This window comes from Diplotaxodon limnothrissa, linkage group LG7 (genome assembly GCF_057381915.1).
Source record: "Diplotaxodon limnothrissa isolate DT_005_m linkage group LG7, D_limnothrissa_male_GT1.1, whole genome shotgun sequence".
Classification (NCBI taxonomy): domain Eukaryota; kingdom Metazoa; phylum Chordata; class Actinopteri; order Cichliformes; family Cichlidae; genus Diplotaxodon; species Diplotaxodon limnothrissa.
In genome coordinates this window covers 28,180,287-28,468,644 of record NC_140602.1, presented here as the reverse complement: position 1 = coordinate 28,468,644, position 288,358 = coordinate 28,180,287, and the positions used below count along the sequence as shown (strand labels likewise).

At 39.7% G+C, this 288,358-nt stretch overlaps 6 protein-coding genes and 1 long non-coding RNA gene across 9 annotated transcripts in view; 4 read left to right on the top strand and 3 right to left on the bottom strand.

The window, feature by feature from the left end:
- cadps2 (Ca++-dependent secretion activator 2) overlaps nt 1-1,688 on the top strand; it is a 194,711-nt gene extending 193,023 nt beyond the window's left edge. The window contains exons 26-27 of the mRNA XM_085357839.1: nt 718-822; nt 1,470-1,688. Of these exons, the coding sequence (XP_085213965.1) occupies nt 718-822; nt 1,470-1,640 (276 nt within the window). The 3' untranslated portion in view covers nt 1,641-1,688. The remainder of the gene's footprint in view (nt 1-717; nt 823-1,469) is intronic.
- A 12,388-nt stretch (nt 1,689-14,076) lies between these two features.
- Nucleotides 14,077-19,367, top strand: fezf1 (FEZ family zinc finger 1). Its single transcript, XM_085357838.1, has 4 exons — nt 14,077-14,886; nt 15,823-15,957; nt 16,647-16,779; nt 19,132-19,367. The coding sequence occupies exons 1-4, from the start codon at nt 14,077-14,079 to the stop codon at nt 19,365-19,367; spliced, it is 1,314 nt and encodes a 437-aa protein (XP_085213964.1).
- A 34,598-nt stretch (nt 19,368-53,965) lies between these two features.
- Nucleotides 53,966-182,849, top strand: aass (aminoadipate-semialdehyde synthase). Of its 3 annotated transcripts, none has more exons than XM_085359525.1 (24): nt 53,966-54,089; nt 64,337-64,573; nt 66,639-66,815; nt 73,099-73,183; nt 102,715-102,782; nt 102,888-103,034; nt 103,134-103,212; nt 106,296-106,423; nt 151,363-151,511; nt 153,873-153,995; nt 165,157-165,268; nt 165,394-165,453; nt 165,683-165,750; nt 172,916-173,037; nt 174,066-174,195; nt 174,461-174,571; nt 174,995-175,103; nt 178,374-178,514; nt 178,609-178,776; nt 179,409-179,504; nt 179,980-180,095; nt 182,015-182,103; nt 182,189-182,365; nt 182,531-182,849. In XM_085359525.1, the coding sequence occupies exons 2-24, from the start codon at nt 64,355-64,357 to the stop codon at nt 182,647-182,649; spliced, it is 2,793 nt and encodes a 930-aa protein (XP_085215651.1). In that variant the 5' UTR covers nt 53,966-54,089; nt 64,337-64,354; the 3' UTR covers nt 182,650-182,849. The 3 variants fall into 3 exon arrangements, with proteins under 3 accessions (XP_085215651.1, XP_085215652.1, XP_085215653.1); XM_085359526.1 differs by lacking the exon at nt 53,966-54,089 and adding an exon at nt 54,823-55,179; XM_085359527.1 differs by lacking the exons at nt 53,966-54,089; nt 64,337-64,573; nt 73,099-73,183 and having other exon boundaries at nt 66,759-66,815.
- On the top strand, nt 57,627-61,507 carry LOC146628441 (E3 SUMO-protein ligase ZBED1-like). Its single transcript, XM_085357046.1, has 3 exons — nt 57,627-58,461; nt 58,729-59,078; nt 61,166-61,507. Exons 1-3 carry the CDS (start codon nt 57,627-57,629, stop codon nt 61,505-61,507), a joined length of 1,527 nt encoding a protein of 508 aa, XP_085213172.1.
- On the bottom strand, nt 128,203-129,825 carry LOC146628440 (uncharacterized). The gene is made up of 4 exons (XR_014906340.1): nt 129,330-129,825; nt 129,009-129,145; nt 128,697-128,919; nt 128,203-128,578 (listed from the first exon to the last, which is right to left on the bottom strand). It is a non-coding gene; the product is annotated as an uncharacterized LOC146628440 (long non-coding RNA).
- LOC146628439 (ATP-dependent DNA helicase PIF7-like) lies at nt 130,669-132,091 on the bottom strand. Its single transcript, XM_085357837.1, has 2 exons — nt 130,987-132,091; nt 130,669-130,894 (listed from the first exon to the last, which is right to left on the bottom strand). The coding sequence occupies exons 1-2, from the start codon at nt 132,070-132,072 to the stop codon at nt 130,886-130,888; spliced, it is 1,095 nt and encodes a 364-aa protein (XP_085213963.1). The 5' UTR covers nt 132,073-132,091; the 3' UTR covers nt 130,669-130,885.
- A 4,622-nt stretch (nt 182,850-187,471) lies between the features above and the next one.
- On the bottom strand, nt 187,472-285,423 carry LOC146628437 (receptor-type tyrosine-protein phosphatase zeta-like). Its single transcript, XM_085357836.1, has 30 exons — nt 285,363-285,423; nt 265,112-265,174; nt 252,953-253,132; nt 250,488-250,639; nt 249,825-249,920; nt 248,276-248,342; nt 248,039-248,196; nt 244,134-244,284; nt 230,339-230,523; nt 225,950-226,076; nt 223,097-223,137; nt 220,666-223,003; nt 216,056-216,194; nt 209,629-209,711; nt 206,092-206,177; nt 205,344-205,364; nt 204,238-204,334; nt 201,095-201,177; nt 198,978-199,112; nt 198,585-198,719; nt 198,020-198,195; nt 197,796-197,931; nt 195,343-195,489; nt 195,087-195,180; nt 194,921-194,994; nt 194,688-194,804; nt 194,162-194,317; nt 193,866-194,008; nt 191,392-191,527; nt 187,472-187,624 (listed from the first exon to the last, which is right to left on the bottom strand). Exons 1-30 carry the CDS (start codon nt 285,421-285,423, stop codon nt 187,472-187,474), a joined length of 5,730 nt encoding a protein of 1,909 aa, XP_085213962.1.
- Nucleotides 285,424-288,358: the final 2,935 nt, after the last annotated feature.

Genomic DNA, 288,358 nt, shown 5'->3' with positions numbered 1-288,358 from the left:
AGTGGTCAGCATAGAAGGGATTAGAAATGAATACATCAGAGGAACGGCCTGAGGTTGAGCAAAATTCGAAAGGTAAGGCTGAGATGGTTTGGACATTTGCAGAAAAGGGATGATGGATATATTGAACAAAGGATGCTAAATATGGAGCTGCCAAGCAGGAGATGGAGAAGAAGAAAACCACACAGAAGATTGATGGTTGTAGTGAATGATATGAAGAGGACTAGTGTGACAGAGCAGGATACTAGTGATAGGGTGAAATGGAGTCACCCCTATCAAGTCAGGCAATAACACTGAGGTAGTCATCTGATCTCAACCTAATATAGTATGTGTTTTGGTTGTTAAATACAAAAACTTGTGTTGTTCATCAGGTCTGGACTTCATGCACTCATAGAAAGCAAACGATTTTGATCCAATTTATTTAAAATTTTTCAATTACTTTTGAATCTCTGACGATCAGCACTTTGTAGAAAAATGGCTGTAATTTCTAAATACTCAAATCAATGCTTATTTTAGCCCCCTTGAAACAAAGCATTTCTGCATTTCAAAAACATCCTGATTGATTGATTTAAAATCTACTTTTGTCATTGTCCGGTGTTGAAGCAGCCAAACTGATAAATATTTAGAGCTGATAGTTTGGGCCTTCGACTTATCCCTAGCTATTGTTTTCTCTTCTCATAATTATCTTTGTCCTGTTTGGTTTGTTTCTGTTTCTTATAGCAATGGTACACTGACTCCATGAGGGCGATATGTGTTTGGCTCACTGACAGACTGGACCTGCAGCTGCACATGTATCAGCTGAAAACACTCATCAACATTGTTAAGGTAAATAAACGTGAAGTATGTAAGAGAGACCAAGCCTAACCATTTGATAGACAAAGAAGTCCATTTTTCCAAAAGGGATTGTTTGTCATTCAAAATGACCTATTGCGTTCAGCTACCACATTTTAAGCCATCTTTTCTTTTTAAAAAAAAAATGGAGTGAATCACCCGAGACTGGCTCCATTCAATTAAAGGAACATCTTAGAATCTGGCTTATTTGTGCAAAAAGAGTCAGATCTGACAAAAAGGGAAAGGAAGAAATAATAAAGACATTGACGTGTCCTTGTAAGTAGCAGTGTGAAGAGGCGGGGAGACGTGAAGGAAAAAAAATGCTCAACTGTGGGCTGTTGTTGCTTCCAGCTCTCTTTGTCTTTTCATTGGTTGCTAATATACAGAGTTTAACTTGAAAGCAATGAGACAATGAATTATAATAGCCCTCATGTAAGGTGCAAACATTATTCCTTGCATGCTATCGTCTGTCGCCCTGGTATGGCACATAAAAGACTGCACGTCCTTGGGCCTCAGTCTTCCTGTTTTTGTCCTTTCGAACAGTGAATGGCACACACCTTATCCTGCTTAATACATTCCAGAGATGGTTTCTGAATTTTTTTTCTATTCCTTCTCTTTTTATCTTCTTCTCACCTCAACAGAAGACCTATCATGACTTCAGGTTGCAGGGAGTCCAGGACAGCACACTGAACATCAAAAGCTATGAAACCATCTACAACAGGCTGACGATGGAGGAGGCTACTGTGGCTGTCAAGGCAGGTGATGGCCTACGGGGCATCAGCACGAGAGACAGTGACGTAGAGGATGACTAAACACACATCTGCACACAACCGGTTACTGCTTGATTATCACCCTTTGTAATGGACATTCAATTGCAGTCTGTGACACACTACTACGCTTCACTAAGTAGTTCACACAAAGCTGAAAGAATAGTTAACAGATTTTTTTTTTCTTGTACTGTGGCTGAAATATTGCTGTGGTGTTTCAACAAAGACAAGTTATCAATTAGTGCTAGATTGCATTGGCCAGAGAGATGCTCTATTCTGCTGTAGTTGTTTTGCTAACAGCTCATCAACAACTGTTGACGCTCTTGGCATTCAGAAACCTCTAAGTTTTGGTTGTACATCTCCATGGTATTTTTTCCACTGTTTCAGTTCTTGTCTGATTTACAATTATATACAATTTATTTCTATAACATAGTGATGCACAACATGTGCACATATGTTAGAATTCTTGAAATCAGTAAATAAAAAGACATAAATCTAAAGTAAATGTAGTGAGATGCAGTATTTTTTTCTGAAATGTAATAAGGTACAAAAGGGGTCAAATGGGTCAAAAATTAGATGTACAAATAGACTCAAGGACAGCTGGAGTTTTCAATGGTGGTTTGAGGGAAAGTATCTCAAAATTTTTAATCCTTTTGAGTCACACCAGTTGATAACGTACCAAACTTTCTATATTAATAATTTGCAAATTTGGCATATGGAGGGGAGGGCTAAACACAAAAAATACCTAATGAGAGCTTATCATTTCCTTATAGCTAAAAATTGGTTACTGATTCCCCCGTTTCCACTACATAGCCAAGTTTGAAACTATGGAGCTTTTTAGCCACTACTGATGAACCATCCTGGTAGGTATAGTTCACTGCAGGTAGCTGTACTATATAGTGTTTATATGTAATATAGAGTTTACACACATTCACACAAATATGCAATATGAGATGCTATGAGTGTTTTCCAGTCCACCTCATGATAGAGCTAACAACACAATAACCAGTCGTAGTAAAGGAGGTGAGTAGTCTTACTTCATTATAGGGGTGACTGTAGGCAAGGAGGTACAGTCACCCAATTGGAAGTATGGTGGTTCCATCCCTGGCTACTCTAGCCCAGCGGTCCCCAACCCCCGGGCCTCGGACCGGTACCGGTCCGTGAGTCGTTTGGTACCGGGCCACGAGAGTTGAGGCTCAGGTGTGAAATGTATAGTTTTCAGGGTTTTTATCGGTTTTCAGCGTTATTTTTGTTATCGTTTTTATCCTTTTATCGGTTTTCCTGGGTCTTTTCACGTGTGTTATGAATAAATCTTCTTTTTTTTCTGTACCGGTACTAGTTTTATTTTGTTGTATTTATCCGCGACACCTTAAAGGCCGTTCCGTGAAAATATTGTTGGGCATAAACCGGTCCGTGGCGCAAAAAAGGTTGGGGACCGCTGCTCTAGCCTACATGCCAAAGTATCCTTGGGCAAGATACTCAACCCCAAGGTGCTCTCCGATTTTGGTCATCAGAGTATGAATGTGTGTGAATGATAGACAGAGCGCACTAATGCATTAGATGTGACTATCAGTGTTTCCCAGATTCTCTGCGGTTTGATTTATGGACATACAGCCATGCTCTGGTGCAACTTTGTATAGTAAAGCTTAGCAATTGGAGGCGCTTTCTATTATGTCTTTGCTCACAGCTGTAGCCTAACGTTGGAAATGCCCTGTACCCCAGATTAAAACAAAATGTTTGCTAGTTATTTATTCCCTTCAGCCATTTGCTGCATTATACAGTACATCCTATAATGATTCTACTTACATGTAAAAATTGCTAAGCTAATAGCTCATTTCTCCCTTCATGGTAAGTGAATGGACACATTCAACTGGTACTGAAGTAATGCATTTTTAGGGGTGTGGCTACATGTAGATGCTGACAAAGGCACATGTAGCTCGTCTTTGCTTAGGTTTCACATCAGCAAATTTAAGTTACTGATGTCTTGATGCATCATCCAGGTAAGGAAAACCGCAAAAGTTGTTTCTGTTCATCTGGACGTAGCGTTTGTAGTTGAAGATTTCATCACTCATCTAAGTGACTTCTTCAGTCTCAGCTGAATGCAGCTTTCCCCAACCTTATAAACAGTACATTTAGATAATGACTGAAACTGATCAGTGGATGTTGATCAATGGTTATGGCAATTTGTATATTAATGGTCAAGAAACTGATTTCACAGCCCAGTTTTCATCAGTAGGGTTTCAGTGGACCACTGAAATGACAATTGAACATTAACTCTCAAGTGATCAAGCTACTTAAGACTAAAATGATCAAATGGGGTCATTTCATCATTGGGAAGGTCAATTGTGTCCAAGTTTCAACCACCAGGTGATCTTGCAGCATTTTGAGGTAGTCCTTCTTGTTCCATCCGCTTTGTGCACCAGTGCCATTGTACCAGTACCACTGGCTGCAGAATAGCCCCAGAATAATGGCATGCTTCAATGCCATCATACTCTTTAGCCCCAGAGCATGCTTGACAGTTAATACAGTATATTTAATTTTGAAAGCCTCACAGTTACTCCTCCAAGTATACCTGTTATCGTTCATATCATTGTGGCCAAATAGCTCTATTTGTTTCGTCTGGCCATAAACCTTTCTCCAAAAGGCATTTGGGTTGTGCATGTGGGCAGCTGTGAATTTTAGCAAATTCCAACTGTATATTTAACGTAGCTTTCCATTGTCCTTGCCACACCAGTGAGCCAATTCCTGTTTAAAAAACAAAACAATATCATACATAATAATTTCCATGCTTAAATGCTTATAAATTATGTTGTGCAATTTAAAATGTGATTTGTAGTCATCCTTCAAGAGCCAAGCTTCAATGTTTAAAGTTTATGTCAGAAGCTCTGCTACATACTGATTTCAGTGTATTCTTCAGATCAAATGTTTGCAATAATCTGCCAGTTAATTTAACCCTCTGATCATGTTTGTGTCGGTCCTAGTCCTGGGTCTTTTACCCAGCGGTTTGAATTTTAAGATATTTCGAGTTTTTACTGTGAGCTCATGATTTGCTCTTTTGGATGTTGAGACCTAACTTATATCATAGCTCTTCATCTCTGTATCTACACAGAGTTCCAAATTATTATGCAAATTGTGTTTAAGTGTCATAAAGATTAAATAAGTTGTTTTTCAATTAAACTCATGGATGGAATTGTGTCTCAGGGATTTGTGGATCACTGAATTAATCTCGGAGACCTGTGATCATGAGTTTGACGGGTGAGCTCAATTAAAGGAAAAACCACTAAAGAAGGATGTTCCACATTATTAAGCAGACCACCATTTTCAAGCAATATAGGAAGGAAAAAGGATCTCTCTGCTGTTGCATGAAATAGTTGAATGCCTTGGACACATAATGAAAACCTTAGATATTTCACAAAAATTTAAGCATGATCACCATAATGTTAAGAGATTTGTGGCTGAGTCAGAGCACACACGGGTTCATGCAGATAAAGGCACAATGAGGAAGGTTTCTGCCAGACAAATACTTCAGATTAAGAGCAGCTGCTAAAAGGCCATTACAAAGCAGCAAACACATATTTGAATCTGCTGGTGCCTCTGGAGCCCTGCAAACATCAAGGTGTAGGATCCTCCAGAGACTTGCAGTTGTGCATAAACCACCCCTAACTAATGCTCACAAGCAGAAACAGCTGCAGTGGGCCCAGAACTACATGAAGACTAATTTTCAAACATTCTTGTTAACTGATGAGTGCCGTGCAACCCTGGATGGTCAAGATGGATGCAGTGGTGGATGGTTGGTGGACAGCCACCATGTCCCAACAAAGCTGCATCGTCAGCAAAGAGGGGGTGGAGTCATTTTTTGAGCCGGAATCACAGAGAGAGAGCTGGTCGGCTCCTTTAGGGTCCCTGAAGGTGTCAAAAGGACCTCTGCAAAGTATGTGGAGTTTCTGACTGACCACTTTCTTCCATGGTAGAAAGAGAAGAACTGTGCCTTCTGCAACAAAATCACCTACATGCAAGACAGTGTCAAATGTCATGCTGCAAGGAATACCTGTGCATCATTGGCTGCTATCAGCATAAAAGGAGAGGAACTCATGGTGTGTTCCCCATTCTTCCCTGACTTCAATGCTCTTAAGAACCTTTGGAGCATCCTCAAACAAAAAAATATGAGGGTGGGAGGCAGTTCACATCCAGACAGCAGCTCTGGGAGGATATTCTGACATCCTGCAAAGACATTCAAGCAGAAACTTTCCAAAAACTCACAAGTTCCATGGATGCAAGAATTGTGAAACTGCTATCAATAAAGGGTTCCTATGTTAATATGTAACTTGACCTGTTAAGATGCTTTTGATTGAAATGGCTTTTGATTTCACTAAAATTGATCTACTAATGCTGCAAATTCGACAAATGGCCATTTTCAATTCTCTATAACCTATAAAATGTTTTGTGTTCGTAATAATTTGGAACAGTGCATTTTAAGTTTTTTATTTTTGAAAACATACTGTTTTCATTGGGAGGTTTGTTCAGTAACATTTGAATTATACTCTAACGGTTGATGACTCGAATATTATGCCGACTGCCATTTGAATCGACTATTTAGGAAAATCAGAGAAACATATTATTTGCATAATAATTTGGAACACGGTGTAGTCCTTTCAGTATGATAGTGTTAGTCATGTCTCCATGTTTATCTCTGTCACTGTGTGAAGTTCACGTCTTAATCTTATTTTGATAGTTCCTTGTCTTGTGCGTGTTGTGTGAAGTTTTGCTTCCCCTTTTCTCGTTAGTTATTCTGTTCACCTGTCTTGTTTTGCCCAGCTGTTGCCTCCCAAATTTTCTTGTGTGCAGTTGAGTCCTAGTTGTTTTGTCCTCCCTTACATTTTTTTCCCTCAATGATTTGTGTATTTGATTAATTGTTCCTGGTTTCCATCTTGTTTGTTTTGTAAGTTCTTAAGTAATAAAGCTGGTATATTTCTGTTAAGTTTTGCTAAATTTTCCAGTTATTTTTAAATGCATGAAATATCAAAATATATATATAAAAATAGACTGAATTGACACGTAAAATGTAAGATAACATGTAAAACCTGTAACTGTGAATAACCTTAGACTCCTGGGGACGATTTGTTTAATTCCTTTTTTTTATTTTCATGCTATTTCGGCTGTACTGAGTGAATATAGCTAATATTTGCCAGAATATATGGATTTTTATTTTCTTTTATAATTGTTTTGTCAGTTCTTTAAATTGGCTTAAAATAGTTAAAGACAGAAAGACTGCTACATCCCAGCAGCCAGAGGTTGGATCCCAGAACCTACACACCATGACACAATTTGTGCACTATTGCTGATGGATGACACTCAAACTGTGGCCATGACAAACCTGCATGGGAAACACTCAGCAGCTTATGTTGACACACATGGAGGGCAGGCTTGCATAGGGACGCTCATTTTGGACAATGTTTACAGGTCAAAAAAATCTAATCAATTCAAGTCTGCAGCGTGCCACTGCAATCCCCTCTCGTCAGCAAATGTAAGGGCAGTGTGACTTTTGCACAGATGGAAAGAGAAGAGCTGGCAGCACCATGTGTGAACCTTACATGCAAAAACCACAGCCTGTCCATTTGCAGCCTCTGCCCCACCTCAGCTGGAGTCCCTCTTCTTTAAAGGGTTCAAATCCAAAAGCTATAATTAATATTTGATATATTTAAAGTGGAAAATCTTTGTGGGAAGGTGGCATTTTTCTGCTAGGTCCTTGAGTGTCAGTTTTTGTAAAAAAAAAATAATAATAAATTTGACACTGTTGAAAAAATAAAACTGCATGGATAATCATGTACTCCTTAAATGTATTTTATCAAAATCATTTTGTTGTAGTGTAGCTTTTTAAGCATACTGGTCTTTAAAGGGTTAAAATGCAAAAACGTAATTAACATTTAATATTTATTGTTCAGACTGAAGTAGTTTTAAAAGAGTTATTTAAATTGGAGAAATACAGCATTTTTGGGGGAATGTGGCTTTTTTTGTCCTATTGATTTTGAAGGATTATATAAGGGATAAAAAAAATTAATGGAAAATTGAAGGATTTTCCAGATAACAATTCATATGACTCGTTATGGAACACAAAATATTAAAGAATAAAGGGGTAAATGAGAAACAATTTTGAGTTTTAAACAGAAGTGAGGTGTGTCATGTGGGAACTCTGCAGTGCAAAGTCGAAAGTGCATAATTTTCATATCTGACAGGATATAAAGTTGCATGAAGTCCAAGTCTGTAGACCTCTGAGACTGAATTGTTCTGGGAAGGGGTAGAGAAAAACTTTCTGGAACATTGAAGGTCCCAATGAATACAGTGGCCTCCATCATCCATAAATGGAAAAAGAAGAACCAGGAATTCTTCCCAGAGCTGGCTACCTGGCCGATCTGACTGATTGGGGTAGAAAGCCGGAGAGGTGACCAAGAACCTGTTGGATCCCAATGGTGACTTTGACAGAGCTCCAGTATTGCTTTGTGGAGAAATAAGAACCCAACGTACCCTAAGCACACAGCCAAGATGACAAAGGTTTTGTTTTTTAATTGTAATAAATTTGCAAGATTTTCAATGATTTTGTTCACTTTGTGCTTATTGGGTATAGTGACCAAAATGACCAGAACTAAGAAAAGTGAAATCAATGTTTTTGAGAAACTAAACTACTGCCATAAAATATACTACAATGTAAAATGGATGACTTGGAAAACTGGAGTTGCTGTTCAAATATTTGGTTGGGCTCTCTCTCTGGGAGGAAGGGCAAGGTGCTGATTGGTGTACTTTCTTCAAAAAGTGGCTCCATGAGGACTTGGTGATTATATCAGCATGCAGAATTGGTAGTGGAGCTAAAGTTGAGATATGGTCTCCTGCCACCTGGGGTTGTGATAGTGAAATTTCTGGACTATGCAGACAAACTACGAGTCATGAAAGCCACAAGTGAAAGGGAACAAATACTCCATGACAGCCAGAGAGCCCCAGCCTCCCCTGATGCATCTGTTGACTTCCAAATGTGGAGTGTGGAATATGGAATAGCTCATCTTGTGAAATTTTTGGAGACGTTCAAGAGGAACCAGACACATCTTCACACAGCACTGAATGCAGAGCTTGTACACAAACTGAAAACCTTTGGTTCTTGGTAAAGGTGAAGTCTGACAAAACATTCTGACAGTATATATCTGGCAAATGTTACCTTCTGTTTTGAAAAGGCATCTTATTACTCGCTTGATGGTAGCCTTAACGACTGATAAACTGAGTATAAATCAATTAATAGCTTGGAGTGTTTGGCTGCAACAGCTAAAATCCATGTGGAATTCTGGTTTGTTTAGCATCACTTACTGTGATGATGACAGGGGAACACCAGTTAGGCTGTTGTTTAAAGCCTTTTGGATACATTTGTTATAGGAGGGAAGGGTGTATTTCACTTGGGGAAATAAATTGAGTTATATTTTCATTCTTCAAAGGCAAATCATTTTTGTTACCAGCCTTTTCAAATCAGCTCATCTTTATTTTTTATTTTTTTAAATTTAACCCAACATCACAGCAAAGCATGTAAAAGACAAGCTGTGGATGTCATGCTTTGTCTCACATGAGTGTGAAATGGACGTGCATGCAGAAGTTAGAGTAAGCTGAGTTCCATCAGTGGGCAATGTTTTATTTCAAGCCAAAATGAAAACAAGCATTTAGAGAGACATTACTAATACATTTACATGTAAATTCATTTGCCATCTAGCTTAATCTTACCTAAGAAGGAGCCTGGAATGTACTTCATACCTTTCCTGGTCAGCAACATTTTTGCTCAAATATATTATCTCCCCCTTCTGGTGTGCAACTTCTGCATGTGTGCATTTCGCACATAAAAGAGGCAAAGTGTAACATCCACACAATGAACCAGTGTGTCTATTACAAGCTTTGCCCTGTTGATTAATTACAAGGTCATATGTCCTCTGAACTTTAGTTTACCTCTTGGAATGTAAATGACTAAAGTAAGTCATGAGTAGAATAAGACGATGGAAAGCTAAAATAATCCATCTACAGAAACCCATGGATAACTGTGGACACACACACACACACACACACACTGGGAGTGGAAACGCCTCAGAAACATGAACAGCTAAAACTAATCACAGATGATGAAACAAAGAAAGTAAAACTACAAGACGCAAAAAGAAAACAACTAGCAAAATAACACAGAAACTAATGTGATTCAACAAGATACAAGGGAAGAAAAGGGTAGCACGAAACTGAAAATCTCTAACCACATGAGTCTACTTCTAAATGTACCAAAACTAACAAAGACAGTTAAATATAATACTGAGAAAACTAATAATTTTTTAAATATTTTCTGCTTGACTATCTCCAATTTGCATAAAAATTTTATGGTACCAACTTTGAACACAGGAAAGGAGCCTGACAGCTGAAGGCTCTTCCTCCCATGGTACTTTTAGAAAGTCCACGCTTCACAGTGGGACCATGCATATAAAGACCATCCGTGCACCCTTTCTTGCAAAGACACGGCGGGGAACCAAAGATCTCAAATTTGGACTCATCAGACCAAAGCACAGATTTCCACTGGTCTAATGGCCCAAACAAATCTCTTCTGCTTGTTGCTTTTCCTTAGTAGTGGTTTCTTAGCAGCTATTTGACCATAAAGGCCTGATTCGTGCAGTCTCCTCTGAACAGTTGATGTAGAGATGAGTCTGCTCCTGGAACTCTGTGTGGCATTTATCCGGGCTCTAATCTGAGGTGCTGTTGACTTGCGATTTCTGAGTCTGGTGAATTTATCCTCAGCAGCAGAGGTGACTCTTGGCCTTCCTTTCCTGGGGCGGTCCTCATATGAGCCAGTTTCGTTGTAGCGCTTGATGGTTTTTGCAACTGCACTTGGGGACACATTCAAAGTTGCAGCAATTTTGACTGATCTTCAGTTCTTAAAGTAATGTTGGATTTTCATTTCTCTTTACTTATATTATGGGAAGAACCATTCAGCTAAATTCTAACAGTTGTTAAATGGGGCTGTCAGCTGTGGACCATCCTGACTTTTACACAACACAACTGAGAAGCCAAGAAATTCCACAAATAAACGCTGACAAGTCACACCTGTGAAATGAAACCATTTTAGCTGACTACATCATGAAGCTTGCTGAGCGAAGGCCAAGGGTTTTTAGCGCTGTCAACAAAGCAGGGGGAGGCTACTTTCAGGAATTTAACATATCAGACATATTTAGAGTCATTTATCAATATTTTCTTTGCTACATAATTCCATATATCTTGATATGTCTTTGGTTTGTATCTACAATGTAGAAAGTAGTAAAAATAAAGAAAAAACGAATGTGAAGGTGTTTAGACTTGTGTGTGTGTGTGTGTGTGTGTGTGTGTGTGTGTGTGTGTGTGTGTGTGTGTGGGGACGGGTATTAACATCTTCGTGGGGACGAAAAATTGGTATTTACTATACTTGTGGGGACAAACAGCCCTCGTGGGGACCAAAATCCCGGTCCCCACAAGTTTGAAGGCGTTTTTGAGACTCAAAATGTGGTTTTAGTGTCAGGGCTGCAATTAGGTTATGGTTAGGTATGTGTGTGTTTGTGTAATTTAATGTTTGTTTTCAGTTTCAGGGAAAATCATCTAAAATCTGAGAAACAGTGTTGGATATGTAGCATCTTTATTCAATAGGTAACTAACGCAACAAGCATGGTGGAGATCTGAGTCATTTCCAGACAGACCAGAAAGGGTTTTTTTAAAAATCTAAGGATTAATTTCTTTTTTGTAATAAAATCCTCAGTAATGCCTAACAACTAAAAACTCACAAAACATTTATCGCTCACATAAAAATCAATAAGACAAGCAGACGATAGGACACACATTCTCCAGGTCACTAATATCGTGATAATTCTTAGCAAAATTCATGGTCTTGTTTATATTATGTTCTCATTTGAACTGTATTAAATTAAAAAAAAATCGTAAAATATTTTCAAAATAAATCTGTCACCGATTAATCAAAAGAAGTACCATTAAATCAGCAAGACTTTGACTTTCATTTTATTGGCATTCTGTTCAGAAATTGGTAAAGACAAATACTTTCTCCTGTAACTGTTTGAGGAGAATAAAATAAAACAAGTAGAACAGGTTTGGAGTTCTACTTCTAAAGTTCTAAAGTTATTATTTTAAAAAATACATTTATTTGCGCAGTATGAAATAAAGTTAAGAGAAATTAATATTTCATGAACAAAATGTAAGAACTGAATTAACAGGGGAAAAAAATAACACCGCGAAAATCCAGGGTAGGTTGGCAGAATAACCTACTCCTTATGATGACACTCATAATTATTTATAAAAGTATTGTTTATTAGTTCAGTTCAAAATATGAAGTGGTGAAAAGTCAGTTTACACAGAAGCAGCGTCTATGCGGCGCTAACACGACAGTGGTTTATTAGAGGCTCTGGCATAAGAAGCCTTTATGGGCAAAAAAATCAATGAAACAACAACAATTTATAATAATTGTTATTAATATTGCTATTAATAGTATGGCTAATTATTTAGACGTAAATGTAATTAGCTGACAGACATCACAATATTTTGAAGTGATTTAACGTGTTGCTTAATGAAAACGATAATAAAAATAGGAATAAAAATGATAATAACTCTCAGAACGTGACTTATAATATAATTAATAAGTCTTGCGGTGTTTCTAGCAAAAAGAAGCAAAAAGGAAAACTTGGCTAAATAGAGTAAAACTGCCGCTGTGATCTTTCAGTATATAACAAGAGACGTGGCCTGACGCTCAGATATGAAGATCTTAGTAATTAATGTAAGTATAACTGTGTGTGTGTGTGTGTGTGTGTGTGTGTGTGTAAATATTTTTAGAATATTTAGTGTGTGTGTGTGTGTGTGGGGGGGGGGGGGGGGGGTGACGCACACCCAACATTATACGCTTATAGTACTACTACTACTATTATTATTATAACTTCAATTAAAAATGATAAGTTGTCTAATACTTCTATGGCATAAAAGCAACGAAACTCGGCTGGACAGATTAAAACTGGTGCTGTAAGGCTTTAGTAGATAAGTGAGGAGAGACGTGGCCTCACGTTAACACTGCAATGTCTCTTGCTTTAATAATGGGCGCATAATTTATTTTATCACACTTTTATTACGTGTAAACGAATACTTGATTTGTTGAGCCTCTGTGACCCCTGACTCATTAAAAACCATCGTCCAAGAACACACAAACATTCAACTTCCATCTAATTCCCTCATTATTTAAAACAGTTTGACTTCAAAACAAAACATTATTACATTAAGCCAACTGAGAGACACTGAAGAAGAAAAAGAAATGCGTGTACTACACTAATAGTCAACCAACACAAATACCTTGTTAACCTTTTCTTTTCTGATGTGACTGTGTTCACTCTAATTTCTGCTGTCGCTCCCTGGGCCCTCGACGGTCACTTTTATTTCTCTTCATCTTTTGTTCAAACCCTTGAAGGACAAATTCAGCTCAGTCCACTCCGAACCTGCCCATTCACTCTCTGCCTCCATCACTGACAGGATGGAGCTATTGTTGTGGGTTCGTGCGCCATTGGTTTCATTCATTCATCTTGTGGAATTTGCGCTTCAGCCCACCGGCTCTGTGCTTTGTGGATAAAAGAGTTGCTTGTATTCGTGTGACTGGAAAAAAGGATAAGACTCGATAGGGGAGAGTGAGCATTTTCACTGCAGATTTCTGTCCATCTCTTTGTCTCGAGTAGTCGCTTTTTTCCAAACCGCTTTTTAAGATTTAAAAATCTGGTGCGTAAAAGAAAAAAAAGGGCGCTTTGAGTTAAAGTTGTTGATTTCTAAACCCATCCAGACTGACATCAATGACATCAAATCCATTTTCTGCTCAATATCTCGATCTGTTTTCTGTTTTGAATTCAACTACATGACATGTCCCTGTCTTCTTTGAACCGTGCGTAAAAGGGCTGGGTTTTGAGAGCCAAAGACGTGTCCAAATCTGATCTAAAACACTGACAGTTCCTGACCCTGCAGCCGCTGCGCGTCTGGCTCATCACGATTTAAAAAAAAAAAAGATGTCACGTAAAACCACAAGGGGACCTAGGATTCACCAAGTACCTTTCAGTTGAGCAGGAGTCCTGCCAAGTAAAGAACACTTTCCTCCTCCTCTTCCAGCGGCGACAAACGCAGAGAATCGACAGAGGAGAATTGAGCAAATTATCTACTTTTCCACTCTCCTTCTTGGACGGTAACGATCGGCAAGGTCTCGGCTCTTGCCCCATCGATATCGAACGAGCCTCGGGCGCCCTGATTGTTGTCAACAACCAGGAAAGCAGGGCCTGTGTTTTGGTGGGGGTGGGGTTGGGGGATCCCTGGCGGATGATGTCCTTTTCTGCGTGCCGGTGAGGAGCAGCGCCGATCTCATCTTCTTTCCAGCAGCTTTAGTTGTTGTTGTCGCAACCCGGTTGATGCGGAGGTGATGGACGGTCCTCTCCGCCGCCCAGCAGGGATCCTTGGCTCCCCCACGGCTTCAGGGAGCCAACCTGCGGGCTCAGAAATGCTCACCTCCGGCGGCAGCAGCAAGCCTCTCGCTTTCTCCATCGACCGGATTATGGCCAGGACACCCGAGCCCAAGTCAATACCGCTCCCCAACTGGTTTCAGTCCGCTCCAGTGGGGAAACCCGAAGCATATCCGTCCTCGCTGCATTGCATGATCCCGCTGGTACCGCTCGGCTATGAGCCGGGACACCGGCTCAGTATCACAGGGCTGGATCCGGGCCACTTAGACGCGTCTTCTCTCCCGGCTCCCGCAGAATTTTTGGGGTTTGGGCTAAACTATAAAAATCAACAAGAAGACACTGCTGTCAGCCAAACCACCGGGCAGTACAAACTCTTCAGACCCAGGGTGGTAAACCAGTCCTCTTTTCCCACGATGGGCACTGTTTGCTACCTGAATTGCAGCGGGGATTCCGGAGCGTGTCCACCGCCGGCTGGCCTGGTGAACCTGCACCCTATGGCCTCGTACCTGTTCACTGCCCGACATAAAGCCTTCATGGCAGAGAAGAGCAAGACCGGCATGCAACAGGCCGCGGAGCGGTACGCGGGTTCCGGCGTGCAGGCCTTCAAGGATCTATCTCCGAACCAGATTCACTACATAAAGCAGAGGGACCAGATCCTGAGTGACAAGATTTTCAAGGGCTCCGCGACAGCTGCAGCGGCAAGCGCCAGGCTCAGCGGCTCCTGTCCCGGTAGCAAGCCCAAAGTTTTTACCTGTGAGGTCTGCGGTAAGGTGAGCGTCAGCGCGGATTATTGAATTTATTTACTCTTTATCCACAGAAGGAAACTGAAAATGGATTTATTTTCAGAATTGATGTTAGTTATCTCTCACCCTCTTTTTTTTTTTATGAAAAAATTCGGAGGTTTTGAAGATATTTTAAACAAGTAATCTAGTGTAAGTTAAATGTTGGATTTGATTAGTTATTAGTGTTTAACTTACAAATACTCGATCCTTTTACATAAGGTTAAGTTTTGTTTAATGGATGTGTTTAGGGTTAGATAAATAATATAGTGTCCGATACACTCGGTCACTCTATACGATCTAAACAACCTTAAAAAAAATAACTCTGACTAAAAAAGTATTCGACATATGTATGCATTAAAATAAAAATGCATACATATGTCGAATAGAATTTTTAGAGTGTGCAGACCCGGCATTTAGTTCGCAAAATTAATAAACGGAGTCCCGGAATGGAAGCGCAGAGTACATAAATAAAGGAAAAAACGGAGGTTTGCTGTGGTTATTTGAAATAACAGATGGAATTTATCGAATTTAACATTTATAATTTCTCTAAAACTCACTTTAAAAGGACCAAATTACCGTAATGCCTACTTGGTGGGTTGTTTAGGAATTTAAATTTTGGCTCATGCTGCGCATCTTTAGAGATTTGTTATTGTGTTACAATGAACCCATTCCGTGTATTCCAAGTCCAATAAATTACCCCCCAACAGATTACACATAATTAGACTTAATCTAATAATTACAGGCACCCATTCTTCTTCTTTTTTTCCACATAATTAACCTTTAACTGAGCAATGTAGTCGGCTGACATTTTATTATTTTATTATTATTATTAAAATAATAATGATTATATTTTTCTTGTTGACAAGGTGTTGCTTTTTGTTTATTTATTTGTTTTGTCTCGGGTTTCCCCCCCCTCCTGTTCAGGTCTTTAACGCGCACTACAACCTGACCCGCCACATGCCCGTACACACAGGCGCTCGACCATTCGTGTGCAAAGTTTGCGGGAAGGGATTCCGACAGGCCAGCACGCTGTGCCGGCACAAAATCATCCACACTCAGGTAGGATGAGTTCAGTCATTCATCTCGGGGTTTTTTTTTTTAACGTTTTTTGTTTTGTTTTTTAATGATGGTTTTAAATGTTATGTTTGATTATCATTTCGCTGATCTCTGTAAGTTTTAAAATGTTATATTCTCTGTTTTATTTACCGTTTAAATGTCAACCAAAGGTCGCGATAAAGTCGGTCACTCTTTATTATTCTGTTTATTGATTTATTTTTCTTTAATATGTTTCACCTCTGAATCGTACGCAGAGATTTAATCACACTGAAGTACGATCATTAATTTATTTAAGTAACTACCAGTTCGATTGTTTTCAGTCATGATGATTGATATGATTTAATATGCGTTTGGTGGGCGTGGCTTCAGCGTGGCGTTCGGATTGCAGGTTTAGACTCAAAAATCGATTTCTGTTTTATTTACCCCTGTGAGGTGTCACTTTCACAGAGGAAATTAATTACGCGCTAATTATGTTTGTTTCGCTTAAAATATAAATTAAGCATAAAAAGTATTCATCTTTATGCGCTGTTATATTAATGAATTTGATTCTACACATTATATACATTATCTGTGAAAGTATAAGGTCCTTGTGCATCTCTGCAAGATTATTTTGTATTTTTTGGTGCTATTTTTTATTTATGGCACATTTTCCACTGAGTTACTTATTTCCCCCCTGTAATTTTTTTTTACAGGAAAAGCCTCACAAGTGTAACCAGTGCGGAAAAGCCTTTAACAGGAGTTCAACCCTCAACACGCACACACGCATCCATGCAGGATACAAACCATTCGTGTGCGAGTTCTGTGGGAAGGGATTTCACCAAAAAGGTGAGACGGTAAAAAAAAAAGAAAATGGATCAGTATTTTCTTATTTGTTTTTTCTCCTTTTTCAAGGATTAGATTTAATATATCAACCAAAACATCTTGATTAGAAATTTTATTCCAAGAATCCGTTACATTTTAGAGCGGTGTTAAATCCTAAAAAGCAAAAGATCCCGAGAGAAGAGCCACATCCTCACTATACAGCTGGACTGAACTTACAGGTCAAACAACACAGAGCGAAAACACGATAAATTCATTGGCATAAAGAGGGAAAAAACAACAAAAACAAAAGGTGATGATATGTAACAGAAGTGGGTGCGATGGACAAATACAGCGGGTCTGAGGCTAAATCCGTTTAAAGTTCCCGTGAAGACAGTTCGCTACAGACTCCACACTGTTTATTATATATAATTATTATATATTAATGTAAATCGAACATAATTCAGCATATTCAAGACATGCGAGTTTAACAGACACAAAAATAATACAGATGCTTGTCCAGCAGCACTATTTTGTTTTCTTCTTTTTTGTTTGTTTGTTTTGTTAAAATATGTTATGGAAACATAAATGTTTCATTGTAACTGCCTGTAGCAGAGCTGTTACATGTTGTAAGGCCAAATATTTGGTGCTATTTCAAACCTTCAAACCATGTGGGGCATCTCTGCCAGACACATAGCAGTCGCCCAAAGCCCATTAGAGTGGTAGTTGATGATTGTGTTGCATTTATGTATTCATAACAATTACCAAAGTTTACTTTCTTGAAATTAGCCGGACTTGTAATTTTAGAAAAGGTTAGTCTGCTATGACGGCTAAAACAAACAGTTAAATCTGAAGAGGAATCGCTCCCTGGATTCATCCTGAGCTGTTATGAAGTGGTGAAAAATCTTCTATAGAAACGCACATTCTTAGTTGTGACATTATATTTGTCTACATGCTTACAGTTTTACTGTGCTGTACTGATGTATTCCCTTCAAACTGTTGTATTGCTACTGCTTTACATCTACTAATACATCAGCTCTAATACATCCAATACATCGCCTCATGAAACACACAGAAAACTTTTACGACTAAATGCTTTAAGTAATTTGAGTACATGTAAATTAGATTTTCATTTAAATAAAATGTTGTTACATAGGTACTGTGTAAAATGTTAAATGGAATATGGTCAAATAAAATTTACTTAATTTGTATACATTTAGTTTATACCAGCCAGTGATTAATTCTTTAAATAAAGAAACCTTTGATTTTTTTTTACAGTTCAGTATTTTATTATTTTCAGTGTTGCTTTGTGTTCACTGAGAGCAAAAAGTCATTTTTTAAGTGTACATTTTCCTTTTTTTATGTTGTTAGAAATGCGGTAATACTTGTATTTTATTTCAGGTTTTATTTAATATTAAGGTAATGCCGGTGATTGTGGTGATGAATTGCTCTGAAAACACTCCTCTGGTTCATATTAACAGGAGGAAAACATATGTTTCTTTTTTGGTTATTTTAAATATCACAGAATTCAGTAGGGTTTCAGCAATAATGCCAAATACTGGATGGATTTTGCTTCTCAAATGTGAACATGTGATCCTTATTTTAGTTGTTAATGTGAGTAAAACTGTATTTTTCACAAACGAAAAACACATATATGTGGCATGATTTCTAATTCTCAGAACAACAAAACAAAACAAAATAAGCAACATAAATAAATAAATTAAAAATAAATATTATAAGGAAAAATATTTGCTGGGCTTTTTTCCCACATGCTATGGACTCATACAGTAATGTATTCATCACTGATAAAAGGTATCCTGATAATTGATAAAATGTTAGTAGTTATTCCCTTCTGCCGGTGATAAAAATTGAAATACTAATAATAACATCAATAATAATATTTACTAATAATTGAACAAAGTGCACAAATTCTTAAAATATGTGTACGAGTGACTGATTTACATCAGTATGTTATAATTTATTTTTACTTATGCAATTAGTTTATGTAATAAGTTGCAATTTTTACCATAACCATCGATCCAATTTCTGTAGAGGATCATTAAAAACAAATTATGAATCAATATATGAACATTATTAATTATTATTTCATTTTAACCTAAATGTAATGTTAATTAGTTTAAAAAGTAAAACCATTTTAACCATCAATTACCAATTTAATAACTTTTGTACTGTAAAGTATAATTGCTTGTTTTTTGTGGGTTTTTTTTGTTGTTGTTTTGGTCCCATTTCACTTCCTCACAGTCAGATTATGTGATGCTGATACCACTGAGCAAATATACTCTTGGAAATTCTTTGGAATTGTAAGGAGATTCCATGTCTTGATGTCTTGTTAAGTTTCACCCTTTTGCCTCAACACAGGAAACTACAAAAACCACAAGCTGACACACAGTGGCGAGAAGCAGTTCAAGTGCTCCATCTGCAGCAAGGCATTTCATCAGGTGTACAACCTCACCTTCCACATGCACACCCACAACGATAAGAAACCCTTCACCTGCCCAACCTGTGGCAAGGGCTTCTGCAGGAACTTTGACCTGAAGAAACACGTCAGAAAGCTACATGACCCAGCCGGCGCACAGTCTCCCCCACAGATGTAAAAACCTGAACACTGACTCTGAAGCCCCAGCACACCAAAATGCATAGTCAACAATTACATTTCAGCCAAGCTACATGTAAAATAAGCTACACTTTGGTCCTTAGACTTAAGAAGCCCTGTAGGTGGTAAGGGGAAGGTTTTTCATAAATCAGCCATATGCATGTGTTTAGAATTTGTGCACTTTTTTCATCCAAATTAATGCACCAGTTTATCAGTAAGTGAGACTGGAAAGTAACTAAAATACATTTTTATCATGGTTTTTGCTCCTTCTGTTCTCAAATTACAGATGCTTAAGAGTAAATGTCTTTAAATAATTTCCTTACCAATATTAACTAATTGGCTCATTTACTGAAGAAGTTAAATAATTTGAGGGTTCTTTTGTAACCTTAAATTATTATTTAAAAAAATATATAACTCAATCATATGATTTCTCTCACAAGCAGCAATGAAGCTCCCTGAATCCTTATAACTGTGACTATGACTATGTTCTTTATGTGTTTCTGACTATGATCAAAGTTTTTAACTGACATCATGTCCTGTGTGTTGTTTCTTGTAATTCTACATGATTTAATGATGTGATATGGGGAGGAGTTACTTATGATTTGTAGAAATCATCATAGATGTCTTCCAAAATCCCCCTCCCCCACCCCACCAGAGAAATCATAACAACAGATGATAAAGTTGTAAAACTAAAGCCAGGCATTTCAGACATGATTTTATTCAAAGTTACAGGTGTTCTAACAAATTTAACAAGAAGACTTTGCCATCTTTAACTGAAGGCTAAAAACAACAACAACTGGATCACATTCAAATTTAATTTATGTAGTATTTTTCTATTACAATCATATCCTGGCATATAATGGCTACAGATTCCCCTGTAACAGTTGGCCTAGTGTCATGTGATTAAGAGCAGTTTCATTTTGCGTAAAATTGCTAAATAGCACAACTTTTTCACAAAACCCAGTGACTTAAAAGATCAATGCGTCTGCATACCTCCACCCACAACATGCCTAAACTGAGTTATGTTATCCAGAGGATTTCCTGGATCTGCATAAGTTTCTAATCATTTTTAGATTACATCAAGATGATTTCTCTCAGTTTTTCTTATTTCAATTTGATGTGTATTTGTGAAGATATGTTGCAACGCACAATGCTGTCCATCCAAAAATCATTCCAACTATTCCTGAATCTGGACTCACTTCTGCTCGCAAATTCTTCGTTAAATATCCCAACAAAGAGGCAAAATAAATCAATGACTAAATAAATAAATAATAAGGCAAAAGTCTAAAATGAGATTATCCCTCCTTCTGATGGCATCACTGTGACATATTCACAAAATAATCAATATTATCTATAATTGTTTTTGCAGTCTGAGGAGGGATAGCCATGGAAAAAACCCAACAACTTTTAATTATAACATTTGTTAGTGTCCCATTAAATCTTTAACAACAGAATTCTTTTGATTGCCACACATGATAGCCAATCATGTTGTTTACTTATGTACTGGGTTGAACTTTGGTTAACTGAAGAGAAGTAGGCAGTAATGCCAGGTGAAACAACACACTGATGCATGTTGTTAGTACGTGTAAAATGTAAAAGAGCTGAATTTGTGTATGCAGATCTATTTAAATTGTCTTTAACCTGACAGCTTCCTGGTACAAAATCTGTGCCCGTGTGATGGAAGAGCGGAAAATGTTTATTCTGTCTTGCTCACTTAACTCAAGGAAATAGCGCATTACCAGTAGTGAGAGTGCGCCTGAGCTGGTTGAGCACTCAAAATGCTTTCTGCTACAAGTCTCATTCACCAAATTACACACACATTCATGCAGCACTTTGTTTAACATTTACACACAGTCACACTCCAATGGATGCATCAGGAGCAACATGAGGAGTTCAGTTTCTTGGTCAAGGATACTTTGATTAAATTACTGGAGGAGCCAAGGATTGAGCCACTTACCTACTGATCAGTAAACAATCCCTTCTATGACCTGTTGTTGTGTCTACGACCACAACAACAGACAGGAAGTACATTTTTGCACAAAATCTTTGAATTTAAATAGGATTTTGTCACACATGATTAAATTTCCCTAAATACCCCTTTTACACTTAGCATACCTGACAGAGTCATTTTTTAAACATCCAGTCACAAAAATGTTATTTGCGTTTTCATTTGTGATCCAGGAAAAACAAAAAAGGAAAACTCTCTCCTTGAACACTCCAACACAAACCATGACTATGAACTTGAACGTCAAGGAAGAAAGAAAGAAAGAAAGAAAGAAAGAAAGAAAGAAAGAAAGTGTGTGTGGGGGACTCCTAACCCCTTTAAAGCCCCATAGTGGCCCCTTGATACCTGGTCCTGACATGCTCCATGTCTCTCTTAGCTTGCTGGTCTGAGGTTACTCTGAGGGGAAACTTAACTTTCATATCCTCGAATTACTAGTCACTTGTTTTGTTATAATGATGGATAATTATTCCATCATTAGTCATCAGTATTATTTTTCAGCCAGAACTCAGGATGTGAGATTACTAGACTAGACAAGTGACAGCAGTGAAACAGTGCAGACTCATGTTCAATAAGATTTAATAGTAAAAAGTAAATCTAGTTACATCTATATTTTTCTTAATATCAGCTAATTCCCTCAAAGTATAAATACCAAGGAACCAAGTATGTGTTTGGTGTATTTCCACCACAGGAAATAGTCTCAAACAGGTGCACTTTTTACTCCTGCATTGCCTAAAAAATTGCGTTGCCTAATTGTTTCAGGCACCGCTTTTGATGAAACCAGTAGCTTTTGTTTTTGTTTTTGTTGGTTTTTGTTGGGGTTTTTTTTTTGGGGGGGGGGGGGGGGGGGGCAGACCAATTGCAAACAAAATAATACAGTAAGGCATCGTATTTAAACATGTTTCTTCCATAAATTCACATTGTTCGTCCAAACACATTTGACTAGTGTTTCATTAAAAACACATCCACCAAAAAATAAAACGTAACAATCAAAATTCATAGTTTAAGAAAGAAAGAATTTAGAGACTATTTCAGTGTCCAAATCTGTAAAGGTTAACTTATTAGCTTATTTTTCACTCCCTTTATTCATAGCATATCAGACATTTGTCACCATGAATGCTGTTTTCTCGCTCATAATCATGTGATCCAAATGTGACACTGATTTCATGACAAAAGGCGATTGTCCAAAACTGTTCTTCTCTGTACTCCAGCAGGTTTCAGAGTTTGTAGTTGCTTAAATTTGTGACTTTAATTACATTTTTATAGATTTGGTGGGTATTTATATCAGTAATAACATCGTTTTGCTCACCGCCTTAGTACCTGAACTCTGGGAATGTTCCAAGGAACAAAATCTTCCTTAAGATTTTCTGCATATTTAATATTGGCTGAAGCCGTGTTTGATTTTGCAAGATAGTTAGCCTCCCAAAAAGCTGCTGTTTCAAATTCACGCTGGATATTCATGCTTCAACCAGCCTGTTTCCAGGAACGTACTTCTAGGATCGACTTGCAGGTTCTTTTCATTGTGAGATGAGGTGCACCAAAACAATATAAATTATTAAGAACACTCTTTGTGAAAGGCTCTAGGAGGCCAAAACAGCAAGAACAATAGAGGGACATAGTTTGTAATTATTTCCAGAGTTTAGTTTACCCACCCACAGCAACTTGAACGTCTGGTGTCTTGGTGCAGCCACAACAACCTGGTGCTGAATGCCCAGAAGACAGTGGAGATTATTGTGGACTTCAGGAAGCACAAAGCTCCACTCCCCCCCATCATCCTGACTGACACCCTCATCACCTCTGTGGACTCATTCCGCTTCCTGGGTACCACCATCACCCAGGACCTGAAGTGGGAGCCCACCATCACCTCCGTCATCAAGAAAGCCCAGCAGAGGATGTACTTCCTGAGGCAGCTGAAGAAATTCAACCTGCCAACACGGACGATGATGCAATTCTACACTGCAATCATCGAGTCCATCCTCACCTCCTCCATCACCGTGTGGTACGCTGGAGCCACTATCAGGGACAAACAGAGACTGCAGCGTGTTGTGCGCTCTGCTGAGAAGGTGATTGGCTGCAGACTCCCATCTCTGCAGGACCTGTACACCTCCAGGACACTGGGGCGTGCAGCCCGGATCTCAGCTGACCCTTCTCACCCTGGACACAGTCTGTTTGACCTGCTCCCCTCAGGCAGGAGGCTCCGGTCCATTCGCACCAGAACCTCTCGCCACAAGAACAGTTTCTTCCCCTCTGCTGTTGGACACATGAACAATAACCACATGACTGTCCCCGCCACTAACACATGACCCTACGCTGTGTCACTGCATCATTTCATGTCTGGCACTGATCACCACCTGCACTCATGTATATATCTTTCTACGTAGCACTCATAATTCTTATTCTCATGTATATATCTCATGTATATCTCATGCACATATCTTTCTTTCTACATAGCACTTTAATTCTTATTGTCTGCACTGAAGCACCGCAGCAATTTCCTAATGTTGTAAACCTCAACATCTGGCAATAAACCCATTCTGATTCTGATTCTGATTATAAGGGTCACTCATAAATACCTATCCTAGAGGTATTTTTTCCTCAATTGAACATGCCTTAAAAACAGAGGGTCTATCAAAGAGCATTCTGGGGTCCAATTCTGCAATGAAAAAACAGACCAACGAACATCTTTTAAAAATGGGCATTGCAATCAACCAATTAACCAACTTTAAAGCTGTAAATTCTACCCTTAAAGGTATGTAAACTTTCACAAAGTGCTACCTTCCCTTAGAGAGCAGCTGATTCCTCTGATAGAGACACAAATGAAAGAATCTTCTCAAAAGTTTCTTGGGAGTTTTAGTCGTGAAATTGTTATTTTAAGATAACTTCCTACTATACCATCTGTAGATGTGTGCACCCAGTTTTCCTGTGCAGTAAGGAAGTATTTCGGACATTTTCCGTATTAATAAAATACTTTATTTCACCAACTCTACAGATTTAAGCAAATAAATGGGTGATTACAGTGTTATTAATATTGATAAAACGGATGAAGAAAAAATGTAGTTAAAAATGACTGTAATTCTGTTGCTGTTCATGTCAGCTGAATGTGGATCCCACTGAATCAAAGCTGAAAACTGAAAGCTAACCTGGTTTATATCAAAATTATTCCCCAATTTTAACAACATATTCTACAGAAAAGCCCAGATTTTTATATCTAAAACGTTTATATGATTATATGAAGTGGAGTGATAGCATGGCTGGTGTTTCCTATTCCTAATAAGAGATCCTTGTAAAAAAAAAAACAGAAAAAAAAAGAAAAGAAAAAACAGAATGCAACGAGATAATGTCTTGAAGAAAACCCACAGAAAAGGATATAATGTAGCTAAAATATGAAATTTCTGTTTCATGAATTAATGTAAGCAAGGGTACAGTTTCTATATCATGTCTGATGCTTTCATTTTTTCCTTACTTACTAAATTTAGCCATTGTACCTTGTTGCATTTTACTTCATTATTACAGCATTTTTTTTCTCTGTCAGTCACAAAAACTTTCGAAATCTGGGTTCTCAGTGGTTCCATACATTTTTTTTAAAGATTTGCATTTAAATATTTGTGTGTACAAAACCTAATCTGCTAGGACACACAGCTCTAACGTCCTATGAAAGAACCCCCACCACCCACAACAAAAATAAATAAGTAAATACAATACATTTCTTATTTACCTCTGCATCTCTGGTCCTGAGTCCTGAGAACAAGTTGAAACCTTCCTTTCTTTAGTTTGTTTCTAAACTTGATTTCAATCTCAGGAGAATTGTAAAAATAATAATAATAAAATAGTATTTTATGATATTTATTTTAAAGTGTGTTATATTCTAAAGAGAATAGCTGAACTGAAGACTACGTTATATGAAGAAGGGTTTCTTGTCAAAGTAATTTTTTGTCCTGCTGCTAAACGAAAAAGCATAATAAATGAAAATCAACTGTGTGTGCTCATTGATCTTTTTGAGTTAATTTCAGTAATTACTTCCTCCAAACCATCAAAGTGTCTTTTACACCCCACCTCAAGACTTCTCAAAGAAATCCTACCATAATTAATGCTTCACTTTTATATATGATCAAACTATCTCTATTAATCGGCTACATGCCACAGGACTTGGCTGGGACTAGGCTAGCAGTACTTAAACCATTACAGGGAGTGCAGAATTATTAGGCAAATGAGTATTTTGTCCACATCATCCTCTTCATGCATGTTGTCTTACTCCAAGCTGTATAGGCTCGAAAGCCTACTACCAATTAAGCATATTAGGTGATGTGCATCTCTGTAATGAGAAGGGGTGTGGTCTAATGACATCAACACCCTATATCAGGTGTGCATAATTATTAGGCAACGTCCTTTCCTTTGGCAAAATGGGTCAAAAGAAGGACTTGACAGGCTCAGAAAAGTCAAAAATAGTGAGATATCTTGCAGAGGGATGCAGCAGTCTCAAAATTGCAAAGCTTCTGAAGCGTGATCATCCAACAATCAAGCGTTTCATTCAAAATAGTCAACAGGGTCGCAAGAAGCGTGTGGAAAAACCAAGGCGCAAAATAACTGCCCATGAACTGAGAAAAGTCAAGCGTGCAGCTGCCAAGATGCCACTTGCCACCAGTTTGGCCATATTTCAGAGCTGCAACATCACTGGAGTGCCCAAAAGCACAAGCTGTGCAATACTCAGAGACATGGCCAAGGTAAGAAAGGCTGAAAGACGACCACCACTGAACAAGACACACAAGCTGAAACGTCAAGACTGGGCCAAGAAATATCTCAAGACTGGTTTTTCTAAGGTTTTATGGACTGATGAAATGAGAGTGAGTCTTGATGGGCCAGATGGATGGGCCCGTGGCTGGATTGGTAAAGGGCAGAGAGCTCCAGTCCGACTCAGACGCCAGCAAGGTGGAGGTGGAGTACTGGTTTGGGCTGGTATCATCAAAGATGAGCTTGTGGGGCCTTTTCGGGTTGAGGATGGAGTCAAGCTCAACTCCCAGTCCTACTGCCAGTTTCTGGAAGACACCTTCTTCAAGCAGTGGTACAGGAAGAAGTCTGCATCCTTCAAGAAAAACATGATTTTCATGCAGGACAATGCTCCATCACACTCCAAGTACTCCACAGCGTGGCTGGCAAGAAAGGGTATAAAAGAAGAAAAACTAATGACATGGCCTCCTTGTTCACCTGATCTGAACCCCATTGAGAACCTGTGGGCCATCATCAAATGTGAGATTTACAAGGAGGGAAAACAGTACACCTCTCTGAACAGTGTCTGGGAGGCTGTGGTTGCTGCTGCACGCAATGTTGATGGTGAACAGATCAAAACACTGACAGAATCCATGGATGGCAGGCTTTTGAGTGTCCTTGCAAAGAAAGGTGGCTATATTGGTCGCTGATTTGTTTTTGTTTTGTTTTTGAATGTCAGAAATGTATATTTGTGAATGTGGAGATGTTATATTGGTTTCACTGGTAAAAATAAATAATTGAAATGGGTATATATTTGTTTTTTGTTAAGTTGCCTAATAATTATGCACAGTAATAGTCACCTGCACACACAGATATCCCCCTAAAATAGCTAAAACTAAAAACAAACTAAAAACTACTTCCAAAAACATTCAGCTTTGATATTAATGAGTTTTTTGGGTTCATTGAGAACATGGTTGTTGTTCAATAATAACATTATTCCTCAAAAATACAACTTGCCTAATAATTCTGCACTCCCTGTATTTAACAGCCATCATTGGATCCATTTGTCTCGGGTAATTATTGGCCAATTCTTTCATTTGCACAACATCTGTACAATTAGAAACATTCTGTCCCAGAGTGATGCTGACAAACCTAAAAAGTCCTTTTCACAAACTAAGGTTAATTATGGAGTTCCACAAAGTTTTATGCTTGGACCATGTTTACATTATACTGTCAAGGTCAGTGGTTAGTGTGCAAATGTTGGACCCAAAAGTAGAATCAATATACAGCTTTTGTCAGGTTTCTTCAGTGTTGTTTGTTGTTGTTTTTCCTTCGCTCCTCATCGCCAGGGCGGACTCTGGCTTTGGTCCCCGGCTCAGTACTCACCTGTGCAGCTCTACTCACCTGCCATCCATCGCCGATGAGTACTCCTGCAGTACTTAAGGCCTCAGTGGAGTCTGACTCTTTGCTGGATCATTGTGCAAGCCTCCGTCAGTGTAACACAGCTCGCCTAGTGATTTCCTCGTGTTTTCCTAGTGCTCCTTGTTAACGTCAGCTTCTCTCCTTGTGGAATGACTTCCCTGGACCCTGGCCTGTTTCCCTTGCTTGTGGATACTGAGTGGATGAGCGTGAGTGTGAGTGAGCTTGGACTGGATTGGATTGCGGATAATAGTGATTCACTGGCTGTGTGAAGAGGAGTTTGGACCTTCCCTACCCTGGACCTTTTCCTGGCTGCCCTGGACCCCATTTTCCCGCCAGCATTCTATATATGTATATATTTCACTTGTGTAAATAAACTACCTTTTTGACTTTCAACCAGAGTGAGTCCTGCATTTGAGTCCTGCACCCGTAACCTTGACAGCTATTCAATTTTAGACAAAACTTTATTTAATACAGGAATCGCTAAGGTCAAAGCATGATTGTTGGGTTTTCTCTGAATCTATTATTGTATGATCTACTGTACAATATAAAGCACCTTGAAGCAACTGTTGTTGTGATTTGGTGCTATATAAATAAAATTGAATTGAAAAAAAAATTAATTGAAAAGCATGATGGAGAGAGAACTTTGCAGGAACAGGAGGCACTTGAACAGCAGGAGAAGACGTGTTATTCACAGAGCTTAGGTTGAAGGTGAGTAAGATTGCTATGGTAAGTATAGGAGGTCTACAGGAAGAAGCAAGACTAAAGGGAGGGGTGGATCTCCATGTCAGTGACTGAGTGATGGAACTAGTAGAATAGAATGTCCAACCTTTTTCTTTCCTCGTCCAGAGCGGAGGTACGTTGTGGCGATCAGGAGTGCAGGCAGGTGAGATTTAGAGTGAGAGTGAATACACCAGAATGCCAAAACACACTGGATCATGAGATGCTACCCTTAGGCAGTATTATCAGAAGGCATAGCATACATTTCCACTGCTATGCAGATGACACCCAACTTCATCGATCCATGAAGCCAGATAACACACACCAGTTAAACTGCAGGAATGTCTTTAAGACATAAAGCTCTAGACCATTACGGCTTTTGCTATACTGGTCCACATGATAGTCATATTTTTTTTAGATTTTTATTAGATTTTTTTTTATTTCAGTCATTAGAATCAGAACAGACAAGACTGGGGCATGGAAAAAAAGAAGTTGGGAAAGTTAAGAGAAAATAGAGAAGAGAGATAGGAGAGAGAGAAAAAACACTGAAAATCTTCTTCACCACCCACTGAAAAAAGAACAAGCAAAAAACATCAAGTAGCAGTAAATAATAAATATTAAATGTTACTGAGCAGCACACAGTATTAATGATACATGTTTAAAGGCACCAGCCAACCAAGATAGTGTGCATTTGAAATACCTGTTCGTACACCTTTGTACACTGCTACTGCCCTGCCACCCAAGACATGACTCAGTCATGGAGGAGACCTGGACTCCGCACAGTCAGAGGCCCCCCAGAGCATGAGAGCCCCAGGAGGACCACCATAGGGGCAATCATGACACCTGCCTAGAAAAGAGCTGAGGAGAGCCCTGGATGAGGGTTCCTCTGTGGCCACGGTGTAGAAGCCACAGGGGGCCTCAGCAGTGAGCAGGATCTACCGGAGCAGACAGGGTCCCAAGAACAGAGACCTGAGGGCCCCAAACCCCCAGCGGAGGCCCAACAGAGCCAGAGAGGCCAGGCCCCACCAAGCAGCTGCTGAGAGTGAGCTACTACACACCCGAGCACCCAGCCTCGCTCACAAAGAACCACCAATGCACTGGCAGGTGGGGGCACCAGCCACTGGCAGAAAGTGTGGTGGGTGGAAATAGGCCCCCACAGAACTGAGATGTTCTGACAGAGGTGGAGCCTAAAACCAGACCTGACACATAGACAAACAGGCACACACAGACCACCCGAGCCCCTCCAAACAACCCTCAATGTCTGCATGCGATTTAAAATTGAGATGTGGGTACTGGCACCAGAGGTGAGGCACAGACCAACCTCTGGCCCAGCCACCATCGAGGAGATGGTGCACCCCCCCCCCCCGGAGAATCGGTGGGGGTGCAGGAGATGCCGTCAGTGAGTCAGGAACTGTTGCCAGGATGCTGAAGCTCCTAGTAGCCAAGAGAATGCAATCCACTTCTTCTGCGAGTGAGCGGTAATCGTTTGCGGCCAGCAGCAGGGAGTTGGTGAGGCCAGCTCTGCTGTCATCCGTTCCTAGCAAGGACAGCATGCTCTCCATGAGCTCAAGAGCGGTACCATCACCCAGACCGAAGAGAAAGAGGAGTTTCTCGGCCTGCTCTGCATTGGAGTGGGAGTAGCACTGCAGCAGTGCCTTGAGAGCGGTGTATTTCCCTTAGGTGGGGGGATCCTGGAGGATCACACGGCGGGTGGACAGCGGATCCAGCAAGGCCACCACATGATGGTATAAATGCAGAGTAGTAACGTAGTAACATAGTAACGTCATCATTTAAAGATTGGATAGCCCACCTGCTGTGAATGTTTTAATGCAGTACAGTTGTTATTATTATCATAGTTAAAATAAATAACATTCATATAAGACATCAAATTGAAGTGGTTTATCTATGGCGTATGTGAAAGAGAAGTCCCTGAAAGTGTTGTTTATTCTTTCAGGGTCATATACTGTGTTCCCAGTTACGACTTTTTTCTTTATTTTTTTAACTTGTTATCTAGAAATCGACTGGGTTCGTTACCATGTTAAAGATTTTGCAAGTGCAGTCTTTGTACTAAGACTTTAGTTGTTTTTTTAAATAATCTCATTTAACTCTAGTTTTGTTTTATAAATTTTGTTCAGCATTTCCTGTTCCAGGGAGGACACATACGCTTTTTCTAATGATTTGATGATTTCTTCCAACTCCTGAATACATTTGATTTCTCTTTTCTTTTTATGTGATGAGAATGAAATTATTTTATCTCTCATCACAAAAAAGCAAAAAGAAACAATATAGGAAATAAAAAATCCATCAATCTTCTTCCGCTTAATCCGGGGCCGGGTCGCAGGGGCATCAGCCTAAGCAGAGAAGCCCAGACTTCCCTCTCCCCAGCCACCTCCTTTAGCTTGTCCGAGGGAACACCAAGGCGTTCCCAGGCCAGCCGAGAGATATAATCTCTCCAGTGTGTCCTGGTTCTGCCCTGGGGCCTCCTCCCTGTGGGACCTGCCCGGAACACCTCACCCAGGAGGCATCCTTGTCAGATGCCCGAACCACCTCAACTGGCTCCTTTCAATGTGGAGGAGCAGCGGCTCTACTCTGAGTCCTTCCCGGATGGCTGAACTTCTCACCCTATCTCTAAGGGAGAGACCAGCCACCATTCAGAGGAAGCTCATTTCCTGCCGCTTGTATCCGCGATCTCGTTCTTTCCGTCACTACCCACAGCTTGTGACCATAGGTGAGGATAGGGATGTAGATCGACCGGTAAATTGAGAGCTTCACTTTTTTTACGCTCAACTTTTACGCTTTTCATTCACCACGACGGACCGGTGCAGCGTCCGCATCACTGTGGCCGCAGCACCAATCCGTCTGTCAATCTCCAGCTCCCTTCTCCCATCACTCGTGAACAAGAACCCCGAGATACTTGAACTCCTCCACTTGGGCCAGGAACTCATCCCTGACCCGGAGTGTTCGGGTGCGGGTCATCATACCCACTCCAGTGGTAAAATATAAATATAAAATATAGAAAAAAAGATATACAGATCTGGATGATCTCTATTAGAAATAAATATATTGTACGTGGCCCTAAAAATCTCAGAAATATGGTATCTAACAAGATGCTTACTCTGGATGGTATTATCTTGAACTCCAGTAACACTGAGGAATCTTTGAGCCGTTTTTGACCAGGATATGTCCTTTAATGTGCATATTAAATACATATAGGCTGTAGTACTGGTTTCTTACATTTGTGCAATATCTCTAAAATTAGAAACATACTGTCTCAGAGTGATGCTAAAAACTAGATGTAAAAACATTTATACTTTTCAGTATCTGTTTCAACACTGGCTGCAGCTTTGCAGCTTGCAGCCACACATACACACCAACAACAATACAATCTTTGGACCCAATACAGATTTTAAAGCCGGCGAGGCGTGATTGCGGATGCCGCTCAGGTGCGCCCGCCTCCCCTTAACCGGCATCGTAGTCCACACCCTGCCACATAGACCCATCACCCGACTGAGGCCGGGAGCCATCTGGCTGATCCTTCTTGAAATGTAAAATTTGCGGAAATTTCATTGCAGCAAATCAAAATAGTAGTACTTCGTATGAATACCAAATAAGTGATGCATCTGGTAAGGGCTCAAGCCTAGGCCTGCCCCCGCCTACCTCAGACTACAGTATGAGCGAGAGATATATAACTGATGTCAGATGTCTGGCTTGGACATTGCTCAGTATAACAAGGTCTGTGCCAGGTGTTGAGGAAAACTAGGAAACACAGACGAGAATTGAGCCGTAAGATGAACAAAAGCCACAAGGAGCAGGACCCCCATTGGAGGAGACTATAGGCCAAAGTCAAGGCAAGTTAGCCAACTATTGGAAGTATAGAAAGGTGTGATGAAGAAAGGAGTGCCTAAGAAGTACAAAAAGCTGTCTGTACTTGAGTTCTTAGAAAGTGACAAGGAAAGACTCAAAACCTTGGCTAGCTACTTGAAGAGGTATACCAAAAGAATAGAAGTGAAGAATAAACCAGATATTCTCCACTGAAAAATCTAAGATGTACTCTCTGTGGTAGGAGAACAATATAAGAACAGCCCCACCGGGAAAAGCATATGGCATGAGGAGGCAGCACTTAACAGCAATGCTCAGGCTCCAGTAACCAACACAGTTGCAGACCAGTGGCGGAGCGGGGGGTGGCTTACTGGGCTTAAGCCCGGGTTATTTTTTCAGAAGCCCGGGGTCTTTTGGAGTGTAATTTTTTCATAGTTAGATGCCTGGCTGACAACTGTATAAAACAAAAACTACACACAATATTCAAAGCACATAGTGCACTGTGGGAATTTACGACTGTGCGCAAATCCCACCTAATATTGGTATGATCCGAGCTCAGGCACTAAGCGACTGAGCGAGGGGGCGGGGCTGCCTGCGAGTGCGCTGTTGGAGAAGCGCAGCCAGGTAGACAGAGGAGAACTGAAGTTCGTAGTGATGGGATTTCCGGCTCTTTTTAGAGATCCGGCTCTTTCGGTTCGGCTCACTAAAAAGAGCCGGATCTTTCAGCTCCGAACCGGGTCTTTCAGCTCCGAACCGGCTCTTCAGGTTGTTGGTACTTGCTGGCTTGTGTAGCCACTAGGTAACAAAAGCTCAACACTGCGCCCAGCATCCTGGAGCACTTCTGTTGTCTTTTGTACGTGTTTTGAGTTTTTACGTGCTTCGGAGTTTGTACGTGTTTTGGAGTTTGTACGTGTTTTTACGTGTTTTGGAGTTTGTACGTGCTTCAGAGTTCGTACGTGATTTGAAGTTTGTATGTGCTTTGTCCATAAATATACTTTTATTTATTCACTCCACATAAAATGTAATAAATAAATCATATAATACAAAAATCAACTATTCACATTTCAACTTTTAACTATTTAAATTTTCAGCTTTTTCCTTTTACAAATTTAAAGGGAAACAACACAAAACACTGCAAACCACAACACAATTAAATGTAAATTAAAATATGAAAACAAAAAGAACATGCATATTCTCTGTCATATGGACCTAAGAGCCATTTCGTTCGCGAACGACCCATCACTAGAAGTTCGACCAGGTACCAAAGCAAATCATTCGTACTGTAGAAATAATGTAAATATGACGGTGTATCACAAAAGATTGATGTCAAACTGATCACTTGACCCATATTACGTTACTTGCTCTTCGAGTGAATCAACAAATGGCGAAATGAAAAGCCGAACAACAACAATGCTGTTTCTTTAGAGAGTCTTAGCTTACGTGTGTTTATTTCATATTTTCAGTTGTTACCCTCCACGGCTAAATAAATCGGTTTCAGTAATGCACTGATATACAAGAATGGACATAAGGGGCTTCGTTCAAAGAAAAAACTCTGGTAGATGTTCTTTTATATATTATGTTTTGTGTGTTGTTCAGTATATTTCTATGCAAAACAAGAGGAATTTCAACACACAGCAGTATATTCACAGTTTAAACCAGATATTTACATACACTTTATGGAAAACACAAGAACATTTTTTTTACTGTACAACATCAATTTAGAGTAAACTTGTTTTGTTTTGGATAAATAAATATTGAAATATCTTTTGAATTCGTTAAATGTCAGAATAAAGAGAGCGAGCTGTCTATTTTTTTTATCACTTTCATCAGATTTAGGAGTACATATACACTAAGTTTATTGTTAATTGCACTGACATGTCTGCAGTGACATGTCTCCCACTTCTGAGTGTGGACGCTTCATCTCTTTGCTCTCTAAATGCTTTGCTTCTTTTATTGATTTTTACCGATTTTTATGCTGATTTTTTCCCTTTTTCCATATGAGCTTACCTGCGATAGCTTCTGGACACTTATAGATCATTAGGACTAAAGTGTTCTTAACAGAAACAGCAACATTTTTATAGTTACCTTATCCTCAGCGCTCCGTGTGTCTGTGGCCTAGACATAGCTGAAGCCTGATTACAGCGTCTGGGCACCGAGCAGCCTCGATAGCCTAGAAAGGTGCTAACCGCTAGGCTAACTAGCAACAAGATGCCTTCCCTCTCCACAGATGACTACCACAGCCTCCTGCAGAAGATTGCAGCACTGGAGACAAAAATTCATCGCTTAGAAGTAAACGTGGAGGTAAATGGACTGTGTGGAAATGAAACAACCTTGCCTTTGACTCAAAACAATAGCGATGAGCAAGCTAGCACACAGCTAAGGAGCACAGATAACATGACCAAGAAAGTAGACTTTGTGCACTATTATAAATCCTCAAGCGATAATCCCCCCTTGGACTGTCTTGGTGCAAAACCAAGACATAAATCATGTCTCCTGGAAGGGGGAGGACGTACCACAGGCAGGGCACAGTGAGCTGAAATCTCTGAAACCGACTGGCCTTCACTTCCTACGAGACAGAGAAGCTCTTCTACCCCTGTATACGAGAGGAAACAGGACTGGACAACCGTGAATAGGAAGGTTAACAACAAACCTTCAAAACAACTGAATGTGAAACTGCAGAACAGATTTGCTCCACTATCAAAGGACCCTGGATCTATATCGGACAACCATCCATCTAAAAGTAGCGAAGTAAGGCCTGAAAATCCACGGGGAAAGCTAAAGGCTAGGCCTGAAACGCTGATTGTGGGTGACTCTGCTGTAAAGGATGCACAAAGCATGTGCGGTAAGAACACTAAAGTCCTCTGCTTTCCTAACGATATGGTCAACATCCTGAAGGAGAGAATTCTTCAAATTGCAGATGAATATCCAACTGTGACAAACATTGTCCTGCATACAGGGTCAAACGATGTGTCCAAACAACAATCGGAGGTTCTGAAACGGGACTTTATTGGATTATTAAACACTGTAAACTCTCTGAATGCAGCTGTATTCATCAGTGGACCTGTACCGCCGGTCAGAGGAGGAGACGAGAGATTCAGCAGGCTGTTTACACTGAATAAATGGCTTATATCAGCATGTGCTGACCACTCAGTGCATTTTATCAACAACTTTAATATTTTTTGGGAACGCAGGCATCTGTTTAAAGCAAATGGATTTAATTTTAACAAGTCAGGGGTGAAACTGTTCACCTCCAACTTGTTTTATTCCATACGTCATCCATCTGTGCTTGGAGCCAAGGCTGAGATAAACGAGGAGTTATCTCATAAAGAACAAACAGTACTCCAAGAACAGACAAAGCCCAGCAGAAACCTTGAGGAGGAGCTCCATCTGCCCCCACCCGGGAAGAGCCTCAGAAAAGAGAGACATCTGAGGCAAGAAGAGGCAAGAAGAGGGGTCCCTATTTGCCTCCAACTCTCTCAACAACACCAACGACCAGGACCAGGATCTTCCACAGTCCCCCAAACCCCTGACAGGCCATCACCCCCATCACCCTCCTCCCCCTCCCTTTCTCCCTCCTCCCCACACCTGAAATTCACTGAAGAGATGATGGAGCGGGTCAATGCTGGGCTCAGATCTACCCCCCGGCCCAATCCCTCTTTGTCCCCCATAAACCCCCCACCAAAGCAGCCAAAGGTTCGCCACCGAGCCCCACCCTCAACAGAGCAATCGAAGTCACATTGCCCAGCCTCGCCCCCCTTAGTTCCTCCTTACCACCTTCATGCTTTGTCTCCGCAGTCTGATGTGTGATGTGTGGAGGGTCCGGGCTGCGAGGATTATGGCAGTGGTGACTTTTCCCAGGAGAAGCTGGGACCCTGTTTACTAGAAGGTTTTAAAATTTCTGTACTTTTAGGTGACAGAAGGAGACATGTGGCCTGGTCAAAACACAGAGAGCTGCACTCTAAAAGATCTTTAAACATAGTAAACATACCTTGTGTGCCACAGACTGCTCCCAAACACGAGGGGACAAGTAATGCCTCTAAAACACTTAAGTTGGCTTTATTAAACGTTAGATCTTTATCTGGGAAAACATTTTTAATTAATGATTTAATCACTGATCTGACAGAAAAGTGGAAGAATGAAAAGAAAAGATGGAAAAAGAAAGCAGAGGAGCGTTGATTGGAAGTTGATTGTGGAGATTTCACTTCTCCTGTTTTTTTGTTTTTCGCTTTTCTCTTTTGGACAAAGGCAACAAGAAAATGAGGAGGAGATGAAAAGCACAAATGCCTGAGAGTCCTCATGGGCTTCTCTGCATCCACACAAAAAACAAAATGACAGCGATAATAAAAGTGATCACTAAAGCTTGTCTTGGGCATGAGCCACAGGCGTGGAAACAGCGCCAGTATTCTCAGTGAGCTGTGGTCTTTTGTGGGGCCATGTGTCACGGTCAGAAGCTTCCCATCCTGAAATGTACTCCCACAATAAAGGCAGAGTGGAGAGTGTTAGGCTTTTCATTTGGCAGGGCCATTATCAGAAAGGCCTGAAAGGACTGGAAATGACCCAGGTTTGCTCAGGCTGGGACACCCTGCGCCTCTTCGGCTTCTTTTATTTTTTTTTTCATTTTCTGTTGATTCTTTCATCACTGACCCCAAAGCCTCATTATCGCCTGCAGCTTCAGGCAGTGCACATCCAAAGTGAACTGTCAGGGCTGCTGCATAAAAATGACTTCATTACTAGCTATTCCAGAATGTACTCATATGAAAATCTTGTAATGTTTTTTTTCTCTGTTATCATTAATAAAACTCAGGAACACACCCAAGTTAATGAAATAATCAGTTTAAATAATATGTATTGTGTGCATTTTTTTAAAATACATTTTTTAGTTTTATAGCTGGACTTTGTCCCACATTTGTTGCACTTTGTTTTGACACAGTCACATACACACCTGCCACCCCACAATACTCATAAGAAGAAATAAAAACTGCAATTTGCTTGATTTTTCCCATATTGTGCATCTTTACATTATGCAGTCACTTTTCTTTTGCAGTACACACATTAGGACTTTAGCATGTCTGATACCAAGACCTGAGACAAGACATGAATAGATCCATGGTATTGTATCAAACTTTCCATATTTTTAGTAAAAAAAAAAAAAAAAAAAAATATATATATATATATTTTTTTTTTTTTCCTATTAATCACCCCTTTAAAACCCCTTTTTTCTAATATTTTCTTCTGTTTAACATGTTTCTCATGTATGACTGTGTTTGGAAACTGCAGTATTCATTTAACCTTAGTAATTCCACAAAGTGCTTCTCATTGTCTGTCTTGTCCATCCATCGTATGTCTATGGCAACAGCACTGCCAATGATGGGATAAAAGGATGAATCAGTGATTTGTCTTGTGCATACTGACCTGTTATTAGTTTGACCTGTAATCAAACTAATAACACTGTAATTTGTAGCAATCCCCTTTACCACCTGAGCTGTAGCTTTTTAAATATTTACATATTATTATAAAAGTGACTGACACATTTTTATTTATAGTGGATTGCTCTCATTGGCATGTTCTTATTGCCATGGTTTAAGTATTTTCCAGCACTTACCGATGGTCATTAACACGGGTAAATGACTGAAATTATATGACTGTGGATACAAGTGGTTGAATTGAGCAGCAACTGTGCTCAGACTTGGAGAAGGGATGAGGAACTCAGACATGTGGTGGGAAGCTTTTAAGTCAAGACATGAGGTGGTTCGGCTCTTCCTGGGCGCCTCTACTTCAATGTTTTTAGGATGGGCTCATTTCTAAACTCTGGGAAGAAACCCTCAGAATGGACCGGAGAGATTTTAGTATATCCAGCCTGAAAACACCTTGGGACTGGGACTCTGCAGATGTCCCAGTCTTTCTGTCTCCTGTAAACTCAAACATACAGATGTAACGGTACCAAACCTTGACCCAGTGATTTCGCAAACTCCATTTTCTCAATCATATGACTTGACCCAGTGATGACACAAGATTGAACATGATTGAGCATGATTGCACAAACTCATTGCTATTGATGTTATTTCAGTTTCTGGCCTACTGGCTTATATACAATTAAGATCAAAGACTTGACTGAACACATACACTATTGTCAGAAGTCGAAGTCTCTTGTCATTGCCTCCTCAAAGTTTCTTAAGTCAGTCTCATTTGTCCCATCAGCTGTTGAGCAACTCACATTTTGTCATCAGTAAAACATGGCACATTGCACAATGTTTGAATGTAGACATGAAGCCTGATCTGCTGTTTTAATAACTGATTTATTGCTATTTTCCTGTCTGTGTTTTTTTTCTACCCTACTTTCAAGTGTTTAATGATCACCTCATGTTTCCTGAGTCAGTTGTTAAATGGCTCTTTGTGGGTAGTGTTGGGACATCTACTTTAATTATTCTAACTAATCTTTAGAGAAATATCCCATAGATTTATATTCAGGATTGCAACATCTCTCATATCTTTATCACTAATTGTTTCAATTGTTGTTGAGTTTCAGACCAAAGAGCATGTTTCCCTAACCTCATCCAGACTCCGCTGCTCTGAAAAAAAAAACACCATAGTAGCATAGTATGGATTTTACAGTTCACATCTAGTTATCGAGTTCAATTTTTTTAAACTCTTGGCAAGGTTGTGCACATCTAATTGTCGTTCCTTCATCCACCTCTGTATTTTCTTTTCAGGTCTTGATCCATCTCAGCGTCAGGCAGTGGAAAAGTTGATCTCAGCGTCTCCGTGTCAGTTCGACCACGCTGCCCTGTTCACCATTTTACAGAAACACACACTCCAGCATCGAATGAACGACTCCTTCTCCTGCCTGGTATGTGAACAAGAACCTTTTCATCATTCGTCTTCATTGACTATCCACAATACTGCTCATTCATCACACAAACTTTCTTCTATCATCTATACCAAAATACGTAAGCTGCTTAAAATCCTCATGAAACAGAGCAGTTAAAGAAGAACCTGCAGTGAGCTTGTAATGGTATTGCTAAAACAAGTTGTTTAATTAAAGTTTATGAATCACCAAAAAAATAACCAACAAGTACTTTAATACGTAGATAATATTTGTGTACATACAGTACATTTTACCTTCAGGGTTCTCAGTCTATAATGATGGCTTGACTGTGCAACCAAAACAATAAGAGGATTGTTTTTGGTTTCTGGTACTGCCAGTAAATTTGCCGGGTAGCAGAAAAAAGTGGACGCTACAAAACAGAAAGGTTCCCACTAATGAAGTGTGAGAATAATAGAAAGACAAAAGTAAAACAACACACTGATGCAAAGAGCTCTAAATGTTGTTGATGTTTTTAAAAAGGCATTCAGTTGGAATCATTTCTAAAAAAAAAAAAAACAACAACTAGTAAGTAACATCAAATACTTATTAGACTAAAACGAATGGATGGTAAAATGCATGGTGTTCACAATAAATTATTAATTACTGCCATACATTCTTTATAGAAATATCTACACTGTAAAAACTGTGACTAGAGGTTACTTAAAAAAGTTATGGCAACAAAGTGACACTTGAAATAATTAAGTAGATTTTAATTTCAAAAGATTTATGTAAAATGTAGAGAAAATGTTAATTAAATTCAAATAGAAAACACAAGTAGATATTAATAGAATTAAACTGTAAATATGTGTTGGATTTAGGGTCAAAATCTCAAACTGAAGGTTGAAATTGCCCAACTTTATCAAAAAAAATAATTGATATGAAATAAGTCTCTGAGAAAAATTACTTTGAATTTACTAACTATCTGGCAAAGGTTTAGTAAAAACTTCCTAAAATATCCATTACAAAGAAATGAAATCTTCTTGTTTTTTCAGTAAAACTCAAATTGGATTCAATAATTTTCCAAATAAACCTTAAAAATAATGACTGAATAATAAGAGAAAATGAAATGAATTTTACTTATTTTCTGAGTAAAATGAATCAATTTCACAAAGAAAACATCAAAACAGTAATTTGTTTTATTGTGGAAAATAAAACACAGTAATTTATAATATAACATTTTTCTGCTCGTATACACTGAATTCTCATCAACAATCTCCTGATCTCCTAAATACATTCCTCTGCTGTAAATTTGTTTTAGTGTCATAAACAGTTTATCACACAGCTTTGTGTACAGAGCAACAGCAACATAAACTGCATGAATGTAAACCAGTTTTGTAAAAAAGAAATTAATCTTTAGACTGTAATATCAACATGAACCTGAAATTTGAATATCCTTTACCGTTTCCTTTATCTCTGTTACTTATTTATGATTGACAAACAAAAACTTTAGTTTGTCAATCTTTTGTTAAATTGAATCACTCAATATAACTGTAGAACAAAGGTTTTTCACTCATGTACATGGAATATCAATAATGTAAATCAACCTTTTATCCCAATTTGGATGTTTAACCTGAGAAAATCTAAGACACATGTAAGAGGAAGTAACATTTCTACAGCTACAGGACTGCACTTCTGTTAAATTTTAAAGTTGTTTTAAACCAATGTTTTATAGTAACATACACTATAAACAAAGAAAAGCTTCACTAGTGATTCCTCCAATTTGCTGCCTTTCAAACAGAATATTCCTAAGAAACTTGTAGGTAATAAAAAACAAAATTAAAATGAAGAGCACAAATACAGCCTGACACATTGCAGGTCATTTGGGTAAGATATGAATAAGATGAAATTAACTTAAAAACTGAAAAGATAGCTGCATCTAACAAAGACAAACCAAAGGTTTTCAGTGAGCTTACTTCCCTTTCATTCTTTCAGAGTCCTCGTTTAAGCCAATAACTTGTTCTTGAGGCTGTTCACTTTTGGTGAGAGCTTAGCACAATCCAGTTCAAGGAAAAGTTTCTGGAATACTTCCAAGGTGTATTTTAGCTCTTTGGGATAGGCAAGATCGACTGCATATGTCAATCCAACCAGCATTGCGCATGCTCTTGGAAAATTGCCCAGAGCAGGCATAACTCTCACACCCTCCAGCACAATGCCAATGTCATCCTCCTCAGATCCAACAGCCTTGATTTTGTAGATTTTCATCCTCTGTTCAGAAAGATCTTGTGACACACCATCCTCATCAGCATCCTGAAACAACAAACACATGGGTTTTCTGACTGTAGTTGCACACATGAAATATTTCCTGGACACATCCTGTAGCTGAATGACAAATAAAACATGATAATGCCTCAAATTATTTGAAACTTGACAAACACATATGAATAACAAAAACAGAATAATGTTTCTACTTCAACACTTACACTGTACTCTTTGATCAGTTGATCAATGGACTCCCCAAGGTACACCATCAAGCACTGAATAACCAGATTTCTGGTTATGTTATTGCTAGGATTGCTTGGTGACTGAAAATGAGCAAGAATTCCAAAAATTACCATCAGATAAGTGACCATTTATTAAGACAAAACTGTGAGAATTGGCAGTATTAAAAAAAACTGTTAAATATCAAATTATCATCACATGGAGCATTATGTGCGATAATTAGCTGATGTTAATGCACATGCCTGGGTGCTGACAGTCAACACAAAGGTATTGTCAACATGCTTGACAGGTTCAATCTTTAAATGTGTCGTTTTAGTAAATTACATTAATTTAGTCATTTAGTTTTTTTATCTAATTTAGTTTATGTTCGTCAGAAAGGGTTTTTCCTTCTTGGGACAAAACAAAAACCCAGCAATACCTGTACTTGTGTTTTTTTGTTTGTTTTTTTTTACTAAGAATAGACATGTATTTAAAATACAATTAAAACATGAAACCCATAATTGTGTTGTTAATTATATCAGTGACGTCCTGGCGTCCTCTTGCACTGACAAAAACATGCAAACAAATTAGTGGAGCTGTGCACCATGCAAATGAAATTTGACAAAAAAATTCTTTAAATAAAATTCCAAGCTGAAATGTCTGTGGAAAATACCTTGGCTATGATAGCCTGCAACTTCAATCCCATGCTGATCAGGTGAATTTAAGTTGAGGGATCTTCCATTACCTGAAAGGAAAGCAACATTATCATTTTTGACGTTTAGTCAGCTGTGTAAAAACCAAGGAGGAACCCACCCGGGGGATTAATAAAGTTTTATTTTATCTAATCTAATCTAATAACTTTAATCTCAGCCAAACCGATTTACTCACGAACAAATAAAACACTGAAAAAAACCAAACAATAACATTTTTAGGTTGTCTAAGTGACTTATACATTACGTTTAAACTGAGTAGCGAAACCCCGCGGTGATCTGAAAATGATGTGCCGGGAGTTGTGCCGTTCTCAGCGGCTTCAGTGACCCTCGAGCTCCCGGCTTGCTATCGAGCTGGTGGGTAGCAGATGCTCCGAAAACGTCGAAGCACTTTTGCAAACATGCGATATCTTGATAAACCGAGCAGATATTTGATGTTTACACAGCTACTTTCGCGCCTGAAAATATGTTAAAAGTTTATTTTGTGACCCAGAAAGATTACTAAGAGTAATTTTAAAACTTAGTAGCGGCCGCCATTATTGGAAACTGGAGTTCGAAAAACTGACTGTGGCTGACAAAATCACTCACAACTGACCGCAAAACCTTTTCATGAACTTTTAAACGTGGATGAAAGACGTTAAAACTCATCGGAATATACCGTTGATATTTTTTAATACGGTAAAACATGTGGTTAGTTAAAGCTGTTCAGTAACACAGTCGTGAAGGCTTGGAAAGTGACCTTGTGCTAGCAGTCCACTAACTGCCATTTGTGTAAAAATACGATACTATCATTACAGTGATGATTATTAATAAAATTTCGACGTATCATACTGTTTAAAACCTTTACTCAAAACCGATATACGTTATTGTTTAAACCGTGTCTTATATTTGAACAAATTAAGAAGTCTTACCTCTGACAAAATGGAGACGTCCACTCATGAAGCGCGTGTGTCCTGCACGTGGCACAAAGGATTATGGGCGGAAGTGTACAATGATTAAAATGAAAATGCTTTCATCAGTTAAATCTATTAGATTTCTTAAATTTTTTTAGTACTCAAACATTTTTTTTAAATCTACTCAACAAACCATTGCTGAATTTACCCCAAACAAAACTGTGTAAATTTAAATAACTGAACATCTCAAAATTGTTGAATTTTGCTTAGATTTGATTAAAACTACTCATACACGTTTTTACTGAGTAATAATTACTATTACTCTCCTATTAGATTCTAATTAACCCCAATCACAGTTTTTACAGTGTACACACACTCTGATCACAACCAGACTTTCAACTATTGGATAAATTGATGACTTTTAAATAAAATTCAACTTCTTTTGTACATCACGTAGATGTATAGCTACTGTGACTTTCTAAAATATATTTTAAAAAAGCACACCTGTCCACCTGTTTTTTTTAAATTACATCAGAATATTTTCATGAGCTAATACTGTCTATACTGTGGCAGGCTGTCCAGAGTGTACAGCGCCTTATGGATGAGCAGAAGAAATGAATAGTTGGATGGATTAATGTGTGTGTGGAAAAATTACAACATATATAAACATTTTCTGCATCTAGTAACATTTTTTGTCTGTTTTTATAGCTAGGATACAGTTAGATATTTAATATAGTTATAATTTATAGCTTTATGTCTGTACATGTAGTATATGTGTAAATAATCAAATCAGTCTATTCATTAACCGACCAAAGATTATTCAACAACTACTTTTAATGTTGTTTAATGCTTTCTCAACAGCTCAGTTACTTCTTAAAACAGAATAATTGCTACGATGCCTTCCAGTCAGGTTTTAGACAGAACCACAGCACTGAAACCGCTCTGACCAAAGTGTTTAATGACATATGTCTGAATACAGACAGTGGAAAAATGTCAGTCCTAGTTTTACTGGATCTCAGTGCAGCATTTGATACAGTTGACCACAACATATTACTCAAACGACTGGAGAACTGGGCAGGTCTTTCAGGAACTGTACTAAACTGGTTCAAAACATACTTAGAAAACAGGAAATACTTTGTATCAATAGGTAACTTCACATCTGAGCAGACAAGTATCACATGTGGAGTTCCCCAAGGTTCCATCTTGGGACCCCCTCTGTTTAACATTTACATGCTCCCACTGGCACAGATTATAAAGAACAACAAAATAAACTACCACAGCTATGCAGATGACACACAAATATATATCACAATGTCACCAGGAGACCGAGGCCCTGTACAGGCTCTTGGTAAATGCATTGAGGAAATCAATGACTGGTTGCGCCACAATTTTCTCCAACTAAACAAAAACAAAACTGAAGTAATAGTCTTTGGCGCCAAAGAAAAACGATTACAGGTCACCAGAGAACTTCAATCTATACATCTAAAAACCACAAACCAGGCGAGAAATTTGGGTGTAGTGATGGATGCAGACCTAAACTTAGAAAAACACATTAAGACAATAACAAAGTCAGCTTACTATCACCTCAAGAATATTTCAAGGATAAAAGATCTGATGTCTCAACAGGACCTGGAAAAACTAGTCCATGCATTCATTTTTAGTAGGCTTGATTACTGTAACAGCATCTTTACAGGTCTACCTAAAAAATCAGTCAGACAACTACAGCTCATTCAGAACTCTGCTGCTCGAGTCCTCACTAAGACCAAAAAAGTGGACCACATCAGTCCAGCTCTGAGGTCTTTACACTGGCTACCTGTCCGTCAGAGGATAGACTTTAAAGTTCTGATGCTGGCCTATAAAGCTCTGAATGGTTTAGGACCAAAATACATCAGTGACCTGCTGACCCAGTATGAACCTTCCAGATCCCTCAGGTCATCTGGATCCGGTCTTTTATCAGTTCCCAGAGTCAGAACCAGACACGGAGAAGCTGCATTCAGCTTTTATGCTCCTTATATCTGGAACAAACTCCCAGAAAGCCTCAGATCAGCTGAAACACTCAGTTTATTTAAATCCAGGTTGAAGACTCACCTATTCTCAGCTGCATTTGAATAAAGCACCAAATCCACACTTTTAAGCTTAAATTTCAAAACTTACACTAACTACTGATCTTATCTATTTCTGATTTTATCTGTTTTGATTTTATATACTGTTTTGTTTGTTTGTTTGTTTGTTTGTTTGTTTGTTTGTTTGTTTGTTTGTTTGTTTGTTTGTTTGTTAAGTGGGTTTAGAGCTCTGGGTAGCTCCCCAGCTGGGTCTAGACTGGGTCTAGAGAGTATTTTAAATTCAGGGAATTTAAAATAGAAAGTAGCTCGTCCACAGAAGGACTGGTAGCTCCCCTTACGATAAGGGTTCAGATCGCGCGAACAGGTGTGAAATGTGTGTGTTTAGTTAGTTTGTTTGTTTGCTTGTTTTAATTAATTTTAAATCATGCTTTTTATTTGTTTTTGTTTCTAATGTCTCTGTAAAGCACTTTGAATCACCTTGTTGTTGAATTGTGCTATACAAATAAATTTGCCTTGCCTTGCCTTGCCTTGCCTTAATTAATAAGAAAACTCCAGACGATTCCATTCTGAGCTGAAGAAGCTTCTGATAGGTTAGTAGAGTCCATGTGAGTAAATTGGTGCCACAGCTGTGGATACATATAAGGCAAAACACAGAGCCTGTTTATTTAACATGAGAACATCAAGAGATGTCAACCAAAACACCAGAAAAAGAATTGTGGAGCTCCATAAGTGTGGCTGAATTTTGAATACAATTTGGTGCCATTTACAATTAAGAAATACAGATAGTTTCTCTCTTTACTATTAAAGTTAACAAATATGTTTTTTATATTTATCAATCTAAAAAAATAAACATTTACTCTGATTCGATGTTACAATTAAAAAAGTGTTTTTATCTGAAGAGTATGTAAATATCTGGTTTCAACGGTATATTTGATGATGTTGGTGTTTGGCTTGATTGTCAGCACAAAGAGGGAGAGAGAGGAACAGAGGGAGAGAGAGGAACAGAGAGGGAGAGAGAGGAGAATGAGGACAGAAGAGAGAGGGAACAAGAGCAGGTGAGACACACATGTTAGTCAAATGGTTGTTTACCAAAAGTATCACCGTATCATAGGTACTCATGTATCTCGTACCTCGTGTTTCTTTTTAGGTTTGTTATTTTTCAAATTCTACATTTATTAAGTTTTGCAGGCTTGTTTGCACAACAAGGCTAAATAATTATATAAACTTTTCTCAATCTAAATAGTGGACTTTAGTAGAATTAAAAAATAAGTGTAGTGCAGGTCTATGATGATTTTTAGCTATAAAGACACATCTCCTGGATGCACTGGTACGCATCTTCAGTGATGTATCCTGGGGTCATCAGGTGTTTCAGGTCTCACAACATCATACACCCTCGCCCAGGCGACCCAGCCGGGGGTGATCAGCCCCCGACTTGTGTACCAGTAGCTACCCACGGATCAGCCCTCTTGATCCACAGCCACCTTGTGGCTTTCTCTGCCGCTTCACTCACAGCCTGGATGGCCCTCTTCTTGGCTGCCCCCGCCACGCCCAGCCGGCCTAGGACTTTGCAGAGTGATCGTCCTGCAAAGCCTCTACAACCGACTTCTATGGGCTCATAGAAAGTCTTCCAGTCCCTTCCCCTGCACTCCTGCACTAGTTCCTGGTACTTTCCTCGTTTCCTTTCATTGGCCTCTTCAATCCGCTCTTCCCAGGGCACTGTAAGTTCCAGCATGATCAGCTGTTTTGAGGCTTCAGAAATAATTATCATGTCTGGCAGGAGTGATGTTTTTGCAATGTTCTGAGGGAACTTTAGTTGTTTACCCAGGTAAGCCTGCAGCTGCCAATCAGAGGCTGTGTTGAGGAGGCCAGTTGTCAAATGTGGGCGCACCTGGGATTTCTCTCCAGCCTTAATAAAAGAGATTTCCTTCCTCAGAGCCTGAAGATGCTTGCTGGTGCTTATTGCTGAGGCAATCTTTTCAGCAGCTACTCTGAGCACCTGGTCGTGCCGCCAACGATACCGACCATCGGCCAGGGCCCTCGGGCAGCTGCTAAGGAGGTGTTCTAGGGTCCCTCTTCCAGAGCACAGGGGACAGGCAGGTGTCTCGCTCTTTCCCCACAGATAGTGCTACTATCATCTAGTTCTGATTCTGGTTCTGTCTTGGTTAAGTCCTAAGTAGTCCTGAGTTTGAACTGTTGTAGTCCTGTTTTAATTCCGGATCAGTTCTGGGTCTGGTTGAATTGGGGTTTAGTCCTCGTGTCTTGATACAGCCCGACTTTGTTCTGCCTTGCTGCTTAATTAAAAAACTAGTTTAAGGTATCCTGCATATATGATATATATTTTTCCTTATATGAAGTCATTCTTTTTTGAACAAAACTCAAAACAGAGCCTATTAACCCTTTAAGACCTACCATAGAACCAAGTCTGCCAGAGCTTATATTATATTTTTACATGTTGTAGTGCCATTTTTGGGAGCATTTCAAGTTGCTATACATCAATACAACCATTACAGCCTAAATTTTAATAACATGCATGCATTAAGTGCATGGTAATTACATAAATTGCAAAGAAGAATCGGCAAACAAACAAACACGCAAAACAAAAACAAAAAAAACAAACAAACCAGAAAATACAACGAGATTATACAAAATCGGCCCTCCCATTTTGTACATAGTTCAACCATTTCGACCAGTATTCGTCAAATGAGTCCGCCTGCAACTTTAGCCTAAAAGTTATTCTTTCCATAACAAAATTAGCATATATCACGTCAATCCACTCATTTATAGTAGGAGTATCCTCATTAAGCCAACGATGGGTTATGGCCTTTTTGGAAGCTACCAACAGCACACTGAACAAATATTTGTCCAGTCTGACACTATCTCTACTTTTAAGATTAGGCTTAAAACTTTCCTTTTTGCTAAAGCATATAGTTAGGGCTGGACCAGGTGACCCTGAATCCTCCCTTAGTTATGCTGCAATAGACTTAGGCTGCCGGGGGATTCCCATGATGCATTGAGTTTTTCCTTTCCAGTCACCTTTCTCACTCACTATGTATTAATAGACCTCTCTGCATTGAATCATATCTGTTATTAACCTCTGTCTCTCTTCCACAGCATGTCTTTATCCTGTCTTCCTTCTCTCACCCCAACCGGTCGCAGCAGATGGCCGCCCCTCCCTGAGCCTGGTTCTGTTAAAAGGGAGTTTTTCCTTCCCACTGTTGCCTAAGTGCTTGCTCATAGGGGGTCATATGATTGTTGGGTTTTTCTCTGTATCTATTATTATAGGCTATACTGTACAATACAAAGTGCCTTGAGGCAACTGTTGTTGTGATTTGGCGCTATATAAATAAAATTGAATTGAATTGAAACTGATTTTGGTATCGATCGGATACCAAGTAAATACAGGGCCAGTATTGCCAATATCAATACTTTTACCGTATAAAGGCAGTTTATCTAGGGGAGAGCAGTGAGTCATAATTTATGAGACAAATCATCTTCAATTTGCAAATATGTTGAACACATTTTAATAACTACTAAACCCCTCTGATTTTCACAATAATTAGTAAATACAACTGTTACGACCCAGCTCAAGGCCGCAACATAAAAAAGGAGACGAATACCAGAGTGTAAATAGGAAGAGGTTTTAATCTTACAATGGCATCACAGGCTGGCTAAAATGGCTGGTGCCACCCAGGCACGGCTAGTGAGGCGTCTGAAAGCCTGCCTCAGGTATGCTTTGATCAACACCTGATTAGGTGTGGCCAATTAGCACCAGCTGAACACACTGAGCCAGATTAAAGGCTGCAGAGGGACGTAACACTTCCTCCCTCCAACCGGTACCTCTAGGACCCCTAAACAAATTAAAAGCCCCTCTGAAGCCTTCAGGTACTTGACCCCTCCCCCCCCCCCCCCAAAAAAAAACCAAACAAACAACCAACCTGAAAGAAAAAAAAACTAGCAAAAGCAGTGTTCACATTATAGTTGGCATCCTTAGGCATGGATGCCCCTGCATGAGGATTTGAAGTTGCCACACTGAAAACACACAAAAAGTAACATGTGACCAACACAAAGGAGCACCACAGTCAAACCCAAAATGATTACTTGATCTGCTACAACGCAAAACCAAAAGTACCAACAAATAATCACAACCGAGTGATCTGTTGTCTCCACCACACAAATGGTCACATACAAGTGGCCCTACCCATATGGAAAAGATATATATAAATCTTATAAAGTTTGTATCTGTCTTGCGTGAAACTTGTATGAAAAGCATACAAGAGTGAAAACAGATATAAGATCCCTTGAAAAATTATATAATGAAACTTGTATGTTTTGGATACTTCCTAAAACAATACATGAAAGTAATGAGAAAGTGGCCACTTTCATGAGTAATCACATATAAGTTTTTACTATTTCTTTTCCATATGGGTATACCACAACAAGTTACTTTAAACTCCAAAGTTCAGTAAAGCAAGCATGCTAGTGACCAACCACAAACTGAGAGCTATGGCCACACAACGATCACATCAAGGGTGGCTCAGCACCCCTCAGTGTTATTGCCATCACCTGGCCAACAACACTCACAAGTGATCCAACAAAAGTAGCCATATTCCCCACAACACTAAAGGTCACCACACAAAACACTCACCACACAACGATCTCATTAGCATCCATCAACAGTGACATATGCACACATGGTGTACACACAATGCCAACTTTAAAACAGCCTACCTGCCTCAGCTACAAGACCATAATAATGAATGGTCTCAAACCTCCTACCAAGTTTGGTGCCACTGGTTTACTATGTGCAACTCCCAGCCTAAAATGCTAAAAACAATAAAACCCTAACTTTACCTACCTAGTCTTCAGTGGTGTACCAAGCTCGAGGCAACTTTAAACGCAAAGGGCAGCACAGCCACCCAGCTGAAACCCACTTACTAAATGGACGTTGCTCAATCACAGTGAACACCATCACTCACCCACTAGAAAGCAATACAAAAAACTGATATTCAGTCTCCACAAAAATATCCATACAATCCCGGACCAGCATCATGAAGCCATATACGTAGTAGATTTTGTAGGCCCAGAAAGATGTGAAGGCACTTTATATATATCATGTATTTTGAAACCCGGTATTTTGGAGACCTGGACTATAAATGTGTCTGTCTCTAAAGCATTCTTTGGGTTAGCTTCTGTTATTTAAATGTGTCACGGGCTAAAAAAAAAGAAGTTTAACCTGTTAGTCAACAAAAAAAAGTTCAGACATTTTTTATAGTGTATGTTTGAGGTAATGTTTTTCATTTCCAAAAAAAAAAAAAAAAAAAAATATATATATATATATATATATATATATATATATAATTATTAATGTTGAACCATTCAGTAGTACTACACACAGATCGTAGAGGATAAACATTGATTGATTAATCCACTATTGATATTTGGAAAGAGCTTGCAATACTTTTGGAACGAACGAATAGGCTTGCTGACAGTGCTTGTACGTGCGCAGCTGCCCTTCGAGGACTTGTCGGTCCTCTATGCAAATGCTGGTTATGGCAGATTACCAGTCCAGTCATGTCGACGTGGTATGTCTCGCTGAAAAACAAGACAAAAAAACCCATAGAGGGTAGAGGAGAGTAGACTGGCTGCTCAACAACCAGAAAACAAGGTGTTCCGATTGTTTACGATACAACTGATTTATGTATACATGTCTAAAACTACAGGTGACATCCGGGGGCGGATCTACAGTGGTGGTATGGGAAAGTTCGGACTTCAAACTCTATATACCAGTTTTCAGTTTTTATTGATATGCCATTAAAATCAGAGTTATGATCAAAAAAACATATGTGATAATTTTTTATGAATACTGTCGTTACATTTATTGTGGGGAAAAAGCATTTAAAATGGCATTTTCAAGGACAGCGCAAAAATAAACCAAGAAAAACAGTGCCTCCCATTTCCTATTGGTAGAAAAATGTCGACCAATCAAAAAAAATTATATGGCAACACCTGACATTTGTTTGTTTAGGATGCAGGGAAAATTTTGGCAGTGATTGCGGAGAGATCAACAGTGAGTTTGAGACGAGAGAGATTTGTGATGTTTAGTTTGTTTGGAGTGTATTGTTAGTGTGTAGTGTGGTCGTTTGTTTTGGTTTCTCCAGAATAATGAGATTACTAGTGAATGTCACAGTTGCTGCTAAAATGTCACAAAAGGCAGATTGTAATGCAATCACTGTCTCCAAGTGGGATACACCTGTATCTCTGTCCTTGGTTGGCTGGCTGTAGCTCAGGTGGTAGTGCAGGTCAGCTACTAACCAGGAGGTTGGTGGTTCGATCCCAGGCTGGCAGACTGCTCCAGTCTGCATGCCAAATATCCTTGGGCAAGATGCTAACCACATGTTGCTCTCTGATGCATCCAGGAGTGTAAATGTGTATGAATGTTAGATAGTGAGCACTAACAACTTAAATGAGTTGGGTGAATGAATTAGTTGTATAAAGTGCTTTGAGTGCTCAGAGTAGAGAAGCGCTATATAAGAACCAGTCCATTTACCTCCTGTTGTCAGGGAAGCAGGGTTTAGGCCAGGGAATTTCTCCTCTGTCTTGTGGCGAACAAACTTTTTTTTGGAGTGGCACAAATAATTTTTGCGGCATCTTATTGTCAAACCTAATTGTTCTGTAATTTTAGTTTTAGTAGTTCATTAGTTTTAAATGGTTATACAAAAAATGCCAGAGGCATTGGCTGCATTTTTAGGTAAATAGTTGTGTATAACTTTATTGTTTACAAAATTTGTAAAGTTTGTTAAATGTATATTTGCATTTCAAATTATGAAAATTATTCACTAAACATGTTTGTGGTTTTTCCCTACTGGGATGTTTTTTGTGTGATTTTAGATCAACTATGTTAATACAGTACGTCAATGAAAAAATAAGTCTAAATTTAGACACATGAGGTTGTGCTATGTTTAAGTAAAAGTTTATTTATATAGCACATTACATAGACAGACGTCATAAAGTGCTTCACAAGAGAGGTAACAAAAACCCAACACAATCATAAAAGCCCTGGTCTAATTATGAACTTTTTGAAATAAAAATGTCTTTAGCTGTGAAACGTGTGTACTTACTGCATTTGATGTATTTTAACCATGGATTATGTATATTACAGAATGTAAACCCTGCATCTGTATTAAGAAATGCCTTTGATTTGGCAACTCCATTTGATATCCGTGCCACCCTCATGTCACTCTAAGAAAATTTCTCTAGATCCACCGCCGTCCACCGCTGGTAACATATCTCTTGCTCACTAAAGCCTTAAATGTGTGTGCAGCAAGTGCCTGATGCCTCACGAGTACAGATCACATCTCATGCCCACATGGGGTTTTGAGGTAAATTTCACACTGCCAGCTTTGCACAGATCCACAAATGTAACCTGCGTCCATGTCCCTGTGTAAAACTCTTCTCTGTACTCCTCAATTTTTAAAAAAAGAAACAAAACAACTGACAGTTCTAAACAAACCAAACAGCCCATAACCCCTCTACTAGAAAATTAATAGTATTAGCAATTATCAAATCAAAATCAAATCAAATCAAATCACTTTTATTGTCACATCACATGTGCAGGTACATTGGTACAGTACATGTGAGTGAAATTCTTGTGTGCGAGCTTCACAAGCAACAGAGTTGTGCAAAATACAATAATGTAAACAAGCAAAATACAAGAATGGCTACATCTGAAACTAATAAATATATGTACAATATATAATAGTATATGCATTTCTGGATGTGAATACTAAATGGTTTTCTACGTGTGTGTGTGTGTGTACACATATTTTACAAATTAAATAGAGTAAACAATAAATAAAATATATAAAAAAAATATAGATGCTACACAGAGGCCTGTTGTGAAAAATCAGGCATTCTCTGATAATAAATTGACTGGTTCTTATATAGCACTTTTCTACTCCACTTTTCTACTCCGAGCACTAAAAGCAATTCGAACAAACTGCCTCATTCACCCATTTATACGCAGAACTTTTTTCTACATAAGTACTTTCTATCTAATATTCAAACACATACTTGGATGGACGTATCAGAGATAACTTGGGGTTAGTATCTAGATACTAGAGACAGGTAAACTGGAGCAGGCACTGAATCCTGATTAGTAGTTGAACTGCTCAACCTCCCGAGTTAGAGCCACAATTAGCTTAATGACTAATCCTGAATACTTCAGGATGTAGCAGCAAATTATTTAAAACATATATAAACCTTCATAGGCTACTGTGTAATGCCTAATTGTTAAAACTATGTTTTCTGGTAGATGGGCGACAAGCTGTTCTGTTTATATTTAAAAAAAAGGAACGCTTCATTAAAAAAAAAATGCAGAAGAACAGTGAAAGGCCAGATGTCCCAGTTTTACACTGGGAATTGAACGCGGCTTATATTTGTGGATTTGTGCGAAGCTGGCAGTGCTTCCAAACCCCACGTGGGCGTGAGACGTGACTTGTGCGTATCAGGCGATTGGTGCACACTCATTTAAGGTTTTTTTAAGAGAGCGAGATGGATGTTACGTGAAGTTTTAGAAGTTTGCATGCAAAGAAGAGTTTTTAAGAGAACTTTTAAACTGAACTTAATAAGTTGTGTGTAAATAATCACTATTTATCCAGGTTTTAATGAACGCATTCATAAAATAGGTTTACATGTTATTAAATTGCTTCGTATTTGTGGATGCACGCATTTGTGAGTCCTCAAAATCTGCACAAAAATAATATTTGTAATTTTTACCCATGTTAGCTTACATATCTTACGCACGTACGCATTCGTAACACTAACGGTCATACCCTGTAGGACCTCTACCTCTGCTGGTTTCATTACGTTAGATTATATTACGTATCACATTGCATGTAGGTACGTACGGTAGAATGTTGTCATCTTACGTGAGGTTTTACTTTTTACTTTTATTTTGAAATAGTGACCGGAAGTAGCTTGGTTCAGCCTGTGCGCGTGCGAAGTAGTGTCTGCGTAAAGTTGAACGTCTTCTCACCTCCACTGTTTTCGGTGAATAGTCGCCAAATTTCATCGCCTGGACCCGTTGTGGTGTAGAGAAAGCAGTCAGTAAGGTGGGTTCGGGTAGCTGCAGCACGTCTAGCCCATTATCGAGCGCTTGAAATGTTAAGCGTTTTGAACAGAACTGACTCATGTGGTAACAGACTGTCGATTAAAGCCACACTGCTAGCTAAAATCAACGCTGAGGTCCACTTATACGTTTACTGATTTTACTGCTGTGTCTGTGTTGTTAGATTTTTGACAATGATTGTTTGGTGTTGTGTGGTGTTCAACAAGCTTATCGATCACAAAGTAGTGCAATGTACTTCATATGCCGTGGTAATTAAGGCTCACTTAACAGAAGCATCCAATTTTGTTATTCTTACGTTTTCCGGAGCATTTCTAAAGTGTCTGGCAAATGCACTGAGGTGTTGTTTAGCCTTACTCTGACTTGGGCATGGCCCATGGGAAATGGCAGTTACATCAAAAATAATACAGAATAAAGCAGAATAATAGTACAGGACAAAACATGCATTTTAATCGTTTTAAAGTGTTGTGAAGTATATTCATTTTAATTGTTTACCAACCTTTTGCCTTAATGTAGAGTCCTCACAACAATAAGGCACTGAAGCCCAAGATTCAATGGAGAGTTACAAGAGATAACAAAACGCAGTCTGGTAACAATATTAAATGTGGTTTGTTCCACTGAGTGGTAAAAAAAAAAAAGATATGGTTGTACACGGAAATTTTTTTTTTTAAAGTTTCCCATGTACACATTATTTTTTTATGTTTAAATACTACTAGTATTTTAATTTGTATTACTTAATATTTGTATTTATTTCATTTTTATTCTGACAGTCTTATTGAATATTGTTAAAAATAAATTTTTTTCAAATTGATTTTCTAGGTCATTATTTTAATTTTTCATGGGACAAGACAACAGGGTGATATTAAGGTGGGCAGACTTAAGCAGGTGAGGTACTGGAAACTAGAACAGGATATTTTCCCAGAGGACACAGAGATAAGAGTTATTTAAATAATCATTGACTAACTGACTAATCACAAAAAAACTAGCAGACTAGTCAACTACCAAAATCATTTTTAGCTGCAGCCCTACTGGTGAGACGCCATTTCCTCTCATGCTTAGGAGTACTCTGGTTTAAGGTGCGTGTTTGTGAGTTACACCAGGGAGTCAAGTACTTCTGATGTGAGGGTTTCTTTTTTAGAGGAGCTACAATATCTAGAGTTGAATGCAGTGAAGAAGTAAAAATAATAACAAGATAATCAACCTCTGTGGGAGTAGCTTCAGGTAGCTGCTCTACAATTTTTTCCGCATTGAAGAAGATATCAGTGGATTAATTATATCCTTAAACTTGGTTACAGCGCATTCAGAAAGACATCTGCTGTGATGTAATCTATTCCATTGTGGTGTAATTAGAGCTGGGCGATATGAGATTTTTTCATATCACGATATGTTTTTTTCATTTCAGGCGATAACGATATCTATCACGATATAAGCCAAATAACTATATTTGTAAGATTTAAATGTGCCGTTGCTCACAAGTAAAATGTGAAATAATCAGCAGCTTGTTTTTATTTAAATATTTATTTCCCATAATAAGTTCAACAGGGTAGATGTACTTAAGGAACATGAGACTTTTTCAGATAAATAAAGGCAAATATTGCAAACTACACAAAAGGCAGCCGCTAAAGCGTTTAAGTTTCAAAATAGAACAAACGAAACAGACTAAATTGTCAATTCCACTTAGAAACAAACTATTAATTCTAAAAATAAATCTTAGTTTGTTTTACAGAAGAACAGACAAAATTGACTAACTTTTGTCAATATCAAATAAACTGAGAACTAAAAGGAAATTCTCAATCTCTCCTTGTTGTATAGCTGAGCTTTTCAAACAGTTTTAACAGTTACTTTAGTCTGACAAAAGCCGAATGACGAATTAGCGCTTCCAGTCAGACACTGAGGCTACGTCCACACGTACACGGGTATTTTTGAAAACGGAGATTTTCCGTTTTCGTTTTAAAAAATAATCCCGTCCACACATAAAGGCAGAAATGAAGGAAAACGCTGCTATGAACATGTCAAAGCAGCAGGTGGCGCTAGATTCCTAACCGTGCAGAAATGTTGGCCAATCAGAAGTCTAGAAGCCTCGGTGGGAAAAAGTAAACAAAGCTGGGGCATAGAAGCAGAACAGAGTCGTATGTGTGGAGGGACAGTAACTGTGTGTATATGTAAGCATTTAAACACTGCAGAGAGTAGAATTAACAGTAACAGTATTGTAGAAATTCATTTCACCGAAACAATAACGTGGCGCACAGTGTGACGCATGCACCAGTTTATTGTATTTCCAGACTTGCTTTCGGCACATTTACAGTGCACGCTACTCTGTTTTTTGTCAGACTTGAAATAGCCGAAATACCTTCACACTACGGAACTTCTATGGCTCTTCCGTTCGACAATCTCTCCGGCGTTGGAACCATTATCTGTTTTCTCTTCGGTCACGCTCGGTTGATTTTTCTAGTCGGCACACTCATTTCCTCCATTACGCGCTGGCTCCATTACCCGCTGGCTGCTTCCCAAACAAACACACGTGCGGCTTGGCACTTGTGCTGTACGTAACAAGTCACGCGACGTGACGCTGTGGCTGTGATTGGTTCGGCTCTGCGCTACTTGATTTGGATTGGCTGACCTTTTTTTTTTTTTTTTTTTTTTTTTAAGAGGACAAGAGCGGCGAGGTCTATCGCGATAGCTTAATTTCTCTATCGAGTAAAAGTTATATCGCGATACATATCGTTATCGTTCTATCGCCCAGCTCTAGGTGTAATCCATTATTGTAAATGTAAATGTTAGTAGGAAATGGATTGACAAAAGAGGGTTTTCAGGAAATAGTGTTAAATGATCAGTTTCTATGCCAAATGTCAGAACAAGATCTAGAGTGTGTCTAAAATAATGGGTGGGTTCTTTTGCATTTTGAATCAAGCCAGTTGACTAATGAAAGGTTAAATGCCGTGTTGAAGCTGTCATTTCCAGTATGTACATGGATGTAGGGCTGCCACAAATGATTATTTTGATAGTCGACTAGTCACCGATTATTTTTGTGATTAGTCAACCAATCAGATCATGCATCCATTGGATGTAAAACATACAGCCTATTGCACCAGCATGCGTCTGCTCTTATTTAACTATCATTAGCTTACAACTTGAAGTGTTTAAGGTATGTGCTAACTAAAAATAAAGACAAAATAATAGTTTATTAAACTTTTAATGAAATTTGTAGATTGTCTCGGTGGAGTTTAATAAACTCAGCCGTCTGCTCCTTGCTCCCTCAAATATAACAGGACAAATTCGCGACCATCTCACATTTCTGTTTAATCAGAAAACGTTAGGGCTGCTCAATTAATCGAATTTTAATCACGATTACGATCTGAGCTTTCAACGATCATTAAAAATGACTGAGCCGATTATTAGCACCTCCCTCGTGCTTTACTCTTGCGAGGTGGCAAATCGAGTGCACCTCTCTGCGTTTCGAACACGTGTCACATCAATTAAGAGTATCTGAGGAGAGCTAAGCAGACGTTATTTGGAGAGGATAATGGCTGCTAAAGAAAGAATGCCGTTGGTTGAAAAGCGAGGTAAAACTACTTCAGTGGTGTGGAAACATTATGGGTTCGCGGAGTCCGATGTGGATCAAGTCGATATAGTGTGTAAACTTTGCTACGGTGTTGTAGCTGCACCACAGGGCAACACTACAAATTTATTCAATCATTTGAAGACCGCTCACAAAGTGACATACGATCAAACAATGAAGGAGCATAGAGAAAAACCCTCAACAACACATGCTTCATCCTCACAGACCTCCATTCACGCTACCATGTACAACGCGACTAAATATCCCACCAGCTCCCAGAGACACAAGGAGATAACAAACACGGTAACGTTTTTCCTCGCCAAAGACCAATGCTCAATTAACACAGTGGACACCCCCGGCTTTAAGAAACTAATCAACACTTTGGACAAATGGTATAACTTGCCATCTCGTCACTATTTTAGTCGAGTGGCGATTCCCGCTTTATATGACGAGTGTCATGATGGTGTCGCAAAGGAAGTGCCTACAGCCCAATATTTTGCCACCACAACGGACTTGTGGTCAAGCCGCACCACGGAGCCGTATTTGAGCCTCACGGTACATTTCATTGACATGGATTTCAACATGAAAACGAAATGTCTCCAGACATCCTTTTTCCCAGAAGACCACACAGGACAGAACATAGCTGCAGGTCTGAAACAAGCACTGGCTACGTGGGATCTGGAGGAGAGTAAACTCGTCTGTATAACCACAGACAACGCTGCAAATGTCATACTGGCTGCAGAACTGAATGGCTGGATGAGGCTCCAGTGCTTTGGGCACAGATTACATTTGGCCATAGGTGAGTAGGCCTAATTCCTACTGAATATGATGCATAATGTGATTTTCTTTCAATAAGTATACAACATAATGCTTCGAATGAATATAATAAATAAAAAACAATTTAAATTCAGAGATACTTTTATTCATTCTCACAGTCATACACATTTTCTATGAATTATACAAACACATAAATAAGCTACCATCACTTTTTCTTATTCATTCACACTCAAGGAAATGACAGTCATCATCCTGATAATGCTTGTTTATATTTTTTATGTTCTTATAGAAAGAGCCATGAAAGATCACAGGATTGAGTGTGCAGTGGGGGTCTGCAAAAAAGTGGTCAGCACCTTTTCATTCAGTTGGAAAAAAAAGAGAGAGCTGAAAAAGGCACAGATAGACCTCAAACTGCCAGACCACTCCTTAAAGACTGAATGTCCAACCAGATGGGGATCTAGGCAGGCCATGGTTTCCAGAGTCCTTGAGCAGCAGAAGGTCATTGCCCATGTCCTCTCCCAAGACAAAGGAACCAGGCACCTCATCCCCTCATGGCAGGACATTGATGTCCTTGAGGCCATCAACAAGACCTTGGGACCTCTGGTTGAATTCACTGATGCACTTTCTGAAGAGAAATATGTGAGTGTGTCTTTAATAAAACCAACACTCCACCTATTTAACAACTCAGTCTTGGCTGAGCAAGATGATGACACAGACCTCTCAAAATGCATCAAGAGGAGAATACTGGAGTACCTAAATGAAAAGTATGGTGACTCACCAACACAAGAGTTGCTTGACATGGCCACTGTCCTGGACCCAAGGTTCAAACTGAGATACAGTGGGGCAAAAAAGTATTTAGTCAGCCACCGATTGTGCAAGTTCCCCCACCTAAAATGATGACAGAGGTCAGTAATTTGCACCAGAGGTACGCTTCAACTGTGAGAGACAGAATGTGAAAAAAGAAATCCATGAATCCACATGGTAGGATTTGTAAAGAATTTATTCGTAAATCAGGGTGGAAAATAAGTATTTGGTCAATAACAAAAATACAACTCAATACTTTGTAACATAACCTTTGTTGGCAATAACAGAGGTCAAACGTTTACTATAGGTCTTTACCAGGTTTGCACACACAGTAGCTGGTATTTTGGCCCATTCCTCCATGCAGATCTTCTCGAGAGCAGTGATGTTTTGGGGCTGTCGCCGAGCAACACGGACTTTCAACTCCCGCCACAGATTTTCTATGGGGTTGAGGTCTGGAGACTGGCTAGGCCACTCCAGGACTTTCAAATGCTTCTTACGGAGCCACTCCTTTGTCTCCCGGGCGGTGTGTTTTGGATCATTGTCATGTTGGAAGACCCAGCCTCGTTTCATCTTCAAAGTTCTCACTGATGGAAGGAGGTTTTGGCTCAAAATCTCACGATACATGGCCCCATTCATTCTGTCCTTAACACGGATCAGTCGTCCTGTCCCCTTGGCAGAAAAACAGCCCCATAGCATGATGTTTCCACCCCCATGCTTCACAGTAGGTATGGTGTTCTTGGGATGCAACTCAGTATTCGTCTTCCTCCAAACACGACGAGTTGAGTTTATACCAAAAAGTTCTACTTTGGTTTCATCTGACCACATGACATTCTCCCAATCCTCTGCTGTATCATCCATGTGCTCTCTGGCAAACTTCAGACGGGCCTGGACATGCACTGGCTTCAGCAGCGGAACACGTCTGGCACTGCGGGATTTGATTCCCTGCCGTTGTAGTGTGTTACTGATGGTGACCTTTGTTACTTTGGTCCCAGCTCTCTGCAGGTCATTCACCAGGTCCCCCCGTGTGGTTCTGGGATCTTTGCTCACCGTTCTCATGATCATTTTGACCCCACGGGATGAGATCTTGCGTGGAGCCCCAGATCGAGGGAGATTATCAGTGGTCTTGTATGTCTTCCATTTTCTGATGATTGCTCCCACAGTTGATTTTTTCACACCAAGCTGCTTGCCTATTGTAGATTCACTCTTCCCAGTCTGGTGCAGGTCTACAATACTTTTCCTGGTGTCCTTCGAAAGCTCTTTGGTCTTGGCCATGGCGGAGTTTGGAGTCTGACTGTTTGAGGCTGTGGACAGGTGTCTTTTATACAGATGATGAGTTCAAACAGGTGCCATTCATACAGGTAGGGGACAGAAAAGCTTCTTACAGAAGACATTACAGGTCTGTGAGAGCCAGAGATTTTCCTTGTTTGAGGTGACCAAATACTTATTTTCCACCCTGATTTACGAATAAATTCTTTACAAATCCTACCATGTGAATTCATGGATTTTTTTTCACATTCTGTCTCTCACAGTTGAAGTGTACCTCTGGTGCAAATTACTGACCTCTGTCATCATTTTAAGTGGGGGAACTTGCACAATCGGTGGCTGATTTTTTGCCCCACTGTATGTAAGCGAGGTCAGCCAAGAGACAATAAAAGCCAGACTGACAATGGAAATGAAGTCCATCATGGTATTTATAAAGATATTAAACATATATCTATCCATCTATCTATCCATCTATCTATCATTATTTATAGTAATTATTTAAGGATTGTATTTTAGAATGCCAAACCCGAGACAGATAAAACTGGTTCCTCATTCTGTGTTGCTGTCATTTTATATTTGTCCCATTAAAGGAGGCTATAGTGATGGGGACACCCGTTGGTAACACGGAGGTTGCTGATAATGGTGCATAAAACCAAAAGAAGAGGAAAAAGGGCCTAAGCAGCTTCTTTAAGGCCCCTCACAGCACAGCTCCAGGTGCAGAACATGTTCTTCAACTGGACCAGGCCATAGCTTTTGAGCTTCAGGCCTACCTCCAGGCAGGGACCCTGGACACAGAGGAAGACCCACTGGGGTGGTGGAAGCTATCACAGAACCTCTTCCCACGACTCTCCATCCTGGCAAAGAAATATCTTTGCATCCCAGCCACAAGTGCCTCATCAGAAAGGGTCTTTAGCACTGGTGGAAATGTTGTCAACTGCCTGCGTGCATCCCTGAAGCCTGATCATGTCAATAGGCTGGTGTTTTTGGCTAAAAACCTTTGAAAGGTTGCAGGAACCATGTTTTGTTGAGCCATTTTGAGATTGTATGGGACTCGGGCCTACTAGTTTTTATTTATTTCTTATAAAAGGTACTACTTTCAGTGTTTAATTTTATTTTTGTTCAGGCAGCAACTTTAGTTGACATACCTCAATGTCAGTTTGATGCAATTGTGCATTGTGTGGCTACACAGCTTGCCTTGATGTTTGGTTATTTGTATGCATAAATATTATGCAGTAGTTTGAAGTTCACTAAACATTAATGTTTACATCTTTTTATTTATTTTTTATATTGCAAACATTTGGACGGTTATCAGAATTTGCACATTGTTTTATATTATTTTTTGACAATCTTTAAAGCAATTATTCAATGCATTGTTATTGTTAAATAAATATCGTGAAATAATCGTGATCTCAATTTCATTGAAAATAATGGTGATTATCATTTTTGCCATAATCGAGCAGCCCTAGAAAACGTCAGAGCACTTTTGTAAATATGTGATGTCTTGATAAATCGAGCAGATATTTGAAGTTTACACAGCTACCTTCTTGCCTGAAAATATCTTAAAAGTTTATTTTGTGACTCAGAAAGAGAAATATTAAAACTAAGTAGCTGCCATCATCGTTGGAAACTGGGGGTCCAGTCCCTGGCTATCGAGGCTGGGTATCGGAACATTATCTCGCTGGTGGGGGAAGGAATCTGGGCCCTTTCTCAATTCTAAGTACGGAAGTATGTACTCGCGTTCTCGGCGAGACCGGACTTGCCTGGACCGCACGGGAGTACGGACTTGCCGAGAACGTGAGCACGGACTCGTGATTTGTACAACTGGAACACCAGCGTACATGATGATGTCACAGGTCCGGAGTTTTTACTGCTGTCCCCTCTTAATTTAACTGTGAGTAATATGTTATGAAGCTTAACTTTAATCACAGACAAACCGATTTACTCAGGAACAAATAAAACACTGAAATAAACCAAACATTAACATTTAGAAGTGATCTAAGTTACTTATATATCATGTTTAACCTCAGTAGCGAAATCTCTATTAATAAAAATAGTGTACATGTATGTCTTAATAAAAACAAGCAGGTGAGATGTTAGAACGCCTTTATTTTTATTTTAGTACAATAGACAGCTGCTGGGGTTTGGGGTTTGTTTAACCTGAGTAGCGAAAAGACCGCGGGGGGGTTGAAAACAATGTGCCGGGAGTCCGCTGTTCTCGCCGGCTCTAATGATCTTCGACCTCGCTGTTTTCTTTGGAGCTGGCAGGTCACAGACGTCTCCGAAAACGTCGGAGCGCGTTTGGAAATATATGATATCTTGATAAATCGAGCAAATATTTGAAGTTTACACAGCTACATTCTCGCTTGAAAATAACTTAAAAGTTTATTTTGTGACGCAGAAAGAGTAATATTTAAAAGTTTTCAACCCCGCTCGTCCGCCATTGCTGCGTTTGAGTTTTGGACGAAATGCATTCTGGGATATTTAGTTGTACCAAGTCCACACAAGTCCCCACCGATGCATGCTCGATAAAACGGGCGGAGCGAGAACACATCCGGGACTTTTTTGCGTTCTCGGCTTGATGCGTACTTTGAATTGGAACAGTACTTGGTCTCCGACTGATGACGTATCACGAATACGCACAAGTACGCATATTGAGACAGGGCCCTGTACTAGTGCATGAGATTGAGAGATACTGGCTAGATATAGTCGGGCTCACCTCGACCCGTGGCTTGGGCTTGGGAACTATTGTAATGGGCTCTGTTTCAGTCTGCCCTCGGTGAGAGGCAACCCCAGAATATCCATGGGTGGGTATTCTTGTATCCCATCAATTTGCTACCAGTACACTGAGGTTCTCATTGTGCATGAGAGGGTTGCTCCACTTACCCAAACGGAACACTGACTGTCATTTGAGTTTATGTGCCAAAGAACAGTTTAAAATACCCAGCGTTCTTGGAGTCACTTGGTGGGGCGTTTGAGGGTGCTCCACCTGCTGACACCCTTGTCCTACTGGGAGACTTCAACAATGACTTAGGCAACAACCTAAAATTATACTCAAAACAGAAAAACAAGAAAAACAACTGATGTTAAATGATGCCTTTAAGCCTACAAGGGTCCATTCTACAATTGTTTGTTGAATATAAACACCATTTCATGCTGATATTGCACTTCCTTTGTTTTTCAGATATCCAAATTTAAAATATCGGTATCTAAAATAAAAAGGTGGCATCGTGCCATCCTCAGTTCCAACTAGTGACAATAGTGACGATTAGTCATATGAACGACTAGTCACACACATCTCTAGTTCAAACACAACGGTCCATAAGTACATGTGGCACCAAAACACCCCAGATTGCAGGTCAGGTCAGGTAGATCAGATTGTAAGGGAGGATGCACCCATACATATAGAAAGTGTTTGATGGGAATGCCTGGCAGCTGAAACAAAAGCTCGGGTGTGGAAGGAGTTTGGTGAGGCCATAGAACAAGAGTACTTGCTCAGAGAATTATTTGATTGCTGGGGTTTTTGTCTGTATTATTGTAGGGTCTTTACCTTATCATAATAATGATAAAGTAACAATAATCACTTTGAGGTATTTGGTGTTATATAAATAAAACTGAAGTGAGTATTATCAATAATAATAAAGTATTGTAGTTGTTAAAAATAATTTAAATGTTATAACATGTTAATATGATTCCTGGTCTGGAAGAACAGCTTCCTTGTGAGCTCATGTCACTTCTCTCCCAGCAGCAAATTTTTTGACCTTTCAGCCACACTCTCCCTAGCCTCGTCACAGGTTGCCCTTTCTATTTCTGTTTCTCTTCTTTTAATTCAGGCAGGAGGAGGTGAAGTCATGTTCCGAATCCTCCATCATCAAGGTAAGGGAATGTGCACCAGTCTCAGGGCCCAGCGGCGCTATGAGCACCACAGGGCCATCATGGCTATACGTCGCGAGGATGTCAATCCCTGGGAGAGGAGGGCGCCACTGGCACCACGACATGTCAAAGAACTCACAAATGCTGGCGTAAAAGTCCTGGTACAGCCATCCAACCGCAGAGCTATTCACGAGAAGGTGAGAGAAGGAATACTTTGTTTAATTTTCACTTCTTCAGGTGTTGTTGTTTTGATTTTCAGATCTATGAAGGTAGTATTTAATATCTTGACGCATGCTCGATCATACAAGTAAGGAAATCCCAAAAAGTTGATTCTGTTCATCTGAACATAACGTCTTCAGTGGGAGAAACGTTTCGTTACTCATCCAAGTGACTCCTTGAGTCTCAGCTGAATGCAGGTTTCCCCAACGTTATAAACAGTACCTTTGCATAATGACTGAAATTAGCACCACTGACGATCAATGACCTTTGAGGTGAGGTTCTTGATCATTAATATCAATAATAATATCAATAATATAAAGAGGGTTTACCTTTAAGACCCATTGTCTGTATAATCAACTCGGTCACCTATAACATCTCAAAGTTTCTGGCTTTGATCCTCAAGCTGTTGGTAAGCAGCTCTGAACACCATGCAGAACACTTTTGATTTTGTTGAGAAGATGAGAGCTGTCATTATGCAGGCAGATGGTTTCATTTGATGTTCACCGACCAAGTACGTTTGCTCTTGGAACTATGTCTTCATTCCACATATTTCACATTCAAGGATCACTACTACAGGCAGAAACATGAGTGTGCCATGGGCTCCCTAGTTTTAACTATTGTGGCCAACTTGTACATGGAAGAAATGGAACAGAGTGCTCTGTTATCCTACCCTGAAACGCCACCAAGTCATTGGTTCAGGTATGTGGATCACACCTGGGTGAAAATCAAATCTCAGGACGTACCACAATTCACGGATCACATTAACTCGGTGGACCAACACATCAAATTCACCAGGGAGGATATGAAAAGTGGCAGGTTAGCCTTCTTAGACTGTAAGATTTCCATCAGTAATGAGGGACATTTAAAAGTTGATGTGTACCGTAAACCAAAAAGCTTTTAAGTATTTAAGGTTTGACTCTCATCATCCACTGGAGCACAAACTGGGCATCATCAGGAAGCTACAACACAGAGTGAACACCATCCCCACAGACACAGCGGCCAGGGAAGCAGAAGAACAGCACATCAAGAAGGCCCTGAGTAAATGTGGTTATCCCAGCTGGACATTTGTCAAAGCTGGGAAGGCGCCAAAAGAAAGCTCCAGCCGATCCAGGAGAGAAGGACAACTGCTGCCTAAGCGAAAAACCCATAGTGATCCTTTATGTGTCAGGAGTATCGGAACAGCTGTGACATGTTTTCTCTAAACGCCACGTTTCTGTGACTTTCAAACCCCAAAACACGCTGCGGCAAAAATTCGTCCATCCCAAGTATCGGGTCCCCTGACACAGACAGAGTAATATAGTGTACTCTGTTAAGTGCCAGGAGGATTGCCAGGATTTATACATCGGGGAAACCAAACAACCTCTAGCAAAGCGGATGGCACAACAGCGAAGAGCTAACTCATCAGACCGCAGTCTGTTTACACCTACAGGCCAGTGGACACTCTTTCAATGATGAGGATGTACACATCCTGGACTGGGAGGAACGCTGGTTTGAGCGCGGAGTCAAGGAGGCCATTTACATGAAAAAGGAAAGACCATCTCTGAATCAAGGAGGGGGCCTAAGGCCACAATGCTGTTATTGCAGCCATTCCCCAACTCTCTGTGAATTGTACTCATGGCAGTGACCATAGATTAATGGTTTTTGAGCAGTGGTTGTTGATCAGTGGTCATGACAATTTGCATAGTAATGATCAAGCTGACCTCACAGCTCATTATTTGTCAGTGGTTCTAGTTTCAGTCATTGTGCAAATGTACTGTTTATAAGGATTGGGAAACCTGCAGTCAGCTAAGACTGAAGAAGTCACTCGGGGGAGTGATGAAATGTTTCTTCCACTAAAAATGCTACGTCCAGATTAACAGAATCAATTTTTTTGGATAGTATTTAGCGATTTTACATTTGGTGACTTTTAGGCATCTTTGCTTCCTCTAAAAACATATTGTACCTATAAAATGTATAGCTTATGGGACTAAAAATACAGACAAACTTGAAGACACATTAAAAACATTTTGTAAGCCATAACATTTAGACCGTACTTTCTTTCAGTACTATATGAAGGCAGGGGCTATCATTCAGGAGAACATTTCAGATGCATCACTGATAATTGGAGTGAAGAGGCCGCCGGAGGAGAAGATCATTCCCAAGAAGACGTACGCTTTTTTCTCACACACCATTAAAGCTCAGGAAGCCAACATGGGGCTCTTGGATGACGTACTGAAAAAGGTAAGCCCTAAAATACCCTGCAGTGGTCCTGCTTTTCAGTCAGTTTATTTATGTTTCCAGTTAGGGGTGGGCGATATATCGAATATACTTGATGGTATCACGAGTTTTTCCAAATATGATGGTTAAAATGGCTTTATCGTAACCATCAAGTATAAATTCCCATGGCAATATTAAGCTGTCTGCATTTAATTCGCTGAGTTTTTTTTCTCAGCGAATTACATCATTAATCCCCCCTCCTAACCGGAAAGTTTTCTACCTGACACACTGCACTGAGCATGTGTGTTTATTAGGGGTGCAACGATACACAAAATTCACGGTTCGGTACTTTGGTGTCACGGTTCGATATTTTTTTCGATACAAAAAAAATGTTCATACCTTTTTAATTTGTCATTTATTAAATTTTCACGGCACATTCCGCACCACATCTGTTCGTTCATCATTTGTTTGAAGCCAGCTCACCTCCTGCAACTACTTTTCCGAGAATACGTGCTTCTTTTGTAGTTCGGACTCCTTCTGACATTTCTTTGGAGGTGGAGGAACATCACAGTAATTGCTTAAAGGAGCTTCTTCGACATCTTTAAGAGTTCTAAACAAATGTCTGTCCTCCTCCAGAAAATCTTATGTACGCAAACACGCGTTGCAACTTCTTATCTTGTGCATGTTTTTTATTTTGACAGCGAATGCGCACCTGCGGACCACTTATGTGCACTTATGTAATTGAGCATTGCGTGGCACATCCGACATACTGTTTTACTTTAGCGCTTACCTTCAGGGTCATACGTCACATGAAAACCAAAATAGTTCCAAACGCCAGATCTGAATGAGGGTGGGGGAGGTTCAATTTGCCATGTTGCAAGGAGAGCTTAACTTCTGTCTCGCTAGCTTGCCCTGCGCTCACTGAATCTGCGTTCGACTACTCCGCCTAGGCTGCACTGTCGAGCGCAGATTCACTGAGCGCTCAACACAGACAGCATCGTCAGAAGGAAAGTTGATAAAATAAATTAAAAAATGTTGTATTGTTCGATGCATATGCGTACCGAACCGAAAGCACTGTATCGAACGGTTCAATATCGATACGAGTATCGTTGCACCCCTAGTGTTTATATACTACCAGGTGGGGAAAAACATGGCGACAGCAGGAGTTTTAGATGAGTGAGATAATGAGACTCTCTGTCGTTTAGATTTCACAACAGTGTCGAACAAAATGTGGTAATTTGCAAAACATCCTCTAAAAATATTGCCGCAAAAGGTAGCAGCACCACAAATGTATTCCACCAGCTGAAAAGTCATCCACTGCAAAATGAAGCCTGTTTTAAACTCTGCATGTCAGCGTCTCCCCACACACCAAAGAAAACGTTAAATGAACCAGCTGTGACACCTGCGACTGTTCTTGGTCACTCTGTTTTAGTCACTGTCTAGGCTTATGTTTCTGTAATTTGAGGTGATCACATTTTTTATAATAACCTTATAGGTTAGAAGCACAAAAGAGAACCTTTTTAATTTAACTGTTTTGTTTTGTCTCATGAATTCTTGCTTGCTGTAAATTTTTGTTGCTATGATCTTTTGTTTGTTAAAGGTCTAGTGTTGACCACAGAGAGACTTACTGTGACAGTATTGTCATCTGTAAAAAAAAAAAAAAAAAACCTCTGTGTGCAACTGATGGTTAAAACATGATTTTTTTTATTCAAAGTAGAAAAAAATATTGAGTGGTCGATTTGAATGAGTATACCAGTGCAATTTTAGGCACTATATGATTGAAAATAACATTTGTTTTTGGAGGCTATTTAAACATATTGTGATATAGATTGTGATATAGCCAAAAACATTGTGATATTATGTTTTCCTCATATTGCCCAGCCCTGTTTCCAGTATACAACTGTAAATGATGCAGGGAAAGTCTGTATTTATCTGAGGTACAAGAAGTTCCTCCCAAGCATTCTTTGGTGTCTTTTCTCTTCTTTTGCTAGCCTTGAAATAACTTTTTTTAAACGGTATGAGTTTTTCTTTTTTTAAGTAATATGCTTAGTCAAAGACAAAGGTGGGCAGTGTGGTGGTCAGCACTTTTTCCTTACAGCAAGAAGATCCTAGGTTCAAGAACTCAACAGCGTGAGGGTTTAAGGCAGGATTTAGATGTACGTGTTGCTTCAACACTTGACAGTGGTTGCACCTGTCATTTGGGGTTGTCTTTGTTAAAAGGACTATTATAAGCAACAACAAAAAATGTAATGCAAGCTAACTGTGCTCTGATCACCAAACTAGCTGCTGGTTACAAACTTTATTCATGTACAACAGACTGATTATTCATTGCAGTGATTGGCTGTTTTGTTTTGGGAGCAAAATTCCACAAGCAGTTATGTTGCTCTCTGTGAATATTTTAATAACCTAAATCGATTAATTGAGATGTTGCTGCTTGAGTAGCTGAACTCTTCTCAAGTTTCAGTTCAAGCACTGTAGACAAAGTGAAGCAATTCTATGATCACTCTTCACAAGGTCAATGACAGGCATGAGTGTTGAAACCTGAAACCAAGACTCGCCTGACACACATTTTCCATTTTCCAGCATGTGTTTTATTTTTGTTGTGATTCAATCCCAACAGCAGTAGAGACCTGCAGGTTCTCCTCTCTCTCTCTCTCTCTCTCTCTCACTCACACACACACACACACACACACACACACACACACACACACACACACACACACACACACGTGATGTGATCAATTTTTGGGATAAAAAGCCAACACCTTTAATTTCAGTCCTTTCAATCACCTGCTCAGACTGTCAGGGCTCTGTGTGCGGGCTGGTGGAGATGTGGATCCAAGTGCATGACTCTGAGACGGAGATATAACTGAAAACCACAGCTTTATTGCTGGCACCAACAAAAAAGAAACCAAACATGAAAACACTAACTGGAACACACAGGCAGGATCTGAGGGTACGACGCGACACCGAGCACGGGAAAACACAGGGCTTACACAGGGTAATGATGAGGGAATGGACAACAGGAGGGAGACACAACTGGGAGAGATCAGGGCTGATGAGACAGGGGGAACAAAGCTGCACACACTAACATAAGACAAAGACTTTCACAATAAAACAGGAAACATGAATCACTACTCAAAACCCAAGCAAATCATAATTCAGAGAAAAACCAAACATAAGAACTAATCTCTTAACAAGAATAACTGAAACAGAGATTATAATAATAATCAACAAAGCACCAGAGAAACATAAAGAACCCATCATTCAAAAAATAAACCAAAACATAATAAACTCAAAATGCTGGGTCGAATCGCCCCAGAACTGTGACACAGACAGTTTAAATGTTAATGAAAACAAGCTTGTTAACTGCTTCCAGCAATGACTGTTTTCATTTTTTGACACATTAACACCAAAACTGGATTAAGATCAAGTTAAAACCAAAGCTGTCATAGTTCACAAGCTTTACGTCTGTTAAGTTTTTCATGAACTTGCTGTAGCCTGACAGCAGCGGTCCTCTCTCAGTAGAGAGTCGCATCTCACAGTATGTGAGGGTAAGACTGAAATAAAACCTTGATTATTCTTTATATCTCCTGGGTTCTCCTTGGGTCTAAACATCATTGTAAATGGCCTGTATTTATATAGCGCTTTACTAGTCCCTAAGGACCCCAAAGCGCTTTACATATCCAGTCATCCACCCATTCACACACACATTCACACACTGGTGATGGCAAGCTACATTGTCATCAGACAGTGAGCATGACAGTCTGTGCTGATTTCTGCTCATCTTCCTGTTTTTTTTTTATTTTTATGGGCAGACACTTCTGTAGAGATTTACCATTAGAATGCAAAAATTGCACATGTAGCCAAATGGTTGACTTCACCCTTATGTCTACAACCATCCATGTTGCACAATGTAATCACTGCTTAAAGGGGGACATGGATTTGCATGATTTGATTCGTTAATATAGAATATAAATAAAATCTGTTACTCTGTATTATTATAGATTAAGTTGTCATATTTAAATGAAGTGGTATATAAAGTAATGAAAATTATTTAGTATAAGTATAGAAGAACCAGTGAAACTATACAAAAGGAATAATTGATGGAACCATGAATTTGGCTCTTTACTGAAAAAGGAGATTGTTTCCTGAAGGAGAATGTTTGGCTGTCAGTTTGTGCCCTGAAACTCAAGGACACTTGGGCTATGCAGCAGGTCAATGATCCAAAACACACCAGCAAGTCTACCTCTGAATGGATCAAAGAATACAAAATCAAAGTTTTGGAGTGTCCTAATCAATGTAGGATTGAGTTACTATTTGTTTCATTTAATTGTATTAAGTTAAATTAGATTTAACGCGGTTTGACAGGGTGAAACAATCTTAGTCACAAGTCCAAACAATGACAATAAAAGATCCATTGGTTATGACTTATTAGATTTGGAAAGGTGGGAGGACAAGAAATTGGGATCACTATCAGGAGACTGATCAAGGATTATAAAATTGGATTAAATAAAGACATTGCTTCACGGAGCCACTGAGTGTGGTACAGGGCACTGTTTTCCAGAAGAAGAGTAGGTGTTGTGTTGCCAATAATAAGGTGAATTTATTAATAAAGAAAACAATAATAAGATAAATGGTAAGAACTCCAATTGACTAATCGATATATGAGAAAGGTAACGTAAAACTTGACATTTATTGAAGCTATTGATTTTAAGTATAAAAAATTGATAGACAGCTTTAGATAGGTGAATCCTGAAATTGTATAAAGAGAGGTGGGTGTGAATCGAGGTTTACATTCCAACACTTGTTCAGGCTAATTCCCAGCTCTCTCTCCCATGCAGATTTAACATTGGATGGTGAGGAATAAACAGATGAAAGGAGTCTACCATATATCTGAGAGAGAAATTACTTTTGATGGGGATCGGAGCATAGGCGTTTTTCCCACAGGTGTTGGGGAGTTTAAAATGATTGGTATTCACTTTGAAAAATCTAAAAACAAAATACACTAAAATGCAAAATAAATAATAAAGACATAAATAAAGAAAACCCATAAATGACTATGTGTCCAAACTTCTCAACAAATAATGAAAACTGATTCAGATTTCTAGCTGTTGCTACTAGGGATAGGTATTGATAAGATTTTCACGATTCCGATTCCATTTTCGATTCTGTTTAACGATTCGATTCTTTATCGATTCTCTTATCGATTCTTTTTAAAAAAGGAGAACACTAAGGTCGATTAGCTTAGAACTTTGTTTTATATCTTCTCTTTGAACAAGATAGAAATTTAGGAGTAACATGGCCTTACAAACCCAGCAGTGAGATCTTAAGAGATCCACAGCCTACGGCTTTTCAATGGGGTGTCACAGGGTCCCCAGGAAAAAAATTGTAAATGTAAAATAAACATTCTTCTGTAGCAATAACAAAGTATAACATAAATTATTCTGTAGCAATTACACAAGAATATCCAATAATGTCCCTGCCTACAATTAAACACATTCACTTACCGAAAATCGGGGGCATCTGCTGTGGCAAATGGGTGCAAGCCTTTTACCACAAACTTAGTCACTGCTCGGTGACATTCGTCTATCCTGGCCTGAAAGGAGACGCTACTGGTAGACTGCAGTGACAACTGCCAGCATCTGAGCCAGCTAGACTCTGTCTGTCTCTCTCATCATGGTCACCTAAATGCACAGTAATGGCAGGTTTTGTAATAAGGCAGATTGCGCTAACATAATATGCACTGTTAGTTGATTATTTACCTGCTGCATTAACGGGAGAGGATGTGCAAACGTTACCGCTGCTGCTGGATTGAGATTCACGAGTCCGTAGTGGAATTAAAAACACGACATTCATTTAAGGTTATCGCGTGTTTTGTGAGCAAATGCTTTTGCATATTCGTAGTGTTTCCTCCCTTAAATGAAATATCTACTTTGCAAGTATTGCAAGTTGCCCTGTTGTCATCCGTTCTCATAAAGTATAACCAAACTTTTTAGCGTTTGAGCCGCCATGTTTCCTGCCAGGTAAATGATGCTCTGCAACGTGGTGACGTCATTCGGGGCAACTGGAATCGATAAGGGAATTGTTTGCGAAAATGGCAAACAATTCCAAGGAATTGAAACAGTGGGAACCGGTTCTCAACAAGAACCGGTTTTCGATACCCATCCTTAGTTGCTACTCAACTAATGATTTTGATGTACAGTAAATAAAGAAATACAGCATACTCTGCCGAAGGCTGGATTTCATTTTCCATTTAAATTCACACTCTTCAAAAACACTAACAAAGTTTCTTTTGTCTGTGCAGGAGATCAGGCTCATTGATTATGAGAAGATGGTTGATGCTAATGGTTACCGGATTGTAGCATTTGGCCAGTGGGCTGGTGTCGCAGGTAAGAAAGGCTGCTGGGATTCCTAATCTTGTTAATTATTTCCCCGACTGTGTAGAAAGAGTTGCACTGTAGCAAACTTTGGGATCAGTGAAGATCAGGTCAGATCATGGACAGAAGTGAATCATTCGTAAAAACATGGCCTTTATCATTTGATCAGTCTGACCACTGTTGACACTGTTAACTCGGACTTGCAAGATCAAAATCTGTTATTCAGTATAAACTGTTACAGAATTTTATGTCATTACTGACATAAAAAAATAATGAAAGTAGGACTCATAAGAAATCCCTCTGTCCAGCCATACTCTTCTTTCGTGTGCTCCCTTATTTTTAGACATGGATCCGTGTGCTTGATTCAGCACATTTTTATGCCGGATCCCCTTCCTGATGCAACCCTTCTAGGAATTTATGCCTCCTGGTCTTAAACCAAAGATCTTTTGCATGTTTGGAAAATGTGCTCGACACTACACTATTGACCCCATACATAAATACCCACAATTAGTTGGATCAAGAAGAGCTCCTCCTGGCCCAGCGAAGTCAGAAAACAAAAGGCTTAAAGGGTTTAAGGGTGTTCTTTATGACAAACAGTAAATGGACTGGTTCTTGTAGAGTGCTTTTCTGTTCTCATGAGCACTCAAAGCGCTTTATACAGCTTACCTCATTCATCCAGTACCAAGATGGTGAGCTCAGGTTGCGTGAAAGAAAACGTGTTTATAGCATAAACAGCACCATTAAATCATTCACTGAGAAAAATGCTAGTGGGAATCCTTCATCAAAGGACCTGATCAACAAATTCTAACGTGAATAAGAACAAACTTTGTAGCTGTTCCATCCACCGCTGCAGTAAGCCTCAAAAAGTTTTATTATTGAAACATGCAGATGAACCGTTAACTTGATAGTACGATGATTGATACCTGATATCATGTTTAAATTGTACAGCTTAATGAATTCTGACGGCAGCCGTACTTGTAGATACCTGAACACAACTTGGAGCGTGGAAAGAAAGAAAGAACGTTGCACCGTATCACGTATAATTTGATTCACATTCTTTGATTCACGTATACGTTTTTGTGAACTCCATTGTACACGAAGCGATCTTCACGGGTGGGGGGGGGGGGCAAAACGATTTGGTCGATATGCCCCCGAAGGCCGTCAAGGCGCTACTGGCAGAGGATGACAGCTATGTCAGTGTTAGCACGCTGAACGCTATGCTGGAACAGAAACGGGAATTTTACACAAAGATCTGATTCATCAACAGCAAGATAACTTTAAGACATTTGTCCAATTAATCATGGATGGAACTAACAAAAGGTTGGACAGCATTCTAAGGGATGTACAGGATGTTAAATCCAGCCTGCAATTCACGGATGGGGTTGTCACCGAGCTGCAAACTGAAGAGAGGTGCATTAAAAGCAAACTAAAAGAGTTTGAATCGGCGGTCAGCAGCATACGCGAGGAACACAGAGAATTAACAACCAAGATGGATTATTTAGAAAATCAATCGAGAAGGAACAACATTGTGGTGGATGGATTAACAGATGAAAAAGCAGAAACGTGGGATGGATCAGAGGAGAAAGTCCGACATATGCTGAAGAACAAGCTGGGCCTGGATAGTGACAGCATTCAAATTGAACGCGCTCACAGAGTCGGTCCATACAAGGAAAATGGACGAGCCAGGCCGATTGTGGTCAGACTACAAAGATTTAAAGATAAACAATTAATTTTCTCATCTGCCAAAAAATTGAAAGGTACCAATCTTTACATCAACGAAGATTTCTCAGAGTCCATCAGGAAGAAGAGGAAAGAACTGTTACCACAGCTGAGAGCGGCCAGAGACAGAGGTGATATTGCCATCCTGAAATATGACAAATTAATTGTTAAACCGAGGCCACAGAACGCCGGAATTAATATTTAGATTTCAGCAATGTTGCCATTTGTAGCTGTTGAGATCGATCGGTCTGCAAATGTCGGATCCTATACTTATTCCCGGATTCTCCGGTAAAGATTTTGAAGTGGCTCATGTTAATATTTGTAGCCTTAAATATAAGATTCAAGAAATTCATGCACTGTTGTCAACAAATACGATAAGTGTGCTGGCTTTTTCCGAGACACATTTAGATGCTGCCTTTGAGAATAATGAATTTGAAATAAACGGTTATAAGTTGTATAGGAAGGACAGAAACAGATTTGGAGGGGGCGTAGCCCTATACATTAATGATAATATGGCAAGCAAACTACGTATAGACTTAATGTTTAACGACCTGGAAATTGTGTGGGTTCAGTTACACCCGCTCTATGGCAGGCCTGTATTAGCAGGTTGCTGCTATAGACCCCCAAGTAGTAATATGTTGTATGTAAAACGAATCTGTGAAATGCTGGAAAGAGTAACTGAGGAAAACAAAGACATGTTCTTATTAGGAGACTTTAATATCAATTGGTCAGCTCCTTCTTGTCCTTTAAGGAAAAAGATAAGTTCATCAGCGTCGGCTTGTTGCCTGTCTCAGATGATCACCATTCCCACCCGGGTCACGGTCAACGCAGGAGGTCATAGGTCATCATCATGTATTGATCATATATATACAAATGTTCCTGAGCATTGCTCTAATATTGTTTCTATTCCAGTTGGTTATAGTGACCATAATCTTGTAGGTTTGACCAAGAAAATGAAACCACTGAAAACTGCACAAAAGATTATTTTTCATAGATCATACAAAAATTTCAATGCAGATAAGTATATTAATGACGTAAAAGAAATTCACTGGACTGACATCTGCCTCGAGAGTGACCCTGATATGGCATTATCTATGTTTATTGAAAACTTTTGCTACCTGGCTGACAAACATGCCCCCTTAAAAAGATTTACTGTTAAAAAGAACTACGCACCTTGGTTAGATAATGAACTTAAGGTTGCAATGTCAGAAAGGGATATAGCAAAAGCAAAAGCACATAAGTCTGTCAGTCCACAAGAGTGGGCAAGATATCGCGAGTTAAGAAATCAAGTAACTAAATTGAATAGGCGCAAGAAAGAATATTATCAACTTAAGCTCAAGGAGGCCAATAAGGACAGCAAAAAGGTGTGGAAAGTTTTAAATAATATAATGGGTAGAGATCTTGCTCCGGTGATGTTTCACATCTACATGGGTATACGTTTATAAGTAAAGCTAAGGACATAGCCAATTATTTTGCGAATTATTACAGCAATAAAATAACAAATTTAAAATCTACAATGAGCAGAGGCGATCCCACCTTATCACGTCGTCTTATACAGGATGTTATCATGAATAATAAGCAATGCCAATTTAAGTTTGAGGCAGTGAATGTGGAGATGGTAGAGTGCTTATTGATATCACTTCCTGACGATACATCCTCCGGCTCTGATAACATAGACAATAAACTGCTCAAAGTTGCAGCCAAGTTTGTGTCCCTTCCTATATGTCACATATTTAATAGATCTTTGGCATGCAGCTTATTTCCATTGCAGTGGAAAGAATCGAAAATAATTCCCATTCCTAAAAACAAGAATGACGTTTTTAATGGTGTCAATAGCAGACCTATTAGTCTACTCCCCGTTCTAAGTAGAATTATGGAGAGGATTGTCTATGAACAAATTCAACATTACCTAACAGAAAATCAGTTACTCACTCAGTTTCAACATGCCTACAAACCTGGTTATTCCACCAGTTCAGCTCTCATTCACATGACAGATAACTGGTATAAATATCTAGATAATGGGAATTTGGCCAGGGTGGTATTTTTGGATTTTAGTGCTGCATTTGATTTGATAAATCATGATCTTTTGATAGATAAACTAAAATGTTATGGATTTTCACCAGCAGCTTTGTGCTGGATGGAAAGTTATTTGTCTGGAAGACGGCAAAAGGTTTATTATAATGGTTATTTCTCGGAGGGCTGTAAAATGAACTGTGGTCTACCCCAAGGCAGCTGCCTCGGTCCACTTCTCTACTCAGTCTTTACAAATGATTTGCCGTATGTCCTGGATAAATCTCATCTTGTAATGTATGCTGATGATTCCACCATGTTTTATTCAGCCAGTAGCCACTCTGAATTGACAAGCGTATTACAACTAGATTTGCTGAACGTGTTTGATTGGATAAGTAAAAACAACATGATTTTAAAAGTGTCTAAATCCAAATCCATGTTAATAGGAAGTAGAGTACGCTTAGTCAACAGCCCACAACTAAATCTTTCCATAGCTGGATCGGTATTAGAACAGGTCACCCAGATTAAATTACTTGGTGTTACCATAAACCACCACCTTTCATGGTCTCAGCACATCAACTCTGTTATTAAGAAAATGGGACAGGGCATAGCTATAGCTAGGAAATGCTCTTTTTATATCACTTCTTCAATTATGAAAGATGTCATTAATCCACTAGTATTATCTCATCTAGAGTACTGCTCAATCATTTGGTCAGCAGCTAATAAGACAGATCTGAACAGACTTCAGTTAGTCCAAAATAGGGCGGCCAGATTAGTGTTAAGGTGTTCATATTATACAAGTATTGATAAAATGCACGATAAACTTTCTTGGCTTTCTGTACAAGTTAAATTATACTATGGCTTACTTGTATTTTTAAAGAAAGCAATACTGGTAAACACACCACACTTTTTTTTATGCTCAGTTGCAGTATCCAGATGAAATACATAATCATGCTACACGATTCTCAACTAACCACAATTTAGTAATTCCTCGAGTTAAAAGTAACTTTTTGAAAAACTGTTATATTTAGAGCATCTTTTCAGTGGAATAAGTTGCCTTATGCAATTAGAGAATTGGCTTCTATTCATAATTTTAAAAATCACCTAAAAGCCTATTTAGGCAGTTTTTAATTTATTTGTAAAAATTGTAGAGGGTAATGTCACTTGTAATGGAAATTGTGTATTTTGTTTGAGTGTTTTGTTTTGTTTTGCTGTGCGAGGTTGTTGGATATTCGTGGAAACTGGTACACGCTGTCGTATACGCCGGTCAAGCACATCCCGAACATGCTCAATGGGTGACATGTCCGGTGAGTATGCTGGCCATGCAAGAACTGGGACATTCTCAGCTGCCATCTGCCCTGAACAATGTGAACCATGATTCATCCGTGAAGCGCACACCTCTCCAACGTGCCAGACGCCATCGAATGTGAGCATTTGCCCACACAAGTCTGTTACGGCGACGAGCTGGAGTCAGGTCAAGACCCCGATGAGGACGACGGGCATGCAGTTGAGCGTCCCTGAGACGGTTTCTGACAGTTTGTGCAGAAATTGTTTGGTTGTGCAAACCAATTGTTCCAGCAGCTGTCTGGGTGGCTGGTCTCAGACGATCTTGGAGGTGAACCTGCTGGATGTGGAGGTCCTGGGCTGGTGTGGTTACACGAGGTCTGCGGTTGTGAGGCCGGTTGGATGTGCTGCCATATTCTCTGAAACGCCTGTGGAGACGGCTTATGGTTGAGAAATGAACATTCAATGCACGGGCGACAGATCTGGTTGACATTCCTGCTGTCAGCATGCCAATTGCACGTTCCCTCATTGCTTGTGGCATCTGTGGCATTTTGCTGTGAGACAAAACTGCACATTCCAGGGTGGCCTTTTGTTGTGGGCAGTCTGAGGTACACCTGTGCACTACTCATGATGTCAGATCAGCATCCTGATGTGGCACACCTGTGAGGTGGGATGGATTATCTCAATATAGCAGATGTGCCCACTACCACACATTTGGACTGATTTGTGATCACTGTTTGGGAGGGATGGTTATATTGTGTATCTGGAATGAATTTTAGGTCTCTACGTCCATCCCATGGGGAATGGGAGCAGTAACAAAGGTGTTGCGTTTATATTTTTGTTGAGTGTATTAGCCAGAGGTCCCTTTACTACGGTTCGGAGCCGTGGACCAGTTTTATATACGCAAGGAATAGTTTTCTATACGAGAACGCTGCAAAAAGTGCAGCCTTACGTAATGTCCACCCTACTGTTACTCATTTTATATTAAGATTTAAAAATCTAGTTGGTACTGGTATGACAAGTAGCCTTCAGTAATAGTAATAAATCACACAGCAAAAGTACATTCATGTAGTTGTAAAAAGCATGATAATATATTAAGTAATCTAAAGTATTCAGAATACGTTACTCTCACTGAGTAACGTAACGGAATACGTTACAAAATACATTTTGGGGCATGTAATCTGTAATATGTAGTGGAATACATTTTAAAAATAACCTTCCTAACACTGTTAAAATCTTTATTTTTGAAAAAATGAATTCAGTCATTAATAGTTATGGTTAAACAAATGCTTGGCTTAACAAAATGCTGACTTTTAGTTAGCCTAGCTACAGTGCCTAAGAGAAACCTATGGTTGTTTTTATTCATCACTGTAGTCAGTGATGAATAACAAGACACCCTAGATTTACAGAGGGGAAACTATTTTTACAGGCCAAATAAAGATCTTCTAAATTGAGATGGCATTTCCTCCCCAACATACGGGTTCTATTTTTTAAGTTTGAGAGTTATACCAGGGAGTAGGAATGGGAATTGATAAGAATTTAGCGAAGATATTACATTTGTGCAGTTGAATTGTATGCTGTGTGGTCAAATGTTTGTGCATGTTGGAGGTATTTCCCCTAATTGTTGTGCAGGCACTGGCAAAGAACTGAAGTTGTGTTAGAAGCTTAATGCAGTTTGTTCTGTCCTGGATGCAGTTTGCACTTTACCATCATGCTCTCATCCTTTTATGGAATAAAAATAAATGTAATGTAGACTGTGTCATTATTTTCATCCCTGACACAAGCTGAAATAAGTGGGAGTGATAGGCAAGTAGACAGTAAAGTTGTGGCCAAACGGTTTGAGAATGACACAAATATTGCTTTTCACAAAGTTTGCTGCCTTAGTGTTTGTAGATCTTTTTGTCAGTTGTTCTGTGACGTATTGAAGTAGGAATTACAAGCACTGTTTACGTTTCAAAGGCTTTTATTGACAATTACATTAAGTTTATGCAAAGAGTCAATATTTGCAGTGTTGGCCCTTCATTTTCAAGCTTCTGGGCCAAATCCTGATTGATGGCAACTGTTACGGATTCAAATATTGGGGGTGGATACAAGAGGAAAAACCACAATAACAACACTGGTCCGGCCGGGTTGAGTCAAACGATGATTTTAATGATCAAACGTGTGGGAGATGGACACTGTACGCAGACAGCATCAGATCTCAAAATGGTGGAGCATTGGTCAAACTCTTATAGCCTCTAGTGGCCCCCACCTAATCATAAAAGCCTAAACATTCACATTCTTTCTCTCACACAGCGCCTAAGCTACGACCTTGGCTCCCTGTTTATCTGCTCCTGCTGAGATGGGGCAGAAAACTCCAGTATGTTCTGTTCTCTTCTAATCAGACAAATAAGGCGATGACTTTCTGCGAACAGTATTTCTTATAACTCAGCAGTATAATGCATCATAAAACAATATCATTCATTCACAATAAATCAGCAGTCTAATGTAATGCAAATCAGTTTAACAAATGTAATAGTTATCACCTTCTTCTAATTCAGGAGAATAATGCAAACTAAAACTACATAATAATTCACAATCTTTAATTAGGGGTCTAACATGGCATAAAATAATATTATAATCCCACACTCCCCCTGTTGAGCTCTTTAGAATAAAGAGCTCACCTACACCCTGTAATCCAGTGTAGCCGGGTTCATTTCTTCTTCCCCCTGAGGCCCTCTGTCCCCCTGTTGGGCGAACCATATGTGAGATGACCTCTGTGTTTGCGCAGTTCAGATGCAAGAAAAACTATTACTACAACAATAGTAGGTACAGATGACACTGCCCAGTTCTCCCACAGCTTTATTTTGGTGCTACCTTATAGGGCTGGGCCATATTATACCGTTCATGGTAATACCGGTATAATGTTAGGCAACGATAGGAAAATGAAATATCGCGATAGAATATGAGTAAAACGCGCATGCGCAGTGCCTTTGTTTTCATACGCACATGGCCGATTGTTGAGTGAAACAGATGAACCAGAATTGGTTTGTAAAAATGGTGCAACTTCAGTAATGTGGAACTGGTTTGGTGTTTGTCCGTCAGATACACGACAAAGCACATTTCTTTGCAGAACATGCAAGCGGCTGTCGTTATTGTCGTATTTGTCGGACTAAGATGCTCTTAAATCTGGGAGTAATCTGGGTCCTAAACTCCGTATGCTTCAGGTCAAACGAACACTGCAGCATCACTGAGAGTTAAAAACTGTCTAAATTCTTTCATCTTTAATAAAACGATCAGCATTGCTGCTTTACCATGTGTAACTATGAAGTTTAACTTCCAAGCATCTATGAAAACAGAATTTATTACATTTAACGGCGTTAGAAGTTAGCAGGAAGCTAGCGGAAGTTAGCTTCGCTAGTTACCTAAACATGATATAGCATGTTCTGACTGAGAGATTTCTGAAAAAATTCAAACGTACAGCTCTGCTATCACTTCCAACATAAATGAAGAGAGGAAACTAAACAGCAGTGACGTTTGTAGGGTTACTGAAGTTGGGCTAGCTGGTATATAATGATGTGCTACGTGATCGCTAGCGACACAGCTATGTTAGCATAACATAAACAGTGAAGCTGGAGGACGAACACTAACACTTTTCCACTTACAAAAGTTAACGTTAAGGTTCTGATAGTTAGAGACAAATGTAATCGCATGGCAGGATGCTGTAAACGGACCAAACTTCAGTCAGGAGAACAACTGAGATAATCCATCCACAATACGAGGTCAGTCATTAATATACTGCAACAACATGGGAATAGAGCAGCTGCCAGAGAATTCAACATTAATGAATCAATGGTACAGAAGTGGAGGAAGCAAGAAGAATGAGTTTAATAAAGTTTGATTTATCTGACTGCTTTGTTTCGCTTAATGTGCCTTATAATCCCGTGCACCTTATGGTCCGAAAAATACGTACTGCACACTGCAGTTTAATGTTGCAAAGCACCTCTTTTTAACTTCAGTGGATATTAAACATGGTTATGCTCAGGATATGTCAGCCCATTTCTACTGGAAATGCCTTTTGGTTAAACTTTCAGCAAGGAATTTGCATTTGCACTGTTACATTTTTATAAAGCTTTAATGTACATAAAAACCAGCTTCTTGTTTAAGTGAAAATAAATGGAAGGTTGTCTTTTTGCGCTAGTAATGTTGTGGAGTTGTATTTTGTCTCGCATCAATTATATCGTCAGTTATATCGTTATCGCAAATTTTCAAATATATATTGTGATAAATATTTTTGGCCATATCGCCCTGCTCTACTACCTTATACCCTTCAGACGTACTCAGACTAGAACCCCTGTCCAAGGAGCTTTTAGCCTTTATTTTATTGCTGCAGCCACCAGTGTCGTCCAGTTGGGTGATCCTCTGCTCTTCTTTCTACAACCTCAGGGGTTAGACAACCCTTCAGTCGTTGCACAGATCAGGGGATTATTCTGCCCCGATTTCAAACAACGATCTGTGAATCCTCGGGTCCTGTGTGTCCTGTGTATCCCCCAGAAAAAGGTACAGGAACGTGTCCCCCTTTTGCCCAAGAGCCTCTCGAACCTCGTTGGTCTGGTGTTCCTGGATTTCCGCCAACCCCTTCATGGTTATTGCTGTGTTTATGGGATCCATCCTTTTGAGGTGACTAATCGGAGCCAAACGCCATGACACTTGAACCCAGTTGGTGTCTCGGCAGTCACTGTGTCTGTCTCTGCTGTGAAGGATCCTCGTATATCTGTGACCTCATCTGGTGTCTGTTCCTTTCTCTGTAAGAGACAGAAAACCAAAACACCTCTCTTCCTAGCCCTAATAATCTAATGTTGTTATCTACTGACCTCCTGGTGATTCAGAATTGGTTTAGAATATTCAGAATGTCCCAGGGACTTATTCTAATCATATCCTATGTGTGTGTAAGCGTGTTTGCATTTAGCCCTCTGCACTCAAGTCATTTCCTACACTTTATCAGTCTGGACCATCACGCCAAACGAAGCTTATGACCTTCAAAAGACCGAGTGCCAACTCATTATAAGCACATTTGCAAGGTGTGTCTGAAAATTATTAAAACCACTCATTTTAACAAAAGACATCAAAAACAAATTAGCCATTTTTAATCCTAACATTTGCCCCCCCAAAAATCATGTGTTTGCTTCCGCCTACTGTCCCACGGTTTCCTCTCCAGTGTGGTACTCAGCTTCTCATGAACACAGGCATTTTATCATCTAAACGCTATTCAGTTCATTTCAATGATTAACGCTTAAACATGGAAATAATGATTTATGCTTCTCACTGATTCTCTAAAAAAGTCCGGAAACCTTCTGGGTCACTATTAGCGTAAGTTTTACCATACCTAAGTTATTAAAACACCAATGAAGTCATAAAAATGTTCAGATAACCCTTTTTTGATGTTAAAACTCAACTCCCCCCCCCCCCCTTTTTTTTTTGACACATTCCCATGTGTCAAATCAACGGAGCTAGAAAATTAAAAGAAAAGGTTAGTGACCTCATATCTTAGAAAGTATGAGACCTTCTCCTATCCAGTGTCGTTGCTCCAGTCCTGTCAGCCTGTGCCAGGGAATGAAACCAATTTAATTGTCATTTTAGATCTGTTCAACTCCTGGCTCTGCCCAGAGCCTGCGTCCTTAGAATTGCCAAGAAACAAAACCTGTATTAATATGAACTTCACTTGAATATGAACTTGTTGACTACTTTTGACACAGCAAAGGAATATTCTCTCCTTCTCGAGGACAGGCACTGACTCCCACTTATCTCCTGGAGCCAACTGTCCCTTATGGAGACACAACATTGCAGCTACAAGGTCTTGCAGATTGTTAAGTTGATCTGTGTGTAATGCTCTGAATCAGGTATGTAATATTAAATGAATGTCGTTTAATTAACTGCCACTACTTAAAACTTAGCAAAAGATATAACTGAATAAAAGATCACCAAGAAAAACATGATATCAGTGTTATGTAAGCGCGTGCAGCCTTCTATGCTCGAAGTCACCCCAGTCCATAGATCAGCCAAACATCGCGCTGACTGTAGCTTTTAACCCTTATTAACTTGAGCACAACTCTATAATGAGCAACAAACTGAATATGTATAAAAATGATCATGATTACACCTGCAATGAAAGATCATATGATTATCCTGACACCTGTAAATAGAAGATTAACCTGAGGTTATAACAATCACTGTAATACAAATGTTAATGTAATGTCAATAGCTTCAATAAATGATTAATGCAATGCTTGTTATATGATTCTGATGTAACAATACTGCTGATGCTAAAATAACAGTAAAACACCCCCTTTTTATCCCGTTTATAAACTTCACACATAAACGTTTATAAATACCTCTTTCAATTTTATTTCCCCCTGTTTTTCCCTCACTGACCACAGCAGGGAAATCTTTGTTTTGATTCAGCCATGAATCCAGCTCACCTGATTCATCACTGAGCCCCACCGTCACTGGCGTCTGACAGGGTGGCGCTGGATATTCTTCCTTTAATGTCTCTATTTTCAATCTGTTAATTAGAGTGCTTAAACATGAAGTAGACTGCGTCCACAACAAGTCAATACAGCTGTAAATGTGGCCAATTATCAATCTATTACCAATCAATAACAAAAAATAGCTTTTATTTTATGCATGCTTTTAGTCAACCACTCACCCAGAGGATTTCCAATCCCAGAAAATTCCTTCTCCTCATTTAATGAGTCTGTCCTCCTTCCATGCCCTGGTAACTGGTCCATCCAGAGCCATATCATCTTGAAATATACATGCGACAAGCCAAACCACACCTTGGTCACACCAACCCTTTTCCGCCCTGAAGATGTCCAACGCCATCTTAGTCTCGACCAGGGTTTTAATAGTTCTGCAATTTTCATTAGTTTTTATTTTTATTTAGTTTTGACTCCAGATTTTCAATTTTATATCCATTGTAATTAGTTTTTACCAATTGTTTGCTAGTTTAGTTTAGTTTTTATTTTTTGAAAATCCTTAGTTTCAGTTTAGTCTAGTTTTGATTAGTTTCAGTTTAGTTTTGGTTGTGTTTGCGATAATTAAGTGTAACAAAATCCCAGTTTCATCATATCAGTCATGCTCTTCTGCTTATCCTCGGGTATTGAGACTATTAACTCTTACAGCACCGGGTGTTCGTAATTTTGGTTCAAGTGAATTGATAAACTTTTTGAAGGCAATTGACTCACACAGTTATGTAGATGTCCCCGTCCTGTTGTCTCGGGATGCATCACGCTGCCTTGCCTGGGGTTAGCTTCTGTTTTCTGGGGATGAGGGTTGAGTGTGCTCCCTTACCTTTTCAAGGTAAGCTAGGTTAGCCTTCTTGTGTGAGCTTTTCAAGTGCACTTTAAGGTTTGTGGGATTTTTTTTGTTTTATAAATGTCCCTCATAATTTGTCTCTGTCCACTACAAGACACTTGCTTTATCCAAAACACAGTCATATTCAAAGTAATCCCAAATTGGACTCTGGCGCTTTCTCCCGACTTTTCCTGACATGATTCTGCGCGTGGACGGAGCAGCAACACAGACGACTCGACTAACGTACTGCCACCTGCTGGCATAATGAGACAGCAAGAAAAAATCTGGAAACTAAACTTCATTTTCACCCTTGACTATTGTATGACACGCACACATCAATGAAACTAAACACATTTTGCTACAAATTCAGTTAATTTTAGTTAGTTTTGTGAACACTCATTACAGTTTTCGTTAGTTTTCCTTTTTTGTTTTTATTATATTTCCGTTAACGAAAATGTTTTTTCACTTCTAGTTTTTGTTATTTCATTTGTTTTCGTTAATAATAATAACCTTGCTCTGCACACTGGAATAAATATAATCAACATGATCAACATTTTACGGCGTGTTAATTCACCATCTTATCGATTCAAATGCCCCATCCTTATGTGGTTTGTGACATTATGTTTATCCACTCTGTCTCTAAATGTTTGAAGAATTTTCAAGTTTGGGGTCAAATTTTGAGAATTTAACCATAAGTGAAAGTTATGGTGTTATCACCCCCTTCAGGGCTTACCTTTCCCAGTTTTGATGATACTCCTCCATATTCTTTGCAAATACCCCTGTTGGTGGCGAGAAACTGTTGGTGTGGTCAAGTGGGTGCTGTAAAAACAAAAGCTCAGGACAGAACAGTTATCAGTCATGTACTTCATACAAAATTAGCATATATCGAATTTCATATTGATCCTCTGAGTGTAATGGTACATTTTAATTTGAATTTATCAAAGCTAAACACAATATTTTTCTTTATTTTGCTCTTGTTCTTGTGCAGCACCACCTCTCAGCACATGCCCCTGTCGGTTCTATCCTACTTTTAAATTGCTGACTATTTCAAGAAAGCACCTAAAAGACGGGGACCAGTGTTTATCATTACATATCTCCATTTTGAGTGTGACAAGTCTATCATTCCCCTGTTATTCATAGACCTCAATAGAGGGTTTTTTGGCTTTTTTTTTTTTCCCCTCTATAAAAGTTAATTGACTCTTTACAGTAGCCTGCTATGGTTAATAATAACATGTTCAGTCATGAGTGAAATCAAACCTTTTCTTTACTTTAGCATTTAACATTCCCAACAATATAATGTGATACATTAATCGAAACACAGCTACTAAAACACAATTTTCTTAATGCAAACATCAGTAACTCAAAATTAGCAACCAAAGGGTTAAGTCTGCAGTTCACACTCATGTGAAACTACAGCCTCCCTTAGTCTCTGTCATCCTTCTGTTCTTGCAAAAACAAAACAAAGCAAGACAAAACATCCACCCTTCTTTTACAGGCTGGGTGAATTGTTTGTGGACATTCACTGATCCTAAAGTCGGTACCGTTTTTGTCTCAGTATCAAGTCAGTTAAAACTTTTAGTCGTCAGTCCATCACAGTCCAGTTACATGCATACATCCACACACATTCATACCAGATATTGCTGATAATGGAGTCTCATGCGCAACCTATTCGAGCATCCATCACCAGCACGATGACGTCATCATTTTAAAGGAAAACAGTTCCTTGTTTTTTGGACTGGATTGACTCGCTGCAATCCTTTTAGGCTCAGGACTTCTCATGTGATCAATGTCCCATATAAGTGAATTTAAGTGAATTTCTCCCAAGCCCATTATAATCATGGAGAAAAATACTTTGCGACTGTTTTCAGTAAGAATATTTTATAGCGCTTTAAAGTTCAATCTCTCAGGCCTGGATTAAAGAGCTGATTTGTTAAATCAGGAACTCACAAAATACCAAAATATCACCACCGGTGGATCACACCTCTCAGATTTCTTATTTCAGTGCACTGTAACAAAAGCAAAAACAAACGTAACCAATAAAATACTCATATAATATCAAATACTGGGGCCCATTGCAAACATGTCCAAGCATAAAACCATCTTTCTCTCTCTTAGAGAAAGAAAACAATCCAAATCTCACTGATAAAATCAACCTAGTGTCAAGCAAAACCCAAAAATCAACCAAAACTTCACCAGAAAGTTTTTCTCCCTCCCGGGACAATATTGTGTAGGAATACAGGTATCGTAACTCCTTTTTGCACTGACAAAAAACATGTTGGATTTACTTAATTCAATAGTGGACACTGGTTGCACACAAATGTTTTGCTTTGGCAGAAACTTAAACAACTGAGTTAAATCAACACAACCTTTTCATATTCAGTAAACCTGTGCATTTTGTGTTCATAAAACGCAATTGAAACATGGTCAGATGGAGTAAATTGAGCTCCTGGAATATTTTAATCCTTCAATTCTGTCAGTTTATTTCAACACTATTCAGTAACTTTTATCCAAATACTACTTGGTCACTTAAATACTACATGTTGTCGTCATATTGCATGCGGTTCAACAAAGTCTAGATCCTGGTTACCGTGAAAATTGAATGGGTCTACAACAACTACCATCCTCCTATCTTTATCCTGGTTGCAACAGGGCTGAGAAATAACCCTGAAGTGACAGGTTACCAGGCAGGGTACACCCCGGACAGCTGACCAGTTTATCAGATAGAAACAAACAGCCGTTTGCACTTACATTCATGGATAATTTAGAATCATCAATTAGCCTAGCTCTAATAACTGCATGACTTTTTACTGTGGCAGGAAACCAGAATACCCAAAGAGAAACCACTGCAAACTAGCCAGACTGTGGACCTGCACCCAGGAGCTTCTTACTGTCAAGCAACAGCACTAACCAGCATGCCAACAATGTAGGAAATACAGGAAAGCTATGATTTCCTGTATTTGAGGCAGAATTCTTTTGTTCTTGCCCTTGACAGGTTAATCCACAATAAATAGCAATAGCATGCATGGGGTGTGTGTGTCGTTGTCTGCCTCTTATAACTCCAGTGATTTTCCTGTAGTTTGAAATCTTATGCGGTGTTGTGAATTCCGTGAGTTCAGCAACTAACCACTCTTATTGGATTGTATCGTGTCATCTCAATGAGAACAAATTGAGTTGTTGGATTTCGTACAGATCTTTAAAGCCTGAGACAATTGTGTTAAATACACGCAAGATGCTTACGTAAATCCAAGGGCTGGCCCCTTTTTTTTCTTTTTTTTCTTTTTCAGTGTGTTCCTCCTTCAATTAAATCTCAAACACAAAAATGTGGCGCTCCGAAATAAGGCTCGCACCGTTAATTCATCATTTTCACTTTGTACCACTGCTCCTTATCAGGCTATGTGAAGCACAGTAAACAATTCAGTGGAGGCCTTAAGCCATAAACAGACATCACACACAAACATTGTTTTCATAACCAAACTGCCTTAGACCTTGTCCCCCAAATCTACACAGGTGCCCTCTGGGTGACATGAACTGCATTTAACCAATAAACAATCAATGGCTTCTTGTTGTTGTAACAGATTCTGTATTTGGATGTTTGTGTGCAGCATTTGTTAGTAAAGCATTCTTCATTGCATCAGCGTGTGCATGTGTGTGTGTGTGTGGATCACTTCTCAGTGAATTGAATCAGCATTTCGATTTGTGTGCGTGTGTGTGTGTCAGTTCTCACTCAATCAACAAGTGCATATGTGTTCATATCTGTGTTTCTCTTCATTCTGAGTCAGTGCATGTAGATGTGTGTGTTTGTGTTCATCACTTTCCTGTTCTGGGTAAACCACGGCCTGAAGCGTGCCCTGGGGTCCTGCCCTCCTCCATTTCAGTCCATTTGCGTCCATTGGTGCTGCTGCTCAAAGTTCTTTCCATACTGGTTCTGGCCCCAATTGAGGCAGTCCTTTTCTCCAGTGTCCTGCATCTTCTCCTTGTTCCGCTCCTCCTTAACTTGACCCTTTTGCTTCTGTAGCTCCTTCAGGGCTTGCTCCTGCTGTTGGAGCTTTTTCGTCAGGTTTGGCGACCTCCTGCTCCAGCGAGCTCCGGCCTGATTTCAAGTCCTGTATCTGGGACTCCAAGCCTAACTGATGGGTTCGATTATCAGCCAGCTCCTCCTGAGCCATGCTCAGTTTCTGCTCTGATGCCTTGAGCTCATACTGAGGGCAGAAACCTCAGAGTCTTTTCCGTACACGTCAGATTGAAGTTTATTGATGTTTTCCTTGCTTTGCTCCACGGCCTTCTGCAGCTCTGCTGTTCGGCTCTTCTCAGAGGTCAGCTCCTGGCCGAGCCCCGACACCTGTGCCTTCAGCTTATTTTCTTCTTGTGCTTTTGTCCATTCTGAGGTGCCTCCTGACCTCAGTTACTCCTCCTGTCTCTGGCACGCCCTTTTTGCTGCCCGATCATCAGTGTTGGTCCGTCACTGTCCTGCACAGTTTTAATGCAGAGTTGTTAAGGTCAGCATTCTTTTGCTCGGCCTCACTTTTCATCCGGGCTTAATGGGCGTCTCGTCACAGCTCTGTCAGCTGAAGCTGTCTGGAAATCTCCCCCGTGTAGTGAAACGGGCCTTGGATTTAACGCTCTTCGTCTCCGCTGCATGAGATCGTTTTCCTGCAGCAGTGTTGACATTTTCAGGTTGTTGTTGTGGGTCCAGCTGCTGTAGCATTTGGTCAGGGTCACATCAAAGATGGTAGAGGAGTGAGCAAAGATGGTAGAGGGGAGAGCAGGAGTCCAGGTCAGCCTCGGCTTTCCGGGCCGACAAAGCAGCCTGTAATCAAGCATAAAGAGAAAAAACAAAACAAAAACGGACGAACAGGAAAATGATGTTGTGTTGGCTGTGTTATTCAGAGAGGGGAGAAACAACGGGACCAGGCCCTGTGTCAGCCTTCTCTCCCCCTTTTTTTGTTTTTTCTCACTATATAATCAACTCATAACCCACCAAGCTGACAGGACAACACAGGTACATGTTAAAATTCTTAAGATCATGTTTAAAAGCCCAAAAAGGAATTTTCTTTCATTCAGTAATCATTTGTATTAATCAATCAGCAGAAAACATGTCACAATTTGACTCTTTTAACCACTAAATTTGACGTGTCATCACTGGTTGGTCAGACCAGTGTCTTTTTTTGAAGTTAAGTTGTTGTCCTGCAACCCAGAGAGTTTATTTGTTAGTAGTGGATAAACTTTATCATTTAACAACCGGTGTATGTTAAGTTTCGCTGCTTTAACCTTGCTAGAAAATCTTCACGTGTTCATGAATGTAAGCTGTTTCTTCATTGCGTGTGTGTGCGTTTGTAGGTGGGTTAATTTAACTTTTTTCTCAAACGAGGCATTTCTCTGGTTGTTTGCGTGTTTTTATTTTGTTTCCCAAATCTTGATTTCCCACCTTAAATAACAGCATTCCATGTCTTCAGCCAGGAGTCAGAGCCTGCTTGTGAGATTTCAGGGGCACATGGCGCCAATAACAATTCAGTCAAAAACTTGCCTGAAAATTTCCAGTGATGGTAACCGATAACTGGAGGAGAAGATGTCCTTTAAGCTTCTTTTCAGGTTGGGAACAAAGTGAGGTCAAGCTGTAATTTTGAGACAAAGCTTGGCCTGTCTGTCGTCCCAATTCTGTTTATCCTTTTGCCGCTGTACTCAGGTTTCCAGGTTGAGAGAAATCCAACTGTATTAACAAACTAAAACATTCACTTAGTATTTCTTTTCTGAAAACATCCATTCGCTTCATCTACCTAGATTTAACTCTCTCTCTCTCTCTGGGTGTATACTTCACACAGTCAGGCAGTTGCCTTCTATGGGCATGCAGAGTTCCTGTCACACACACAGCTACTCACTCCAGCAGCTGCAAAGCCGTCTTCACGTCCTCTCTCCACACTCTGTCACAATCCTCCATTAATATGAATGTATAAAACCAGTAATAATCGTAACCATAAATCAAATGTAACTGCCTATATTATTGAACTGAACCAAGAGTCACTTAAAAATCTTATAAATCCTGCTTCACACCACAAAACTGAAACAAATCACAGCTGTATTTATCACTCAATCTTACCCTGCCGACTGAAGTGCCGGTCTAAATCATGCACGATTTGTCTTTTCTATATCAAAACCCAGCCAAACATCAAACATTCACCCTAGTCATTCAAAACCTTATTTGTAATATTATAATCAGCAAAATCAGCGTCTTATTTACAGGTCTTTAACAGTATTTGCAAATCATAATTATAAAACTCAAAAACACGCTAAACAGCAAGCAAAAGTCCTCTGTGCGCTTCACAGCAGCCACCTCATTTGCATGTTCACAGTCTAAAAATAGCTCGCAGCGCTGCAGTGCGCTGTCGTCACACACAGTCTCGTCTCACACACAACTCTATTTTATATTACAAAGACGTCTTATATTTACAATCACTGTCAGGCCCGACAGCTTTAGCGCCTACACAATTTTGACAAATTTAAGTTAACGGGTCCAACCGAAGAAAGTCCAACTTTTTTGTGATCAATTAACCAGTATCAGCCTCTAACTGTATCTGGCCTCATTTCTAAACTCCCTAACTCAATTTAACAGTGTCCAAAAAAGCGCAGATACCGTTTAACACGGTAAGGAGCCTCTAACTCCTAGCTTATTCCAGGATGCCCTGTACCCCACAGTTAAGCCAAACTGAACTAACCCTGTTCGCCGACAGGTCAAAGTCGCGCGTCCACGGCCAGGAGGGAGCGTAACCTCCGGGCTATGCGCTTCTTAGCAGCCTCTAACTGCCGTCCTATAATAATTTATAACACTTTGAAACAGCAGTCAACTCCTCGAAACAAGAGTGTGACTGAGGCAGGTGCAACCTAGTGATCAATGGAGCCTCTAACTCACAACATGACCAACTCAGGTCCACCATATAACCAATTGAGCCTCTACCTCACAAAATGACCAATTCCCTACCAAACTACTTGAGCCTCTAACTCAATTTCTTAGCAGCCTCTAACTGCATTAACTTCTTAGCAGCCTCTAACTGTATTAATTTCTTAGCAGCCTCTAACTGCATTAAACACTTAGCAGCCTCTAACTGCATTAAACACTTGAGCCTCTAACTCAATTTCTTAGCAGCCTCTAACTGCATTAACTCATGAGATTTTTTTCATCAAAATCAAAACAGACATCTACCAGTAATTTCAGTGAGTAGACTTTAATTTTATCATGTCCAATTTGGCACACTTTGGAAATAGATTCAACAGGTAGTGCCTTACCTTTGTATAAGCCGGCTTATGCCCACTCACGTCAGACCACTGGCTTGTGTCTGTCCGTTCGACAACCTCGGACCGTCCAAACCTCCAACTTCCACCCCAATACCACAGGAGGAGCCCCCAAACTGTTACGGATTCAAATATTGGGGATGGATACAAGAGGAAAAACCACAATAACAACACTGGTCCGGCCGGGTTGAGTCAAACGATGATTTTAATGATCACACGCGTGGGAGATGGACACTGTACGCAGACAGCATCAGATCTCAAAATGGTGGAGCATTGGTCAAACTCTTATAGCCTCTAGTGGCCCCCACCTAATCATAAAAGCCTAAACATTCACATTCTTTCTCTCACACAGCGCCTAAGCTACGACCTTGGCTCCCTGTTTATCTGCTCCTGCTGAGATGGGGCAGAAAACTCCAGTATGTTCTGTTCTCTTCTAATCAGACAAATAAGGCGATGACTTTCTGCGAACAGTATTTCTTATAACTCAGCAGTATAATGCATCATAAAACAATATCATTCATTCACAATAAATCAGCAGTCTAATGTAATGCAAATCAGTTTAACAAATGCAATAGTTATCATCTTCTAATTCAGGAGAATAATGCAAACTAAAACTACATAATAATTCACAATCTTTTTTTTTTTTTTTTTTTTTTTTTTTTTTCGCCTGTCCCATTTGGTTCTTTAGCCATCAGAATTGTTGTCTGAAGACCAACAAGGATACCCAATGGATTTACTTTGCCAAATGGATCATCGTGGCATTGCCGTATTGGTCCATTTGGTCGATCTTTGTTTTTATTATTTATTATATTTTATTTTCAGATGTTACAGACGGGACAGACATGAGTGAGAGATAGGAAAGGGAGAAAGAAAGAGGAAGGAAAGGAAAAACAGAAGGGGAGAGGGACAGTGAGAAAGGGGGGGAGAAAAAAAATAAAAAATCTCCTGGATCACCTGTTGAGAGAAGAATAGAAAACAAGCAAAAAAAGACAAAAAAAACAAAAAACAAAGCAACATACTAAACACAACACCATCGCATTAATCTAGCTAAGTGTAAACAGCAGTAAATACTAAATATTCAATGTTGTTGTGCAGCACGCAGGACAGATGTGCTTCGAAGTAGCAGCCAAGAAAGGTGTAATTTGGGTCTATGAGCAGTGAACACCCGTGTGCATACCTGTGTGGATCAGCGCGCTTGTATTCCAAAGGTTTCTCCATGTAACGATCTGCTAGGGAGTGTGGGGGGGCCACAGCCCCGTCCTCCAGGGTGTGAAGCAGGTATGGAGGAGATCAAAACTCCAGACATCCAGAGGCCCCCAGAACACAAGAAACCATGGAAGACCAACAGAGGGGCAGCCGCGCCACTGTTCCAGTAAGTGCTGAGGAGAGTCCCAGATGAGGGTTCACTCAGCAGCCGCGGAGCAGAAGCCAGGGGGAGTTGCAGTGACGCGCCCGTGAGCTCCGCCGGCCGCCAGCTGTGCCTGAGTGACCGAGCCCCAGGCCGAGAGGCCGGGGGCACCCCACCCCCGAAGGGGCCCGAGCGAGCCCCAGGCTCCAGGCCCCGATAAGCGGCCGCCAAGGAGTGAGCCGGTGTGTACCTGGACGCCCACCCCCAGACACAAAGAACCACCAACGCACCGACACCTGAGGGAGTCCGCCACCGGCAGGGGAAGTGGTGGTAGGTGGAGATAGGCCTCCAAACCTTGGAGGGCCTGAGGTGTCCCCAGAGAGGTGGCGTCTGATACCCAACCTGACATATAGACACAGACATACAGGCACACACAGACACAAACATCCATTCCCCCCCTCATGCTCTCATATGCACTCACTCCACACTCAACCAACGTGGAGACAGACATAAAGAGACGCTGTACACACGATCACACTCCCCAAGCGTACTCTACAAACCGGGTCTAGGTACCCTTGCTCCTGGAGGGGGGAACTGCACCCAGACCCAGGTGGTGTTACCCTTTTCCCTGCGGTGGGGAGAGGCAGACCACCCCGACTCCGTAGCAGCAGGGAGGCCCCACACTCCAGACCGCAGTCGGACGGCGAACTCCACCTAGCCCTCCCGCTCCAGCAGGCCGCAGAGAATGGGGGTGGGAGAAGACTCCAAACCTCCCTCCACCCGCTCATTGTAGTGTTGATGCATGTGTGTTCTAAGGTGCAATTAAAACCCAGGAGGGCATGGAGCTACCTGCCAAGGAGCAGCAGGTAAGCGCATAGTCCCTCCTGATAGCCCTCAATGTCTAAGTGTATTTAAAATTGAGAGGTGGGCAACGACGCCAGGGGTGAGGTGTACACCCTGATGGTAATTTGGACTCCGTGATTGTGCCCACCCCCAAGATCCTATATGTATGTGTAATGAGAGTGTGAATAATGTGAATGTCTAAGTTGTGGGATAAAATTGAGGCAGAGGCAGCCAGAAGGGGACAGAGGGGGTGGTAGCCTCCTCTGCACCCTGGTGACATACCCCTACTCCAAGGCCCTGCATGTGTGGGTGGTTGTGGTGGAGCGGGAAGAGAGAGGCAGCTGGAGATGGGGAGGGAAGGAAGGGAGGGGCAGGTAACCCCTCCCTGGGGCCAGCTCCCCCGCTGACCCCAGTAGGCACTCCCACACTCCGCGACCCGCCAGGGAAAGGGGGCCCAGGCCCATCCAGACCGGGGCCCAGTGCAGCAGCGCCTCCCGGCCCCACAGAGCCCGGGACAGTCCACCCAACCCCACCACAGAGAAAACTGCACCCACCCCACCATCCACTCATCTTCCAGACTACATAAGACAGTAAACGCCCAGGCTGAGATCTTCCTCCACCTCTCCTGTATCTCCCCCTCCTGCAGAGAGAGTTCCTGAAGAGAGGAAAGCTCCTGCAAGATGTGACCATCTCCCCCACCAGTTGAAGAGCCCCCCAGGTGGTTCGACGCACCGGCGGCACCCCGCTCCAGGGCCGGGCCCCCATGCACCCACCCGCCCACAACCCCGGCAACACACCAACCAGGATCCAAGCCCCCGAGGCCCGGCCCGGGCCCCAGCCCAGAGACGGAGCGCCCCCAGAACCTCACGCCCATCCCGGACCCACCCAGGGCCAGCCAGGCTATCAGGTCAGTAACCCACGTCCGTCAGCACAGACCCTCCCCTAGCCCCGCTGCACGCAGCCGCAAGGAAACAGTCACCTGAGAGCCAACAGAGCCCCCAACCGGACATGACCGCTACCCCGGGTTGAGCCCCCCAAGGAAGATGCCTCCAGGGAACCCCCCGACGCCCTAAGCCTGTCCCTACCCCCACACCAATCACAACAGTGAAGGCGGGACCAAATTATGACCCCCCACCCCCACTAGGTGATGGAGCTGATAAAAGGAGTCCAGAGCAACTGATCTGATGTGGTGGCAGAGGCTGTATCAAGACTAATGTAATCTAATAGATAATTTCTATATTGGTTAGAATTAAGATTATTTTTATTTTTCCAGTTCATGAGGACTGTTTTCTTGGCTATGCATAGGGCAGTGAAAATCATATGGGCTATATTCTTTTCTGAAGTGACATTATCTAAGCTGCCCAGTAAACACACTAAGGGGGAGGTTGGAATGTTACATTTCAGACACTTTGATAAGTCTTCACATATCTCGCGCCAAAACTTTTGCACTGGTGGACAGAACCAAAGAGCGTGGATGTAATTGTCTGGTGTATTGCCTTGACAGTGTGAGCAGTTGTTGGAAGATGTAAAGCCCATCTTGAACATCCGATGACCTGTATAGTGCACTCTATGTAGTATTTTGTATTGTATTAATTGCAGACTGGGATTTTTAATTAATTTAAAGGTTTTTAAGCAAATCTGAGACCAGAAGTTTTGGTCTAAGCTGACTGATAAATCTGCTTCCCACTTTGCAATAGGAAGGGATATTGATTCATCTAATTTAGAAAGTGTTCTGTATATTTTAGATAATAATTTGGGGGATTTAAGAGTAAGAAAATGTGCCGCACTTAGTGGTGTTTGTAATTCAACTTGACTGAGGTTAAATTTCTTTTTTACTATGGATTTAATTTGTTGATATTCTAAAAATCTTGTCTTGTTGATCCCATATTGTGCAACTAGTCTGTCAAATGGAATAAATTCTGTTCCCTCTAATATATGTTCTAAGTATTTAATTCCTTTACAACTCCATTCTGGGAAATTAATCATATTATTGTTTTGTAATATGTCAGGGTTATTCCAGATAGGTGTACGTTTGCATGGGATTAATGAAGACTCCGTTATTTTTAGAAACTCCCACCATGCTGTCAGAGAAAAGCTGATGTTGATACTTTTAAAGCATTCATGTCTTTTGATGTTTGAGCTAATAAATGGTAGGTCTGAAATCTCTAGATCCTTGCATAGTGCCTGTTCAACATCTAGCCAGGGCTCAACTAAGAAGGTATGTTTTAACCATTCTGAGATGAACTGAAGCCTGTTGGCTAAGAAGTATTGGTGAAAATTAGGCAGATCTAATCCTCCTCTATCCTTGGTTCTTTGTAGCGTTTTTAAGCTGATACGCGGGGGTTTATCTTTCCAAAGGAATTTGGAAATATATGAATCCAGAGATCTGAACCAATCTTGTGATGGTTTGTTAGGGATCATCAAAAATAAGTAATTTATTTTTGGCAAGATCATCATTTTTATAGTGGCGACCCTTCCCATGAGTGATATGGGTAAAGATTTCCATCTAGTCAGATCGCCTTCTACTTTCTTTAGAAGTGGGATGTGGTTTAATTTAGTTAAGTCTGAAAGCTTAGGAGAGACATTAATACCTAAATATTTAATATTTCCGGATTGCAGTGGGGCAGAGGAAGAATTATGGAAGGAGCAGTTAATGGGGAGAACTGTAGATTTTGGCCAGTTAATTGAATAATCTGAAACTCTTGAAAACCAGTTTATTAAAGTAATTACCTCAGAGAGGTTGGTTTGTGTGTTTTGCAGAAAAAGCAACACATCATCCGCATAGAGACTGATTTTATGTTCTATGTTCTTACATTTTATGCCCTTAATTGTTGTAGCCTGTCTAAATGCTGCTGCTAGAGGTTCGATAAAAATTGCAAAAAGTGAAGGGGAGAGTGGGCATCCCTGTCTGGTGCCCCTCAGGAGATAGAAGCTGGAGGATGTCTGGTCATTTGTTCTGATACGAGCTGTTGGGGAATTGTATAATATTCTTATCCAGTTTATGAAAGAGTTTCCAAAACCAAATTTGTGTAAAGTTGCGAATAAAAATTTCCAGTTAACTCTGTCAAATGCTTTTTCTGCATCTAGAGATAATATTATGGTTTCGATGTTTTTATCGTATGAGTAGTCTATTAAATTAAGTAATCTACAAGTGTTTGTTGAGGAGTGCCGACCTTTTATGAAACCAGTTTGGTCAGGATGAATTAAGAGGGGGGTCATTTTCTCTAATCTCTTTGAGAGAGCTTTGCAGATTATTTTAAGGTCTACATTTAAAAGAGAAATTGGACGATAGCTTGAGGGAAATAAAGGGTCTTTGCCTGGTTTTAGCAGGAGACTAATGTTGGCAGAATTCTTATTTGGTGGTAGTCTGCCATTTTCCTCGATTTCCTGCAACATGCCGTGGAATACTGGTGCCAAAATTATCCAGAATTCTTTGTAGAATTCTGCAGGGAAGCCGTCTGGACCTGGAGCCTTATTATTGGGCATACTTATCAGGGCTTCCTGGAGTTCACTTGGCGTCAGTGGCGAATCCAGTTCCATTGCTTGACTATCTAGTAATTTTGGAAGAGTTACGTTGTCAAGAAACAGATCAATTTCATTTTTAGATGGGTTTATTTGTGGTGAGTATAAAGTTTCATAGAAATCCCTAAAAATGTTGTTTATTCTTCCAGGATCATATATTGTGTTCCCCGATAAATCTTTAGCAGCACATATAGTTGTTTTTTCTTTATTTATTTTTAGCTGGTTAGCTAGAAATCGACCTGATTTGTTACTGTGTTCAAAATTCTGCAAGCGAAGTCTTTGTATAAGGAATTGTGTTTTTTTATTAATAATTTCATTTAATTCTAGTTTTGTTTTGCATATTTTGTTCAATGTTTCCTGATCTTGGTCGCACGCGTAGGCTTCTTCTAGTGATTTGATGTTTTTTTCTAATTCCTGAATATTTTTGTTTTCTTCTTTCTTTTTGTGTGATGAGAAAGAAATTATTTTACCTCTCATCACAGCTTTCCCTGCTTCCCATAGAACAGAAGCAGATATTCCGGGAGTGTCATTAAAGTCTAAATATGAAGTCCATTCCTTTTTAAAATATTTAATAAAGTCTTCATCTTTAAGTAGTGATATATTAAATCTCCAGTTTTTTCTTGGCGTAGTGTTATTCTTGTGCATTAGTGTTAAAGATACAGGAGCATGATCGCTGACAGCTATAGGATGAATCTCAGTGTCTGAAATGTCACACAGCAGTGAGCTGCTGACCAAAAAATAATCCAGACGAGAGTAAGAGTGATGAACATGCGAGAAAAAAGTATATTCCTTACTGGTGGGGTGAAGAGAGCGCCATGCATCGCAAAGACCAAAGTCGCTCATATACTGTTTGATTATATTTGTGGACTGCCAATTGCGCTGAGTTCCTGTTGTGTTGAGCCTATCCATGTCTTCATTTAGTCCAAGGTTGAGGTCACCGCCAAGAATGAGTGTGCAATCAAGGTGTTCAGAGAGTGCACTAAAAAATCCGTGGAAGAATGAGGGTTCATCAACATTTGGACCGTATATACTTACAATACATAGTTTTTTGTTCAATATTGATAGTTTAATAATTAGAAATCTACCCTCTGGATCTATAACTGTATCGAGTACTGTAAAATTAACATTTTTATGTATTAAAATTGCTACTCCCCGTTGTCTAGAATTATAACAGGCTGCAAACACGTTAGGAAACTCAGGTGTTTTAAGTTCGTTTAAACCTGTGACAGGTCTGTGAGTTTCTTGTAATAAAACAACATCTGCCTGTAGTTTTTTAAGCTGGTTAAATATCTTTAACCTCTTTCCTCTGGAGCCAGCTCCATTTACATTCCATGTGACAAACCTCAGCATGCCCATAATTGTGTGTGTATGTCTAATGAAGTATGCTGGGTGTTTCGTTTAGACAGGTGGAGAGAATGTGGAAACATCCCTTGTTTGTAAATAGAAAGAGAAAAAGAAGTGTGGTGAGAGGCTCCATAAGTCTGACTATGTGTGTGAATATTCACTAATATGAACAAGCGTGGCTTGCTTATGTGTCCTGCAAGTCTGTGCGTGCTGTGAGGCTGTTGTGAATGTGCTGCCGTTGAGCTGATGTGTTTGCGTGATCGTGGTGTGAAAATATGGAGAAATAGAGGGTGTTGTTTGTAGGTGAGTGGGGAAGTAGGTGATCACAGCAGTGAAAGACAAGAGAAAGAAAGAAACCACATGAACTGTGAGCAACAACAACAAAAAAGAAACGAAACGGAAACATTCCAATTAAAACAATGACGGAGGGTGACGGTGTTATATCTGCTATGACATCATATTGATATTACTAGGTTAAACCCATGTTAAAAGAGAAAGTGTGAATGAATAAGAAAAGAGTGTAGCGGGTTCTTATCTGGAGTGCAGTCAATATAACCACGGTGTGGTGCCGGGGTCGCGGTAGAGCTGTCCGTCCACGTAGAGCCAGTCCACGGCGATGACAGCACGGGAGCCTTTCTGGATGAAGCTACGTCGAACTGGGAACAGGACCTTGCGTCGTTCCAGGATCTCTTTGGGGAACTGGTCGTTCACGCTGAAGTCCGTTCCTTTCAGCTCTCTGCCGCGACTCTTCACCTGTTCCTTCTGTTTGAATTGACCGAATTTGGCCACAATAGGCCGTGGTCTCCCGGTCCGCGACCGCACGCCCCCCAAGCGATGTACTCTATCGAAGTTGATGTTCTTTACGGTGTCCTCCGGCAGCTTCAGGTGGATTTTAATGAAGCTTTTCACCGTTGCCTCTGCGTCCTCTCCGGCAGTTTCTGGAATACCAGAAAACACAAGATTATCTCTCATGCTACGGGCTTGTAGATCGATAACGGACTCTTTTATTTTTTTATTTTCAATGTTTAGCTGGGTCACGTTATCGGTGAGAGATTTGACTGACTCCCGTAGCGTGGCATTTTCAGCGGCAAGCGTTTCCACCTGCTGCTGGCTGAATTCCAGGGATTCTCTCAGAGATTTAAATTCCCGGTGTAAAATCTCCACCAGGGACAGCCTCGCATCGAAACTGGACAATCGCTTGTCGATTGACTCCAGGATGTCTGCGATGTCTTTGCCGGCAGGCGATGTTGTACCGGGGGAGTCTGCCGGGCGACATCTCTTCGATGACGGCGTCTCAATTTTGGCCGGGGAAGATGCACTCTGGGCCTTATTCATTACTAAATCTTGAAAACAGCGGTCGATGTAATCTTGGAGAGCGTCTAAACTCTCCCCGTTGTCCTCCAGGGTGTTAGAGATGATAAAACAGATGTTGTTAGTTATATGACAATTGATTAGTATATTTGGTAATACTGAAGCTTGAAAAACCTTTGTTAAACTCTATGCTACCATTTGCTTTTTCTCCGCCAAAATCTCCGGCGTCTGACGTCACCTACAACATGGGTCGCTTACCTTGTCCGTCACTTCCGTCACTTACCCTTGCCCCGTCCGCCTCGTCCCCCTATAATTCACAATCTTTAATTAGGGGTCTAACATGGCATAAAATAATATTATAATCCCACACAACCCATTCTTTCATAACCTGCTTGTTGAGGATTGACCACAAGTTCTCAATTGGATTAAGGTCTGGGGAGTTTCCTGGCCATGGATGCAAAATGTCAATGTTTTATTCCCCGAGCCCCTTAGTTATTATCACTTCAGTCACTTCGGTGCTCCATCAGAGGCTGGAAAGGGCATTGTTCATCACAAAACTGTTCTTGGATGGTTGGAAGAAGTTGCTGTCGGAGGATGTTTTGGCACCATTCTTTATTCATGGCTGTGTTTTTTGGCAAAATTGTGAGGGATCCCACTTCCTTGGTTGAAAAGCAGCACCCCACACGAATGGTATCAGGATGCTTTACTGTTGGCTTGAGGCAGGACTGATGGTAGTGCTCGCCTTTTCTTATCTGGACAATCCTTTTTGCAGATGCCCCAAACAATAAGAAGGGGGCTTCATCAGAGAAAATGACTTTACCTGAGTCCTCAGCAGTCCACTCACTGTACTTCTTGCAGAATATCGGCCTGTCCCTGATATTTTTAGGGGGGACAAGTGGCTTATTTGCTGCCCTTCTTGACACCAGGCCATCCTCCAAGAGTTTTCAGCTCACTGAGTGTGCAGATGCACTCACAACTGCTTGCTGCCATTCCTGAGCAAGATCTGCACAGATGGCACCCCAATCCTGCAGCTGAATCATCTTTAGGAGACTGTCCTGGCCCTTGCTGGACTTTATAATTATGTTATCTGAACCTAAATCGGGACAAAAGATCTGAGAAATCAGATAGAAAAAGCTGTTTATTCTGGTTCTTGTAGATGATTTCCCTCCAAAACTATATACAACTAGCTGTAAGTCATGTAACTAGAAGACAATTAAGAACATAATTTTGCATACATAAGATGGTTTTCTATGGTAGATGAGAGTTTGATGGTGTAAGGCAAGCTTTTACAAATACATACTGAGCCATTTTGAATGGCCTGTATTTTTATACAGCATACAATAGTTAGTCTGTCATGGGAGCTTAAATGGCACAGAATACTAAAAATCACCCTCTAACCTTAAATTAATGACCAGTTTTTCTGTCTTATAAATATTTCTGTCATTTTAATCGTTTATGATGACCACATTATAAATTACTATTTTGTGTGTTATTATTTAGTAAATTGTTCTTTTTGAAGTAAATGAATCTCTTTCTTTTTCTTCAGGAATGATTAACATTTTGCATGGATTGGGGCTGCGCTTCTTGGCTCTCGGCCACCACACTCCGTTTATGGTAAGAGTGGACATTCTTTATCATTTCAAAAAAATGTTAAAAACAACTTTGTCCTTATAAAGAGTTCACATGTGATGTCCTTTTCTCCACATGATTCATATCCAGCACATTGGTATGGCTCATAACTATAGGAATGTAAGCCAGGCCATCCAAGCAGTCAGGGATTGTGGGTATGAAATTTCAATGGGGCTTATGCCCAAATCCATTGGACCCCTCACATTTTGCTTCACTGGAACAGGAAATGTCTCCAAGGTACAAAACCTTAGACACAACCAAACACTCAGAAAAAATACATTAAGGAGGATTTTGTGATGAATGTTTCATTTTATGCATCTTTTTTCTTTCTTGCAGGGAGCCCAAGACATCATCAACGAGCTTCCTGTTGAATATGTTGAACCTCACGAGTTGAAGGACGTCTCTGAAACAGGAGGTATGAAATATTTTGAGCATCATGCAATTTTCAGCTGTTGGAGTGACCGTGGTGGGTTGTAGCACTTTAAACACACAAGTTCTTTGGGGAAATGGTCTGTCTGATCTTGTTATTTGGAATGTGGAAAAACATGGATACCACAAAAAGCACAAGGACTTAAATTAAACATTGCTTACAGATTATATTACAAATGAAATGTGTTTAGAAAATAAGAACATTTATAAATTTCTACATTGATCAAAAAGTTCTTACTATTAACCAAACTTTTACTATGTTCCTTTATTTTTGCCTCTGTGAATAAATTGGAAAGTCATGAACCTAAAAAAACAAAATATCTGTCAATTTATTTTAGGGCTGTGGGATATGACAAAATATACCAGATGATGATAATAAAACGTCTGTCATCTCTATCCCTGTTTTTGTGGGGTTGTCAACTTTGAGATACTGAGAGTCACTGACCCGTTCTGTCATCATGTGAGTCATTAGGATCCCATGAGACAAAGTGTGAATTAGAGGTGAATCACTTGGAAAATGATCTCAGGACTGTATTATAGGTGGCACCTGTTTGGTGTTGTAGGTCACTACCTCTATTCAGTGGATATCCATTTACTCATTTACTCTTCTCTGAAACCATCCATCTTCTCTGTCCAAAATGTGAATATTAGCATCATGAAAACAGTGTGTCCCCTCATTGAAGTGAAATTATAGCTGAATCTTGTCCTAAAGACCTGGATCTCTCTTGTGGCGCTACGTACCTTTGGAGTGGTTGTTTCGTCCCTCCTATGTATTGGTCTGAGAACTGCTCATCATATAACATACACAACATTGTTTTCTTTTCTTTTTTTCCAGTGATTTTCCATTTTGTTGTCTGAGGTTGTTGCTGGGTCTGAGATCTACTGGGGTGTTATGCTCGGTGAAGATTTTTCAAACAGAGCTATCACATCACAAGGGGCAGTAGTGTAGTTCTGCTGAGCAGTAACTCAAAGGGAGAAAATCCCATGAAACTCTGGGGCACCTCCCTCACTGTAAACGAAAGAGGGTCTAACTGGCAATCCTAATTGTGTTCATCCGCGTAAATGACCTTGCGAATCATGGAGCTTAAAGTCTCATTCAGCCGTTCCACCACCCCATCAGTCTGAGGGTGGTAGAAGTTGGTCCGAACACATTTAATGCCAGTAATTCGTACAGTCCTTGTAGTCTGTGAGACATGAATGATGTTCCCTGGTTAGTTGCAAGTTGGCAAGTCAAGTGATATTTATTTGCAGTGTTTTCCTTTGCTTTTATGAGAGCAGCTTTCCATCTACCTTTGTTGTTCCACACCACACACAACTCCACATCCCACCACAGGGCTCTAGAGTGCGACCAATTTGGTCGCAAATGCGACCAAATTTTTCAGTGGTGCGACTAAAAAAAAAAAAAATTTGGTTGCAACTGGCGGGTAGCAAAAAAAAAAAAGAAAGAAAAAAAATCTGCAACCTTCCCTGTGGTCAACAACAGACACACATTTTGCCCCTATCGTGGACTAAACCAATCAGAGATAGTCAGGGGCGGGACCTCTCTGATTGGCCGTGGTCCAGTTGAAAGTGCAGGTGGAAGTGGGAGGTGAGTAGCTTGAATAAAGCGATATCAAATCATTAAATCCTGAATCGACTTTTAAATATAACTGTGTTTTGCCAGAAACGCCAGATTCTCAGATTAAAGCTCACAAAACCATTTCAACAACAACCAAACAGCAAATGAGAGCAGGTACACGGATTGCACACAAAGACGTAAACACAGAACGGACCGACGCATCAGAATCAACTTTGTCTTTCTTGGCTTTCTCACCCGACGGCCCGTAGACGGACACGCTGTCGGAGCTTAGCGATTCTGATGTGTCCGGTCCGCGCTGTGTTTACGTCTTTTTGCGCTGATTCTGAGCTGCAGGTTTTGTCTCTCCAACCAAAATTCACCGAGCCAGCAGCAAAAGAAGCAGCAAACTGCGCTTCACATTTGATCAATGTCGTCATGAATTTTGCTGTTTTGCTTCCACGACTATTAAAATCACACTTCATGCACAGCTAGCTCTCTCTCTATCTCTCTCTGTACTTCAAGAACAGTTTCCTGTCTCCAATCTCTGTTTTCTGTATTATTCATTCACTTATTACCCACCAGTCTACCGTTGTTTACAGCGCTGTCGGCTGCTGTCTTTTTCTTTTCTTTTTCTTTTTTTCACTTAAATGACCTCGGACAAGAAAGCCTGTTTTTTCTGTTGTTCAATACTGAAGAAATTTAAACTTTATATGCAGAACATTGTAGAATATTTTTAAGGTTATCTGCTATAAAAAGCCAGACCAGGAAAATCTCCTTCATGTTTTTCTGTGTTTTATTCTCAGTTACTTTCACACAAAGGCATCTGCTGTGATTTTCACAATTCTGATGAAGTCAGTACTGATAAATGATCAGAATTATAATATTTCTGACTGTCTGAGGCTAAGTTGAATCGAATCGGGACTTTGAAAACCGGAATCGAATGGATTATAGAAATCAGTGATGATACCCAGCCCTAGTGAGCAGCCTAGGCACGACAGAAGTGGATGTAGCTGCAATAGGAAAAGAACTATTGCTCACTTTTCTGTTAAGTTAAGGCCTGATCCTTCTGAAATTCATAGCCAGTGCTCTGACACGGTGTCATCAGTCTTTGAATGCTGAAAAAGCACAGTGTATCCAGAAAAACACATTATATTATATAAATTATTATAAAATTTGTGTGCGCCTAACTTTTGTGCCGGTACGCCTAACTTTTTAAAGTTAGGCGTACCGGTACGCCCATGGCAAAAAGTTAGTCTAGAGCCCTGCACCACAGTAAACCTCTCTAATTATTAGGATTCAAAGTCAGTTCACTGTATTATCATTAAAGATTAAGTCAAAATATTACTAGAATCATTAATGTGACATTAAGATTAGATATATACTAATTTATGGCTAAAGCTAACTGTATTCCTACAACCTTTTATTATGCAATTGTGTTTGTTCGTTTTTATCACTATCATTAAGTTATATTATGTAATTTAACTAGAGCAAACTGTATGTTTTCTTGCCAGATATGACCAAAGTGTATGCCACCGTCCTTAGCCGACACCACCACCTTGTAAGAAAGAGTGACGGCATCTATGACCCCATTGAGTACGAGATCCATCCAGAACTGTACACTTCCCACTTCAGGACCAGCGTGAGTTTCTTAATTTTTGTCTGTCACTAAGACCTGCTTACAACATTACTCCAACCCCCGTCTGTTATTCAGGGGCCTTGTCCTCTACTTCAGTCAGCAACACATAAGGCATCCATCCATCCATCCATCCATTCGCTTCCGCTTATCCTTTTCAGGATAGGTGCTCGAGCCTATCCCAGTTGTCCTAGGGCGAGAGGCGAGGTACACCCTGGACAGGTCGCCAGTCTGTTGCAGGGCTAACACACAGAGACAGACAGCCACATGACAGCGCTCACATTCACTCCCGCATTCACACCTATGGGCAATTTGGATTAATCAATTAACCTATCCCCACAAACTGCATGTCTTTGGACGGTGGGAGGAAGCCGGAGTACCTGGAGGGAACCCATGCAAACACGGGGAGAACATGCAAACTCCACACAGAACGACCCCGGTCTGATGGTGTAATTGAACTCAGGACCTTCTTGCTGACCTCCGTGCTGCCCACATAAGACATGAATAAGTCAAGTTGTGCTGGCATTTCAAAACACATGCTGTATTGATGTGTCATTTAAGTAGAAATATAAAGCCCACTTGCAGGGTTCTAGATCTGTGTTTACCATGGTAATCCCTATGTTTTTATATAGATTATTAGAGATTAGGGAAAGGAAAGGGGTAAGGTATGTGATTATGGAGGGGAGAGTTGGGACTTTAAAAGGAGGGTCTATGACTGGTAAAGAGAGAGAGCTCACTGACATGGAGAGAAGGAAGAGTGAGTTATTGTGTGTGCATGAGGCCAGGTGGAAGGGTAGCAAGGTCAGTAGCACTGGATTTGGACTGTTCTACTTTGCTGTAGAGAGCAAATGGAAAGGAGTAGGGGTAATCTTGAAAGAATAGTGTCAGACAGCATCATGAATTTGAAGCTGGAAAATGAAGGTGTGAATATTGTTAGTGCATTTGACCCACAGGTTGGATGTCGGTTAGAAAAGAATATGGAATTCTGGAAATGTACATGCATGCAGAAATGGCATTACTGGATGCAGAAGTTGTTAGATGAAGTGGCAGAGAGTGTCCTCAGGGACATGTAGGTTAAGTGAACAGAGGAGACGATGAGGTGTTGGTTAGGTATGGTGTTGAGTAGGGCTATGCGATATGACCAAAATCTCATATCCCGATATAAAATATCTATCGTCCCGATAACGATATAAATCACAAAAATGTAACATTTTCTGTAAATTCTGTGAATCTCGTCTTGCGTAAAGTGTTTCCAGCTGCGCATCATGTAGCTGGAGTCGAGTGTTTTAACAGATGCATGAAACAATACATTTTTAGACATAAGTTGTAAAGGGCGCCGTTTTTTTTGTGAGTATTTATTACACGGCGTGCTGCGGGGAAAAGCCTGTTCTAACGTTTGAGTCTAAGGTTTATTTTTTAGCACCTGGCGGCTCTTTTTTAATTCTCATCTGTAAATAATCTGCTCTTTCACGTGATTCAGTTTATTTTGAAAAGTCTCAACAGGATCTTGAGCTTTATTGTGAAAGGTTTATGTGAAACATAAACAAGCGGACACGCGATGGTGTTACCGTCGTTGTTGCTAACGACAACGCATAAAAACAGGCGCTTGTCCGTCTGTAGTGTGGTTATATAAAATATAAGAGAAAGAGAGAACTTTAAGAAATTAATATAGCCACTACAGTGACCATCAAAACGATTAAAAAATATTGCCGTAAACAGTTTATTTTGCGACACCACGAAACAAACGATAGCGTAAAATGAAACGATAGACGTTTTTATATCATCATCTGATATATATATAGTTATATCGAACAGCCCTAGTGTTGAGGAGAAAAATGGAAAACATAGTGTTCATCTGTTGTAGATTTGTTTTTTTTATTTTTAGGCTTGCCACTTCTTTTGTCCTCCACTTGTCCAGTTTCCTCAAAAAGACTTTTTCTAATGTAATGCATACCAGGCAAGATATGCAAGTTATTGGCTAATAGCTATTAGCCAATAACTTGCATATCTTGCCTGGTTGGCTAATAGCTATTAGCCAATAACTAGTTATTAGTTATTAGCTTTTTATATTATATTTTAAAATTGGTTCTTTGCTAGGTTCTGTATTATGCATAGACCCATAATTCATTCATCTCTTGAGTTAGGTGTTTTTGCCTTTAAATCATGTGTCGGTTTTAAGTGGTTTAACAAACAAGAAACCCATCCCTCTGAAAATCATCATGGACTGGACTAAAAAATGAGTGAAAAAGTAACCAAAGAAAAACTTTGGCCTTCAGAAGGCCTTGAGAACTATTGCTCTGCCACATGGCGAGTGGCAGGGTACATCCTGGCTAACATAGAGACACACACCATTTGGACTCACATTCGCTTAAGACTTTTTTCCAGTGTGATGGAACTGTCTGTAACTGTCTTATCTGCTTTATGAGGAATGTGCCCCGTGAATTAATGTCACCCAGTGAAATCAGTCAGATACATTAAAATAATAAGCTACTTAGCGATGTATTGCCAACATATTTAAGGTTGGGTTTTCAAAAAGTCAATGCTTAGATATTAATCAACATTAAAACCTAAGTAAGATAGTTGCAGCTGTAGTGTTAAGTTTGTCTCTGGCATGTCCAAATTAACACTGTCAGATTTGATTTCAACACTATTAAAGTGTCTATATGGGTCCACACCAGAGAGTGTTAATTTAACTCTTTTTGGAGAGTTGGTACGTTAACTCTGATTTAGTGTTAAACACCAAATCTGTCTGGAGTTGATAATTTAACACTTACTAATGCTAACTAGGTGTTAAGAGTTTATATATTAACTCTCAAAGAGTATTTTAGTGTAACTACGTAAGAGTTTTCTTCTAATTAATTCTAAAAAGCGGGAATTTTACTGTTCTGAACTTCTAGAAATTTCTTTTGGAAATAAACATTTACTAAAAAGACGCAATGGTTTTTGAAAAACATTTATTCTGAACTGTGCACCACAAAACATTTTCTGAAAGATGTAACAGTATACATGTTCTCACTTTCATTAGAATGTTGTTTATCAAAAGGTCTGACATAGGTGAGCTGGTAAATGCAAATAACAGCATTCTCTCACTTATTTCTTTAATACAATATGCATGTCCTTCATTCATCACTTTGTGGAACTTCAACGAACTTCTGCTCTTCCCCATATTCCATCTTCACAAGCATATCCTGTGCGGAGATTGAATAAAAATTAGTGGCACAAATCAATTGCAGCACAGTAAAAAAAAAAGAATTCTCTTTGAGCCATTACTTGTGTAAAGTATTTTCCCAAAAGACAAGGACACAGGCAACAGGTAATACTGAACTAAATGTAAAGCCTCAACCTTTTTCATTTTTACCTAAACCGTGTGCACAAAACTCTGGAGGGATCTAAATGCTAACGTAGAACCCAGTCAGGACATCTGCTACTGCTGTTTGCGCGGTTTTTTTTTTTTTATGGGAGATCATTTTCAGGCTTCAAGTAGCACCATTATACCAACATTTCACATTCTAGACATTGTTTTAGGTGTATTTGACCAAAAATTTGACTGAAAATTCACATGCAAGCTTTTTTTTCAAGGCTGTGGTATTTGCCTGCAAACAATACCTTTCAGCTAGCTAAAACAGAATATTATGCTATCGCCGAGCAACATGGCTAATGCCTTTCACACAGCTTTGTCTCAACTCCATTTTATTTGAGGGCGCCTTTCAGAAACCCAAGGTCACCTTACAAAAAAAAACACAATTAATAAAAGGAACAATAGTCATAAAATACATAAAATAAGTTAAAATTACAAAACAGAGCGTGACAACAAATAAAATCAGCATTAAAGCGAATAAGCCAGTTTAAACAGATGTGTTTTGAGCTGTGTCTTGAATATGGAGAGGGAGTCAATATTTCTTAGTGCAGGAGGAAGAGAGTTCCAGAGCCGAGGAGCAGAGCGACTGAAAGCTCTGTTCCCCATAGTAATAAGGTGTGAGGACGGAACAGTAAGATGAATAGCAGATGATGATCTGAGAGGGCGGGAAACAGTGGTGATATGGAGTAGGTCACACAAATATGAAGGAGCAGATTTATGGATACACTTGTATGTAAGAAGTAAGATTTTAAAATTTATCCTGGCTTCTATGGGCAACCAGTGAAGCTGCTGAAGAACTGGGGTAATATGAGCACTTAACGGAGTGTAAGTTATGACCCGAGCTGCAGAATTTTGAAGAAGTTGAAGTTTATGAAGGGACTTTTTAGGGAGACCAAATAGGAGGGAATTACAGTAATCAATACGGGACGTAATAAGACTATGGACAAGGATGGCAGCAGCATGGGGAGTGAGGAAGGGATGGAGTCGGTGAATATTACGTAAATGGAAGTAAGCAGACCGTGTTATGTAATTAATGTGAGACTGGAATGAAAGAGTATTATCAAGTATGATACCCAAACTCTTAACCTGAGGGGAGGGAAGGGTGGGAGAATTTTCAACGTTAATGGAAAAGCTGTGGGATTTGGTTAAGATAGATGGTGTACCAACAAGTAAAACTTCAGTTTTATTACTGTTAAGTTTGAGGAAATTGGAGGAGAACCAAGATCTAATCTCAATAAGACAGTCTGAGAGGGAGGTAGGTGGGAGGGATGAATTGGGTTTAGAGGAAAGGTAGAGCTGGGTGTCATCGGCATAACAGTGAAAATTTATATTATATTTTCGGAATATATAACCAAGAGGAAGCATATAAATAATGAATAAAAGAGGCCCCAATACTGAACCCTGGGGCACACCAGCAGAAACAGGATAGAGAGTTGAAGAATGGGATTTAAGTTGGATAAACTGAGTGCGGTCTGAGAGATAGGAGGTAAACCAGGTAAGTGGGGTATGACTAATACCGATGGAAGCTAACCGGTTCAGGAGAATATTGTGAGAAATGGTATCAAATGCCGCACTAAGATCAAGAAGGATGAGAATGGATAGGAGACCAGAATCAGCTGCCATCAGAAGGTCATTGGTAATTCTTAACAGAGCAGTTTCTGTGCTATGATTGGGGCGGAAACCAGATTGAAATTGTTCATAGAGATTATGGTCATTGAGATGTAAATGAAGCTGGGCGGCGACAACTTTTTCAAGAATTTTTGAAATAAAGGGGAGATTTGATATAGGGCGAAGATTATCAAAGTTATTGGGGTCTGCACCAGGCTTTTTGAGAGTTGGAATAACAGAAGCCTTTTTCAGTGCTTCAGGAACAATCCCAGTGTTCAGGGAGGAATGAATAATATTGGTTATGAGAGGTGTTTATCTATTAGTAATTATCCAATATTTATCCATATTAGCGATCAGTTGTCAATACCATAGTGACTAGTGGACGATAGTTAGATAAAAGATGAATAATTTTTGGAGGCTGAACGTGTAGCAGATGGAATATTGAGCTGTGGCAGGTTGCTGTGTGTGCAGAGCAGTAGGGGAACCATAGCTGGACTGAGAACAGTCCATAGTGTGGAGTACTAATTTGAGAAAACAAAAAGCATATGTGAGGTCAGTTTTAAAATGCACATAGTTACCATTTTAATCTTTCACAATTAATGCTGTTTTTAATATTTTCTTTATTTTAGTATAACTAATACCATCCTTTTTCCAAAGCTTCACAATTACTTAATGAACAAGAAAACACAATAGAAAAGCAAATACAGAAAAATGAGACATGATGAGGCAATGACAATATATTTAACATGTAAACAAAGCAAACAAAGATAAAACAAGCCTGATGGTACTCAAACTGAACTTGAATTAAAAGTGAGTTTTAATATGCAATTTGAAAGACTGTATAGACTCTGAAGTGGCAAGTTATTCTGAAGTCTGGGCGCTCCAACTGGGAAAGCCAGATTTCCTCTATGCTTTAAAATTGGAGTGGCAGCAAAATTATTCCACATCTTTAGGCATAGTAGGCCAGTAAAAATGGTGCCTAAGTTTCTCCAAAGTTATCGGACAAAAAAACTAAACTACACACTCCCTAACGTGAGGCACAATGCTCAAGTTAGTGTTACGGGTTCAAATATTGAGGGTGAGCACAAAAAACAACAATTGGTCCAGGAGAGTCAGTCAAACAATGATTTTAATGAACACACACGTGGGGAGATGAACATTGCACACAGACAGCATTGATCTCCGCCCAATAATACACAAGCAGTTGTTTTTATAACATCAGGGTATTATTTATGACGCCCCCTCATGTGTCAAAGCAGATACAATACATGCACAAGTTTAAAAACCACAAATGTTCTGTTGACGACTTTTGACACATTTAAAAGGACATCTTCTCCGTCTCGAGGCCAGGTGCTTCCTATTAATCTTCTAACTCTTGCTTATCTCCTGGAACAAACTGTCCCTTAGGCAGACATAATCTTACAGTTAAAAGGTTTTGCAAACTATTATTTGAACTCTTATCTAAACATGAGTCTAACTACTGTTTGTGTGTGTGTGTGTGTCTCGACCTCAAAATGCACTCGGCCTCACCCCGCCCGTTGACGCTTCTGACCTTTTACCAGACAGAAGCTCTCTGTGATAGGTGTAATAATCTTAACTAAGAACATGTGTAATCTATTGAATAAATGCTTTGATGAAATGATAATTAATGTAATGGTAATGATGGTTATGAATAGTAGCAGTAAAATATTTCCCTGATCTCCACATTAGGTAGCAGTCAAATAACAGGTGACATGAAATTAAAACAGTTGTGATCAAACACCAAGCCTAAAGTAGTCATACAACATGTTTTAAAGTCAAATACAACTAGAAAAATTTGCATTTCCTGCGAAAATGCAGTGTGGATGCTTAAAGCTGAAGCTGTATGCAAAAAGTAGCTGAAAAAGCTGAAAAGTTGCAGAAATTGTAAAAACTTTGCAGAAGCAAAAGAAGTTTGCTAAAATGGAATAACTTAGCAGAACTGCAATATCTTAGAGGAAACATAATACTTGGCAGAAATACAATAGCATAGCAGAATTTAGCAGAAATATTGTAACTTACCAGAAACATGATAACTTCTCAAAAATACAAGAATTTAGGAGAAATAGTATAAGATAACAGAAAGAATATATTTAGCCAAAAATACTTAAACATTACAGAAACACTATGATTTAGAAAAATAGTACAACAGAGCAGAAATATTGTGATTTACCAGAGACACTGTGATGAACTATGAATATTGTAATTTTAAATTAAGACTATGTTTTAGCACAAATATTATAATTTGGCAGAAATACTATCATTTGGCAGAAATACTATGTTTCAGCACAAATACTCTGGTTTAGCACAAATATTATAACATAGTAGAAATATAATTATATAACAGAAATGCTATATTTAGAAAGAAAAATATAATATAGTAGAAATAGTATGATTTAGCAGAAATACTGTATTTAGCACAAGTACCAAAAAGTAGCAGAAATACTATGATTTAGCAGAAATACTATGAATGAGCAGAAGTACTAAGATGTAGTAAAAGTACTTTGATTTAACAGAATTACAATTATGGAGGAGTAATACTTTAAAATGGGAGAAATAGCCTAAAGGGAAGAGTATTTGTGCCATGGAGTGTTAACAAGAAGGTCCATATTAGAAAAGCTGGTAAAATCATAAAAGTTTGCAGAATTGTAATAAATGATGAATATGAATTACTGGTCTGTGACAGTGTATTAATTTGTAGGGAAAAAAACATGTTGACCAAGGTGGAATCGAACCCACGATCTTTGGCTTGCAGACCCGTGTCATTACCAACTGCGCCACTGGGAAAGAGAGCAGCCGCTTTGGAAAAACAGGGTGATGAGCAGTCAGAATTAGATCGCGGTGAGAGGCGACAAACGCCGTTTTTTGGAGGTACAAAATGTTGTGTAACTCAAAAACTAGGTGGACTAGAAGCATAATTCTTGTACTGGGTGAATCAGCGGACTTTGGTGTACTTTGACTGCGATTTTCATTGCTCTATGTACATCCGTCGCTGAGATATGACGAGAGAGGAAACGGAAAACCTCAGATATGATTGGCTGGCTGGGAGGCCGTGCAGGCCCTGATATGTGATATGTGTCTGAGTCCTCACAGAGGATTGGCTGCCTGGCAGAAATATATAGAAATAGTATGATTAAGCATAAATACTACATTTAGCAGAAATACTATATTAAGCACAAATCCTATAAAAAGCAGAAATAGTATATTAAGCACAAATCCTATAAAAAGCAGAAATACTATATTAAGCACAAATCCTATAAAAAGCAGAAATAGTATGATTTAGCACAATAGTAATAAGTTAAACAGAAAAATCAGAAAAGCAAAATGGACAGCTGAAAAAATGCTGAACATGCTGAGGGTCCCTCAAATATACTTGTTAAATGAAAAAAATCAGCAAAAAAAATATATAACAGCCACACAATCAGAAATATGTACACATAAGGAAACACACATGCACAGAGAGACACACACACAAGATCCAATTCAGTCAACCAGTCTAAATATATTGAATTTGAAGCTTAGAATGAGGTCATCCCATTAAAAGCCTTTCTCTCTCTCTCTCTCTCTCTCTCTCTGTCACACACACACACACACACACACACACACACACACAGGGAGAGAGAAGTAAGTTTCTAGGTCAGCCTGGGAGCAGCTGAATTTGAATCCACCAATCAGAGAGCCTGTGCACTCTTTCCCGACAAAACAGGTGCATCTTTTTACACACGCAGCACAGAGAGGCACAGGATTTTTGCAGTCTATTTCTCATAGTGACGACTCCCCTCAAACAAATGACCATAATTTCCTAACCGTAGGGGCTAGAAGGGTCATTCTTACACCGTTTTGTTCAGAAGAGATGGGGGAATCTTCAAGTGTTGACAATTTATCATTAAAATATGAATTTTTAGAGATATATGACATGGATGACTTGTTGACTTAGAAGCCACGAATTCCCCAATATGCAAATTTGAATGCCTGGAGCCCACATACATGATTGGCTGGCTGGGAAGCTGTGCAGGCCCTGATTTGTGGATTTGAATTCCTCAGCCCTCAGATATGATTGGCTGGCTTAGAAGCCATGAAGGCCCCAATATGCAAATTTGAAAGCCTCAGGACACATATATGATTGGCTGGGAAACCGTGCAGGCCCTGATTTGAAAATTTGAATGTCTCAGTCCTCACAGAGGATTGGCTGCCTGGGGACCTGGCAGAAATATATAGAAATACTATGATTAAGCATAAATACTACATTTAGTAGAAATACTATGTTTTAGCACAAATACTATAAAAAGCAGAAATACTATAATTTAGCAGAAATACTATATTAAGCACAAATCCTATAAAAAGCAGAAATACTATATTAGGCACAAATCCTATAAAAAGCAGAAATACTATATTAGGCACAAATAGTATAAAAAGCAGAAATACTATGTTAGGCACAAATCTTATAAAAAGAATAAATACTATAATTTAGCAGAAATACTATATTAGGCACAAATCTTATGAAAAGCAGGAATAGTATGATTTAGCAGAAATACTGTATTTAGCACAAGTACCGAAAAGTACCAGAAATACTATGATTTAGCAGAATAGTAATAACTTACAAAATTACAAATATGGAGGCATATTGAAACACAAATGCACAGAGGGACACACAAACACAGGCTCTAATCCAGTCAACCAGTCTAACTATATTCAATTTAAATCCTACAATGACATGCTGCCAAATAAGGGCAGGGTCCTCTCTCTCTCACTAAACACACACACACACACACACACACACACACACACACACACACACACAAACAGACAGACACAGAGGGAGAGAGCTGCCGAATTTAAATCCACCAATCAGAGTGGCTGTTTACGTTTTCCCGCCAAAACAGGTGCATCTTTTTACACACGCAGCACAGAGAGGCACAGGATTATTGCAGCCTATTTCTCATAGTGAGGACTCCCCTCAAACAAATGACCATAATTTCCTAACTGTAGGGGCTAGAACGGTCATTCTTACACCGTTTTGTTCAGAAGTGATTGGGGAATCTTCAAGTGTTGACAATTTATCATTAAAATATGAATTTTTAGAGATATATGACATGGATGACTTATTGACTTAGAAGCCACGAATTCCCCAATATGCAAATTTGAATGCCTCAGGACACATATATGATTGGCTGGGAAGCCGTGCAGGCCCTGATTTGAAAATTTGAATGTCTCAGTCCTCACAGAGGATTGGCTGCCTGGGGACCTGGCAGAAATATATAGAAATAGTATGATTAAGCATAAATACTACATTTAGTAGAAATACTATGTTTTAGCACAAATACTATAAAAAGCATAAATACTATAATTTAGCAGAAATACTATATTAAGCACAAATCCTATAAAAAGCAGAAATACTATATTAGGTACAAATCCTATAAAAAGCAGAAATACTATATTAGGCACAAATCCTATAAAAAGAATAAATACTATATTTTAGCAGAAATACTATATTAGGCACAAATCTTATGAAAAGCAGAAATAGTATGATTTAGCAGAAATACTGTATTTAGCACAAGTACCGAAAAGTACCAGAAATACTATGATTTAGCAGAATAGTAATAACTTACAAAATGACAAATATGGAGGCATATTGAAACACAAATGCACAGAGGGACACACAAACACAGGCTCTAATCCAGTCAACCAGTCTAACTATATTCAATTTAAATCCTACAATGACATGCTGCCAAATAAGGGCAGGGTCCTCTCTCTCCCACTAAACACACACACACACACACACACACACACACACACACACACACACACACAGACAGACACAGAGGGAGAGAGCTGCCGAATTTAAATCCACCAATCAGAGTGGCTGTTTACATTTTCCCGCCAAAACAGGTGCATCTTTTTACACACGCAGCACAGAGAGGCACAGGATTATTGCAGCCTATTTCTCATAGTGAGGACTCCCCTCAAACAAATGACCATAATTTCCTAACCGTAGGGGCTAGAGCGGTCATTCTTACACCGTTTTGTTCAGAAGAGATGGGGGAATCTTCCAGTGTTAACAATTTATCATTAAAATATGAATTATTAAAGATATTTGACTTGTAATGCACCATAACTGAGTAGAGCGAAGCAAAAACTGCCTTGACTTGCCCTCAAACAACGCTTTGTAACTCTAAATCTATTTGGAGTATCGATATCATTCTTACACCGTAAGAGACAGTAGGCTTTGGTGAACAATCATGGAAATTTTCAGGTCTCTGTGGAAATCCAACAAAAAGTTATGACGAGAGAAAAAAGTGCTTCATTTCCAGAGTTTGAAATCTGAAGAAATCTGAGCGAAGGACGAATTTCCTACCCTCAAACAAGTCCAACTCATTTCAGAACGGTAATAGGTGAGAAAGAAATTCTTGAATTGTGAGCGTCAGGAGTGTCTGAAGATATACCGGGACAAGCCTCATGTCTTAAAGTCGCTTCGTTAAGGAGATATGACGATTCGAATATGCCTCTCATTACGGAAATCCAGCGATGATTTTGAACAAACTCTCCATTGACTTTGTATGGAGAGTTTTCTGACCTTGTGTTGGTCTGAGGAGATTTGCCAAAATTCTATAAATCCCACAACAATGATAGTGACATTTTCTGAAAGCCAGCAAAAATACCTACGTTTTGATGTATAATTTGTGGAAGTTGAGTGAAAATTGAGCAAGTAGCAAGAAGTTGTTCGGACATGAAGTGAAAATTGCAAAACCTTCAGTGACACACTGGAAGCCAAGAGCATAGCAACCATAACAACGCATGTATTTTGTGAAAAATCACAATTGTGCAACTCAAAACTTTAAGAGGCATAAAAGCAAAATGGTAAAAGATTTGAAAAAGCTGAATCATACATGAATAGCCCAATAATTTGTGAACATTTTAAAGTTTGAATGGTTGTTCTAGGTGAAAGTATGAGGAAGTAGTTAAGTTTCAAAAACAAGCAAAATTTAGCAGAATTTTGGAAGTTTCCCATTCATTTCAATGGGACAAATTAAAGGAAAAAAGTGGAATATTTTAAAAAGTATAATAGCAAAAAATAGCAAAAGTCATAGCGATCATTAGCAGAAATAGCAGAATAGTTTAAAATTTGAACGGTGAAAATCGGCTGAAAATTGTGGAAGTAGTTAAGTGCCAAAAAGTGTACGGAAGCAACTGGAATAATAAAGTAGAACTAGAAAAATTTGCATTTCCTGCGAAAATGCAGTGTGGATGCTTTAAAGCTGAAGCTGTATGCAAAAACTAGCTGAAAAAGTTGAAAAGTTTCAGAAATTGTAAAAACTTTGCAGAAGCAAAGGAACTTTGCTAAAATGTAATAACTTAGCAGAACTGCAATATCTTAGAGGAAACATAATACTTTAATACAATAGCATAGCAGAACTTAGCAGAAATATTGTAACTTACCAGAAACATGACAACTTCTCAAAAATATAAGAATTTAGGAGAAATAGTATAAGATAACAGAAAGAATATATTTAGCCAAAAATACTTAAACATTACAGAAACACTATGATTTAGAAAAATAGTACAACATAGCAGAAATACTGTGATTTACCAGAGACACTGTGATGAACTATGAATATTGTAATTTTAAATTAATACTATGTTTTAGCACAAATACTATAATTTGGCAGAAATACTATCATTTGGCAGAAATACTATGATTCAGCACAAATACTCTGGTTTAGCACAAATATTATAAGATAGCAGAAATGCTATATTTAGAAAGAAAAATATAATATAGTAGAAATAGTATGATTTAGCAGAAATACTACAATATAGCATAATAACAATGATTTAGAACAAATACTATGATTGAGCAGAATAGTTATAACTTAAGTGAAAATACTGGAAAACTAAAATGACAAGCTGAGAAAAAAACAGAACATGGTTAAGCTGTCTCAAAACTAATTATTGTTCAACTGTGGGGAAAAAAAGAAATGCAAATAAATAAATACAGAAATGTAAAGAGAGAGACACACACACAGGGTCTATGCAAGTCAAACAATGAGATGCTGCCCTAAAGAGGGTCTTTCTCTCTCTCTGTCTCTCTCTCTCTGTCTCTGTCTCTCTGTCTCTGTCTCTCTGTCTCTGTCCCTCTCTCTCTCTGTCTCTCTCTCTCTCTCACACACACACACACACACACACACACAGGGAGAGAAGCAAGTTTCTAGGTCAGTCAAGCAGCCTGGGAGCTGATAAATTTGAATCCACCAATCAGAGAGGCTGTGTACTTTTCCCGCCAAAACAGGTGCACACACGCAGCACAGAGATAGGATTTTTGTAGTCTATTTCTCATAGTGAGGATTCCCCTCAAACAAATGACCATAATTTCCTAACCGTAGGGGCAAGAACGGTCATTTTTACACCGTTTTGTTCAGAAGAGGTGGGGGAATCGTCAAGTGTTGACAATTTATCATTAAAATATGAATTTTTAGAGATATATGACATGGATGACGGGTTGGTTTAGAAGCCACGAAGGCCCCAACATGCAAATTTGAATGCCTCAGCCCACATATATGATTGGCTGGCTGGGAAGCCGTGGAGGCCCTGATATGTAAATTTGAATGTCTCAGGCCTCACAGAGGATTGGCTGCCTGGGGACCTGGCAGTAATATATGGAAATAGTATGATTATAATATACCGTAGGGGCTAGAACGGTCATTCTTACACCGTTTTGTTCAGAAGAGATGGGGGAATCTTAAAGTGTTGACAATTTATCATTAAAATATGAATTATTAAAGATATTTGACTTCTAATGCACCATAACTGAGTAGAGCAAAGCAAAAACTGCCTTGACTTGCCCTCAAACAACGCTTTCTAACTCTAAATCTATTTGGAGTATCAATATCATTCTTTAACCGTAAGAGACAGCAGGCTTTGGTGAACAATCAAGAAATTTTCAGGTATCTGTTGAAATCCATTAAAAAGATATGACGAGAGAAAAAAGTGGTTCATTTCCAGAGTTTGAAATCTGAAGAAATCTGAGCAAAGGACAAATTTCCTACCCTCAAACAAGTCTAACTCATTTCAGAACGGTAATAGGTGAGAAAATAATTCTTGAATTGTGAGCGTCAGGAGTGTCTGAAGATATACTGGGACAAGCCTCATGTCTTAACTTTGCTTTGTTAAGGAGGTATGACGATTCGAATATGCCTCTCATTACAGAAATCAAGCGGTGATTTTGAACAAGCTCTCCATTGACTTTCTATGGAGAGTTTTGCGACTTTGTGTTGGTCTGAGGAGATTTGCCAAAATTCTATAAGTCCCACAACAATGATAGTGACATTTTCGGAAAGCCAGCAAGAATACCTACGTTTTGATGTATAATTTGTGGAATTTGAGTGAAAATTGAGCAAGTAGCAAGAAGTTGTTCGGACATGAAGAGAAGACTGCAAAACCTTCAGTGGCACACTGGAAGCCAAGTGCATAGCAACCGTAACAACGTATGTATTTTGTGAAAAATCACAATTTTGCAACTGAAAACTTTAAGAGGCATAAAAGTAAAACGGTAAAAGATTTGAAAAAGCTGATTTATACCTGAATAGCCCAATAATTTGAGAACATTTTAAAGTTTGAATGGTTGTTCTATGTGAAAATATGAGGAAGTAGTTAAGTTTCAAAAACAAGCAAATTTTAGCAGAATTGCAGAAGTTTCCCATTCATTTCAATGGGACAAATTAAGCTTAATATTTTAAAAAGTATAATAGTGAAAAATACCAAAAGACATAGCACACATTAGCAGAAATAGCAGAATAGTTTAAAATTTGAACGGTGAAAGTCGGCTGAAAATTGCGGAAGTAGTTAAGTGCCAAAAAGTGTACGGAAGTCCCAAGAGGAACTCAATAGTGTGGATGCTTAAAGCATCCACACAACTAGAAAAATTTGCATTTCCTGCGAAAATGCAGTGTGGATGCTTAAAGCTGAAGCTGCATGCAAAAAGTAGCTGAAAAAGCTGAAAAGTTGCAGAAATTGTAAAAACTTTGCAGAAGCAAAAGAACTTTGCTAAAATGGAATAACTTAGCAGAACTGCAATATCTTAGAGGAAACATAATACTTGGCAGAAATACAATTATATAGCAGAAATGCTATATTTAGAAAGAAAAATACAATATACTAGAAATAGTATGATTTAGCAGAAATACTGTATTTAGTACAAGTACCAAAAAGTAGCAGAAATACTATCATTTAGCAGAAATATTATGATTCAGCAGAAGTACTAAGATGTAGTAAAAGTATTTTGATTTAACAGAAATACAATTATGGAGGAGTAATACTTTAAAATGGGAGAAATATTGATACACACACACACATACACAGAGCCTAAAGGGAAGAGAATTTGTACCATGGAGTGTTAACAAGAATGTGAGGTCCATATTAGAAAAGCTGGTAAAATCATAAAAGTTTGCATAATTGTAATAAATGCTGAATATGAACTACTGGTCTGTGACAGTGTATTAATTTGTAGGGAAAAAAACATGTTGACCAAGGTGGAATCGAACCCACGATCTTTGGCTTGCAGACCCGTGTCATTACCAACTGCGCCACTGGGAAAGAGAGGAGCTTCTTGGAAAGACAGGGTGATGAGCAGTCAGAATTAGATCGCGGTGAGAGGCGAAAAACGCCGTTTTTTGGAGTTACAAAACGTTGTGTAACTCAAAAACTAGGTGGACTAGAAGCATAATTCTTGTACTGGGTGAATCAGCGGACTTTGGTGTACTTTGACTGTGATTTTCATTGCTCTTTGTACAACCGTCGCTGAGATATGACGAGAGAGGAAACGGAAGACCTCAGATATGATTGGCTGGCTGGGAAGCAGGCCCTGATCTGTGTATTTGAATGTCTGAGTTCTCACAGAGGATTGGCTGCCTGGGGACCTGGCAGAAATATATAGAAATAGTATGATTAAGCATAAATACTACATTTAGCAGAAATACTATATTAAGCACAAATCCTATAAAAAGCAGAAATACTATATTAGGTACAAATCCTATAAAAAGCAGAAATACTATATTAGGCACAAATCCTATAAAAAGCAGAAATACTATATTAGGCACAAATAGTATAAAAAGCAGAAATACTATAATTTAGCAGAAATACTATGTTAGGCACAAATCCTATAAAAAGAATAAATACTATAATTTAGCAGAAATACTATATTAGGCACAAATCTTATGAAAAGCAGAAATACTATGATTTAGCAGAATAGTAATAACTTACAAAATTACAAATATGGAGGCATATTGAAACACAAATGCACAGAGGGACACACAAACACAGGCTCTAATCCAGTCAACCAGTCTAACTATATTCAATTTAAATCCTACAATGACATGCTGCCAAATAAGGGCAGGGTCCTCTCTCTCCCACTAAACACACACACACACACACACACACACACACACACACACACACACACACACAGACAGACACAGAGGGAGAGAGCTGCTGAATTTGAATCCACCAATCAGAGAGGCTGTGTACTTTTTCCCGCCAAAACTGGTGCCTGCAGCACACAGAGACACACAGGATTTTTACAGTCTATTTCTCATAGTGAGGACTCCCCTCAAACAAATGACTATAATTTCCTAACCGTAGGGGCTAGAGCGGTCATTCTTACACCGTTTTGTTCAGAAGAGATGGGGGAATCTTCCAGTGTTGACAATTTATCATTAAAATATGAATTATTAAAGATATTTGACTTGTAATGCACCATAACTGAGTAGAGCGAAGCAAAAACTGCCTTGACTTGCCCTCAAACAACGCTTTGTAACTCTAAATCTATTTGGAGTATCGATATCATTCTTTCACCGTAAGAGACAGCAGGCGTTGGTGAACAGTCATGGAAATTTTCAGGTCTCTGTGGAAATCCAACAAAAAGTTATGACGAGAGAAAAAAGTGGTTCATTTCCACAGTTTGAAATCTGAAGAAATCTGAGCGAAGGACGAATTTCCTACCCTCAAACAAGTCCAACTCATTTCAGAACGGTAATAGGTGAGAAAGAAATTCTTGAATTGTGAGCGTCAGGAGTGTCTGAAGATATACCGGGACAAGCCTCATGTCTTAAAGTCGCTTCGTTAAGGAGATATGACGATTCGAATATGCCTCTCATTACAGAAATGCAGCGGTGATTTTGAACAAGCTCTCCATTGACTTTCTATGGAGAGTTTTGAGACCTTGTGTTGGTCTGAGGAGATTTGCCAAAATTCTATAAATCCCACAACAATGATAGTGACATGTTCTGAAAGCCAGCAAAAATACCTACGTTTTGATGTATAATTTGTGGAAGTTGAGTGAAAAATGAGCAAGTAGCAAGAAGTTGTTCGGACATGAAGAGAAGACTGCAAAAGCTTCAGTGTCACACTGGAAGCCAAGAGCATAGCAACCATAACAACGCATGTATTTTGTGAAAAATCACAATTTTGCAACTGAAAACTTTAAGAGGCATAAAAGTAAAACGGTAAAAGATTTGAAAAAGCTGAATCATACATGAATAGCCCAATAATTTGTGAACATTTTAAAGTTTGAATGGTTTTTCTAGGCGAAAGTATGAGGAAGTAGTTAAGTTTCAAAAACAAGCAAAATTTAGCAGAATTTTGGAAGTTTTCCATTCATTTCAATGGGACAAATTAAAGGAAAAAAGTGGAATATTTTAAAAAGTATAATAGCAAAAAATAGCAAAAATCATAGCGCAAATTAGCAGAAATAGCAGAATAGTTTAAAATTTGAACGGTGAAAATAGCACAAAAATTGTGGAAGTAGTTAAAGGACGAAAAACGAGCAACTTGAAGAATAATAATAATAATAATAATAAAGAATAAAGAGAAACAGGAACTCAATAGTGTGGATGCTTAAAGCATCCACACAACTAGAAAAATTTGCATTTCCTGCGAAAATGCAGTGTGGATGCTTAAAGCTGAAGCTGTATGCAAAAAGTAGCTGAAAAAGCTGAAAAGTTGCAGAAATTGTAAAAACTTTGCAGAAGCAAAGGAACTTTGCTAAAATGGAATAACTTAGCAGAACTGCAATCACTTAGAGGAAACTGTAAAGCTGAAGCTGTCTGCTGAAAATAGTTGAAAATAGCTGAAGAAGCTGAAGAAATCAAAGTCAGTTTAAAAAGTTGTTGAAATTTTAATAACTTTGCAGAACAACATCAAGTTAGCAAAAATGTAATAACTTATCAGAAATGCAATAACTTAGAAGAAACATAACAATTCAGCAGAAATGTTGTAGTTTACCAGAAGCTACAACTTAGCAGAAATGTAATAATTTAGTCAAAAATTAATAACTTGGCAGAAATATTACAACTTACCAGAACTGCTATAATTTTGCAGAAATGTAATTATTAGGAAAAAAATTTATACAGATAACAGCTGAAAACGATGAAGTAACCTCAAAGTTACTTGTTTAACTGTGAAAAATGACCAGAAACATTAGAAAAGAAAGAAAACCAATTCAATTCAATTTATATAGCGCCAAATCACAACAAAAGTCACCTTAAGGCGCTTCATAGATACAGAGAAAAACCCAACAATCATATGACATATGACCCCTATGAGCAAGCACTTTGGCGACAGTGGGAAGGAAAAACTCCCTTTTAACAGGAAGAAACCTCCAGCAGAACCAGGCTCAGGGAGGGGCGGCCATCTGCTGCGACCGGTTGGGGTGAGAGAAGGAAGACAGGAATACCAGCCAGCAGATAAACTGATGTGAAACAAAACCAAGGTAAAATTGCAGAATTTACACAGTTGGTGAAATGTAAAAATGGCAACATAAAAACCCCAAACAAACAAACAAAAAAAAACCAAACAACATTTAGTTAATAAATGCACAAGATGATTCGATGATAAATATGGTACCAATCTACAAAATACTGTCGAAATGAAGTCCACATTGTGATATATTTCAGGTGTGGAGAGTCACACAGCTAAACAATCGATGTGCATATTTAAAGAATCAAATAAAGAACATTGTTGTGGAATAAATTACAGTGAATAATAATCACTGCCCTGCGTTAGAGAGTGACTTATGATGAGGTATTAATTGGCTTAACTTTACCTCTAACAGCTTTTCAGATAGTGCTGTGACCAGGGTGAAATCCATCATAAAGTAACTGTAAACAGTAGAACCATTAGCATGAATGTTATGGTTCTACCCTGATCAAAACTCAAGTCTGCTATTTGACCTGATATAAAATGATAAAGAGGAACACATATAAATGACCTTTATGAACTTTTCAAAATGACTTTATATGTCTGACCCATTATCTATATATATTAGAGCAGATGTGGAAAACCACTGTTAGACCTACTCTATACTAACACAAACACAGTCAAAAATTCATTGCTAGTGTGACATGTGGTCCTTTTTGCCTTTGACCAATGATATGCTGGTTACTTGGACCAGTTTAGTATTTGCTGTCACAGAGGAATGTTAACCATAAATCCAAAAGACAAAACTGAAAAAATATGTTAATTGCAAACATGTTTTTGCTTAGTAAGAGGATTGAAATTACATGGAAACTGTCACCTTAAAGCCTCATTGTAAATATCATCACAAACAGATGTTTTCCACACGGTTAACAAAGCTCCACCACATCCAATCACTGCATATAAATCTAAAAGAAAACAACAACAAATAAAATGTAATTAACACAAGTGAAGTCTAAGGAGCTTGGAAAGAAAAGCGTCTGGACTTCTTTGAGTTCCTTGAAGACGTTTCACCTCTCATCCGAGAAGCTTCTTCAGTTCTAAGGGTCAATGGTGGAGAGTCCCAGATTTAAACCCAGTGGGAGTTTCCCCCCAAAGAGGGACAAAGAACCCCCTGATGATCCTCTACCTAATCACATGAGCCAAGGTGTGAAAGTGGGTGTGGGTCCCAATCAGCCAGGGTTTCGGGTGAGCTCATTGTGAAACCTGGCCCCACCCTATCATGTGATTTCCCGAGGTCAGGAAATCACCCACGCCCACTCCCATGGTGTGAGTGGACGTTACGGTGTCTGGGGAGGGAACTCAAAACTGGATTATAGATGGCAGACAGTTGGTGTCATAAACCACCGCCTCTGTTTAAAGATGGTCGCTCACAGTGGACGTAAATGGCTTCTTTCACTCCTCCATCTGTCCAAAATGTGAACATTGGCATCCTCAAAGACTGACCTTTGTCCTTTAGATGCAGATGAACTGCTGAGTCTTGTCCTGTGGAGGTGGCTCTTCTATGTTGTGCCATTTGCTTGTGAAGTGGCTGTTTGGTCTCTCCAATGTAGAAGTCTGGGCATTCCTCGCTGCACTGTACAGCGTACACCACATTGTTAAGTTTGTGTTTAGGAGTTTTGTCTTTCGGGTGAACCAGTTTCTGTCTGAGTGTGTTACTGGGTCTGAAGTACACTGGGATGTCGTATTTGGAGAAAACTCTCCTGAGTTTTTCTGATACACCGGCTACATAGGGGATGACAATGTTGTTGTGTCTGTCTTTCTTATCCTCCCTCGCTGGTGTCTGATGTTCTTTTCTGTGAAGCTGGAATGCAGGCACACTGGACGAGCTTATTCTAAAAAATACAGAAAAAGGAACATTTTATTTGTGTTAAGGCCTAAAAACTACAAATAAGTTATACAATGAACAATATTGAAATACCTTATAGGTGCTGCAGGCCATATAACCAGAATCCAGAGCAATCTCACACTCACATGATGGTGAGGAAAGACATGAGCTCTGCAATGAGGTTTGAAGGCCTCAGTTGGGACACGGAAGAACTCAGAAGACAGCAATACCTGCACAGAGAGACAGAGTAGAAAAAGCATAGATTTGTAATCCATAATGTGAATTAAAACTCAAAAAGTGTCAACAAGTATAATCATTTGAGTGTGGAATTATTTATGCAATAAACAGGATTTTAATTAATTAATTGAATTAAAAAACACTGACATTTTTTTTTTAAATCAAAGATAAAGAATCATACTGCTCTCTGCTCTGAGGATCACTGAGCATCTCTGACAGGAAATACAGTTTCCTCAGTAGGAGTCATCATTGATGGTCTCAGAGGTGTGTAGTGTGGCAGCATGATGATGGTCTCCAGATCAGGCAGGAGGTCAGGTGATGGGTGTGTCATCTTCTCCATTGAAGACACACTGGTATGGCAGTTCATAACACAGCAGTCTCCTTGTGGCATGTAGTTATCTGTGCAGTCCAGCACTGATGGATCAAGTTTGGCTCAGCAGTTCATGAAGATGGTGTTAAGATGTTGTTGTTTCAGCTGAGGATGGTGAAGTTTGAAGGTTTTGCCACAAAGGAGACTGTGCCGTGTCTGAAAAAATATATCTACAAAACAAGTGCTTTTAACACCACCCACCCAGCTCAGCCCCCAAGTGTCTATGTAATGCTGGTATGGGGTGTCGGTTACTAAGTCTAATTAGTACATAGGGGATGACAATGTTGTTGCATCTGTCTTTCTTATCCTCCCTCGCTGGTATCTGATGTTCTTTTCTGTGCATCTTTGCTGACTTTATAAACGCCCAATTAGGATATCCACACGTTTTGAGTGCTTCCTTTACATGTGTGTGTTCCTTCTTTTTCCCTTCAGGCTTAGAGGGAACATGTTCTGCCCAGGGGGGGGGGGGATGTGTCCTAATTACTCCAAGTTTGTGTTCCAGAGGGTGATGGAAGTCAAAGAGGAGGTACTGGTCCGTGTGTGTGGGCTTCCGGTAAACTTCGATGTTGAGTTTGCCGTTCTCTTCAATGTGCACAGCACAGTCCAGGAAAAGCAAACAGTCGTCCTTTGTGTCTTCCCTGGTGAACTTGATGTTTTTATCCACGGCGTTAATGTGCGCAGTGAAGGATTCCACTTCTTGCCTTTTGATTTTGACCCAGGTGTCGTCTACATATCTCTACCAGTGGCTGGGTACTCTTCCTTTGAAAGAGCCAAGAGCCTTCCTTTCCACTTCCTCCATGTAAAGGTTGGCTACAACAGGTGACACAGGGGAACCCATGGCACAGCCATGTTTTTGTCTGTAGAAACCCTCGTTGTATTTGAAATATGTAGTGGTGAGGCAGAGGTCTAACAGTGTGCACATCTGATCGGGTGTGAAGTTGGTCCTGTCTTCCAAGGAGCTGTCTTCTTGCAGTCGTTTTCTGACAGTCTCCACTGCCTCTGTAGTGGGTATGCAAGTGAAGAGAGAGACTACATCAAAGGACATCATGAGAACCTTCACAGACATGACACAAGGGAAGACTTTTGATTTAATAACTAAGCTTAAAACAAGTGTTACCTTTGAATATTTGTGGGAAAAATCTGATGCTACCCCAAGAATACAAAGCCACACTGGAAATGATGACAGGCTTGCAGCCCTCTGTCTTCCTGGAGTGAGGTGCCCGATCAGTAGAAGTGAATTGACAGAAGTCAGTGTCTGTAAGAGTGGCCAAACACTGATACTCTGTCCACTTGCGTAGAGTCTAAGAAGCTGGAATGCAGGCACACTGGACGAGCTTGTTCTAAAAAATACAGAAAAAGGAACATTTTTTTTGTCTGTAGAAACCCTAAAAACTACAAATAAGTTATACAATGAACAATGTTGAAATACCTTATAGGTGCTGCGGGCCACATAACCAGAATCCAGAGCAATCTCACACTCACATGATGGTGAGGAAAGACATGAGCTCTGCAATGAGGTTTGAAGGCCTCAGTTGGGACACGGAAGAACTCAGAAGACAGCAATACCTGCACAGAGAGAAAGAGTAGAAAAAGCATAGATTTGTAATCCATAATGTGAATTAAAACTCAAAAAGTGTCAACAAGTATAATCATTTGAGTGTGGAATTATTTATGCAATAAACAGGATTTTAATTAATTAATTGAATTAAAAACACTGACATTTTTTTTTATCAAAGATAAAGAATGATACCTCTCTCTGCTCTGAGGATCACTGAGCATCTCTGACAGGAAATACAGTTTCCTCAGTATGAGTCATCATTGATGGTCTCAGAGGTGTGTAGTGTGGCAGCATGATGATGGTCTCCAGATCAGGCAGGAGGTCAGGTGATGGGTGTGTCATCTTCTCCATTGAAGACACACTGGTATGGCAATTCATAACACAGCAGTCTCCTTGTGGCATGTAGTTATCTGTGCAGTCCAGCACTGATGGATCAGGTTTGGCTCAGCAGTTCATGAAGATGGTGTCTGAAAAAATATATCTAACAAAACACGTGCTTATAACACCACCCACCCAGCTCAGCCCCCAAGTGTCTATGTAATGCTGGTATGGGGTGTCGGTTACTAAGTCTAATTAGTGCATCAGAAAGCGGGGGCTACACCTAAAGCCCACACTTTTTGATGTCTTTGTTTATTAGCAGCTTTTTCCAGCTGCTCAGAGAATTCTGACTTGGCCTTTATCCACCCAAACCCAAACCCACCCGGATAAAGGCCAAGTCAAACTCACACACCATACCAGCATTACATAGACACTTGGGGGCTGATCTGGGTGGGTGGTGTTAAACTGTAGTCGGGAACTTTCAGAAAACTATCCATTTACTTCTAAATCAGTTTTTATACATATTCTGTAAGCTGTACTAATGTTTTTCTCTACATAATGTATCATTATAGACATCTCTGGTAGCCTAAAGATAGTTTATAACTTTTGACATTTTTTACCTGTAAAACATGATAAGCAAAAACTCATTCATCACAAAAACTTTTGATTCTACAAAAGCTACTATAATCAAGAAAATATAATTGTCTGTATTTATTCATGTGACCCATAATAAATACCTGCATTTATGTGGGATTTATTTATTTACTATTTCATATTTTCAAGCCCTTGGAGGGGAAGATCTCGTTTGTTGAGCTACATACGTCACAGTAAAAAGATTTAGTCATTTAAAACATGAGAATAAAAGAAATGATGTTGGTTTAATAAATGTTGCAGCACATTTCAGATCAGAGGTGCATGATAGCAGATGTTCTCTGCTCTGCATGAAGTTCAGCAATGATTTGGTGAAATGATTAATAACATTGCAATAAGAAAGGGTCTTCTTACAGACAGAGTAGGGAAGACAATTTTTTCAATGAAAAATATTTTTCATGCTCTACAATCAGTAAACTCTGTAACAAACATGATCTGTAATTGTTTTAAAACTCACCAGACGACTTCATGATTGGCTCGAGGACAGGACACAAAACACAGGGTTGTGGTAACTGTAATATGATCTCAGAACACCTGAATATAGACATTTCTGTGGCTGAGAAATAAAAATGAGGTCAAGCAGGGTGTTCTTGTCTGTAGTGCCAGAAGTGATCAGCTGTGAATACCCTCTCGACTGAAACTGCTCCAGAATCTGTTTTCTTCCACTCTGCAACTGGTTCTCATTAAAATCTCCACACACAATTATTGGGTGACAGTCCATTATTTCAAGTGAATCTAAAAGACTTACCAGGTTTTGCATGAATGGTGTCAAACTGTAGTCAGGGGGTCTGTACACAACAGCAATGAGTGCAGGGAATGGAGCCTGAACCTTCAACACTAAAAACTCAAGATCAGTGACATTATGTAGATACTGTTTTACCTGAACCTGAAAATGATTCCTCAAATACACAACAACTCCCCCACCACTTCTGCTGGCCATGTGAGGAAAGTTTGTGTAGGACACATGTCTGTTGCGTTTGAACATGGTGTAGCCATCCAAATGAAGACTGTCTGCAACAAAGGAGCCTTGAAGGTGAGACTCAGTGAGACACAAAACATCTGCTAAACACATTTCATGATGACTCTTGATGTCACTGATGTGAGATGGCAAACCCTCTGTATTGTGATGGATCAGTGTAAGAGTGTCAAGTCTGCTGGCTGTTTCTCTGACCTGAAGAAGAGGCATCATTTCCTCAACACTGGCTTGTCTCATGGTTTGGAGCGCTGCAGTTACCTCGGGATTGGCGTAAATCTTTTTCTCATCCAAGTCCTGCAAATAGAGTCCACTGAGAGACGTCACCCTGCTGAGAGCAACGTAAGCCATACCTGGTTCAAAAATGTTCTTCATTGAAACTACAGCTGTCTGTGTTGTAAGACCCTGAGTTTTGTGAATTGTGCAAGCGAATGCTAGCTTTACAGGAAACTGTCTGCGTACTGCTCCTTTAAACTTCAGACTCTCCTCTGCTCTCTCAATGTAAACCAGATCATCAGAAGCTGCATTAGCACTGCGGTTGTGTCTCATAGGCTGCCGGTTGTCCATCCTGAGCCCCAGTTTAATTATGTGTCCATCATTTTCAGATCTCACCACCTTTACCAGTATACCAAAAGCACCGTTGACCAAACCGTTTAGTGTGTCCAAGTTTCTGGTCAGCATGACTCGAGCTCCTTCAGCAACATTCAGAGTGTCAGGTAAATCATTTCTCCCACCTGTAAATGGTTTGTCTCTTCGTTCCATTCTGCCTGTACATTTATCCTTCTGGAAATCGTCTGCATTGATGATTATGATGTTTGAATGAAGCTTCTTCAGGGTATCTGTGTTGTGGGATTCCACATTCTTGTTGGTGGCATAAATGTGTAAGACCTCAGTTGGACATTCTTCTGGTGCAGTCACAGCCTGTGACAACAAATCTCTGTCGCACTGAGAAAGCTCATCTGTCTTTTCTTTGACTCTAATCCTGTTCAGCATCTCTGCAAAGGCCACATCATCTTTCTGACGCATGAGCTCGGTTAGAGTGATCATCTGAAAATGTTCCTGCCATAGGTCAATCTGTTCTGGATCGTAAACACAGAGAGGTTTAGACTGTCGCACTGGTGGCAGCTGGTAAAAATCTCCAACAGCTAAAACTGACATTCCACCAAAAGGTCTCTGAGTGCCTTTGATTTGTTTCAGTCTTGCATCCACATAAGCAAAAAGGGGTTTTGAAACCATTGAAATCTCATCAATAACAATAATTTCAGCATTCATCAGCTCAGATCTGACTTCATCCAGTTGGTTACCAAGTCCTTGAATGGGTGGTTTCAGACTCCTGGGTAGTTTCAGTAGAGAATGTAATGTAGAGCCATTGATAGAAAAAGCTGCTGTACCGGTAAATGAAGTCAGTAAAACAGTTGGATTTGATATGTCAGCTTCTTCTGCATTAGCAGGCAGTCTGCTCAGGATCTTTGATGCTTCAGAATGAATACACTTAATCAGATGTGACTTTCCAGTTCCTGCACCACCATTGATATAGAAGAAAAATGGATCTGGGTTCAAACCACAAACTCGCTGAATACACCAGTCTCTTATGGCATAGAACACGCAGGCCTGCTTCTGGTTCAGATTCTGATACATTACACGTACCACGGCTGGATCTACTGCAGGTTGTTCTCTGATGGCTCTGATCTCTGTTACAGCATCAGACTGACGACTGTAGTCGGGAACATTCTCCTGTTCGTTCTCATCATCAGAATGTCTCTCAGGAAGATTCTCATCACATTGCAGCCTCACAACTTCAGATTCAGGAGCAAGATTACACCATTCATCAATCACAACATCCCTATTTTGTTCAAACTCTTCCAGTGCACTCTCAATATCCTCAGAGTTCTTCTCATACTTGTCTTTATTTCTTTTCACAACCCTTTTCACAGACTCACTGTGGTCTGAACATGGAAGTCGTACAAAACCTGAGTTGTAGAAGGACTGATAGGTTTGGAACCCTTGTGGTTTCAGTTCCTGCTCTGATCTGTGTGGAAGGTAAAGTCTCAACAGTCGACCATAATATTGCTCAGGATCTTTTTCCTGTGAACAGTGGTAATATCTGATTATAGCTGGTTTATCATTCTTTCGCCTTTGTACAAATCCAAGCTGGTTTAGAAGAGGAAGCACATCTTTTCCTTCATTTGGACCACTCACCAACCTGCACAAGGCAGCAAAATCAGCCAGTGACATTTCCTCATATTCTGGGGTCTCAGGTCTGCATTTGTATTTATCACTCAAACTTGTCATCCAAATATTACAACTGTCGTGTGTTGTGCTTTCCAGGAAGCTCATGGGCCGACTCATTTTTACTGGGTTATCATCTGTTGGTACAAATACAACACTGCGGGAACATTTTTTCATTTTTAGGCCACAGACTCGAGTCACACACTCCTGTGCGCTGATTTCTCTCTTTTTTGAGTAAGCCTGCATCACAGCTCTCATTTCATCACACTCATTGACGGTGTTCTTATCAGAGTTGTCAATAACTGTCTTCAGGTATTCAGAGAGGCCAGATTCTTTCTTTGTTATATATTTACAGAGGTATTCTATACATGAATAGGCATTCAAAATGAATGAGACATCTAAATTAGAGTTCCAGGCTTCAAGCAGGTCTGGGTTGTAATTGTTGATCCAACACTCATTTGGGTCACGTTTCAGAATCAGAGCTGTTTTCTTGTTTATGTCTTGGAGGCATTGTTCATACTCATTCATTGTTAAGTTGCATCGTGACAGAATCTGCTCTATGGTGAGGGAAGCAGCTTCAGGTTCCTTCAGCAGGTTCAACAAAGGTCTGAGTTTGGCTTTTGCAGCTTCAGTGTCTGAATCCTCATCCTGTCTCACAATCATTGTTCTTGTGGCTGGTGGTTTGGGAAACCCAAATCTACAACCAGAGTTCACACTCTTAAAGCATGTCTTTGTGTGGTTTTTGCTGTGCTTTTGTAGCTCAGTGACTTTTTTGTGCAGTTCAGGTTGTTTTTCTGGATCAGGGAGTTGAGCTGAGATGTATCTGTCAACAAAGTCACAGACAGTTTGGTCGTCATCCACATCTGCTTCTACCTTTTCTCGAATCCACAGCAACATGTGTATATGCGGACTACCTCTGTGCTGGAACTCAACTCTGTAAAAGTAATCAATGATCTCACCAAGGGGCTGTGCAGGAGAAAAAAGCAAATCTCTGAACAAAGCCTCAACACGTTTATCAAACATTCGCATGGTGGTTACTGGATTTGATCTTAGAATTTCACACTTTTCTGACCAGTCCAGGGCTTCAAAATCAACCTCTTCACCTTGCTGTCTCTTTATTGCTTGAATCACTTCAGGCCATCTCATCTCAGCAGCAGAGAAAGTGACAAAGAACTGAGGTGTTCCTATTTGGCGAACCATGCTGAATAGATCTCTGGTAGTTTTCTGCCAGTAAGCTGGAGTTCCTCTGAGTGGCTGCATAAATCTGATTGCATCTTTATTTCTTACCAGCTTCTCTACTTCTGTCTTACTTTGTAACATTCCTGATGTGATTTTGCGTCCATCTTTGGTCATAGTTTTACCTTTCCTTAGCTGTATCGTCATACTGGAATTAGCCAAGTGTATTTCAGTGACAAACTGTGAGAAAAACAGGTAATTTGTGTCTTTAGCAAATCTTGCATCAATGTTGAAAAGCCTTGATTTGAAGTAAGCACTTGGTGTGAGTTTAAGAAGTCTCTTTTCATCCAGTGTATTCTGACCAGTAGGAAACTGCACAGGAAATGCCATGGCTTCCAAATGAGGAGTTCTGAAGAAGCTAACAGGATTGTTTCTTTCTGCAGGAGCCACACAATATGTGTTATCAGTGAAACAGAGAATCTCTTCTGAAATGTCTACAGGCTGCAGACAACTTTCTAGAGCAAAACCTCCATTGTTCAAATCACTTTCTGGTTCATCTGGATTTTGTTCCTCTGGTTGTTCATCACAGGATTGCATATTAATATCTTGGTCACTTTGTGACTCACTTTCACACAAAAGGGCATCTTTTTCATAGTTGTCAATTTCCATTAAATCTGCTTCATTATAATCATCACTTGCCATGCTGGCTTCATCACTGCTGTCATCATCAGGTAACGTTGGATCACAAAGCAATGCATCATCTCTGATAATAATATCTGTGTACTGTGGATGAATTTGTTTCAGTTTACGCAGAGCTTGAATGAGTTTAGACCAGGTGACAGTCTGGAACAGCTGATGGCCTTTGTAGCACAGTCGTCTTTTCAGCTTTATCCTCATGATCTGTGATTGGCTTCTGATCCTCGGTAAACTGTCAACTGTTTGTTGGACCTCAGATGGTACACACACCACATTACCACGTATGAGTCTCTGTCTCCCCTTTGGAAGAGGAATAATCTTAGCAAATGGTATGCATTTGGCAATCAGATGTCTCTCCAGAATGTTGAGATCACAAAGTTCAGCTGGAATATCCTGCAGTTCTAAACCATTAACAGCAGCAAGCCTGGGCATGCATCCACTTTTGAGGGAACTGTGACATGTGTGACAGATATACTCTTTTTTTCTCTCAACAGGAAAGCTGCAGTGATCATGACATGCTTCATCACACACATGAACAAATTTACCAGTTAGGCACTGATGAGCTACAGTCTGGTGTTTTGAGTAATTTTCTCTTTTGCAGATTTTCACCTGATTAGGAAAAGAAGCTTTTAGACAAACAGTACAAACATAAGATGGTGCTGACTTAATGTTTGAGCTGAAACGAGATATGGCCTCATTCATTAAAGTGTTCTCTGGATGACACTGTAAACTCTCAGCTGGTCGATGCATCTGGCGATATTTCCGTTTTATATTCATTGCACATCTGATATTATGCATCTGTCTGAAAGAAAAACCGTTCCAATATTTTACTCTCATTCGTTCTCTCATATTGTCCTTGTGTTGTTGCTGAAATTGTTTTTCTTCTCCATACCGCTTTGTCATATAAGATCGTTTTTTCTGTTTAAAATCTTCGCTTTTTTTATATAGGTTATATACATATGACCTCATGTAAGCTTTATGTTTCTCTCTGAATCCAGCACAAGTTCTGTATATTCTTCTTATACGCTCTTTCTGCTTTTCTCTGAATAGGGGATTGTCTTTATATGTCCTTATGACACATTCTCTTTTTCTCTCTCTAATTTTAGCACTTTCCCTATACATCTTTCTTAAATGTTCTCTCTGTTTCTCCTTATAGGTAGCATTTAATTTATACAATTCATTTTTGTACATGCTCTTTTTCTGTCTGTGATCAGGATCATTACACTTCTTAGTTGAGTTTTTTTTCTTTGTCTTGAAGCTTTCATCAAACCTGTACATCTGCCTTTCTTTCTTCTTCTGATTTTCCTTTCTCTGTGGTACTTTTTCTTGGGCTAATAATCTTCTCCTTATTTTTCTCCTTTGCTGTTTATTATATTTCAGCAGTTTATCTGAGAGTTCCTCTGTTATATTAGTTAAACAGTAGGCAGTGTTTGAATCATTCTGAGGAACAGAATCTGATGTTACCTGCGTTTCTCTCACAGAGGATGCAGATGTTTCTTTTTCTAAATACTCAGAAGGAAGATGGTTGTTTTCAGTAGCAGCTGTCTCATTTGAATAATCCACTCTGGATGATGTCACTTCAGTCGTTAAAGTGTCTCTCACAGTCTTCTGTGTCTGGTCAGTAGATCTTTGGGAGTTTATTTCATGAACGGCTTCATTTAAAGCTGGTGCTGTAACAGTTGTAGCTGTTTGTCTGTATTCGGTGGTTTGATTAGCATCTCTTTGGTCAGCAGCGTTTTCACTGTGAAACTCGATGGGCTGTAGCTCATAAGTGCAGCTTGGTGCGATGCTGAACATTCTGTACAAACGTTTGATCCTGTCAATCATGTCATTAAGACGTGTGAATTTCAACATAACTGCAGTTCCACCACTTACACTTAGCGACAATGGCATACCAGTAGACTTACGTGGGTGAGGATCAAAATATGCATATTCACCTGAAGTCAGCCTGCTAACAGCGATGACTGTTCCTCCCATGACTAGCAAAGCATAGCGAACGTCTGAAGCCAAACACTGTAATCCCTGTTCAAGGCTCGGAAAGTGATCTGTACCATCAAATGTGCCGTAATGAGCAAACTGAGACATGTCGACTTGATACTCGTGTGTGCGGCTGGTAACAACTGAGGGAAGTTCATCGCAGGCTAGAAACACACTGTTCACAAACCTCAGTCTGGCATCTGAATAGACGGCATGGCCTTTGTCCAACACACGGTTTAGATCTGCTCTGGTAATAAATTCATCCTCGTGTAAGAATGACAGGAAAACCAAACTGTTAGCCATGCATTGCTGATTCCGGTACTTTCCATACCTAGGAGCGGCCTGGCTTCGGGAAGCACAGACGCTACTCACTCGTGGACTTTCACTGTTTGTAACCTGTACATGAGACTGTCCTGGAGCTTGTCCATCATGCTGTGTTTGTACAGTTAGCTGGGGTTTAGTCTGGATTACCTGCATAACTTCAGGCTCTGGGACAGACACTGAGGGAACACTTCTTTTTACCACATCTGCATAAGACACTGTGGCTGTCTCTCCATCATGCTGTGTTTGTACAGTTAGCTGGGGTTTAGTCTGGATTACCTGCATAACTCCAGGCTCTGGGACAGACACTGAGGGAACACTTCTCTTTACCACATCTGCATAAGACACTGTGGCTGTCTGAACACTGCTCTGCACTTCTGTGCTGGGAAAAGCTGAAACACACACCTTTACCTGCTCACTGCTCTGAGAAACATTCACCTGTTCTTTCTGCTTTTGCCATCTAAGCTTCTGGGACTGCGACCTTTGACTTTTTCTTGGCATTTTGCTGAAGTACAATCTGGAGCTTATATGTGGTTATACACAAATATAAACAAAACTGAACCTTGAAACACAGAAAAACTTATAACTCCTTAAGTTACTGTTAAATCTGAGAAATGTACTATTATACTATAAAATGTTTTTATGAATATATGAATAGATGTTAAAAAGCTGATTTGTACTCCAAACTCAAAATAAAGGAAATTCAAAGTTCTCTGGAAACAATTTGGTCCGTTTTATTGTACCTCTTTTAGAAACGGGGTTTCTTCAGCTGGATGTTCTGCAGCAGTCAGGAAACAGGAAGTCTGGGTCCTCAGGCACTTCTCGATGACAATACTGACTGAATACTTACACTGAGTGACAAAATGGGTTTGTCCTTAAATAATAATACTATAAACTTGCAGTCAAATGTTATAGCCAATGAAACAGACTAACAGACTGGATCTGATTTATTATTTATCTGAATGTATGTATTACAAAATAACCAGATTATCTTATTACAAATAAACTTATAAAAAGGTGATATTTTATACAATTGATCAAAGTAAGCCAAACTAGCAGTCCAAACTAAAGTCTAATGCAAAATTAAAATGACAAATGTAGGGCTGTGTAAGTAGTTTCTACTATAAGTTCTACTGTACTGTAATTCTACTACTGTATATTCAACTTGTAATTTAAAGCAAAATGACTGAATGTGAGAGAGCTTAATGACAGGAAAGAAAGAGCAGTGAGAGCAGAGATCTCTCAGAATTCTGTAACAGATAGATCAAGTTCTGGTAACTTGGATTTCTGAAAATTGGATTCTGAAAGGATTCTCAAAACTTGGATTCTCAAATTAGATAGAGCAGTAGAGATAGAGGGATACAAGATGGAATGGCTTTCAAATTAGATAGAGCAGTAGGGATAGAGGGATACAAGATAGAATGGCTTTCAAATTAGATAGAGCAGTAGGGATAGAGGGATACAAGATAGAATGGCTTTCAAATTAGATAGAGCAGTAGGGATAGAGGGATACAAGATAGAATGGCTTTCAAATTAGATAGAGCAGTAGGGATAGAGGGATACAAGATAGAATGGCTTTCAAATTAGATAGAGTTGGGAGAGTGATAGGATAGACAGAATTGCTTATAATGATAGAGAGAGAGAGGATCTTCTGCAGCAGGTCACCTGTAAGACACAAAAGGCATGGAATTAGTCATATTTCCAACATGCTTGGATTTACCATATTCTTCAGACTATATGGCACACCTAAAATCCTGTCATTATCTCAAAAACATACAATGTGCCTAGCGTATCGATTCTGGTTATGCTTACTGACCTCAAACGGGATTTCTGTGGTACACAGCGCTCAAAATTCTGTCAAATATTTTAGTAAGACTTCGTAAGCTACAAAGCTGCGCTGCTTGATGTATTGTCAGAGCATTATGGCTACCATAGTCAGGACCCTCGCAGAGTAATTCGTACGGTGCTTCAACATAACATTATGGTGTGTGTACAAGGACCTGGCACGTGCTAAGAGACATGCTTAAGAAGCAGATTTCAAACTGATCAACCCATGAAGAGTTTGATGGATTTGTGGATGAGGAATGAACTGAAAAAGTGAGTGTATTGTTCTGTATTTTATGTGTTACAACTGAACAGTGTTGAGAGTTGTTTGTGAATGACTTGAATAAAGTTTGACTTATCTGACTGTTTGTTTGGCTTAATCTGCCTTAAAAACAGGCTTGTTTATTGACATTATGCCTTATAATCTCAAAAATACAATACATGTAGGGCTTTAAATACTAAAGACTTCTACAGTAAATTATTGGACTGAACAGAATGACAATGTTTAACAAATGATGGTGGAACTGTTATAAGGACATTTTTACATTCTATTAAAACAATAAACTAAGTCTATAAACTCAAACTAAGACGTGCTGCTACAGTAACTTACTGTAAATATTAAATGGTCCAACAAAACCAACACACTGAGGTTACAGCAGACAGTTTCAGGTCACTCTGTATGAATTTTGGCAAAATGAGAAATTTGGAGACAGCTAGTTTCTACACAGCAGTTTCTACATATTTCAGTCACATTTGGGGCATGTTTGATACACAGCAATAAGCACTACACTAAATCTATAATAAACTTATCATAGCTGATATAAAGGCCTAATTAGCAAAATTTAGTATGATGATCATTTCTTTGTAGATCATTTCATGATAAAAAGAACAGAAGTGAGTGCTGTATCTGAGCTGTTGCATGTAAGATCTTTGCTGGAGATTCCCACATTTCTTAAACAAACAAACAAACAAACATGACTTTCAGACACAGTTCATCTTTTGTAAATTAGGCCAGGATTATTTTCAAAAAACAGCCTTGATAAAAATATCAGGCCACTATAAAATGTCTTATGTTTATGTTTTCATCCCACCTATATTTTGCAAGTCATTATGACAAATTACAAAAAGCAGTTTTTAGGCAGTGATTTAAGGGAAGAAGCTTTTGAAATCCACCATGCCCTACCACCAGTGGTCTCAAACTCTGGTCCTTAAGGCCTGGTGTCCAGAAACTTTTCTATGTGTCCCTGTTGCAACACACCTGAATAACATTAGTAGGTCATTAGCAAAACTCTACAGAACGTGACTGCATGCTGAGGTGGTAATTCAGCCATTTGATTCATGTTATAGCAGCTCATGAGTGAATGAACATGATGCAATGAAAGTACTTTTAGAAGTACATTTTTCCAAACACTTAAATTACTTAAATTTGAACAGTCTTCGGGGATGCCACTTCAACACAGTCAAATTCTATACTCTCACTAATGACCTACAAATGTTATTCAGGTGTTTTGTAACAGGGACACGTGGAAAAGCTTCAGGACACCGGCCCTTGAAGAGTGGAGTTTGAGACCCCTGCCCTATGTGAATATTTAATTGTCCCTAAACTGCTAGTCGTGAGCTGCTCTAATGTGAAACAAACACATATAGTTCTGTAAAGGTTTACAAAGAGATTTCTAAGGATCTGGAGACCCCATAAAACAAAAACGCTCCCAGATATTGTAGCTGAACAGGCAAAAACAAGTTGCCTAATAATATCTCGATGATAACCAAGAGCTGTGCTGACTAACTGCACTAAACTGAATCATCTATAGTGAGAGAAAAACACCAGCATTAAAGTCAAACATGGTGCTGTTACTGTGATGTCCCAGAGTTCCTTTACTACTTCAGGACCTACATCAACTCATCAGGTCCTGGGCTTAAGTTTAATCACACTTAGGATCTGAAGCACACAAGCAAGTCCAATTGAATGAATGAAACAAAACACTTGGTGTAAACGAATCAGTCTGGACTTTAATGAAATTAAGATACTTGGTATGACTTGAAAACCCTATCCATCCATCCATCCATCCATTCGCTTCCGCTTATCCTTTTCAGGGGGCACTGGAGCCTATCCCACCTGTCATAGGGCGAGAGGCAGGGTACACCCTGGACAGGTCGCCAGTCTGTCGCAGGGCCAACACACAGGGACAGACAACCATTCGCACTCACATTCATTCGCAGATACACACCTAGTGACAATTTGGATTATTCAATTAACCTATCCCCACAAGCTGCATGTCTTTGGACGGTGGGAGGAAGCCGGAGTACCCGGAGGGAACCCACGCAAACACCGGGAGAACATGCAAACTCCACACAGAAAGACCCCGGCCTGATGTTGGAATTAAACTCAGGACCTTCTTGCTGTGCGGCAACAGTGCTAACCACCGTGGTACTTGGTATGACTTGAAAACCCTATATTGGGCCTTAATTAAGACTTTTTTCTTTTCTTTTTTTGCCTGTCCTGTTTGGATCTAATTAAGACAATTCTGAAATTATAGTGGACCAAAATCAACCAGTGATGTAAACCAGTCATTACCAGTTACTGTAAATGCTTGATGGTAATTGTTGCTATCAGGGCATCCACAGCTGGGTATTAGAGACCAATATGTTTTTACATTAGACCAGGTTGTTCTGGTTCAAAAATGAAATCATCACTTTAAAACTGCTTTTTGTATTTATCCAGGTCATCCTTGTTAGATGATTTGAAACATGTGAAAAAAAGCATAAACAAAATAAATCTGCAAGGAAGAAAGACCTTTCTCAGCACTGTACTGCAGACAAAACCTATACTTACCAGACTTGCGACGATCAGATCAGTATCCTAGAGAAAGGAAACAACACATCAGATCACTGTTTAATGACTTACACTGTTGAACCTCTTCACACACAATCCAATTTACTGTGACATGAAATAACTAGTAAGATCCTCAATTTCTTCAAGCCTTTATGAACTCACTGTAGTCTAAAGAGGACAAACTTTAGTTACAGAGTCTCACATGGTGATAACATGTGTAATAAAGGCATGCATACTACAGAAGTGCAAAGAAGAGGCACCAATATTTGTTGGTACAGATTATGGCTTTTTAGCTCCATCATTTTCTATCACAAGTCAGTGCTTAATAAAGTGTGAAAAAACCACAACTGTTAGAATCAACGGAAAACCTCATTAGGTTTTAGTTCTGATCTGAATATGTAAATCCTAAAATACATGTAAATTCTGACATGTTATAGTAACAACAGTGGCACGCCATTTTTGCAATTAATTTCTTAAAAATTATAATAAAAAGTCCTTCCATTGTACCTGTTGGCAGGAATCTTTTTGTATTTTGCAATATTTCCCTTTTATATATAATTTTCAAACACATTGTATCAAGCAACTTATTAAGAAACTGATTTAAACTTAGTGTACATAAATTACACACAGGCTTTAACATACACAACATTGCCTACTCACAACTCTGGTTCTCTTAGTCTTTTATTATTGCTTAAATGTTTAACCTACCACTTCTGTTCACTCAGGCAAAAATACTTCTATAGTGGTCTGACTTTAATGTAATACATAAGCAGAATATGAGTGAAGATATAAATCAACAACTGTGGTGCTCTTAAGTGTTTAAGCTACCACTTACACTAACTCACCTAAAATGCGTTCATAGTTATGTCTGCTAGGTAAATCCATAAACAAACGGAGAACATGAACAACTGTATAAAAACAGTTGTTTGTGTTCAAACATAAAAATCAGACACAAATGGCCTGTTAAACTTCAGGGACAGTCAGAGGTCATGTGTGGGGCCTTTGCTGCTACAAGGTATAAATTCTGACCATTTGTTTTTGCCCATCAGTAAATGGTAATGTCACAAAAACCAAACTACGTTAGGTAAGTTGCTAAACATGTTACACAGTGACAATGTCATATTACTGCAGTTACAATTGCTGCTTACTTACCAGCAAAGGCAAAACCGAAGTTCTGTTTCACTCTGTAACAAAAGAACAAAAATACAGAATCAGACAACTGAAATCAGCATCAGAGTCAATACTGCATCACAATCTGTAGTGGGAAAAAAATCTGTTAAATTCTTTGTTTACAACAGCTTTACTATAAACACCCCATCTTCTCTTTCTGCACCTTATTAAAGATTTCTGTCTTTATTAAGGTGATGTGTCGTTTTATCCATCTGCAATTCCACAGAAATTCCTCATGAACGTAAAGCTCTAATACTTTGGTGCTATTACATAACACAGCAGATACCACAAGCAATGATTTGCTCGCACTGCACACTTGATCAAATGATAACATCACAGTTTCAAAGCGTGCAACAATCACAAATAATACTTGATACTATAAATGCTTGATGGTAGTTCTTCGTATCAGGGCTTCCACAGCTGGGTATTAGAGACCAGCATGTTCTCACATTAGAACAGATAGCTCTGGTTTGGTTTTCTCTGCTTCATACGTGAAATCATCACTTTAAAATGCTTTTTTGTATTTATTCATATCATCCCTGTTAGATGATTTGAAACATGTGACAAAAAAGCATGAACAAAATAAATCTGCAAGGAAGAAAGACTTTTCCCAGCACTGTACCTCAGAATAAATGAACTCACTTTAGTCTAAAGAGGGCAACATTTAATTGCAGAGTCTCAAATGGCCTTAACATGTGTAATAAAAACAATAATTACTACAGAAATGCTTTGATAAGCCTTTAAAATTAGACATAAATGGCCTATTAAACTTCAGGGACATTTTTAGGGACACTCAGAGATCTAGTGGGGGGGGGGGGGGGGGGGGGGGGGGGGGGGGGGGCTTTACTGCTTATAAATCCTAAATGTGTTTTTGCCCATGAGCAAATGGCAAGATATCACAAAAAGCCAAACTATTGTATGTAAATTGCTAAAAATGTTACACAATCCCAATTTCATATTGCTTCAGTTACAATCACTGTTTACTTACCAGCAAAGGCAAAACCAAGCTTTATTTCACTCTGTGTAACAAAAGACAAAGAACAAAAATACAGGATCAGAAAACTCAAATCAGCATCAATACTGCATCACTCTCTGTTGTCAAAAAGATTCACTAAACTTCTTTGTTTACTACAGCTGGAATACAAACAACAACTCTCCTCTGTTTTCTTTGGTCTACATCTCATTTAAGATTGCAAAACACTCATACATGAAAAACTGCACGACATATTTTTAAGGCTTTAATATTTGAGGTGGTCTGCATTCAAATTCTACTTCCTAAAATATTACCAACTGCACATAGTATCATAGTAAATATGCTGTAGTTTTAAAATAAATATCTATGTACCATACTAATAACAATATACTGCCATATTTTATTTATGTGAAGGTGGGCTGTTGTTTATTTCATTAATTTCCCACAAAGTGAGAATTTAAACTGTGCTGCAGATTTAGGTTGGCACAAACAAGCCTTTGTTAAACAGTTCTTAAAAATTAAAGTCTACATATTAGGAGTTCTTATTATTCTTGGGCTATGTCCACACGTACACAGGTACTTTTGAAAATGGAGATTTTTCTATGCGTTTGCACCTTTCGTCCACACTTAAACGGCGTTTTCGGTCACTGAAAAACTAAAAACGCTTGCCAGAATATTTTCGAAAACTCCGTTTTTGCATTTATGTGTGGACAGGGAAACGGAGAAAACGCAGCGCCTTTTTTGACGTCACACTGTGCGCCACGTTATTGTTTCGGTGAAATGCATTTCTACAATACGGTTACTGTTAATTGTTCTCTCTGCAGTGTTTAAATGCTTACATATGCGCACACAGTTACTGTCCCCCCACAGATATGACTCGGTTCTGCTTCTATGCCCCATCTTTGTTTACCATTTCCCACCGAGGCTTCTAGACTTCTGATTGGCCAACATTTCTACACGGTTAGGAATATAGCGCCACCTGCTGCTTTGGCATGTTCCTAGCAGCGTTCTCCTTCATTTCTGCATTTATGTGTGGACGGGATTGTTTTTTAAAACAGAAACGGAAAATCTCCGTTTTCAAAAATACCCGTGTATGTGGGGACATAGCCTATGTTTAATCCTCAGTTTCTCCCCCCCTCCTTTGTCTTAATTAACCCACAAGACCTGCACACACGTGACTCTTTTTCTCCCGTGTTCGGTCAGAGGCGGTAAAATGGCTCCTTTGATCTTGCCGACAGCTGACACTGAATCTAAGATGGCGGTTCGTTAAAAACTTTACAGCATAAAGAATGAGGCTGTTTTAACCAACTGATTTGTGAAGAGAACTAACTGCACCTTATGTAACAGACTGACAAACACACCAAATGTAATTAATAAAACAACACAATAACCGTGGTTCACAGTCAAATTTTCATTTCACACTGGGCTCAAAGGAGCGCTAGGCATTAGCATCGGGTTGTTAGCTCATCAAACACTCCTTTTACATACAAAAATGACAAAGTTTCACTAAGAAAAAGCAACCACCGTGTTACTCTAATATGAGTTATACCTCGGTTGGCTTTATAAATCACTAAAAGAACTCGTTAAATCGCACAAACAGACTATAAACATTTAGGAGAGAAGAGGAGAAGCAGAGCAGCAGCACTCACCCAGAGCGGACTCAGCGAAGTGTGCGGAAAGGCGGATGTCCGGCAGTCAGGTAAAAGATGAGGCGTTCATGGGTAATAGGAAATTCCAGTATTACACACAATGGGCATTGTAAACATCAAAAATGTAGGTGATTTTAAATATTCTATACAATATTTATTTGCTACAGAAAAAAACTCGCAGAACTTTAAATCTATAACTTGAATAAATATTATTAGAAGGCTCTACTCCTGAACACCAACACCAAAGAGCTGAGTTCACCAGACCTGAAAAAAAAAACAACAACAACCAGTCCAGGACAGTCAGTCTGCAAAGATGTTTTAAAGACAAATATATATATATATAAACATTATCCATTAAGGATTCCCCTCAAAACAAATGACTATAATTTCCTAACCGTAAGGGCTAGAACGGTCACTGCACCGTTTTGTTCAGAAGAGATGGGGGAATCTTCAAGTGTTGACAATTTATCATTAAAATGTGAATTTTTAGAGATATATGACATGGATGACTTGTTGACTTAGAAGCCACGAATTCCCCAATATGCAAATAGTATGATTAAGCATAAATACTACATTTAGTAGAAATACTATGTTTTAGCACAAATAGTATAAAAAGCAGAAATACTGTAATTTAGCAGAAATACTATATTAGGCACAAATTCTATGAAAAGCAGAAATAGTATGATTTAGCAGAATAGTAATATATAGAAATAGTATGATTAAGCATAAATACTACATTTAGTAGAAATACTATGTTTTAGCACAAATCCTATAAAAAGCAGAAATACTATAATTTAGCAGAAATACTATATTAAAATTAAAAATGCAAAAGACAATAAATGTCCCTAAGGACCTCTGAAGGTTAAACACAAATCCTATAAAAAGCAGAAATACTATATTAGGCACAAACAGTATAAAAAGCAGAAATACTATAATTTAGCAGAAATACTATGTTAGGCACAAATAGTATAAAAAGCAGAAATACAATTATATAGCAGAAATGCTGTATTTAGAAAGAAAAATATAACATAGTAGAAATAGTATGATTTGGCAGAAATACTATATTTAGCACATATACTGTAACATGACAGAAATTCCTCCAATTAGTAGTAATACTTTAACATAACACAAATGTTATGATTTGGCACAAAAATCATGATTTGGCAAAAATACTATGATTTAGCAGAAATACTATGATTGAGCAGAAGTACTAAGATGTAGTAAAAGTACTTTGATTGAACAGAAATACAATTATGGAGGAGTAATACTTTAAAATGGGAGAAATATTGATACACACACACACATACACAGAGCCTAAAGGGAAGAGTATTTGTGCCATGGAGTGTTAACAAGAATGTGAGGTCCATATTATCAAAAGCTGGTAAAATCATAAAAGTTTGCAGAATTGTAATAAATGATGAATATGAATTACTGGTCTGTGACAGTGTATTAATTTGTAGGGAAAAAAAACATGTTGACCAAGGTGGAATCGAACCCACGATCTTTGGCTTGCAGAGCCGTGTCATTACCAACTGCGCCACTGGGAAAGAGAGCGGCCGCTTTGGAAAAACAGGCTGATGAGGAGTCAGAATTAGATCGCGGTGAGAGGCGAAAAACACCGTTTTTTGGAGTTACAAAACGTTGTGTAACTCAAAAACTAGGTGGACTAGAAGCATAATTCTTCTACTGGCTGAATCAGCGGACTTTGGTGTACTTTGACTGCGATTTTCATTGCTCTCTGTACATCTGTCGCTGAGATATGACGAGAGAGGAAACGGGAGACCTCAGATATGATTGGCTGGCTGGGAGGCCGTGCAGGCTGTGATCTGTATACTTGAATGTCTGAGTCCTCACAGAGGATTGGCTGCCTGGGGACCTGGCAGAAATATATAGAAATAGTATGATTAAGCATAAATTCTATAAAAAGCAGAAATAGTATATTAAGCACAAATCCTATAAAAAGCAGAAATAGTATATTAAGCACAAATCCTATAAAAAGCAGAACTAGTATATTAAGCAGAAATCTTATGAAATAGCAGAAATTGTATGATTTAGCACAATAGTAATAAGTTAAACAGAAAAATTGGAAAAGCAAAATGGACAGCTGAAAAAATGCTGAACATGCTGAGGGTCCCTCAAATATACTTGTTAAATGAAAAAATCAGCAAAAAAATGCACAGGGAGAGAGAAGTAAGTTTCTAGGTCAGCCTGGGAGCTGCTGAATTTGAATCCACCAATCAGAGAGCCTGTGTACTTTTTCCCGCCAAAACAGGTGCCTCTTTTTACACACGCAGCACAGAGAGGCACAGGATTATTGCAGCCTATTTCTCATAGTGAGGACTCCCCTCAAACAAATGACCATAATTTCCAAACCGTAGGGGCTAGAGCGGTCATTCTTACACCGTTTTGTTCAGAAGAGATGGGGGAATCTTCCAGTGTTTACAATTTATCATTAAAATATGAATTATTAAAGATATTTGACTTCTAATGCACCATAACTGAGTAGAGCGAAGCAAAAACTGCCTTGACTTGCCCTCAAACAACGCTTTGTGACTTGAAATCTATTTGGAGTATCGATATCATTCTTTCACCGTAAGAGACAGCAGGCTTTGGTGAACAATCATGGAAATTTTCAGGTCTCTGTGGAAATCCAACAAAAAGTTATGACGAGAGAAAAAACTGGTTCATTTCCACAGTTTGAAATCTGAAGAAATCTGAGCGAAGGACGAATTTCCTACCCTCAAACAAGTCCAACTCATTTCAGAACGGTAATAGGTGAGAAAGAAATTCTTGAATTGTGAGCGTCAGGGGTGTCTGAAGATATTCGGGGACAAGCCTCATGTCTTAACTTTGCTTTGTTAAGGAGATATGACGATTCGAATATGCCTCTCATTACAGAAATCCAGCGGTGATTTTGAACAAGCTCTCCATTCACTTTATATGGAGAGTTTTCTGACATTGTGTTGGTCTGAGGAGATTTGCGAAAATTCTATAAATCCCACAACAATGATAGTGACATTTCCTGAAAGCCAGCAAAAATACCTACGTTTTGATGTATAATTTGTGGAAGTTGAGTGAAAATTGAGCAAGTAGCAAACAGTTGTTCGGACATGAAGAGAAGACTGCAAAACCTTCAGTGACACACTGGAAGCCAAGAGCATAGCAACCATAACAACGCATGTATTTTGTGAAAAATCACAATTTTGCAACTCAAAACTTTAAGAGGCATAAAAGTAAAACAGTAGAAGATTTGAAAAAGCTGAATCATACCTGAATAGCCCAATAATTTGTGAACATTTTAAAATTTGAATGGTTGTTCTAGGTGAAAATATGAGGAAGTAGTTAAGTTTCAAAAACAAGCAAATTTTAGCAGAATTGCAGAAATTTGAATGGTTGTTCTAGGTGAAAATATGAGGAAGTAGTTAAGTTTCAAAAACAAGCAAATTTTAGCAGAATTGCAGAAGTTTCCCATTCATTTCAATGGGACAAATTAAAGGAAAAAAGCTTAATATTTTAAAAAGTATAATAGCAAAAAATACCAAAAGTCATAGCGCACATTAGCAGAAATAGCAGAATAGTTTAAAATTTGAACGGTGAAAATCGGCTGAAAATTGTGGAAGTAGTTAAGTGCCAAAAAGTGTACGGAAGCAACTAGAATAATAAAGAATAAAGAGAAACAGGAACTCAATAGTGTGGATGCTTAAAGCATCCACACAATAAAGAATAAAGAGAAACAGGAACTCAATAGTGTGGATGCTTAAAGCATCCACACAATAACTTCAGTTTGTATGAATTTAGTAGCAGGAAATTAGAGGTCATTCAGGTCCCATCCAGGACATGCCTGCAGTTTACCTAATTGATGTGTGTCATCTGGCTTCATGGATCAATAAAGCTGGATTTCATCTGCATAGCAATGAAAATATTTGCTATGCCTTTGAATGATAGTGTGTAAAGGAAGCAGTTGTACAGAAACAGAACTGGTCCTAGCACAGAACATTTTTGAGTTTTTGGCCTCCACGGGTGTGGAACTAACTTATTGTCCACCCTTTCTGTTCAGGTTGTGGCTATAAAGGTGGAGCAGGTCATCTACCAATTGTTAGGTTGATAGTTTGATCCCAGGCAAACTATTCTTGGGCAAGATACTAAAAATGAGTTGCACGTGAATATAAACTAACATACCCATTGTAGTATAACCAGGTCCTTAACTCAAATTAAATCAGTATATTGATCAATTTTCTTTTCTTTATCACCGCTCCTCTTCCCCGCTGTTTTTCTTTCCCTCCCTCTCATTCTTTCTCCCTTTCCTTTCCCCCAGTCATGTCTTCCCTGTATGTAACAAGTGAAAATAAAATAAAATAAATAAACAATAAAAACAAAGGTCAATCAAATGGACCAATACGGCAAGGCCAGGATGGTCCACTTGGTAAAGTAAATCTGTTGGGCGTCTTTTTTGGCCTTCAGACAATAATTCTGATGGCAAAAGAACCAAATGGGACAGGCGGCAAAAATAAATAAATAAATAAAAATTTATCAATTATAAAACTGTTTACTCGCAGGGACTTAGAAGAGAGAGACTTACTGTTTATTGTTGGTGTATTATTTAATGCAGTTCAGGGTATTATATTTTTTTGTTTTGTGTTGTAGAAAATGTGTAATATGTATTTTACACAATGTTAGAGTTTGTATTGTTGATTGTTATTTATGCTTAGAAATATTTAACCATAGATGCTTAGAGGTGTATAATCAATTGTGTAGTGATAAGTTGTGTGATCTTTAACAGGCTACAGAGGCTTGGTGTGTATTCCACACTAGAATGCACACCTACATCCTGGGAGCACGGGAAGAGGTCGCATCTTGTTTTAATTGTTTTATGGTAGGATTAACGTAGCTACGTCTGTTCTAGTCTAAGTGCTTTTCTGTTTAGATGAACTGCTGGACTTCCTCACCGGGGGGGGTCTAGTCTACCCTCTTCCTGACCAAGGATGTTTGACCCTTTGATCAGCAACACACACACACACACACACACACACACACACACACACAGGCAAGGTACTCTTTGTTTGTATGTAGACGTCGTATGTTAATGAACCTATGCATATTCATGTAACCTCAATAAAAGGACAGTGTTACGGGAGGACGGACGAGAGCGACTGGGGTCAAGCGAAGGGACGGCGCTCTGTCCGGTCTCTCCCGTGCACGAGTAACATGAAGAACTTTGCCTATTTGTGTCTTGCTCAGCAGTGTAATTATATTGTCTTCAACGTTCCAGCGGATGGGTTCAAGCTACAAACCTATCACACACCATTCCAACTTTTTCAGAATTGTAGTTGTAGATTTAAATTACAGTTGAGATTTCAAAAGCACTACTGAATGGCTGACACACTGTAGTTCAACACATAGTGAATGACTGGACCGTGGTTTCTTCCTGACTATAGGTAGCACCCTATACAACCTGTCTGATCAATGGTATTTATTGGGACCCCCACACTCCTCGACTCCTCAGGCGACTGGACGCTCAGATGCTCATGAGACCACAAAAATCCTCATCTGCATACAACGAGGGATCACCTAAGCTTCCTCACAAGTAAGAACGCAGCACAGGAAAATCACAAATACAGGCTGGAAATCTTTTTCTACTGAATGAATAAAAGTACTGTGGTGGTAGCTACTGCATCTCAACAGCGATTGCATGTTTATCTTTTAGGGATATTCCTGGCGACTAATTTCTTAGTTGACTAAACAAGAAAAAAAAATTAGACTAACCAACTGGTCTAACACTAAGAAGCACTCAGGTTTGAAGTTACATTTGAAAACCGTTTAATGAAAAACAATAACAAACGCATTTCAAACCAGTTATCACATTCTTCAATAACAAAGAAGAAAAATGTCTTGATGTTCAATCATCCAGGTAAGGAAATCTTAAAAGAAAATCATCTGGAGGTAGCGTTTTCAGTGGGAGAAAGGTTTCGTCAGTCATCCAAGTGACTTCTTCAGTTTCAGCTGACTGACGTGGTGTTTAGAGAAAATATGTCTCAGCTGTTCTAATACTCCTGACAGATGAGAAATCACTAAGGGTTTTTGCTTAGGAAGCAGTTGGTCCACAGTTAATGTGATCAGTGAATTGTGGTATGTCCTGAGATTTGATTTTCACTCAGGTGTCATCCACATACCTTTACCTTTTTATTAGATCCCAGCTGGACTATTGTAACTTCTTATATATTGGAGTTAGTCAGACCTCCCATCCAAGACTGCAGTTGGTCCAGAATGCTGCAGCTCGTCTTCTGATGTGAACTAAAAGACATGAACATATTTCACCAGTGCTTGCCTCTCTCTCTCTCTCTCTTCACTGGCTCCCTGTTCACTTCAGAATTGGTTTTAAAATTTTATTGTTGACCTACTAAGCTCCAAATGGACAGGCTACTGGGTATTTGTCTTACCTGTTGAAGCCTTATCCGACTTCTAGATCTCTTAGTTCAAATGATCTTTTGCTTTTAGCCATACCAAGGTGTAGGCTCGTTCACAGAGGCAATCGAGCATTTGGGTTTGTAGTGCCTAAACTGTGGAATAATGTCCCCCTACAGATGACACATCTAAAACACATTTGTGTTCACTGGCATTTAATACAGTATGACCATTATTTGGTATTAATATTATAAATTATAAGTTATTTGGTACTATTTATTTTGTATTTCTGTTTCTGTTCAGTTCATAAATAAAAATGATAATGAAATGATAATGATACCTGAACCAATGACTTGGTGGTGTTCCAGGGTAGGATAACAGAGCACTCTTTTCCAATTCTTCCATGTAAAAGTTGGCTACAATGGGTAAAACTGGGGAGCCAAAGGCCCACCCATGTTTTAGTCTGTAGTACTAACTATTGTGAAATATGTGGAATGAAGTCAGAGTTCCAAGAGCAAACACACTTGGTCGGTGCTGAGAGGAGTCCTATTGTTGAGGTTGGGGTCATCCTGTAATCTCTTGTGAACTGCCTCCCCTGCTTCAGTGACTGGAACATAAATGAGACAGACGTAACATCACACAAGACTTTTGTATCATTGGAACTAAATAATAAAAATACATTATATATAAATAAAAACCAAATAAAATAAAAAATAAAAATTAAATAAATTAATTAAAAAATGACATCCGGTCAGTAGTATTGTCTTGTTCTAACTGCTTCAGACAATCTATCACCCTCTTCCTTTAGTCACTTCCTGGTCTTGTTTCAAGTATTTTTGTAACCGAGCAGCAAGAAAATTTTCTCATGATAGTTTCTGGTTTAGCAAAACCGTGTACCTACCCTTGTCTGCCAGAAGGATGATAATGTTTTTGTCTTTGATCAGTAATTGTTGATCAATGGTCATGACATTTTGTATATTAATGATCAAGAAACTGACCTCATTGTTCTTCAGTGGTGCTAGTTTTAGTCATTATGCAAATATACTGTTTATAAGGTTGGGGAAACCTGCAATCAGCTGAGACCAAAGAAGTCATGTGGATGAGCGATGAAACATTTTTTGCCACTGAAAACGCTACGTGTAGATGAACTGAATCAACTTTTTGAGATGTTAAATATGAGAATAAATATGAAAACATGTTACTACAAAAGCTGTTCACGTATTACTAAAATATGGCAAAATAACATCTGAAAAACAAACAAAAGCATTGTGATTCATGACTTCTCATGACATCTTCAATAAAATTAACATCTAAAATAATAAAACAAATCATCCAGCCATTTTTTTCTGCTTATCTATAGTTGGCAGAGGCACCCCACTTAACTGAGGAAACATCAAACCTTTCCCAGGCCAGCCAATAGATCTCTTCAGCGTGTCCCGGGTCTGTGCTGGGGCCTCCTCCCTGTAGGACATACCCGTTTGGATCACCTTACCCCACAGCCTGCTATACCCTCATAAGTGTTTTCTTTTCTGTCTTCCTGCAGGCTGCTGGCCATCTGCGACATATCTGCTGACACTGGAGGCTCTATAGAGTTCATGAATGAATGCACCACCATTGATAAGCCTTTCTGCATCTATGACGCTGACCAGCATATTGATCATGACAGGTATAGAGCAAACGGTTCATGATTTGCCTTTGTGCCAGCATCAACTGTGTTTCTGTTTGGATCAGGGTTTCAGAATTGAGGCAACGACTCCAATTTTTACATCAAGCAGCATCTTTTATGATTTCTGTATATTCTTCTGTTCAGCTTTGTTTATTAACATAACTCACCATTCGTATCCTGCTAGACCTTTGTGTGAGGAATGTTGGAGTCATTTTTGACCAGGATAGGTCTTTCAATGCACATATTATCCAAATCTGTAGGACTGTTTACTTGCATTTGGACATGGATAAAACATGCTAACATCCTATCTCAGAGTGATGTAGAAAAACTGGTTCATGCATTTATTACTTGAGTTGGCTTTTAAAAACTCCTTTCTTATTTTATCCTAAAGACCTCATATTTATTTATTTTATTTAATCAGGGATCCCTTGAGATTAACATCAAGGGAGACTTGGCGAGGAAGGCATATTATTACAGTGTTACAAGTTAAAAATCAAATACAACATTAAAACACATAAAACAAAATAATACAAATACAAAGTCTAGTTTATGAATAACAGTCTTCAGTTACAACAGTCTTTATTAGAGCTCTGAATACCCCAGGGAGACAAAGACAAGCAGCTGCTGGCTATTTATATTTTACTCCTGCACAGTTGGTCTGGATCACCAATAATTTCTTTGTACATTGACAATAAAGGGCTATTCAGTTCTGTTCTGTTAAAGTGCTCTGAAGGTTTTTCAATGAACAAGGTGCAAAATAAGAGACCGCAAATCACAGCAGCTGTTTAAAGGGATCTAAAAAAACACGTTGATGGTTTGGAGGAAGTAATTATTGAAGTTAACTCAGAAAGATCAATTGGAGAAAAAGAGTAACTTAACATCAATGATACTAAGAGTAGCTGTAGATAATATTACATCTGTGGGATGATTATTGGTAATTTTTTCTTTAATGATTAAAATTTTATTTGTGAAGAAGTTCATGAAGTCATTACTAGTTAACGTTTGTTACACCCCAGCCCAGGGAAAACCGGCGTGCAACATAAGGAAAATAAAAATAAGGAGAAATGCCCCCACACTCCCTGCTCTCAAGGAAGATGAACCAACAAAAAACAGCTACCACGGATTTCACAACAGCCAGTGTTTTGGCACTGTAAATTGTGCCAAAAGCAAGTCTGGAAATACAATAAACCGGTGCATGCTCAATCTCTGACTGGAAGCGCTAATTCGTCATTCGGCTTTTGTCAGACTAAAGTAACTGTTAAAACTGTTTGAAAAGCTCAGCTATGCAACAAGGAGAGATCGAGAATTTCCTTTTAGTTCTCAGTTTATTTGATATTGACAAAAGTTAGTCAATTTTGTCTGTTCTTCTGTAAAACAAACTAAGATTTATTTTTTGAATTAATATTTTGTTTCTAAGTTGAATTGAAAATTTAGTAGCCTGTTTCGTTTGTTCTATTTTGAAACTTAAACGCTTTAGCGGCTGCCTTTTGTGTAGTTTGCAATATTTGCCTTTATTTATCTGAAAAAGTCTCATGTTCCTTAAGTACATCTACCCTGTTGAACTTATTATGGGAAATAAATATTTAAATCAAAACACGCTGCTGATTATTTCACATTTTACTTGTGAGCAACGGCACATTTAAATCTTACAAATATAGTTATTTGGCTTATATCGTGATAGATATCGTTATCGCCTGAAATGAAAAAAAAAACAAAAAAACATATTGTGATATGAAAAAATCTTATATCGCCCAGCTCTACAGCAGACTGATTTTCTCCAGGCAGATAATTTAGTAGCATTGCAAGAAATCTTCTCCCTTTAGCGCCTTAAAGCAACTGTTGTTGTGATTTGGTGCTAAATAAAATGTAATTGAAATTGAATTTGATTTAGTTTTCAGTCTGAAATATTTTTTAAATTATTAAAAGCATGATTGCATTAGCAAAAACTTAAGGTGTAGCACGTGTGAAATTGTAGATTTGAAGATTTTAAATCGTCCATAAACGATAAACATAGAATTTAAATGCTGTAGACATTTCTTCAAAACTATGGCATTTCAGATCCACTGTGCATCACTGAGCCCTTAGCAAAATACTATTCCTTCTTCACCCCTGTGCATCATTCGTATTCCAGGATTGATTATTTTCGTCTGGATAATTTCCTTATCCCAAGGGTCACCATGTGTAAATACAATGCAATTGTAATTTCTGATCATGCACCAGTGCAGGTTGATATCGCATTTCCAAATGTATCAGCAAGGCAGCGGTTCTGGAAATTTGACTCAGCATTATTGTCAGATGAGGAGTTTTGCAAGTTCATAGTACACCACATCGAGCTTTTTCTAGAAACAAATAACACAGGAGTAGTTGGCTGTCCGACTGCGGTCTGGGGTGTGGGGCCTCCCTGCTGCTGCGGAGTCGGGGCGGTCTGCCTCGCCCCACCGCAGGGAAAAGGGTAACACTACCTGGGTCTGGGTGCAGTTCCCCCCTCCAGGGGCAAGGGTACCTAGACCCGGTTCGTAGAGTACGCTTGGGGAGTGTGATCGTGTGTACAGCGTCTCTTTATGTCTGTCTCCTCGTTGGTTGAGTGTGGAGTAAGTGCATATGAGAGCATGAGGGTGGGAATGGATGTTTGTGTCTGTGTGTGCCTGTATGTCTGTGTCTATATGTCAGGTTGGGTATCAGACGCCACCTCTCTGGGGACATCTCAGGCCCTCCAAGGTTTGGAGGCCTATCTCCACCCACCACCACTTCCCCTGCCAGTGGCGGACTCCCTCAGGTGTCGGTGCGTTGGTGGTTCTTTGTGTCTGGGGGTGGGCGTCCAGGTACACACCGGCTCACTCCTTGGCGGCCGCTTATCGGGGCCTGGAGCCTGGGGCTCGCTCGGGCCACTTCAGAGGTGGGGTGCCCCCGGCCTCTTGGCCTGGGGCTCGGTCACTCAGGCACAGCTGGCTGCCGGCGGAGCTCACGGGCGCGTCACTGCAACTCCCCCTGGCTTCTGCTCCGCGGCTGCTGAGTGAGCCCTCATCTGGGACTCTCCTCAGCTCTTACTGGGACAGTGGCGCGGCTGCCCCTCTGTTGGTCTTCCTTGGTCTCTTGTGTTCTGGGGGCCTCTGGATGTCTGGAGTTTTGATCTCCTCCATACCTGCTTCATACCCTGGAGGACGGGGCTATGGCTCCCCACACTCCCTAGCAGATCGTTACATGGAGAAACCTTTGGAATGCAAGCATGCTGATCCACACAAGTATGCACACAGGTGTACACACGGGTATTCACAGACGCGGACTACAGCTTTCTTGGCTGCTGCCTCAAAGCACATTGTGCGCTGTCTATCTTGCGTGCTGCACAATATCGTTTATTATTTAGTATCTACTGATATCTACTGCTAGCTAGTTTATTGTGATGGTGCTGTTTTTTTTATTATGTTGCTCTTTGTTGTTTGCTTTCTCTTCTGTTTTTTTTCTCCATACAGGTGACCCAGGTGTTTTGTTTTTTTGTTTGTTTGTTTTTTCTTTCTTCCCCCCCTTCTCACCGTCTCTTCTCCCCTTTGGTTTTCTTTCTCTCCCTCTCTTTCTTTCATTCTTTCTCCCTGTCCTATCCCCCAGTCACGTCTGTCCCGTTTGTAGCAACTGAAAATAAAATAAATTCATAATTATATCAAATGGACCAATATGGACCAATATGGCCTTATGCCTTAAGACAACAATTCTGATGGCTAAAGATCCAAACGGGACACAAAAAAAAAAAAAAACGAAAAAAAAAAAAGAAACAAATAACACTCCAGATGTTTCAAAATCTATAATTTGGGAGTCGCTAAAAGCATATCTGCGGGGCCAAATTATTTCTTTTTCGTCTTATAAGACTAAAAAGCGAATGGCTTCGGGAGCTGACGGAGCTCATAGCTAACATTGACACACAATATGCTACCTGTCCAACCGCTGATTTATACAAGCAGAAGGTACTGCTGCAGTGTGAATTTGACACTCTCTCAATTAAAGAAACTGAGAAGCTCCTACCTAGATCAAGACATCATGTATACCAGCATGGTGAAAAAGCAAGTAGATATCTTTCGCATCAGCTTTGTCAATCCGCCACAGCTCAATCTATACCCAACATACAGTTAGACTCCGGTCAGGTGGTAACACACCCTGACGGAATTAATGCTGCTTTCAAGCTATTTTATCAGGATCTCTGGGGTGGCTGTAGCTCAAGTGGCAGAGCAGGTCAGCCACTAATCAGAAGGTCGGTGGTTCGATCCCAGGCTGCCTCCTGGCTGCATGCCAAATATCCTTGGGCAAGATACTAACCCCATGTTTGCCTACTGGTGGTGGTCAGAGGGCCCGGTGGCGCCAGTGTCCGGCAGCCTCGCCTCTGTCAGTGCGCCCCAGGGCAGCTGTGGCTACAACGTAGCTTGCCATCGCCAGTGTGTGAATGTGTGTGTGAATGGGTGAATGACTGAATGTAGTGTGAAGCGCTTTGGGGTCCTTAGGGACTAGAAAAGCGCTATACAAATGCAGGCCATTTACCATTTACCATTTACTTCCCGCACTGATTATTCAGAGGCTGACTTGGTTTCCTTCTTGAGGAACATAGATACTCCCACTATTAACCCAGACCAACGTGAGCTGCTGGAAAGACCTATTACCTCAGCGGAAATATTGCAGGCAGTTAATTCTTTGCAAAATGGCAAGGCACCGGGCCCAGGTGGCTTCTTGTGTGATTTCTATAAACGCTTTGCCGACAAGTTTGTTTCTTTACTGTCTGAGGTTTTTTCAGAAATTCAGGCAACAAGCACATTGCCACAAACTCTGTCCCAAGCCACAATCTCTGTAATACTCAAAAAAGACAAGGATCCTCAAAAATGTGGATCCTATCGCCCCATTAGTCTACTAAATGTGGATTATAAGATCCTCACAAAAGCTCTTGCACTTTGTATTGAGAAGGTAGTACCTTCTATTATACATGAGGACCAAACAGGCTTTATAGTGAACCACCAGTCATATTTCAATATCAGACGGCTGTTAAATATCCTATATTCTGACCATTCAGTTGATCACTAATAGTCTCACTAGATGCCGAGAAGACTTTTGACTGTGTGGATTGGCAATATTTGTTCTCCGTTTTGAAAAAATTTGGCGTCGGTTCTAATTTTATTTCATGGATCAGGACTCTGTACTCAGCACCCCTGTCTTCAGTCCGCACCAATAACACTATTTCAGAATACTTTTCCTTACATAGAGGCACCCGCCAGGGATGCTCCTTAAGCCCCCTGCTATTCAATCTGTCAATAGAGCCGCTGGCGGCAGCATTGAGAACAGACCCCATAATAAGGGGGATCACTAGGGGAAACACTATTCATAAGTGCTCCTTGTATGCAGACGATCTCCTTCTGTATATTACAGATCCGGAGGCATCAATTCCTTCACCTCTGGACCTCATTGGATCCTTTGGCCGCCTGTCTGGTTACAGATTTATGGAAGAAATATAGTATCATCAGAATTCAAGTATTTTTAGACATTGAATTTATAACACTAAACTTTTATCCTCCAAATTTCCCTGCAAAAATATTCACCTGCAAAAATTCACCTGCAAAAATTCACCTGCAAAAGTGATGAGCTTGAATGATCCAAGCCAGAGCAATCAGCACTAGATCGAGTCGAGCGGCTCTCAGCCAATTAAATTATGCTGTTTGATCACATGACACCGTTAGCCAGCAGTGTGTCTCCTAAAAGAGAGCTGTTTAAAGGTGAGTGATTAAGTTTTTCTCCTAAATAGAGATCATTACAGAACGCCTAGTCCTACTTAAAATCCCATTTATTTTTATTTTATTTTATCATCTACTCGAACTAAGGAAAACGTTTGACTAACTCAAAGACAATTTCCACGCCTCCCCTGCCTGTCTGCAGAGGCAGTTTTGAATTTAGGAGCAGCAAGATGGAAGCGGCAAACCCTGGCGATTCTCCGGTAAGTACAGTGGGGCAAAAAAATATTTAGTCAGCCACCGATTGTGCAAGTTCCCCCACCTAAAATGATGACAGAGGTCAGTAATTTGCACCAGAGGTACACTTCAACTGTGAGAGACAGAATGTGGAAAAAAAATCCATGAATCCACATGGTAGGATTTGTAAAGAATTTATTCGTAAATCAGGGTGGAAAATAAGTATTTGGTCAATAACAAAAATACAACTCAATACTTTGTAACATAACCTTTGTTGGCAATAACAGAGGTCAAACGTTTACTATAGGTCTTTACCAGGTTTGCACACACAGTAGCTGGTATTTTGGCCCATTCCTCCATGCAGATCTTCTCGAGAGCAGTGATGTTTTGGGGCTGTCACCGAGCAACACGGACTTTCAACTCCCGCCACAGATTTTCTATGGGGTTGAGGTCTGGAGACTGGCTAGGCCACTCCAGGACTTTCAAATGCTTCTTACGGAGCCACTCCTTTGTTGCCCGGGCGGTGTGTTTTGGATCATTGTCATGTTGGAAGACCCAGCCTCGTTTCATCTTCAAAGTTCTCACTGATGGAAGGAGGTTTTGGCTCAAAATCTCACGATACATGGCCCCATTCATTCTGTCCTTAACACGGATCAGTCGTCCTGTCCCCTTGGCAGAAAAACAGCCCCATAGCATGATGTTTCCACCCCCATGCTTCACAGTAGGTATGGTGTTCTTGGGATGCAACTCAGTATTCTTCTTCCTCCAAACACGACGAGTTGAGTTTATACCAAAAAGTTCTACTTTGGTTTCATCTGACCACATGACATTCTCCCAATCCTCTGCTGTATCATCCATGTGCTCTCTGGCAAACTTCAGACGGGCCTGGACATGCACTGGCTTCAGCAGCGGAACACGTCTGGCACTGCGGGATTTGATTCCCTGCCGTTGTAGTGTGTTACTGATGGTGACCTTTGTTACTTTGGTCCCAGCTCTCTGCAGGTCATTCACCAGCTCCCCCCGTGTGGTTCTGGGATCTTTGCTCACCGTTCTCATGATCATTTTGACCCCACGGGATGAGATCTTGCGTGGAGCCCCAGATCGAGGGAGATTATCAGTGGTCTTGTATGTCTTCCATTTTCTGATGATTGCTCCCACAGTTGATTTTTTTCACACCAAGCTGCTTGCCTATTGTAGATTCACTCTTCCCAGTCTGGTGCAGGTCTACAATACTTTTCCTGGTGTCCTTCGAAAGCTCTTTGGTCTTGGCCATGGCGGAGTTTGGAGTCTGACTGTTTGAGGCTGTGGACAGGTGTCTTTTATACAGATGATGAGTTCAAACAGGTGCCATTCATACAGGTAACGAGTGGGGGACAGAAAAGCTTCTTACAGAAGACGTTACAGGTCTGTGAGAGCCAGAGATTTTCCTTGTTTGAGGTGACCAAATACTTATTTTCCACCCTGATTTACGAATAAATTCTTTACAAATCCTACCATGTGAATTCATGGATTTTTTTTTCACATTCTGTCTCTCACAGTTGAAGTGTACCTCTGGTGCAAATTACTGACCTTTGTCATCATTTTAAGTGGGGGAACTTGCACAATTGGTGGCTGACTAAATACTTTTTTGCCCCACTGTATATTGTTTTTTATCTTCAAGTTTGTCTTTTGAAACGTTAATTTTATTTAAATCCGTTGCTCACGTATAAAGTACACAGACGGGGTCTTTGCTCAACTCGTCTGAGGCGTGTCTCACTAAGCGCTACATGCTAGCATCCTGCTAACCGAGCTACCCTTTACATGCTGTGCTTTGGAAAATAGGATACTCGTTAAAAAAAAAAATACTCCGCAGATATTGATAGATAGATGAACACTGCAAATATAATGTTGTAAACAAGAACGGCCTTTGGTGAAGGGGTAAAATACACCATTAATAAAGCCATAGAGTGAATGGCTGCCATGGTTGCAGAACGGCCTGATTTAATGACAAGAATGGGGAAGAGTGAGGTGAAGTGAACCAAAGCCACAAAACACGGTCAGACAAGGCGGCAAAAGGGCAGTGATCTGTCCGTCAGTATGAAGTTGGTGTGTGCTTTGGTGAACAAAAACTCGAGACCGGTAGGAGGAAGATGGGAGACTCGTGTTTCACTGGAATAGTGGTGAATTAAAACATCCTTTGTTGGGGACATTTAGATGTAAATGCATCCATACAGGTGAGACAGAGGCAGACCAGACAGTGAAGAAAACAAGGCAAACATTAGAAATATTAAAACGGAAATATAGGATTAATATAACATACAATTAGGGAAAATGTAAGGAACACAATGTAAGTGATATTGTAAAGTCATTAAAACAGCATACTCTGATTAAAAGAAACATGTAATTGGGTAGGATAATAATAATATTAAAAAACATGTACAAGATGGGTATGTATACTTGTACCCAGAATTTAACAACTATAAAGTTGTAGCATGTCAGTACCTTACCCCATCCACATCCTGATTGCTCTGGCTTGGGTCTTTCAAGTTCATCACTTTTGCAATTGAATTTTTGCAGGTGGATTTTTTGCAGGTGAATTTTTTGCAGGTGAATTTTTGCAGGTGAATATTTTTGCAGAGAAATTTGGAGGATAAAAATTCAGTGTTATAAATCCAATGTCTAAAAATACTTGAATTCTGATGATACTATATTTCTTCCATACAGATTGAACCTGGCTAAAAGCACACTGTTCCCTATTAACAGTCTGGCGAAGGAAGCTGACTACTCAGCCTTTCAGTTTAGACTGGAACACTCCTCATTCACCTATTTGGGTATTCAAATCACAGACGCTTATCAGGATCTTTTTAAACAAAATTTTATCCCTTTATTAGAGAAAACAAAATCGGATTTGGCACACTGGTCAGTATTACCCATCTCTTGCTGGGCGGGTCAACACGATTAAAATGGTAGTCTTGCCTCGATTCATGTACCTCTTCCAGATGATACCCCTTTTTCTTCCTAAAACCTTTTTCATCCAGTTAGACGGACTCATATCATCTTTTATTTGGGACAAAAAAGTTCCAAGAATCCGTAAATCCTTGTTACAGTGTTCTAAGTCGGAAGGCGGCCTGGCCCTACCAAACTTTATGTATTATTATTGGGCTGCCAATATTGTGAAATTATCCACCTGGATGCGGGGTTTTAGGGAGGGCAGAGGGCCGCCTTGGTCCACTATGGAGCTAGACGGTAATCTCACCATATCCCCTGTTGCAATAATGTGTTCAGGTCTACCAGTCAGTCGCAATGTTCATTTTAAAAATCCTGTGGTTAAGAACTCTCTCAATGTCTGGTTTCAGCGTTCTCCTATTACGTCAAATCATCTTTTTTTTACCAGCTCTGAGCGATGCAGGGTTCAAGGTTTGGTACAGCAGAGGAATTATCTGCTTCTCTGATCTGTTTGTTAAAGGGTCATTTTTATCCTTTGAAGCATTGTCTAAAGATTTTGGAATCCCAAAGACTCACTTTAGATACTTACAAGCGCGTAGCTTTGCAGTTAAACACTTCACTTCTTATCCAAGTCTACCTAATGTCTGTACACTTAAATGGTAAATGGTCTGTATTTGTATAGCGCTTTACTTGGTCCTAAGTACCCCCAAAGCGCTTTACTCTATACACAATCATCCACCCATTCACACACACATTCACTTGAGGATTGTCTGCAATTTCGATCTATTGCTAGAGGTCACATCTCTCAAATATATAGCACATTGCAGCATATAAAGGCAGACTCTGTGTCCAAAGCCATAAATGCCTGGGAGCTGGACTTAAACCTCCAGATCCCAGACGACCTATGGGATCTTAGTGTTAGCAAGATCCATGAATCCTCAATCTGTATACGGCATTGTATAATACAGTTTAAAATTCTTTACCGGGCGTACCTAACCAAAGCTAAACTAGCCAAAATATACAATGCCTCTGATGATAGATGTCCGAGGTGCAAGCAATCACCCGCCGACATTAACCATATGTTCTGGAGCTGCTCTGATTTGAACCGGTTCTGGGAATTAGTTTTTAATATGTGTGTGGGAAAACAATTGATCCTAATCCGATAACAGAAGTCTTGGGTGAGAGAGGTGATGAGGTGCTTGCAGACAGAGTATTTGAGATACAGTTTGAGAGGGTCTCAAAGTAAATACTACAAAACCTGGTCATCCTTTGTTGAATATGTGGAGAAGTTGTCATTTACTGCTTTTATCTGTGTTTGGGGTTTTTTCTCTTTCTTTCTTTAAAGCCACCTACTATCTGTAGCAAGCCAAAAAGAACTGCGCACAATGCAGCCCCCCTTTTATTTATGTATTTATTTTATTCTGTTTTTGTTTGTTTTGTTTTTTGGTGGGTTTTGTTTTTTGGGTTTCACATGGTAGTATTTTTTTGTTTGTGCCCATAGATTATACATTTTTCTGCATCCAACTGGTTTGCCACTGCGTGGCTCAACCGGTTTCACAATGGCAGTGTTTGTAGTCGCAATTCGAGTTATATTTGTCTGTACTTTTGTCATATTGGAAAATCATAAATAAAGTTGTCAAAAAAAAAAAAGACTTGTCTGAGAGCCCAATATAACTGCAAAGGTGAACAGGTAAATAAAGAAAACATCAACAAATTTTGCCTTTCAGTGGTTTTACAATTAAGCAATACACAAGTTGATACAGAAAAATAGCCCTGTTAGTTTCTGTTTTATGTTTCTAAATGTTCCAAAGTTAAAAGTTGACTTCAGTATGTCCAGGGGTTTTTTGCTTCCATATGGAAATGGGCCCACTCAAAAGTATTGTCTTTCTGAAATAAGCAAGGCCTTCCCTGAAAACAGTTTCTTCTGGATGGGAGCATATGTCTCTCTAAAATTGCTACATACATTTCAGCACTAATGTTGCCTTTCCAGATGTGCAACCAATAACAGAATCATGAATGCTTTTAATACAATCTTTACTGCCCATCTTTACTTGTTAATCTACTAAAATTAACATTTTTTATACCCTCCTCATGTTACAGATCTATTGACAGTCAACCTAAATAGACGCAAAGCTGTTTCTTTTTAGTGCTGCTTGCTTTTTCAGCCTTTTGTTGTCCCCTCCTAACTTCTTTGAGACTGCCATCAAATTGTATACGTGCTACTGTTTTTTGTTTTTTTTTGAAAGAGTAAAATGCCTGAATTTTAACATTTGATTTGGTTTTATTTGTGGTCCCGGCAGCGTGGAGGGAAACGGGATTCTCATGTGCTCCATTGACAACCTTCCTGCTCAGCTGCCAATCGAAGCCACAGAGTATTTTGGTGACCGTCTCTTCCCCTACATCTGGGAGATGGTAAGACGTCTGATTTGATGCCACCAATTTTCCAGTGCATTTGGTGGTGTTTTCTGATCAAGTATGGGAGAGGGCTATGACATGTTTCACATAGTGTTTCCTTGTGAATTATATGTCATTACCAGCTACCTTCAGATTCAACCAGACCATTGGACGAAGAAGAATTTAGCCCACAAGTCAGAGATGTAAGTAGTGAAATGTTGGTTGAGAGAAGTATCTCACTTTATTTGTTACAAAGGCATGATGCTATTTTTAGTTGAGTGTTTTACTTCATTTTCTAATTCAATATTTTGGTTGATAACATACATTTATTTATTTGGATTAGATATGTGTATGTAACGGATGTTTATTTGACTCTTTCTGCAAATAAGTGAAATTCATGTTTGGTTTGGATGTTCTGATTTATTCCTAAAGGCTGTCATCGCCTCTAACGGAAAACTTACTCCAAAGTTTGAATACATTGAAAAACTTAGAGAAAGAAGGTAAGTCTTCAGACAGGAACTGTGAATATGTAAGTTTGTTTGTTTGTTTGTTATATTTGCATTTAAATGCTTCGTTTGAATGTAATTCTTATTTTAAATGTTCATCAAACCTGTTAAAACATTCTATGAGTAAGATACAATGTCTAACGATTACAGGAAAGGTGCAATAGCTCACCAGCTCTGAATTTCTAAATTGTAGAGCTTGTTAACCTCAGTTATTAACTTGGTTTCTAGTGTGCCGTTTCTGCTGTTGCATTCCTTAAGTAATCCTTTCCTAGAATTGTCATTTGTGAAGTTTGAGGATCTTTGTTCATAGTAACAAACCATTACTATGTGCTGCCTTCTGGTGTCTGCTGTGCCTGCATTAACACCTTACTTAGCTAGCATGCTAAATAGGCCATCTCCGCTAACTAACTCCAGAAGCTGGAATATGCACTCACCAAGTGGTAGACATATCTTTTCTACTCTTTTACACTAAAAACCCAATCACTCATTATGCTGAGTCTTTCTGTCTTGTTTTGTCTGGTGTTAACATACAGGTTCTTTTGAGGTGTAATCAGATGTAAAATGTAATCAACAGATATAACAGATATAATCAATACCAGTTTTACTTCTGTGCATAAATAAAAGCTAGGACAAAGACTGGAGGCAGGATATAACTGCTAGAATTCCACTGTTAACAGGGGAACCTTGACTGCACTTAGGAGTTTCGTAGAGATGATTTATCTTAAAAGAATACAATATTTTTTTTCAAGTGTCTTTAAGTAAATGAGTACAAATAACATAACATAATAACATAAAACGGTTCATTGCTTGTGACTATGGAAAAAGACAGCGTTCAAATAACATCAGATTTGTACATTTTCTCCATTTTCTCTACATCAGCAATGTCTGAAAATAGTACTGGAATATTTTTTGTCTTATCTGCTACATTAAGTAAGTTTGAAGACTAACATTGAGGACAGGTTTACTTGTTTATGTTAGCATCTACTTTACATGCCCAGGCAACAAATCTAGCTATTTAATATTGCATGTTCTTATTATTACATGTCAGATCTGCAGTTAACTTATGGCAGCTTATTAGCAAACTGTGGGTCCAGCCAGTCACTTACAAATGTAAAACATTTTGAAGCTTAGACTTGTAAGTAAACATGCCCTGTGAGCTAATGCTTTTTTCTAGTACCAAAGTCACAGAAGTCAATTCAGTCTGGCTCTGTATAAAGGAGATTTCTCAAAAACATGAAAATATAATCATTTGCACATTTAGCATTCGTCATCTGGGAAATCACATTTATAGCATATAGCATTTAGGAATGGTTTTAAATCTGCTATAATTATTTTCTCAGATCTGTTGATTATTTGTAATTGATTTGCTTATTTTTCTGCAGTCTTAGCTTTTTTTTACATGTTCGCAAGAGTTGTATTTACAAATATTTGAATGTGTTTGTTGGATCTATTGACAGATCTATGACTTTATAACGTTTAACCAATGAATATTTTTATTAATCATTAACAATCAGACTGTATGCATTTTTTTCTCGAAGGCTGTAGGAACAGCTTGCTTGGAGGTATCTCATCCTCTTTTCACCATCCTCAGTGAATCCATGGTCACCAAAGCCTTCCATTTGGTCATATTTAGGCCAGCTCTAAGACCTGATGAGTTTTTTTTCTTAACTGATCCTAAGTATAATTTTTCGAGACAAGCCATGCCATCAAATTTTTAATCCTTTTGACTGAATTTGGCTCCTTAAGATATGTAAACTTAGGGGGTAATCCTCCTGAGTGAATGTCTGCCTTTTCTTTTTTAATTAAGAATACAAGTGCCAGGCAGATCTACAGTCAGTCCCGCTGTGGCTAGAGCATTTGTGCAATGCGGTTTCCAATTAGGCCAGCGATAACAAGCCCACGGGTTTGACTCCGGGGGGGATTTGAGGGGGGTGATGGGATCTTAATCCCACAGGTCACTCTGGGTGCCTCAATCATCCAATAATATTGGTGGTGGTGCTGGTGTAATGTTGAGGGGATCCTGCCTGCAAAATCACAAACTGATTTTTTTTACTGAATCTAGCAGATATTTTAAGAAGGATATATAATTTGATTAAAAGTCCTACTCTGGGTTTTCCAGAGCATGGCTTTCATTGTCACGTTGTTTAATCACAAGTCACTACTTTTATGATGCCAGAGATTCCTTTAACAAAACAGAAAAAAAACCCAAATACATAAAAAGGAATATACATAGTAATATTTAAATGAGGCATACTCATAGGTTACCTGGCTTTTTAAATCTTACTAACAGTTAATGTATTGTGTATTATGCATTATAATATAATGTACTATAAATGCTTCTTTCTGACATTTTTATTATTTACTTCCAATTTAAACAAAAATGCACTGCCTGACAAGAAAAGTACCAACCTAGATCTAACTAAACAAATGATCTCCCATTGGAGAATTATTGCTATGATTGATTGGTTTTAATTGGGCTATTGAACCCTAAATAATACGGTGCTTCTCATTAAACAATCACAATGGAAAACATACATCCTGTCGTTGTAGAAATGTCTTACTCCATTTAGAAAGATCATATCATTGGCTTGCATTAAGCAAAGGTTGAGGAGAAGCACTGGTGGCCGCCAGGATTTTTACCTATTTTTTTCCCATGTTTCACCCACTTTCTCCACTGCTAGCCTTCCTCTTGTCTGAATTCTGTCCAATTCTTCATCAGTCATACAGTTTGCTACCTATTGCTGCCATTTTGACTTTGTACACACTGTATTGTAAATAACTAAGACATTGATTCAAACCTTTCTACACATTACCCTCTTTGACTCTCAGAGGAGGCGGACGCATCTTTCCCCTCTCCCTCCCTTATCTTCCCGGCTGCTGCTTCTATCTTTTAGTCTAGTCTCTTCTAACTCTAACCCTCAAAGAGTTTCTCAGTCTTGTTCTCTAAAACCTAAAGAATTATGGATTTGATCAACTGTTCCCGTAACGGAATTGACACCTTGCTGGGCTTGGGAGAGCCAGATTGTCCTGCGGAGACGTTTGCTGCCAGATACTCGATGGTCGATTGCGTTGTGTGTCTGGCGACACTCTCGATGGAGGACAATGAACAACATCTACCAATTTGGAACCACGATAACAGAGTTCTGGCTGATTGGAGCTGGCTCGGATCTGGCTTATCAAAGAACAAGAAGTGGCTATAGCTGTTCAAAATCCCACAAGGCTGGCCGACATGATAGGCAGGGCTGTGAGTACTCAGACTGTGTTTTGAACGCAATATGGATAACATATTGGAGAAGAACAACGGGAATTGAGATAATTGGTGACCAGTCATCAATGTTCCCTCTAATTTTTCGTGTGTCTGAGCGAACACACAAACTCCCTGAGCAGTCTCTTGGACCACTGTGAGCAACAGCACTGTGGTCACGCCAGCATCAAGTTACATGGTTTATTAAAATAATCAAATTACAGTGTTTACATTTATGTTAGCTACTTTTAATTAACTGCTTTAGCCCACTTACAACGAAAATTTAAAAAGAATCTTGTTCATGACCTGGTATGTTAACACAGTAAAAATAACTTGAATTTTGAAAACACAACTTTCTTTTTTTTTCTTTTTTTCTTTTTTTTATATAAAGCTCTGACTTGTATTATGATCACGAGTTTGTGGTCTGGGAGAGAGTCCTGTAACTCCGTCTGCAAAATACAGTATATAATGACCAATGTTGGGCAATTAATTATATAGTTACTTTTTCAAAAAAGTAACTGAGTTATGCAAACAACAAAGTTTTTGCAGCTGTTTACCTAAAAATGCAGCCAAGGCTTTTTTTTAAATAAGCATTTCAAACTATTTACAAAACAATCAGCTGTTCTGCATCAAATTTGATGCCACACAAATTATTTGTGCCCCTCCAAAAAATAATTTCTGTCCACTATGAGATAAAGGAGAACGACAGCCTGATACCTGCAGGCCTGACAACAGGAGATGTATCACTCCTGTAACACCTGTAACGTTCAGCAGTCGCCTCATTGTTCTGACACACACAACAAAACTATTGACTACACTACACACTAACTACACAACAAAACACACTAACTACACATGATTTGCGCTAAACGTCGCAAATCTCTCACATCTCAAAACACCGCCGTCACTCCTAAAACTTCCCCCTTCCTAAACAACAAAATACCATGTTGCTTAGGGGTGCAACGATACACAAAATTCACAATTCGGTTTGGTTCGATACTTTGGTGCCACGGTTCGATATTTTTTCGATACAAAAAAAATGTTCACGCCTTTTTAATTTGTCATTTATTAAAATTATAAATATATATTTTAACTCAAAAGTACAGTTTTTAAATTGAATGTCGCTGAAATAACAAAGTAATAAAAAAAAAATATATGATCGAGGAATCACTCATCTTTGGAAAAGAGAGTTTATTACAGAGAAATGGCTCTTTCCAAAATAAAAGCTATACTATACGCTTCTTCTGGGCTATATTCTCAGCAGCATATTAAACATATCAGGTCCCCATAAGGAGAATCCTGTGCTAACAGCTGTCTAAATGACTCGGGTAAAGTTTGTAGCATGCGCGCTTGTTGTTTTTGTCTGCTTCCACTTGTCTTTGCACTAGGATGATGTCAGCATAAATGTGCAGTCATATTCGTTGTGTTCTCACTAGTGCTGTCAGCGTTAATCTCGTTGAAATGACGTTAACGCCACAACACGGCAAATCTCCGTTAACGAGCTACCGCGGATCGCCCCATGCGTGGGGCTGGACGGCCAACACGTTAACGAGCTAACTGCGCTAACACACTAGCTCCCACCCATGTAATTGAGCATTGCGTGGCACATCCAACATACTGTTTTACTTTTGTCCATGACGCGCTTACCTTCAGGGTCATACGTCACATGAAAACCAAAATAATTCCAAACACCAGATCTGAATGAGGGTGGGGGAGGTTCAATTTGCCATGTTGCAAGGAGAGCTTAACTTCTGTCTCGCTAGCTTGCCCTGCGCTCACTGAATCTGCGTTCGACTACTCCGCCTAGGCTCGTATGGAAAACTATTCCACGCGTATATAAAACAGGTCCACGGCTCCGAACCATAGTAAAGGGACCTCTGGCTAATACGTCAGGTTTGTGTCGTGCTCGTAGCTGAAAACTAGCTTTACTTTGTTGTCTGGGTCAACTTTGCTAGCGAGAGACAGAGAGAGGCGTTGAAAGGCTGCTCCAACGGAACTGACAAAATATGACGGAATTGTATTGACAGCTTCGTCATCTAAAACTTTTATTTGTTGCTTTAAATGATTCGACCAGAAAACCTGTAATTTGTGTTGTTCCAGTCAAATCATACAGTTTTAAGGATCAGATGGAAACATTAATCAGAATCAGAAAGGGTTTTATTGCCAAATGTTGAGCAGGTTTACAACATTAGGAAATTGCTGCGGTACTTAGTGCAAACATACTGTCATATAACGCTTAAATAGACATAAAAATAAGAATTAAAAGTGCTAAGTAGATAGATATATACATGAGTGCAGGTGGTGATCAGTGCAAACATGATCAGTGCAAACAGATGAATGAGCAAGGAATCGGAGTTTCATGAACTGCATCTCTGGTGTTCCTTTTTTATTTGCAACAAATATCCATATCTGATATCCTAGGTATGCTGTGCTTCAGTTTTTGAAATCTCATGTTTTAGGTAGAGATCGACCGATCCGATATTACGTATCGGTATCGGTCCGATACTGACGTAAATTACTGGATCGGATATTGGATAGAAATAAAAATGTAATCCGATCCATTAAATATCAAAAAAGCACCTCACAAAACTTGCAACACGGCGTAACTCGGCTTATAACCTTAGCAAGTCGGAGCAGTATGCTCACATGATAGAGCGGCTGGGTGTATTTGGAGCCTCGCTACCAAACCAGCATTTCATCTCTGAGAAAGTTATCCCAGAGAGAAGTAAAGCAAGTGTGTAAGTTCATCTCTGAATGTTTGTAAAGCATTCCCGCGTTAAGCTTAACAACCAATACCTGGAGCGACTGCCTCTTCTTGCTGCTACTTCAATCATGAAACTCCTTAATGATCAGCTGATTGGCTTTTCTGTCGTGACTCTCTTGTTTGTTTATCGCCTACTTTGTGCCAGAAAGAGGAAACCAGCGGCTGAACAACTGCAGCACGTTTAACCTTGATAAGCTGTTGTTAGAATTTATTTAATATTACTTTCTACACCAGGATCTTTTTTTACGTAGCTAACGGCTGGTAACTGTGCAGGGGCGGATCTAGCAAAGTTTAGCCAGGGGGGCCGATAGGGCATTAACAGGGAAAAGGGGGCACAAAGACATACTTTTCTTTCTTATTCTCATTTAAAATGTCGAGCTTTTAATAAATAATTATCTGAATCTTACACCCAAAGTTTTAATCTTATGTAAAATGTATAGAAGTCAATTACTGTATATAGTAACTAATAAGTCTAATATACCCTAGTAAGCTATAGTGCTTTTTCCTTTGGGAAGGTACCATCTGTGCAGTCTGCAATTCTGTTGAAGGAAGATGTTGAATCTATTTAATTATTCTTGAAAAATAATTTAATTCTGTGCATTTTTTTTTCACACTGCATCAAATTAAAGTTGATTATGTCGATTAAGCATCATGAGGTGTAGGTATTTATTTTTTTTGCTGGGAGTTTGCAACCCTATTAGTTAGGTTGCTTAATATTTCTGCTAAGTACTCTTTAAAATACCAGAATAGGAAGGATGGAGTAGGTTTAAGTTTATTAGATTGATCAGTATTGCTGAACTATGAAATATTTTGGGTGCAGTGTATTTTTTTACATACAGGTATAACAGAATAGCTTTAGTGTTGTTGTTTATTTAAACTTGAGTATGAACTTATACAAAATGCAGCAAGATATTAAAAAAACAGTTTTATTGATTAAAAACACACTATATCGGATTCATATCGGTATCGGCAGATATCCAAATTTATGATATCGGTATCGGACATAAAAAAGTGGTATCGTGCCATCTCTAGTTTTAGGTACTGAACTCAAATCTGTGGAGTTCAGTATGTAACTTTCCCACTTGGAGGCTCAGAAATTGAAATGTTGTCATGCTTTACCATAATAACCCAGCCTGTCTGATGTTCTTAAGGGAGAAAACTCAGATCATGAAGAAGGCCGGCATGAAGCGAGTTCTGCTGTTGGGTTCAGGATATGTGTCTGGACCTGTTGTGGAGTATCTGACCCGTGATCAGGGCACCCAGGTTACTGTGGGTGAGTTTGCCTGTTAAACTTTATTAAGACTGAAATGTTCTGGGCTTTTGTGGGATTAAAATTCATGTCAGTCTTTATTGTCAAGTTTATCATTTTCAGATAAATAATGAAACCAACGGTCAATGTTTAATATTTTTATAAAGGGTTAGTTTGGTCTCTTTGAAAGTATTATGAGGAGTGAGTGATTTGTATACCCCATCTAATGGACACATCACAACCTTGAACAGTGTTAGTCAGTGTTTACTCAACTCTGCCAAAAGGTAACTGTAAGCAATGCAGGTTACTGACTGACCATGTTTTCCCTCTTAACATAGATGTATGTACTTCTACTGAGATTAAATTGTTTTGGGGCTTTGGAGATCAACAGAGTGAAAACATTGCATCAGTATACTGGTGTCAACCTTAATGCTGGTTAGCCTGTTAGATTTCTGTTACCATGTTGGACCCCAAGAAGACTTACTTCTGCAGTTTGGCTGAGAGTCAGAGGACTTTCATTGCTATTTTAAATATTTTCATCTTTAAGAAGCTTAACTGTGACTTATTCCTTTAGCCTGAGGAAGTTCACTTAGATACAGTTTATCATAAATCATATTGTTTCATCTCTAGTAAAAGTGATAAAACACTTCTAACACTACCCTTAAAGTGTAAATCTTACCATTGGGGTTCTTGTCCAACTTAGGACTTTAGGTATCTTGGTGTTATTATTATAATAATGAGTGCCATTGACTATATCTAGAAGATGGATATATTCTGGGTAGCTTGGGTAGCACAGTGCATCACGTTAACTGAGCTAACATATAAATGAAACCCTGAGCCACAATATTCATTGATAATTGCATTAAATTGGCCTAGATTACAAAGACACCACAAACTTCCAGCTGAGTCCAGCTGAGTGGCTTACATTAACAGTTATAAGCACAGTAAAGAGTACATTACTTAAAGTCTTAAAAAAAACTGAAACTGAGAAAGTTGACAAAGACCAGAAAATTATGTGTAACAGTGGTTATTGTTTCTTTGTTTGCGTTTAGCATCGATGCTATTGAGCCAGGCAGAGGAGCTGGCAGCCAAATACCCCAACACCATCCCTGTCATGCTGGATGTCAGCAGCCAAGAGGGACACCTAGACTCTCTGTTCAGAGATCATGACTTGGTCATCAGGTATAGCAGCAGGACAGATATAACATTGGTGGCAATTATTAAGTAATGTGTAAAGTTGTAATGATTTCATTTATTCCAGATGAATACTTTACCACAATATGTATTACCACAAAACAAATTCTTTTTTATTTTTTTATCATTTCATCTCCAAAGTAATTTAATGGAGCCCAGTTATTTTTGGACTGTTTTACAATTTAACATTACATTATTAGATTAAAATATCAGTCCGCTTATACTTAAGTCAACCCCTTCATCTTCTCCTCAGCTTGCTGCCTTACTCGTTCCATCCGCTTATCGCCAAACACTGTATAAAGAGGAAGGTGAACATGGTGACAGCCAGCTACCTTAGTCCTGCCATGAAGGCGTTGCAGAGCAGGTAATGATCAAGTCCACAGAAGTCTGTTAGGAATTCAGGATTACTTTCAATAAATGTTTCTCTATTATTTTCCTATGTGTGCACATCATCCTCAGCAGTATTAATAAATTATTGTAAAACATATGCATAGGATTTGGGATGCACAAATGTATAGGCAAATGTTAGTCTTGTTTCTTATTGTGTCACATAATTATTGCACTGGCTAAACGTTTGAAGGTTATGGGATAAAAAGCTGTGACTTTAAAGTTTAAACTTTGAATTTTATAATGACATTTTCTTATTTTTCTTTTGATAAGAAAGTGAAATGCATAGCAAAAATAGAATAAAATAAAACAGAAAAGATCCCCCCTAATATTATTAAGAAATATAGTCATGAAAAGTGAAAATGCATATTTACACGTTGAATGCATTTGTGTGTATTAGTGCAGAAGAAGCAGGGATCACGATCGTGAATGAGATGGGACTGGACCCAGGCATCGACCACATGTTGGCCATGGAGTGTATCAACAAAGCCAAAGCTGAAAGCTGCACTGTGAGTGAACATTGCAACACTGAGATAGAAAATCTGGCACCTGTATGTGTGCCATATAAACAGTGTTCAAACACACATGGACAGTCACACTATGGCTCAACATGGAAAGTTTTATGTTCAACACATGCTGAGTTTCACACAGGTTCCAGTTCAAGCAGACAGACACAGGCTAATGTGGAGTTTTTGAACTGGAATTTGTTTTGTTTTTTTCTTAGAAACTAGTAATGTAAACAAACAAATTGAACCCAATATTGTTCTGACAGACTGAACACTTTAAAACTAGACACAACTCAAGATTAATGATTCATGCCAGCTTCTGTCATATCAAGTGGTTAACCTGATCAGACTTTGACAGATACATAAATACAATTGTCACTAACTTTATTAAGAACAGCTGTAGACCTGCTTATTCATGCAATCATTCAGTCAGTCAGCATACAGTGGAAGCTGAATCCAATGGTTATTCTGTAAGCACTGATTTGCCAGGTTTGTTTCCACGCATGATTTTCTTTAAGCATAAACTAACCAATTATGGATCACACAGCTGCTGAATTCAGAGACCATAGGAAAAAAATATTCTCTAATTGAAAATTGTCTACCTACTATTACTCCTTTAAAGTGGACCTATTATACTCATTTTCAGTTTCATGTTTGTATTTGTGAACTATATTACAGTGACTTTGCCTCATTCAGGTTTTGAGACTAATCTTATTTAACTTAGACTAGACAAGTGCAGCCCCTAAGTTTAACCACAGACTGAAATAGCAGTTTTAACTCATCTCCGTAACGCCATACTCCGTTTAAACTTCTCTTTTGATCAGTGATGGGAATAACAGCGTTACAAGTAATGGTGTTACTTTTTTCAGTAAGGAGTAATCTAACTAATTACTGTTCCTATCGTTACAACGCCATTACAGTTAATAACAAGAAAATGCGGTCCGTTACTATTTTTCAACAAACAGACGGTTGAAGCTGTGTTCAGTTTACCGCATCTCATATCAGTTGCACAGAAGTAGCTGTAAGTAATCTGGGCGCTACATCTTTAAGCAATTGTGTTGATAGGCCACGTAAAACCAGAGTCATGATAAACAATATATATGCGTGTTTTTTGGAGTGTGTAGTTAATGTGTTGTCTTGTGTAGTTAGTGTGTAGTGTTGTGGATAGTTTTGTGTTGTGTGTCAGAACAATGAACCTGCTGTCTCCAGGTACAAAAAGGAGTGATACACCTGCTGCTGTCAGACCTGCAGGTGTCAGGCTGTGATGTTCTCCTTTATAGTGGACAGAAATATTTGGAGTGGCACAAATAATTTGTGTGGCATATTATTGAATGCAGAAGAGCTGATTGTTATGTAAATAAATTCAGACACGTGAGGTTGTGCTGAAAAGGATGAGACCAAACAAGGCAAAGTAAATAGTTTTTAAAGGTGTAATATAGAGGAAACATCAAAAGTAGTTTAAAATGGCCAATTATACCCTTGGACCCCAGAGGCTTAAACTTTTTTTTAAAGTAACGCAGTAGTTACTTTTCAAATAATTAATTACTTTTAGAATCTTGTAACTCAGTTACTTTTTTGAAGAAGTAACTAGTAACTATGATTAATTACTTTTTCAAAGTAACTTGCCCAACACTGCTTTTGATTGGCAACTCCTATTACAAAAACGCACTGAAGAGCAGGTAGGTTGGGTTTCTTCGCTTACAGATAGCCATTTGCTTGAGATAGCTCTGTAAGAATATCCTCTCTCTTTAACATCACAAAGACCAAAAATGCAAAAAACTAGAAGCTGAATATTTGGATCAGATTAAAGCCTGAACTATTAGATCACAGGGATTACTTGGTACACTGATCAGGCATAACATTATTTATTCTTCACTCGCTGTGTTTATTCACCACTTTGCCTTTAATCACTACTTATTATTAATCTCTTGCTCCTTTCCACAGGGTGTCTTTTGTCCCTTAAATCCCAACTGGTCATGGCAGATGGCTAGACCCTCCTTGAGCCTAGTTCTGCTGGAGGTTTCTTCCAGTTAATATAAAGTTTTTTCTTCCTACTGCTGCCAAGTACTTGCTAATAGGGTTTCATCTGATTGTTGGGGTTCTCTCTGCATAATTGTAGCTTCTTTACAATATAAAGCACCTTAAGGCAACTGTTATGATATATAAATAATATAATGTATTAAAAAAATATGAATAAATAGGACTTGTTTGTCCAGCATATGCCACAGATTATTAAGCTTGATTAGGTTGAGAGTTAGGGTTAGGGTTAGGGTCAAACTCGTTCTTGTCCTCCTTAAACCAATCCTGCTCCAAAAAGGCTACAGCTATTAAGGAATATTGTTTTGGTTAGAGGGTGTACATGATCTGCAACTATGCTTAGGTAGGTGGTACGTTTCAAAGTAACATCCTCATGGATGGCAAGACCCATGGTTTCCCAGCAGAACATTGCCCAAAACATCTCACTGCTCCCATGTCTTGTCTTCTTCCCATATGCATCTTAGTGCCAGGTGTTGCCAAGGTAAACATTGTACCCGGCCAGCCACGTAATGTAAAAGAAAATGCAATTCATCAGACAAGGCCACTGTCTTTCATTATTCAGTTTCACTATTGTCCAGTTCTGATGCTCGGGTGCCCATTGTTGGAAACCATGCATCTCCATATGCAACAAACTGTGATGTACTTTGTATTCTGACACCTTTCTAATCAGCAGTACGTTTTTCAGCAATTTGAGCTACAGTAGCTCGTCTGTTGAATCAAACCAAACAGGCCAGCCTTCTCTCCTGATGTGTATCAGTGATCCTTGGCTGCCAGTGACCTGGTTGCCGGTTAACAACTATTCCTTGCTTGGACAATTTTGTTAGACATTTCTGTAAAAAATTACATTTGTTGGTATCATTATAAATACACTTTAGTGCATCCAGATAGTATTTACAGTGCTTTACGTATTTGATATTTTGTCATGTTACAGCCTTATTCAAAAAAATATTAAATTCACATTTTCCAACAGACATGAAGCTTAGTATTCAGACCAAAGAGTTAAATCTTTGTTTCATTAGGCCAGAACATTTTGCCTCTAATGGTCAGAGTCCTTCAGGTGCCTTTTGGCAAACTCAAGATGAGCCCTTGTGCATTTTACTGAGTAGTGGCTTCCGTTTGGTCACTAACATATACCAGCTACTAGATATTTTAAGTACTTTCTGCATATCAACAGTAGCTTTAGCTGCATTTTTGTGTAGCTGTCTGATCATTCTTTATGCATTGAATACATTTTAGGTGGAGTCCTACAGCTCATTCTGTGGTGGTCTTCTTGCTCCTGAGTGCTCAGACAATCCTCTTCGTTACAAGTTCAGCTGGAGCCCATATGGTGTCCTCCTCAACACTATCAGTCCCGCTATTTTTCTCAAAGACAACCAGGTATGGATGTCTCAAAAGACCATAAATTGTTAATATGTTTTTTTTATTATTATTTACTTTCAGTAAAGATAAGATTTTTTTGTCTTTCTTTGAGGTGATAAATGTCCCACCTGGTGGCTCTCTGATGGATTCCACCACTCCAATGGATTTCTTTCCAGGTTTCAACCTTGAGGGATTTCCGAATCGTGACAGCACGAAATACGCTGAGCCATACGGCATCCAGACAGCACACACGCTCATCAGAGGAACTCTGCGTTTTAAGGTACAACACACATAGACAAACTGCACATACAAATACAACTGCTATACAGAATTTATTATGCTTAAGAAATAATTAAATTCAATATTAGATTGTAATTATAATCTGTAATAATCTAATATTGAAATTATAATTATCTTTGATTATAAAAGGCATAAATAGTCTCTGAAATGCATGAGTTTTGGACTCCCCATTTTGACACCTCAGTGTTAGCATTTTGGCACCTACCATGTTAGTTTTTGAAGACAGGAGTGACCATATTAAGACACGAGGATGGAGTTATCAGTTAACACTAACCAAACAAAGCCACATCAGTAATAAGTGCCCAGAACATTAAATCTCACTACAGATTTGGCAGTGGTACAAAATGAGCTTTAAACTTAACTTGTACTACAGAAGTACAAGTCCTACATTAATCATCAGCGTGGCCAATCAGTGCACAGCAATGGTATCACTGTGATCTTGAGGTGCGCAAAATAGACATTTTTCTGTGTCCACGTAACTTTGCAAATATCCAGCACTCAGCAAAATATTTAAAACCTTTTCCTTCCGTGTAACATAATCCCCTGATTAAACCTGAAACCCAATTTATTTTAACATATTTTGGTTACCTCCGTTCTTGTCCTGTTACTCAGGGTTTCTCGAAGGCCATGAGTGGTTTCATTAAACTGGGTCTAATCAACAGCGATCCCAGTCCCATCCTGCAGCACACGTCATCACCAGTTTCATGGGTAAGAACCTCTTTTAGTGTTCAAAAGCATCCAAAGATGTGGGCGGAAAATAGTCAGTTAACAGTGCACCCTGCTTCTTTCTGTCATTCAGTTTAATGTAACAAGCTGCTTTGAAGCTCTTGACTGTGACAGTAGAGCCTATTACAGTTGCTGTTTATTAGCATCAAGGCTGCAGTGAGCTGGGGCACTCTGGCATTGATGAGAGTATACAGCAGACAATATTTGTCATCTGCTATCTGTTCGACAAGAAAAAGCAGCCTTAGTGCTCCGTGTTTGGGTTGTGTTTATCAGAAATCAAAAGCTGGTTGATGATGATTGATGTAACAAGGGTTTTCTCTGAAAACACTCAGAACTTTTTATCTGAAAAGACAATTCAAAGAGAACCAAATAAATAGCAGCCCACCTACAAAATGTAGCCCTGAAGTCTCATGATTCATTAATGTGATGCAGTGACTTGTTTCTCTTCTTTCTACAGAAAGAACTCCTCTGTCAGCAGATGGATTTATCTTCTTCTGTTTCCCAAAATGTCTTTGAACAAGCTGTATATGAACACACAGGGCAGGATGACTTCAGGATGGACACTCTGAGATGGTGAGAAGCCACCCTGAAGTAAAAAAAAAGAGCTTCTTTTAGTCAACTAAAGCTAAGCTGTCTCTCTCCTATTGTGTTTTCAAGATTTTAACAAATTTCCTTTTGGTACCATCTCTCTCATAGTGTCCATGGGTCCTTTAAAAAAAGTCTTCAGATATCTCAGAAACTAAATCACTTTTCACTTTCAAGCCTTTCTGATTAATAGAAATGGGGGAAAGGGAACAGTAGAATAAAAATGTGAGGGACGTCAAGACTCTTGAACCTGAGAATGGCTGCCATGTATGTTAATATTTTTTTCAAACCAGGATTAGGCTCTATATACTACTGAGTCCAGTGGCCTTATAATCTAATTAAAAAGTCTAATGACAACAAGGATCTGTCCTGTGTTTGCAAAAACAGGCCTGTCCAGTAGGACACAATAAGAAAACTGCACTTGGGCCTGGCCTCTGTGCACAACATTTCGCTGATTAATTTATGGGTCAGTCAGTCATTTGGGGTTAAAATGAATAGTTTTGTAAATTTTGTTCATTTTGAGCCTCGTATCTAGTGTATGCACACTGGCAAATAACTAGCAGTTTCACAGGCAGATCTATCGCTCACTCATTACATACGGTTTCAAAACACGAAGATGAGGGAGGCTTTAAAACAGTACTTCATAAACCAGTGAGTGATGTCACAGCGCCTTTTATTGTTTATACCAGCGGTCCCCAACCTTTTTTTACGCCACAGTTTAATGCCAGACAATATTTTCATGGACCGGCCACTAAGGTGTCACGATAAATACAACAAAATAAAATGAAGCGACGAACTGTGGTACTTTGTAAATATAATAACTAGTTGTGTAACTTTATTAGCAGCGTCCTACTGAAATGCGCCAACAACACTGAGAGTCACATCCTCCTCTCTGCCCCTTAATGCTCTCTAGTTGCTATGGTAATGCGTAAATATTTATTTCAAAATAAGACCTATAACTACAACACGGGAAAAGACCCAGGGAAACCGAGTTAACAATAAAAATCCTGACAGCCATAAATTTCACACCCGAGCCTAAATTCTCACAGTACCAAACAGGCCACGGACCGGCCTGGGGGTTGGGGACCACTGGTTTATACCATCTATGGTTTACACTGAAGCTAAATGCAATGTTAAAACTCCCCTTATTCAATATATTTGGCCAGTCTGAAACCATGTGAAGGTAAAAGCTTGTATCATATTGTCAGTGTGTGAGAATTGGCACCTTTCAGAAGAGTCTCGTCCTTATCAAGTCAGAAAGTGATTATCAAAAGTATAAAGATGAAATGAAGCCTGAAATAATTTGAATTGTTTTGTCATTTGGTGGAATCCTGTACTACTTTAGCAGACATCCAAATATCTGGTATATTCTTTTGTGATTGATACTGCTCTTCTGAGTTTGCGTTGTCCCTATACACAGCGCCCCAAGAGCAAGGCTATGCATCTTCTACACACTTATTACTGCCTGCCTAACAAGTACACCTGAAGTGGTGTAGTATGCACAATCATCAGTTTAAATTAGCTTTTCCAAGGGTCTCTTCAGACCAAGGCTTCATGCTGTCATTGTTCTCACAGTTCTGGCAGTGAATGCAAGAGGGTCACACTGGCATTGAAATGTAAATTCCTCTGATGGTAAAGTGAACTGTTGGAAACATTCCATCTGTGTTGTTAAAGGGTAAAAAGCAAGCCGCTTGCAGCTCACATTGAAAGACTTGTTGTTCATTTATTCAATTCACCAGCAACCCAGCCACAAAAAGCAAATGCTCATCTCTTTAGATGTAGCCAAGGACACGTGGGCTGCCGCTGCAGTGTGTAGGGTTATTAGGGCAGAGTAATTATCTTTCGAGCCCTAAGTATTGTTTTGTAACGGTTATGTTATTTTAATAACCATTTTTTTATTTCTGCAGCTTAGGGATGCTTGGCGATGAGCTAGTGCCCCATGCAGAGAGCATTTTGGCTGCCCTTGCAAAACATTTGGAAACTAAACTTTCATTCGGTGAGCTCATTAATACCATATTAGAAGAACAGGAGTATTAAATGTGACACCAAGTGTAAAAAAAACTATTGCCTCTTGTCATCAGATAAGGGAGAAAGAGACATGATCATTCTGAGAAACGATGTGGGGGTTCGCTATCCAACTGGAGAACTAGAGACCAAACACATCAGCCTGGTGGTGTATGGCGACCCCACCGGCTTCTCAGCCATGGCCAAGACTGTTGGATACCCAGCAGCCATTGCTGCTCGGATGGTTCTTAACGGTTAGTGATTTCACTTTTCAAAAATGTTCATTTTCGTTGGTCTTTCACTTTACAGAGAGCATTCAAACTATGTTCAAACTAAATTTAGTCACCAACCTCATTCACTGAATATTAGATAAATACTTGAGAATATAATGTTACCGGCTCTCTATACTTACTTTGTAGGTGAAATCAATACAAAGGGTCTGGTGGTTCCAATGGTGAAAGAGATCTACGAACCAGTGCTGGCCCGGCTGAAAGAGGAAGGACTACACTTCATTTCCAAAAGCACCCTGCAGGAGTAGAGCTACAACATCAAGAAGAGCAAATGACTGTAAATTCTAATCTTGTCTACATTTCATGTCATTAATCGACCTTTAAACTCTTCAGACAGATTCTGGCTCACCTACCTGCTTTCATTCTGAGTTTATAATAATACTCTAACATGCCTACCCAGGAAGGTTGTTTGCTCCCTGATTTTTTGAATTCACAATAAAAAGTTATCTGAAGCATTGTAGATTGTTTTGTTTACCTTGTTGTACCTTCTTGTGTGGGCAATCTTATTTCCATTGCCAAATAATGCTCCCAGTACCATCTGATAAATCCAGCAATTTCTTTTATGTATGTGCATGTGTGTGGTTGTTACCTTGACAACTGTTCTTTCCATTCCATTTCAGGCTTGGTGTTAAATTCAGTGCCAAGTGCCTTTATCCTGCATTCTTTCTAATGGCTGCCAGAGGGCAACTCCTCTTTTTGTGTGTGATTCTATTGAAGTCTAGAATTACCCTCCTGTGACCTCAGCGAACACTTTACTGACTGATAACAGTCGATAGTTATTGAAAGCAACATGAAGCAGATTTTGTCCCCTATTAGAGTCACAAGACTAGTGAGAACTTTATGTAGTGGTTAACACATTTAACTTACACAAGAAAGATCTCTGCTTGAAACTGGTAGTACACACAAATCCAGCTTCAAGGAGTCACAAGCTCGTGCTAACTGAAGTCACTACAGGACTTCATGTGATGCAGTTAAGTGACCAATTAAATAAAGATAGCGGAGGGCATTACACAGCAGTTGTTTTGTTTGCTCTCAATTTTGACAGCCTTATTAAAGATTAATGTCAGTTTTGTACATGCGCCAGATAGCTTTTCTTCAAATTCTTTAATTCTCACTCGCTTTTGCAACTTTGTACTTTTGTGTTACTCGCAGCAACAACTCCACCTCATTGTTAGTCCAATTAAAAAACTCGGTGCTTGTCTTTGACATTTTGGCACAATGTTTCAAAGAGCTGGAAAGTAAATAAATGGCTGACAGAAATGAGGCAGGCCGAATCGTCTTGCGTTTCACGCATGCACAGTACTGGAACGTGAGCGTTTTAGGCGTTTCAATGTGGACGCACAACTCTGTGAAAACGACTGAAAACGGTAGTGTGGACGTGGAGCGTTTTCAGACGACTGTGACTATGGAGGCCAGGCCATCAGGCGCAGCACTCCATCACTCGCCTTCTTGGTCAAACAGCCCTTACACAGCCTGGAGGTGTGTTTGGGGTCACTTTGCTATTGGAAAATAAATGATCGTCCAACTAAACACAAACTGGATGGCATGTTGCTGTAGGATGCTGTGGTAGCCATGCTGGTTCAGTGTGCCTTCACTTTTGAATAAATCCCCAACAGTGTCACCAGCAAAGCACCCCCACACCAAAACACCTCCTCCATGCTTCACTGTTTGAATCATGCATGTAGAGAATATCCACTCACCTTTTCTGTGTTGCACAAAGACACCGCTGGTGGAACCAAAGAGCTCAAATTTGGACTCATCAGACCAAAGCACAGATTTCCACTGGTCTAATGTCCATGCCTTGTGTTTGTTGGCGCCAACAAATCTCTTCTGCTTGTTGCTTTTCCTTGGTAGAGGTTTCATTTGACCATAAATGCCTGAATCGTATAATCGTCTCCTTTGAACAGTTGATGTAGAGATGTGTCTGCTGTGTGGCATTTATCTGGGCCAAGCTCCCAGGCCTCTGGTAGAGGACCCGAGCTTGAAGGATAAACCGCCCGCAGGGGCGTGCTGGGTGTTTATTTATGTATGTGTGTGTATATATATATATATATATATATATATATATATGTATATATATATATGTGTATATATATATATATATATATATATATATATATATATAAAGAGAGAGAGGGGGAGAGAGATACATACTATAAGATCAGTTTTAATGGTCTACCATGTTCCCTAAGGTGCACGGAGCCACAATATGCAATGTTTACGATTTAGAGTCGCTCGTCCTCTGTAGTGCGAGCTAGAAGTACCACATGGTATTTTTAGGTGGTATTTTTAAGGTGGTTCAGTTTCATGTGTTCATGTTAAATCTGTTAGTAACAAGAATATGACACTGAATAATAACAAATGGTTTTTATTTGTCTTTTTGATTGACCTTCACAATAATCAAAGATTTGATTAGTAAAAAACAATCAGATGGTTCTGATATTTTGCTTTATAAAATAATGATTGCATGAATAAAATTATTATGTGAAGTATTTCTTATTCATTTTTTATAGATTCGGATTGTCACAATTCAATTATAAATGTAATAGTCTGTTTTTTTTTTAAATTTCTTCTTCGTTGGATTGTTACTATATCCATAACTGACCTTTTTTATTTTTTAAGCTTTTTTAAATTTTATTTTTAAGCTTAGAGCACTACAGAATCCATCGGATTCAGCCATGTTGATAGCAAAGCCGTGCAGGTAGGTGGAATTCTCTTGTTTGCAAGGTATTTGGGTAAAGTGAATCTTTTCCTTCATTCTGAGCATTTTTAAGCTTCCAACATTTTGCAGAAGACCTTTTCTCCACAAGATTTCCTTATTCATTGGTGTTGTAGCTTTGAGGCCTTGGTGTTCGTAATGCTTGGATCTTAGTGCAAACAGTGCAGTAATTTAATTGCAAATGCGCTAACATTTAAATCAATTGAGAATCCATCCACTGAGAATTTAATGTCAACTAGCCAGGATGATTTTTTTTATGAATTTTAGGGATACCATTATATTCAATAGAATTTGCTGAGAAAGCTCAGAATGAAGATTTGAATTAAATTCCAATAGAAATGAATCATGAATGAAGTGCACTACCAGCAAAATAATAATTGTTATTATGCTATAGTCCTTCACTTCCCAACCACAACGGGAACATATCACCCACAGACCCAAATGGAAGAGAATTATGACGGTCTACAGCTGCAATCAGTTTTCTTGTTATCTTCAGAACTTTCCACACTCTTGATTTGTCCATTTCACGCACTAGTTCTCCCTTACTTATCTTTTTATTGATTACTTACTTATCTACCTCCCATTGGTTCCCTGTAAGGCTGGATATCAGTGAGCTGAAAATCATTCTGCTAATCTACCGCTTTGCTAATTGGTGCTTAGCATGGACTTAATATATCATCTTGACACCAAAAGAGGCCAAATGATGATAAAGGCTGCAGCACACTATTTCTTTTGCATCAATACACAGTATGTACATGTTTACAATTATGGCTGATATTTGTCAGCACAAAGCTTTAAGATATTAAAAACAGTTATTGCGTAATACAGACTTTTGCACCTGTATTGCTTTTTGTGACCTTTTTATTTGTGACATGGTTCTGATCACTTAATTAGTTGAGCTCAACTCTTCAGAAAAAGATGATCAGCGTTTTTGCTCCTTCTTGATTTAAAGGCAGTTATATAAAGTAGGGCACCAAGCAGAGACCAATTAAGTTTGTATTCATGAAAAGTCAAAAATGCAAATTAAAATGTGGATACGTCTGGACACTGACCTATTTTCTGTCCTGAAAAGGCACATTTCTTACAGTGTCTTAGCCTGGATTAACACATGCAAAGATCAACTGAAATAACCAGGGATTAGTCCATGACTCTGTTAAGGGAATTGTATTAATCCACAGACAAGAATCATCATTAGAAATGGAATTGGGTATGTCTCCATTTTCGGTGTTTCTTGATTCGGTAACATCTCTTCTCTGTCAGGCTCACAGAAGGCTGTTTCTCCTCATTTTTGTTCCTTTTGTCTGGACCTTGTGACCTTTGACCTGCCTCCTGTTGGTTCTCTGTAAGGCTGCATATTAATGAGCTGAAACTCATTCTGCTAATCTACAGTTTTGCTAATTGCTGTCTACAATGGACTTAATACATCATCTTGGTACCAAATGTTTAAATTGGAAATTTCCAACATCACTTGTATGCAAAACAGTGTATTTAACTAACTTCTGAGCAAACCTCTAATAGTTCATGTGTCTGTTGCATCTTTGCAGGTATATTTGTGGTTCAACACACAGTAACAAAACACTCTCACAGGCTCTCTTTGGTGTTCCTTCCCTTATTTAATCCCTTAGCTAATAAGCCAGCAGCGATTCCTTTATAGCTAAAAAACAAACCAAAAAAACAAAAAGGTCAGTACCCATGCATGACTGTTACAAAATCCATAGTATAAAAGCAGCTAGGCAATTAGAATTAAACCCTTCAAAAATAAAAGCAAAGGTGAAAAGCATAAATAGAAATTTGGTCCATTCAGGGTATTATTATAATATTATTTACAGTACATTAATCTACTATTCGATACCCTTATTTTATATTTGACTGCAGCATGCTACACCAATTTAAACAGAATTTACATTTAACAGAGCAAGTACTCTGTTAAAGACACATTAACAAAATCAATATTGAAAGAGTCTGACAAAGAGTCTTTCCTTTGACCTTAGCATTTGATGTCAAAAGATGCAGCTTTTCCCTTTTTCCCCACATTTGGCTCAGCGCCAATAAATATAAGATTGGCGTTGACAGTTAGTCTCAGGGCAGTACAGCATTAAAAACATTGAACAATTAGTCTACAGCTCATATCACAGTTAGAAATCCAAGATGAGCAAAAAGGCACACATTACAAAACTGTATAGAGGAAACTCATACCAGTCTCAATCTACAAAAGGCAGAGTCTTGAATGACAAGATTTCTTGAGTGATTGTAGCAAGAGTCTGGATTCACTAGCAGCTCTGTTGGTGGTTTCAGGGAAGGGACGAAATGCTGTTGCTCGTTTGTAAAAGTGTAGTATTTTTTTGTTGGTTTTATTTATTCGTTGGTACCAGGGATTCAATGCTTTCAGCCATGCTGGTGGTTTCCGTCACGATGGTCCCGTTAGCGTCAAAGGACTGAGTTTTCTCGTCTTCTTGTGTCCCGATGAGACTCAGCATGGCTTTGTACAAGAACTGGTACTGCTCCTAGAAAATGGGTAAACAACTCATTATATGTTCATTGTACAGTTTTGTGTGTTTAACTAACCTGCTGTGCATATTTTTCTACTCTACCTTACCACTCGCAGTGCTTTTTACAACCTGCCACAATCACCGATCCACTTCTTTTTCTGCGCTTTCTATCTAACATTTACACACACAATAGATACATTGGAAAGCAACTTGGGGTTATCTTGCGAAAGGATATTTGGCATGCAGACTGGAGTAGCCAGGAATTGAACCATCAACCTTCTAATTACTAGATGACCTGTACATTTGCGAGGTGGCTCAGGAGGTAGTGCTGGAGCCTATCCCAGCTACTACAGTGGGAGAGGTGGGATACCCTGGAGATCCAATTTGATGCACAGAGACAACCACTCACATTCACACCTATGGGCAATTTAAAATCATCAGTTAATCTTACCCCACTAACTGCATGTCTGTGGACTGTGGGAGGATCTGGAGTACCCAGAGAGAACCCACACAAACACAAGGAGAACGTGCAAACTCCACACAAAGGCTCTGGCCAAATGGTGTAGTTGAACTCTGGATATTCTTGCTGTGAAGCAACAGTGCTAAACACCAAACCACCATGCTGCCTTGCTGAAAAAAGTTTTTCCTGAAAAACCAGTTCATACATTTGTAGGCTGGACTATTGTAACTCATTATTATAGGACTCTGCAAAAAAAAATCTCTCTTACTTGATCCAAAATACTGCAGCAAAAGTACTGACCCTGTTAAATCCAGAATCTAATTTAAAATCCTTCTAAAACAACTAGAATTTACAATTCAATTGCAAAACGTTTTTTGCAAGGATGTGGAACACTGTGGATGTGAACAAAGAGTTCTAGATAAACAGCTTGTTTGTGTACAGTGAAAACAAGTGTGCCCAATAAAGTGGCAGACACTGTAAAAGTGGTTTGTTTGTTTGTTTGTTTTAAACATACTGAAAGTTGTCAGATGTTAAAAAAAAAGAGAGAAATATGTCCCTTGCATCCAAAATTGTCAGTACAAGAGAAGTAAAAGTGCAGACTGTAAGCCACTGACAGACTTCCTGACAAAACACATGACAGCCACTGGTAGGTGTGCCCCTTAGGGGTGAGGGAGTAGGACTATGACACAGGCCAACCAATCCGCAATTGATATTAAAATGAGGGAGGCATGACATGAGAAAATGGCCCCTTTTCTCTCTGTCATGCCTGTAAGAGAAGCACTTTGCACTCCTCTCACAAAATGGCTTTAAAATGAGGCTTCTCCATATCACATTCAGATCAAATGTGATATTTATGTGTTTTAAAAACCGTGAGCATCCTGACAAGTTGTTGTCCATATGTGTGGGTTTTTGGTATGTGTGGTGCTTAAATTGAGGTCAGGAGAGCAAGTTAAAAACTGAGGTTATTTTCTTTCTCTCCAAAACTGGTTGGAGAAATTAGTGAATAAGAGTGAATGGGAGCACAGAATGGCATTCGTCTGAAACAAATGGCTCCAGGTCAAAAAGTATATTTATTTTTATATGCTCCACAGGGCTCGCAAAATCGCTAGCCCGACATCCCGGGGCTAGCGATTTTTCCAGTCGGGCTACCAAAATCTATCTCTGCCCTGCCCGTCGGGCTATCATAGGAAGGAAAAATATATGTCAATGCTTTTGCATTCTTTCGGAAATTTCGTTTGAATTTGCGCTTGTTTTTTTGCTTTCACTTTGCAATCGTGCGAACTGTGTATAGAGAGCGACAGCACTGATTGGTGAGTGACGATAATTTGCGCACCAATTCCTCTGACATCGTCTTATCAATCGTTAGCTTACTATGCAAACATGACAAGTGAAATCTCCCGCAGCTTAAACATGTGAGAGGTTGATCGCGCAGAGAATCGCTGAGCTTATGTGAGTGCGTGTGTAAAAGTAGCAGGATATATATTTTAGTTCTGCTGAGCCAAATAAGACAGGTCAGGGTGAAGAAGTGACAGCCAAAGAAAAGCTTACCACAAAACGGAAAAGTTATGACAAATGAGACTATAAGGCAAAAAGAAAGTGCAGCTTTATGGTTTCATGGACAAAAGAATTTCTGTGGCTGCAAAATGACGAGCTATATAACCGGGGCTGCACATAAGTGGTCCGCAGGTGCGCATTCGCTGTCAAAATAAAAAACGCGCACAAGATAAGATGTTGCAACACGTGTTTGCGTACATAAGATTTTCTGGAGGAGGACACACATTTATTTAGAACTCTTAAAGATGTCGAAGAAGCTCCTTTAAGCAATTACTGTGATGTTCCTCCACCTCCAAAGAAATGTCAGAAGGAGTCCGAACCACAAAAGAAGCACGTATTCTCGGAAAAGTGGTTGCAGGAGGTGAGCTGGCTTCAAACAGATGATGAACGCACAGAGATGTGGTGCAGAATGTGCCGTGAAAATCCCACTCTAGCGGACAAAAACAGTGCCTTTTATATGGACGCAAACGCGCGTTGCAACTTCTTATCTGGTGCGCGTCTTTTATTTTGACAGCGAATGCGCACCTGCGGACCACTTATGTGCACCCGTGTAAATAACATAATGTTCTGCCGGGTGTGTTGTTGGTTTTCCCTCGATTTCTGAGTCGACAAGCGCCTTTGTTACTGGGACCAGTCATTTTAAGAAAGGCCCCCATTAGAACCCATGAGAAATGCAAGAAATGCATTATTGCTCAGTCTGCAATATCTTTCCCAGAACAAACACCAATTGCAAATAACATACTAAAAATAAACCTGAAAATCAGTTTAAAACAGCGTACTATGTTGCAAAGAGTGAACTACCACTGGCACAATTTAGCAGTCTTTGCAAACTTCAAAAAGCAAATGGCCTACATCTTGGTTCCACTTGTTTCTTACCTGTGATTTCAGTGGAAATTTCAAATTCAGGATCTGACACAGACTGATTCATGTCCTACACAGTTCTTACAAGTTCATAGAAACTTCTGTTCAATTAGAACCAAGTATTTGAGTTGATGATTGTAATTTTTATACAATGTTGTAATTTGTGTTTCAACAATTTTTTGATTAATGTTTTGTTTCCTTTACAATATTATACTTTAATGTATAATATTGTAAAGGAAACAAAACGGGAAACAAAACATCAATCAAAAAATTGCTCTCTTTTTTATTCAGGCTACTTCAATTTATTTTGGGCTACCAAAAACTGAAGAGTCCCTGCCCAAAGGGCTACCAGGGATTTTGAAATTTTGCGAGCCCTGAAGCGCTTGGGATCTTTTATGCATTATTGTAGGATCTTTACAATATAAAACTTGAAGGGATTGTTGCCACCTCAAGGTGGCAATAACATTAACATGAATTGACAATTGATGAATGAATTGACATGTTGGTACCCCTTTTGCCACCAAAACAGCATGAACTCCACTAGACCCTTGAAGGTATCTCCATGGATCAGACTTTTTTTGTCCAGTACAAAATAAGTGCTGGAAAAAAACAATTGCTTATGCTTGATTAGATTGAGAATTTGGAGGTGAAGTCAACACCTCAAACTCATTGTCGTGCTTCTTGCCGTTTCACTGTTGTCTCCCTACTGAAAAAGGCCACAGCCATTAAGGCATATTATACCCTTAAACAAACAGAAAAAACCCAACATTTAAAGAGCCTATTACAATAAAAACAGCTGCCTTGTTGTTTTGATGCTAATTATATATTTTTTAAATATTCAAATTTAATGAGGTACACTTTACAGCATTACATTACAATAAAATTATTGTGAGACAGACAAACTTACGATGTTGTTGAAGGTTCCAGGTCTCATGAGATTCATCAGCCTGGCTACTTGGAAGACATCCACTGACGCTTCGGCATCCAACTGGCGAGTCAGAGACGAAAGAGCACAGAACAGTCCTGCTGTAAACCCACCCACACTAAAAAACAAAAAACAAAATAAATAAAATTATATGGGCATGTGGCTCCAACTTCTTGTGTTTTCTTTTTTCCTGATTTTGCTACTACTTGGCATAGCTACATTATGTCCGGTTGGTTAGCCATTACCACTTTGTCTGTTTGTATCTGGAAGTCCCACAAGAGCTTAGCCTGGTCATTCTCAGCCACCTTGGGGAGCGTCTCCCATTTTGACCTTGGGAGTTCTAGGCCATACTCAGTACATGTTCTTGTGGACTAGGCCGCCACTTGGTTATGGCGTTCCATGTATGCCCTGCCTGCTAGCATCTTACACCCTGCAGTTATGCTGGATTGTCTCAGGGGCATCTTTGCACCTCGGGTCTTGCCTGGTGTGTTAGACCCCAGCCTGTATGGATCTTGTGCTTAGAGCTTGTTCCTTTGTTGCCATGATTACTGCCTCTGTGATGTCTTTCAGTCTAGCTAACTACTGGTGGGATTTCTCAATATCCCTTCTTCTGTTTGTCGGTGGTACATGCGGGTCTGTCATCATGGGAGCTCTTGCTCTTCTTCTTTCTCTGGTTTCTGCTGCCTGAGGTATTCACTAAGCAATACTATGTGCCCATCTTCCTGATGTACTCATGGATCTTTGTTGTGTCATCCTGGATAGTAGTTCTGATACTCACTAGTTCTTGGCCACCTTCCTTCTGCTTAGCATACAGTCTCAGGGTGCTGGATTTGAGGTGAAACCCTCCATACATGGTAAGGAGCTTGATTGTCTTGATGTCAATGGCTTCTATCTTCTCCCTTGGGCCTGCCAGCTTATTGATGTCTGATAATAAGCTGGCAGGGCGTATGTGTTGATTGCACGAATCTTGTTCTTCCGATTCAGCTGACGCCTTAGGACTTAGGTTATTCTCTGCTGATATTTGGTGGCTGCAGCTTTTCTAGCGGCCTTTTTATTATTCTCCAGTCCGACATCCAACGTCTCTCTTTATATATCTATATCTATCTTATCTATATACATACACAAACACACCCACACATACACCCACAACTCCCATCTCCACTATATACACTATATTGCCAAAAGTATTTGCTTGTCTGCCATCGCATGCATATCAATTTGTCTTGTCTTCATTCCTAGGATAAATATTATGTCAGCCCACCCTTTGCAGCTTCAACTGTATGTTTATGGGAATGTTTGACCATTCTTCTAGAAGCGCATTTGGGAGTGCCACGGTCTGTGGCTGCAGACCATGCAGCTTTTTATGAGGACCCAAATGCAGACAATCAAAGGCAAAAATTGATTTTTAACAAAAAGTGTAACCATTTACAGTGAGGAGCATAAGTATTTGAACACCCTGCGATTTTCGAAGTTCTCCCACTTAGAAATCATTGTGGGGTCTGAAATTCACATTGTAGGTGCATTGCCACTGTGAGAGACAGCATTTAAAAAACAATTCAGGAAATGACATTGTATGATTTTTAAAGAATTTATTTGTATTGCACTGCTGCACATAAAAATTTGAACACCTGGCAATCAGCAAGAATTCTGGCTCTCAAAGACCTGTTACTATGCCTTTATTAATCTAAATTATTAGCACCTGTCTGAGCTCTTTAAAGACACCTGTCCACTGGCCTAGCCAGTCTCCAGACCTAAATCCAATAAAAAATCTTTGGAGGGAGCTGAAACTCCATGTTGCTGAGCAACAGCCCCAAAACCTGACAGATCTAGAGGAGATCTGTGTGGAGGAGTGGGCCGTAATCCCTGTTGCACTGTGTGCAAACCTGGTCAAGAACTACAGGAAACGTTTGACCTCTGTAATCGCAAACAAAGGCTTTTGTATCAAATATTAACACTACTTTTCTCAGGTGTCCAAATACATTCTTTAAAAATCATACAGTGCCATTTCCTAATTGTTTTTTTTAAAGTGGGAATGCACCTACAATGTGAATTTCAGATCCCTCCATGATTTCTAAGTGGGAGAACTTTGAAAATTGCAGGGTGTTCAAATACTTATGTTCCTCACTGTATTTTGGCTGCTAACAAACATGAATAAAAACAGGTAAACTGAAAAATAAACAACAAAAAAACTCAAAACATAAAAGGAACTAAACTCAAGGAATAAAACTTGATCCTAAACCAATAATACAAAGAATCACAAAACAGAATAAACTCAAAATGCTGAACCAGCACCCTGACAGAGAGGTCAGACAAGAGGTTCAGAGGTTGGACAAGAAGGCCTGAGTAGGTAGGTACACAGACAGACAGATGCATAGATATGGATCGTGAATAATATAAAGATTACAAAACAAGTATCAGACCAGACGACAGTATTGTAAGTAGTCCAAGGGTCTTACTTATCGTGGACCACAGTAGGGCTGTCCTCTGTGAGGATCTCTTCCTTCATCAGTTTGAAAAGTTCAAAGGTGGAAATGAGGGGACTGTCTGGGTTTGGCCAGTTGGGAGCACGATAGTGTCTCACCTCAAGAACGTAGTCATCCTATTAAGATAAGAAAAGACAGCAAACATCAGTCACAGTCAGTCATGAGAGTGAGTTTTCATGTCCACATGACAACTATTCTTATGGGCGTGGGTTTTAAATTAAAGTTGGGATACATTTTTTAGAGGGAATTCAAACTGCCATGTTACTAACCTTTGTAGCTTTCAGTATGTAGTCCTGAACTACCAGCAGGTCCTCGTTGGACAGACAAACATGAGTCTCACTCTTTTGAGTGACAGTGAACATCTCATAGCTGATCAGCTGCCCTTTATAAGGCCAGAAAACAAATGGCTCTGCTTCTTCCTCCATCTACCAACACAGGAAATCATTACATTGCATTCGTGACAATTCACAGATATCTCCAACTTGCAACTACATTTTTTCCAAACTGGCTGCTTGTAATTACAGTATGTACCATGATACTGTAGAGAGAGCATGACTTTCTCCAAAAGGTCATGGTGCACCCTGAACAGATCGCTAGTCTGGGCTAACACGTCAAGAAAACCTCAATACATTTTCCACAAAACATTAAAATATTAAACCAGAAAAGATATTTTGAGATATAAAATAAATATTAAAATAACATTTGAATTAAAGGAACAAACAGGTACAAAGAGCCCCAGGAGGATGTAGTCACAAGATTCTTTCAGGGATGTCTTTAAAAAGAACGGTTCCTCACCCCAGGCAGTGACAAAATGACTTGGGCGTTGTGGTCCCATATCATTGTCCAGAAGTCCTTTATGGTGACAGGCAAGGGTTTCTGGGTAATGATGAACTCCTTGGTGTGCCTGTAACCCTGGAGGAACATGTCAGCCACACTTACTGACCTCATTACTTGAAACGGTGGCTGTTACTGATGAATTATATACACATACACACAGAGTCATATATATATATATATATATGACTTACTGCGATATATGATGCATTAATGTAGTCTGATGTTTCCCCTGCTGTTGTTGGCAAATGCACTCGTGACCTCTCAACTGCAATATGAGATAGAACATGTTTGTGCAGACAGATGTTTTTGTGTATGTGCAGTATTTTCAGCTGCAACTGACGAGTGTGTCAGACTCACTGGGTATCACCGAGCAGTTCCTGTTCTTGTTGTGGTTGCAGTCCTGCAGAGCTGTGGAATAGTCACAGTGCTTCAGATTGGTGTAACAAACCATCTGTGGAAAACATCAAAAACCTGTAAACAACTGTAAACAACTAAAAAAACCCATCTTTCATTAAAAGATGTCTGATAATAAGTATGATAATAGTTTATGATAATATGAAGACTGCCTGAGACTGTGTCTGTCTCAATGAAACATATTGAGAGTAAGGCTTACCTTGAACTGTTTGTCCATCCCTGTTCCTCCATCAGGCCCTGGGGTCATCAGCTTGTCCACGTACGTATGCAGTTGAGCCACTGCCACCTCTGTCTCACCAGACAAGATGGCTTCCACCAGGGCATTGTGGATAAAAACATACTGTTCCTGCAGAAAGAAAAAAAACAGGACGTTTAAATTTGTCATTGAAACTTTTTTAACAGCCTCATAACAGGAGACTGAGCCAGGTAGGAAGTTTAAAATGTTAAACATTGAACTCTATTCATTTGAACATTAAAAAAATCTTACTGTCTAATAAAGGAGATGTGGAGTTTGACAGTCTGATGCAGATGAATGTCAAATTAGTCCGATTAATTAAGAAGGTCTTTTTGGTGAGTGGTCTTTGTTCTAGTAGCCACAATTCCAGTAATGTAAAGACACTCAGACATACAATCATTTCATACATTTTCTGAATCACCAAATTAATACCCAGACATTCCTGTCACGATGTAACACATAGTTTGTGCCTCATTTAGTGTTTTTTATATGTGCAGTTTAACGAGCTGCACATATAAAACATCATCTCACCAATAAATCTATAATACACTTAAAATGTGCTTTAAATAAATGAATCAGTGAAAATGTGACACTTGCAGCATATTTTAAAATTAAACTCTAAAATAAACTTCTCCCAACAGCTTTAATTTTTATTCCTCCAGTTGCAGACTCGGTTTGAGAGGACAAATTTGACCTCTTTTCAGCAAGTACAGACTCGCTGTCCTGTTAGGATCAGATAAATTGTTGTAAAATGTTTGCTGATTGTTTGTTGTTTTGGCATTATTCCCTGTTGAAGCAAACAAACTGCTGATGGCATCTTCTGTTGTTCTATGTTGCTGAACTTTTCTTGGGAGTGGGGGGCAGCACCTTGTGTTATATCTAGGTTATCTCTAGGCTTTGGATTTTGTCCTGTTTGAGGCCAAAAAGCATCACAGACTTATTTTCAGTGTGGCTTCAGCATGTGCACATGCTAATCTTATAGCAGGGGCTTAGAACAGCGAGGCAAAGTTGTCGCAGGAGCAGCATAATTTATTTCCCTATTTTTCTGTTTATTTGTCCTAAATTTATACCTGATACAGTTCTAGCCATGAAATAGAAACTGACAAACCATCATAACCCTAGTGGGCCTTAGAAATGGGAGATGGAATTAAACAAGATGGCTGTCAGAAAATAACAAGTCACAAAAATTCAAAGTTGATTATTTCTGGGACTTCGGGATCAGGACGAACTTTTGTGAAAAAAAAGGTTGTTAATGCATTCTAGTTCTGCCTGCCAGTGAAAAATATAGATAGAAACTAAAACTGTATTCGTGAGAAGAATATTCTGTTCAGTGCTATATTTAACAAGATCTCTAGCAATCATTTCAATTTATTTTATTAATTCTACACAGAATCAAAATATGGTTGAAAGAAAGGTCTACAGTTGTGGTCAGGGGTTTATATACACTCATTATGGGAATGAATGTAGAGGGTGTATACAACAGTGATCAAAATGACTGTAACCCCTCTATATCATACTGCTACACTACATTACTAAAAGTAATCATTCACTCATCCAGACCATTGAATTCAGGTGGCCACCAGGATATCAAATCAGACACCTCTGTTAGACTGCTTCTACAAAAATTTGTGAAAGAATGGGCCAGTCTGAGGCACTGAAGTGAATTTCAGTATGCTACCGTGACAGGATTCCACCTGTGCAACAAGTCCAGTTGGGAAATGTCCTCACTACTACGGTTCACAAAGTGGAGGAGACTGGGCATGACAGCAACTCAGCCTTGAAGTAGTAGACCGCTAAAGCCACAGAGCAGGGTTAGCGGATGCTGAAGTGGATAGTGTGTAACGTCTTCAGCAGTTAATGGCTACAGACCTTCAAACCACATGTGCCTTCAGATTAGCTCAAGAACAGTGCATAAAGAGCTTCATGGGGTGGGTTTCCATCGCCGAGCAGCTGCATCTAAGCGGCGTAATGCAGTGAAAAGTGATGAATCATGGTTCTATCATGGTTCTCCGTCTGACAGCCCGATGGATGAGTCTGTCAAGTGTAATGTTTGGTGGATATGGGGTTACTTTTAAGGAGTTGGGCTCAACACCTTAGTTCCAGTGAAAGGCACCGCTAATGCTTCAGCATACCAAGGCATGGGTTTGCTTGAAGAAAAATCTAAGTATTGCCAGTGAGGTTCTCGTTTTTTATTTTTTTAATCTTCTGGGCTGCATCTGTGTTTGGTTCCAATTTAATGTCAGTTGTTCCAGTCTGGGTGCACAGATCAATGACACTGAACTTGCCATGTAGAGACTCAGGATTTACCATCCACAAAGAAGTCATTATTATTAGTAGTATTATTATTAATGGTAGTAAATGGATGGTGTGTTGACTGGCTATAGGTGTGGGTGTGTATGGACAGGAATGAGGGTGACCTCTGTCTGCACCAGGCATTTCCTCTGAGTTTGAATGTGTTTAAGGAAGCCCATGATGTTGACGGAGCCCTCATTTTGGATCTGCGTCAGCATGCTGTCCAGGACAATGTATGTGCCCGTGCGGCCAACACCAGCACTGCGCGGCAAAGAGAATATTAGAGTTAAGAATATATATTCAGCTGCCAATGAAAATGAGATTTTTAACTCTTTCTGGCAGTTCCCACCTGCAGTGAACCATCAGTGGCCCCATGTCATCTGTCCTGGCTCTGGACGACTTGCGGATGAAGCAGAGGAACGGCAGAGCTAAGTCTGGAACGCCAGTGTCAGGCCACTGGGTGTAATGATACTGTGTCACAGTCCGCTCATTAGCCCCCTCCTTGGCCCGCCCCTTCTGAGAACTCTGCAGGTGGACAAGAACAAAGCAGTCAGTAACAGGAAGATACCAACAGTGACTCACTGACATCACTCGAGTTGTGAAATTCTAACTTGTGCCATCCATGGATGGATCTACTGCGGTACTGCCACCCTAAAATAATTTCTTGCCACTCCTACTTGGCCTAGTTACAATTAACATGAAAATCTAAATATATTGTATGTAGTGCAGTCTCTCTACTCTCTTCTCTTTCCCCTCACCCCAACTGGTTCCCATTAAGGGAACTCCTTTCTAATATTTTAGGGTCTTTATTTCTCTTGAAGTGATCATCTTTGCAAATTAGAGCTATAAAAAAGAAAATGAAGTGAAATTCTGTCATTACACAGGATACTTAAGGGTGACTGCTACAGGCTGACCTTTTTTACCTGGATTTTTCTGATGGTGAAGGTTCTCTGGGTGTAGTAGGCGAGGACTTTAGTGCTCTTCACAGTCACAAGAAAGCTGCCGTACTCCTCCTGCACCTCTAGTGGCCAGTACTGATCATATATTCTCTAAGACACAGTAAACACATGCATATAATGCTAAAAGAAATGTGATGGAAAAGATTCTTCTTTGGTTGATCGATATTTATAAAAGAGTACTGTAAAAGTGTAAAAAATATATTTTTTAAAACTACAGAATCATTTCTTTCTTTACTGACCAACATGAGTGAACACAAGTTCACTCTGTGTGTGTCATCAGATTATGTTCATATATATTTCAACTCAAAAATATAAATGTAATTTCAGAAACTATGACGAGACACTTACGCATCCTTTCTCCACCAGGTTGCTGATCAAGACGATGATGCAGATGTTCTGCTCCCATATCATCCTCCAGAAGTCCTCAATGCTCGACCTCACAGGCCCCTGAGCAGCAATGTACAACCGTGGCTTCTTAAAACCCTGAGAAACACAAAGTGCTGACATGATCTTTGGCAAATCAGAATGTCACAGGTGTATGTGCAAGATGTACTAAGTACAAGATGGGAAATTTGTTCTGCTGACTTTGTTGTGTTCATGTACTTTTACATTGCAATGTGAAAAACAATGAGATAATAAAAAGATTGTCCATTAGAGTTTTTGCTCTGAATGCTTAAACACCACATTGATAGCTATTTCAAGTATAGTTGCACCATTCCTTTATGAATCTGGATTTATTATTACTAATAAATAACTTTAGGTGAAGGCCAACCAACCAAAACGTATTACAATATTAGAAATCAAAAATAGGCAAAAAAGAATTTACGATTTAAAACACTCGTGAATATTGTGTTTTACATCTGATTGCCTCAAGGCCTTATAACATCCTCCAGTTAACTGATTATCTGCAGAGGAACGGTTCATTTGAAGAATTTCAGTCAGGATTCAGAATCACAGAAGAGAAACCGCACTACTAAAGGTTACTAACGACCTCTTATGGCCTCTGACAGTGAGCTTACACACTGTCAGACTCCTGCTAGACTTCAGTGCAGCATTTGATAACACTTAGCACAATATTTTACTACAGACTTTTTAATTAATTAAATTTTAAAGAAATTGCACTACAGTGGTTTAAGTTATATCTATCCAGGTTGTTCATGCAAATGTTGAGTCTTCTTTTTGTCAAGGACCAATTCTATTGACATTATACATTTAAATAATAGGCAATATTATTAGAATAAATAACATACAATATGCAGATGATAGCCAACTTTATCTATCCATGAAGCCAGATGATTCACATCATGTAGTTAAACTCAGGCATGTCTTTTGAATTTCCTCCTTCTAAAATGGAGACGAATATGTAGATGACTTGCCTTGGCCTTCAGTAACACTTTCAGAAACCTTAGGAGTCATTTTTGATCAGGATATTTCAAAGCTCATATTAAATCAATATTTAGGATTTGTGCAATATCTCTAAAATTAGAAACACGTCTACAAGAGATGGTAGTTCAGGAATACCAGCATATTTTCATTTACTCCTGGTGTGTTCAGTCTAATACGAGTTCAACCTGTTTCACTAGAATTTGTAGCTTTTTTATGATAACGTTTTTCTTGTTGTAGTTGATTTTTAAAAACAAAATGTGCTCAAAAATATTTTCTCCTCAAAGTCCACTTGGAGCTTCCTATTTGTTCTCCTGTTGAAAATGAAGCATTTAAATGCACTTCACAGTCAATCTAAATCCCACAACTCAAATTTACTAGATTTTTTTTACTACTGAGAAAGGGCCCAAGAAAGCTCCTGTATAGGTGCTCAAATTGGAGACTAAATTGCCAAATCAAACAAAACATGTGTGTGTGTATGTGTGTGTATATATGTGTGTGTGTGTGTGTGTGTGTTTTTAACAAAAATGTCAAGATGGCAGAATTCTGGTGATTTGTTTAGTTAAGGCCAGCCTACGAAAGACTGTCACGTGTTCTCAGGAGAGAGCGCTGTTCAATCACTCCATTTAATAGTTTGATAAGATAACCTTCAGTTGACTGACAGCATGAAGTTGTCGTCAATGCGCCAAAAGCAGACAAAAGTAGGAGCTGTAGAGATTCTCAATGTGCTTTTACCAACTCTAACCTGTATGCCGGCTCTCCAGAGAGGCCATGACTGCAGAGAGGTCTTTTTGTGTCGCTTCTGCTTTTCACAAAACAACAAGATGTTGGAAATAAGGTTTTATTGGTGCCGTTACTAGCATAATAGAGAGCTTCACAGGTCTCCTCTCGTGAATAGGTTTAGAAATATGCAGCAGGGAGACTTGACTTGGTTTTGGAAGACTAGAGGGAAGTGTTGAGTGGCTCTGGGAATAAAAATACCCTCAGACTATTTGTTTGAGAGGCTGAATAAACAGAAATGAGCTTCAGAGTGAGGATGAAGGCCTCAGTTTGTATGTAGCTTATTAAAATGTTTTCCTTACATCCACGTAGCTTGCGTTAATGTAATCCATTGCTTTTCCTTTTTTGTTGGCCAATAGTGAGAGGTGTACCTGGGTATCATCATCTGACAGGCAAAGACAGACACACACAGACAGTAAAGATAAAAAATTAGATGAATTCATTTTACATTAGATAAAGACATGTAAGTAAATTTGACATCTTCCATATAAATTGGATATTAAATATAATTTTGAAATTTAAAACGCTTCAGGGCATGACGAGACATTCTCCTTCAGCATCGACTGATAGAGTGTAGAATTTATGACTATCAATTACATTCTGGTCCTGAACTCTTCGGGGTGTAATCCTGGAGGAAAGTCCTGAAATGGGCCAGTTACTCTAGATCCTCTACTGTACTTTACTTTTGACAAAAATAAACATATAGTGCTGTTAAAAACTATTTCCTCCCTACCAAGTTTCTTTTTTTTTTTCTCATCTGTCACACTTAAACGTAAACATATTTTAATACAGAACCTACCAAACAGCAAATGCAGTTTTTAAATCATGATTTTATTTATTAAGGGAAAAATATACCCAAAACTACCTGGTCCAATGTGAAAAACTAATTGCTGCCTAAACCTGACTTGTTAGGGTTTTGAGCCATTCAGAGGTGGTATGTTTCAGACACTGTGCTGGGGTCCCAAAGCCTTTAACTCTTTCTGGACTAATTCATGTCACTGACTTTGTTTCTCAACTGTTTCTTTACATTATGGCATGATGTGTTGCTTTCTGGGATCTTTTAACCTTTTACTCTGTCTCTGTTCTACTTAAGCTATTTCTTTTTTTTCCCTTTTATTAAAGTTTGAAATTACATGTTATTTTAAATTTATTTAACAATTTTGGTCACTTGTGACTCCAAATAAAAAAGACAGCAATCACAAAAATGCTCAAATCAAAGATTAAAACAGTGAGAAAAAGGTTCACAGAACAGAGTGATGTCATGGTGTGTGCCCATCTTTTATATACATGTTTTTATACTCTGAGCGCTGAGTGCATTTTATTTCTTTCTTCTTTTTATGTGGATGGATTACTCATTTACATATACAAAACCAAAATTTGTAGCCTAATGCTTTATCTTAGTCCCGTGTGTTGATAAGGCTACAGAAGATTTTTATTAATTCATTGGTTGATTTTAGGCTTCTTAATCAACTAATTACTGTGGCTCTGAACTGAAAACCCAGTTGCTGTCTTGACTCTTCAGGAATGAACAAGCAGCCACAGCTGAAAGTGCAGCAAATGAAGAAGAATTAAATCTCCGGACCAGCATCTGGATATAAACGTGTAACAAATGCACCAGTATTCATTCTTTTTTTTTTGGTGGATAAAGAAGTTATATTTTTTATTGTTCCAAATTAAATCTTGATGTTTTGGCTGCATAAAAAACTGCAATACTGCGTATGAAATACTTCGCCTACATATTCAACTTAAAAAGGAAAAAAACTGGAATGATAGAATAGAAATTGGACACTACAAACTTCCAGTTTGAGCCTGCACTCTAGCTTTCCTTTTTTCTTTTTGACTTTTTAAATTTAATCGCTTTACACAAATCATGGTCACAAAACAAAATGAAAACGTTGCGATTATACATTAAAAAAATAAAGCACAGTTAAAAAAAGAAAAAAAAAGAACCCCCCTCCCTCCCCACCTGAGGTTCATGTAAAGAGAAACAAAACAAACAGATAATGTACGTCACACATCTGGAAAATACGTTTTTATATAGTCAATAATTCAATTCAATTCAATTCAATTTTATTTATATAGCGCCAAATCACAACATAAGTCGCCTCAAGGCGCTTCATAAATGGGTTCCAAGTCGCAGATAATTTTTGTTGTGATGAGAGAACTCTGTGTCTAAGTTTTTCCAGTGGTAAAAAGAAAAGCACCTCCTTTAACCATTGTATATATGAAGGAGCCTTATCAGACTTCCAGTGGAATAGAATGAGTCTAAGGGCAAGCAATGTAGCAAATGCTATGGCATTTTCCTGAGATGTACTAATTTCGTATTGAGGCCAAAAATGCCAATGCGGAAATCAAGCACTAAATTTTGCGCACTGATGTGAGATAATACTTTGAATATATTTACCCAGTATTTGTCCAGGTTAGGACAAGACCACATCATGTGACCCTCATTTGCTGGACTATGTCCACACCTGGGACAGGCAGGATTGGCTTCTGGGAAAAATTTTAAAAGCCTCTCTCTTGTATAATGAAGACGATGAAGAATTTTAAACTGAATTAAACCATGGCGAATGCAAAGGGAGGAGGTATGTATACGATTCAAGCAAGATCTCCACTCATCATCAGATAAATCCACTCCAATGTCTTTTACCCAATTATTTTTAGTTTTTTCCCAAGTAATAGGCCTTAAGCTCTATATCAGTTTGCATATGACAGAGATTCGCCTTTTGCCTAAACGATCTATTTCCAAAATAGTATCCACTTGATTTTTAGGAGGTAAGTAGGGGAATGAAGGAAACAATGTTTTTACTACTTAAGCTATTTCTTGATTCAACATGTCTGGTAGTAATCAGGCCTAGGCATGGCTATTGAAGTTAAACTCAGTTTTAAAAAAATACGTGTTGATCATAGTTAAGTCAAGATTTAACAAGAAGGGACAACTACTTTTTTCACATAGAGCCAGGTAGGTTAAGTAGATTTTTTTCTCTAATAAATGAAACTATCAATTAAAAACTGCATTTTGTGACTACTAATCCTTATAGTTTTGTTCAGTGTGTCATAAACAGTAGCACTGTGGGACTAGTCTCAGTGATGGAAGAATCTATATGTGGTGCTCTGTTGAGTATTGTGGCCACACATACCTTACCATGTATTTATGTGTACCTGTTAATGAAAAGAACTTCGGCTGAAAAACAATATTTTAAAACCTCAACTCAACAGAAACATTAATTTGCATCTGATAAACACTAGCAGAGCACACAGACTCAGCAAAATCTTAACAATTAATATCCTAAAATACCTAACATAATCATAACTATGCTATGCCTTTTATCCATCTTATTTGTGATTAAGAGATGAAAATAAGTCCTTTAGTAAAAGTTAGAAATCTGAAACTGTTCTGAATCTTGAACATGAAGCACATCACACTGTCTGAACCTGTACTTACAGGTCGAATTGTTGCTGTGTCTGTTTTCAGTCTTGCTGTCTGGATGATTTGCGTTGTCAGTAGACATCACTATGTCCACAGTGCACATATGTGCCTCCTAGAAACATGCACACACAGAGCAAAGCTTAGAGTCTTCAAAGATAACTTAAAGTCTCGGTAAATGTATCATAAGTGAGTACAATTGCACACTGGCAGATTTCAATTTACATTCCACACAATGTAAAATAAACTTGTGATAGAAAGCGCCTTTCGACTCAAAACCACTTACCACACGCCTGTTGCAATAGCTGCGGATCAGACCATCAAGGATAAACATTGCATCAGATTCCCTCTTAAGATACACTTTACTGCCAAAAGTATTCATTCACCCATCCAAACATTAAATTCAGGTGTTGAATCACTTCCAAGGCAACAGGTGTACAAAATAAAGCATCTAGGCATACAGACTGCTTCTACAAAAATTTGTGAAAGAATGGGTCACGCTCAGGAGCTCAGTGAATTTCAGCGTGGTACTGTGATAGTCCTGACCTCAACTTGACAGAATACTTTTGGGATGAATTAGAGCAGAGTCTTCTCATCCAACATCAGTGTTTGACCTCACAAATGTGCTTCTGGAAGCATGGTCAAAAATGACTATAAACATACTGCTAAACCTTGTAGGAAGCCTTACCAAAAAGACCTGAAGCTTTTTTAGCTGCATAAAGGTGGGCCAATATCATATTCAACTCTACAGATTAATAATGGAATGTCACTCATATGCGTGTGAGGGCAGACGAGTGGATACTTTTGCCAATATAGTGTATGTATTTTAAAACTTCATACAACTAGTTTTCCAAAACAGTTCATGGTTAAAAGAAAAGATTTTGAGATTTTAACAGATTTCCAACAGATTTTGGTTGGATTTCTTGAAACTAGAAATGACCTTTATGCACACATTTTACTCTTTGTAATAACCCTGCGGCTCACATAATGCAGTCATGCCTTCCTCTACTGCTGCCACAGAGTAAACGTGCTTTACTGATACTATGACAAGGAAACAGCGTGCAATACAAGACAGATACACATCTGGTGGTATGCAACAACATGAATAAATGCCAGGGGCTTACCTCGTAACTGGGCTTCAGTTTCTAAGGTTGAGGGCGAATCAGCAGCAGACAAGCAGGACAATTCCGTAACAAAAACCAAAGAAGTGCAAAAGGGCAAATTACAATTACAAATTACAGATCCACATAGCTTTATGTCACAGTACAACTCCTGCAAACATGAAGGAGAAATCACATCAAACTGTTTGTAAATATTTTCCCATCAGCATTTTGATTTGTTAGGGTTAACCCATATCACACTTTTGATGTTGCACAATAGGATGTGCCTCAAAGCAACTTCACGAACTGTCAGTATGACGGTTGCCCAAATGTTTTCTGTATTCATTTATTTATTCATTCCCAATGGACAAGTTGACAGATGAGGTTAGGCAGGATTCTGATGATGTTTATAGACGACATTGTGATCTGTAGTGAGTAGAGAGTAAAACTGGTCTGTGGGCCACTCTTGCTTGCATTGTTGTTGGTCAGTCAGTTAGCCACTGAGTACAGTGAAAAAGCCCTTTCCCCCTCTGTCCCCAGTAGTGTACATGGATGGACACATTTGAGAGGACCATAAAACCAGCTTAACACCACTCACACAACTACTCAAACATAAAACTTTTAAAATTCCATCAATCTTCTGCTTATCAAATCCAAACTGAGCTCAACAACAAGGTCCTGGGTTTGAATCCACCCTATGAAAGCGGTCTTTCTGTGCTATAACTATTGCACCACTGTAAAATTGTATTATATAATTGAATCTTTGTCATACCTCAAACTCTCGTTTGAAGCTTTGAGTGTGGTGAAGTTCAGCAACATGCTTGACAAAGTCCTTCACTGGAAAAGCCCTGTGCTCACCTAGGAAACAAAACCCCCACAAAACAACAATGACAAAAGACAAAACAAAACAAAACAAAAAACTAACAAATGTTCCAAATAACAATTTTTTGTCCATTATGTAATACAAAAAAGAAAGTTTCTGGACTTCTTGGTTGTGATAATAACACATTTAACTAAATAAACAGGTATGCAGTGCATCCAGAAAGTATGCACTACAGCTTTTATACAAAACCTATTAAATTAATTTTAAACTCAAAATTCAACATAATTTCAAATTCTTGTAACTTTATTAAAAGTAAATGATGAAAACAATGTGAATGTGAACATAATACATCCGGCTATGAATATAGCCTTTGGTCAATACCTTGTTGAAGCACCTTTGGCAGTAATTACTACCTTAATTATTTATGAGTATGTCACTACAAGCTTGGCACACCTATTTTAGGCAGTGAATACTGGGTGCACTCTCAGCAATGGCACTAAAATTAGTTGTGTTTCAGGGCTTGATGGCCTACTGACCACCACAGTGAAGGTCACAGTACAGGTCCTTTTTTCCCCAGAAGGTTCTTCCTCATACACACATGCATTGACATTATGACTATGGAGGATGAATTCATGGAACAGAGCCCTGTGAATGTTGGAAAAGGCAACATGCATGTTGGAACCTTTAAATGAAAAATGGTGAAAACTGTTGGGTTAGATCCTGCACATTGTACATGTAATAAAATACAATGACATTTGGCTTTCAATTCGGAAGTTTAAAACAGAAGTTAAAGTTTCCCTCTTTGTGCAAACTTAAGATCACGGAGTAAACACCAAGTCTCAGGAAAAAAGAGACGAGTATTTTTGAACTAAATCTAGAAAAAAACAACAACAAGGTTATTGATAATGTATTTAAATATTTGAATACAATGCATAACCCCTCCGTGAATCTGTTGAGGGGTTTGTGTGTCCCAGGAATGCCAGGGGCTATGTTGTCGGAGGGCTTTTGTGCTCTGGTAGGGTCTCCCATGGCAAACTGGTCCTGGATGAAGGACCAGGCAAAGAGCGATTCAAAAGACACCTATTCACAGAAACCTAGGGAACAGTCCATCATCCCGGAGCCCCAGTATAGATATACTGGGCCCCGCCCTGGAACCAATCCTGGGGAGGGTGAACGAAGGCAAGTGCCTAGTGGTGTCTGGCCTTTGCCCATGGGGGCCGGCAGGGCACAGCCCGAAGAAGGGCCATAGGGGTCACATGCAATGTGTGCTGGGTGGTGGCCAAGGGTGGAGACCTTGGTGGACTGATCCCTGGCTACCAAAACTAGCGAATGGGACATAGAATGTCACCTCTGTGGTGCACAAGAAACCTAACACAGTGTGTGAGTCCATCGATTAGCCGAACCTTGGATCCAGCAGGAACAATGCGGTTTTTGGCTTGGTCGTAGAACACTGGACCAGCTCTTTACCCTAGCAAGGATACCTGAGGGTGCATGAGAGTTTATTCAACCCGTCTACATGTGTTTTGTGGATTTGGAGAAGGCATTTGACCGTGTCCCTCTAAGTATTCTGTGGGTGGTGCTTTGGAAGTGTGGGGTGTGTGGCCTGTTGCTATGAGCTATTCGATCCTTCTGACTCGTTCCCAGTGGGAGTTGCCCTTTGTGATTCAGTTCTTAATTTTTATGGACAGAATTTCGGAAGCCGAAGTGTCGGAAGGCTTCCACTTGGGTGGTGTCAGAATCTCGTCTCTGCTTTTCACAGATGATATGGTTCTGTTGGCTTCATCTGGTGGTGGCTTTCAGCTCGCACTGGAGTGTGGTTTGCAGATAAGTGTGAAGCAGTGGGAATGAGAATCAGTACCTCCAAGTCTATTTAAGTTTCTCAGGCATCTTGTTCACAAGTGAGGGGAGAAGGGAACAGAGGACTGGCAGACAGACTGGTGCTGCGGCTGCAGTGATGTGGACACTGTACCAGTTCATTGTGATGAAGAGAGACCTGAGCGTAAAAGCGAAGCTCTCAATTTACTGGTCGTTCTACCTCCCTACCCTCACATATGGTCATGAGCTTTGGGTAGTGACCGAAGAATGGGACTGCGGATACAAGAAACGGAAATGTGCTGTCTCTAAGGGTTGCTGGCTTCTCTCTAAGATAGCGTTCAGCCATCTGGGAAAGGGCCCAGAGTAGAGGCAGTTGAGGGGGCATGGGCATGGCATGGGAGGTGTTCCAGGCATGTCCCAGGAAACACTGGAGAGATCATAGCTCTCAGCTGGCCTGGGAGTGCCTTGGTGTTCCCCCAGGGAGCTGGAGGAGGTGGCTAGGGAGAGGGAGGTCTGGGCTTCTTTGCTTAGGCTCCAGATAAGTGGAAAAAATGGATGGATGAATGGATGAATGTAATGTATGAAGTTGTTACATTGAGAACAAACAAATACTATAAATACCTTGGAGTACACATTGACAATAAACTGGACTGGGCTAAAAACACCACAGCACTTTACAGGAAGGGCCAGAGTCGTCTCTATTTTTTGAGGCGACTGAGGTCCTTCAACATCTGCCAGAAAATGCTCAGGATTTTCTACGAGTCTGTTGTGGCCAGTGCGATCCTCTATGCTGTTGCATGCTGGGGGAGCAGGCTGAGGGTCGCAGATGCCAACAGACTCAATAAACTAATCCGTAAGGCCAGCAATGTTGTGGGGATGGAGCTGGACTCCCTCAAGGTGGTGTCGGGGAGGCGGATGCTGTCCAAGATAAAGACAATGTTGGATAACACCTCCCACCCACTCCATGACATGCTGGTCAGTCACAGGAGCTCGTTCAGTGAGAGACTGAGATTACCGAAAAGCACCACTGAACGACACAGGAAATCATTCCTGCCTGTGGCCATCTCCCTGTACAACGCATCCACTTAACACACTGTTTGCTGCTACAACTACACATGTTTCTTTTTCAGCTATTTATCTATGAGTGACTTATGTATGTATGTATGTATATATATGTATATATTGTACTATTCTTAGTTAGTGTATTGTCTGTCTTGTCTTAATGTTGGTTTAAAATGGAGCACTGTAACAAAAAATAATTTCCCCCAGGGATCAATAAAGTATTCTGATTCTGATTCTGATATTTTAGACAAGTGAGAACTTTACAGCAAAATGAGGACAGCTCCATAAACTAATGACATTTTGGTAAATTAGCATCTTTACACTGTTGGCTGGAAAATTTAGAAACAAAACATTTTTTGAAATTAAGGACCTGTTTTTCGTGCAAAGTGAAGAGATTTATTGACAACTTGGGGTGTTTGTTAAATTTCTGGAAAGGATATTTAAGAAAAATTGAGAGTATAATATTGTTTTTGAAATTAAGGCAATTTTTCTAGTATGTAAGTCCTCAAATGGCTTATGTTACGTTGTTAAGATGTTAATTTTGGGTTTTAACTTCATGTCAATGTAATATGTCACACAGATACACACAAAACGATGTGTGCATGTTACCAGATATAGCAGTGTCTGGTGCTGTGATGACTCTGGTTGAGCAGCTGTCATGGATGTAAAAGTGAGCCGACTGGAAACACAACCTGCAGAAAAACAAACACTTCCTTTAGACGACAATCAACATTGCACTGATAGGCAGGAAATGCTTTTTGCTTTCATGTAATTTAGCATTAGCCCAGATTTTAGAAAATACAAAATAATCTCCCCATAACACCAGTAAATAAGATGTTAATAGGTTTGTAAACAGATGACAGCACCTCTGTACTGTCTCGGACAGACATGGGCATCAGGGATTTTCACAGATGGGGAAAAAAACCTGAATCAGAGCTGATCTCTGAGATTAACAGAGATGGGCAGTAACGCGTAATCCGATTACTTTTTTCAAGTAACGAGTAAAGTAAGGGATTACTATTGCAAAAAAGGTGATTAGATTACGGTTACTTTCCCATAAGCACGCTGCGTTACTGTGTTAATAAAACCGTGATTTTTTTGTGAGAATGTCTCATGACAGTGACGTAAGCGAGTGCGACGGTCGTGGCAACAGCTGTGTGCAGATCAACAATGGATAATATATCGAGTGCGGGAGAGAGTATGAGCCTGCAGCGTTTAAAGAGTGGAAGTACTGACCTTACTTTGAGTTTGATTCCGTAAAAAGTGACAAAAACATTAGCGTCCGCTGCTCACTGCGTGGGAAGAAAACTTATTTTTACAGCGAAAAAACCCCTAAACTTCCGAGCAAGCACCGAGTGCGCTATGACTAGGGATGGGTATCGTTTAGGTTTTATCCGATACCGGTGCCAAATCGGTACTTTTGAAACGGTGCCGGTGCTCAAACGGTGCTCAAACCGGTGCTTAAAGAATGGAGAACACAAAATTGGTCCAAAAACCTCTCATGTTCAGCTGTTTTTTGTAAAAAGATAACAATCCTTCCTCTGACCTGCACCAGGGTAAACCTCCGCCTGCCCCACTCCTGCTTTACAGGTGAAAATAGAGCAACAGGACCGTTGAGCCTTTGACTTTATTTATGTTCTTCTGTGTTTTACTTGCATCTATTTGAAAGAGTGAGTGTAAACACAAAAAATATTTTATTTTATGTGCTGGAATGTGCAGAAAATAGGTTTAAATGTTAAACTAATTTCTTCCAATCTGAGAATTTTGTATATAATTTAATTTTTGCTTGATGCATAAAGTTAAAAGATTAAAACAAGTTTTAAAAAGATACTTTTCCATTTGATTACATTTTGTATGATGGATTATGCAGAAAAAGTAGAATTGGGCTGAAAGATCTATCACTTTATCACCTATTCAGGTTCTAAGTCATGTTTTTAAAAAGTAACTAAGTAACTAATTACTTTTGAAAATAAGTAATCAGTAAAGTAACGGGTTTACTTTTGGGGGAAGTAATCAGTAATTAGTTACTGATTACTTTTTTCAAGTAACTTGACCAACACTGGAGATTAATGACAAATACTTTGAGAAACTACTTTGACTAACAAAAACAATCTCCCAACAGGTCTCAGAGGTTTTTACACCAGCCCCCCACTGTCCACTAATCTAGTCTGATTAGCCCTGCATCAAGTTTCCAAACCAAACAGAATAATTTCTACTTTATTAATTCTACTTCATTCTACTTCTATATTAATTCTTCAGTCTAGTTTTTTTTTCTTAAGATAGTTGTTCTACAACTTACTCAAGGTAAGGAAATCTTTAGTCTCAGATGACTGCTAGTGTTTGCCTAACAGTACAGATGCAAAATGACTGAAACTAGTAGCACTGCAACAATAAGCCACAAAATCATCTTCATGATTGTTAATTCACTCGGATAAAGTATTTCTCCTACTGAAAACACTGCATCCAGATAAATGGAATCTTTACGAGATTAAAGATTTCTCTTTTTCTTTTAAATGACACAGTTTAGGTCAACAGGAGCTATAAGCAGAAAGGAGTATAGGACCCGTATCCCTTAAATGATTTTGCTTTTAATGTCAGCCAGAGTCCTTGAGTGGTCTCGTCGCATCAGTGAGGGTTCATAATTCAGGGTAGTCAAGTGGTTGACGTAGACTTCCAATAGTTCCCAGCATTGGGCAGTTGAATGGTTATTCACACATTCCAAAACAACAAATTTAATTGATCTACAATACTTTGTATACTACATTAGGCAGCATTGCAGCTAAAAGGATTAGTTCCATATGCCTCCTCCATATATGTATACTATGATTTTGGTCCACCCTTTGCAGATTATGTTCAAACATGGTGTTCATTATGGACAAATTGTGATTTGCAATAACAAAACACCACTGTGTTTCAGATGAGGAAGGCTGTGCATGCCAGTCACACTCCTCCAGGTTTTACTATCATTGCTTATATCAGGGTTAAAGTCTCCCAGTAGGACAACAGAGTAATGAGGTGTAGCAGCTTGAGCAGCCGTTTCAGGGACTCCAAGAAGGCTAAACTGTTGCTTGGACTTTTATGCCAAACAACAGTCAGTACCTGCTCCCCGACCCAAATGACCTGGGAACAAATCCTGTCCTCATTAAGCGGCGGAAGCCTAAATGCACTGGCAGCAATCCGAGGGGATACAACAACCCCTAGTCTCTTTGAGTGTTTATGTACAGAAGTGCTATATAAAAACCAGTCCATTTACCTTTTTTTTTTTTAAATTCAGTCCTGTCTGGCAGGTTTTGCAATTAGCATTATGATCTGAATCCAAAAATGTGCCAAACACATTTTGCTTTTCTAAGACGAGCTATCTAAATTCTCTATAGGCTCCTCTTCTTCATGTGTTTCTTTCATCGGTTTATTTATCATTTTCTATTAGTGTTATTTTATTTATTAGATTATATGTAATATAGTATATAGTATATTATGACCTTGTCTAAGTTGACAGGCAGCAGAAGAAAAAAAAATGGAAGGGGGCGAAAACAGGAAAAACATAATAAAAGTATAGAGTGCAAATAGAAATGTGATGCCAAATGCTGCACCTGTAAGAGACGAAAAAACAAACAAAAAAAACCCAAACCCCATACAGCATCTAGAAGACAAAAATATAAAAATGCATAGTTAAATTAATCAACAGTTTTCTTGCGGTGCACACACGCATGTCTGGCGTTATTGAGGGTGGGTTGGGGGTGGTTCCTCTCCCTGCTCCTCCCAACTGGTCGTTGATTATCCCCCACCCCTCTTTCTTTCTGTCCCTTTTCTTCTTCAGTTCCTCTGCCTTCTCCTCTTGCCTTTCGGCAACCTGGCCTTCACCCACTGTCCACTCTGGCATAATACCCACACAGATAATAACACAATTTATAAAAACAAAACGATTAACCCCAGAGTCTACAGCGCTCGTCCTGGAAAAAGCAAATGTGTTTGGCACAACAAAGCATTCAGGCAATGATTCTGTCGCTAAACCTGGCTGACAGTACAGGTTAAAAACAAACAAGCAATTATATAGAGATTGACATATTTTAATGCAGAACATTTGCACTTCATTAAAAGTTTATTTTCACAGAATGTAGTATGACTACTTTTATCTAAGTATAGGATTTGGGATAGATACTTCTTCCACAACTGCAAAAAGTTTCATTCTAATTATATTAATATTTAATATTATAAATCATAATAATTTTACTAATAACCACAAATCTAACCACCTAGTAGAATTAGTTTTTAATATTTTTCTTGCTTTTATTATGAACACAATTATAAACTATGTATATAAATATATCAACTAATAAATATATAAACTTATCAAACTAAAATAATTTTAAAAAAGACAATTGTACAAGTATTTTGTACAAATATTTTAGCAGTGCAAACAGACAGATGCATAGCTTTTTCCCTTTGGTCTGCAAGTCCAGGGCAAGACACCAGATTTAAGGATCTACAACATGGTACATGGTAAAACTCGTTCTTACGTAGTGGACTGACATGACCGCAAAGTATGAAAACTTAGCCCACATAGCAAACAGCAGCTACAAGGATGGTGTGTAGTTTGACCCTTTAGGTTGCTACACAAAATCATAGTAAAAACCTTAACTGTTTTATCGGCCACTAATTCAGATCAGAAAATGAGCTACTTACTACTGTCGTGTTGTGTTGTAAAAAGACAGCACACCTTATTTGTTCACATTTTGGAAAATGTATTTAATTAAGAATGAAAGAATAAAAACTATTTTTCCTTTTCTTAGAAACTCATTATGATTTTTTTTTTTATCTTAAAAGGTGTGTGATAATGTAAACAGGAGTTCAGAGACTTCAGAACTTCTCTTTGAGTACTCTAGTTTTAATGATTTCTTTAGCAGTAATGTAATTTCCACTGCTACACTAGGATTTAATATTAGGGCTACTTTTCCTTTGGCTCCGCCCTCCAATTAGTCAGTTGGTTAGAGCAATTAGGATTCAGCTTCGAGCACAGAGCTAACCGTAAGACCGTGAAGCGCACGCAAACGCAGTCTTGCATACCTGATTGCTTATTTCAACGCATGACTTCTGAGTTGTATGTGGGCATTATTGAATTTACACGAATTTAATTGCGCGAGTAGCGATTAGTACTCGTGCAATTAAATAATTTTTTTCTCCCGCATGACTTTTGACATACATATAACACCATAGAAACTACTTAATGCAATTATATTGATTATATACTGATATTGATTATAGTAACTTGTGAGAAGCTCAGATTAAATTAAGTAACTGAGCTGCAGCTTAGTAACAACCACATTAACAGATAATCACACACTCTAAACTGAAAACAGCTACCATCCACATCCCGTGAGATACTCAGGATGTAGGATAAATATTAATATTGTGCATATCCAAACCTTTAAAGACTGTTTAGCTATATCCTGATTTGCTGCACAACTCTCACCTTGCTGCAACTTTGTAGTCAATCGAAATCCTCTCACCCTGCTTCATCTCAAATGCACAGCAGCAGTGGCCAAATGAGCACCGTGTTGTGAGTTAGTGAAGGAGGACACAACAACAGGAGGATTAGTGCAGTCTGACCTCCTGCTGCTCGCCCTACAAGAAGCTGATACGATTCCTTCTATCCGACATAATCAGTCAGATGTCCTTTTCGATCCTGCAGCCCTCCCAGGACGCTCTCCTCTGAGTGATGCTCAGAGCACTGCAGCCAAAGCACATCCTTTATTAAGGATTAATCCTCCTGCTCTACAGATTATTACCAGTTTAGCACTGCTCAGTCTTAGGGATACAACAACAAGCTGATTGCCAAACAAGAGCAATATGTTTATCTTCAACATGGCAGCTGACAAATGTACTCTGTGAAAAATAACTAAAAATGTTTACACTGCATTTGACAGCGTGTCTTTGATTGGATTTCTGGAGCTGGGTATTTCACGGTCAGAAAGATTTTCAAGATTTGTTGTCAAAACAAGACAAAAAAAAAGTTTGGGGTTTGTGACGAGGAGAAAACAAAGCATGCAAACAAAAAACTACGACTATCCTTAAAGAACATTCAGTTTGCTTCATATTGAGCATTTCATATGTCTCCATAAATAAAGAAAAATGGCATCTCTGAAGGTTATCCAAAGTGAATCAACAGAGAGCTGCAGTAACAGATGAAAGGCTTCATTCAGCATGAACAGAAGGTATTATTTGTGAAGTGTGTGTATTTGCTCACCAAAACACAAATAAAAACACACAATACGATGCATGATCAAGATTGAGCCCATGTTTGAAGAGATTAGGTTTCCCAGAAAAATGTGAAAATCTTCTGGTTGATGTTGATCATCAGAAGATATATGTCACGTGTAGTTGGGTTAGAAGGCGGGCAGTGGAGATGGGTATTATGCATATGTGTTTTTAATAGATACTAGGAATATATTCTTAACACCTTTTAGAAAAAGAAAACGTGACAAAAATCATGAAATTATTGGAGGAGGATTTGGATTAGACAATAAGTCGGATGCTAAATGTGCTAGCGTTTTTCAGTATTTTCAGTAAACAAAAATGCACTTTTGACATAAAACTGGTACAGGAAAAGGCTAAATGAACTTTTCAATCATTTCAAATGATATTCCAATGTCACGTATCTTCCTGATGTTAATCTTGTACCATACGTACAAGAATAATTGCATGATATTATTACCCACGATGGATGACCCTCCTATGGATAACAAGTTGTCTGGATCATTCTCACGTGGAGCACAATTTGGGTGGGAAGTGGTCTTCTATTGCACATCACCATGTTCATGGTAAATGCACAACAGGCTGCAGAAAAAAGCCTTTGTTTTAACCATATTGTTCACAACTCTCACTTACCTTTGGACTAAACCACCTGTGTAAATGTGTTAAAAGAATCTCACTACATAAAGTGTAAATTTTAAATAGATGGGGGATTATAAAATTGTACTATGTATCCTGCATGCATAAACTGTTTTCCATTATATGCAGATTTACCGGCAGTACCTACCGCCAGTAGACGAGAACACAGATGAGAGCAATCAGGCCGAGGACGGTGAGGGTGGAGATGACAGCCAAAGGAACCACAGCCTTCCTCTCTTGTTCCCTGATTGAACCAACTCTCGACTCGTGGCTGCTGTTACTAGCATCTGTAGAGAAATAACACCAAAAGAGTTGGCAGCTAAAAAAACGCTGCTGGAGAGCAGAAATAAAAGTCAAAACCCACCTACTTTTTAGATAAAGGCTCAAGAAGTATAATAAAATTGGTCAACAGAGCCACAAACACTATATGCCAGTGGCATACAAACCCAGTCAGGGTCATATTTTAAACGTGTCAGTTTAAACTGGATATAGTTAACTTTTAGTTACAAAAAAGTCATTATAGTCATGGTATTTTTATACATTTAAATTGTAAGTATTAGGTGAAACAAAAGGTAGAATATGGCTATTTCAAACATGTTTTTCACTATTTAACCAGCTTTTCCTTTGTTTTTGTTTTTTTGTGACAGTCAGCAAATGAATTTAAATTTTTGCTTATTTTGCCTGAAATGTAACCACAGGGTCAAAGTCAATCTAGAATCACTGGAAATAATGCAAAAGAAAGTATAAAAATATTGGTCCCATGTAGAATCCAAAATGTAGTCTCTAAAGCCACCATATTTCTGACCTCCTATCCATAAAATATATATAAAAGATGGTCGTACACTGATTAGTGAATTTATAGTAAATTTATGTTGTGAAACCTTAAATAGAGCATTGTTGCTCTTGCCGGTGGTGGCAGTGTCCGGCAGCCTCGCCTCTGTCAGTGCACCCCAGGGCAGCTGTGGCTACAATGTAGCTTGCCATCACCAGTGTGTGAATGTGTGCGTGAATGGGTGAATGACTGGTTGTGTAAAGCGCTTTGGGGTCCTTAGGGACTAGTAAAGCGCTATACAAATACAGACCATTTTTGCTTTGGGTTTTTTGTAAACCTGTTAAAATTTAAGTCTATAACCTGCCTTCAGACTTTACTGCATTTTCAGCAAATCTGTATATCTTTACACAGATTATTGTATTTATAGAATACACTGATAAAGCATAGGACCACAAATGTAACACTATCGACTGCCAATCCAAAAATAACGTCCTCTGCTTGCTTGCTAACTGCTCTTTCATTTTCAAAATATATTACAGCCCACAGATTTAGACATATTTAGTCAAGCAAATCATAATTTTATCAATCAGGTCTTGTCAACAAACTGTACTTACTCTCCCACTTGGTTCAATTGAACAACTTTGCCTGAAGTATATTTGAAACTTTGAGCATATAAGCATGGAACATTTAAAAGTAGAGGAAAGAAAATAGGAAAACAACCATAGATGGTCCAATGTAAAAGAAAGAATTAAAAATCAGCATCAAAAGGGTTTTCTGATGTCACATTTGCAAAACTTCAATATGAGACCTCCAAGAATAATAAAACAAGCTTTCCTTTCTCTTGTGGGGTTGTATCGACTTTTTTCATTGTACTTAAATTACTTAAGTGAATACATAAGTAATTTATTTATTTATTTATATGTTAGAGCAGCGGTCCCCAACCATTTTTGCACCACGGACCAGTTTACGTGTGACAATATTTTCATGGACTGGCCTTTAAGGTGCCGCGGATAAATACAACAAAACAAAACCAGTACCAAAAAAAAAGAGATTTATTTATAACACACGGGAAAAGACCCAGGAAAACCAAGTTAACGATAAAAACGATAAAGAAAATAAGGATAAAAACCAATGAAAACCCTGAAAAGCGTAAATTTCCCACCCAAGCCTCAACCCTCGCGGCCCGGTACCAAACGACTCATGGACCAGTACCGGTCCGTGGCCCAGGGGACGGGGACCGCTGCATTAGAGCACGTAGCAAAATGGTAATACAGCATCGTAGGTTACACAGATTTCTTTGCACTGTGCTCTTCTGTTTCCAGGTGTTAGGTATTATTTTTGTGAGCTTTCACTAATTATTTTTAATGATATATGAAAAATACCCACAGTGCATCTTTCCTGTAAAAGTGGATAGAAATGTACGCTGTGGAAGACCTAAACAACATTTCACTCAACTGAAACATGATTCAAATGGAAATTTCACATCTGATTAATTAAACACAAGTTGTGGACCAACTTCCAAACTTGTTGCAAAATAAATTATTATCAAAAATAATTAGAACTTATAGTACTATCCCTTTGTACTTCATCATCTTGGCAGGTAACACATACAAATTTAATGGTGACCCCAAAAACGTGAAGAATAATTAATAATTTGAAGACTTACAAGAAAAAAAAGAAGCAAATAAAATGTAACTGAGCTCTTCTTGGCTTACTCAAAGTGTTTATGAAACAACGTTGGACATTCTCATACCTCTAATATCTATTTTAGAATAAAAAAACACATTTATATCTCAAAACACAATGCTCTCCCTCATTCAAAATTGACTAATGTGCTGTACAAATACAAAATTCATCACGATAAAAACACCTGCCAAACCATTTGAAACACAGGGAGGCACAAAAGCCTTTAATGAAAAGTCCATCACTGATTCCTCAAAGTACATAACCTATAATGGCTGAACCTGAGGTCACTCAGCAGCTCCCCTTACCTCAACTGGTCGCAGCAGATGGCTGCCCCTCCCTGAGCCTGGCTCTGCGGGAGGTTTCTTCCTGTTAAAAGGGAGTTTTTCCTTCTCACTGTTGCCAAAGCACTTGCATTTGTCTGTTATATTATTGTACGATTTACCTTAAAATATAAAAGTGCCTTGAGGTGACTGTTGTTGTAATTTGGTGTTGTATAAATAAAATTGAATTCAATTTAGCCGCTAAACCATCCTTTCTGACAGCCTGTAAAAACAACAATAGTGTGAACTACACATGACTGAAAAGCTGTTTGCTAGACCTTTTCTGCACAGACTGACCCTGTACTGTCATGAATGAGTGGGTCAGACCTGTTAACCAGCTCATATCGAGTTTGTGGTGCGCTTTAAAAGTAAAACCAATTCATCCAATAATTCATCCAGCACACCTTTTTATGCCGGTTTTAAACCTTGGACTAATTACTAGAGGATGAAAAATATTAGTCAATTCAATGAGGAAATTGAAATAGAAGACTCAACTCAAAAAATTAAAAATCAAATCAAATCAAATATGTGACTTAAGGAACCAACAGTCTTAAAACCCCCTCTTAACAAATATAAATAAAAAGGTTGGAGGTTTCCCCCTAACATATATTTAGCTACCAGGCAGGCTTTATTTTTAATTTATCTGAAAGAAAAGTCAAGGCAATGTTCAATACACATCATACAACACAGATCAGTTGACCTCAAATTACCTCTAAAAAAAATAAAATAAAAGGAGTGACCCACTACTTTTCTTTTCCATTTGCAAACATTTGGCCTTTGTTGTTATTAGTGCAGTAACACACCAAGACCTTCTACAACAAGACCATGTGAAAACTTTTTTTTTTTAAATCATAAAATTTTGGTATTTTCAAGGACACTTTGACGAACAAAGCTTTATGGATGAAAATCTTAAAAAAAAGAAAAATCCAACCAAGAAAAAAAAAGATATTTTAAGTTTTTTAAAGAATTATTATTATTATTATTATGCAACTTTGAAGTAACAGGGATATTAATTATGATATTACCCACCTGCAGCAAGATTTTAATAAGATCAATGTGAATTTCATTTAAATAAACTAAAAATCAAAGCCTGTCAGGAAGGGAAAAAATCTTTCTCTGTTATTTATTACTTGATTTACTTTGTAAATACTACAACTTTAAATCACTTTTCACTCATATTTACAACCTATACATAGCACAGCTGAGACAATATAAAGATAATATAGATATGTGAACCACTTTGAAAATCAAAACAGCTCTGCTGCCCTCTGGTGCCCATGTCAAGCAACATTTGAAAAGGCATTTCAGTGTTTAGGGTTTTTGAGCATCACTAAACCTTGATGACCAAAGCTAGACCACATGTCATCTTTTTTTTCTTTTTTTTTTAAATTACAGTAATAATTTTGGTTGTTGTCAGGATATTCTTTAACTTTCTGTCTCTATCTCATGATAGTGTGGCCTCTTTAAAAGGTTTTATTCTGTCATCAAATGTAGTGCAGCGTTTAGGGCTCCTGCATTTTCGCATCTTCTTCTTTATTAGTGGCCATGAATATCTTACTGCCTCACATGTCATCAGAGAGGCTCCATTAGAATTATATTAAATAAGAAAAATACTTCACATGGAAGTGGAGCTATTTACATCCCTGATATGCAGTTTGAAAAAACAACAATATATGGCTGGATGCAATCCATTAAGATAAATATATCTGAAATTATAGTGAAGAATGTGATGAAAGGTTCATAATAGTTAAGGGGCCTGTATAGTTAAGTGAATTTTCTTTATTTTGATTTAACAGACTGAAATTATAAATGACGTTTTCTTTTTCTTCTCTTACAAATGAAGAGAAGTAGATTAGTCTTTTGGATGTTCAAAATTCTTTCTAACAAAGCATGTGTTTCCTAGTTTCCAGGGCAAAATTGCAAATGCAGTGAAGTTTTTGTCCCCCGCGCACTGGCAGCTTTTTTTTTGTTTTGTTTTACCTGCTACTGGCTCCTCTTCTGTCAACTCCCTTTCTGTGTGCTCAGAGATACTGAAGTCAGAAGATGTCTCGTTGTCGTAGAGGCTTTCACTCTGCCCTGAGCTGCTCCCCTCCTCCCTACCTAGCGACCAATGTGAAGCAGAGGTTACTGCTTCCGTTGTCGTGTCTCCTACCTCGAAGCCCAATGCATTGCTACTCTCACTTTCAAAATAAAATGCTGAGGAGTGTTCATCCAGATCGTCTGGGTTCTGGCCAGCCTCTGAGGAGCTAGATGGGGAAGCACTGCTAATAACGTTCATCGAGTAAGGGAGCATGCTCTCCCCAGAGGTTGAAGTTTGAACCATGTCCCACTCCTGATCTATGCCCTCCTGGGAGTCGGGGAACAGGCCTGAGCCAGATGCACTGGTACTGGTGTCTATCACCTGTCCCTCTGAAGCGAGAGTGGTGGGGGAGGCTGTGGGTGAAGGAGTTAGCACAGATGATACAGAGAACCAGGATTCCATGATGGCAGATGCTGTGGCTGCAACAGAAATTGGCAGGTCACTTTGGGTGGCTTGGAGAACCTGGGAGTGTGAAGAAGATGATGAAGGCAAGATAGCACTACGGGATGACAGTGGCTGACCTAAGGACAGACCATCAGAGCCCACCACAGATAAAGAGTGTAGAAAATTGTCAAAGTCAACATGAGTGGCTGAAAGGAAGCCCAAACTTGAGTAAAGCTCTAAACTTATAGAGTCCCAGGCTGAGGAGGACAATTCAACATTTAACAAATGCAACCAAGGGGAGGATGCTGATGGCTCCAAAGAGCAGTCACACAGGGCATGCACATCGCTAACTAATGGAAACCTGTCACCACTGCCCTCTTTGAGAAAAGTCTCTATTGTTTTCCCTGTGGCATATCTTGAATTGTCAAAAACAGATGAGAAAGAACTAGATAATCCCAGGGTAGGGTCAAAAAGGAAGCGGTTACTAGACAGATGAACCGAAGGTTCTAGGGTGGGGATGACAGACAGAGATGCTGCTGAGAGAGACTGATCCCAGGAAGATTCAGAGAGCTTGGTGGTGAAAACAATAGCAGACGGGTCTAGAAGTGCTTGGAGTGGAGGTGTACTGCTAAATACTGAGGGATTACTTGAAGATCCAGACAACACATCATCATTGCTATCAGTATCATCAAACCCAACACCATGAAAGACAGGGTCAGTCGCCCAACCAGACAGGGAGTGTGAGGGGTGAGGGAGGTAAGGCAGGGTAGAGGCAGATAGCGTGAAGACTGAAGCCTGGGAAACTGGGTCTTTGACAGGTGACAGGGATGTAGCAGTAAGCTGTGAGTCCAAGGGAGACAATACAGGCCAAGAGGAGGTAGGATCATGCAAGCAGGTGGAAGAGGCACAGCTGGAATCCACGGCGTCACACAAAGGAGAGGAGGTGAAGGAGGAGGAAGTTGAGGGGAACACAAATAGGCTCTCACCATTGGACAGTGGCTTTGTGGTCTGCACGAGAATGCGGCTTAATTGGACAGATGTTTTGGTAGGTGAAGAGGAAGGTTTGGAAGTTGAGCTTTCTGTCTGGATCTCTGGAATACCTCTGGGCTTGGTAGAAAGACTTCTATCAGTGGTGTTGTCTTTGTTTGTTGGGTGTGCCAAACGTGGATCAGTCTTGGTTTGGATGAAGGATGTAGAAGACGACGTTGTGCTGCTCACATTACTTATATGAGACATGACATTGGTTGCAGTGTTGCCTGATTGAGAAACATTACCTTCTTTGGTCTTTGCACTGGTAATTGTAGGAGTAGTGGTAGTTACTTTTCCAGAATAATCTTGTTGACTTAATCCTCTATTAATGTAATCAGCCTTTGAAGTGGTGACTGTGGGAGCAGTGGTACTTATACCTCCCTTTATTTTGCCTTTTCCGTTTAGGGTAATGCCTCCATGAACACCATCTATTTTTATCGTGCGGTGTAAAGGAGCAGTGGTGGTATAAAGTGAGTTTTCTTTGGTTGTTTTGGTTAAATTAAACAGAGCATTGACATTGAAGTTAGCTCTTCCCTTTGTTTCTGGTGGCAGGGTCATTTCTGGTGACCACATGGAGGTACTATGTTGTTGCATCTCTTCAGAATTGCTCAACACTTGACCAGATTGAGTGGCTCTAAGAGGAGGAAGTGGATCCTTGGTAACTTTCCTGTGACCCGACTCTACTGTTGTAGTTCTAATAGTAGGCAAAAGCAAAAAAGGTGATTCAGAAGTTGTTGTCCTCTGCAAGTTTGTTGCACTCCAATCCAGATCGTGGTCCTTAGTTTGTCCTATTTCATCCCAGGTAAGATCTAGATCATACTTGACCTGTTGGTAAAAGTATGGTTTACAGACTTTGACAAGTAACAGTAATTCTACAATTAAACAATGAGATGGGGAAAATAGGATTTTTGTTTTTACCTCATTACTATATTCATAAGAAGCTGGATCCAGTGCATTTTCTAGAAAGGGAACAGAATGCAACATTAGTTATATACAATGCAAACAAGAACTAGAATAAATCACTTAATTTCAAAATAACTCTAGCTTAAATTTTCTTCAGGATGGCTTTAAGTTTCCTTCAACTTATATTCATGTTATTTTTAATTTCCAGAATTAAAAACAATGTTCAAAGAAAGAAAATGCTGAAAAAGCAGAAATAGGTAACAAAGGTCATAACAAATTGGAAACACAGACGAAAACATCTCAGACAAGAACAGGTAAGCTCCTGGACAATTAATCCTTTCATTTAGTTTTGTTATTCTAGGACCAATAATCAGAATGGGAATGTGTCACTCGGGATAGAAAAAAGGACAATACAAAAAACCATATGGAGAAAATGAAAAAGAGGAGGATTATTCAGACAACTACATGTGATAAAATGACAATTTATGAAAAAAACAAATGGTGACAACATATCGGGTACCTGCATGCAGGAATTATCCCCAAAAGACACAAACACATGAAGCATTTGCAACTTGTAGTTTTTCCTGTTTCATTCTTATAAAACTAGACAAGTTACAGAAAGGAATCTGAACAAAAAGCTTTCAAGTTACTTCTTTAACTCCGATTGTCTCAAACTTTTGTTTTCAGACTGGATCCACCTGTTCCCTAAGAGGAATAAAACAAACTCATAAGGAGAGTTATCTGCTAATGCTGCACAAGCTGACTGAACTTAGAGACAGCACACAGTGGGGATTTAAGGGGGCAGGTGTGTAAATGGTGGGCTAGTGGCTCTTACCTGTTTGAAGCTAAATGACACACCACAAGGACCAGATCAGACTTGTTTGAGAAGCATGAAGTGAGGTTTTACAAGTTTAAAGAAACAGGCTTGATGGAGAAGACTCAGGGAAATGATATGTGTGTTAACTTTATCAACATTAGCACCATGGCATTTACAAATGAAATACATATCAGTATTTTTTCCTAGAACACATATCATCATTATAGATCATAAATAACACTTTTGCAAATTTCTGTATAGGAATTGTATTTTGAACGTACTTCATTTGGTGATCATAAAATTCCTACTATAATCATGTATGGTTTGCTCTCAGGAGCTCAGTGAATTCCAGTGTGGTAGCATGATAGGACCTGCGCAACCAGTCCAGTAATAAAGTTATGCTATACACTTTACTCGGTCTGAAATATTTTTTCAATTTTAAAAGTGACTAATTTTAAAGGTGAGTAAAACGTTGCCTTGTTAGTTATTCCTCACAGTCTTGTAAATGCCATAATCAATTCAGTTTTATTCATATAGTGCCAAATCACAGCAACAGTTGCCTCAAGGCACTTTACAAGGTAGAGACCCTACAATATAATTGAAAATAAGGTAATGCTACTTAAATATAAGTAGCTGTCACATCAGAATCGCTCCATTTCCTAATTTCAGAGAGTCTTCTTTATACCTGAAAATAAGGTAATGCTACTTAAATATAAGTAGTAATCTAATAGTAGTAATCTAATACTAACATAATAAGGTGTTTTTAAGATGTCGATTTCTATGTTTTTTTGTGACAGAACTATTTCTAGGCAGCTATGACTGCCAGAATGTTAGCATGTATCCAAAACCCAAGTTAGGAAAAATTCACTTATGTAAATCTAATGAATATTGAAGAATATTACAATAAGATACAGGATAATAGGATACTTCATCTTTTTGATTGTAAGAACACATATCGGTTTATTTATTATTAAGTTCAGCTGAAATACAAAGTCACTATAACTGCCAATCCAGTCCTCACTAAACAAAAGGCTGCAAAAACAAAAGGTTTGGGAAGCAGAACAGATGCCATGTGAATGTGGATGACAGCAAAACAAAGATGGCAGCTTTGCAACACTAAAAATGACTCTTTAAACCAAGTATATTGTTTAACTCTAAATACAGGAAGAGTATATTTTAAGAATCTAAAGAAACAGTTAAAAACACAGAAAAGATGAAACATGTTTTTGTGTGTTAAATCAAATGTAGTCAGTTACATGTGTACAACCATAGGGAAGGTAAAATGGGTAGGGTGAAAAGGAGATGAGGAAAAACACAAGAAATATTTATTCAGGATTTAGGGGAGGACAGATATTTGGGATAAATTGTTTACAAAGAAAATGTGTAAGAAACCAAAAAAGTTAATTAATTGCACCCTAATGATCATATTTCAGTAACAATTTAGTTAGTTTGAAGGGCTGAAGCAGTTTTTCCTCAGCTTCAGGTCTTTGTGTTAAGTAAGGTTAAACAAAACCCTTTTAGACGGAAAAAAGAAATTCTCTAGCCTCAACCAAAACCAGATGTTTCCGTTACAAAAGTGACCTTGTTAGTGTGTGGTAATTTATAAGCTTTTATCTTCTAATGCAGTTTATTCCATTTATGACCATAAAACAACAGAAAAATGTAAAGAGAGAATAGCAAAAGAAAATGATGAAAATAAAAAAAAAACAATAAAATGCCATAGTAAATAAAAATGTTGAATGAAATAAAAAATGCATACACGTTATTAGATTAAATTTAAATTATTAATTATTAATAATATGTAAAAGTGACTGGAATATATTTAAAATATGGTTAAATGATGACTTAGTAACAGTAATGTGACCAATAACATTACTAAGTGTTAACCAATTATTTTGCACTTTGTAAAGGTTCAATACAAATTAATTTTATAATATACAGGTTTGGCTATCTTGCAGGTTTGTCACAAAGTCACAATTTGCACTAGCCTTACTATTTCACAATTAATAGATTTTGTGGTTATGCCTGGTGATGGGCACGCTTGCTCTTACCAGGGTTGTCAATGGGCATGACAACCATCAATGGGTTGCTTGAACGTCCGTACAGACCATTGGAGCACACCGCCACAACCTGGATCATATAACTGGTGTTGGCCAAGAGGTCATCAAGTATCGCACCCTGGTGAAAGAATATCACATCAGTGCCAAGATTACCTACTTCCATTCTCTACAGTCATTTGCATGTCTTTATTTCACTCACAAGGAGTTAAACCATGGTCAAAGTACAGTGTACAAGTGAATGTTACAGCTATCCTAAAACTAGGCTCGTGCCCGGTACCAAACGACTCATGGTCCGGTACCGGTGCGTGGCCCAGGGGTTGGGGACCGCTGTTGTAGACAAATTCCTATACATATTTCTTAGATATTTTGATCCATATTGACATGACAGCATCATGCAGCTGCCACAGATTTGTTGGCTCTTTATACATGGCAGGTATCAAGAGCTTTCATGTTGTTACCAAATTGGGATTTTTGCCATCCAAATTTTGCAGCAGAAATCTACATTTATTAGACCAAACATCATTCTTCCAGGCTGTTGCTGTCCTACTTTGGTGATCCCCTACAAGTTATAGCCTCAGGTTCCTGTTCTTAGCTGACAGCAGCAACTATTGTCGCCTTCTTCTGTTGCTGCTGTAACACATCTTCTTCACAGTTCAACGTGCTGTACTCTTAAGCATACCTTGGTTATAACCAGTAGATATCTAAATTACTGTTGCCATCCTATCAGCTCAAAGCATTCTAGCCATTCTCCTCTGACCTCTGGCATTAACAGCATTTTCACCCAAACACATGCCATTCTCTGGATATTTTCTGTTTTGAGAAAATGTTCATCTTTTGCAATGTGATTTGGTTGACTAGATATTTGCATTATCTAGCAGTTCAACGGGTGCACCTAACAAAGTGTCTAATGAGTGTAAGTAAGCATCCTTACCTCATCACCTAATGATATTAATGCTGAAAATTTTCTGTGTCCGAGACTTATTTAATTTGCTACCTTGCGATTAAACACCACAGAAGTTGTTGCAGACATTCATCATTTGGCAAAAAAGACATTTTACTTTTGGCAAGTATCTTGCACATATTGTGGAAGTGTCATAAAACTTTTATTTCAACACAAAGTTTATTGTCTAACATAAAATCCAGGGCGACACTTTTGGGTTGGCCTACAGGTGAACTTCAACATACTCCCTAGACTATGAAATAACAATATGGCTAAGAATTATTTACCATTAAAGCCACACCAAAAACATTGAGCAGCCTAGTGAACACCTTTTTGAGAAGACAGTTTTTAGTAGTAGTAAGCAGTGCACAGTTCTTAGAGGTTCGGTGATTATCATTTGTGCAACAGCTGCTTATTCAGGCTTTACAGAGGTCAATGGTTAATATAATTGGCGAAAATATCACCCCTCTGTGAATTGCTACCTTAACGTGGTGGAGGGGGTTTGTGTGTTCCAGGGATTCCAGGGGCTATGTTGTCCCCCTTGGTAGTGTCTCCCATGGCAAATTGGTCCTGGGTAAGGGACCAAACAATGAGGAATTCAAAAGACCCCCATGAGTATAAGTCACCGGTCGTAGCAGATGCCCGCCCCTCCCTGAGCCTGGTTCTGCCGGAGGTTTCTTCCTGTTAAAAGGGAGTTTTTCCTTCCCACTGTCGCCAAAGTGCTTGCTCATAGGGGGTCATATGATTGTTGGGTTTTTCTCTGTATGTATTATTGTAGGATCTACTGTACAATATAAAGCGCCTTGAGGCGACTGTTGTTGTGATTTGGCGCTATATAAATAAAACTGAATTGAATCAAATAAGTCCAAGGGAACAGTTCACCCTTCCAGGGCCCCTCACTGGAGCCAGGCCCGGGGAGGGTGCCCAATGGCATCCATGGGGCACAGCCAGGCACAGTTCGAAAAAGGGACATGGCCTCCTGCAGGCCCACTACCCACAGAAGGTGCCATAGGTGTCGGGTACAATGTGCTTTGGGTGGCGGCCAGGAGCAGAGGCCCTGTCGGACCAAACCCTGACTACCAAAACTAGTGATTGGGACATGGAATGTCACCTCTCTGGTGTCTGGGTTAGTGCATGAGGTTGAGAGGTACCTGCTAGATATAGTCGGGCTCACCTCAATGCATGGCTTGGGGTCCTGGTGAGGGCCTAGACTCTATCTCAGTCTAGAGTTGCCCTTGCTGAGAGGCAGCAGACTGGGGTGGGTATTCTAGTATCCCCTCGGCTTGTTGCCTATACGTTGGGGTTTCTGGACAAGAGGGCTTGCACCCTGCACCTTCAGGTCAGAGGACAGGTCCTGACTGTCGTCTCCGCTTATGCGCAGTTTACTTCAAAGTACCCAGCCTTCTTGGAGTCCCTGGGTGCTTGAGAGTGCTCCACATGGGGACTGTTGTCCTACTGGGAGACTTCAACGCTCATGTAAGAAATGACAGTGAGACCTGGAGGGGGCGTGACTGGAAGGAATGGGCTCCCGGATCTGAACCTGAGCAGTGTTTTGTTACTGGACGCCTGTGCAAACCACAGTTGTAACAAACATTTTTGTAAACGATTTTGTAATCGTATCACCAGACTTGTGGAAATATTTTGGGTGAAGAGAGGGGCTGAGCTGATCACCACCTGGTGGTGAGTTGGATCAGGTGGTGGGGGGGAGGATGCTGGACAGACCTGACACACCAAAATGTATAATGAGGGTGAGCTGGGAACGCCTGGCAGAGGTCCAGTCTGCAAGATCTTCAACTCACACCTCAGGCAGAGCTTCAACAGCGTTCCAAGGGAGATTGGGGACATCGAGCCTGAATGGACCATGTTCAGCACCTCCACTGCTGAAGCCGCTGCACTGAGCTGCAGCTGTAAGGTGGATGCTGCCTGTCGTGGTAGTAACCGCCGAACCAAATGTTGGGACACCAGAAGTGAAGGGAGCCACCAGGCTAAAGGAGGAGTCCTATTGGGCTTGGTTAGCTTTCGGGACGTCAGAGGCAGCTGATAGGTACTGACAGGCCAAGCAGAACGCGACTCAGGCAGTGACTAAAGCAAAAACCCAGTGTGAGAGGAGTTTGGAGAGGCCATGGAAAAGGAAGAAATTCTGGCAAACTGTCATGCGACGGATACTTAAGAAGGGTGTGCTCCAACTATAGGGGATCACACCCTCAGCCTCCTTGGGAAAGTCTATGCCATGGTGCTGGCGAGTCCGTCCTTTAGTTGAACCTCGGATACAGGAGGAACAATGCGGCTTTCGTCCTGGTCGTGGAACACTGGACCAGCTCTTTACCCTCTCAACGATACTTGAGGGTGCATGGGAGTTTGCCCAACCAGTCGACATATATTTTGTGGACTTGGAGAAGGCATTCAACCATGTCCTTCAGAGTGTTCTGTGGGAGGTGCTTCAGGAGTATGGGATGTCTGACCCATTGCAACAGGCCCTTTTTTATGGAGAGAATTTCTAGAAGTAGCCAAGTGGAGGGAGGCTTTCACTTGGGTGGTCTCAGAATCTCATCTCTGCTTTTTGCAGATGATGCAGTTCTGTTAGCCTTAATGTATGATGGCCTCCAGCTCGCACTGGAACAGCTTGCAGTAGAGTGTGAAGCAGTGGAAATGAGAATCAGCACCTCCAAATCTGAGGCCATGGCCCTCAGCCGGAAAAGGGTGAATTGCCCACTTCGGGTCAGGGACAACTTCCTACCCCAAGTGAATTAAACTAAAATCTCGGGGTCTTGTTCACAAGTGATGAGGGAGTGAGAGATTAACAGATGGATTGGTGCTGCGGCTGCAGTGATGCGGACGCTGTACTGGTCTGTTATGGTGAAGATAGAGCTGAATGTAAAAACGAAGCTCTCAATTTACTGGTTGATCCACGTCCCTACCCTCATCTACAGTCACAAGCCGTGGGTAGTGCGGATACTAGCAGCACAAATGGGCTTCCTCCAAAGGTTGGCTGGCCTTTCCCTTAGAGATAGGGTGAGGAGTTCAGCCATCTGGGAAGGACTAAGAGTAGACCCACTGCTCCTCCACAATGAAAGGAGCCAGTTGAGATGGTTTGGGCATCTGACAAGAATGCCTCTTGGGCGCATCCTGGGCGAGGTGTTCCAGGTATGCCCCACTGGGAGGAGGCCCCGGGGCAGACCCAGGACACGCTGGAGAGATTATATCTCTCGGTTGGCCTGGGAATGCCTTGGTGTTCCCTTGGACAAGCTGGAGGAGGTGGTAGGGGAGAGGGAGGTCTGGGCTTCTCTGCCTTGTCTGGCCCCCCATGACCCGGCCCCTGATCAGTGGAAGAAGATGGATGGATGGATGGATGGATGGATGGATGGATGGACAGATGGCAAATATCACAAAATTTAAGAGAAAATGTTTTTTATATTATGAACTGTTGGTTGCTTTCTCACCACATCCTGGTCTCCGTCAGTCAGATATTCAGATGAGACAGCATTCTCTGTACTAGCTAGTCTGTAGTTGACTGAGTACTTGTCGATGCTGGAGTCATACACTGCCCGTGGCCTTTCCCATGTCACCAGCAGGCTGCTAAGGTTGTGTGGTGCCACCTGGATGTTCTCCGGTTCTGAACTGCAGACTGAAACACACAGATAAAAACCTGATAAAAACCTGGTTTACAGCTTACATTTCCTCAGTCATTTCAGATCCTGATAAAATAAATAAATAAATAAATGTACTCATTACAGTGTGGCTGGCTTGGTATTATTGATTGTCACATTCTACAGTGTATATTCCATTTTTGCCTGCACTTTTGGACACAAATTCAAATACAGGAACCAAAACTCTAACCAAAACTAAGATCTACCTTGACTTTATTTTCTATTATAGTAACTTTTATTATTTCAGTAGCCTTTATGTAAATTTGATGAACAGGGGAACACTGGATACATTATCATGTATGATTGACTACATTAAAAAGAAGAAAGAGTCAATTAAAAGGAAAATATTACATTTTATGATTTTGCTTTTAAAATTGTCCGGATCCTCAATGCAGGTTATCACATCACATTATGTTTTATAGCTTGTTCTTTTGAAGCAACTCAGTGGTGAAATGTGTTCAATGCTTGTTTGCTGATTAGGAAAATTACACAAAAAACTACAAAGCTGAATTTCATAAAACTGAAATTGTGCTCTTCAATATAAAATTGAAGAGCATAATCAAGAATTAATTCAATTTAGATGTGAAGCCATAGTTATACCTTTAAAATTGACTTTGGTGGGCCATAAACTGTCCTAGCGCCCATCATGATGTGCCTTTATTTGTTTATTGATTTATTTGTTACTGCCTTGAGGTGACTGCTGTTGCGATGTGGCGCTGTATATATAAAATTTAATTAAATTGAACTGAATTATTAACTACCGGTAAGTAAGCAATGGATGAGTAACGTGAATTGTGGTTGTTGAAATGGCTCCTGTCTGTGTTTGTAAGTATGATTCTGGGTCAGAGGTGAGATTAGTAGTGCAGAGACAATGCAGATGACTGACACTATGAAGTCTGGGATTAACACAGATTAAAGCAGGCTGAGGATTGGCGGTGACAGACAGAAAACTCTATCCAATCATTCGCAAATTTCCTTTTCCACTGGATCTCAGCTAGGCTCAGTGCTCTAACCAGTCTGGACTCTGTTCACTGAGGGATCAAAGTGAAAATCCTGATATCATTAGCTACGAACAGCAGAAGAGGGAACAGATAAATACAAGCTGATAAATACAAATATTTTGCTTGGACCACTAGAGGGCAGTGCCAACCACGAGAACTTTGGTAAAGAATGCACAAACCTCTCTCTCTCTCTCTCTCTCTCCCTCCCTCCCTCCCTCCCTCTCTCCCTCCCCCTCTCCCTCCAATTTTAGTCTGTTTTCCCTGAAACCAACTGTCAGGGAAAACAGACCATGTGTTTCCATGTGGCAAACCTCAGTGTGGTCGTGGTTTGACTGATTGACTGACTGACTGGTTGGGTTGTGTATGTGTGTTTATGTGTTTTTGTAGTTAAAGGGCAGGACTGAAGGCAGATCAAACATACTGCTGAGTGCAGAAAGAGAAATGATAAGACATAAAGAGTAATAAATAAAACAGCGGACGCACCAATGAATCACTCCAAAGTGACCTGAAAATCAACAACAATAACAAAAAAAAGACCAGAAAAAAAAACTATGCTATGTTGACTAAACCAACATTAATTGTTCTATGCTGACATGTCTATAAACAGTGTTGGGGAGTATCGGAATACATGTACCGCTGTTACGTATTTAAAATACAAAATATGAGTAACTGTATTCTGTTACAGTTACCGTTTAAAAAGGTGGTATTCAGAATACAGTTACTTTGTTGAAATAAATGGATTACACGCCGGTCTTTTCCTGTTTCATATGTTAGGCTATGCCCTCTCCATTTTTGATAATTCCACACCGGTGGAAACCCAAACAAAACACGCATTAGTGTTACAGGCATAGCCCTAAAGAATGTAGCCTCATGGGCAGTGTAGTCCGTGCTGCAGGGAGAATGGACTGCCATACTTGTTATGTGTCTGTGAGCGAGGGAGGGAGAAAAAGGAAAAGTACGAGTTGTCACCGACCAGAAACGGGAGCTGGAAGCATGTAAATATAATAATAACCACTGCAGCCAAGAAGAGTGCCTGACGAGCCCAGCTGTAAGTAAGCTGTTAAGACTCGACTGTACACCGTGTTCGTGTTTTCCTCCGAAAACAATAAGTTCCGCTGGAGCAGTCTTTCAACGTCTCTCTGTCTCTCACTAGCAAAGTTGACCCAGACAACAAAGTAAAGCTAGTTTTCGGTTATGAGCCCGACATGAACCCGACGTATTAGCCAGAGGTCCCTTTACTATGGTTCGGAGCCGCGGACCTGTTTTATATATATTTTATATATATATAAATTTTTTCTTGGACTTTTGGATCTCATAAGACATTTAAATTAAAACCAGCAACTAATTTTTTTGGTACTTTGAAACCCTTCCCTATTCCTATATCAGGGAAACCGATTCAATCAAACCATACTCACTGAACAAACTACAGTGATCAGCACATTATAGTTTGGCATGACTGCTGCTGCTTCCAGTAATTTTCAGTTTTCTTCTAAGGCTTGTGTAAATTCCAGTACCCAGCATCGATGAGTTTGTAACATCTAATGGAGTATACTCTCTAAGTAGATAAGCAAAACTGTACTTGTATAGCACCTTTCTATCATTACAGCATACGTTTTGTTTTGTTTTGGCTACCAAGTGTCGGGAAATATGTTCCTGCTGTTCTAGTGGTGAAGATAATGGCAGTAAATTTGTGGGGCCTAGTTTGTTTTGCTGTTTAAAGATTAGCAGAAGCTTTTTAGGAGTGCTCTGCCATTGCTTTGCCTAGGCATTGTACCTTTGTTGTTTCACTCTAGAGCAGCGGTCCCCAACCTTTTTTGCGCCACGGACCGGTGTAATGTCACACAAGATTTTCACGGACCGGCCTTTAAGGTGCAGCGAACAAATACAACAAAATAAAATGATACGTCCAAGACAAAAACTGTGGTATTTTATAAATGTAATAATAAATGCCAATTAACTGTGTAATTATGTAACTTTATTAGCAGCGTCCTCCTGAAATGCGCCAACATTAAGAGTAACATCCTCCTGTCTGCTCTCTGGCCACCATGGTAACGCGTAAATATTTCTTTCAAAATAAGATAATAAGAAGAAGACACAACTACAAAGACCCAGGGAAACAGAGTTAATGATAAAAACCCTGAAAACCATCAATTTCCCACCTGAGCCTCAACTCTCGTGGTCCGGTACCAAACGACTCACAGACCGGTCCGTGGCCTGGTGGTTGGGGACCGCTGCTCTAGAGTTTAACGTGTTCTTTTCTTTCAGTGAAGAATGGGGTTTTTGTTTGGAAACCCACTTTATATATAGTTTGCGCTGTTGCCGTCATGCCCTCTAGACTTCACAGAAAAGGGACGCGTCCTATGGGGTGGGCGGTATAAACGATATTCGGTATAAACGGTATTCGGTAGAAACGATATGAATTTGGCCAATGGTAGAGATTTTCACTATACCGCTCTACCCTGATAGTGCATGTTGATGGTGTCATCAAGCTGCGCCTGTTTTGGTCAAAAGCATCGCAACGGCTGCAAGCAATATCATCTGCAGTTTATGCCGGGTGACAGTAATAGCGAAGAGACGAAGCACGTTTTGGAATATGAGGAAAGCCAAAAACTGCGCTTCCTCCACTTCCGTACCATTGATTCATTAATGAATGAATTCTGCTCTATTCCCATGTTGTTGCAGTATATTAATGACTAACCTCGTTTTGTGGATGGATTATCTCAGTTGTTCTCCTGACTGAAGTTTGGTCCCTTTACAGCATCCTGCCATGCGATTGCATTTGTCCCAAACCATCAGGAACCCTCACGTTAACTTTTATCGAGTGGAAAAAAGTTAGCGTTCATCCTACAGCTTCACTGTGTTTTTGTTATGCTAACATAGCTGTGTCGCTAGTGATCATGTAGCACATCATTATATACCAGCTAGCCCAACTTCAGCAACCCTAAAAAAAGTCACTGCTGTTTAGTTTCCTGTCTTCGTTCATGTTGGAAGTGACAGCAGAGTTGTACGTTTGAATTTTTTCAGAAATCTCTCAGTCAGAACCAGAGATGGGCAGTAACGCGTTACTTTTTTCAAGTAACGAGTAAAGTAAGGGATTACTATTGCAAAAACGGTAATTAGATTACCGTTACTTTCCCGTAGGAACGCTGCGTTATTGCGTTACTAAAACCGTGATTTTTTGCGAGAATGTCTCAAGACAGTGACGTAAGCGAGTGCGCCGTTAGTGACAACAGCTGTGTGCAGATCAACAATGGATCATATATCGAGTGTGGGAGAGAGTATGAGCGTGCAGCATTTAAAGCGTGGAAGTACTGACCTTACTTTGAGTTTGATTCCATAAAAAGTGACAAAAACATTAGTGTCCGTTGTGCGTGGGAAGAAAACTTATTTTTACAGCGAAAAAACCCCTAAACTTCCGAGCAAGCACCGAGTGCGCTATGACTAGGGATGGGTATCGTTTAGGTTTTATCCGATACCGGTGCCAAATCGGTACTTTTGAAACGGTGCCGGTGCTCAAACGGTGCTCAAACCGGTGCTTAAAGAATGGAGAACACAAAATTGGTCCAAAAACCTCTCATGTTCAGCTGTTTTTTGTAAAAAGATAACAATGTTAGCCTTTTCTGCAGCTATGGGGCATATATGGCATCACTCTTGGCTGGAAGCAGTGCTTAAACAATGGAAAAAACACAAACTTTGTCCTAAACCTCTCATGTTTAACTGTTTTCCACTTTTTCTTTGGTCTTTTTAGCCTTTTTGGCCAGGGTGAAGGGAGTATCTGCCATCAAACAAGAAGACAGCCGCATGTAGCTATGATGATGTTTGCTAGTTCACCTTACATGCATTAATGTAATAACGTGGTTAGCCTACTCAACGTAAATTACACACGAACAACATTAAGCTACTCACGCAGAGAAGAACGGCTGCTGCTGCTGCATCATCCTCATCATTTCTCCTACACTGGCAGGGCTAGGGGCCAGGACTCTCCTCTTCGTGTTTTTGGGGGATGTTGCATAACAGGCAACCCACCCGCAGTAGATGCGCTCGGTGTGAGGTCTCGCAGCAAGCTATCAAATACGGCGCATTTCTCGGCTTTAAAAAAAAAACGCTATGCGTCGCCAGGTATTTCATCGGATTTGAGGTGTTACCTCCTTTGACAGTATCACAGTATCAGCTTAAAGCACTTGTTGCAGGCTGCTGAGTTTGCATCTTTTGCTGTGAAGTACAGCCAGACTTTTGACCGCTTCGCCTTGGACATTTTTAATCTGTAGCTCTGCTCTAAAAGAACGTACATACCTGGGCCCGCCTACTATCCTCGGAAACGTAAAATGATTGGCTAGAAGTGTATCACAGCTCAGGAAAAAAAAGCACCGAAATAAAGCACCGAAATGTGCGCTGCTTTTCGGTCTGGTTACTACCGTCTATGTCAGAACCGGTGCCATCATGGCACCGGATACCGGTACCCATCCCTAGCTATGACGTAATGGAAAATTCACAGAGAAACTCGCGGATTCTTCCATTGACCGCGGCACACCTGCACCAGGGTAAACCTCCGCCTACCACAGTCCTGCTTTACAGGTGAAAATAGAGCAACAGGACCTGAGTCTTTGACTTTATTTATTTTCTGCTGTGTTTTAATTGCATCTATTTGAAAGAGTGAGTGTAAACACAAAAAATATTTTATTTTATGTGCTGGAATGTGTAGAAAATAGGTTTAAATGTTAAACTAATTTATTCAAGTCAGAGAATGTTGCATATAATTTAATTTTTACTTGATGCATAAAGTTAAAAGATTAACACTGATAAAACAAGTTAAAAAAATAGACTTTTCCATTTGATTACATTTTGTATGATGGATTATGCAGAAAAAGTAGAATTGGGCTGAAAGATCTATCGCTTTATCACCTATTCAGGTTGTAAATCGTGTTTTTAAAAAGTAACTAAGTAATTAATTACTTTTGAAAACAAGTAATCAGTAAAGTAACGGGATTACTTTTTTGGGGAAGTAATCAGTAATTAGTTACTGATTACTTTTTTCAAGTAACTTGACCAACACTGGTCAGAACGTGGTATATCATGTTTAGGTGGAAGCGAGCGAGCTAACTTCCTGCTAACTTCTAACTCTGTTAAATGTAATAAATTCTGTTTTCATGGATGCCTGGATGTTAAACTTAATTTTTACACCTGGTAAAGCAGCAGTGCTGATCATTTTATTAAAGATGAAAGAATTTAGACCGTTTTTAACTCTCAGTGATGCCGCAGTGTTCGTTTGACTTTGGGACCCGAAGCAGACGGAGTTTTGGACCCAGGTTACTCAGCGAGGCTCCTGACTACGGTACCCATAATGCTCCGACAGTCCATCAAGTGGTGCGGCTTTGTAGCTTACCAAAGTCCTACTAAAACATTTTTGACAGATTTTTGAGCGTGTACCACATAAAATCTGTTTGAGGTCAATAAGCACAACCAGAATTCATACATAAGGCGCACCGGATTATAAGGTGCACGGTCGAGTTTTGAGAAAATTAAAGGATTTTAAGTATAGAAAATACGGTATACAGAAGAAAAAAATATATCGCGATCTATATCGTTACCGCACATGCTTCAAATTATACCATGATATGGATTTTAGGCCCTATCGCCCAGCCCTAGCATCCTAACAGCTTACTAAAACTTTAATGTTTTATGTTTTTACTACAACATGCTGAGGTTAGCAGATGTAGTGTGTCATATTAAAAAAATAAAGTGTGTGCTTAGCCAAGCTAGATAGTCAAGTTCTCTAAGGTCTAGGATATTGTAATAATAATAATAATAATAATAATAATAATAATAATAATGGATACTTTATTGATCCCCATGGGGAAATTACTTGTTTTTCTCTGCATTTGACCCATTCACTCAGTGAAGCAGTGGGCAGCCCACTAAGCAGGCGCCCGGGGAGCAGTGTGTAGGGACGGTACCTTGCTCAGGGGTACCTCAGGGTAGCCGTTAAGTGGATTCGAACCGCCGACCTTCCGATCATGGGGCGACCACTTTACCTACTGAGCTACCCCCTAAAATTTGAAGACAATCCTTTAAAAGTAATATAAAGTTTTTGCTGTTTTTCACATTTGGTATCACCTTGACACAATTTTCACCAAAATTAAATCACCTTCAGTTGTTATTGATATCTACCATCACACAATATTTAAATATCTTTACAACTGTGGATGCTAGACTGATAAACAAATGGAACTGATTATGGAGAAGATTGTTTTTGTCCTGTAATGTTGCCAAAATATATACAGATGTGTGTGTAACAACTAATAAATTAATTTCTGCTAACTCCAATAAAATATGCTAAAGTGTTGCATATTCCAAAACTAACTGGTGGAGGCAAAAGTCAACGGCAATTCAAAACCAGCTTCTCAAATGTTTTAAGAATATTTTAGAACATTAATTGAAAACAACATCAAATATTTCTCTGGTACCAGAACAAACTCTCCCCAAAGCCAAAGATCAATCCCAGTTATTGAGTAGAAACAACATGCAGTGTTAAAATCAATTGGTACCCAAGTCACCCCATTCTCTGTCTGTCACTGACATTTTATTCAGGTCACTTCAGCTCTATTTTTACATCATGATCATTTGTCTAAAAATCAACAGAGGTTTAGAATATTTTGCTTCATCATCTTCAATTTACCTAAAACGTTTATGGTCCAAAGTTTTAAGCTATATGATAGAATGGAATGATGAAATTTAGGCTTCATATGTCAAATAATTTTGAAAATATATTTTTGGAAAAATGGTCTTTTGACCCACTTTCAGACCCCTTTTTTTTTCTTTCCGCACACTGAAATGTGAGGCAGATTTTTAAAAGCCTGAAATTCTCACCCTTTCTTATAATCAAAATGAATCAGGATCTGTACTTTGGGACAGATACACACATAGTGTTTGAGTATTTGCTGGTTAAAAATGTAAAAAAAAAACCTGTCATGTAAAGTCCTATATTTAAACACCCAGTAATTGACTGTGTGCACGTTAGCATATGCTACTTCCGGTGCGGAAACTCCTGTGGGGAGCTTTGTTTCCGGTGTCTTATTCGCGCCTGGTTTACGGTCCAAAACAAGTTAAGCAAATGAATGAATCAAGCGGCGATTTACATTTCTATAGATGTCTTGGGCATTTACCCAATATATCTGTAAATGATGTTCATCGACTTGTAGATATTTTTCCCTGCGCCTCAGAGCAAAGGAGAAAATGGATTCAAATGTTATATTTCTCAGCTGTCCCTCGTTTATCGCGGGTGTTATGTTCTAAAATAACCAGCGATGGGTGAAATCAAGTAGCCAATTTTATTTTTTGACGGTGCAAAACGTTTCGTGGACATCGTGGACATACAGTGCTGCACTTCAGAGTCACACTGCTAGCGATCGATGCAGCGATTCTGTACTGTACAGGAGAGACGTCACGGAGGAGATCGTCTGCAGCAATCAGGACGCAGGACACAATGTGACGTAAAAAAAATAAGCATGCAAACTTGCACTAAAAAATCTGCGAAACAGCGAGGTGAAAGGTGAACCGCGTTATTGCGAGGGACTGCTAAACTCTTTAAACGTCAAAATTGATCATTAGATTTTTTATGACACAACAGTGGTGAGTGTTCCCACCTTCTCCTCTTTGTAACTTAACGCGATCTTTCCGTTTTCGAGTTTTGGACATGATTTTGGGGTATATCTTCGCAGTAGCGATTGACTGCAAAGTAAAGCTACCGGAAATGCACAACCCCACATCCGGTCTCAAACCAGGAAGTTAGCATTGTCTCGTGCACATAGTCAATAATAAGCTTCACATTGCAAAAGAGAATTGCTTTCGGAGTAGTATATAGGGATGTCAACAAATTCATTTTACATTGTGAGCCACATGCAGCCCACTTTGAGCTTAGGTAAGCCAGACAGAAGTGGAAAACGTACAGACATTCTGTACTTAATTAGAAGTACAGATACTAGTGTTAAAAATACTCCAGCAAAAGTGTCAATTTCTTTTTTCAAGTAAAAGTGAAAAAACACTGGCTCTGAAATGTACTCAAATAAAAAAATGAAAAAAGAAACCCTCTAGTTTCCTTTCTCAATTGTAGAGTGTGAATTTGCTTCTAAACAGGAAAATGAGTAGGAAAGTGGGATTCAGGAGGTGGGGAACCCTAAAATCTGTTGTAATGGCTCAACGGTGTCTGCCGTTTGTTTACTACAAAATTATGCAATTTAGTTTTTTTACAGTTTCAATTTTTGGGGGGCTTCAAATTCCCTTTTTTCAGTTTCAAACCCCCTTTTCAGTTTCAGGGCATTTTTTCCCTCCCTTTCAGACTTTTAACCCTGATTTTGTCTTGATATATTCTCAGTCATCCAGGAAAGTAAATCTCCAAAAAGTTGTTGTTCATCTGGATGTAGCGTTTTGTGGGAGAAACGTTTCGTCACTCATCCAAGTGACTTCTTCAGTCTCAGCTGACTGCAGGTTTCCCCAATCTTATAAACATACATTTGCATAATGACTGAAACCAGCCCACTGAAGGAACAGTGGGCTGGGAGGTCAGTTCCTTAATCTTAATTATGCAAATTCCCATGACCAACAACCACTGACCAAAACCCACTGATCAAAGACCATTGATCAATGGCCATGAGTACCATTCACAGAGAGTTGGGGAATGGCTGCAATCACAGCATTGTAAGATGGCGAAAGATGTACCCCTAGGCTCCCTCCTCGATTCAGAGATGGTCTTTCCCTTTTCACGTAAACTCGGTCACCTATAACACCTCCAAGTTTCTGGCTTCGATCCTCAACCCGCTGGTGGGCAGCTCTGAACACCACATCCAGAACACCCTGGATTTTGTTGAGAAGGTGAGAGATGTCATTATGGAGGCAGATGAAACCATGGTATCGTACAACGTTACATCTCTCTTCACTTGTATCCCAGTCACGGAAGCGTTGGAGGTAGTCCGTAAGAGATTACAGGATGACACCAACCTCAGCAACAGGACCACTCTCAGCATCGACCAAGTGTGTTTGCTTTTGGAACTGTGTCTTCATTCCACCTACTTCACATACAAGGGTCAGTTCTACAGGCAGAAACATGGGTGTACCATAGGCTCCCCAGTTTCATCCATCGTGGCCAATTTGTACATGGAAGAAGTGGAAAAGAGGGCTCTGCTATCCTACCCTGGAACACCACCAAGCCATTGGTTCAGATATGTGGATGACACCTGGGTAAAAATCAAATCTCAGGACGTACCACAATTCACTGATCACATTAACTCGGTGGACCGACAAATCAAATTCACCAGGGAGGATATGAAAAGTGGCAGGTTAGCCTTCTTAGACTGTGAGATTTCCATCAGTAATGAGGGACATCTAAAAGCTGACGTGTACCGTAAACCTACACATACGGATCAGTATCTAAGGTTTCACTGTCATCATCCACTGGAGCACAAACTGGGTGTCATCAGGACGCTCCAACACAGAGCACATACCATCCCCACAGACACAGCGGCCAGGGAGGCAGAAGAACAGCACATCAAGAAGGCCCTGAGTAAATGTGATTATCCTAGCTGGACTTTTGTCAAAGCTGGAAAGACACCTAAAGAAAGCTTCAGCCGATCCAGGAGAGAAGGACAACTGCTGCCCAAGCGAAAACCTGTAGTGATCCCATATGTGTCAGGAGTATCAGAGCAGTTGAAACGCATTTTTTCTAAACACCGGGTCTCTTTTAAACCCCAAAACACGCTGCGCCAAAAACTGGTCCACCCCAAGGATCGGGTCCCCCAAACAGAGTAACATAGTGCACGCTGTTAAGTGCCTGGAGGATTGGCAGGATTTATACATCGGGGAAACCAAACAACCTCTGGCGAAGCGGATAGCACAACACAGAAGAGCCACCTCATCAGGCCAGGACTCTGCAGTCTATTCACACCTACAGGCCAGTGGACACTCTTTCAATTATGAGGATGTACACATCTTGGACAGGGAGGAACGCTGGTTTGAGCGCGGAGTCAAGGAGGCTATTTACATGAAAAGGGAAAGACCATCTCTGAATCAAGGAGGGGGCCTAAGGGTACATCTTTTGCCATCTTACAATGCTGTGATTGCAGCCATTCCCCAACTCTCTGTGAATGGTACTCATGGCCATTGATCAGTGGGCTTTGATCAGTGGTTGTTGATCAATGGTCATAAGAATTTGCATAATTAAGATTAAGGAACTGACCTCCCAGCCCACTGTTCCTTCAGTGGGCTGGTTTCAGTCATTATGCAAATGTACTGTTTATAAGATTGGGGAAACCTGCAGTCAGCTGAGACTGAAGAAGTCACTTGGATGAGTGATGAAACATTTCTCCCACAAAACGCTACATCCAGATGAACAGAATCAACTTTTTGGAAACCCTGATTTTGCATTGTAGCCATGTATCAAAGGGAAGAGGCGGGACAGAGACTAATGACTGACAGTTCCTGTGTCACATTTGTGTCAGCGTTTTGGTTGAAGATGGCCATCATTCCTTAATGGGATACTACTGGCACCATCCAAAAGGTTTCTCTCCATTTCCTCTGCAGCTTACGAGTTATCAGCTTTAAGCTATGTGTTTGAGAATTATACCAAGGAGTCAAGTACTTGTGATTTGATTTCAGCTGTTTTTCACAAGAGCTAAAGTATCCAGGGTCATACAAAGTGAGGAGGTAAAATTATTAACAAGATAATCGACCTCTGTTTGAGTAGCGTTCAGCTAGCTGCTCTGCTCTGTGTTGGTACAGGGCATTGAAGAAGATAACAGCAGGTATATTATATTCTTAAAGTCAGTTACAGCACTTTCAGAAAGACATCTACTGTGATGAAGTCTACTCCCCACTGCTGTGTAATCAATATTGTAAACATAAATGTTTTTAGGAAATGATCAGACAAGAGAGGGTTTTCGGAAAACACTGTTAAATGTTCAGTTTCTATGCCATATGTTAAAACAAGATCTAGAGTGTGATTAAAGTGGTGGGTGGGTTATTTTATCTGAATAAGTCCTTTAGGTAAGCTAGAATTGTGATTACGAGGTCAATTACTGTTTACAATTACTGGATTACTGTACATGTAAGATGGAGGTGGCCACTCTGCTGCCACCCATTACCATCATCTAGCATTTTGGCTGCTGCTATGTTCATTTTTTGGAGCCACAGGTCCCCATATTTAAGAAAGTTAAATGGTAATTCTAGTAAGCTTGATTGGAAAACTGAATCCCACACTAAATTCATTTTTAAGCCCTGTTCTTCAGTTGCTACTTGTTCCAAACTAATCAATACCATGTGAAAAAAGTTTCTATCATGGCTAAAGTGGAGGATTTACGGTTTTTAAGTTTTCAGTAGTTTGACCGCCACATCTCAGCTTCCAACAAGGTCTGTCACCAAAAACAACAAGAAAACCTGTCTGTTTGGATGCTCCAACAACTTTTGTGTTAACTTATTTCAGGTAATAATTTTATGACGACAGGTACATCCAGCCCAAAGATTTACAGGCGTCAACCTCTGTTAGTAGCTCTGCCTCAACTAATGCTTCAACCTGCTTCATGCATATGGAATATGATTTAGTCTAAAAAGTATATCATGATTTCAATTTTAAATAACAAAGTTAAAATTATTTAAAATTCTGCAAATACTAGCTTTATATGTCTTTAGGTTAAAAAGGCAAACACTATGTATTCTACACAATTCAGCTGATGTATTTAATCAGAGAAAACATTTGCAAGTAGTGATGTGCGATACCACTGATTTCCTTTCCGATCCAATACCAAGTAAAATTCAGGGTGGCATCGGTGATACTGATCCGATACCGATACGTTGTACAAAAACTTTTTTTTTTTACTGTATCTTTTATTGTATCTCAAATTATAGCTTCATAATGATTACAGGACCTCAGATTACTTGTTCTTATCACTTAATAATGCAGAACTATCATATAAAAAACTGAAGTTGTGTGCCATTTGAGCATGTTGCCTGGCTGCAGCACTAAAGGCCTCCGCGAGAGACATCTGTCTCGCCCTAGCGGCACCTACCCCTCTCCTCCTCTTCAGTTCGACTCAACATACGCTCGTCATATTCTGTGATATGATTTACAGTGAGGTGTTTGACGAGGTTAATGGTCTTGCCACATGTATCGCAAACCGCGTCTTGGCTGTTTGTGGAGGTAAAATACGTCTGCACATGACTCCATTTACGCCCAGACACTGTTGTGAGTGTGCACGACAAGGGGCTGCGACACATTTATACATTTATACAGCCGTATTTCGCACATGACTATGAAAGGCGGAAGAGAAAGTAGTTCCTTCCAATGTAGACAATCCAAATGATATAGCTGCTTTCCACTGTGTTCCTGTTAATGATAAACTACAAATTTACCCTAAATTACTAAAATATTGATATTTTAATATGAGAATCGATTCTAGAACATAAATGACTGGTATTGGAGGAATCGATATTTCAGTATCGATCCGCACATCACTAGTTTTCAGTCAAATACGATTTCATTCAGATGACTAGAGCCCTTGGTATAAATGACTGTCCTAAGAAACAAAAATCTGGATACAAACCCCGTGTGAAGATCTCCTCAGTGCCCGTATAAGAGGAGAACACCAGACCCATAAATTGCTCCTGCTGCTCCCTGTAGTTGTTCTGCAGGTAGTCCATCAGCATCACATATCCAGCCTGCTGCATCGTCATCACCTCACAGAACATTACCAGCTGCAACAGAGGAATCAATACAGTTATAAACATGAGTTCAGCACTCTGCCATGAATGGTTACCTAATAATTAGGAGTGATTGTACTGTGAGGTTGCACTAACTGTGGGGTTGTGATTTCAGCAGGTTCTTTTACAGAAAAGACTTTGGGAATAAAATAAACAAAGGAAAAGGTAGCCTAAAAATATTTCTTATTAAACTCCTCGAAATTTTTATGATGGTGAACGTCTTTGAAAAAGAATGGGCAACAATAAAAGATTCTTTTAAGGTATTCAAACTTCAAAACTATATCTGACTACATGCCCCACTAAAGACTCAAAGGTGACTCGCTAATCTAATTTCCAACATTATTTTTTTTGCACTTTACTACATCAGCTTTGCATCACTCACAGTTCCAAATAATCTTATATATATATATATATATATATATATATGTGTATATATATATATATATATATATATATGTGTATATATATATATATATATATATATATATTAGCTGCCAGCGTGGGGCTTCTGCACAGAGATGTCTTCAGCAATTGAAATGCTCAAAAGGGTTGAGATCAGGTGACTGACTTGGCCATTCAACAATATTCCAATTCTTTCCTTTAATAAACTCCTGTGTTGCTTAGGCTGTATGTTTTGGGTCATTGTCCATCTGTATTATGAAACCCAATCAATTTGACTCCATTTAGCTGGATGTGAGCAGACAGTATGTCTCTGAAAAACTCCGAATTCATTCGGCTGCTTCTGTCCTGTGTCAGACACTAGTGTCCCAGTGCCTTTGGCAGCCATGCACGGCCAAGCCATCATATTGCCTGGATATGCTTTGGATTGTGAGCTGTTCCATGCCCTCTCCATACTCTTTTCTTGCCATCATTCTGTGCTTTTTAGATGTGTTTTAGTAAAATCTAATCTAGCCTTAAAGTTTATGAGTTGCTTGCACCTTCCAGTGAACCCTCTGTATTTACTTTCAAGCACTCTTCTCTTTATGGTAGACTTGGATATTGATATGCCTCCTGGAGAGTGTTGTTCACTTGGTTGGCTGTTGTGAAGGGGTTTCTCTTCACCATGGAAATGATTCTGTGATCACCCACCACTGTTGTCTTCCATGGACATCCAGGTCTTTTTGTGTTGCCGAGTCACCAGTTCACCAGAGTGAAACCTATCTAATGGTAGCTGTGTTTGAAGTGAATGAGTCAGGTTGAAAACAACATCTGGTCCTCAGCAGGGATCATGGTGGAATGTTTTTGTTGAAAACCTTTTGTATGCATCTACATGTTTGTGCAGGTACATGCAATTATGTGGGTCTAATGTGCTTCATCAAGTCTGAATAGCTCAGAAACCTTCTGTAAGCCAATAATTGTTTGAAGCAAAGACTGCTTCTGTATGGGGTTCAGTCATGCTCTGTCTGTCTCGCCCTTTCTCTCTCTCTTGCCCCTCTCTGTTGTGAAACCTAAATATCTCTTTAAAGGGTTGCTTACGAACATAGGAATAATTGTTTTGGGTTTTTTTTCTATCGATTCCTCTATCGAGTCGCAGTTTTCAGTGAGTGTCCATCCCATCTGCCCCCTTCCCCATGTAGTTGTTAGTGTTTATGACACCAACTTCAGTTTATTGTTTAATGTGGTGATTTGTCCAGTGTGATGCAAACTGTGTGTGTTTTACACTGTTGGAATTACAGCTTTTAGAACACAAAACACAAAACAATACTGTCTATTCAAGCAATAAACTTATTTCCACTATGATCTGCCAATAAACTGTTTCCCTGTCTTTTAATTTTATTTATTAGGTTAATGGATGGTAACCTTTAATGTTTAAATGTAAATAGCCAGCAGGACTCCAAGCTCATTCTGTGTGGAAACAGAGTTACATGAACCACAAAACACCTACAGTGGCTTTCAAAAGTATTCGGTCCCCTTGAACTTTCCCACATTTTGTCACATTACAGCCACAAACATGAATCAGTTTTATTGGAATTCCACGTGAAAGACCAACACAAAGTGGTGTACACGTGAGAAGTGGAACGAAAATCATACATGATTCTAAACATTAAAAAAAAAAAAAAACTGCAAAGTGGGGTGTGCGTAATTATTCAGCCCCCTTTGGTCTGAGTGCAGTCAGTTGCCCATAGACATTGCCTGATGAGTGCTAATGACTAAATAGAGTGCACCTGTGTGTGATCTAATGTCAGTACAAATACAGCTGCTCTGTGACGGCCTCAGAGGTTGTCTAAGAGAATATTAGGAGCAACAACACCATGAAGTCCAAAGAACACACCAGACAGGTCAGGGATAAAGTTATTGAGAAATGTAAAGCAGGCTTAGGCTACAACAAGATTTCCCAAGCCTTGAACATCCCACGGAGCACTGTTCAAGCGATCGTTCAGAAATGGAAGGCGTACGGCACAACTGTAAACCTACCAAGACAAGGCCGTCCACCTAAACTCACAGGCCGAACAAGGAGAGCGCTGATCAGAAATGCAGCCAAGAGGCCCATGGTGACTCTGGACGAGCTGCAGAGATCTACAGCTCAGGTGGGGGAATCTGTCCATAGGACAACTATTAGTCGTGCACTGCACAAAGTTGGCCTTTATGGAAGAGTGGCAAGAACAAAGCCATTGTTAACAGAAAACCATAAGAAGTCCCGTTTGCAGTTTGCCACAAGCCATGTGGGGGACACAGCAAACATGTGGAAGAAGGTGCTCTGGTCAGATGAGACCAAAATGGAACTTTTTGGCCAAAATACAAAACGCTATGTGTGGCGGAAAACTAACACTGCACATCACTCTGAACACACCATACTGTCAAATATGGTGGCGGCAGCATCATGCTCTGGGGATGCTTCTCTTCAGCAGGGACAGGGAAGCTGGTCAGAGTTGATGGGAAGATGGATGGAGCCAAATACAGGGCAATCTTGGAAGAAAACCTCTTGGAGTCTGCAAAAGACTTGAGACTGGGGCAGAGGTTCACCTTCCAGCAGGACAACGACCCTAAACATAAAGCCAGGGCAACAATGGAACGGTTTAAAACAAAACATATCCATGTGTTAGAATGGCCCAGTCAAAGTCCAGATCTAAATCCAATCGAGAACCTGTGGCAAGATCTGAAAACTGCTGTTCACAAACGCAAAAGGTGGTTCTACAAAGTATTGACTCAGGGGGCTGAATAATTACACACACCCCACTTTGCAGTTATTTATTTGTAAAAAATGTTTGGAATCATGTGTGATTTTTGTTCCACTTCTCACGTGTACACCACTTTGTGTTGGTCTTTCACCTGGAATTCCAATAAAACTGATTCATGTTTGTGGCTGTAATGTGACAAAATGTGGGAAAGTTCAAGGGGGTCGAATACTTTTGCAAGCCACTGTATTTTTAGAGTGAGCATGCACAGACCCTGAAGGTGAAAGCCTAGCCTAATAGAAACTTCAGATAACTTCCGTCATGATACCCATTATCTCCAACTGGGCTTTTAGGTTTTGTCGAGCCACTTAAGGCAAAAAGACCCCTCTATTATACTGAGAAAGTTATGTTTACAATATGTTTAAATTCTACTGTATGTTTACAGTAAAAGCTAGCATCATATTTTATTGCCTAAAGTGGTGCAGTCATTTAGAAATCAATATAAAGAAGGTTACCATTTAAAACAAGAATATAAAAATAATAAACAACATGCAGGATTTGAAGCAGATTTCAAAATAGAAAGTGAAAATGTATACATTTTAATTTAAATGTACTGGAACTGGATTTGTCACCTGGTCATCGGAGATGGCTACTGTGTTCTTGAAGATGATCCACTCAACAATCTCGCTGCAAGGTGGCGTAGTCAGAGAGCCATTATAGATAAAGTATTTTTCAGTGGAGTTTGGCAGAAGACCTTGCAGGGTGAAGGGTGAAACCCTGGCACTCTTTCCTGGACAGTAAACAAGACAGCTTAAAAACACACAACACAAGAAAAGGTAAGAGAAAACACAAAAAACCACCTGCTGTACCATATCTGCTCACACTGTTGATGCCTTCTATTATAGCAGCGTAGTTCATGTTGTCTTCAGTGCTTATCTGTGAAAAGGAAAACATAATTACTTCAGATAAATCACACATATACATACAGGTTCTAAATGAATATCTTAAAATAGCTTTACTAACAAATATAACAACACTAATACCATTGGAAAAAAAAACAGAAAATAAACAGGACAGCCAGTATACTGTAAAACTATAAGTTCCTATGACTGAAACTTTGTAAGTTAACAAAGTAATAAAATATGAAGGAATAAATAAAACAAACAACGTACAACCCTTTCCTCTCAAAATTATAAACATAACATCATGTCATGGATTTTATGTTTTAGATATAGGTTCTGCTAAAGATATGTATGATCTTGCACTGTTAAATGCTCCATTTATTATTTTACCATAAAGTTAAGAAAAACAAAAGGAACACAAAGGGAATATTAAACAAGACTATAGGACATATTCAAAACCAGAACTTTCATGGTTACACTGCTTTCACCAACAAAGCGTTCACATTTTTGGAATTTTGAGAGAAAAAAAAAAAGAAAACGATGAGAAGAAGATTATTTATGACCCAGTTACTGCCAAAGTTGCTGGCAAGAAACAAAACTGGTAGTTAACTGGTAGTTTTTATGCCCAAGCTTTAGCTGGAAAGACACACAGATATTCCCTGCTGTTTCACATGAGGCATTCGTCTTAGATTTGTTCCAACCTGACCTTTCACAGTTCTAACATGCCAACATGGCCAGAGGCAACATGACTGCACAAAGCAGACTGCATGTTAAGAAAAAGTATTTACTATGCTCAGTATGAACCCTGACACTGAACATAAGCACACAGACAAGAACACAGCAATGATCATAAACCAACAATAAAAATAAACCTTCAGTCTAATGATTGAACATTACTATTCAATTCAATGTTATTTATATAGTGGCAAATCACAACAACAATTTCCTCAAAGCATTTTGTATTGTAAGGTAAAGACCCTACAATAATATAAAGAATCAAACGACCCTCTGTGTGCAAAGCAAAGAAAACCCCAGCGGTCATATGACCCCCTATGAACAAGTGCTTTGGTGGAAGTGAGAAGGAAAAACTTCTCAACACAACTTTTAACAGTAAGAAACCTACAACAGATCCAGGCTCAGGATGATCATCTGCTGTGACTGGATGGGGTTAGGGTAGGAAGACAGGACAAAGCCACGATACTACATACACTGGCAGTATCACTTTGAACATCTGTTTACCTGTTGTGAATTAAAAAGCCCCCAATCAGCTCTTTTCAACAGAGGAGTAGCGGCTCCACGCTAAGTTCCTCAATGATTGCAGTAACTTATTCAAGCTTAACTTTTATTTTATTTTAATTATTGTAATACCTTTCTTCTTCTATTGTCACGCATGCATTGAATAGCTTTTTGAATTTCAATGCTTTACTCTTTAAGCACACAAGTCATACAAACCTCTAAACCTGTTCTCAGCACATAACAATATGCCTTGTAGTGAACACATGCACACACCACAAACCTCAAATAGAACAGCGAGTGCTGTGATTCTGCCTCCAGCCTTGATGCTTTCATCCAAAGAATCAAATCGAAGTGGGTCATAACAGTATATTTGCATCTACAGGAGTAAACAGAAAAAAATAAACACCAACAAGTTGAGTCTATCAGTCCAGTGAGATTGTTTAATTCAGACACTGAATTTCTTTTTGTAAAGGTCCTTTTTAAAAATATGAAATGATTTTGTTTTAAATTAGGATGATATTTTATTGTTGCTTTATAAGAATTCTGGTTATAATGTTATATAATATTATAACATTATTTTTTATCATATTTAAGTAAATGCCTTGAGATGCATCATGTCAAGTAGTAAACAAAACAATACAAGAAATAATATAAAACTAAATTAAGTAGAGCAAATAAAATGAAAATAAAATTATAAAAATGGAACAAAGGTTGCAGAGGTAAAACAAAAAATAGTAAATAATACTAATTAATCTATCATTAAATAAAGACAGAACAAAACTGTGATGAAAACACAATAATAAAGACAGCTAATGATATTTAGATTGATCTTAGAGTTTAACATAGCTGAATGCTTCATTTCTGGACAGAGCTGAACTTATAGATATAGTTTAAATTCTCCTGATCATAACAGATGAATTTGAGTCTACATAAGCTGACTCACCTCTAGAGGGTATTTGACACCATTCAGACTATGTTCTGACCCCTCTGAAGAAGCATTGCAGCACCCCCAGTGGAAAGTGATGCACCCCACCTTGACCTTTGACCTGAGACCTGCTCCACTGACATAGAAGTCACCATCCACATTGACGGTCACTAACAGAAAAGATATGTGAGAAAAAATGGCACGTGTGAGACTGAGTTTTCTTTATTTTATAATTGCTATTAAAAGGCTACATTGAGACTAATGTATAAAGAGAGATGCCATTTGTACAACAGCTTGCGTGACCCAAACTGGGTCGGGCAAAAGCATACTAGTAAGTCTACAACAGAATAGCGCTGTGCGATATGACCAAAATCTCATATCCCAATATAAGACATTTATTGTCATGACAACGATATATATGACAAAAATTTTACATTTTCTGTAAATTCTGTGAATCTTGGGCAACTCGACTTGCGTGAAGTGTTTTCAGGTGGGCGTCGTACACTTGGAGTTGAGTGTTTTGACTGATGCGTGAAACTGTACATTTTTAGACACAAGTTGTAACGGACAGAATTTTCTTTGTGATTATTTATTACACAGGGAAAAGCCTGTTCTAACGTTTGAGTCTAAGGTTTATTTTTAGCACATGATGGCTTTTTTTTTTGCTTTTCATCCATAAACTCTCTCCATACTCTTTCACACTATTCTTGCGTAGGTGGTAGAAGAGGTTTGCCGTGTTTGAGTCTGAGGTGGGGACCGGTTTCATGCATAATTTGCATAGTACAGTTTTCTGGTCCGTGTCAGACTTTTCAAAACCAAACCATGTCAATGCTACAGAGGGAGCCCCTCGTTTAGAAATAAGGTCCTCGATTTGTTTTGAATGGTCCTTCTGCTTGTCATCATTTCAGTTTATTTTGAAAATCTCAACAGGATCTTCAGCTTCATTGTGAAAGGTTTATGTGGAAAATAAACAAGCCAAAGGTGGAGCCACACGATGGGTTTACCATCATTGTTGCTAATGACAATGTGTAAAAACAGTCGCGTAGTGTGGTTATTTTAAATATAAGAGAAAGAGAGAACTTTAAGAAATTAATATTACCACTACAGTGACCATCAAAACGCTGAAAAAATATTCCCTTAAATTGTTTATTTTGCGACACCACGAAACAAACGATAACGTAATACGAAACCGATATATATCATTATATCGAACAACCCTACAACAGAATGGCAAAAAGAAAAGAAACAAGATGTTGCAGTGGCAATGACTGTAGATCTGCTTCAAGTTTTTGATATCCCAGATTTTTCAGTTTTATTCTTTGCCTACTGCATTGAAGACTCAACCACAACACAGTGAAAATGTCCTGAAAACAATGGATTAGAAACATACAGAATATCAAAAGATGATCTTCTCTATTTAATACTCTAGCAGCACCTGCACTCTACCATAAAACAGACCTGAATAAAAGTCGCCTTTTCTTTAACTTGCTAAAAAGATATGCTCAAGAATCGAAACTTACTTTGAATGGTGGTCATGTTTTCATCGTGTTGCCACGGTCATGTAATTATGGTTTTGTTGTGATAATACCTTATTTACTGTGAACTGATGATATTAAGCCTGTTTTAAGTCACCGATTATTGAACACATGAAGAAAAGTCCCTTTGATATGTTTTGGTAACTGTGATCTCTCTTTGTTTGCCTCCCTTTGTGCCATTTAATCCATGTAAGTTTAAGCCTGTTACGTTTTTTTGTCTTGGCAAAAATCTAATTTCCCCGTTAAGGTAAGGAAAATATTAGCTCAACCTGTTGCTAATTCATTCTTGTTGACTTGTACAAGTATACAGTTTTTTTTTTCTTTTTATTAGCCTGTCCTAATTTTTTAAAAATTCACATTTTTATATCTAAATTTCAGCTTGTGGACTTAAGAAGTCAGAAATGAATGAATCTTTCAACCACAAAAAGACATTGTTCTGTTCAGTGATGGAAGTAAATAATTACTTTAAAAATGAGAATGTGCTTTACTATTTTCTACTTGTTTGTAAAAGACAATTTGAAATTTAATGGATAACAATAATTATAATGTAGCAATAAATATATAGTTTTGAGCTTGCACATACAGGTGACCCTTACAGAAACCAAAAAATTATATAGTAGTTATAGTGCCAATCTCTTAATTTATAGGAGCTATGACTTAAAAATTACATTGGCTGGTGCTCTAATAAATGCTGTTAATATATTCCAAGATTTCAATTTTATTGTCTGAGGAGGAAAAAAAATCAGTTGCTAGGCTCAAAAGGACTCCTCCACTGGCGATCATAATGTGTGTAAAATGTCTATTTTATTCCATACAGTAGTTGAGATATAAGTATATGTGAATATGTAGAACTGACCAAACTAGATCAAAATTCTCATTGTTCTAGAAAACAACAACAACAACAACAACAACAACAAAAAAAACAATCCAAAGCATTACTGTTATTACCAGTCTTGCCATCGTTCTTGATTGTTGTTCTGTTAGTTGTCAGATTCTCCCAGCCATCAAAGCTCAACTTCTGGTACTGTAGTTTCACCTGGGCCAGGTTCTGTTCTATGTTGATGGGAGACTGCTTGGCGTTGCTGCAGGATGGAAACTTCTTGGCCCAGTTATTCTGGTTTAATGTTCCTGGAGTGTGTATATAGACAATTAGTGTTCAGATAAATCATTTTGGGGCGGTGTAGATCTTGGTGGAAAGACAACCAAATAATAATCAAACCCAAAATAAATTTTAAAAAATAGTGAAAAGTGAAAGTTGTTACTTTCAATAATTTTCAGTTGAGTAGGTGACTCTCTCGAGTTCAGGGGTGTCACAAAAGTAAGGCCTGGGGCCCAGAATTGGCCCTGCCCACTGGACAGCTTCAAAAATGTGAAGGAGGGCATAGAGTTTAAACCTTTAATTAGATTTTCAGACATTTCAAGCTTTTTCTATTAATAAAGACCTCTTCCATGTCCATTCATACTACACCAAAGTAATTAACTAATAGATAAACATTTAAATGACAGAATAAATTCCTGTTTTCCTCCATCTAATATAGAAATGTCTACAAAAAATACAATACAAACTCCAATACAAAAAAATTGACATTTTACCATTTTGTGAATTCATGTAAACTTTGTACCTTATCATTAGAGTTAATCTGGGAAATGAATTACAATTTTTTCTGAAATTTGCAATATGATAACAAATCTTGCACTTAATAAGTAAAGAAGTTTTGTGGTTGATTAAATACGTGAAGCACTTCTCATTTCTCTGCTGATTTTTGTAGAAGTTAAGTTAAACCAGTGAGCGCACTGTTGGAAAAACAAAGATAAATGAATGGAGAAACAAAATAAATGCAAATGCTTAAGCAGAGCTCAAGACTTAAAATGTTTTTTCTTTAATATTACGTGAGCCACATGCTGCTATAGAACAGACAGTATACACATCTGTAACATTTCTGGACAAAAGCAGTGTTAAATGGCAAATGGACTCATTCTAATATAGCGCTTTTCTACTCTCTTGAAGCACTCAAAACGCTTCGCACAATACCTCATTCACCTCATTCACCCATTCACACAAGCACTTTTCCGTATGGTTTTACATAAGTGCTTTCTATCTGACATTCACACACATTACACATTACACATACTCTGATGGATGCTTCAGAGAGCAACTTGAGGTTCGAATCTTGCCCAAGGATATTTGGCATGCAGACTGGAGCAGCCAGGGATTAAACCACCAACCTTCTGACCCATTCTACCTCCTGAGCCACCCCAGTGTTCATCACAGCATCATCAAAACATTGTATGATATAGAATCTTTTGGAAAAGAAGGGACTTCTATACACATTGTTTCCCTCAGAAATCTGACCCTAAAAACTATGTCAGGGTGTTATTACACAATAGCAATGTGTTTTCTTGTTTTTGGTTTGTTCTGTGTCATCTGAGCAGTATGAAAAGATCTGGATAGACCACAGGGTGTAAAACCTTTGGTGATACTAGCTACTGTACATCAACTCAGATTAGCTCACCTTTACTTATAAAGCTAAGGTACTTAACCACAGGGAAAATAGTACCAACTGGTAAATATTGAGTTGGAACTGGGGGAATATTGCTGCCAGCGGAACTGGTACAAAGTGGATAAAATGAAATAAAACAGTTCAAATGTGTTCAGCGTTTCAATAGGGCAATGATACACAACACAGATCAAAGCTGGTTGTGGAAAGGATAAAACAGACCGACATTTTTCCAAAGTGATTACCTCAAACCTGCCAAAACCAATAACTTTTAAAGTCAGCAGAAAAATTATGCTAAAAGCTTGTGTGCTTACCAAAGGTGTCTGGTCAAGGGACATTATGCTAAGGGACATTTAAACATAGATTAAACATACGCAAATGATGTGTACTTTATCCATATATACTAGTGCTGTCAATGTTAATCTCGTTAAAATGACGTTAATGCCATAACCGCATTAACGCGGCAAATCTCCGTTAGCAAGTTAGCGTGGATCGCCCCGTGCGTGGGGATGCAAGGTGTTTATGCACCGTGCACGTTTTACAAAAATTAAAAGAACACTTTTTAATCATAGTATAGCATCAAGTCAGTTAAACTTCTGTGATATTGAAGTTTAACTGACTTGTAACATTGATCTCGTCAGTTAAGTAGGACAGCGGTCTCCAACCTTTTTTGCGCCACGGACCGGTTTATGCCCGACAATATTTTCATGGACCGGCCTTTAAGGTGTCGCGGATACATACAACAAAATAAAACTAGTACCGGTACCGAAAAAAAAGAAGATTTATTCATAACACACGTGAAAAGACCCAGGAAAACAGAGTTAATGATAAAAACGATAACAAAATAACGCTGAAAACCAATAAAAACCCTGAAAACCATACATTTCACACCTGAGCCTCAACTCTCGCGGCCCGGTACCAAACGACGCACGGACCAGTACCGGTCCGAGGCCCGGGGGTTGGGGACTGCTGAAGTAGCTGACCAGATTAGGTTGTTAATCAGTTTCAGACCAGTGTCTAATATAACTTTGTTCCTTTATGGCTTTGCTTAGCATAGAACTCACTAGAACATCCTTTTGCCACTGCTCAGTAACAAAAATAGTTATGAACCCCTAAAATGAAACCCAGGAAGTGGTTACAGGAAGAGGGTGTGTCAGCGGTTGGGTGGAGGCGAGGAAGAAGGAACCCAAACGCAGGACTCGCAGGTAGGTGACGATTTATTATAAGGAGTGGATGAACAGAACAAAGGGAGAAAATGGCTGGCTGGACGACTGACTGAAGCACTGACTGACTAACTGAACATACAGACGGAGAGACAACATCACAATAACATCAATGACACGACATTGGACTGGTTGAACTGAGGGACATAAATACACAGGCTGAGTGATGAGAGATTAGAACCTGGTGAGTACACAGCTGAACATAATGAACTAATGATAAACTGGAAGAGGACGGAGCATAATGCACATGGACCAAGGCTAACACAATAAAACAGGAAGTGGAACAGGCAGAAGATAAACAGAGAACGTGAACTGAAAATACTGGGTCACCGACCCAGGAACCCTGACAGTACCCCCCCTCCAAAGGCCGGCACCCGACGGCCAAAAGAGAAAGAAAAAAAAAACCAGAACAGGGCGGGCGGAGGGGGCCCAGGACGGAGGGACGGAGTCCACACCGAGACAGTTCAGGTGGGCGCCCCCGTGGCCCGTGGCCGAGACGAGACAGTGCAGGTGGGCGTCCACGCGGCCCGTGGCCGAGACGAGACAGTGCAGGTGGGCGTCCACGCGGCCCGTGGCCGAGACGAGACAGTTCAGGGGGCCGACCGTGCGGACGGCAACGGCGACAGCACTGGTCCGGGGGCCGACCGTGCGGAAGGCAACGGCGACAGCACTGGTCCGGGGGCCGACCGCGCGGAAGGCAACGGCGGTGACGTGGACACAGTTCGGGAGGCCGGCCGTGCGGAAGGCAACGGCGGCCACTCAGGCGAAGGCGGTCCGGGGGCCGGCCGTGCGGAAGGCAACGGCGGCCACTCAGGCGAAGGCGGTCCGGGGGCCGGCCGTGCGGAAGGCAACGGCGGCGGCGAAGGAGACGACGGAGCAGTTCAGGGGGCCGACCGCGCGGAAGGCAGCGGCGGCTCTCCAGTGTTAGGCGTGCTGGCCATGGCCTGGTGGGCACAGGACCAGACGAGGCAGGACCAGGCGACGACGGGGCCGGACCAGGCGACGGCGGGGCCGGGCCAGGCGAAGCACAGGCTGGAGCTGCAGCAGGCGAAACAAAAGCCGAAGACTCTGAGGCTGGGCCAGACGAGGACGAAGACTCTGAGGCTGGGCCAGACGAGGACGAAGACTCTGGAGCCGGACCAGGCGGAGCAGAGGCAGAGGCCGACGCCAGACCGGGCGACGTTGAAGGCGATGCAGAGGCCGGACCGGACGTGGGTGCAGCTGAGGCAGAGGCCGGACCGGGCGTGGATGCAGCTGAGGCAGAGGCCTGACCAGGCGAAGCAGGCGCGGAGGCCGGACCGGGCGTGGATGCAGCTGAGGCAGAGGCCTGACCAGGCGAAGCAGGCGCGGAGGCCGGACCGGGCGTGGATGCAGCTGAGGCAGAGGCCTGACCAGGCGAAGCAGGCGCGGAGGCCGGACCGGGCGTGGATGCAGCTGAGGCAGAGGCCTGACCAGGCGAAGCAGGCGCGGAGGCCGGACCGGGCGTGGATGCAGCTGAGGCAGAGGCCTGACCAGGCGAAGCAGGCGCGGAGGCCGGACCGGGCGTGGATGCAGCTGAGGCAGAGGCCTGACCAGGCGAAGCAGGCGCGGAGGCCTCTGGCTGGAGACAGGCAGGGCCAGTAGGCGCGGAGGCCTCTGGCTGGAGACAGGCAGGGCCAGTAGGCGCGGAGGCCTCTGGCTGGAGACAGGCAGGGCCAGTAGGCGCGGAGGCCTCTGGCTGGAGACAGGCAGGGCCAGTAGGCGCGGAGGCCTCTGGCTGGAGACAGGCAGGGCCAGCAGGCGCGGAGGCCTCTGGCTGGAGACAGGCAGGGCCAGCAGGCGCGGAGGCCTCTGGCTGGAGAGCGGCCGGGCCAGCGGGCGCGGAGGCCTCTGGCTGGAGAGCGGCCGGGCCAGCGGGTGCGGAAACCCCTGGCTGAGGAGCGGCCGGGCCAGCGGGTGCGGAAACCCCTGGCTGAGGAGCAGGAAGGCTCACAGCTGGCTCTGGGTGCTGTGGCTGCAGGTCCGGGAACTGAACAGGATGGTAGACCGGCGACTGGGAAACAGGGGGCGACTGGACTGACTGGACAGGGGACTGAGCTACAGGAGGTGACTGGAGGACAGGAGGGGACTGAGCTACAGGAGGTGACTGGAGGACAGGAGGGGACTGAGCTACAGGAGGTGACTGGAGGACAGGAGGGGACTGAGCTACAGGAGGTGACTGGAGGACTGACTGGAGGGAAAGCTGAACAGCAGGTGAGGGAACTGACTGGAGGGAAAGCTGAACAGCAGGTGAGGGAACTGACTGGAGGGAAAGCTGAACAGCAGGTGAGGGAACTGACTGGAGGGAAAGCTGAACAGCAGGTGAGGGAACTGACTGGAGTGGAGATGCTAAGGGAGGAACAGAGGCAGGCGTGGCTGCTGGCTGAGCTACAGATTGAGCTAGTGACGGAGATAAAATTACGGCTTGGGCTCGTAAGGCTGGTGCCTGGGCAGGGGACAGTTCAGCTAATCTAACTAGGGATAGTGCGAGGGCGTGAAAGGCTGGGTCAGGAGGTGGATGAAGTGGTGAAGTAGCAGGTGGACCGGTTAGCTCCTCCAAGCCTCCAGGGAGGTCAAGCTGGGTTCTGGTTGCCCTCAACCTGGGCGCTGGGACGGGCACGGAAGGTGGCTGGACACCAGTCACCCCCACCTGAGAAACAGAAGCGGGTGTGGAGGTAGACCGGGTCGCAGCTGCCCTCCTCCTGGGAGCTGGCACTGGTGTGGGCGTAGACTGGGCCCCTGTGCTGGTGGGAAATGGCTGAATACTGGGTGTGGAAATAGTGACGGTGTGTGTGTTACTGGCAGGTTTATTGGAGATTGTTCTGATTTTTTTGCCACCACTATTTACAGTCTTTGGGGGAGCAGAGCAGAACAAATCTTCCCAGTCCACAGAATCCTCCAGGAGGGAAACATCCCATGAATGAGAGATGGGTTTATTGTGCGTTTTAAGTGAATAATCAGATGGTGAGTGCGAAAAACAGTCACTGGAGCTCACCATCGGGAGTGGCTGAAAGTAGTCCATTCTATGGCGGCGTGTGCGCCGCTTTCTCTGGGAAGCGGAAGCGGCCGGGGAAAACAGCAGAGCCTCTGGCGCGGTAGCCTCCGTTGAGCCGAGGTGGGAGGCGTAGCCGTTGTGCCGCGGCGATGGTGGAGGTCCGGCGGATGAGGCGGCGGGTGTGGGAGCGAGGAGCGGAGTGGCGAGAGAGGGAGTGGCCGAAGCGCGGCGTGGAACGTCCACTCTCCACGGCAAATGCTCCGGTACAGGTGAGGCAGCAGGTGGGGGAACGCGGCGTCTCCGAGGCCCGCCCAGAGCCAAGCGAGTGCCCTCGAAGACGTGCTCTCGCTCCGCGAAGAGCCGCTGTCTCTCCTTGAGCTTTTCCGCCCACAAGGAGAGCGCTACCTCCTGCCGCTCGTAGAGGTCCGAGTCCGCTGGGTTCCAAACGTGTCTTCGTGGCACGGGTCGTGTCATTCTGTCAGCGGTTGGGTGGAGGCGAGGAAGAAGGAACCCAAACGCAGGACTCGCAGGTAGGTGACGATTTATTATAAGGAGTGGATGAACAGAACAAAGGGAGAAAATGGCTGGCTGGACGACTGACTGAAGCACTGACTGACTAACTGAACATACAGACGGAGAGACAACATCACAATAACATCAATGACACGACATTGGACTGGTTGAACTGAGGGACATAAATACACAGGCTGAGTGATGAGAGATTAGAACCTGGTGAGTACACAGCTGAACATAATGAACTAATGATAAACTGGAAGAGGACGGAACATAATGCACATGGACCAAGGCTAACACAATAAAACAGGAAGTGGAACAGGCAGAAGATAAACAGAGAACGTGAACTGAAAATACTGGGTCACCGACCCAGGAACCCTGACAGGGTGATAGATTGTCTGAAACAGTTAGAACAAGACAACACTAACTGGACATCATACCCAGGGCTATACCCAGGGGAATCTACACCAAGTCTGTATGGTTTACAGAAGATTGGTAAAAAGTGCACACCTTTAAAACCAATTGTCTGTATAATCAACTATGTCACCTATGACATCTTAAAATCTTTTGTCTTTGATTCTCAACCCCTTGGTAGGCAGCTCTGGACACCACATCCAGAACATTTTGGATTTTGTTGAGAAGGTGCGAGATGTCATTACAGGAGCAGATGAAACAATGGCCTTATATGATGTTACATGTGTCTTTATTTGTATTCCAGTCACGGAAGCGTTGGAGGTAGTTTGTAAGAGATTACAGGATGACCTCATCCTCTGCAACAGGACTACTCTCAGCATCGACCAAGTGTGTTTACCTTTGGAACTGTCTTCATTACACATATTTTACATACAAGGGTCAGTACTACACACAGAAACATGGGTGTGCCATGGGCTCCCCAATTTCTCCCATTGTGGCCGACTTGTACATGGAAGAAATTGAAAAGATGGCTCTCATCCTACCCCGGAACATCACCAAGTCATTGTTTCAGGTTTGCGAATGTCAACTCTGTGGGAAGCCAGACAGAAGACTGAAAGTGATGCTTGTGATGTGTCAAAGGTGTAGGAATTATTGACAAAGTATTTACAGAACACCATTATATAAACAATTCTCTTCTTTGTATTTCCTGAACTTTATGACAATGTTAAAATGAGGGTTTTTTGCTTTTCTTATTAAGTGCTTGATGTTCCACAGCCACGCTTCATTTGTATTACATTGAAACTATCGCCACCTCTTAAAGATCGTGAAGCAAGAGCTTTCTACAGAGAAGAAGCAACACGCCATCTCAGCCAGTCTCTAAAACTTTCTTAGTGAATGCTATTGATGTGTTTTGTCTTTTAATACAATTAAATACGAAATATTTATAAAATATTTGGAATATACTGTATATATTCATTGATCCTGAGATTACTGTTAAAATCCTGTTTATAAAAGTATGCAGTCCAGAGTATGTTACTAAAATGATTGTTAAGACATCTGCCCAATTTGTGACATCATTTTGAATTCATAACAAAGACCAACTTAAAAATATGGAGAAGTCATTTCCACTTTAGAGAATGATCGGAGAAGTCAGAACATGCTTGTTTAATTCATTTGTGTTTGCTCAGTCAGAGAAGCAGTTTTCAGCACAGTTCACGTTCATGAAAACTCCAACATCAGAATATCACTCCTTTTATCTTGGGGTAACTGTGAGAGCATTGTATTCTCCTCTTTGAAACAAATTTAGATTTTTTGTTGAAACTGACCCCTTTTTTTTTTCAACAAAAACTGAATATCAAGTAGGAAAACCTTACATTTATCAATCTAACAGTTGTCTATCATTTATATAGCCACTACCAGAACCACTGTCCACAATAAAAATACAAAGATCCATGAGTACATCAGATGTCATCAAACTGATGTACTTATGTACTTAGTGAATCCATCAGGGATTCAGAAACCTGAGAAAAAAAGAGGAGCAAGAAAGGGAAGCATCGTGGAAGTATGTCTGCATAGGTTCTCATTTATCCAGATCATAGTAGTTTAAGAAGCGTGGAAAGAAAGTGATTGGAGTTAGTGAAGTTTTGATGAAGACACTGCACCTCTCATCCCAGAGGCTTGTTTAGTTCTAAAACCAAGTGTTTTAAGATGCTTAAGCAAAGATAAGTTGTAAAGATAGATGTAGCAATAGCAAAGCGACAACAATACCAATAAGTAGGAACATAAGGAACTCGAGGGGTCAAGAGCCGAAAGAGGAGCTAGAAAAGATGTGGAAGATGAAAGCAACAGTGGTCTCTGAGGTAATTGGAACACTCAGGGCAGTAACATCCACCCCCCCACCCAAACTTTGTTTGGCTCCAGTAGATTCTAGGAATGTCATCTGAGATCTCTGCAGTCTTATCTGAGGTCTAAAAGAGCATAGTCCTAGGAACATAGTTCTAAATACTCCTGCATATATAGTGGTTCATCCAGTGGTTCTATCCAATCACCCAAAATCTCAAAATATGATGATGACGATTTTGCACGATTTTGCATAAAATGAGAATCACGATTTTTTGGCTTAGAATTGAGATCACATCAACTTCGTAACAGTTGAGACTGAACATAAAAACAATAAATAAACATAAAAACAACAAATGTCTCACGCTTTGTTGTTGCTGCAAAATGTTGTACTGCTTGAAATTCCGTCTCCGTTGCTGGACGCTGCGTGTATAGAGCAGGTAGTGCAACAATAGAAAAATAGTTGCGGGACGGCACTGTGTAGCGTGTGTCTAGAGTGTTGATCATTTTCCTAAATCCCTCGTTTTGCACAGTGTTGATGGGAGCCATATCTTTGGTCAGGTGATAAGTGATAGCCTCCGTAATTTCTTTGTGCCTGCGGGAGTTCGACGGGTAAAGGGAAGCGCTGTATAAGGTTCCCGTTATTGATGTTTGGGTGGTTGACCGGGACGGATTTTCTCCTGTCACTTTCTCATCATCCCTGACGTGCTCAACGTTGTTTTTTCCCTGCTAATTTTAGCATCACACGGCACAGCTTCTGTATCACGTGGTATAAGGCTCCGCCCTTGTTATTTGTTGAGCAGGAAGAGTGAGCGCTTGTTTTCATGCAGATTACGTCCCGGATCAAAATGCGGTACAGTCGTCGTCATCTTTTTTCTTTTTCTTTTTTTAAATCGTTGTCATTTGGAAATGAGATCGCTCATAAGTATGAATCGAGATCGCGATTTTCTAACGATTAATTGTGCAGCTCTAATGGTGACAGAAGAAAAGTCAGTTTATCACCAGTTTTTCCTTTTCCCCCCTTTCTTTTTTGGAAACATGAATCTTTCAAAACAAAAACTGGCAGTCTGATAGGCCCGTATTTGATCATTAAGAACACATTGTTACACCCCGGCCTAGGCAACCGGGGTGCAACGCAGAAAAATAAAAATAAGGAAAACACACGAGGAAAAAACTAATACGAGCTTCCACAAAAATAATCCCCAAAACGAGATTTAAAGCAAGATACCACATTTATTTACATCACCAAACACAAGACGTCAAACTATTTACAACGGGGGGGAAGATCGCGACCTTGACATACAGAAACACAGGGCTTAAATACATAGAAGGAGCAATTAGGGAATGGACCACAGGAGGGAAACACAGCTGGGGCAAATTAGAACTGACGAGACAGGGAAAATGTAAACTGAACACACTAAGATAACAACAGACCTTCAAAGTAAAACAGGAAACACATGACAGTCACGCAAAAACAAAACACTGACACACCGAAACGTAACAATTCCCCCTACCCAAAAATCAAACATGTAACCCCAAGTGAAATGTTTGATCAAAACCGGATGAAGGCTGGTGGAGGCTGGAGCGGTCCCACGGACCCTCCAGCAGACGACGAAGGCTGGAGCGGTCCCCCGGACCCTCCAGCGAAGGCAGACGAAGGCTGGAGCGGTGCCCCGGACCCTCCAGCAAAGGCGGATGAAGGCTTGAGCGGTGCCTCAGACCCTCCAGCGAAGGCGGACGAAGGCTGAAGCGGTTACGTTTCGGTGTGTCAGTGTTTTGTTTTTGCGTGACTGTCATGTGTTTCCTGTTTTACTTTGAAGGTCTGTTGTTATCTTAGTGTGTTCAGTTTACATTTTCCCTGTCTCGTCAGTTCTAATTTGCCCCAGCTGTGTTTCCCTCCTGTGGTCCATTCCCTAATTGCTCCTTCTATGTATTTAAGCCTTGTGTTTCAGTATGTCATGGTCGCGATCTTCCCCCCGTTGTAAATAGTTTGACGTCTTGTGTTTGGTGATGTAAATAAATGTGGTATCTTGCTTTAAATCTCGTTTTGGGGATTATTTTTGTGGAAGCTCGTATTAGTTTTTTTTCTCGTGTGTTTTCCTTATTTTTATTTTTCTGCGTTGCACCCCGGTTGCCTAGGCCGGGGTGTAACAACATAAAGGGAAGAAACCTCTCGCCTAAAAATCAAGTTTCAAGATTAATGTAACAGCAGCTAAAGGGCAATGCAGTCTGTATTGTTGGTAGTGATGTCCAGTACTGGGTGTGGAAGTCTTTTAGATTTATCTTTCTGCTCTTTGTTCCTTTACATGCCACTGAGACTCTGTATTTTAGCTAGAGCTTCTATACCTACCATACTCTTTTGGTGTTTGCTTAATGCATAACAGCATGAATAGGCTTGCCACAAACTTTAAACAAATAAAACAAATAAAATGTATTGCCAACTACTGCACAAGTAAGAGACAAAAACAAAATAAAACAAAACAAACATACAAGACCTGGAGCACGAAGAATGTGAAAAAACACAGACACATAAATCAACAATTTTCCAATAGTATGTGTGAGAGAAAGGACAGCGTGAGAAGGAGATGGGGAGAGAGTGTATGAGTCAGGCATTCTCACACGCAGTCACTGTGTCTTTGTCACAAATGTACTTGATAATTAGGGTAACTGCAATGATGCCCCCCAGAAGCCTGAAGGCAGACAGCTCCCAAAAGTACACACGACCTGGTCACCATGTCCCACTTGAGCCAAGGCCCAGCAAGCCCCAGACCTAGACCCCACCATGCACACACACACGCTCATACACTTCGTTCACTCGCTCTCACCTACCAACTGATGACATACAGAGAGACAAAGACACGTGCAAACACCCCCCCCCATGGTGTTGGTGAGCAGATGTCGCCCTAAACCACCACAAACTGCTTGTTGCCCCTGATCTGAGGCAGAGTGTGTGAAACAGGGGTGTAGGAAGATGTCCCCCTTCCTGCACCCCTGTGTGTAATTAAAAAAGGAGGACGGGGGGGGCATAAGGCGCATCCGTGTATTCATGAATATCCGTTACACAGGGGGCCCTTTCATGGCCTTACACACTAACCTACGCAATCCACGACACCCCTTCAAGACTACGTGTGTGAGTGATGTGTTGTATGAGGGAGTGTGGAGGAGGGAAGGATGGGACAGGTAAAACCAAGAGGTTGAGGACTACCCCCGGAAGGAGGGTAATCCTCTACCTCCTGTGGCTCAGTAGGCACCCCCATCTCCCACAACCTGCCATGGGTTAGGAAAAGGTTGGTCCAGGGCCAGCAATAGCAATGCCCCAGAACACCACCGTGTTCGGGGTATCACCTATTCCCCCACCACAAAAAGTGGATTGGAGTTTGCAGACGAGTCCCAAGACTTCACCAAGCATCCACTCAGTTTCAAAAGACCCACACTAATAATATATATACTCAAGAGTCTTACCAAACAGCAGTGTACACAAACACATAACAACATGAAGACCTCCCAAATCTGTTGACACCATGTTGCTCTACTAATTCAGGAACGTTCTGAATGCACAGAAGTTGCTTCAGCATTTTCGTTTTGTTACCTGTGATTGTTGACTCACCTGCGTACGACCAGTCAATGTCTTCTGAAAATTTGCGCTGATTCCTGTATCCATATCCTTCAGCTGCAAGACAGAAACAAATGGTCACCAACACATGTTCTACATAGAGTATTCAGTTTCTTTATCTATAAATAGTAGAACTATTTACATAAATTATTTAACATATCCAAGTTAACTACAATAACAGTGGGTATTTTATTTGGAGATTAAGTATCGGAATTTCAGGAGCGGGGCCACGCCTCCAAACACGCTCCTTCCGGTTGTCATCTATATAGGTTCGCCCAGTTCTGCAAGCTGTTCATTCTCGTTTACGTGCCCCACCCTACCTCCGAGTTTCAATTCTTTAACTTCTTCTCTTCTATTTAGTTCATGGGGATCTTTTTGTTTGTTTGTTTGTTTGTTTGTTTGTTTGTTTGTTTGTTTGTTTGTTTTTAAATACACAGATGTGACAGATTTGACTTGGGCACGCAGTCTAAGTATATTCTGCAAGATATTTGAGTAATTATTCATTTTTAGCTTATTTTTTTTCATTAATGTATTTTCTCTCTATAGGCCAGGCTGCTGTGAAATGGACTCAAGCTCCACCATCATGGACTGCACCTCGTATCAGGAGTCTTTGCTCTACTTAAGAAAACTGTTACTTTGAGTTGAAGCGTCATTTTAACCAGAACCTTCAGGTGGTGGAGAACTTCATGGATATTATTAAAGTCCTACGGCTGAACAAGAGGTACTGCCACCAAATTAAATTCAAACTGTTGAATGGAGCTCATTTGCAGGACAGGACCTGATAATACTGCTCAGATATATCAGAAAATTTTTGTTGCCACAAATAAAAGGGCTGCTGCCCAAACATAACGCCAGTGTGTGCATGTGTGTTCTGGGGTGTGTGTCACAGTGCCATTTTTTTGTTAGTGATAAAATTTTGCTACTTTTTTACCCCCATTTTTTTCTTAATAGGGCAGAGATGTGAGCATGAACTTGCTCTATAGTGTGTGGCATATTAATTCGGGAGGGTGGTGAGGTTTCTGGCTGTGCTGCAAGTGAGTAATTGCCAGTCAATGTAAATATTTTAGACAAATAAAAAAATATTTGCTAAAGATGTAAGCATTTACTATTTGTGGATGAGAGGAAATAAACTTCAAATGGCAGACTTTTGCTGTACATTATACCTCTACAAAAAGATTTTCTTTGGCAAAAGTGGCAGTCTAATGACAGTCTGGTGTTGTGCTCAAGCCAACATGGCACAGTCACAGACAAAAGCCGTGTTAAGATGGAGACACAAGCTAAAATGCTGCCGAGGTCTGGGGTGTGAGGTCTGTGCTGTCAGTAGGGCCAACCCTGACAGGAAATTGTGAGCTCTGTCTCTCTTAAGCTGGAAATGTCAGCCAGACAGTGTAAGTAAGCAGTTCTGACATGTAACACCTGTTTGCTCTGTAACCAGTATATCAACAAGAGCTTATTACAGTCTGTTCCTGTGTATGCAGATGTCTCTGTGCATACATATATACACACTGGCGTCACACTCTCCCTAGCTAACAATCTGTCACGAAAGTGTTAAGAGCACTAAACTTTTCATTTTAGATTAAATTTCAGGTTATCAAAGTTACACTCTAAGCTTAATTCCCAACAAGGCAAAGCTGGGAACCTAGGCCAATGACAAATAATTTGTCTGGATAATTTGATTACGCATACTTTATTTGTTGAGTTTGTAGATTTTTTTAACCTCTCAAATGATTCAAATATACTTTTAAAAATTCTCCGTTTTTGTGTCACAACATATCCACAAGGTTAAAATTTCTACATAATAAAGGAATTGCCTGTTTTAAAAAAAACACAACAAAACAAATCATTCAAATTTCATCTTTTGTGTGGCTTGCAATCAGAAACTTAAAAACTTGGATTTTTGTAACATAGACAATTAATAACTAGCATTTAATAACCTGGTACAAGTTCATGTTAGGGACATCTGTTTAAAAATAATCATAAAAAACAACCAATAATCAAAATGTTTGACAATTAATGTGAATAGAATTTAATCAAGAAATAATTATGCTCTCTAGCACTCTTCTTGTAAAATAATAAGACTTTTATTTGCAGTGCATATTAACAGGAACCCAACAACTAAATTGAAGTTTTAAAAGTCACATATACATCTATACACTTTCCCATATTTGCTTTAACTTTGTAATAGTCAAAGCTTGTAAACTCAAATTAAAAATGACAGTTGTCTCTGAATTTACAAACATATCTCAAAGCTGTGAGAATTTGTGCTCTTTTTAAGACATTTTAGCATGTTTAATAGATCAGAAGTAGCATCAGATTCCTTTTTAGTCTATGAGCATGCAAGAGAAAGATTTTTTTTGCAACCATGCCTCAAATTCATTTTTTAAATGGTAGTCTGGTATCACTTTTGCTCTAACTGAAAGCACAAAGTAACCTTATTTTCCAAATTGATTGGGACAGGTGACTGGGATGGATGACATTATGCTAAGTTTGAGGTAATTAGCACATTTACAGTCCATGATGTTCAGGTTTTTTGACAAATCATATTTTCCTTTGTTAAGTAAACTCGGCAAGCAAAGCGCTTGGGAACCTCTGTGGAGGGAGCATAAAATGATGTCACACTACACAATGTGGCTAGTGTTTGTTGCGCTGTTTGGAGAAAATATTCCTGAAGCCATCAATAATGAAGAAAAAAAAGGTTTCTGTTATAGAGCAAAAGGGGATCAAGAGAGAAAAGCTGATTTTAGAAGAACAAAGAAGTGAACATGGGAGGGTGACTGAGTAGGAGAGATGTAATTCAGGTCTTGATGATTGGGGGTGGTGGGTTAACATGCTTACTGGAAAAGAGTGAAGGAGTAGAATAGATTCTATGGAGAATTCTTGCTCAGCGCCTGTACGAAATAGAAAAAGACCACAACTGTGTCACTGTGTTTATTCACCGGAGAGTGGCCGACTCTGTGCTCCGGTCTGTGGGAGCCCCGCAGCCTCCAGCCAGAAGCTGAATAAGAGGATTAGCTAAACCCTGGGAGAGCCAGGACATCTACAGGCTGTGGGGTGAGAACTGGTGCTCATGCCAGAATGTGTAACAACCCCCTCCCCTCTACTTCCACCCGAATCCCTGACCCTCAGCTCTTGATGCCAACGAGGATTTGAGCATGGTGGGGGTGGTATTAGTAATATTTTCATTGGATGAATTACTGGTAAAAATACAGGATGAATTATTTATTTCTATGAAAATCCAATGAAAGAAAAAACAACAGGAAAAAAATTAATTATTTCATACACACAAACACTAACAAACTCTGAATATGATCTCAAACCATTGTAAACGACTGATTACTATATAGCACTTTTTTAATCTACTCAAATAGTACTCAAAGCACTATGCAATACGCCTCATTTCAGTCACCTGTTCACACACATACATAGAAACATCGAAGTTATTTATTGGGAACCAAGCCCCAGTGCATTTGTTGAAGGCACTGAATACCATCATAAAGTGATGACACCACCATGGTTCGGCTCATCTCTGATGGAGATGAGACAGCGTACAGGGCGGAGGTAGAGAACTTGTCCCACTGGTGCTCAGAAAACAACCTGAAGCTGAACGTCCTTAAAACAAAGAATTCCTAATGGACTTCAGGTCTCACCTTGACGGACAACACCAACGTCCTGGTAAAGAAGGACCAGCAACAGCTGCACTTCCTTCGTGTCCTAAGGAAGAATAACCTTAATGAGAAGCTGCTGCTGGCCTTCTAATGTTTCTCAGTGGAGTGTGCTCTCCTACTGCCTGGGTATTTGGTATGGACAGACCACTAATGAGAACAGGAAGACTGCACAGAGGGTAATTAACACCTCCCAAGAAATAATTTGCTGCCCTCTGCTACCCCTGGAGACCTTCGTCAGGAAGGTCTCAGGAAAACCAGTGCCATCACAGGGGACCCCTTGCACCCCGCTCACCACCTGTTTGACCTGCTGCCCAGAAATCCTGCCTCACCAATCTAAGCCATGGTCTGAGTAACCTTTATCACTCAGGCCACTCACACACTGACTCTTCGCGGACCAAGTCTTTCTTTGCACTGCCTCTGAGCACTTTGCAACTGTTTTGTTCTCCAATGTGTGCCTTTGTCTTATTTTTGTATTTTTTTCCTCTTGTTTTGTGTGTATACACACATACATACACACATACATACACACATACATAAGATACAGTCGGTGTGGAGCACCTACAATTTCGTTGTACATGTACAATGACAATAAAGTCCTATTCTATTCTAGAAGCCAGGAGGATAAACCAGCTGCTCTCCATTGAACCATCGAAGGTGTACACTCAGTGGCAGGGAAACTATAACAAACAAGGCTGGAGATGGAGCAATACTGGAGGACTATGTGGGAGAAGGATGTAACCCATAATAACAATGCTGGGTATCTGGTGGTGCTAAGAGCAACCATAGCAACCTCCCTGAACAAGCGTCAACAGTTGCAGATATCCAAAAAAGAATGAAGCATGAAGAGTTGGACAGCACCAGGCCCTGATATGAATCCCACTTACTGGCTAAAGAAGCTAACTAACTAACAATGAATGTCTGGCTGCACAAATTAACCTGCTGCTAATGAATGAGACATACCCAGAATGATTAACTGAAGGCCTGGCAGTCCTGCTTCCCTGGACCTCAAAAGAAGGAGTCCTATCCAACTGCTCTGTCTTGACTGCACTTCTGCGTAAGCGTGAACCAACCCTCAGTCAGAGTATTGACAAAACTGGTTATGGATACAGACTACAGAATAGAGCAATCGTGAACTGAATCCCTTTTTTAAAGAGAGATTATCCCCTTTTCTATTAGTACTGACTCGGATTGACTCGTCACGGTTCACCACGGTTTTCCATTAGGTCATAGTAACTGGTACCAGGCACTTTTTAGTACCTGCTCAGCTAGGGTTCCAATTGATCAAAACAGGTACTAAAATGTGACATCATCAGACTGCATGCCACCAACTGGTGTGTCGCAGTCGTGTCAATAGAAATTACATCGCAGGACGTGCAGATTCATTGCAATGACAACAAGCACGCAAACAAGGTACTACTGGGCTGGAAAGCAAGTCGATGTGAGTCGAGTCACGTAGATCCATGGCAAGTCGACCTGAGTAGGTACTAATGGAAAAGGGACTTTTGATTCAAGCCCCACTCCCAATGTGCTACTCCCCCCTCTTCGGACAAGATTTTGCATTTTCACACTCCTCCCACCAAAGTGAAAAACTTCCTGTGTCGTTCTGGTGCTAAAGACTGTATACCCCAGGGAGCCTAACCATTTTAGACCTGTGTTTTTACTTTTCCCACTTGATGAAGAGTCTGGAGGGGATCAACAACCTCCATTCTCTTGCTGCTGGACCCCTGCTGTTTGCTTACCATCCTGGTGTTGGGGTGGATGATGCAATCCATAGAATTACTTTTTGGCAAGATCACTTTCACAGCTGTAGAGTACTAGAAGCACTGTGACTGCATGGACAATGGACTACCTCATCAAAAGACTACAGTACGTGAGGCTTCAGGTCTGTGTGTCTGAAGTGGTGATATGCAGCATCAGGGGCCCTCAGGGGACGGTCCTCTGTCCCTTCCTTTTTATCCTCTATACTTCGGACTTCAGATACAACACCACAAAATGCCATCTCCAGAAGTTCTCTGATGATCCAGAGTATCGCCTACTTCATCTGGTGTGACCTCACCACCTGCTCATTAACACCAGTAAAATGCTCATTGACAGCATAACTGTGGTTTGGACACTAAAGTACAAATCCATTTACCAAAACAATAAACAGGACTAGTCACATAACACTTATGCTCTGTACAAGGTGGGCCAAAGTTGGCTTCATCAGCTGGGCAGGCTGAGGTCTTTTGGAGTGTGCAGAAGTTTAATAAGGATCTTTAATGACACTATGATGGCTTCTGTTATCTTTTATCTGGTTGTCTGCTAGAGAGGTAGCAGCATGGAGAGGAAAAGGAAACAACTTAATAGATTGTTAAAGAGGGCCAGATTTTTAGCATTTAGTTATAAATATTAAGCAAATAGGTGGTTTAGTATTTTGCACAAGTGTTTCCAGGTAAACATCATACATCGTTTTACACACAAACTGTCCCAACATTTAAAAAAAGTTAAAAAAAAAAAAAGTATTTCAAAGGCAATAACTGCCCAACTTTTGAGATAAAGCAAATATTTGTTGTCTTATTTACTCAAAATTCTGCCTTTTCTAATGTCTAATAAGTCCTGCAAAACTAAGCACTGAATTACCTTCTTTTGCAGATTTCCTTATTTATAAAGCATGTCTTCTAAGTAGAGGTGTTTTGATTCTAATCTGATTGTACACACACTGACGAAAGAGTTTGTCAAAGGCCCCCAGAGAAGCTCCTTCAACAGAAAAACAACTTAATTAAACACTGGACTTAAATGGATGGAGCAGAATGCCAGCACTGTATCCCAAAGAAACAACAACGAGAAGGGAAGTGTGAGGATGAATGTAAAGCCCTCTTTCTTGGATTAAATACTTTGTCAACTTAATCCTCAGTTGGAGAGTAAATCAATTGAAAATGGTATGCCTAGGGACGTCGGTTAGAGCATGTAGTGAAATCAAAAGACTACTTCATGAATGAATTTGACGATTTTAATGCTGCATCCAAGGCATGTAGTATTTCCAAGTTGCCAACTAGGGAAAATGGGCAGTAAACACTGAAGTAACCCACCAAAAGTAGTAGACCAAGGTTGAATGAGAACCTCATTTTAAGACTGTAAAATATCCACACAGGATAAAAATACTGTTTAAAATACATACATATTTTTATCACTCCCACTGCACTTTATATACATATATAAAAATAAAACTCTTGGTGTATCTTATTGTATATAGTAACAATCTTTATATAGTATATTTTACTATTGTATCGTATAGTATTTTTCTTTGTTGTATACTATTTTAAAAATATTTTTCCGTTTAAATTATTATTTTTTCCAATAGATCTCAATTGTACCTTGTGTCCCACGTCCCTTGCGATACTGTAACAAGTGAATTTCCCCAATGTGTGATCAAATAAAGTCTATTTCTATACTGCTGAAAGTATTCAATCACTCATCCAAATCATTGAATTCAATAACTTCCACAGCCACGGGTGTATAAAAATCAATCACCTAGGCACGCAGACTCCTTTTACAAACATTTGTGAAAGAATGGGAGGCTTTCAGGAGCTCAGTGTGGCACCATAATAGGATGCCACCTGTGCAACAAGTCCAGTCATTAAATTTCCATTCATCCATCCATCTTCAGCTGAGAGAATCAGAATACTTTATTAATACCTGAGGAAATTATGGAATGCAATCTCTCCACTGTGTCCTAGGTCTGCCCCAGGGCCTCCCTCCTGCGGGACATGCTGGGAACACCTCACCCAGGAGGCATACTAATCAGATTCCTGAACCACCTCGACTGGGTCCTTTTGATGCGCAGATGTCCAGTATGCAGTTTCCACTCACTGATAACTGTGTTATATTTATAAATTGAAAATGAACATTGTGTCTATAGAACACATATAATACTGAAAATACCCATTTTTATATTAATATGCCAACAAAGGCAGCACAACACCAACAAAACAACATTTGACTGAGAAGATATTGTGATAATATCGTTACAGTGAAGAGCAAAGTATCAGGGTTCAATGGACAGGTTTGAATCAGCTTTAGCGTAAAGAGCCATTCAAAAGTATGTCTGCAAAAAAGGAATTTGAAATTTAACATATACAATGGACATATGAATAAAATTTATCTAAGACTGAATGGCCAGCTAACCAAAAGTTATCCATTATTTACGAGACTACATGAATAACATTTATTTTTCCCCTACTCTAAAAAGCTCAGTTCTATCTTGCACTTAATTCCATCTAGAAGTATTTTATTACCGAATTCACATACAGATAAGCTTGTAAATGGTGGCTGTATAATGGGGTATTTATTAGAATAGTGTTTCCCATTTGTAGCATACAGACCACAACTTGAAAAAACATGGGTTCAGTCTCACAGGAAAAAAGATGATTGAGTTTTCTGTCCATAGTGTTCTAAGCAGGGCGTCCTACCCGCTGACCTTCTAAAGATTTCAGTGCCACATCATCTGCAGGGGGCAGCCACAGCCACCCTGCCTGCAAGTTTGCAGCCAAACATCAATTGGTTTTTTACTTGCATATATCCATTGTGATGTGTGTGATCATCATCAATAACACAATCACTGACTCATTAACAGGCGGGCATTTGCTCTCAACACCTTGGACACACATGACTATTTTGAGAGATGACCTAATTTAAATTAGCAGCTAGGGGGCAGACACAGAGGAAATTATGGATTTGTCCTCTCGTAACCTTGACATACTTCTATTTAATTTTCCCTCTTTAGCACTGTCTGGTGATTTCTTATTTACTTGCAATTTCTTAATAATCCTTTTATTTCTCTCCCTCTATTTCTCATGCAAAATCTGTTTCTTATCACAACTTGATCATATATTTGAGCAAAATGATATTCTGGACTCCAATGATTTAAATGACCTTGCAATACTCAATTCCCAGTTATTTATATAGCACCAAATCATTTACCTCAAGGCACTTTATATTATAAGCACTTTCAGAAAGACATCTATTATGATGACATTTATTTGGGATTTAATTTTTTCTCTCTAAATGGCTACTTATCTGAACTGGAGGAGAACAACCATAATTATTTAGATGACTGTAAAACACAAACAAAAATAAGCATTTTTTTTCACATGATGAGATTACCTAGTGCTATGACTTTTGCTCTAGTGGCTCCAAAGAAGTTTGGAGGGGTGGAGTTTACCCCAAACTGTGCTGTAGTGGTACAGAGAATTCTATGTGTATTTATATGGAAACCTACTGCTTACTGTATATAATATGAAGCCATTTCCTTCCTATCCACTCGCGATGGGACTGCAGCCAATCCCAGCTGTCTTAGAGTGAGAGGCGATATTAGTGCTGCTTTGAGAGGTTAATACTAGAGATGGCACAATACCACTTTTTTATGTCTGATACCGATATCATAAATTTGGATATCTGCCGATACTGATATGAATCCAATATAGTGTGTTTTTTAATCAATAAAGCTGTTTTTTAAAATATCTTGCTGCTTTTTGTATAAGTTCATACTCAAGTTAAAAAAAACAAACACTAAAGCTATTCTGTTATAGCTGTATGCAAAAAATACACTGCACCCAAAATATTTCATAGTTCAGCAATACTGATCAATCTAATAAACTTAAACCTACTCCATCCTCCCTATTCTGGTATTTTAGAGAGTAAGCAACCTAACTAATAGGGCTCTAAAACTCCCAGCAAAGAAAAAAATTAGGGAACCACGCTCCACCTTATGATGCTTAATCGACGTAATCAACTTTAATTTGATGAAGTGTGAAAAAAAAATGTACAGAAATAAATTATTTTTCAAGAATAATTAAATAGATTCAACATCTTTCTTCAACAGAATTGCAGACTGCACAGATCGTACCTTCCCAAAGGAAAAAGTACTATAGCTTACTAGGGTATATTAGACTTAATAGTTTCTATATACAGTAATGGACTTCTATACATTTTACATCAGATTAAAACTTTGAGTGTAAGATTCAAATAATTATTTATTAAAAGCTAAACATTTTAAATAAGAATGTCTTTGTGCCCCCTTTTCCCTGTTTATGCCCTATCGGCCCCCCTGGCTAAACTTTGCTAGATCCGCCCCTGCACAGTTACCAGCCGTCAGCTGCGTAGAAAAGGATCCTGGTGTAGAAATTAATATTAAATACATTCTAACAACAGCTTATCAAGCTTAAACGTGCTGCTGTTGTTCAGCCGCTGGTTTCCTCTTTCTGGCACAAAGTGGGCAATAAACAAACAAGAGAGACGGACTCGCGACAGAAAAGCTGATCAGCTGATCATTGATCAGTTTCACGATTGAAGTAGCAGCAGAAGAGTGAGGGAGAGAGAGGCAGTCGCTCCATATATCGGTTGTTAATCTCTATGCTTTACAAACATTCAGAGATGAACTTACACACTTGCTTTACTTCTCTCTGGGATAACTTCCTCGGAGATGAAATGCCGGGCTGGTAGCGAGTCTGCAAATACACACAGCCGCTCTATCACATGAGGCATACTGCTCCGACGTACTACGGTTATGGGCCAAGTTATGCCATGTCGCAAGTTTTGTGAGGTGCTTTTTTGATATTTAATGGATCGAATTACATTTTTATTTCTCTCCGATATCCGATCGAGTAATTTAAGTCAGTATCGGACCGATACCGATATGTAATATCGGATCGGTCCATCTCTAGTTAATACCTGGTATAGTTGTTACTAGATATATACTCGGTAATGTTAGGTTAGGAACAAAAGAAAGCCACATAATATATTGGAAATAAAATTTATCAAGCCAGAGTTCAAAGAAACAAACTGTCACAGAGGTGTTCTACTGGCTTTAGGTCAGGCAAACACGGGGGCCAGTCAGTGGTATCAGTTCCTTCATCCTCCAGGAACTGCCTGCAAACTCTCTGCACTGAGGGTGAGTATTGTCATGAACCAGGAGGAACTCAAAACCCACTGATCTTTCCAACCAGATACCTAATGGCAGTCAGGGACAGTCAGCCTGTAGAGGTCTGTGCATCCCTCCCCAGACCATCACTGACCCGCCACCAAGCCAGTCATGCTTAATAATGTAATTTTCTCCATACTGTTTCAGGTCTGTCACATGTGCTTAAGCTGAACTTGCTCTCATTTATAAAAACTGTAAAGCACAGGGACAACCAGAGGACACTGGGCTCTCAGACCACCTTCACGAAGCCTGTTTCCAATTGTTTGGTCAGAGACAATCACACCAGTGGCCTGCTGGAGTTCATTTTGTAGGGCTCTGACAATCTGCTTTTTCATTGCACAAAGGAGCAAGTGGTGTAGTGGTACCAGTGGTCTTGCTGATGGGTTAAGGACCTTCTACAGCCCTGACAAGCTCCTAGAGCGCCTGTCTCCTGGAATCTCTTCCATGCTCTTGATACTGTGTTGGGACGAAACAGCAAACCTTTTGGCAATGGACTTTGACTGCCTGTGCAACCTCTGTAGGGTCCAGTATCACCTCATGCTACCACTGGTGACACCGACCCTAGCCAAATACAAAACTAGTTTTGAACAAACAAAAAAAAATGTCAGAAAAGATAAAAAAGGGCAGCTGAAACTGATTAGCAGCCACCTCTGTTACTTAACGAACCAGATCAATATCCAAAACGTTTGTGGGACAGTGGCCAACCATTTGAGAGAACATCTTTTTAACCGGGGATGCTTCAATAGGAGCTTGACCCAAGCTGAAAAGAGCTCTATCCCAAACAGAGAAGGAGATCAACCCACACTGAGCTATGTGGTCCCAGTGAGAGCCACTTCAAGGTTCCAGTTCCACAGCTCCAACCCAGGTTTTCTGGGATCCAATGGTCAACTACATTGCCCTGTCGGAGGAGGAGGCCCATAGAAAGGAAAAACGGCTTCTCAAAGTTTACGATGAATGGTAAAAACAAGTATGTACAACATGTGAACCAATACAATTCAACGAGTGGAAAGCTTCCTTTACTGCACATCTCCCCTGTTAACAAACTGCACTACTTAAAGAAATACATAGGAGGTCCAGCTTGACAAACGCTTGATGGCATCTTCTACAGAAATGACAGTCAAGCATACAGGGATGCATGTACTAGAGCAGGGCGATATGACCAAAAACATTATACCCGTATTACCATGAACGGTATGATATGGCCCAGCCCTAGCATGTACAACATCCATTTGATGTACAGAAAGCATTCAGAGAAAGTCTGGCAAATTGGCCAAAGATCCAAACAAATGACTCCACAGGATTCAGGGGAAGGTTTAAATATTCTCGACGATTGTGAGGAGAACCAAAAACTTGTTCAAATGATACCAAACTGGGCAGCTGCAAGGTGAAATCGTCAAGCTACTCAGTTTATGAAAGAAAGTGGGAAGTTTCCAGTTTTAAAGGACTTTGCCAAGTTCATGTCTTCTGAAGCCAAGATCATGTGCAACCTGATCACATCATTTCAGGCTCTCCACTCTGCACAACTTCAACTATGACAATAGTAAATGAGCAACAAACCAGCCACAAATTCAGATCAACACAGAATAGGCTGCAACCACCAGACTGTGAAGTTGTCCTTTTAATTGGCTAGAGTTGCTCTCAGGAATAAGCTAAGCTCCTCCAAAGCAAGTAATCTTAGGAGGAGAGAATGAACCTTATGCAGTTCGCACAGCATTGGACTGGAGAATTGCACGCCTGGCATTGTCTTACGATGACTCTTCTAGTATGTCTACTCTGTGTCAGAGTTGCAGTTAAAGAGCTCCCACTAGTGACTCCAGCTGATGCAATCAAGGTTATTGAGTCTGACTTTAAGGACGATAACAAGGATAACAGGTCAGTGTCTCAAGATGACATTCTCTTTCTTAACATGTTAAAAGGAAGGGATTTACAAAAACACTGAAGGACATTATGAAATGCCACTTCCATTTAAGGAGAGACCCTTCTTACCAGACAATAAGCAAATGGCCACTGTGCGGCTTCAAAGCCTCAAACCAAACTGTACCCAATGTACAAGGAACAACATATAAAGTTTGATTGAAATCGTAGAAAAGGGTGATGCAGAGGAAGTGCACAGTGAAGCAAAAGAAGGAGAAAAGTGGTATATTCCTCACCGCAGGATATATCATCCCCAAAAACCAGACAAACTCAGAGTAGTATTTGATGCCTCATATTGATGCAGATAATCAGGTTTCATTTTCGCCCCAACAATAACGTGCTACAAGACAAGGCATCCCGTCTATGGCTGAATCCCTTTACGGCCCATTGAGATTCATCTCCCCTTTTCTACTTACAGGCAAAAGAGTGCTTCAAGAGACATGCAAACAAGGCACAAGCTGGGATGATCCACTTCCCAGTGAATTAAGGCCAATGTGGAATAACTACAATAGCAACTTAGACAACATAGAGAAAATCATAATATCACACTGTTATGTTCCTAAAGACTTTGACCAAATTGTAAAAACAGAGTTGCATGGCTTTTCTGACACAAGTTTATATTCTTACTGTCACTGTTCGTATTTAAGACACGTAAACAAAGATGATAAAGTGCATTGTGCTTTACAGCAAAGACCAGAGTTGCTCCTATTAAGATAACAACAATACCAAGACTCAAACTGACCGCTGCTGTTCTCTCCATTACTGTAAGTAACATGTTAAAAGGTGAGCTTGGATTGACATTGGAAAAGGAGGCAGCACTTGTCGGCCGCATTTGGAGGAGTCTACAAATTTGGACAGCCTTCGTCGCGACACTGTGACGTAATCGGCCAACAAATGCGGCCTCAGGAGGATGCAGCCTATGAGTTTGGACACCCCCATAGGTCTTTAGGAGCTGACCCTGCACTCCAAATAACCTCGGTTTCCGTAGCAGATACAGCCTGCTTTGTCCTTTCCTGTAGATGGCCTTTGAATTGTTAATGCAATCTACTGGTCAGGTGAACACCCAGGTACTTATGAGTCCCCCATCTCAATGTCCATTCCCTGAATGTTCACTGGTGCAGAAGGAGGATGGTTGTGCCTGTAAAAGTCCATCACCAGCTGTTTGATTTTCCCAGTGTGATATTTGGGGGCTTGGAACCAGGCAGATTAGGTACTACTTTAGTACCTGGTACCAGGTACTATGACCTAATGGAAAACTCTGAGAACCATGGCAAACCTGGGAAGTCAATCTGAGTAGGTAGTAATGGAAAAGTGTTTTCCCCTCACTAATGCCTCTCCTCAGCTATCTCTGTATACTCTTCAGATGTTCTCTGTTTCCTGACTCAAAAGGCTCTCCTATTCTGCTTAAGAACACCCTTGATATCAAGAATCTGATGTACAGTCCTGGTGGGATACACCATTATCTGTACAGAAATTAATGTAGTCTGTTACACAATCCACCAGACAATCAATGTCCTCTCCATGGTCATCACAAAGCAATCCCCACATTGTTGCATCAAAACAGTCCTTCAGAGGTTTTCTTTACACAATGTGGATGAAAGCTTCCTGTGTTCTAAATGTTTATACACAGGAGAGATGAGCTATATGCATCTTTTGTGTAGTAAGTCAGTGTTTTATTGTCTCTGGTGGGACATGTAACACACTAGCTGAATGAGGGTAGAGTGATCCAAAGAGGTGTGATTATACTCAGGAAGAGGAAATGGGGTTACATTATCTCCAGTTTACTAGTGACAGAATGGAAAACATCACAAACTATATCTAGATTTCCCTTGGTGGGTAGTAGAGTCTCATGCCATTGCCTAATAGCTCAATATCTCTGCTGGTGACTTTGTCTTTAATGGTGATATGCCCACTGTTACATCATCTTCAGCATGTAACTGCTCAGCTATAATAGTTCTACTTTTTCCCCTCCACGCTTTCAAATTCAAAGGGAATTTGAACCCATTTTCTGTCACTCAAAAATAGTGATGAAAGTTGTGAATGGGCGTAGCTAGTGTGTCTGAATAAGCCCAACAAGATGTTTTCCCTTCCGCATCAGTAACATTATACTGTTCTCAGTCCTATAACACAGTGCAAGACATGGTTTTGGTGTCTATGTCATGCAACCCATAGCTTCAGGGACTTATGGAATGTGAGAACATGTTGCCATTATTGTGCTGTCCTTGCAATTTGAAATTCAGCTCGTTGAGAGATGAAACGATATCTTCCAAACAGGACAATTTGAGAAGTCAGTCATCAATGAACAAATCAACAAAAGGGGAGGCATGTGGGGCTGCTTCTCAAATATAAAACATGAAGAACTCTGCCTGTGGAGAGTCAGCACACCTCTGGATGAAACAGTTAAGTATATGTATGTGGCTCTCTATCCCACTACATTGTTGTTTTGTAATGCCAGGCAACTTTTTTTTTTCAGCATCTACTGAACATCTAGTGTTGGTCTCCGTAAAATGTGGTTGTTGTGGACGTTGTTTCAATGTCAAACTTCAACTCATTTTAGACATTTTTTATTTTTATTATGCTTCTATAGGCACTGTAGTCCCATGTTTCCAGAGGGTGGGCAGCATGATTTCTGTACAGAAACAGCTATGTGTGAAGGAATGCAGCGTAATTAGTGGAGCTCTCCAAGATGGCGCGGGCTCTTAAGCTAAAACAAAGGTAAGCAGCTGCATGGTGGATTTGAGCAGCAGATTGAGCAGAAATGTCCCCAGCTTCTCACAGGCAGTTTGCAAAATGTGTGCACTGATAAAGACTGTCGAGCAGATAGTCCAGTTCATATATAAACACTTTTACAAACTTCTCATACTTTCCATCACAACTTCTCCCAGTCCTGCAACCGATCACAACCTCTTTCTAAGCTCTTCACAGTAAAACAGGATACTGCTCTCTGTGTGGCGATTGTGGCTCAAAGAGCTGGCAGTTCGTCTTGTAACCGGAAGGTTGCCGGTTCGAGCCCCAGCTCGGACAGTTTCGGTCGTTGTGTCCTTGGGCAAGACACTTCACCTACCGCCTACTGGTGATGGCCAGAGGGGCCGATGGCGCGATATGGCAGCCTTGCTTCTGTCATTCTGGCCCAGGGCAGCTGTGGCTACAACTGTAGCTGCCTCCACCAGTGTGTGAATGAATAGTGGAATTGTACAGCGCTTTGAGGGCCCCGAAAAAAAATTATTATTACTGCTCTTTTAAACTTATTAAACACATTGTACTCCTTTTAAAATAATTTTTTAAAAGAATTCTAAATACTAAATGCCATTATTATTTTTACATTTTAACATGGATTTCAACACATTTAAAGAAAACTTAAAAAAAGAAAATCTGTTTTAACCTGGTTACAAAAACATAAGTTGATTAATTGAAATAAATAACCCAGTCAAAGAAAAACTGAAAAAATGTAAATAACAAAAAAATAAATAAATACCCACATGTACTGAGTAAATCAACAGGCTAACGCATAATAAACTTTGTTTGTTTATAAATAATCTCTATTCATATGCATCATGTTGATAACAAAAAATGTTGATATTTGTAAAAAAATAAAACAAAAAAAATGTATTTATCATGTAAATTTCTTGCACCTGTCATAGATGTCCAAATGACATCTAAAGAAAAAAAAAAAGGACCCAAAGTCCAAGTTGGGTCATGGTTGGAGATCCAAATTGTGGACCAAGTTTGCACATTGTATACATGTCCAGGATTGGTCATGGACCGATGGACCTGCACATCCGACGTCCAATCTTTACTGGGATATTATAAATGTTGTATACTGTGCAGTGCAGTGAGGACTGCTCAGACACTGGAGAAACGAAACAGCGGCTCCACATGGGACAACATAGAAGAGCCACCTTGACAGGACAAGACAGCTGTACATCTGCATCTAAAGCTCAAAGATCACTCGTTCAAGGGTGACAATGTTCACATTTTGGACAGAAGACAGATGGTTTGAAAGAGGCTATCTATATCCACTGTGGACGACCATCTTTGAACATTTTTGAGAGGGTGACATCAACTGTCTGCCAGCTACAATGCAGTTTTAAGATCCCTTCTCAGGCACATTAACCCCCACTCATATCTTGTGTCAGGTGATCACAATAGGTCACATGATAGGGTGAGGCAAGGTCTCACAGAGGTTTCACCCAAAACCTCTGCTGGTAATTGTGCCATTTTTTCACACCTTGGCTAATATGATGAGTCACATGATCAATATTGGGTCAATGATCAGGACACGACAGGACAACTCCCACTAGGGTTTAAATACCTAGGAATCCACCATTTGGTTTTAGAACTAAAGCAGCTTCTTAAATGAGAGATGAAGCATCTTCAAGAAACTTAAAGAAGTTCAGTCACTTTCTTTTCAAGCTCCTTAGACTACCATGATCTGGACGATTGTAAACCTAGACCGACACATATTATGTTGTAAGAGAATATGTGTTTGTAAATCGACGTATTGTTTTACTCACATTTTTTCACAGTTTTGTTATTTCATTTGTTTCATAAGAGCAGAAACAGACAAACATGTATGTTTCTTTCCTCAGCATTTTTGCCAAGACATATTTTATAGTCCACAAAAGTGGACTACAAAGTGAGGCTGGAGAACCAAAATGCACAGTGGGCTTTGCTGGGGCTGTTAAAATGCAACAAAGGAAGAAGAGCTGCTTAACCTGTGCTCTATCACTCTGTGAGCCTACAATCTTGTGGTACTGGAGGGCAAATGTGTGCATTTACTCTTTACTTTATTCCCCACTCCTAACAAAATGTGCTTTCACACTTCAGCACCAGCTTCACAGTGTGACAGTGCCCTCTCGTCCTCACCACCACTCGGACAAATTACACTGCCATCGTGAATCACACTTCCCCACCTTCCCATCCCCTGTAAAAAAGAAGAAAAACACCCATTACCCTCTTCTGTTCTGTGTTGCTCTGCACCCCATCGTTCCACCTCATTCTACCCCTTAGACCTCTCTTCTGTATGTCATTGCCCCCTTTCCTGCTATTTCAAAACAAATCTCCCCTCTCACAGCATAATTCACTGGGCTGAGCTCGACCAACTGGCCTCCTCATCTGACCTCCACCAAATACCCGTCTGCTTGTTTCCCCAAATAACCCCAGCCAGCATTCAGCCAAGGGCCCATGGAAAGAAAAGAGGGGAGACTCAGGAGGATTTAAACCGATGGCTTCTCTGTATGCCCGAGTTAATGCTTAATACCACCTAATCTGGTCATCAAATATCCCCGCTGTCACAACTGGAAATCTGCTCTTTTTATCCCTCTCTCCAGACTACCAGTTGGGCAGCAAAGGATGTCTTCCCAGTCTCCCCAAGCAGCACTGGACAGATATCAAGGGATAAAATAAATAGAGGGGGAAAAACATTAATCTAAAGAAGAAAGAGAAACAGGAGGTAGTCTGTGGTGATCATTTATGTCTTTCCTGAAAGAAAGAACAGAATCTAGGCTTTTATAGAATATTTGATTGTTAAACTTAAGTTGAATCAAAACACCAGCATTTTCAACACACCAACTTTACACTGATTGGCCATTGAAGTTGATACAGTAACTCAGTAAATAAAAGTCTATACGAAAATAAAAAGCACTGACGCATTTGTTTTCATACAAAATGTGAGCACAGACTAAAAACAGCATTTATTTTTGCCAGAAGTGAGCATCTTCACTGTGTGTGATGAGTATCATTTCCACAGCTTCCTCCTCCATGTGCCTTAGTGTCAGACAGGCTGACTGTGACCGCCATCTGTCAGCAGACTCTCTGTTAGACAATAAGTGGGCAGGAGATTCTATGAGCCCAGACACAGTAGGGCACGGGGCTTGCACTGCCCATTCAAAAGTATCTTATGGGAGGACAGATGGTGCTGAGTTTTCTCCTTGTACATCTTTTCTTCCACCATTCCTGTGCTGCCTTCTCAGAAAGCTAAAACAACCCCCCTCACAAGAATTGTAAATTCTTGTGGATTTTAAAGTTTGCAGAGGTACCAATATAACGCAAGACATTTTTGTATTTCCATTTTTTATGAAAACAGTAATCATAGAAGCTATAAATTGGCTCTAATATATTGACTTATATTGAAATATAGTGCACCATTAAGCAACTTAGAATTTGCACCATGTCCCAGGAAGTACTAGGAGATGGTGCAAGAAACAAATTCCTTTTGGGGAGACAAGAAGAAGGACCAACTTATCAGTCTTTTTTTTAAGTGTTGAAAGAACAGCAACTAAACACGGAGGAATTGATTCTAGGGTTCAGCAAATAACTTGAAAGACAACATTGCCTGCAGTGGATGGTCATGTAAAATTATTAAAGTACCAGAAGAGCTACTAAATGCTACTAACAGCAAAACCAAATGAAAATCAATAAACAAAGACTGGCTGTGAGTTACTTCTTTTTAATGACCTTGCTAATATTTTAAGACAATATATAATTTTTACTAATATTTATAGCATAGCCACATCTAACCCATCTTAAGCATTGGGAGCAGTGGGCCAGCACTGTGCAATGCCTATGGACCAACTCCAGTTGTAAGCCTGCCCCTTTGTCAAAATAATGTTGAAAAAATAAGTTTTCATATTTTCTTCTGGTAGAAAAAATTAGACTTCTTGAAGGAAAGGAGCACAAGCATGATTAGAACATGCAAACTCAACACAGAAGGATCCTACACGGGTCTGGACACGCTTACTATGAGGCAACAGTGCACCAACAGTGTGCCATCAGATCACCATCTCACTGCATTTTAAATGCAGTTGTAAAATCCCACCTCAAAAGTTCATAGATGTTGAGATATTACAACAAGCTTTTAAAACTGCCTGCCTGGAACTTCTAGACTCCCTGAGTTCCTCTGGTGGAAAGACGAATATAGATCTGCCAACTAACTTGCCAGTTAAGTATAGTTTTTGCGTGCGAGTAGACTGAAACAGTTAAACCTAAACATTTATGATGATTGCACGTTCCCATGGCATCAGTCAAAAAATAAATCAATAAATAATACATAAATAAAAACTGGAAACGTCTCCATAGCCACAGAAACTAACAGCTACAAAACTAAAAGTCACATCTCTGATATAAACATCATATTTTATATACATGAGTTTTATGAATATATATATATATATATATATATATATATATATATATATATATATATATATATATATATATATATATATAATGTGTTACTGTGTAATGTGTTACTGGGTTTCAATTGCTGTTGTTTATAAATACAGAGCGTCTGACACTCTTAATAAACCAGTTAGACCGTGTCCAGACCTCTCCTTTCATGCTTGACAGCTCCAGTTTAGAATTTATGTGTGACACTCTATGCCTCAGAACATTTTAATCTGAGATCCCACTGAGTAATTAAGAAAAGAAGTGTGTGTGTGGCATCTCAGCCACAGTTAGGAAAATGAGTTCATAAATATATATAGACCAGACAAAAAAACTTTCTAATGCTAACAAAATACAAAGACTACAAAAAGATTTTTTTCGTTTTGTTTTTTTGTTTTGTTTTTTGAGAGAGCGTATTACTTCTCAACTTACCTAAAGCTAGTGATCACCTAAAAGTTGGCGCAGCAAGTAAAAGGCCACCGCACTTTTGAAACACTTTTGTTTCTGTGAATAACACACTAACATTAATTACAACATGCCTTACCTTGTTGGCAGATAAGGATAAAGTGTGCAGCCAGTAGCAGCCAGAAGCCTGTAGTCTCCATGTTGGTGGAAATACTCGTAAATGCGGAAAATAAACAATGTAGTGTTTTTTATGCAGAGCGAGAGAGAGTAGGTCCACGACCCTCACAGCTCCATATTGTACTATGCAGGCTGTGAGTTGGCTATTTACGTATGTGTAGTACAGCTCGCAGGTCCCAGTGTGCGACGCCGTTTCGCTCTGTCCGTTGTTCTTCACGCAGTCTGGCTGACTGGAGAGGAGCGGCCACACCGAGGCGGTGCGCCGCCCACATTTCACTGGCTCAATTCCTCCACACGACCATTAATAGAGACACTGGCAATTACACGACTTCATTCAGCCGTTAATTTTGTATTTATTAATTGATATTTGTGTCAGGGTAGAATAGGAATTAAAATAGTGCAAAAACATTTTAAAGTTTGGTTTGGTTGGGGAGAAAGATTAAGAAGAAGTGAAAGTAATAAGGATATGAAACAAGGGAGAAGAAAATGAAAATAAAGAACTAAAGAAGATACATAACTTAGGAAACACTGAAGGAAACATATTAAGAGGGAAAGGGGGCACAGCAAATGGAAATAAGATATGACAGCAGTAAATAGATGAGAAAACTAAGGTCATAAATAAGTCGATTTAATCTAATCATTATATCATTTGATCTAGTTATTCAAGAATTTGTGTGTTTGCATTTAAGTGAAATATTAAAAGGGAAAACTATGTTTAGTAAAAATTATATGATAAGGTTGATGAGTAAGCTGGATAGATTGTTCTTGGGATCCCCCAAACCTGCTGAGACCTGTCCTATCGCCTATACAAGTGCACTTCAGGCATAAGTGGTCTGTCTAGCATTTAATTGGCTGATCAAGGGACTTCAAACCTCTCTGTGAAATATCTGATTTTCTGGAACAAGAAGCTCCCGTGTTTATCAAATGGAGGTGGGTGATACTACTAAATTTGGTATTGATTCATTGCCAAGTAAATCCTGGTCCAGGATCAGAGATGTTAAAGTAACTGCTCATTTCCAGCTCCACGTTTTTATTTTTGGACTCTACAAGAGTAAATAAATACTTACACAGAAAAGCAGACCCGGTTCCACCACTTTAGTCTATACCACTCCAGGTACATTTTGCTTTCTCAAAGTTATCGTACAGAGAGGGACTGTGGAAATCCATTTGTGTTCTATTGTTAACCAGGTTACTCTTAGCCTCTATGCTATAACTGAGACTTGGTGAGGATGTAAGCCAGTCCTCAGTGGCCAAAGACAACTGTTAGCAGGTTTAATTCATCAGAGTGACAGCTTGTGTGTGTTTTACAGTTGAAATGTAAGTAGAATTTGTTTTAATGTTCTTGTCTTTACAAGAAGTATGTCACAAAAAAAGGAGTCCCCTTCATCTGCTCACTTGCACCTGGCCTTGCTAAAGTGGTTTGAGTGCTCAGCGTATAAAAGTGCTTTAAAAGAACCAGTCCATTTACCATTTACTCTTTGATCCACGGTAAGTTTTTACACATTTCTAAGCAGATGCACATGTATGTACTTAGGCTTAGACTAAGCTTCATATTATTATTCTTGGAATCCACTAGAGGATATTGTAAGCAATGCATGGTGACATTGAGATATGCAATAACTCACACATAATTACTTTCCATTTACATGACATACCATTGTAAAGGTATGGCTTCATTAAATTAATTAAAAATATGACAAAAGTATCTACTTTGGTTCAAAGTGGTGGGAGTGTGAGTCTGGTTGGGTCAAGATTAGCAACCAAACTGGATGAAATAGCTATGCACAGTATAATATGTGTGCAAATGTACAGTATGCTGTGTGTGTGTGTGTGTGTGTGTGTGTGTGTGTGTGTGTGTACGCGCGTGTGTGCGTGTTCATAAGGGGATGGTCTTGTTGCAGTGCAATTTTTGCAATTTTTTAATTTAGCTGTGGTGGTCCTCACTGTGTTGGCTAGCACTGCATAGATGTCTGGTCTGCTGTTTGGACTTAACCTATTCACCAGAGTTGAAATACAGATTTAACAATATTTTTGAATTTTAATGGACACAAATTAACATACAAGGCTCAGACTCTCAAAAATAAGCTTTTGGGACAAGACTGACGGGAGCCAGCACCCTTTAGTATTTGGTTTAAGATCATTCTAAAAATAGAGGTAACTAGTTTAGTTTGTTGAAAACATGTTTTGGAAACTGTTGTGCAAAAGTACTGAACCACCCATTTATTTGTTTTTGTTAGGGAAATAGGTGCAGTGATTTATTTATAATATGCAACCAAACATGAAAATACAATATATAAGGTAAAAAACAGAGTTTGTACTAATTACCTTGGAAGTCAACATTTGGTATGAGCAACTTTATTCTTCAACACAGCCTGAACTTTCTGAGGGAGCTTTCTGCTAGTACCTACAGATGTTTAGTTAAAAATAGATTCTTTGCTAAGTTGTCTGTTATGTGTAGATACAACACTGGTTGATCCCTTGGACTGACATTGAGTGAAGAAAAGCCAGTAAAATAAACCACAACAACTTTGAAAGACCTTCAGAAAGCCTGGAAACCATTGCTCAAGGTACTTGCTCAATTTAAAAAAAATTAAAAGAAAGTCTAGATCCTTGGAAGTAAAATTCAGTATATCAGCTTCTTAGCAGGCAGCTCACACTATACCAACTAGTGGATCAGAAAGTTCAAATTAGCTAGTAACTTCTAGTGGTTTAAGCTACATTAGCTAATGTCGCTATTTATGTTTGCAATTTAGAGTACAAATAGAAATAAGCAGACACTTTATAAGTCCCCACATTATCAGAACATTTTGAACTTTTGCTATATTTCAGTTAAAGTACATTTTAAATCTGCATCACTGATTTGTGTTGCAAAATTATCTTTTTGTCTTCTTTCTGCCACAACAACAAAAGTCTTATTTATTCTATTAATGACAAACTATGCTGTGAAAGTAGCATTGC

Coding starts and splice junctions, on each gene's coding strand:
- fezf1 (XM_085357838.1), top strand. CDS start 14,077: ATGGACGGTCCTCTCCGCCGCCCAGCAGGGATCCTTGGCTCCCCCACG. Junction 14,887..15,822: donor CCTGTGAGGTCTGCGGTAAG/GTGAGCGTCAGC, acceptor CCTCCTGTTCAG/GTCTTTAACGCGCACTACAA. Junction 16,780..19,131: donor GAAGGGATTTCACCAAAAAG/GTGAGACGGTAA, acceptor GCCTCAACACAG/GAAACTACAAAAACCACAAG.
- LOC146628441 (XM_085357046.1), top strand. CDS start 57,627: ATGGCTGCTAAAGAAAGAATGCCGTTGGTTGAAAAGCGAGGTAAAACT. Junction 58,462..58,728: donor CAGATTACATTTGGCCATAG/GTGAGTAGGCCT, acceptor ATGTTCTTATAG/AAAGAGCCATGAAAGATCAC. Junction 59,079..61,165: donor CACTTTCTGAAGAGAAATAT/GTGAGTGTGTCT, acceptor TAAAACCAAAAG/AAGAGGAAAAAGGGCCTAAG.
- aass (XM_085359525.1), top strand. CDS start 64,355: ATGTTCCGAATCCTCCATCATCAAGGTAAGGGAATGTGCACCAGTCTC. Junction 106,424..151,362: donor CTTCCCACTTCAGGACCAGC/GTGAGTTTCTTA, acceptor TCCTGACTATAG/GTAGCACCCTATACAACCTG. Junction 180,096..182,014: donor AGGATGGACACTCTGAGATG/GTGAGAAGCCAC, acceptor TTATTTCTGCAG/CTTAGGGATGCTTGGCGATG.
- LOC146628439 (XM_085357837.1), bottom strand. CDS start 132,072: ATGCTGAACAGGATTAGAGTCAAAGAAAAGACAGATGAGCTTTCTCAG.
- LOC146628437 (XM_085357836.1), bottom strand. CDS start 285,423: ATGGAGACTACAGGCTTCTGGCTGCTACTGGCTGCACACTTTATCCTT. Junction 209,712..216,055: donor TGTGTTCTCGTCTACTGGCG/GTAGGTACTGCC, acceptor GTTTTTCTGCAG/GTTGTGTTTCCAGTCGGCTC. Junction 195,490..197,795: donor AATGCCTGGTGCAGACAGAG/GTCACCCTCATT, acceptor TTCTTTCTGCAG/GAACAGTATGTTTTTATCCA.